The sequence below is a fragment of the Strix aluco genome, chromosome 3 (assembly GCF_031877795.1).
Source record: "Strix aluco isolate bStrAlu1 chromosome 3, bStrAlu1.hap1, whole genome shotgun sequence".
NCBI classification, from domain to species: domain Eukaryota; kingdom Metazoa; phylum Chordata; class Aves; order Strigiformes; family Strigidae; genus Strix; species Strix aluco.
Window position 1 is genome coordinate 76,011,764 of NC_133933.1, and position 243,793 is coordinate 76,255,556.

At 39.0% G+C, this 243,793-nt stretch overlaps 1 protein-coding gene across 1 annotated transcript; it reads left to right on the forward strand.

Moving 5' to 3' along the window:
- The first annotated feature begins 91,019 nt into the window (after positions 1 to 91,019).
- Positions 91,020 to 243,184, forward strand: MAN1A1 (mannosidase alpha class 1A member 1). Its single transcript, XM_074819238.1, has 12 exons — positions 91,020 to 91,857; positions 130,621 to 130,717; positions 141,048 to 141,163; positions 152,216 to 152,296; positions 177,524 to 177,618; positions 211,296 to 211,419; positions 213,769 to 213,862; positions 217,882 to 217,997; positions 231,385 to 231,604; positions 232,407 to 232,579; positions 238,087 to 238,202; positions 239,568 to 243,184. Exons 1-12 carry the CDS (start codon positions 91,258 to 91,260, stop codon positions 239,692 to 239,694), a joined length of 1,959 nt encoding a protein of 652 aa, XP_074675339.1. The 5' UTR covers positions 91,020 to 91,257; the 3' UTR covers positions 239,695 to 243,184.
- Positions 243,185 to 243,793: the final 609 nt, after the last annotated feature.

Here is a 243,793-nt window from a genome sequence, read left to right on the forward strand (position 1 = left end):
GAAGAACAGGAAATTTCATTACATAACATGACAAATGTGATCAGCCAAAATTTTGCTCCCATTGCTTGCATACATCATAGTATTAACTGTGTTCTTGAAAGCTATGCTCATCAAATCAAATGACTAAAATCCTATATACTGGACCATATATGTAAGTACACAAATATATGAGCACAGATGACTCACATTATCAATCTTTTCTTCCTAATGTTTGTTTTCCTTGTAAGCAATTTTTATAACTATTACAAAAAAAACCTATGTTAATCCAAAGAGAGGGGCACGAGGTACATGACTGAGAAGAGAAGGACATGTAGTCCAAGAGCCAGTTTCCTTACTAAAATATAATTACTACTACAAAGAGGTTCAAAAGCTCTTTCAGTATCAGAAATCTTTTGGAGGACTGAGACTCAGGATGAGTCTCACCACTAGCAACCTACCAGCCACCATGAACATTTGTCGTGCTCACATTCCCACTGAGCTGGTCATGCCCTGGCACTGGAGGGACATGTCCCCAGGGGCTCAGGGCACCTCTGCCCAGGGCCAGCCTTCTGCTCTGAGCTGTGTCTACCTCACTGTGTGAGTGATCACTACCTCACTCTTCACTGCCTTGGAAGGAGAAAAAAGAGTAATGGCAGTAAGGAGGCAGTGCTGTGCATATGTGTATGTCATATCCCAGGTCAGCCCATGCACTAGTCACTGATAAAGTGTGAAGCAACAGTGGGAGCAGGATCTACACATACTCCTCTCACCTCCACCAGCTGATACATGCTCCCTGTGCTTGGTCTGCCTTGCATCATGGATCTTGCAAACATGGCTGCATAAATCCCAACACAAATGCCAGCCATGTTGGGCTTCATTTTGCACTTAAACAGAAAAGATAGAAACCAGTAAGAGCAACACGACTTTGGGGGAACTCTCCCATGGCCACCCCACCCCCACTGCTCATGGCACCCCCACTGCTCATGGAACACTGCCTGGCTGAGAAAGAAATTGACCCACATCTCCCACTTCCAGGGATAAAAGGTTTTATGTAGAAGAGCACCACTACTCTTTCTTCTCAGCTGCTACATTTTCAAATGAAATATCCACAGCTCCTCTACTTCATCCTGCACTCAGTCCATGGGCACCCAGGTGACCTAAGAACAATTTTAGAGCAACCTTGCCAAGTCCATCTGAACAGTACAGACCACACATTCACTGTGCTCATGAACCCTGAAATGCTTACACATGAGATTGTTATGGCAGTGGTAGTTTTAAACCCGTGCTTGTCCTTCACCACTCTCCAATTTCTAGCTGACACTCACTCTCCTTCTATCACTGATTAGTATATCTGTATAGAGGATAGATCGTGCAAGACAAAAACATGAGAAAGTATGAGTTACTACATAAAAATTGACTGAATGTTTCAGACTTTGTTTTTCTTTAAGTAATTGCTGAAGTAGCTTAGTTGTTTTACTCTATTTCATTTGAAAGTGCACAGACATGGGTTTTGTCTTTGGCATTAGCTAAGGACATCATGATTATTAAGTTTTTTAAGACTAATATTTATAAACCTTAATCAGGGACATCATCATCATCTTCTGTCACTGAGGCTGTGCCTGACTAAAGCTTTGTTTTGCACAGCTAAGCTTTAAACAAAAGCCAAACCACTGACACAACACTGTGATCATCTTCCTCAAAGAACAAAAACAAAAGACTTTTTAAAGGAGATCAGAGACACTCCCTTTTTAAGACCTGACACTGACACTATAATATAGCTCAGCTGCAGCTAAGCAAGTTTGAAGTCAAAGAGAGGCATCTTCCTGCTGCATTTGTTACAGTAGGCAGCTATTATCAGTACAGATAAGAATGTAATAACTGCTGAATTGTAAACATTAGCTAACCCCCTCCCCAAAATTAAAACTGGGAAAAATAGCCATAATTACCAGTAAAGTTTCTTTGCCTGTTTCCTGCCCAGTTGCTTAACTTTTATTATGGCATAAAAGAGAAATTACTTGATTTCACCATTGCATTACACATGCTTTACTGGAGCTCCATTCTGCCTCAGGCATGGCACAAGTTTAGCTGAATTATTCTCAGGAAAGCTATGAAAAAGATTATCCATATGATGAAAAAAAGAGGCGTGGGGAGAAGCAGCCAACAAGTGTGCCTAACCTTGTATTATCCATCTGCAGAGTCACCCAGTTGCCTGCCATGAACTGCATCCTTAGAGCAAACTTTCAGTGCTGCTGTTAGTAATGCTGCTCTCATTCACTCAGCACTGATGGGCACTGCAATCATTACAAAAAGATTGTTCTATCTTCTTTATTTTAAGCATCAGTCTTCCAGCCTTTTCACATTTCCATGGAGGAGCCTTTCCAATTTGAGGTGAGATGAGATGCTGCTGCTAAGACAATCTGACAGAAGCACTCAAAGGATACTAAATATCTGAGTTACACCTGGGGGACATATTAAAATATGCCAACTACCAAAATGGACTATACTTGCTGGCCCACCACACTTCAGAAAAAAATTAATTTGATATTGTGTTTTTGATAAAAACTTGTTAGCTTAGAATGAGCAAAGACAACAAAGACCAAGATCTTTAAAAGTTTGTATTACAAATGCTTATTTTCAGTTCTCTTACACACAACCATTCAATGAGCAGCATCAAAACCTTTCAGGAAGAAGAGATTAATTGCTCAGTGAAATGACAGAAGCTAAGCATAAAAAATAAAGACCCATGATGCATACAAAAGAATTGGGAGGCTTGGTTTTGAAATGGCTTATATTACTCATGAGTGCCAAAACCTCAAGAGAATTTTACAGGTCACTCTAGGTGTCAATTAGACTGCCATGCCCCCAGACACCAATACCTTTTGCATCTTTCCACCTGTATTGCTGCACTTCCTTAGTGCCACAGGTCTAAAAAAGGCTCAGAAGAAAATTAAATTGTAACTCCTAAAATAGAACCTAACTCAAGCCAAGCACCATTCGGTTCTGGAAGTAACTCCTGCTGGGAATTTCACCCACTTAATGATCTTCTGGCCCAGAAAAGTTTGGAGAAATAGGCAAAAGTGGGTTTATACCACTCTTAAAATTGCTCCTTCCTGTGACAAGTGTTACCGTCTATTTTAAGCTGTTCTCTTGCAGTTCGGTTCATTATTGAGATTCAGGACTGTGAGCTCATGACCAAACATCCCAACCACAGCATTGTTAATGGTCTTGTCTTACCACAGGTGCTGGAAGCTGCTCAGGGAGTGTGTCAATAAATCTGGCAGGGAAGCATTTATGGACAGAGAGGCACAAGTCAAATGCAGAATGAGAATTAAGACTAAGCACATAAATACCTGTCGTGGTTTGAGATCAGAGAGCAACTGAGTACAACGCAGCCCCTCACTCCTTTCTTCCCCCCCAGCACCAAGAAGGAGAAAATAAAGCAAAAGGCTAGGTGGTTTGAGCTCAGAGGGCAATTGAACACCATGCAGTCACTTATGCCCCCCTTCCCCCCCTCCAGCGCTGAGAAAGAGAAAGTAAAACAAAAGGTTCAGGAGTCGAGATAAGGACAGAGAGGGATGAGTCATCCATTACAGTCATGGGGAAAAGACAGACTTATTAGGGGAAGAAAAAAAAAGAACATAAATTTTAATACAAACACTAACAACAACACGTAACAGACAGAGTAGGACCGTGAGAAGCATTACCACATCTTGAAAACATCTTCCCCCACCCCTCCCTTCTTCCCAGGCTCAGCTTTGTTCCCAATTTCTCTACCACCTCCCACCTAGCAGTGCAGGGGGCAGGGAGGGGGGAGTGCAGTCAGTCCTGCCGTCTCTTCCACCTCGGGGTGGGGGAACTTCTGGAATTTCTCCCCTGTCCCAGTGTGGTCCCCCTCTCACAGGAGACAGCCCTCCACAAACCAACTCAGACATGAGTCCCTCCCATGGGTGTGTGGGTCACCCCCACGTGTTGCAATCCTCCCAGTGCCAAACTACAACAGCGGGGCCTTCTTCCCACAGGATCCCCGCCTTCCTTGGGCACAGCCACCTGGGTTGGCATGGGATCCTCCACAGGCCACAAATCAGCATCTGCTCCACCAGTGACCCCCATGGGTGGCAGGGGAGACAGCCCTGCAATCTCACCACAGGGTACAGGGGAGTCTATGCTCTGGTGCACCTCCCGCTCTTCTCCTCCTTTCTTCCACTGATCTCAGTGATCACACAGATGTTCTCCTCACAACTTCTCACAACTCCAACTCCTCCTTCCAGGTTCCACTTCTTAAATACATTACCGCAGAGATGCAGCTAATTGGCTCAGCCTTGGTGCAAAGGCGGGTCTGACTTGGAGCCAGGGGACCTTTGAGAAGCTTCTTACAAGGGGCCACAGCTGTAGCCCCCTCCACTGCTATCAAAAACCCATGCCACTCACTCAAACCCAGAACAATATCACTATCCCATTCATATATTATACATACAACTGAATGCCACTGAGACAGTAAGATCATCTCCTCAGACCATTCACTGTCTACAACTCAGGTACTCCAAGAAGGAACTGTAATCAACAATGAATGCAAGAACAAAAATTAGGATACTCCAGACAGAAAAAGAACAACCTGTGGCCATGTCTGGAACAGACTTGTGCAGAAAAGACAATCAGAGAAAGCCAGAAACCTTTTCCAAGAGCTATAAGCTTCCTCCTCCGACAGACAGCTAGGGATTACCAAGTATCTTCCTAGAAGAAAGCATACGAGTTCATGAGTTAGTCTAACAGGAAGCAACCCTGACCTGCACAGTGGCCAAACATGAGAAAAATCATCCTCTACTGACTCTCATACAAACTTTACATGGGTTGATGTTTCATCACGTGGTCTCATTGCTGTGCTCTTTGCAAATATACAACCTATGTCCCTTACATATATGTTTATGTTAAAAAAAATCCTACCTCCCAGTCATAATTCTCACATGTGCCTAATCAGTGTAGTTAGGCAGGAAGTTATTGAGAACTTTCTTACAGAAAACATTTTACTAAATTCAGACACTTCATTTCATAAGGTAAATAACTTGGACAGATAGAGAACTGTATTACAAAGCACAACATTTTTATGTGGATATACTACTTACTGAATTATCTTTATATTAAACGGGTTATATTTCATAATACAGAACATTTAAAGGCAATAACTTTGATATTATTTTTTACTCATGCAGTGGAAATAATGCTAAAGGACTATCATTGACCTGAAGTTTGATCATTCCTACACACAAAAACACAAATTAAAAGAAATTTAATGTACTGCTCATAGTCTCTATTTCATCTTGCCACTTTCCAAGAGTTTTATGACCACAGTTTTCAATCAATTTTTTTTCTCTTTCACTGATCACTGTGGAAGAAGACAAGTGGGGAAACTGATTAAGGCTCTGTCTGGCCCTGTCACATTTAATAACAGTGGGTTCAAGCATCACCTTCTAAATCAAACAGAACCCAGCAGTTTGAGCCCTAGACTTCCTATCCTGCAAGTAGATCTTTATACAGAGAAACCCCTAGGGCTGCAGGGAGTTCAGTAGAGATATAGGATATAGCTGACCGTGATACCAGGCATGACACAGGCAATAGAAATATGGACTAAAGAACAAAACAGAAGGAGGGCATGCCGGAAGAATCCGTCTCTCATCACTTCTCTGTAGCACTCAAATATTATATGTAACATCAAGAAGCATAAAATAATGTAGACAGAAGAAAAATATTTAGGTTGGTGGTCACTCTCTATCATCACTGTCAAAAGAGGTACTTGTACTTAATAGAAAGTCATTTTTCAAATGGATGTTACTACACAGGGTGTAAAAGCAAGATGTCCAAGTTAGATTTTGAGATGAAATAGTAGGATCTGTATCTGTTTATGTTGTCTGTGGTTCCCATACTTTTCCACTGAGGATAGGTTATACCTTAAGAGAACAATTTTAACTGTATTGACTTTCCTTTTAGGCAATCCAAAACCCTGGTTTAAAATTGCAGTCTTGAAGTAGTGTTAACCCTAAGGTAAATAAGTTCTAGTCAGTATGCCTACTGAGTGCTTTAGGAAGTACATAGACTCTGTGTGTGAGATTCCTCTCATCACGCTTCTGTAATCTAAAACATAGGCATACAGTTGACACTAACGGTCCCTTTATAATTTAGAAAGGGCAAAGCAGGTTTGTTCCCAAGGGTGATTCATCTAATCAGAAAATAAGTGGGATAAGCACCCCTCTGGAAGTGCCCAGTCTTCCTCCACTGCCTACAAAAAAAACCCCACCTCAAGACAACCTCTGCACAGTTAATGTTAAAAAAGAAACATTCATCTCCAAACATTTAAATGGCTAATGGCAGATGAGAAAAAACTTACCTGCATTGTCTGTGGGGTCCACAGAGCTACAAGTACAACTTTAATTCTGAAATATGATGCTTTGTGATTAAAAGATTTCCCAGTAGCCAAAATTTCCAACACTTCTCTTATTTTGACAAGTCTGTACGTAAACTAGAACTAAGAGGTGAATGCAGGCCAAACAGTTATAGCAGTATGACACTTTATAGGCAGTTTTTCAGAAATAAAGCCAACTGATTTTATTCACAACTTACGCAACTTGGAAAGGGGTTTAAATGAAATCGAAAAAGAAGACACTCTTATGGAAAAGCATGGGCATCCACACAAGGAATCGAAAGATATTGGTATAACTCTTTGGAAAAAATAGGTCTGAAGAAAAGATGGGAGGAATTATAGAGCAACTCAAAGGAGATGTATGACAGTTTATCACATTTGCACTCATTTTCTAAGATAACTTTAAGCTCTCAAAACCTAAAACTCCTAGTAGATGCCTCAAGAGACTTCTTCATTTTGGGTAATCTATACCCTCAAGGGATGCAGTTTTATGCAGTCTTATACAGCACTTTGACTAAAGAATATGGATGGTGTCCCCAAAATGTATTGCTGGGTGAGAAAACAGACCTGCACATCTTCATTTTCCCAGTTTTGAGTGGAATGTGAATTAATTTTTCACACTTTCATAGTTTAAAAATGCAAAAGCAGTCTGGTGTCCCATTTAACACAGGCTGCAGTACTCCACTCAGGAATATCTTCAGTACCTGCGTATTCCTTCCTTGCCACAGAAGGCAATGGCAATGAGACAATGAAAAACTTTTACTCTCTACAGTTAAAGCTGAATTAGAACATGATTCAGTGTTATCTTTTCCAGTCACTTACTATACAGTCTTTGGATTTTGGTAGAGAATGCCTGCTTTTATTTTTCTCCTATTTTCATCTAAAAAGAACATAAATCCATAGAACTATTTATTAGAAAAGCTATTTCAAAAACAATATTTGTAAATCCATAGCTTTCTGATATACACGTAGTGAAGAATTGTACAAGAGGACACATAAACAGTCTTCGTGCAACATCATCTTGATGAAAATTTGCCCCTTTAAATAGAGTTCATGTAAAAAATGCATAAAAGCATCAGAATAAATCAGTAGTTTAAATAGACTATTGTTTCCAGTATTGGCCATTACTGAGTGTTTCGGGGGAAAAAAACTACACAAAGTGGGACCAATTATGATTCAATGTGTCACTGAATGGTATTTTTTCCCCCCAACTGATTAGTCTATGCCCTGAAGCACAACAAAGATAATCCCCATGATTTTTTCTAACATGAGCTTAGTTATTTTAGTTGTTTACTCACAGAAGCAATTAATCTTCTTGGATTGCAATAACTATTTCAATATTCAATATTTAGTGACAATTAGATGCTCAGATTGGGCTACATCTAGGGTGTAAAATGTATTTCCTTTCTGAAAAGCTGCCAGGGAAGTGGACTGTCACTCAGCATGCAAGAATCCATAATTCTGGTCATAAAGCATCCCTTATGAACAAAAGCAAGATAAAAAACATTCTGTAGAACTATTCTTAAAAAATATTTTGTTGAATAAGAACTCTCTTACATGGTCAAGGACTCTAGTCAAGAATGAGACTAAAACATCTTGAAACGTAAGTGACAGAATAAACGTTCTCACACACTTAACATACACACAGTCATTTTATTTATAGGATAAAGGTGAAAAAAACCAAAGGGGAGAAATAATATGCTACAGAGAAACAAAGTATATTTATATCTATGGAAGCAGCACCAATACCACTAGCACCATATGTAAATGACACCACAAGAGAACAGGATTTCTTTTCCCCAGCATGTCTCTGAAAAATGTCACTTCCACATATTTGATTAGATAAATTGCCTGCAATTGTACACTTTTGGATGATCTTTTACATCTAATTGTAATCTTAACGGGTCTATGTCACCATAGCCTTTGCTGCTATAAATCTTACTAATGACAACATCTCTATAGCTTTTTTGTTTCATACCCCAAGCACAGCAAAATTGTCAGATCGGTTCATGAAGAAGTGACAGGCTATTGTTCTTTGCATTCATGAGCACCTCATTAACACAAATTTAATGCCCATAACATTTTAGTGACTTCAATTAGGTACAGAAATCTTAACTGAAATCACAGAAACTGAAATTACAGAAATCTTTTGTCCCTTACACTGTGTAAGGGACAAAAGTGTACCATCATTTCACAGACCATAAGTGAATGTTCACAAAAATACAATTTATTTATTTTTTAAATGGAAACTAGAAGAAAAACTACCAGCTTCATTAAAAGCTTTCCAGTCCATCTTTAGGGATAAATATTTTTGTTTTGAAGCAGAGTAAGTAAATTATTTATATCAGTCAAAACAGAGTGGTACATTAATCTAGGTTCTGTAGCTTCTGCCCAGATTCAACTGACTGTAGGCTATAAAAATACTCAAGGGAAGTTAGTTTCATTTGGATTAGCACACACATTTAGTGTATAATAACTCACAATACGGAAGGATCTCACACTGGGACTGAAAGAATGCCTTTTAATAAAAGAGATCTGCATTGCAATGAAGCCATGAGAATTTCTAGTCAATGGTGTATGAAATACAATTTAAAAGTTGGTTATTCCATAACCTATGTTTCAATATCAGTTTAGGAAAAAAATAGACTTCACTTTCTCGCAGTGCATGTCAGCTGTGAGAAGTGAAAAAAGGGCTACTGGAGCAACAGGCTGCTCCATAGGGCCAGAAGCAGGGAAACACTCAGTGCACTCCTAGTTTAAAGCATGTTAAAACTGTGGGGGTTAAACAGAAGTTTACAGTTAAGTTTTTGGTAAAGTGTTTCCTCAGGTCCCTGGTCAGTCAGTAGCACTAATATTTTTTCAGTAATCACTTAAAGGCCCACTGCTTTATCTCATTCAGAAAAATACTAAGAGGGAGGTACCATGACCACAGTTCTTGGTGTGAAGCTATTTCAGAGATTATAGGACTGCTAAATTCTACAGCAAGTGACAGGATTATAGTGTTGCTACTGGCCCAGAAAAATGAATGAATTAAAAAAAAAAAAAAAAAAAAAAAAGTGAGAGGACAGGAAAGAAGGATTTTCCTGATAAAGGACTTTGAGAGTTGGTATTGGAATTTATTCCTGCCTTCCAACTTAATCATCCTTAACCTCCGCCTGTTGACTCCATCTCCTTCCCCTCCTGCCCTCTGACCACACAATCAATTTAGATAGTGCAGTTTTCAAAACAGGGATATCACTCCAGTGCTTTAAGTGAATTACAGATTAATAAATATATAGGAATTCAGTATGATCAGCTTGTAGCACACCAACCACCTATGCCTGCAACATGCTGCACTTGTTACATGTTTCAGTTTATAAAACATGTGACTTTTTCTCACAAACCTCTCAAGCTGAGAAGGCATTCATCGCCATTCTGCAGATAGCCTCTGTGACTGTAAGGTTGAACATATTTTTAGGTCCTGGAATGCTGCTCCAATACATGTAGGTAGTACTCCATGCCCACACAGATTTCCTGTGCCTTCAACAGGGCTCTTACAAGTGGCTGTAGGAATATGTCTTCACTCGGTGAAACACCAAGGCAGACATAGTATTTCCTTGCAAATCAAATCCAAGAGGAGAGCCTGCAGGATTTCCAAGGCACAACTGAAACCTCCTCTTTAAGAGGCTCTGGAGGAGACAGCATTTACAGCATCTTGTTTGCATGAATAATGTAAACCATGAGGGTGATGTTTGTGCACAGTGAAAAGTAACTGCATCATGCTACTATGTATTCAAAGTGTCCAGACGGCTTTCAGATAAGAACTTTTTCAGTTTACAAGCACAAAATTATTTTTTTCCTAGCTGCTGGCTCTGAAAACTTCAACTGAATGTTGATCTGAAAGTCAGGCAAGGCTCCCATTTATTGCACATTGCAAAGATTTTGTGAGCCAAACTGCACTCTAAATTACAGGTATGAAACTGCATTTGTCCTCAAGGTCTTCATTTCTGCCTTGGAAATTTGTCCTTGTAACTGAAGCTCTGTTAACAATTGTTGATAATGTATGAGCCAGATGGAATCCATTTTGCCTTCCTATAACTACAGGTTCTGTGATTTGAGCAGAAGTAAAGCTGTAATAAAACCCTTTTTTCCATGAGAGTGATAATCATCATTGCTGAGTCAGAAGATGTTGTTTCTATTCTTATTTCTCAGATACAGTTGCAACTCCAGGAATTACCATGAATTAATTACATAATAAAGGTGGCCTTCCCAAACAATTTCAAATAAACTTTTGAAAATACAGTGAAATGGTCACACTAGAAAAATACTGCCTTTCACATGTGGCCTCTGATACTAATTTCACACTAAAAATAATCAGGAAAACCCTGGTGTTAACTTCAGCATGATCATTTGGGGGGACACCCCACACCTGGCAGCTGTGAGATAACACACATTTCAGGAAGGCAGAGATGCATAGGGGAACTGCCCCGAGTTCACAACAAAACTGCAGCTGTGCTAGCCCATTTGAAGTCACTGCTAAGGGGACTGAAGTGCTTCTTATAGCATGTTCCTGGAGGCTGCTGTAAATCTATATGCCTCATGAAAATCTGTTGTTACTTTGGGTAAATCCCTAGCACTCTTTAGCCTAAGTGACCTTTCTAATACAGAGACATGTAAAGTGATAGCCAGATTATTTCGATTTCTCCTCCATCAGTGACTACAATATTCCTTTGGAGTTACGCTCTATTAGGCAACACAAGCAGAGATCAATACTCGGATCTTTATCTGTTTCAACTTTATTTGCTTATTCCCCACTGTGCATTCTGTGGGGGAATGATATCTAGTACTTTCTGGTTTACGGGATTTTGAACAGCACCAAGATAATATAGTTCAAGAGAACTGTTCGCCTGAATACTAAACTCATGCGTGTAGGGCTGAAATTAAGATAAAACTTTGTTTTATTGGTAGAGAAAGAAAGAGAATTCTGAGTCTTTTCCTCAGCTTTAATCTTACTGCACCATTTTTTTGCTTGGTTTATGCGAGGTAAGAAATCTCAGACCTTGCTTAAAGCCTTCATTAGAGCCTCTGTGGTAGCGCTTTACAGCAGCCTTTGAGCTTGCAGGCAATGGATGAGGGAGGTGGGAAGCAGCCTGCAGACCACTCCGGATAGACAGTCCCTTCCCAGATTGCTGTGTGGACTGTCGGTATGGCCCCTCACCCTGCCCTTCCCTCTTCCTCAGCCTCTGGGCTACCATCTCTCCAATGGAGGTTATTGTCCCTAACGTTTTCCAGCAGAAGGGATGGCACAGTAGCTTCAGGCAAAGTCAGTAAGTTATCTTAAACAGCTGTGGATAGTGTCTCGCCCTGTCTGTGAGCAGCCTTATGAAAGCAGGGCCCCTCCTGGACTGGATTCTGATGAGAAACAACACGCAACAGCATCTCTCATCAGCTCCATTCCTTACTAACCGAGCACAGATGGGAGAGGGTTAGATGTAGGCATTTAGGTATTTCTTTAGACTTTCAGGCATCCACAGACAGGTGAGGAGAGCCCTGAGCTCTGCTACCTATGGCCAAAACCAGGAGTCCCTGCTAGTAGAATCACAGAATAGTTTAGAATAGTTCGGAAAAGACCTTTAAGATCATCAAGTCCAACTGTTAACCTAACACTGCCAAGTCCACCACTAAACCATGTCCCTAAGCACCACGTCTACATGTCTTTTCAATACCTCCAGGGATGGTCACTCCACCACTTCCCTGGGCAGCCCATTCCACTGCTTGATAACCCTTTCGGTCAAGAAATTTTTCCCAATACCCATTCTAAAACTCACCTGGCACAACTTGAAGCCATTTCCTCTTGTCCTATCCCTCGTTACTTGGGAGAAGAGACTGACACTCACCTCGTTACAAACTCCTTTCAGGTAGTTGTAGAGAGTGACAAGGTCTCCCCTGAGATTCCTTTCCTCCAGACTAAACAATCACAGTTCCCTCAGCTGTTCCGCATAAGACTTGTGCTCTAGACCCTTCACCAGCTTTGTTGCTCTTCTTTGGATGCTCTCCAGCACCTCAATGTCTTTCTTGTAGTGAGGGGCTCAAAACTGAACACAATATTCAAGGTGCAGCCTCACCAGTGCCAAGTACAGGGGGACAATCACTTCCCTAGTCCTGCTGACCACACTGTTTCTGATACAAGACAGGATGCTATTGGCCTTCTTGGCCACCTGGGCACTCTGCTGGCTCATATGCACCTGCCTAGTGACCAACACCTCCAGGTCCTTTTCTGCCAGGCAGCTTTCCAGCCACTCCTCCCCAAGCCTGTAGCATTGCATGGGGTTGTTGTGACTCAAGTGCAGGATCTGGCATTCAGCTTTGTTGAATCTCATACAGCTGGCGTCAGTCCATCGATCCAGCCTGTCCATATCCCTCTGTAGAGCCTTGCTACCTTCAAGCAGATCAACACTTCCACCCAACTTGGTGTCATAGTACATGCCTGAGCTCATGGACATATGAGCCCAGGCACAATGTTGAGCTAATGCAACTCTGAGCATAGCTACGTTTGCACACCTATGTGTAATTTCAACCCAAACACTTTCAAATTGTATTTTGAGTTTTTACAAGAACGGAAATTTGTATTTGTGGCAAAGGTACCAGAACGAAAATAGCTCAGTGTTCATATTCCCTGCACTTCCATGCCTCCTGTGTGTGCTGAGACTTTACAATAGGGCTCCTTGCCTTGTTCTTCAGTCTTCCCATGAGCAAGAAGTGCTCTATCCTCCTCCGGGTTGTTACAAGCCTTAGTTTATTCAAAGGGCAAATATTCAGAGAATCTCCATTGGAGGACCTACACTAGGATTCATTCTTCCAACATGCCCACCACATCATGTGAGACTTAGTAATGCACCCACAAATTTAGGAGGGGTGTTCATGCTTTAGAAACAACCATGGATTCAAAAGGTTTGCTGGATCGGGATCAGAGTACTCACCACCAGATGGCACCCACAGGTGGCCAGCTTTTATTCTCTTTATTACATACTTTTATGATTTTTCTTGTGTAGTAGTGATTGGACACGAGAGTATTAGGCACTATCCTGACAGCTGCGATTGTTTCTCTTTTGTCAGTTTAAGGCAATCTAACATTTTAAAACCAAATTATTTATCATTTTTATCTGAATAGTGATGTGAAAGCAGGCACATCGGCAGCACTGCATACAAGTCAAACATATGCTCCAACACCACATTCCCTCTTTGTTCAGACTCACTAGCCTACTGCATGTTCTTGTGCTTAAAGATCCTCCACAGCACTGCAGATTTCATTCATCCTCATGCACTCCCAAATCACAGGACTGTGGACTGAGATGGAAAGACCACATGGCATCACAGGTGCCAAGATGCTATGCTGTAACTACTTACCATGTATCACGTCAATGAGAAACACAGGTTAACAAGTAGGTCTGAGCACAATATCTGCCGCATCTCCTTCTGAGAACTGACCAACAAATCATGTCAGTCTGTACAGTGTCAAGCATTACAGTAATGCAAACTCCATTTTATTGTGCACATTTCCAAGGCCAGATGCCACTCTGCTATGATCAGAGGCATTCTCAGACACAGTTTTTAACATCTTAATGTTTATAGGAGCTATTGCCTAACAAAGTAGGAGGTCACTAATTCCCCAGGTGTGCATGCTTCTGGAGAGTTTGTTTGGTTTAACTAGCAGAGCCTGAAAACGTGCCTCAATGCATTCAAGTATGCTAGTCACAGAACGTCAACACCTCATGGCAATACCCCTCATCTACAGGCAACGAGCCACCCTCACATCTACATTCAGTCACAGCATGAAGCAGTGTGGACAGCTTTTAATAAGCAAAAAAAAAATCCACAACACAAAAACAGTGTTATGTTTTCTTCTGTTAAGGTAGAAGGCATCCAGATCTCCAGAAAACTGCATGGTCATATACTCCGTACTCCTATGGCAAGTCCATATTCCTAGCATTACAACTCTCCTATAATGGCTCTTGTACCGATATTCTTTTCCACAGTTTCTCCCACCTTAATTGCTCATGGATGACACTATTATTATTATGCAACTCAGAACAATTAATCTAAGTACTCTCCAGTTTTCAGGTCTCTTTATTCAATGTGATATTAAACAGGTTCCACCAAGAAAGATAGATTCTGATATGGAAAGGCACACACAAATACAGCGATAATAGTTAACAGCTGTTCATGTTGTTTTAATACAACTTCTAGGAAACACTGACAGTGAAATTCAATACAGACAAATGTAGAAGGATGCAAATAGGGAAAAACAATCTGTTTTATGTCTGCAGGAGAGGGCTCAGATCTGACTACCAACCAGATTGAGATCTTCGGTTTATAATAAATCAATTAAAGAAAACATCAGCGTGATACTGATCAGAAGCCAAATAACCAAATCAAACATTCACATTTATGAGAAAAGTAATAGAGAACTGTACTGGTTTTGGCTGGGGCAGTTAGTTAATTTTCTTCATAGTAGCTGGTATCATGTTTTGTTTAGGATTTTGGATCACTGATGAAAACAATGTTGATAACACAGAGATCTTTTAGCTATTGTTGAGCAGCGCTTACACAGAGTCAAGGCCTTTCCGTTTCTCACGCTGCCCCACCAGCAAGTAGGCTGGGGGTGCACAAGAAGCTGTGAGGGGATACAGCTGGGACAGCAGATCCCAACTGACCAAAGGGATATTCCATACCATATGGCATCATGCTCAGCATGTAAAGCTGGGGGAAGAAGGAGGAAGAAGGGGACATTCAGAGTTGTGGTGTCTGCCTTCCCAAGTAATGATTACATGTGATGGAGCCCTGTGTTGCTGGAGATGGCTGAACACCTGCCTGCTAATGGGAAATGGTGAATTAATTCCTTGTTTTGTTTTGCTTCTATGCACAGCTTTTACTTTACCTATTAAACTGTCTTCACCTCAACCCATGAGTTTTCTCGCTTTCACCCTTCTGATTCTCTTCTCCATCCCAATTGGGGAAAGTGAGCGAGTGGTTTTGTGGGGCTGAGCTGCCTACCAGGGTTAGCCCTGGTACATTACCACATATATCTCTTCATGAATACTGTGTGCTGTTCTTGTCCCCCTCCCCATATCAAAAAGGACATGAGAAAAGATAGCAGAGAAGCAAAACAATGAAGCCAATTACAGAAGCTGCCTGAAGCCAGTTTCAGAGTGGTTCCCATTACGAGGAACCACTGAAATTACTAGTCTTATATTCAGAGTCCAGCTGAGGGTGTATTGCAACAGAGATCTATGAAAACGTAAAGAAGTGAACAAGGTACAAATGCTCAGAGTTCACCCACTCAAACTGGTGAACTGGTGGCAGATTAAAAGTAAGCATGGCAGAAACACTCCCTGTGAAAGTGGAAAGATGGGGAATTCCTTGCAGCAGAATGAACAAAGCTAGTAAGTTCACATGACCCTAGAGAGAGATTGGACAAAGAAGAAAATGCCAAAGACATGATGTGATTCAGGAAGACCAGGATCTGGAATATGTTAAAGCATAATCTAGGGAACTATCACATTGTGCTTGCACTTCTCTTACACACTTCCCTGAACCTTGCTGCTCAAACTAAGGCAGTTCTTGCATCCATTTCCATGTTTAAGGGATTACAGAAAGCAGTTTCTTGGTTTGCCACTTGTGTAGTAATGTCAGAGTGGTTTGCAATGGAAATATTCATTTTCAGGATGCTCAAAAATCCATATATAACAAGCTTTTACGTAATGCAAAAACCTCAAGAAACCAAATGGATTAATCAGGTTGCTACTGTTTATGGGGAAGCATTGGTGAGCACAGTACTTTTCGGACAGGTTAATTCCTCAACCTGTAGATCTTCAAAACAGAATGCAGACAAGGAAAACAGTCCACATGAAGCAGAATATCCTAGTGCTTCGCAATGCCTTGTGACTTTCCAAGACATCTTTGTTGTATATTCCAAACTGCAGAAATAAATGGAGTGAACTCCCATGGAGAAAAGGGTAACCAAAATGGGGAGACTGTTAAAAGGTTAAGCAAAAAGGATATCCAAGGCAACCCAAGAAAGTTTACAAAGAGCTCCAGGTGAAAATCAGAAGGAGGAATTGTTATCAACAGGGCTAGGTCAAGGAAACATAATTGTTAATGAAAACACAGTTTTCATTTGGGGAGATGAGAGAAAACTAAAAGGGAACATTTAGCTCCTGGTTCTTTCAAAAATACCTGAAAAAAAACCCACAGCTAAAGAGGTGCAAATAAAACGTGTGCCTGGAGGCCTTTCAGTTCAATAGCTCTCAAGAAACTGAACTGGCCTATCTAATTTATTAGGCTATTAACCCCAAGAAACTAGGTTTTATGGAGCCCTAGCAACCAGCAAGCACTAAGAGAGAGGTTTTGCTTACATACTGCTTTTATGCCCAGGGCCTCCCAGATTCTTAAGGCAGGTTTACGTCAGACACACTAAGAACAATAAACTGCCTTCCTCTCACCAAACCCCAGCTACAAAAAGTACAGAGAAGAGCCCTCCATGCAACAGAGAGGCTCTTACCCGGAAGGAAGAGACTCCTGGAGACAGCTAAGAGAAGCAAACTGTGACTGCTGCTTGATAAACAGACATCACCCTAAGCCACATTAATTAGTTTAATTTAGAGTCTACACAGTGGCAGGAATGAAGCATTGCAGTGCACAGTAAGTGGGAAATTGCAGCTAGTTGCTAGTGGACATTTTTTCATTCCTGTTCATCATAGACCTGAGTGGATGAAAAGTGTTGGTAGTTCCCTGACTATAACTGAGTTCCAAGGGTAACAGCTAAAAAAAACAAAAGAAGGAGTCATGGCACAGGAAGGAGCATGAATGGAGAAAACGTATAATAGGAATGAGGAAAATGCTCAGTTGGCTTAAAGCAAGAGGATTCTGTGATTCTGTGATTCTGTGACTTAGACCCTGTAGCCCACAACAAGCCTGGAGACTGACCACAAGTTAGTATAAAACAAAGATTCAGATGAGTTTGCAAGTTTGGAGATTTATATATTTATACACTGTTTTTATATTGATTCAAACTGTACTTCATATGGAGCCTTCTAAATCCATAAGAACAATATAAACACCTGAACAGTGGATTTTCTTTGTCCCATCTTTCATCTGATTAAGCAGGAAGACTGTCAGGGCTGGAAGTTAAGAGTGAAATAAGTTTGGGTTTGAATTATAGGCACAACAGCTTCTCTAGGCTATTTCTGGGCTTTTCCTACACGGAGAGTGCTGGGGGAGTGACAGTTTAGACTGCTCTAAAACCACACAAATGAGCTCTCAGTGTGGGATGAAGCATCCCTTTGGAGAGCTAATTGAAAGAAGCAGTTCCACAATAGCTGTTCAAGGCCAGATCTCTATTGGAGACAGTTTGGCCGAAACAACTGTTGACAAAGCAGCCAATATCCCAATCAGCTGCTTGAGCCAGCCTCTGGCACACCCCGCTCTCTGCCTTGATCGGGCACAGATAGAAAAGTCCCAGGTCCCTGTGTGGTGCAGTGGCTCCCTGCGCATGCTGCATCCCTGCACTCCAGGCAGGCAAATCAGCCAGTTCTGGAAATGTAGCACGCTGGGGTTGTTTTCAGTGTTTTGGAAAGTCCTAGAGTGAATCTCAAACCCATAATTCTTATATATAGGTTGACATTGAAATGATTTGAGAGATAGTACCTATCGTTAGATCAAGCTGCATAGATGGAAATTGTTTAAAAGGAGGCGTAAATCTACCCGTGTTTAGAGATTTAGTTGCTCAGCTGGATGCTTGCAAAGTCTGCAAATTGGGTGCTGTTTGTACTGATTTAAACTTCTTTTATCACATTAGAACTAGCTCTCTGTGGGAGAATGAGTGTCCTCTTCCTTTCAATGCAGCCAGCACAGTTAGCTAAGTCAAAGCAAAATGATCAGGACATTTTGTCTGCAAAATTCCTTGTTAAAGAATGTTGATGGATAAGCAAAAAATAATATGATGGGTAAAGGAAGAATATTACTCCACATATGAATTATTTTTTTCCAGGCTCAGCATTCAGGTCCTTCAGTTTACAGTGATGTGTAATGTCATGTTCCTCTGGAAATAAATAATATAAACCTACATCAGATTAAGAGCTCTTTAAATTTTCTGTGTAGATTGGATCAGATTTGATCTGGAACTCACTGACACAAACAGTGAACCTAAAACACTCTTTTCATCCAAACATTGTCCAGGGAAGAACTGCACTCAAATTATTTTCACTGTTTGGGCCAACATAAATGTCAAAAGAAGGAAGATGCAAAAGAGCTCATGAGGTCATATAATTTTTTTCATTCTGATAATTTAAGATACTAATGATATAGGTAACAGCAATTTTAAGACTGGAATATACATATTTACATCTATGCCTTTCTAAAACTACTTTTTTTACTGCACCCGACAGTCTTTGCAGTGTTCTCCACAAACGATAAACGTAATTAATTGGTTGTGGCCTGTATTAAACTACTCCAGCAGGGGACATCACATGTGCAGCTGTCAGCTGCAAAACTCAGTTCTGTCCCTCAGAGCTTTGTCTTCCACATTTACATTATGCTGCACCTGGAAGACATTTTTCACCATTACTAGACACATATAAACAGTAGCTTGAAAGCATAAATAAACATACAGAGGGGCTACTCATTAAGACTCAAGCATCGATTACAGGCAGTCCTCAGCACCAGACAGCACTAGACATACAGCAAAGGATGACTTTCTCTTCCATTTTACTAATTCTGTGAAAGTTTGCAAGTCTCTCGCCTAAAATCAGTTAAGTCCCAAATTTTTGCTTCTATAACTTATTCAATTACAACCAAATGTTACCTACTTGATGACTGGTCCTATTCCTCATGAGAGAGTGGTGATCATTTAATATATCACGCACACATACATTGCTCTGCATTCTACCCAGTAGACTACACGGACACCATCTGCATATGTAAGTTAGCACTGCAGAATGTCAAAGTTTTCTGATTTGTTCAGCAGCTGAAAACGTATGGCAGTAACTCAGTCAGATTCTGCCTGCTGTCAGAAACAGATGACAATGAATGAATGGGTGACAATGGAAGACATTATTTTCCTTTTCTTGCATACTGATTACCATCAAGCATAAAATCACGAGTTTTAGTTAATCTAGGACTTCTAAAAGTCTGCTGAAACCTGCTTTAAATGAGTGCTGGAGAAACAATGAGTAACCAATTGCTTGTGTACCCAATTGCTAAATAACAGGGGACCAAAGCTGGGGACTAATAAGCAAGAAAAAATGTTTTAAACAAATAATCATTTTTAAAAATCTAAGAAAATAGTAGAATGCTGGGTTAGAACTTTATTTTACCCCTTTTAGTTAATGCATTTTGGCACTGATTTATAGCCCTGTCTCCTCAGTCAGCACTAATATTTAAACTAATATAATTCATTAAACTACAGGTAAAAGTTGAAACCAGAAGACTGGTTCAAATATTTTTCATACAGAGATTGTTTTGTCCCCTGACATAACCTGTCTTGAATCTGAAAATATTTTTTTCATCAGTTTTGTTCTAAATTTCCGTGCCTTCCTCTCTTTATGTTATCATTGTAGTTATGCTTATTCTGGAACTGTGTTATTTGTTAAAAAAACCACTAACTCTATTTTGCCTTTAAACTAATCTTGATTTTAAAGATATTCTCTAAAAGTGGTTGTATTTCAAGGTTTCGTATCTTATAGGTATTGAAACATGGTCAGAGGGTGCAGTGCCATAACTGGTTAAGCCAAAGTAAATTCATACTACACATGAATGAAGGACTCCTTCATTACTTTTTTCACTCCAGGTTGCATATTCCTGGGCTCAGAAGGTCACAGAGGGGAAGAATCGCTAACACATCTGGCTGAAAACTAGCCAAGAAAAAAACTGACAGTAAACAAAAATTGAGACAGGAAATATTATTTTAGTATATATTATTGCTTTACACAATGAAATCTCTGAGATATAGATTCCCCAAGGGCTGACAGCATACAAACTAGATCCCATGATACACACCTCATGCACACTGCTGCTGCGCCTGAGCTTGTATATCAGCTGTGCTATGCAAACATTACCACAGCATAAATGTTTAATAATGGAGTGAGACAATGTGATTGATATAACTAGAAAGCAAATCCAGTCGTGTATTGACTGCACTATTCCACTTCCCCTGCAGCCTAACTCTGGGACTTAATGAAACAAAAGGAGTACATTAAATTCATGCTGACAACAAAAAAACAAAGCAGGGATCTTTTAGCTATTTGACGAACCATCTGTAAAGGTTAGTTGACTTAGAGCAGTAGTAAGCCAAAACCTTTATGGGGAAAATATGTGATGATGTAATGTGGTCATCCCAAATGCATGGTTATAAAAACTTTATAGCACATCACACTTTGCAAGGCACTATAAAGATTTTATGGCCATGCATTTGAGATGAGTGCTTTGCTCATGAGTGATGGAGCCACCAGTGAGTTATGCAAGTCTTTGCCAGAGGAGTGACATAGAACATAAACATTTTTACAGCACTCCACACCATCTCATGTAGTAATTTGGGGATGGACCCTTTCAGTTTTCCTTTTGCTTTTTTTGTTGTTGTTCCTTTTGGAAGAACAGTGATAAGAAAAAATGTTATATCATGTATGGCAGAACTCCTTTCCATCACCAATGTCTTTCAGAAGCCATTTATATAATGAAGTTCTGTCAATTCAGTTTGTACAGTTGAAATGTGATTTACAGATCCCTGTGCTATTGCCATCACCACAGATGTGATGGGCATGTGCTTGGGAGGAGTAAAGAAGACAACAGTGGCCAATGTCCTGGCAGATTTAACATCCCTCTTCTCTCATAGCCCCTGCACCTCTGTGAACCCATTGCAGAATGAAGCCTAAACCATTCCTCTGCATTCCTTTTGACAAGCTCCATGCTTTGTGGGGTTTCTGTGTATCAAGTTATTCAGCTAATATACAGCACATTTCCTATGATAAAATTGCCCCTGTACAAATTTGGGCCCCATAGCTACACAATGACCTTAATAGAAGGCAATTAATTTCTGTCCCCTTCCCCACCTTACACTGGGCGGTGTTATCCAACAGCCACTTTCTCAGAGACCTACTTGAAAGGAAATGCTACTAAATATACCCAGGAATTGATCTCATGTTAAAAGGGAGACTGGACCCACCTTCAAAGAAGTGCTTGGGAAGTTAGTCAGTCCGGAGGCCACCATGCAGGGTCTGCAGCTGATTATTTGAAACACACAAAGCTAAACCTCTAGAATTCAAAGCAAGCATGATTTTCTGAAATTACTTAATTTATTCTTTCATGCTTGTATGTTGTATTTGTCTTTCTTGTATGCAATAGTGGTGGCCTTCTCTGGGGGCCAGAATTCAGGATGCATTTTGCTATTTCTTCCACACATCCTTAGGTACAGGCAATTTAGCAAAGTACATATTAGTCTAGCTGGCCATCCTGAATGGGGAAAGTCAGCAGACAGACAAGGTCTACTGAATCTTTTTTTTTAAAAGGGGGTTTACCTGATTTTTAAAGAGTTTTAAATTCTTTATTCTCCACAATCTGGTCAAACTATCTACCAGTAAAGACTATTTTGAATTACATGCACTTCCTGTCATATCTCTCTCTCTGACTGCTGAAGTACTTACTACTGCTGGGATTTGCTACCAGTTTTACAATTTCTGAATACTGGAGATTTGGTTTGTGAAAACAACTATTGGAAAAAGATGTTGCAGTATGCACACTTTCATTACATCTATAATACATGCACTGTTGTATGTATATATGTATAAAACATATTTTAGTACTTCAAGTAAAGAAATAAAGTGCAGAACAGTTTTGAACAGCAAATGTTCTTCAACCTACAGAGAGAGGGGAGGATGTATTCATCATATGCGGTGTATATTCTGTGACAAGATTAGGGGGGACTACAAAAGAGTCCAAAAGAACAATAGGAAAAACAGGACCGAGTAGTTCATACTGAGCAAAAACAGCATGTAAAATATGAAAAAAAGCAAAGCAAATTACTTAAGACTGTGTCATATGTGACGTATTCTTCTTCTGTAGAGTACAATTTTGCTCTGAAAAATACTACACAAAAAATTAGGACATTTTCCCCCACAGACTTGCACCCTGTGCATTCTGCTTTAGAGAGGAAAAAAAAAATTCTGGTTCCCACCTCTGTTCACACACCAAAAGCAGCAAAGACACAGGGAAATGATTTGTATTTCCTGTTGTCCTGCATCAACAGAGCTGTTTAATAGGTTCCAATCACCTGAGCAAAACTGCAGAAAACAGAGGGCTTTACAGGTGGCAGTGAGGTCCAGTTCAAAGACAGTAGACTTGCTGTGGTATAACTGAAGGCTTAATTTGGCCTGTCGAGCACTCCATTACTGGCAATTACATGGGAGAAGAAAAGAATCAATGTGAACTTGAAGTCCAGGTTATGTTCACAGGGGCTGACAGGCAGGAACAAAATTAAGTGTCTTTTTCATTGCTCACAGAAGACATTTGATATGGAAATAATTTAGAGATGATAGGCACAGAACCCTGCAGTGCCATTTTTAGAATCATTTTTCAGTGTAAAGCTGCACTTTAAACTACTGCCAGATAATCAAAGGATTTGGGAGCATCAGATGATACCACTACTACCTGATGCTATTACCTTTCTGCTGGAGACCATCAATTTATGTCACTGAAGAGGAGTAAAAGCAAACAAACAAAAGAAGACAGATGAAAAGATGAACCAATTGCTCTCTCTTTTCACCCAGTGTCATGATCTAAGGGACACTCTCAGCATGTGACTTTGCAAAATAAGGTTAGTGGAGTCCAGAGCCACCCACACTGACGTCGTATGGCTCATCAAATGTTTTGGGAGGTGTTCCTGAAAACTGTATGTGTGTCTTGTGCAACACTGAAACCAGGGCTTCATGCCTCATGTTGGACACTTTCCTGAATGTCTGACCTCCCTCCGTAACAACCTGAAAGCTTCAGCAGTGGGAGACAACTCAATCAGAGATGAAAAAATAATGTTGGGGGAAGATGTCCATTAATCACTAGCCATATGGCTTTCAGAGCTGCATATGGGCTGTGCATGGGTCTTATTTAGCAGAGCCTAGTATAAAAAGGGGGAGCCTCTTTCATACAGTTCATTATGGCCCTGGCAGCACCAAAGCCAATTCAACAAGGGGGCCCAGCACATGGGTAAATTGAGCAAGACAATATTTAGAAACATAGTTGGAGGGCAAAGGACGGAAGGACACAGAGTCTTTCAAAGAGGCCCGGGAGAGTCAGTCAGGCTCCCTCACCCATACAGACACCCCTTTCTCAGTGGCTGGCAGCCTGTTCTGCTCTACCGCTCTGAGAGAAGCTTATCTAGCTTTGCTCGCAATGAAGCGTGAGATTAGATTAGACAAAATATTCACATGGCTCTTTCAAAAATCTTTCTCTATTGCTTTTCTCTATTGCTAAATTAAAATGGCTCTGTATGAAGAGGGATGCTGGTCAAACATCACAGTGTTTTAGAAGTGAGGAGTTGCAGATGCCTGAAACCTAGTTGGAAATACAGAATGTGAGGAACTCACTGAGGTACAGAAGTAACCTTACATGTTTGTTCTGGAGATGAAAGAAAAGGGGCTGGTTTGGGTTGGATTTTTACCTTAGCATAACTTGAGTGCAAGTTTAAAAAAAAAACCAAACACATTTTCAGCTGTGCAGACAAGCCTACAGAAAGGCAAAAGGGATACAACACTGAAATCACAAACATGTCTAAGATCTCCTTCCACAGCGATGAACATGGTAATAAATCAATCATCTCTAGGTGCCCAAGCATACAATGACAGTAGGTGAAAGCATCATGTATGCCAACGTCCAGAGACTTGGTGCCCACTGACACCTTTTTTTAAAATCAGCATTTAACATTTAATATAAGACTGCTTTTCAAGACCTGTTGGGTATATAAAACCCCCCAGATACCCACAGCTCATTACCATGCTTTTATCAATACAGAGCTCAACATGGATCGCCGCTGGCTTGCCACTGGGAGTCTGCAAACACTGTAAAATAGACTGAGCAAATTAAGCACAACACTTAAAGAGATTGACTATTTCTCAAAAAAGAAATGTTAAGTGCTTTGATTGCTCAAGCACCATCTTCTGTCATCAGACCACTGGTGAAAACTAAAGCTCTGAGCTCTGCAATGGGATTGGCAGTGCTCAGTACAAGGCTTCCTTGATGTTCAAGGTGCACGACTTGCTAACCCGCAGTGCAGACCTCTGCCTTTCCATTATCCTTGCATGTTACTTTAAGCTGATCATTTCTCTGATAACATCCTGCTTACCTTGCCAGCTGAGGAGAGGTTTGTCTATTATTATCTTGCCAATCAGAAATATGCACTTAAAAGGAGAAAGAAGACTGTCAGAACAAAAGGGAAAATGTGTGGAATCCAAGTTTGAAAACTTCTGTAAATATTCCCATTAATTTCATGATTTAAACCAATGTGTTTTCTTCCCCTATAAACAAAGTCAAATTAAAATACCACTAAACTTGCTTGAGCAGGTCTAACATCCTGTTTTCTATCTTCTCATTGTACATTATAAGGACCTAAAAAAGATTAGGAAGATGAGAAAGAGTTAACTACATGTTGCCAAGATGAGTGATGACACAGTTAGGACACAATTGCATCCCAGCACTTCAAACTAACCTGTGAAATCCAGATCTTGTACTGAGTCCAGGTTTGAAATGTAGCTGTTTTGGGATCCATTGTCTCCTTTTTGGAGGGCATGGTGCAGAAAGAGTTATGGAGGATAACACAAGGGCGGATAAGAAAATCAAGTTAAATTTTTTAAAAGATCCAACGGAAGTTACTTTTAACAGTGGAAAGTCCGCCAAAGGGAAGGGGTAGAAGCCCTTTTATTTGAGCCACTTAATCTGCTCAGGACTGATGTTCAAGAGCTATAATCTTGCATTGACAGAGCAATCAGCTACATGACTCAAAGCTTTTCTGTTTGTAATGGGCCAGGTTTTTCCCTGCACTCACTAGTATAAATGTCTTGAAATTTCAGATTAGCACTATTGTAACTAAGGAGAAGGGGGCCCTGTAATCTGATAAACTGAGATTCTCCTAGACATGCGTCGTACCTTGAGCTCACATCAGCTTGCCACAGCTCTCCCTCCACTGTGGAATGAACTAGACGAAAGTGTCATGCCCCTGGCCTGTCCCTCATCAGCTTCCAGCAACACGGACAAACCCCTCCAGTGCCTCCAGGCAGATGGTCCTGAGCTCCCCCCAGGTTGCTGGGATTGACATGGCTCTCCAAATATCCATATGATATTACATAAAACAACCTGAATTTGCAGTGGAATACTGAAGATGAATTTCAATTTGCCTGCCCCACTTCATCACCATAAATAGTAAAACTTTCTGCCTGGCCCTGTGATTCCTCAGAGGTACAGATACAGATATCTCTTCCAGTGTTTCAACAGTATCTCTTTATGAGAGAGAAACTATCTTCATCTCTTGCTTAACGTCAGTGGGTATTGGACATAAAGAACAGATCTTTCATGAGAACATTCAGAAAAATAGTTATATTCATTTTGGAATTAAGTATTCTATGAAAACAACGAACAGTGGGCACAGAATTGAACAAAAAAGAATCAAACAGAATTTTTCATTGGCCTGTCATCCTTCCAGTATGGCAAATCACCCTGAAATGTAGAGAACCAAACAGTAACAGCACTATGATTAAAGAAAATTAGTTCACATTTCAAGTAATACCAACAGAGAAAGAAAACATAACCTGGGACATGTGGGCTCTTCCTGGTTTTCTGTTAAAAAGTATCATGAGATCTTTAGCTTCTACCCAGTTGCAAGCCATAAACAATCAGATAAAGTGATTTATCTTGCTGTCTTATCTGAAGGAAAACATTTCCTAACAAATCACAGAGCCAAAGATGAAAACCCTCAGGCTATATCTATATCTATACTAGAAAAGGAAACATGCCAGGGCCTGTTTCTGGCTCTGAGATCAACTGGCACAATGTGGCCATGTCTCTTTACTAAGTTGTCTTAGCCTCCAAAACAGGGTCATCCAAACTGCCATAGCAAGTACAGTCCCTGGCGGGTGCTAAGCCCCATGCTGTGCCTGGAAACTGAGAATATGCTAGTTATTCTGGTGAAAAGAGTGCCAGGGACTATTCCTGCAAGTGCGTGGGAATGTTGTGACGTTGTTTAATTCAGCAGCATAGGTGCAGCCTAAGTCTCAATTATCAGAGCTAGATTTAAATCTGTAGAAGTAACAGCAAGGCAGGGAGTTAGATCTGGGACTTTTATATATGGGAGTATCTTTAAATTGAGTGTCTGACTCATTATGAAAAGGAGGCTCACTGTGAAACTCACAGTAGGTTTAAACATCCTGACATTTGAGAGATGTTCAGATCTAGGTTATCTGGGTCTGAGATTATGGTTAAAGTACATCTCTAACTGAAACACTCTGCTGACATCAGTCTTGAGTAATGAGTATAAGGTACTTTCCCCCTGTAACCACAACTGTAAATATTAATGCTGAGACTATTTTTACAGTGTTGCTTCGGTACAATGAATCCATAGAGAATTTATTGTACCTGGAGAAATGCCTCTGAAAATCTTAAAAGAAGCGTGAAACTGACCTTAAATAGCTTCTTGTTTATGAATGATAATACCACCAACTCCTTGTATCCTGGTCTGCAAGATTACAGAGGCAGACTGAAGCACATAGCACCAGCACAGAGTTATTGCAAACTGCCTCTGATTAGGTAGTCCAGTCTACATCCAAACATTTAATCAAATGCTGAGCAAAAGATCAAAGGGAATTAGAGATGTATAGCTCTGAAAGGAAGACCGGATTTCTTTCCTCTTTGCCTCCTGTGATCCTCAATTCCTTTTAAACCAGTAGGAATTACAGGAGACTCTTGCCAGCAACAAGAGCTGGTTCTGTCTGTGCTCCTGAGCTTCAAAAAGAAGACGCTCTCAAAGTTCAAAATCTACACAGTCTTCAGAAATCTGTATATTCACTATGTTCTTAAAGTTAAACCTATTCAATGGGCAAAGCACTTTACACGGCTACTCAAGAGAAAGGCAACTCACATGGGGTAAGTAAGCAGGAGCAAAGTGAAAGGTGGCGCATGGCAGCTGCTAAATGTAGTCCCAGTCAGAGTGCCCGATTATTTTTGTCTCTCCCAAGCTCTGTGGCTCCCTTTAATTCCAGGGACACAGCTGCAGCTCATATTGCTCCCACAGCTGTTGCAGTCATGGGCATCATCCCTGCAACTCCTTCTACTTCTGCAAAAGGTTATGCATAAGCAAAGGCTGCAAGGCCATCTGTTTCTCCCTTGGGAAGAATGCAGCCTCACTTCTCCTTAATGTAATAGCATTAGCACAAACTTTTAGAGAGGGCTATCAATAAGGATAGGAGCAAGGACCCTGCCCAAGCCAGTTCTATGCAAGGTAAAACTATTGTCCAAGTGATAAAAAGCCCAAAAGAAGGATGCTGGCTGAAGGTCAGACCAATGTCTCAAGAGCACAGCAGTTGGAAAGCTGAGAAGTCTCTTAGAAGAACTCATTCACTGGGGTATCTGAATTAGGGACACATTGCCTGGCTTGTTTTTCCTCTCTGCCTATTTGCACTATAAATCCAAGGTCTGAAATTTAAATGGCTACTTGACATGTCTGTTTTAAGCAATTTCACCTCAATGGACTTCCTTCAGCTTTGGTTGTGTACCAGAGGTCTGACCCTTGAACTTTATTTCCTTACTAATCTTATCTTTTACAGAACTCTAGGAGGCTGACATATGGAACAGTGTCACCAGAGTGACTGAACAAGGTAAACTTAATAATCCAGCCTGTGTTTTTACATATATACATAGAGGGGTGAAGCAAATGCAGGAGACTAATCTATGTTTGATCTTAAAGGACAGGAGAACATGCTGTCCTGACTTTGCTGGATGGAGTCCTTCTACTTTCTCTGTCACCTTATTGCAAAATCCTAGAACTGATATAATAAACATTATTAGAAAGATAAATTAATAGTTCATTCCAAGGCAATAGCTGTATCCTGGGCTAAATATAAACTTGGTAACAAAAAGCTGAGAAGTTATTTACTCAAAAGTTTAAGTATCTTTAAGTTTCTTTTTCTTTATTCTGAAATATTTCTGCCTCTGAATATGCCTCCTCTGCTTCTGCTTCACAACCATTGAAATAATCATGTTTCTGCTCTTGATCACAGCTGATATAAGCAGCAGAAAGAGAGAAAATGTTAGGACTGGTAGTACAGAGGAATAAGGCAACATTATGCCTCCTTCCTGTCCCTGTTCCTATAGACCTAGCTTCTGTTCTCTTCCCATTTACTGAAGGTCAAAATGAGAAAAGTCAACACCCACCACCAAAAATAGTGTCAGAAAACAGTGGAAGTTCTCTCTATATTTGTAAGAAATTCAGATTAAAAAGTCAAGGTGGGAGGGCAAGGAGGTACTTTCCTGCAAGGCAAAGCTTAAATGTCAGTATAGATTATCAGTTAAAGCTGTGTTATTTTGTGCTCATTCCTATGCCAAAAAAATCCAAACACAAGCTTAATTATAGTAACAAAAACATGGATACAGGATAGGTTGCCAGTGTTATTGTCTTCAGGGAATTGGTACAAGCAGTATAAGCAATCTCCCTTTGCTGATAAATCTGCACCTACATTAGAACATTGTGTAAGTATTGTTATAACAGCAAACCTTTCCCAGTGTTGGGTAAGACCTAGTTTGGAAATCGGAGGACAGAGAAATCCTTATTTATTTGCCAAAGACAGGGCAGAAAAAATATTTAGATTGATCCCCGTTTTTAAGAAATGTTCAGCTCTTACGCCATGTACATGAGTTATATTTGCAATCATTATTTACATAGGTTAACACACAGCCACAGCCTCCGCCTTTTTTCCTGTAGCCATATTCTCTAAATTCAAAGATAGTCCTGTAATCAGGCAGACACCAAGGCCCAGGTTGCACAGCTCGGAGTTTTACATGCTATGCTATAAGCTTATACTGGAGAAGAACCTGGTAATTTTATAGGTGTCCCTAATTTGCAATAGACAAAAGCAAGGCTAAAACTTATTAACTGGTCAGGCAATGCCAAGGCAACTGAGCTGGCCATGTTGCTGTCCATCTGCTTTGGGCATGATGCTGTAGGTATGAGGGGCTGCTGTGAAACTCTGTCTATGTCACAAAATTACAGACAGGAATGTCCTTGTGCTTCATGTTCACCAAGTTCTCTAATGACTGGCATTTCCTGAACCAGGCAGCATGGAGGGACTTGACATTATGTCTATATCACAACTGGGCACTTATTTTTCTAAATGATGCCATTCCCTATACTCTCATTGAGAAGTATTGTCAAAACAGAAATAAAGAACTTGTGTAATCACCACCCAGTTATTTCCAAATAAGCATATGATTGTGCAAATCATTACCATACACTGTTTTTTATCGTTTCTTTCATAGAGAATTTCTCCATATCCACTAATATCTCTTTCTAATTGCTACCAGAAACACTGCTTCCACTGTCTATCTCCAATTCGTCTCCATTTTTCTCACCATGTGAGAAAATGTCTCCCAGCCACAAAACCTATAAACTACTTCCCTGTAAATCTTCCCTAATTTCATAATAAGAGCAATACAATGTGACAGCATAGGAAAGGAGCTTAGAAAGTGAGAGCATTCAAAATGCCAAGCTTAAGTCTTCATCCAAAACTAAAAAAGACCTTTGGGTTTGGGTTCTATTTTTCAAAAAGCTCCCACCTTCAGCTTTTAATTTCCATTTGATTTCCAGTATTTTCTGCTGTTGGAAAAATACACAAGATCAGAGCCAAAATAAAGAAAGAGCTGGTCCTAATGGTATGCTCAGCACTTTTGGAAACAGAAAGTCCCAAGAATTTGGGTTTGCAGTCAGCTTAAGTGGTTGGAAAACATATTCATCTTCTTTAGGTGTTTTTCCAAACTGAACTTTCAATGCTTGTGACATGTAAGCTTTACCAAGATAGTCACCTTCATGTTTAACTGGAACCCTAATCAACTCATATGCAGCTTTTTTCATCTTTACACAGCATTGTGGTATTCACAACACTTTTGCCTTTAGAGACACACGGTCCTCCTACACTTTCATAACAGATTTCTGTAAGTGTAAAATTAAATGCCCAGTTTTACCAATTTAACACACATCCCATACAATAAAGTGTTAAGCTTTAATCCCATAAACTTTTACACACCTAAGAAAACCAGTTTTCTTGAATTATATGGAAGAAATGAGGTACTTAAAAGCTTCCCCCTGCATGTTTTGAGAACCAGGTTGTTAGCCACACACTAACATGTGCTCTTTATTGCTTTTATAGGCAAAGAGATGGCCATTTATCACTGAATTTTGCAGTGACAGGATGTCACTCATGGTCTTTCATTGGCAGTAATACCTCCTTAACTATCTACTCTCCTTGGGGAGGCTTGTTTTGAATCTCTCATTAGTTTTAAACTAAAGCTCATGTGTTTTAAACAAAATAACATCTTCCACTGCATTTCCTGCCCCTTCCCAGTACATCCCTGCCCACAGTGGGGCATGAAGGAGCCCAACACTGCAAAGGACCCCAACACCTTCCCTCCTGGCTGCAGCTCAGCCAGTGTAAACTTGTCCTTCCTGGGATGTGAACTGCGACGGCCAGCTGCCATCACATATCCATCCCAGTGCTTGGCCACTGCTGAGAGCAGGACATGGGGACAGCCAGACCTCTAGTCAGACACAAAGTGACTGCTTTTATCTACAGGCGGTGCTCCCATGCCTCAGACAGACGAGGAACAGCTCACAGAGGAGTGGAGGGGCGACAGTGATGTCTTAAACCACTGCAATTAGGCTTGCCCTAGCCAATCTGTCACGGCACTGAGCTCCCTGAGTACTACTGTTCTAGAGAGTAAAATAAAAGAAAGCCATGCCAACCAGGCAATTAGAGCTAAAGTTTTCAAATCTACATGAATCTCAAAGCAACATCTATCAAGGATTATTACCACTGTGAAGAATTAAAAACCTTACTGCTAGGATTTCTCAGTTGCTGCTGTCCTGCTTCCTTCTATTCATTAACCTCTGCTAATATTTTCAGTTTTGTAATTATAAAGCCTTGCCTTAGCCACATCTCACCTATCACATCATTTTACCTTCCTAGTACAGTATTTCATCATCCTAATTCTATTGTCCTGTGTTATATTGCTTACCATCTTTTATCAGATTTGATGGGTTTTATTCTAGTTCCCTGCCTTTCATTTCTATTACCTCACAATGTTTATGCCCTACACATGTATATGCATTGCCCTCTGTAGACTACCTTGCATACACAGAATATTTAAATAAGAAAAAAATTCAAGGACAAGTGGAGTTTACACAAAGTTACTCTACTGATTCAGTAATTTTTGCTGAGTTAACTGAACAGTTGTTAATAGTTTACAACATCAACACAATCCCCATACAAACCAAAAATGAAACAATGTAATTATGATATACTAAGGATATATTATAATGACACATAGTTAAAAAATTACACTTAAATCAGATGGTTTCTTAGGAGCCTCTTACCCAGTTGTGCCACTTGTATTTCATTATTCAGTTTTTCTTTTGTAATTTTTTTTAATGATTAACAAGAGAATGATTCTTTCTGGAAATATGAACAATGGTTTCATACCACAGTGAAATTTCCTGGTTTTAAATTATTATCTAAACTGAGTTATTGAAGTTGTGGTACAGACCACCTGATCATAAAGGCTTCTGGAAGAAGTCTCACATTCACAGGCCCTTGTCCTCATGGGGGACTTGAACTACCCCAACATCTGCTGGAGCAACAGTACAGCAGGAAACAAACAATCCAGGAGGTTTCTGGAGTGCATCAGTGATAACTTCCTGACACAGAAGAGGGGCTTTGCTGGACTCTGTGCACCAATACATGCTGGGGACCAATTGGCTGGAAAGCAGCTTTACAGAAAAGGACCCTGGGGTCCTGGTGAACAAGCTGAACATGAGAAATAGCAGAGCCCTTAGAGCAGAGAAGGCCAAAGTCCTCCCAGGCTGCATGAGGAAGAACATCACCAGTTGACTGAGGGATGTGATCCTTCCCTTCTACTCAGCACAAGTGAGACACATCTGGAGTGCTGGGTCTCATTCTGGGCTCCCCAGTACAAGTCCAGTGAAGGGCAACAAGGGTAACTAAATGACTGGAGCATCTGTCATACAATGAGAGGCTGAGAGAGCTGGGACTTTTCAGTCTGGAGAAGAGAAGGCTCAGGGAGATCTTATGAATGAGGTGTATAATTATCTGATGAGGAGGAGTAAAGACAATAGAGCCAGACTCTTTTCTGTGGTGCCCAGTAAAAGGACATGAGTCAATAGACACACACTCAAATACAAGAAAGCCTATTTAAAAATAAGAAAAAACTTCTTAATTATGAGTGATTGAACACTGGAAGAGATTACCCAGAGAGGCTGTAGAGTCATCATCCTTGGAGATGGTCAAAACCCGACTGGACACAGCCCTGACCTGCTCTAGGTGACCCTGCCCTGAACTGCAATTTTGGACTAAGCAATCTCCAGAGTGCCTTCCAAACTCAGCCTTTCTCTGTTTCTGTGAACTATCTATTCGAACACTCAATGTGTAGACTCCAATCACCCAACCTTAGGCACCCAGTTTACATTCCTTCAGTGCTCTAGATGTAAAGGTCAAAGTTCCTTCTCTAATCAATAGAAAGAGGCTAATATCTCCAGTGGAAAATTTTATCTGCCTAAGCATGAGGGGCACCTAAGTTAAAGCACAAGGTTGTTAGCTGAATTACCTAGGCTGGAATTCATCCATTGATTTTTCTGCTGGCCGAAGGCTAGAACTCCAAATAACCTACTGAACAAGGGAATTTGACCACAGTTCAAGTGTTGCATTTATCAGAGAGTTATTTTTCAAATAACTGGAAGTAGTACAAAGGTCTCATCCATGGCTGAGTTTATCATACCTTACTGTCATTCAGCTGATGCACTGTGATCTTACCCTTAAGTAAATCGTGCATGTACCTGTGTCGGTTCTGAATTTGGGGTTATGTGACGCAGATGAGCCCGTTTAATATTTGCTGCAATCAGAAAGGAAGTCCAAGTCCCCATGCAAAAACACATTACTGCCTATATCATCTTTCCTGCCCCCATCATGTTACCTCTAGAGTGCATATGAACAAGCAGTAACCAACTCACTAACACAGAAGAAAAAAATGGTTTTTTTCACTAGATTGATTTTCTACTAGTTGAGCATGTTTGCACTGGCTTGGAGCAAGATCAGAAGTAGCACAGAGGTCAGGATTGCAAGGCGAAGAACTGTAGGCAAAGGGAGGAAAATGGGACAGAGAGTGAGGGGGTCAAACTGCCCTGGAGGCATCACTGAACCTGCAGACTGGCTCAAGCCCCGCCATACAGCTGTACACTTAGCAACCAGCAATCGTAATTCATAATGCCCCCAGGCATAAACCGGTGACAAAAATGAGATTTTCAGTCACGGACAAAGGATAATATGTCATTGAAAGAATGAAACCACAATGTGAGTTTTCTTCTTTAAGCACATGGACAGTGCAGCACAATGTACCCAGGTATTTACATCCAAGGGGACACAGGAGAGCAGATGATCAAGGCTAGTAGCACTAACAGAACAAGGCAGGGTCCCATGACACATTGACAGGAGGAAAAGGCTGAGCAGGACCAAACAGAAGAGAACTTTTTTGATCTACACAAATGGGTTGGCTTGATATACTACAAGAGAAAGAGCCAAAGCAGGGGAAAACATGAAGCTGGTGCTTCATTTCAGGCTTGCACTCATTTCCACCAATATTGTTAAACCTTAGATGAAGTCCCACACAATCAAAACAACTGTTGAGAACAGAATGCTGCATCAGACAATGTGTAGCTCTGGTCTATATCTCCCAGGCCCTCCTGCAACAAAAAATTTGTCCTTCTCAGTGGTATCATGGCAAAAACATAAATTTTTTCAAGCTAAAAATATGAAATGCTAAATAAATTTTAAAAATTTTAAAATCCAGAAATATACCATGTCTGTTCATTTAATTCTACACATACACATTTTTCATCCCAAATCTGAGAGCTGAATCACTCAGGTTAAAGAGATAGAAATGTAAAGTCTAATACGTCATTTTTGTTTCACTGCCCTGCATAAACAGAACAGCATATTTTTTAGTGTTTTGCCTATTCTCATTTAAAACACAGACTTGGAAGAAGCTGACAGCTCTCTCCATTTTTCTCTTGATATTCAGCTGTTGTTCTAAACATAAATTGTTCTTTGAACACTTATTAGTCCACTGTGATGAAATACACAGTTGTTACTGTGAATTTTATTTAAAAAATAGCAACTTGTCATTACATTTTTCACTCTTCTAGGTAAATCATTGTCTTCTAATTATGTGTTAGGTAAAACTTTTGGAAAACTGAAGCTTTAAAAGTTATTTAAAATTAAGTTTTCATTTCTAACAATGAAAGCAGCTTTCCCATTCAGCAAGGATGTCGCTGAATAACTAACAGCATCTTGATGAGGTACATTTTCTTGGATTTGTATATGCAAAAAAGCAGTGAGTATAGAAGTAGTTTCCTAGCCCATATGTCTGTTTTGTTTAACTGTTTGAGTGACCCTGGCATGGCTTTGTCTCATGCCAGTCAGCACTCTCTCAGGTAATATACAGGCATGATTTGAAGGATGGTACATACTTGGGACTAGTCCACATAGATACTTTGACCACAACAAACTCATCTTGGGCCAGAAGTGAGGTTAGGTATGATGAGAAGAACTTCATGTGAGGGACAGAAAATAGTCCTTGGCCTGTTTCATTAAATACATTAGAAGTGGCCATGGTGTTCCTGGAAAGTATTTTGAAAAAATACCAGCCTGCTCAGTGATAGTTGTTTGAAACCTACATCAGACAAATAATTTCACTGCAGTGGCCCTTGCAAATCAGTCCATGCCTGTGCCCTGTGGCAGGTAGTGCAGACATATAACATAAACACAGTCTCCAGCTAAAAACAATGGGGTTTTTGGTCTTGATCTTCCTGTCATTATAATTTATTTGTTTAAAGCATTTAATCTAGCATTTGTTGGGGAGAGGGGGTTCCAGCTAAAGTTCACTTTCCTGAGTTTATAATTAGCAAACAAGAAAACAATCAAGGCAAAGGCAGATAAGACAACGGCAAGTAAGAAAACACCAGATAGCTATAATTATATTTGTTTGCTTGATTAGATTGCAAATAGGTGTTTTTCTCTCACCCAGTAATTCTGTGAAGTGAGTGAATCAATAAAAATAAATAAATGATGGTACGGTAGAAAGGCATTATCTGCAGCATGAGCATGGGAAGGGTGAAATGAACTTATTTAGATAGATGACATCAAACAAGTGCTAACAAAACTTTTAATACCTCTTCTGTCTCTTTAACTATTAGTAATTATGTGCTGCTAGACAGCAGAATCTCAGGGTTTTAAAAACATGTTCATGACTTTCAGGATCCTTTGGCAATCTATGTCTTAGTTTTCTATATTTGTAAATCTAGGTACTTTCATTACAGCCTCAGAGAGCCACTGAGATCCATGAGTTCGATACAGTTGTCACCAGGGTAGCAGGTTTCTGAGAGCCTTGGTCACGTCATTTCATGGAAATCTCACATTACATTAGGAAAAAGGCTCTAGGATTCCCATTTCTGAAGAGCATAGAAACACTGTGTCATACTCCTTTCCAGATATGAACAAGTACTTCATAAAGTAATCAGGGGAAGGGCTTATGATTTAAGGAATAGGTTTATTCATAACGAAGCTACAAGGAATGAGTTTTGATGTTCATAGAGTAATACAAGAAATGTAGTGAATGATCAGGAGAAGGAAGTCTTAAAATTACTACACTTTGATTTAATTGCTCCAAAAGACCTAGTGAACTAGTTGACTAGAACATAAGCATGGACAAGTGATTGAGAGTAGCCCTGCAGAGAAGGACTTGGGGGTACTGGTGGATGAAAAGCTGGACATGAGCCGACAATGAGCGCTTTCAGCCTAGAAAGCCAGTCGTATCCTGGGCTGCATCAAAAGAAGTGTGGCCAACATGTTGAGGGAGGTGATTCTCAGGAGAGAGAAGTCCACAGAGACCTGGAGTCCTGTGTCCAGCTCTGAAGTCCTCAGCACAGGAAAGACATGGATCTGCTCGAGTGGGTCCAGAGGTGGGCCACAGAAGTGATCAGAGGGCTGGAACACCCCTCTTATGAGGACCGGCTGAGAGAGTTGGGGTTGTTCAGCTTGGAGAAGACTCCAGAGACACCTTATTGCATCCTTTCAGTACTTAAAGGGAGTTTATAAGAAAGATGGGGAGGGACTTTTAATAGGGTCTGTAGCGACAAAGGGTAATGGTTTTAAACTAAAAGAAGGTAGATTCAGACTAGATATAAGGAAGACATTTTTTATGGTGAGGGTGGTGAAACATTGAAACAGGTTGCCCGGAGAGGTTGTAGATGCCCCATCCCTGGAAATGTTCAAGGTCAGGCTGGTCGGGGCTCTGAGCAACCTGATCTAGTTGAAGATGTCCCTGTTCATTCCAGGAGGGTTGGACTAGATGACCTTTAAAGATCCCTTCCAACCCAAACCATGCTATGATTCTAATTACAACTTCTACAGAAGAAGTGCACAGGGAAAAAGAGCAGTAGATACTACCTTGTGTTTAAAATGCAAGTTGGGTGACAGCATATACAAAATAGTAGATAAGTAGAACTGTCCAGATAATTAAGGGCAACAGACCTGAAAAGGGCACATTTTGAGAAATTCTGAGAACTGATATCTAAGATCCAATAAATCTTAAGTTCCTTAAAGAAAAGGAAAATATCTCAGTGCAGAAAACAGAATAAACTGAACAAGGGTAGGTGGGTAAATGATCAGTCCTTCAGTGATCTTAAAATCAAATCACAGAGAAATTGTAAATTAGGCAGAGCTGATACAGAGTTCGAAAGAGCATACGCAGACAAAAGGAAAAAAGTGCAAAGACCAAGGTCCAAAATCAGATATCACAAACAAGAGAAAACAAGCATACTGAAATTGGTAACCCCAGGAAAATTTCCCTGCTCTGTGGTAAGTAGACACTTATGTTCCAATGTTGCCAAGAAAGAAAAAAATGCTGCTCCCATGTCAGGCAGATAGTATAACTAGCACCAGTGAGAAAGGACTAAGAACTAGATGCATCAGGGGAAGAACAGACTAGAAAATACTTTGATAAATTAGCTGTTTTCACATCAGTTGGGCCTAATGAATTTCACTCTCATGTGTGAAAAAGAACTATCTGAACAACCTCAGAAGCATTAGCTGTTGTCACTGAGAGTTCATGGAGGACAGAGAGATATTCCAGGAAATAAGGCAAATGCAGTGCTGACATTCTTCTTTCTTAGAAAAAAACTGAAGGAAATAATCAGTGTGTAAGCCCCTAGAAAATAACAATGAGATAAATAGCAGACAAGAACAAATCAAGTCAAGATAATCTCCTCTCTTCCTGTGACAGAGTAATGGTTCTCATAGACAGGGGAGAAGCACTACCTTTGAAATACTCTGATTTCAGTACAGCTTTTAACAGTACTTCGCATGACTTTCACAAGCAAGTGTAGATTAGAAGGTGTGCTACCACACTGAAGAGGTGCATCTAATGAATTCCCTAGGGGTCTGCCCTGGGTCTTATGCTCGCACAACTTAATGCTTGCACCGATGGTTTGGATGAAGGATACATACTAGGTGTGCTGCAGGAAGGGTCGCAAACAGCAGAGGACAGGATTAGAATTCTAATCTAAAGCCTCGTACCAAATACGGAAAACGGTCAGGAAGAAAAAAGATGCACTGCAGTCAGGACAAATAAATAAAGGTCTGTGCTTAAGTAGAAATAATCCATTACATAAATACAGTGTGTACAATAACCACTTCAGCAGTCACCATGGAGAAAATGATTTGGCATTATGAATTACCATCTGAACTTGTCACGAAGTTACAAAAAAAGGCAAATAGCATGTATAAACTAAAGGCAAATAAGATCTATAAGCATGCATATCGGCTATCAGCATACATGAATGTTTCTGTTAAGCCATGGTAGTATAGTAAAGCATAAGTATAGCATAGGGGAGGACCTTATCATATCTTCCCATTGGAGGCTTTAAGCATAAGTCAGACAAGCAGTTGTTGAGAATTGTGCAGCTATGGCTGATCCTGCCTTTGGGCAGGCGATTGGAATCCATGGCCTATCCAGGTCCTCTCAGCCTTACCACTTATGAGTTCTGTCATCAGTGAAACTCTCCAGAACAGCTTAAAATTGCAGTGGCAGCGCTGCCTTCACCAATACTTTCCTGGCTTTAGGAGGGCAGTGGTGAGAACCAAGTGTTGTCCTCTAAACAGCACACACAGTAAAATGATCCTTCTCCTCTCTCTGTGAGTTCTGGTTTTAGAAGGGAACTCCACTCAAACACTGAACCCATGATGTAGTGCTTTGACACTTTGAAACTGAGAGACAGGAATATATTTCCTGATTTCCTTAAAAAAAACCACTTTCCTTGTATTTTGTCTAAGAATTTGGGAGGGAGGATGGAGCAAAGCACAGCAGCTTGGCATCCGTTCAAAGACACCAGGGAAATACCTGCACAAATGAGGCAGTGAAAGCAAGCAGACTAAAATCAGGACTTGTAGGCTATGTGGACAAATTTGACTCCCATCTTCCAAAGAAAATGACAACAAATTCAAAATTCAGTTCAACAGTAGTGGCAGAATGAGTTGGGTGGATAAGAGATTTTAGAGACTCTGGACAAAAGAGGTCATAAGAGTTGTGGGAAGTCCCAGGAGGCTCCAGGTGAAGTCTTTTCTCTTTCTATCTCTGACTCCCCACTTCCCACCCTACCCCAGCAGACCCCCCCTCTTCCTTCCCCAGGAGGGACTGAATCCCAACATCACCTACATTTCACGCACCCTTCAAAATCTAGTCATGCCCAAATGACTCTTTGTTTGCCCTCTCCCAGGAGCTTCCCTCCCACTCTCACTATGCAGACCTTCTACCTCCACCCCCAGCTTTTTGTATGGGTCCTCCTTGCCCCTCTCCAGTGAGGACTGGGCAGGGGCTGGCATGGTCCCTGTGGGAAACAGGAGGCCGGGAAGGGAGAGGGGCACCAGGACAATCTGTGCTGCCCACAGGGACCTCTCCCTCACAGCATCCCAGCAGCACCAGCAGCAGCAACGACAATAGCAGAGGTCTTTTCAGGTGAGGAAAGAAATGAGGAAAGAAGCTGCTTCTTTCAGCATTCTGCTCCTGCAGGAAGCTGCCTACATTGAATTTATAGAAAGACCATCCTGGCTTGTCTGTGGGGGTGACATACAGCAGTGCCTGCTGCCTAAATAAACTGTGTTGTAACAGCTTTACACCCTTCCCCTTGCTTGCAGGGAGCCACTCATCCCTTTCATCCCCAAACCTCTTGGTTTGAGTTTGTTCGGTTTTTTACCATAAAAGAGTTTCAGTCTGTAGCAAAGCCTGTATAATGGACCTCCTGATGCTGTAGACACCTTCATCATACAAAACAAAACAAACAGAAACAATTTGAACAACACCATCAAGAGGAATAGGATGCTTCTTTGAAATTATTGCTGAAGAAAATCCCAAGGAAAATAAAACTTCCCAAAGTCCTATTTAATGAAATTACATAAATAGTACCTGAAGCAACAGGTACTGTAACAGAGCTGTTACAGCTAAAATAAACAGCTTACATGTATTTTATATAGAGAAATTAGAATTCTTTCCATCGTTGCATTCTTGAGTCTTACACTCTAATTTAGCTACAATGCAGCAGAGCTCGCGCTGCAGTAATAGAATATTGATTGTACAATGTTCAGAGACAAAGAACTCATGTTGTTGAACTTTATACACATGCATGTTGTTGCAGCAAGAAATCCGCATCAATATTCCTTGCCAAATATATCCAACCACCACTGTGCCTGATGGTGATTTAATTACAAAATACAGAATTTTTGGTGGGACACAGTCAATTTCACATTAAACTAAAACATCAGTAATGGAAATAACCTTGACAAAATTAAAAGATAAAATGTTCAAACCCAGGAAAGTGTGGTGTTCATTCAGTTCTGCTTCTTTGTTAGTCTATTAATATATAGGAATATACTTCAGAGTTGCCAGGAACTTCTGTAAAGATGGGTAATGTGCCTGTAGTGCAGATTTTACATAATAATTCAAAATAGCTTGCATTTTTGTAGGTCTTCATTGTTTTGAACTCCACTGTTAAATGAGGGATAATGAACCAGTGGTCACTATGCATGCATTACTCCTCAGAACAGCTTCCTGATACACTTCTTTAAAACATATCCACCATAATACAGGAGTAATTTGAGAGTAATGCAGCCTGCTTGCCACACGCTCCTTGCTTCTACCTCTCCTACAGGCCACACATCCCACCCCACAGCTGGGTGGCAGCTCAGCATCCACCACTGCTCAGTTCCTTGCCTCTGTTTCACCGCTGAATCTAAACATCCTCCAAAAGATCCTCTCTTAACTCCTCTGTGGGATTTCCTGACAGTGCCATGAATATTATGACAATATTACATGTATTTTAAGGTAATTTCTATGTAACAATAGTTATACAAAAGATATGCATAGTCAAGTTTTTCTCTGAGGTTTCGTTTCATTGTTGGTGGTAGAGAAAGGATTAGGCATTTAATCAGCTAGCATTGACAACTCCTAGACAAAATACTGGACTGATGGTCTGATCCCCTAAGGCAATTTCCATATTTCTGTTTTCTCATTTGGAAGAGAATAACATTATTTTATTTTGTTCACTGAGCAATATCCTACCAATAATGTATTATGAACATACATATCCATTGAGCATACTCTGGGATTGTAAGTTCCTTTAAAAAGTCTTTACACTGTTAAAATCACTGGAAATTATTTCAGGATACTCAGAATACTTGCAGTAAATTTTAACTGTGCAACACACAGAACTCTATAAGTAAACAACTTGCACATTCCCACATTTTTGGCTCCAGATGTATTTCAGTACCTCATGGAATAGTGTCTACTAGTAAAATAATAGTGTAGACATAGAGTGAGATCCTGCCCCTATCCATTTGATTCTGCTCTCCCACTATGCTTTTAATGCCCTTTCATCCTGCAGATACAAATGTTGACTTCTAGGTCATGTGTACTGCTCCCCACCAATTACCATTTCCCACTACAATATACAGCAGGGGGGCAAAAAATATTATAACCTATGTATTTGTAGTCTCCTTTGTGTTTCCATTAACTGTTAACTACAAAATTTGACTTACAATTAATTTTAATCCTTTAGAGGAGGAGAGTTCAGTACCATTAGCTGTTCAACTTCAACCTTTCACCAATAAAAAATATTTCTTTAAAACACTTGCAGTTATTTAGAACCTAAACATGTCTTAATCTTACCTAAGAGGAAAAACATAGTATCTGTCTTTTTGATTGGTATTCATTATGGTCTACTATGTAATTACCTTAAAAATGTTTACAGAAGATACTGCTTGCAACCAGCTTTGCATCCCTTTGTATTGTCCCTTCAAGGCATTAGTTTCATATACTATAAAGCACAAGAAAGATGCATTCATTAGAATGTGCTAAACAGTGCCAAATGAAGAAGCATTTTTTCATAAGACAATTATTTTTATTACCTAGTGCAATTTACATTTTGCTGAATAGAAAAAAAACAAAGTAATCTTTTAAAATTAAGCTTTTGTGAAAAATAAGTTTGATTCTAAACCATAGTGCAGAAAAAGCCTGGAGGCTCTTTAAATTTGCTACTCTGTATTTGAAATACATTAGTCTGCACCAGGACCAGCTTAACTGATCTTGACCATTTTTGCAAGAAATGTTCACCCACCTTATCTACCATCTAAGACACCTGCATACAAAAATAAAAGGACTTCTGCCAGAGGACCTGATTTCCAAAAAATAATCTTCCTGCAACTGGAAATATTAGTGGAAATAATAGTGGATGGACAGAGGACACTAATAGAGTTTTCATTTTGCATCCCACATTTTAATAGCTGTCAGGATTCAAAAGACAAATGGATGAACTCCCTCCTAAATTTTTCTTGACCTACTTCTGAGGGAGGAAAAAGGGCCTATCTGGAGTAGTCCCCTTAGGATTTTGACTAGCGGAAGAGGAAGTCCTTCTGCAACACAGAGAGCTAAGGAGGCTTCACACAGGATAGTGTTCTTAAACCCACTGAGCCAGATTCCTTACCACTTGGCTAAGTGAGGGGATACCTCCTTTCTCCAGTCCGAACCCTTGTATCTGAGGAAAATTACTTCCGGTAAATAGTAGACTATCTCTTTTTGTACTTCCCTTGGGGGAGTACAGAAGAAAGAAGTTGTAGGACAAGAGATTTAGTCCAAATTACCCAACACGGCCAGCCTTTTGAGCCATTTCTCCCACATGCACACAGTCTGCTGAGCCCAGTATTTGTTGCCAAGCATCTTCTCCAGCACAGAGAAGAAGTCTGTCTGAAAGACTCTGTGTTTGCACAAGCAGTGTTCAGGGTTGAGAGATGAGAATCATAAGACTTCAGTAAATGGAACAGAGCAAAGTCACTACCCTTGTATATTGCATGTAAAATCAATAAACTTTGTCCCAGTAAGAATGACAAAAGCTGGAGAAGGCTCTGGGGAGGCTCTGAGTCAAGGAGTTCTGCAAAAATATAAAATAAATTATGAAAGTGGCTTTCTGTGTCTCAGAAACAATGACTGCAGTACAGGTGCTGAAAGAATCAGACAGATCAAATTTCAGAATTCTTCAGGCTCAGTGAACAACAGCAATTCACAAATAAAAATAGCACGTACACAAGGAGCTGAGATGCTGTGATATGATTCTTCTTGAGGACTTCCAAAGCAGAGACGTGTTATTCACATAACAATCAGATGCTTTTAACTACTTTTCAAACAAAATAACATTATGAATCTGCAGTGTTAAACATCAACAGTCAGCTGTGATGGCACCATCAGAACTGAAAGTCCAGTGAACTGTAGCACTGACTTCAACATATGCTTAGTTGTAAGGGTCTTTTGTGGAAAGTCTGAGATCAAAACCAAGGGGGCATGGAAATCATGCTCAGAGAGTGCTGGCTCATCCCTACAGATGCTCTTCCTGCACTAAGGTATCTGAGAAGTTGCTTACATTTTCCAGTGTGGTTTCACCCAGAGCCACATTGATCCTTTGTGTATTGGATGGACATTTGTATTATCTCCAGAAGGTCGGAGAAAAGAGAAACTCTGACATTGGAGGAGACCGCAATTTATGTGAGGGAAGGCAGAAGAAGACGACTGAAGAAACATGTATTAAGAGCTGCCTGTGTCTGCTGAGTTATTACTCGCTTTTCAGTGACAAAGCCTTCTGCAGTTAGTTCATGAATAGAACAAAGAAAGTAATTGAGGCAAACCTAAGGGAAGAGCAGGCTGGATTTAGACCCAAAAGATGATGTGTCAATCACATTTTTGCTCTAAAAATACAGGAGAGAATGTCCAATAGCAAAACCACATGACACATATTTAAAAAATATTTGGCAGCCTGTGCTGCAATTGACTCCGGACCATCTTAAAAGTCAAATAGTGTGCCAATAGAAACAATACCACATCAGGGTTTTAGGTTAAAGTGCAGTTTGTGTAGTTAAAGAAAATGCAGACTTGATCATTTTTTAAAATGGTGTCAAACAAGGGTGCATTTCCATTCAGCACTGACACTAGCTGCTCTGTTAGAACAAGCACGTACACAAGGTAGGCAGATGCAACACTTGCACTGTCTATCTTGACTGCGCATCAGAAGAATTAGATTTTAAATAAAGACATTGCTCTTCCCAGTAACAGAGGAGCTAATTTGCAAGCTGTGGCCAAAAAGATACAGTTAAAGCTATGACAAAATTTAATTTAAAAGCTCCACAAGGATTCACGAGAACACATTTTCTCCTCTCCTCTTTCCCTGAGCAGCCTTTTCGTAGGCCCCTAACAGTTTAACCCAAATCAGCTTCCTCGCTCCTCACTGCCCAGAAAAGGGCAACTCCCTTGCTCTCTGAAGTCCCCTCACATGGAAGAGAGGGCCTAGTCCTTGCCCAGCTCCACCGCTCTGACATCCTCTCCCAAGATAAAGTGCTCCATTAAGACAAACCCATATAACAGAAGAAATCAGATTACATACTTTGAAAGCAACAGGATTTTTTTCCCCAGAAGGGAAAAACGTTACTAATTGGTAAGGCCAAACTACGGACCCTCAATCCTACTTCCAATTTAACATACCAATGTGAAAGCCTGGAAATCTACCCATGCACAAGAAGGCATCAAAATGCCTTCAGAAACACATAAATCAGGAAAATACCAGACAAGTAGGAAACTAATTTTTAATGAATGTTATAGCTGGCCACAGAGTTCAACAGCACTCTATTTCCAAAGCTATCTAGAAGGAAAACACCAGAGACATGTTAAAAATTAATGCAGAGTCTGTCAATATCAGTGTATCATTGGGCAGATAAAGGGACATTGAGGAGGTTGATGGACAGTCATCTGTTAAACAGCGTGTTGAGAGGAAACACAACTGTTTTAAAAACAGATAACAGCAAAAGGATGCAAAAGAGTGAACCAGCCTAGACAACTCAGGCAGAGCTCTGCCCATGCTTAAAACAATGTCTGGCCATGCAGCAAAGATTCAGAGCTGCCTATTGGCATTTAGGATAAATGAAGATTTAATTCATCACATTGCAGTAATTGATGCAATACACTGACTTGTAGTCAATTCTAGGAAGCTTCTGGGTGCAGTTTGTAATGAAACCACTGAAAAATGGAATTTAGGAGTAGTCAAAGGGAGAATACTTGAGTAGACAATCTACTCTTCTGTCGGAGAAGATTGGAGCAGACAAATTCCAGCCTCATGAGATGTAATAGAAATTACATTAATTTCGAAAGCATCTAATTGTCTTATAGTTGCAAACAGGTCCCTTAGGGACAGAAACAGAAATAGGACTCTGAACAAACAACTTGAGATCATTTTTCCTTTTTTTTTTATTTTAATCACCAACTCCTTTAGTCATGCAAAAATACATCATTCCAAAATAATCAAGATTCATTTCTGAAGCAAATCTCTGCATACTATTTGATATGTGTTAACGTTAAATTCATGATATTGCAAGTCCTAATTATTTGGAACAATTTTAGAAAGACATGTTTTCTGGGTGATGCTATACTTCCCACTTTTGTGTGTGTTTTGCTGTAGGTCTGAATAAACAAGGACTGTAAAAAGGACACTGAAGTAACATCTTTACAGAACAATTATTTTCATGTGTACTTGTGAATGTTGTAGATATATATTTTTCTTATGGATTTCAGTAGGTTTTAATCGCTTTTTATTAGCAACTTTTCAGAATGGCACATTCTTAAAAAAATCTTTTTTTTTCTGGTTTTGCAGACTGTGTAAATTTAAAGATAATGTATTCTGTACCAGCTCCCCAATAAGATAAAACATATAATGACATTATACAGTAATTTGGGTATTTTACTGACTTTATATTCTGTCAGTATGTTTCATGCCTCATTTGGTAGAAAACTCATTAGACTGGTGCAAACCATGTTTTAATGCAATAGGTTGAGACTTCTTTCCCAACTAACTTGAGCCCCTGCCTATTTTCTGTACTTTCATGCTTGAGTTAATAAATTGCAAACTTTGAACTCTTCGGTTTGCTCTGGTCTCCTTTACATACCATTTATTGGTAGCTCTATATTTTGAGAGAGAAAGAGATGAAAAGGAAATTATCCCCTTGGGCTCATGGAATAAATTTTCCCTTCATATAATCTGTATTCTTATGGGGCATTATATTTTATTGAGCTCACAATTTGTGACAAGAGCATTCACTGAAACACAGAAATATCAATAGGGAAGAGCACTGAAGAGCAAACAAATGAGAAGTTTCTAACTCAAAGAGAGTTTTAGCCATGATTCCGGATTTGATAGCTGAAATCGACTTGAAGATCTGCTGCTAGGATCTAGTATATTCTAACATCAGACGTAAGTAGATTGCTAAAGTGTTTATAAAGTGTAAAATAAAATTACCACTGATTAATTATGTGGTGCATATGCATGCCTATAGGTATGCATGTGCAGAAATATGTGTCCTGCACTAGGATTCTTGGTTAATCCAAGTGACTATCCAACTAGTGGGAACTCAGGAGTGGGTCTTTCAGCAACGTTGTGTTGCAAGCTCCAAGACACCTAAGATAAGAGTGTGCCATGGCCCTGGCTCCAACATTCAGAGAAATTACTGAGTCTAAACCTGAAAGAACATACAGTAACTGGCAGAACAATACTGAAATCTTATTTAGGTCATCCAACAAGAGTGCAGTCAGCAACATATTACTTGTCATTACAAAGCAAGAACTCACAGGACTGTGGTTGCATCATACACATAAGAGGTAGAAAATGCCAATTCTAGTCGTGCAATGTATGGGAACATGGGAACAAATTTTCAAATTTTTGGAAGAGGATAAATTTACAGTCTCAAGGACCTGGCTATGTTAGAGGATCTAGAACACACAGAATAAAAGTCTCACTAATATTACATTTTTTCCTAAAATTACATCCTTAGATAAGATCAGAGAATCACAGAACAGTTGAGATTGGAAGGGACTTCTGGAGGTCATCTTCTCCAACCCCCTGCTAAAGCAGGTTTACCTAGAACAGGCTATCCAGATCCATGTCAACGGCTTTTGAATATCTCCAAGGATGGAGGCTCCACAATCTCTCTGGGCAACCTGTACCAGTTCTCAGTCAATTATCATGGGGTAACTCAGGCTAGAGGAAGGGGTTGCCCTACTGGCCCAATGGGGAAAAGCTTTTTCCTCATATCCCATCTGAACATCTCTCGCTTGTTTCAGCCAATGCCTCTTGTTTGTCTAGCTCCCTCTTCTCAACCACCTCCCCATAGGCACTATGGGGCTGTTGTTAGTCCCCCCAGAGCTGTCTGTTCCTAGGGCGAAGCCAGGCCTGGTCCCTCAGCCTCTCCTTGCAGGGCAACCCATTTCCAGGGGTTATTGTCTATGTATTTGTCCCCACTGAATTTCATAAAGGTCCTGTTGGCCTGTTCCTCCAGCCTGTCTTGGTCACTGGGAGTGGCAGCCCTGCCCTCGAGCTCATCAACTGATCCCCCCACCTGCAGACTTGATGAGAGTGCAGTTCATCACTGGTAAAGATATTACATGGGACAGGTCCCAGAACAGACCCCTACAGTTCCCCGTTTGTTACCAGCCTCCAGGCAAAGTACAATCCATTAACCACTATCCTCCAGTTGTGTAAATTGTCCTACCACATCTCAGCTATTCCAACAACACTGTAGGTTTGTGACAGCACATGGTGCTCAAGATCCTCCTGCTTGTTTCGCTGACTACGTGCATTTGTGTGAATACAGTTAAGCAGCTGTCCCCCTATATAAATTCTGGAGCAGCCACTGGACTTGCACAGCCATTGGCATCTTTCTTATTGCAACTCTTTGGCAAGGGTTGCATAGCTCAGTCCATCCCAGAGAAGTATTGAGAAAGCTTTATGAGGAAAAGTATATGTAATTATCTCTATTGATTTTACCAGAATTTGATATGTCATCACTTCTGATGCAATTCATACTTTTGCCTCAGGTTCACATGTACCCAGTACACATCACTGTCAGCTATTAGCGAGATTATTGTAACCAACAGTACAACTAGAAAAACAAAATTATAGGAGTCATTTACAGGTCAATATCACAGTTGAAGGAAAAGGAAAATGAGTTTGTAGTTACTCAGGATTGTCTACAAAACTTAGAATTCAGACAACAATGTCAGTATGCATAGAAGTGATAGCCAGGAGATAATTTCACTTTGTGCCTGTGATACCACCTGCACTCTTTTTGCTAATCATTTCAGAACAAAAGCTCCAAGTATGTTAAACATCTGCATTAAAAAAAAAAAAAAAAAAAAAAAAAAGAAAAAGATATGACAATGACAATGAAATACTTCCTTCTTCTTCCTCAAAGAATACATGTCTCCCAGGACAGAATCATTCAGTTCTGGAACAGTTATAAATTTCTGAGATATGCAGATATCTAATGATCCCAAAATCTAGTGGTTTTGCTAGGCATCACCTTTCCACCTCACTCCCAGTGCATTCTTCTGGCTCCTTTGGCTTTGAATTCCAGTATTCTGGTTCTTGCACATCATGGCATATAGTTTCTTTGGATCTACATCATTGCTTATGTGGATGTAAAAATAATTTCAGGTTGCTTCCAGAGATAAACCTTATCAACCTCTATGTACAAGCAGAAACAGAAAGTCCCAATGATTAATATAAACAATTTTTGTGTATCACATAACAAAAGACAGTCTCTGCATAAGGTTTGTTTGGTACTAGTTAGGATGACAGACATAATTTAGCTCTGGCTTTTGCTTCTCTTGAGTAATGCAGGCATCTCATACTCATTTTGATAAATTCTTTACAATACACCACCATGTCTTCCCTTTACACAATGCATCATGTATGGTTTGGGGTTTTTTGTCATGTGTTTTATACACAGTCCCATGCACTTCTGTTTTCCCGAGGGAGAGAGAAAATATGAGAAGAGAAAAGAGAAAGTGTTGGCACAGCACGGCACTTACTTATGCAGGTACGCAGAGCACATGTTCTCTTTAACTTCAGTTGTGCAACAGTTGAATAATTCTGGCCCAGCACATCTGGTTTAAAATACTGGAACTATGTAAAAACTTATACATAAATCAGGAGAGGAAGAAATCAAAACAATATTTATGGCCTTCAAACACTGCGTGGTTTTTTTAAGAAATACATATTCTTGTATTCTCCTTAACTTACTTATTCAAACTCAAAATTTACAGGTGAAGATCATATCTGTAACATACTATCAGGATTTTTGAGTGAAAAGTCGTTAAAGAGAAATTGTCTCCCCAAAACACAACAATAAGAAGAACAAAGTTTATTTGTTTTTCTAAGTGTCCCTCCTGCATACTTGCTTTACTTCCCCTGTCATGAATAATGTTTTTCAGGAGCCTTTAAGGTACTGTGACCAAACTGCAGTATTCTGAAACTAATTAATCTGTGGCACATTTGTAAGAAACAACTGCATCTCGTTATAGATATATACTGCTGTAGTGAAAGAGCAGCTTAATCTTTCTAATATCTAGTCTTACAGGGTTTATTACACAGCTTCTGACATGCTAATTTTTCACTTTTTTGACTATTTCTCTAATGATTGATAAACATCCTTACAAAGGTGCTCACGTAAGCTCATTACTGAGTTTTAAGCTATTTAAATTGTGATTATTAATGCCTCTGAAGTGTAACTGAGTCTACTGTGCAGGTGTGAGGTCCGGGTCAGAATCAGAGGATGTGGCACTACCTGGTGTCCTGCCACAGTGCTCAACAGCTTACTGGGTGCTTTCCAGCTATGTTGAAACATCGCAGGTAAGCACACCAAAATAATAATAAAGAGGAGATAGGACTCGTAATAAACATTATGTGACTATGATAAATATTAAAACAGTATCACAAATTACTCTGATTTAAGGTAAGACAACCAGCCATTTGTGACTTTTGCACAGATCAGGTATTAAAATCTGGGGTTACAGAACAATAAAACAGTACTGAGTTGTACTCCATTAATCTTACTGAAGATAAATTCTTCTCCTTCCCGTATCCTCTCTTCCATGCGCTAGTATTTTTCTAGTGGTACATATTAGTAGCTACAGAATAGAGTTCTTTGCAGATGAAGTGGAAATCTTAATTTTAAAAAATGGGAGTCTACAGTTCGGTTCTGAAATCTCATTTTTTTAAATATTGACCTTCCAATATTGATGTGAAGACCCAAAATTATAATTCTTCAATGTGAGCACCACCTGGATAACACAGATTTTATATTTATGTTCATCTCTTCATATTTTAAATAGTTATTATAAGTGACTCCTGCTATCTATGGTACCATTTTCACAAAAATTGGTCCTGAAAATAACTCTCAGTAGACCTGAATGTTTAAAAAGTGGCTGCTTTACACACAGATACCTACAGCTGTCTGCACACATGACTATCAGTGTGTGACTAATATTTGGTTTACACTTCTTATAATCTTGTTGTTTGGGTTTTGTTGGGTTTTTATCCCTCTACTTGCTTTGTTTCTGTTACCCCATTAAGGGCCTGATCCAATACGATATGATAGAAATTTTTGCACATCGTAAATATTTATTGTGAGAAATTGCAAGCAACTATTGTACCTAACAACTATTAAACCAATTTGGCAACTAATTATAACTAACAAATACTTTCACAGAAATTAATGCACAAATCATACACAGAACAGACAACCAGTTTTAGTCATAACATATTTGCAACGAGTACAATACACAGCTCCAATCCTTACACAAGTATTTTCCCCAAATATAGTTCCCCCAAGATAGTTCTTTTTTTTCTTAAGTTATTTTTGTTTTGTTATCAGCAATAACAATATTCACAGTGCATAGCAGAAAATAGCTAATTTAGGAGAATGAATCACCAAGCCGTTTCACAGCCTGTCAATATAATATCAATACTTATAATTGCTATTGTTTATGTCATTAACAACCCATTCAGATAAAGCTGTTTAAGGAAGACATGTTACCAGGTGTGGTATGTTGCCATGACACATTCATTCTGGATTCCAGGAGAGATGCAGACTTCAGAGGGAAATCTCTCCTTACTTATCAAGCAGAGCTGTTGAAACCTTGACACTTCCAATTTGCAGAGATCTACGCAAACCTTTCCCCTGGCACAGATTCAAGCCTCCTGAATTTCACTGTGAGCTTTAGGTTTGAATTAATCCAAACCCTAGAGTAACACTCAGCCAAAATTGTTAATTTCTGCCAAATTCACAGAGCTTTGAATGGTTTCCATTTCTTGTTAAATCAGTGTTATATAGCCGGCTTAAAAATTGGTTCAGGTTTGGCAGTAAACACGCAAATTAAATCTGACTCAGTTCTGTACCCGTGCTAAATCATGTCTAGTAAGTGCAAACCCACACGGGGTGTGGGGAGCAGAGCCCCCACTGAGGAGCAGCCCAGGGGCAGGTATGAAGCGCATGCACCCCCTTGGGCTGCAGCAAGCATCCCCTTCCAGCCTGTTCTGTACTGAAATGACTTGCTGGATGTTATTAAGAGGCACTCGTCAGGGCAAGCATACACTGCTTTCTGTCATGGAGATTCCTCCTCCCCAGGCACTGTCACATTTTCATTTCTTATATTTCATGTAGCTGTTCTGTCCTCATTATGATAGCAATCAATATATCCCTATCATCTAGCAGTGACTAAATTTCAAGGACAAAAACCTCCAGATACTATTTTTCAGCTGTATTAGAACTGCCTGAGGCAGATCCATAGCTGTGCCAACTACCTGGGATTTGGGGCTCTGATCAGCAAATGAGGACTGTCTACCTTGGGACAGCAATTGTGGTTCCCACTTCCAGCTCTCTGCTCCCCCTCTCTTCACTATACAAGTAACAGAGACACTCACGTGAAGGCGATGTACCATGTACCAAGGTAAGCTGGTATTCGTCTCACATTCCCTCAATACAACAAGCTGTGGGAACCGAGCAAACAGCTGAGCCATCCAACAGGAGGGGTGAGAAGCTCTGAAAAATAGTGGGTTGAGCCAGGAATGACTGTGGCTTCCCCCTATTGTAAATCTGCATAATTTCTGAAGGCAGCAAGTGTCAGGAATGTTATATCACCTCTGCTAGATCTGGGGATTTTTCCACAAAATTTAAGATGGGATTTGCTAAAACTCAGACACAATTTTGAAAAATGAAGATTTTTTTCAATTTTCCAGTAATATTCTCTAATACAAAACAAACTACAGCCAACTAACAAATTTAGTTTTTTAATCCCAAATAAAGCCTTTGTCTTGCTCTCAATGGGCTGTAATTGATATATATATAAGTTTTACCACCATGAAGAATAAAAATGTATTCAAACCTTTTCTTGTCAAGGTAAGAGTGAAGTCCTAAAACCATTTCAAAAGCATCCTAGCTATAATTTCCATTTACATTATATTACAAAGAGAATATTGCAATAAATACATCTCCTATTCTACCCAAACTCATTTATAATATATTCCCTTGTTTGGCAACATTCACAACGTCTAAAAAAAAGCATATTTAGTTGTATCATAAAGTTGGCTCTTTCAGAAAATTCCAACCAACGCTTAGATTAAATCTAGTGTCAGTGGCAACTAACTTGAATGCAGTACACACCCAAATTTAAGCTGCAAAATCATTTGATTTAAAACAGCAGCAAAGTAATACAAAAGAAAAATAAATGGTAAAAAACATTTAGTCTTTGAGTTTCCTTTATGGGATTGCCTGGGCAAAGCACACAGCCCTTGTTTCCAGATGTGGTTACAGTAAGCAGTGCACCTGCTCTTTGTTTCAGAGCAGTGCAATGCAGATGAACATCAGCAACTGGTCTGAAAACAGAGGGTCTTCATTTATTTTTTATCACTTTTAATAAAAAGAAAACTCAAATCATTTCCTCACAATGGATGTCTTTGTCAGCAAGCTCCATAGGCAAACCAGTGAGCAAACAGCCCTGGAAGGAGACCTGTCCCCACCCCAGGAGGGGTGCGCTTTGCCTTGCAGAGCCGATGCCCAGAGCAGGGCTGGTGGGGGCACCTGCAGGACCAGCCTCATGTGGCCTCCCCATGGCAGTAGTTTCTGAGTCTTCTGGTCAAGCACCCATGTGACTCACACTGTAATGCTGCAAAAGGAGAGTTGAGTTAGCTTGGCAAAAAAATAAGATACCTGGTGTTTTCAACTCCTCATACCACATTAGTCATCTTTCTTCTTTCCTCACCCTCTTCTCATCGTTGTCCTCTACTCCTCCTCCTCAGCTGCCTTTCTGCCTCAGGTAGATGTCAGAGGACGACTTTTACCACAGGAGACCTTAACCTGTGTATGGCTGCTAAGTGTCCCCTTAGTCGAAAGAGATATTGCTGATAATGCTAATAGTGATGAGGAGAATGATAGATTTTATAAGTGAAAAAGTAGACTACATTTAGGAAATGGGCGGGGAGGGAAGAAAAGCCATGTAGCAGGGAGCTGATGGAAGATGAGGGATCGCTTCATAGAGGGGACCATCCCCATCCCTTTGACAGGAAAATGGAGACTAGTGAAGACCCTCTATTCCCATCCTCCTTTGCTTTAGCTTATTCTACTCCCCCCATTTCCCATTTCTATCTTACCAGTCCTCTCCCCTTCCTTCCTCTCACACTCTGCCCTGATATTTCATACTTCATCCTCACTCTCCTATCTTCTTGGTTCCCTTTTTCCTTCCTGATTTCCACATCTTAGAAACCTAATGTTTCTCACAGTGGAAAAGCCTGTCTTCCTCTCCAAGCTGAGGATGGATACAGTTTCCTTACCTGAGCTGCCCTGTTGCTCCCCCAAACCTGTCTGCACAGCTGCTGAGGGACTGACTCCCAGCACAGGAGCATCCTGCTCTGGCAGAAGGGCTTCCCAGAGCCTCCCCCACAGGTACTGGCAACAGATACCTGGCTTGTTGGGGTGCAATGAGCTGCCTGGGGTCTGTGCTTGCAGTCAGTCGTGGAAAGGTAGTCAGCAGCCCCCAAGGAGCCCCAGCTTCTCAGATTTGCAGATATTAGAGCAAAACACTGATTTGTGTCCCTGAGATGAAAGCTGATGGAGATGCAGTGATGGGCCCTGAAACCGGTGCACATCCCCAGTTACTAGAGATAGGTGTGCTCCTTTGCAGTGTCTCCATGTACATCCTCTCACAGATGTTACCAAAGGAGAGAGCCCAGCAGGGCAGCATGGGAACAAGCACTGAGGAGGAAAAGAGTGATGGTTTCTAAGTGGACACTGTGCCTCAGTCTGCCTGCCTTTTGCTACTTACAAGAAAATACTCCTTAATCAAATGCTTGTACTGAACAGATCCAAATCATCCTAATGGAAAAGTAGTGTTTTTGATATGTTCTTGGTATGCTAGGATTAATCCTTCACATAGTGTTACAACTTCAGCCAACAGTCATTCATTGTATTAACACATCCTGGATTTTCTAGTCATAACTTTATCTCCTACTCTTTAACACACCACCAAGCATTTTCCAGTTCTGCCCTAGGATCTATTTCCTGCTTCACACTAAACTTAAACCCTTTACACATTCATTTTATAAATTCTTATTTCTTTTATAGAATTATTATGCTAATTCCAAGTCAATTTATGATCATTTAAGGATGCAGTTTTGATAGTATAACAAAATGTTATTGTTTTCACTGAGTTGTAGCATTTACAATACAGCTATTTTTATGAGAGATTAAACACCTCCAAATTTATGAAGGCTATTATGTTTTTAACGACAAAATTAAATGATAGTGAGAAGAGATAGAAATCAATATATTTAGACCAGGAGTAGAAAAAATCTGAAATAACTGGGATGATCCTTTTGACAGAGAGAAACAGGGAACTCATTTTCTACAGTGTTGTAAAGCTTTACATCAGGATAAGTAACACACGTCATCTAACAGAAACATTTCTGGGTTTTCCTGTCATTCAACTGGAGACAAATTGATAAGAATCCAGCCCAAGAATTTTCTTCAAGATTTGAGGACGTAGCGTGTAGCTTTGGAAAAAGGACAATTATTCTGTAATACTCTCTGGGAGGCTGTTCACTCAGGAAGTTATTCCAGAATAGCCTGGTTTACTATAAACTCATGTTGGTCAGTTTGGACATGTTGACAGTCCTTTATGAACAGGAAAAAAAAATAAATGGGTAGAGAGAAAGGGGAAGAGAGCACAAGGGGAAGAGAGACATGGATCTGTGAAACTGGAAGGTTTTGAAACAAGGAGATTAAATCTGATATTAAAAATGGTGAGCAAAATCATCTGATCACACAGGAGAGACTATGACCATCTGTGTGTATGTGCAAACGGATGTACCATTCCATGTGTGCTGCAATATGGAATATCATGGAAAAGGGGAGACTGTAATGTCTTCTAGCAACTTGTAGAATAAATGAACTAGTGTGTTGCTCTTTGCACAGTCACTAATACCAGTATGCTCCCAGCAGGAAAGAGGAAAGGTACCAGTTGAACAAGAGCTGGGTTACAGGTAAAAATGGAAAACCCTAACTCAAAAACTCAACAGAAGCAACAACACCCTGTCACTCACATGGGTGATGCTTTGCTTCAAGGAGGGGCGAGGGGGCAACCCCTGAGCTCTAAGTATGGCTGAGGCTAGGGACCCTGCACATGCAGAGGTCAGGCCAGGCAACAGGATCTCCCTGGGCTTTCTGCCACAAGGCCCGAGGCTTCATCCCTCAAAGAGAGATGAGCACAGAAGATATACTACCCTCAGAGAGCTCCTGGAGGCAGGTGAAGTGAAATTTCCTTTCTTCCAAACAGGGAAGTGAGGCCATCCTACAGAAACCAAAAGATTTATTGATTTTTCATACTTCAGCAAGAGATAGTGTGTTTTGCTTTCCCTCCAGCCTTAGGTGTATGAGCTATCCCAACAGAAATGTCCTTGCATCTCTTCCCTTTTTTTCCTGCTGTTCCTCTTACTCTGGTCACACAAAGGTAAATTAGTATGCAGGGTGGAAGGTAGAGGGAAATGAGGCAGTCATAGCAGATTTATATGAGGAGACTTTGGCATCTGGAATAACGTGATGCAAACAAGAATTCTGGAGCACAGAAGGAAACTAGGGACGTACCCTGCCCAAGAAGAACACAAAGATAACAAGTCAAAGGGGAAAATTGTTTTCCTCAACACTAACCAAAGGCAGGGACATGGACAAAAAGACCTTTTACATCTTCTTACATACGGTACTATGAGTGCACAGTTGAGAATCATCAGCATTAAACCATAAGATATGAAGGTCACTTATCTAAACTTCCATCCAGCCCTAAGCAATGTAGATGTTAATATACACTCATTACTTTGAAAGCTCAGATGACTCATAAAATGGGAGCTACAATCTTCCATTTCCCAGCATTATTGTAGCATTTTATTAGTTAAGACTATAATATGAAGCAAATTCTCCCCATCATCAACATAACTTTTTTTTCATGCTATTTAAGAAACAAGGAGTTAGCAACAAAAGCTCCATTTCATTATTGTTAATTTTTTTTATTAGCTGCCATGTTTTTAAGCTGCCCCATCATCTTCCCTCTTAATTTCCATCAGTTTTTTAACAAAGAGCCATGCAACTACAGCTGCTTTCTAAAATATCACTGCTGTTACTTGGAACTTCTTAGTAACACCGAGTATCAAGCTTTGATTGCTTTGTCTCAGAACTGAAGGGGCAGGACTAACCTGATCTTCTATGAAAGGTGACCCACTTAGTAGATGAGGGAAAGGCTGTGGATGTTGTCTACATGGACTTTAGTAAAGCCTTTGACACTGTTTCTCACAGCATTCTCTTGGAGTAACTGGCTGCTCATGGCTTGGACAGATGTATTCTTTGCTGGGTAAAAAACTGGCTGGATGGCCAACCCCAAAGAGTTGTGGTGAATGGAGTTAAATCCAGTTGGTGGCCGGTCACAAGTGGTGTTCCTCAGGACTCAGTACTGGGGCCAGTTCTGTTTTATATTTTTATCAATTATGTGGACGAGGGGATTGAATGCACCCTCAGTAAGTTTGCAAACAACACCAAGTTGAGTGGGAGTGTTGGTCTGCTTGAAGGTAGCAAGGCTCTACAGAGGGATATGGACAGGCTGGATCGATGGACTGACGCCAGCTGTATGAGATTCAACAAAGCTGAATGCCAGATCCTGCACTTGAGTCACAACAACCCCATGCAATGCTACAGGCTTGGGGAGGAGTGGCTGGAAAGCTGCCTGGCAGAAAAGGACCTGGAGGTGTTGGTCACTAGGCAGGTGCATATGAGCCAGCAGAGTGCCCAGGTGGCCAAGAAGGCCAATAGCATCCTGTCTTGTATCAGAAACAGTGTGGTCAGCAGGACTAGGGAAGTGATTGTCCCCCTGTACTTGGCACTGGTGAGGCTGCACCTTGAATATTGTGTTCAGTTTTGAGCCCCTCACTACAAGAAAGACATTGAGGTGCTGGAGAGCATCCAAAGAAGAGCAACAAAGCTGGTGAAGGGTCTAGAGCACAAGTCTTATGCGGAACAGCTGAGGGAACTGTGATTGTTTAGTCTGGAGGAAAGGAATCTCAGGGGAGACCTTGTCACTCTCTACAACTACCTGAAAGGAGTTTGTAACGAGGTGGCTGTCAGTCTCTCCTCCCAAGTAACAAGGGATAGATAGGACAAGAGGAAATGGCTTCAAGTTGTGCCAGGTGAGTTTTAGAATGGGTATTGGGAAAAATTTCTTGACTGAAAGGGTTATAAAGCAGTGGAATGGGCTGCCCAGGGAAGTGGTGGAGTGACCATCCCTGGAGGTATTGAAAAGACATGTAGACGTGGTGCTTAGGGACATGGTTTAGTGGTGGACTTGGCAGTGTTAGGTTAACAGTTGGACTTGATGATCTTAAAGGTCTTTTCCAACCTAAATAATTCTATGATTCTATGATTCTATGACTTGTCTCCAGACTAAGACACCTAAATGTAGGTATTTTATCCACCAAGTTCACATGTTGACATCTGCAGTTATGTATCTCACTCTGGAGATGAATCCCGCTCTAAATCCTCAGTAGTGGGATTACATGGGACTCTGTTAGTATTTCAACAGTATGCATGGCAATTCCAGCAACTCCTATTTTGTTCTAGGAAAAGGCAATTGTACACAAGTGCGTATGATGGTCCACATGCTGGTTGTGCACAAGTACATATGCACCCTAGAGGGTAGCAGTTCTTTTCCTGTAATGATAAAACTAATTGAGTATGTACAAATGTTTTTCTTATTTTCACCCATAAGAGCAAATGATAGTAGTAGATAACCTTTGTTATGGTATTGCAGCTTTTTCTCTTCAGTTGTCACATTCTGTCTGTGCTGTTTCACCCTCATCGTGGATGTCTGTTGCCATCTCTCTTGCATAAAGCCACTGGCACCACTAGAAACAAGGTTGTAACAGGTTGATTTATCACTGTCAGATATATTTTATTTCATTCCATCTAAAATGACTGTTATTATTAAAGCACTTTTCTGATTACAAACTATTTACATGTTCACTATTTGATACTAAGGAAATCATTTGTGGTTTTGCAAGAGAAAATTACCAGGGTCAGGTAACTTTTGCACATCTTATTTTGTATTGTTAGGTGGAAACACAGCACTCTCTTTCTCCATACAGAGTAATTGCTGCCTGTAAAAAAGAACATTTGCTGCTCCCACTGCAACGGCCATTTCTGTGGGCCAGTTACCTCAATGATTAGTAACTCCTGTGATTCTTTTAATGTGACCCAACAAAGCAGATAACCAACCTTCCCACTCAAGGTGCGCCTTGACTGAAAATCCATCAGTGCACCTCCATCTCCTGACACTGAACACTTGGTCCTCACACAGGAGATGTCTGTCAAATCACTCTGGATTGTACTGACATCTTACTCTCAAATTTTTATAATCTCAAGGGATTCCTACTCTTCCATCTCGCTATATAGTGAAAGGGCTCAAACCAATTAATTTCTGATTAAGACTAAACTGTGATGCATGAAAGTTTTGCTTGTGTTTGTTTCCCAAGGACTTCTCAACTGTTTTCCCTAGGCCTCTTTGTCTGTCTAGACAAAAGTAAAACTCACTGATAGCAGACTCAAAGCCCTCAATGGGCACTTGGGCAAACTAAGATAAGGGGAACTCGAACAAAAGGACACAGAGATACAATCTAGGGAGGATGATCTTGCCGATTTAGGAAGAAGACACCTGGACTTTAGTTCACAGGCATGCTCTGGAAAGAAGGTCAACTAGCAAACACCGTGAAGAAGACCACTTACATCCTCCCTCCACCACCGATGACCCTCACTCTATTTTTACTGTTCGGACTGTGTAAATGAGTTCATTATCATAAGACACCCCTTTCCAGGAAATCTAATGAATATCTATGATTTGTGTGTATGTAAACCGATGTCCCTTGCTAGTTCTGGGGAGCCCTTATGGTGGAGAATCCCCAGGGCGAGCCCAGTGCTGCTCTACTGGGTCTGGCTGAGCTAGAATTGGTTTTACCCTATAGCAGCCCTCATGGTGCTGTGTTTTGTGTTGGGAGCTGGCAGGGTGTTGATAGCACACTGGTGTTGTGGCTACTGCTGAGTAGTGCTTACACAGCACCAAGGCTCTTTCCGACACTTTCCCCCCTCAGTGGGACGGGGTGGGCAAGTTCTTGGGAGGGAACACAACAGGACAGCTGACCCGAACTGACCAAAGGGATATTCCATACCACATGACGTCTGCTCGAGTATAAATCTGGGAAAAAGGAGGAAGGGGGTGGGATCACCCTTGGTCCTCCAAGGCAACCACTACGCATATCGGAGCCCTGTTTCCTGAGAAGGCCAGACATCGCCTGTTAATGGGAAGTAGAGAATAAATCTGTTTTCTTTTTTGCTTCTGTGCGTGGACCTTTGCTTTCCTTACATTAAAACTGTTTTTGTTTTACCCACAAGTGTTGGGTTTTTTTTCCTATCTTATTTTCTATCCCCCTTTTTGCCCTGTTGAGAAAAAAAAGGGGAAGGGGGGGAAGTGATAGAGCGACTTGGTGGGTACCTGGCATTTAGCCAAGGTCAAACCACCACACCTGCTTAACAGTTATATTGGATTCTGACTGTTGAGTGAATTTCTCTGTTTCAATAGAAAAAACCTTACCTGCACACAGACCTTCGTGGAACTCCCTTAATGTCTCACTTCATCATCAAATATATGAAGTAGGGATATATGAAGTATACCAGAGTCCTCCACAGAGATTGGTTTAAACACAAACCAAATGAAATAGTTCAGCGACAGAGTGAGATCACAGCTTATGTGATCATCCAATGCAATTAATGACCAAATTATGTTTGTCTGGCTTTGAATGCAAAGTCCTTTGAATGGAGAGGGTCTTTGTGAGCAAGTTACACTATGCCTTGGCAACAAAGGGAGAAAGAAATTTCTTCTGGACTACCAAGATTACAACTGCATAAACCAAATGCCCAGACCTCTTGTTGAGCAAACCAACAGACCTTATTCCCCAGGGGTTTCCACCAAACTGACTTGCTCTTGATGTGCTAGGGGAAAGGTTCCCTCAACCTTCTCCTTTCCTAGACACCCCGGGCAAGTCATGGGAGCACCAACACAATCACAGCAAACACTGAGGTAGTCAAAGCTCCCAGCCCTCTCCTACCTCCCTCCATGCTCAGGTAGAGAACTGCCAGGGTCCATAAATTTAAGTCTGGTCCTGACAGTTTTATTGGGTCAGGACCACAGTGTTTTGTACTGCACTGGATTCAGCTGCAAGCCTGGCTGATCTTTCTGGCTTGGCTCTCACCTTGAGCAAGGACGCCTCCGGGAAGTTTCAGCTCCAGTTCACACTCATGCCAAGGAAATGGGCTGAACATCCAAGCTGAACTATTTTGCCTCTAACAATCACCTTCTGACTACAATGCTGCTTTGGTGATGTTCTGCTTTTTTCTGATTTGACCCTCCCCCTCAAAAGCAGTCTTCTGCCAGTATATAACCTTGTGCTTGCTGACAACACAAAAACAATTAAAGCTGTCTCAGTACTGTCATTAAACTGTCATCTAGTTTAGCCAAATTTGAGGATACAGTCTTTGCATCTACAATACACTGGCTTATCTGTACCAACCAGGGGGTCTTCATAACACTTTATTCTTCATGTCATGCCTCAGGTAGTAATCCCCCTGCTCCCTCTTTCCAACCTGGGTACTTCACTGAAAACACACCCTTAACAGCTTGTGTCAGAACAGGCGTTCTGAACTTCCTGTTAATTTTTTTGTTGTTGTTAAACAAAGCCTACACAGGCCTATCACAAGTAATTCTCAATTTAAGAATGTATAAGCAACATAAGAACTCTGATGGACTAGACCTGCAATTCAAAGTATTTCTTTGAGCCATATCTGTCTACACTGGCAGGTGATAGGAATGTTGCACTTGGCACACATAAGAACAGTGACTGAATCAGTCTCTCAGTGCAGAGGTGGTCTCTCTGTGGAGCAGTATTTACACCAGAAAAACTAAAAAGCATTAAGGTTATGAGTAATGGCAAAAAAACTAAAAGGAAAACATTGTGCTCTCCATTTCCCAGTGTCTTCTGGAAGTTATGCATTAATCAAAGATCTGAGCCTGGCTAAAGAACTGGAAGAAACTCACACCTTGACTTTCCTAAGAGGTGAAACTAAATGACCTACTGGTCTACCTTTGGCCTTAAAATCTAAGATTACCTGTCCATCTAAAGCCTTGTACAACATCAGATTCATACTGAGGGCTCTTTTTTTATGTCAAGATGAAAAAAAAAAAAAAAAAAGCAAACTCCTTAACCTGCGCTTGTGCTCTGAAAGAGCAGCAGAGCCCAGTTTGATGCCTCCCAGTAGCTGGTTGGCTCAGTCTGCAAGCAAAAGTGAAAGCACAGAGCAGACAGGTTTTCTGCCTGCCAGCCCAGCACAATTTTGTCCCTTCCATCACACACAGCAATAGCAATGCAAAGGTTAGCAGGCCAAAGTGTGCATATGCAGGAGAAAACAGGATATGGTCCTTTTGCCAGGTGTCCTATCACAGCAGGGGGAACAGATGGGAAAATCAGCAAAATTTGGATGCACAAAAAAGCTGCTCCATCGGACAGCATGCTACCTATTTGAAAATATGACCTTCCAGAAGAGAGCTTCCCACTAAAATCACTAGCTTAACATTGTTTTACATCAAAAGTAAATGTCAATAAAAGAATTTGAAGTAAGCAACAAGTCTGATATACTTCTGGCTTTGTTCTTGAAAAGGCAAATTTACAACTAAATCAGTCATTAGAAAGTCAATTTTCAGCTGTGACAAACAAGGGAAGAGCTATTCAAGTCACGGTACCATCAATAGTATTAATGATCTTGGTAATGAAAAGCTGATGACTTTTAACAAGTGTTATCTGACACACAAGATAAATACTATTAAATATGAAAAGTCTCTCTAATTACATACGGAGTTTAGAGGTTTGTAAAAACCGAGAAAATTGGTATGCCGCTCTCTCCTTTACCTGTCACTGGTCAAAATAATGTCATGGTTTGATTACTGCCAGTGCCACAGATGGCTGAGCCCTGACTTCCAACATGTGGAGGCATGGGCTTCTGTTCTGGATCTTTCCATCAGGAAACTGTAGGTTCAAGGCTATTGCAAAACCCGTGCTGAGTAGTTCTGTACAACTGGGTAGTGGAGGCACTGCAGGTTCCCAGCTAACAAAAATGTTATCACATTTAAACCGTTTTACCTGTGTATTTGTTTTTCTTGTGCAAGAACCTTACAGAGCTGCCTATGTCATGTTTTTCTCTGAGACACTGATAGTCACAAAGGCTTATTATATCTCTTGAAGGAGAGTTAAAAAGGCACAGTCTGACAGTCAATTCCTGACCAGGTTTGTAATTTAGAATTCAGCAGGCTTTTTTTCAGTGCCCATGATAAACACACTGCTTAAATGCATTTAAATGCCTGTCCTGCTTTTCACTAAGATGGCAAATGTCTGCTTAAGAAAAAAATATCCTTCCCAATCTTAACACTTCTTTACATATCTATTTTTATACCAAAATTTAAAACAGCAAATAAAAGATGATTCTTTTTCATTTTAATAGGTAATGTGCTTTCTTAATTTTTCTGGCAATTCTATTAAGTTCTTTTGGTTAGTGAAGTTTAACCTAGCTTTGTGAATACCAGAGCTACTTCCTGCTACTTCTACTTTATGGCATAAGCAAAGGAGGGAAATATAATTTTTTAAAATTGCACCTCCAGCTACATATTCTACATGCTCCCATCAACAGACCCATGTAAAGAGTCTCATCTTTGACCTAAAAATCTAAGTCATGTTCACACTAATTTGGAAGGTAAGCCTGGGGTGCAAGGCTTCTCTCACAAGGAATGGGAAGAACCGCTCAGCCACAGAAGGATTAAAATCTCAGATGAATGATTTTCTGTACAGTATTTTCTTAAATAAATCAAATTTCAGTCTTGATTAAATTGGACCCTTTGTCCATTTATGTCTGAAAGACATGTATAACAATGTGATTTGTCAAAAATATGACATATATAAAATAAATTTCAATAATATATACAAAATTATCATTGACACATTAAAAATTGCACAGTTTCATTTAACAGAGAACTAAAGTAAAAATACTCCTAAGGCAAGGTGCTCTGAACACCTGCTATCCAACCTCCTTTTTCTGTTTTCTAAGGAAGAAGAAATGAGCTCCTAGAAGGTATGTATATAAGATGCATATAAAGATACTTGGGGTGAGTTTGTATGTATGTCCTCCCAAACTTCCTGAATCCACTCAAATAGGAAATAATATTTACTATTTGATTTTTAATTTTTTTTTTTTATTAAAACATGAGTTCATACTTGATTGAAAACAAATTCTAGCTATGGCTAGAAGAAGGAGGAAGAGAAGGGAGGGAATGGGGTAGAGAACCAATTCATGAAGTATCTTCACTTCACTTACCAGTTGTTTGAAAACAGAAGTAAAACCCACTTCTCCCTGGCTTCCTGAATGGCACTTTAACTGTATTTCCTAGGTTTCGTCTGGGATAGAGTTAACTCTATCCTGGTTGAAACCAGGACACATATCCTGCTCATTTTCATTTCTCTGCCACCAGCAGCTAAATGCAGCATTTTTCCTTTGAGATGTTCCTCTCTGTTGCTGCTGGGAGCTGAGGACCCTCAGTCTTTGCAGGAGTTGCTTAGGATCCAGTCTGTTTGAGCCTGTTACCATTCCCTGTGTATTAATTATCATCACCATAGAAACAGACATAAAGTGCATTTGACTTAAAGAGGAAGCACAATTAATGGTTTGTAGTTCCAATTTAAAATGTTATTAACCTTTCATAATCAGAACCAGATACTCTCAAATTTTGAAATGATACAGTATTTTATTAAATTTTGAAGCTGCCTCCATTAAGATCACTGGATGTGTTAAAGACACGCCTTTGACTTTTAATGGGAATGAGGTAAACTCCTAAGTACCTGAGCTAACCGCAGGAATTTTCTATGAATTATTTGGTATCATGCCCCCATGAGAACATGGAAAGAGTTTCATATCTTTACAATACTAAAGAGCCTTGCTGTATTTATTACTCACTTTCTCCTGTCCTAAGCATTTGAGAGGCCAAAAGGGGATGCTGAAACATGGTGGGTGAGCAAAAAACGTAGTATGAAAAGGGTGTGAGTATTGTCATATTATCAAAAGGAGACCAAAAGTTTAACATATTTAATTATGGAAGTTTTATGGAATTTGTAATCCAAACCATTGGCCACCTTTATTTTGCCAAGCAGAACCAAAGGCTGTAATTCATGATACCTCTGGGACCAATCACACTGCAGCAATTTGTTTAAAACATAGCACATAACTCTGTCCAAACTGGCCAATGGTCAAACCTGTCTGCCGATACGCATCTGGGTCTATCAGAGGAAGCAATTCATTGCATTACCAGAACTGCCCATGCACAATGCTCCTGAGTGGGAACACGGATTAAACTTTTTTCATGAATACGTAGCTCTTGGGCAGCTCAGAAGCACTGTGGGAAGGAGACAAGACACCAAACTGCATGAAGAGTAGCTACAGCTCATTCTGAGCTCACCGTCTTCCTTGCGGAAAATCACAGCATAAAGGCAATATGCTCTGTAGTATGTTACTGTGCACCAGATCTTTGGGTACCTTCAGCTGCCTGCCAGCTTAAATCACCAACATGAGCATACATGCACAGATGGGATACACAACATGTGAGTTGACCCAAGACCTCCGCAGCAGCTCAGCTGACATCCTTGATGCAGCAAGTAAAGCCAGGGAAAACATGATAATAGCCTGGCACCTCAGTTCCCTTCACCTGTTGTAAAGTTACACCCCATGAGTTTAGGAGGCTCTTGCTTTGCCCAGACAGCACAGTCGGATGACCAGTGGAGCACAGTCTGCACTTACTGCCACCTCAACCCCTACGTTGCTTCAAAGGCAAAACTCCTGCTGAGTCCAATGGTGCAGTATCAGAGGGAAGGTGCTCCTCAATACCATCTGGGGATCTGGCCATCCTCATCAGATGTAATACCAAAAATGATTCACAGACTCCTGAAACAAAAACATTTTCTATCTCAGGAAATGGAACTGTAAGAACAAAGTATTAATGAATGGTTCATCTGATAAAAGCTTCACAATGTGCTTGATCACAAAGCAGTTAGAAACTGTCTTAACTTACTCCCTGTTTTTAGTGCAAAGTACCACACAAAGCCTCCAAATGTGAGAAAAACCCATGAACAGAGAAATACCTCATACATAGATGCATTATAATTCACACAGACTTTGTTATGGTTTACTTTTCATACAACACTGTTTCAAAAATCACACCTTAAAGTCGCATCTAGATTTGTAACTATGAGCAAATTATATGAATATCTGTAAGCCTCACTACAAACACAGTGAGAAAATCAAAACTTAATACCTAGTGCTATAAACTGCAGGAATATTAAGACCTTATGTGTTAACAGCTTCATAGAATGCCACCCAGGAAATAAACACAAATGATTGTGAGTGTTTATGTTTCCCAGTGTAAAATAAACCATTGCTTTTTTTTTTTTTTTTTTTTTTTTGTGAAAAAAACAACTGCTGGAACAACTCTGCAAGGAACTATCAAAAGTTTATCATACACACAAACACATATGTCAATCAGTCAATCAATAAATCTATCTCTATCTACCTATGTATGACATACAATGTAGTTTTACTATCTTTACTCCACTGTAGAATGCAAAGTCACAAAAAGCAATAAATACATGCTTATTTAAAATGGAATTAAATTCAGCCCAGAACCTGTTGGCATACTTACTTAATTTGAGTAATTTAGCATTCTTCCATCTATTTACATGTTTACATGTTTACAATGCAGCTATTACAATCATTGTAAAGCACCCCAGGGAAACTGAGGATGTCTTACCCCTGTTTTATAGGCAGTTGGGCAACAGAGACAGGAATGTATCAAGCAACAGTCCATAGGCATAGGATGAACCAGTATCAGAGACAGAAATCAAATTCAGAGACCTGACTGGGGAAAGAATAAAGCATTAAATCTTTATTAATAAAAACTGCATAACTGTTGTAGAAACATGTTGGGAAAGATCTCTCAGTGTCTTCCATGGGGCAGGGGTAGTTAGGTTTTTGTTGTCAGATTCAGAGACAGAAGAGATCTCTGCTCCAGAACGACCGAAAGTACCCATATCAGATACGGGTAGGAAAGGGTCTTGTCCCTGGCTAAAGTAGATTATCAGGGTTTTCAGTATCCCATGTGGATGTCCTGCATACTCAGCTACTACTCACTGCTAGTGCCTTCACTCCAAATACATAAATAAACAAAATGAACACAAAAAGCTCTCATTTTCCTCTCAGTGAAAACCAGGAAAAAAGAAGAAATCACAAAAATTTTCATGGGAGGTAAAATATCTGGGGAGCTATATCTGGGAAGTGTGAACTCCCAGACAGATATTTTTTTCTTCAAACCAAACTACTTCTGTATGCTATTACTTCTATATCTTTCTATCAGAGAAACATGGAAGCAGTAGGGCTGGAGATGCAGCCAAGCGCAGCCACCTGCAGATACTATGAAAGCCACAAAATATTTCCTGGAGTAGCAGATGCCAATGTTTAGCTTGCTACAGAGATTGAGGAGAAACAGGGGACGGAAGGCTCAAGTAGGAGAAAAACATGAGGAAAGCTTCTGTGCTGGAGGATGGAGAGATTAAATAAAAAGATGGCTAAATAAAAATGTAAATCTGGGTTCATATGTCTTTTCTGGGAGGTATAAAATGTGCGCAATAAGCAGGAACGTATAAATTGTTGTTTTCCCTCGATTCAGGTCCACATTAATACTTCTGGTCCCAGAAATCTTCTCTCTCATTGAAAATGAGGTGCTCCTGACAGAAGGAGTTTTGCATGTTTGAAATGTTTAGCCTAAGGGTTTGAGCTGAAGTGAATATGAGTCAATAATGTGAAGTGAAACAAAGTAAATAATGAAATCGATGGAAAAACTCCCACCGAGTCTAGCTCCCGGTGGACTACAGATCAGGCCATGAGGCAGTAGGAATACATCCAGTGGAACAGAAATCCTGAGAGGAGAATGTATTTAGGAAAAAATGTTTCTACATTTCTGTTTTCCTGATTAGGGATATCAATTAAACTTAGACACCAGAGTGAAAAGAGAAGGCGTATTTTACTAGAAATAACTAAATAATATAACAGAATAATACAGAAAACATACAGTAAGAAAAGACAGAATAGTGCACTTAAACAAACAGGAAAATACAGGGTAATGCATCAGATCATTACTACCTGAGAGAGAGAATAGTGATTAAGAAAGATACATCACCACTTGCATACTTTACCATCATCCAGATCCGCAGTCGCTGGGGAGCCCCGGTTACGAGGATTTGGAGAGCCTGTCCCGGCAAGTGGGAAATCCTACGCGGTGCGTCCACCCGTAGGTGAGGCATCCAAAGTCGCTGCAAGCGAGTCCAGCCTTATATACCCCAAAATCAGCAAGCCAGAATAGCTGGCACCTTTGTTTTAAGCGGAAATATCTGGTTTAAATTCCAGGGCTCAAGGAAGAAACTAAAGGAATTTCTCTGCTTATCTGGTCGGATTATGCGCAAGGTCTCACATCAGGCCTCGAAGACAGGCACCCGTCTCCATGACTCTGATTTTCTATTCACATACAAAGGAAGGGAAAGATACATTCAAGATAGCTACATCCTCCATGCATATTTCATTAGGGATTACATACTGAGTTAACAGTTTCGGTTGAGGGCCTGTTGCTCAGGCTTCAACACTTCCACCTTTTACATGAGACTAGGTGGTTTGCTATAACTTAGTATAATACCTATTAGCACAATGGTTATCAGTTATAAAATATACAGGATTCATCTATAGGTCAACTCTGGCTTGGGCCTGTTGTCCAAGCCTTAGCACTTCAGTTTCTTAATGTGATTAAGAGCTATGGAAGGAAATCAACAATTCAGCACTACAATGCCCCTCATGATGATGTAATGACCTACCTCAGCAAGGGTCCAGGCACTGCCAAGGCCAGTAGCAGTGTGCAACATTTGTGCAAGAGAGCAAATTGTTACTGGGAAAAGAAGTTATATTCCTTGGTTGTTGTGCATATTGTCAATAAACCCACATTTTCTGTCAATGAAGACTTTTAAATTTCATTTTCAAGGTAAAAGAAAAAGAAAACACATTCAGCATGAGAAATACACTAGGAGGAATGAACAGATAGTACTGTAAATAGGAAAAGGTCAGACCTTTTCTTCTACCTGCTGATTTCTTCTCAAAGTTTTCATTAGAACAATGCCTAAAAATGCAGAATAATTTGTAAAGGCTGATTAAAAAGCAATATGGAGTCATCTGAGAAAAGTGGGGTTATATGTGACCACAAAAAAGGAAATGAAATGTACTAGGAGTGTAAAAATATTTCTGTCTGTCATTTAAGGAAATACATCTAATTACCTCCTTTTTCATCATTTGCCTTTTCCTGTTTTCCAGTTTAGTAGAATTAAAGGAGCTTAGCTGGTCCCTTACACTCCACCATTTTCTGTTTGGTAACAGCTTTTAGAGGATCCAAAATTGCCACGTATTTTTCTGGACAAGAGCTACAAGCTGGATGCTGCGCACCATCCAGGTTTCTTAGACAAATAGGTAAAGCACAGACTGATTAAGCGACTTGCACAAGACTATATGGGAAATCTGGAGCAGAACTCAAAATAAAACCCGTGCCTCCTCAGGCAGAATTCAGCACCATAACACCTAGACCACACTTTTGTCACTACTTCAGTGTTATCACAAAAACAGAACAGGAATTAAATTCTGACAAATAATCAATTATGTAATCAAGGCAATCTGTCCTGGGGAAGGTATGTTTTACTCACCAATTTCTCACAGTCTTCAGCCAAAGGTCTGATGGCTATGGTATTGCAATTCAAGAGCTCAGATCTGGCAGAATAATGCACAAAAAGATACAAGTTCTTTAGTGTTATGACTTACCTGCACCTCATTGAGGGTAAAAAAAATACAATAATTGTCCTCTGCATAACTGAAACACTAAGGTTCATTGGAAATTCAGGGGATAATTTCTGATTTCTAACTGCTTGCTGCTTCCCAGTTCCTGATATTCTGTTAAGGACAGGAGATATACACTGCTGGCTGGTCACTCTTTTGAAATGATAATGAAAAAGTTAATTCTCTTGGAACTAATCAGATGCTACACACCATTCTACAATTATTCTATCAAACAAAGATCCATCTAAAGCAAAAGTAGTCTAACACCACTAAACGATGCAGTCACATGTAGTTTCAGCTGTCACAAATCAGAGATCTAGTCACCCTCTTAGCATCGATTTTTTCTGTAGGGTTTTGTGGAAATACTCGCTTTCAAAACTCATAAGATCTCTGTGTTCATCTAATTTCACTTGTTCTGAAGAAAGATATTAATACTTTGGCAAAGATATGGACCTTATTGTTTGTAATATGGACTGCCCAATAGCTGGATGACTTCAAAGGATCCCTACTTTTTTTTAATTTAAGACTGAATAGCATTATATCTTCTTTTGAATAATGGGCTATAAAACCATCTGCCCATACCGTTGTTCTAGGTTTCTCATTATTTTAGACTGCATACTATGTGTTTGTTATTTTAAATTACAGTGCTGTAATTCACATCCACTGGCATAAGAGATGGAAACTGAAAAATCTTAATGCCTACTAAAGGCTGATGTGCTCAAGGGAGAGCAAGAAGCATAAACAAGTTGGCATGAATGCCCTTGTCAGTGATTTTTTTACAGCAGGTGGGTTGAAACTTGTGCTTGCTGATGATAGATGTATTAAATCATCATGTCTGGAAGCCTTGACTCAGCACCTGCCAGTTGTAAGGCTCTGCTGGCCCATCTTGTGGCTCTAACAGGGTGTGCAGAGTACTTGCGTTGTTCTGCAATGCACTCGAAGATGAAGGAGCTGTTAGCAGGCACTCTCCTGTTGATGGACATCACCATGGGTGCTTTGTGAATTCTCCAGACTGACCAGAATAATGCAACAACTGATACATATACAAAAAAAGCTGTCATCCTGTGATGTTCTTGTTAATATCTCCTTAAGAAAGTCCCACCACATTCATGAACTAGTATGAAATGGCCTAGGAAGGAAAGGAAACACATATTAAAAGACAAATCAACCCCTTGCTGGAAATCCCAGAGGTCCAGACCTGGTATAGTGATTTCCTCTGAGATTTCCAGCACAAGTGAAGGGCTACTGCCTTTTTCTTTCTCACCTGCATCCTACCAAGACCCACGAAAACATCTGTCTACAACCTGGCCACATGCTGCTAAGAATTTTCCATAAATCTAGTGAATTAAGATATCCTGCAGCAGAAATCTAATGGCCTGCTCCAACTTCCTGTTGTCCCTTCCTACAAGAAGTGTTGAATGTCCACACAGGACATCTAGATAAAAATGTAATAGCTATTACATTTTTAAAGGTGCAACCTAAATTGTTCTATATGTATTTCTCTGTCTAATTCAATAATTGTCTCCCTAAGTAACTTAAAAATTACATTTCTGACAAGTGGTTAATAAGCCACTAGAGTTAGCATAAATTTCTTCCTTACAAGAATAAACTAAGAGTGACAGAGATGGGAACTGGTTTAATTAAATCCTAGAATACCAGCTTTATTTAAACAAAGTTAATACTGTCTGTTAAAAGGTTTCAGTGTTTACTAGCTGGAAAGGTTGGTGAGGGGTTCAGTAAACTACTTGTTGCTTCTGTTAACTAGACTCTCAAAGGAGAAATCTGGAAAAAAAAAAACCACCACATCTATGCAACACACCACTACACTCAATCAACAGTATACTCTGCTTTAAAAATGGTATGGAAGAACTCAGCTGGAAATTGAGTGTCGGTGTTCTCTCGCATTGACCACAACAACATATTTGTCTCAGTTCTCTGACAGTCTAACAAGCAGACATGCATGAATGATGCTTAGGGATGGCACTTGTGTATGTAATGCTTCTCAAAACCTGTTCAAGGACACATCATCCTTGGAACACGCAATTCCTAATTCTGTCAAGTTTGGTGCCTCCATGGGTTATCTGACAAGTAATTGTCAGTTCTTTAACCTAAAAGTGTCTGGGAAAAACTTCAGAGATCAATGGGAACATAGAGATATTTCAGTTTTTCTCCTCTCTGCACACTCACCTCCCTTAAGCAGCAGGCTTTCCCCACATCACACCCTGCTTTCATACATCTATGTCCTCATCAAATGGTGATCCAGCTGTATGTGTAACTCAGGGCAGACCTGAGCTGACTTACACTGAGCACTGCACAGCCAAGGTGACCATGGTGCAAGGCCTGTTACAAGCAAACGCTTGCGAGCACTCCCAGCCCTCGCCCCAGTCTCCTCTGCACTCCTGCCTCCGTGTCATCACACTTCCACTATTGCTCGCACCTCTGGATCAAAATAATCTGCCTGCACACATCCCTGCTCAGCCTCCTCTATCCCAGTTTGCCTGGAGGGTTCCTGGCTTCACCCCTACATTGTGCTCAATGTTGCGCCACATCTCCCAGCAGCCTGTCCTGTGGCCACCTTGCCCAGGGCTCAGACTCAGTTCTCGCTACAGCTTTGGGAAGAGGTATGCAAAAAACACTGATTACATCCTCGGAGTGCAGCAGCACACCTCAATAACTGGTGCCTGATCACAGGACCAGAGAGACCAGAAAACACCAAGCATGCACATTGAGGGCATGGGAAGTCAACAGCAAAAAAAAACAGCAAAAAGGGGGGACCCAAAGCTGCTCTGACATCTGTAAACTGACCCAGTCTCTGAGCAACGCCCCAGGCACGCATGCACAAGCTTATCTGCAGGGTCAGAAGCTCACATGCAGACCCCAGGGGTGAGCAGACATGCTCTATCCCCTTTTTGTCCCAGAAGGGGACACCACTTATCTCAGAAGGACCTGTAGCTCTGAATCACCACCTCTTTTCCTTGGACTGACTGTCTCAGAATACAGCAGGGTGAAGGTGATCTGCATGGGGGAACAAAGAGAGAGCTAAGCCTATCAGCAGGGCAAGATTTGAGTGAGGTTTTACCCTCTAATTTCAGCTGTGACTTCCCAAGTGCTCAGATAGTAAGTACATCGTCAGCTCACCTCTAGTTGTCTGCTTCCCTCACCTCACCCCTGCTTTGAAATTGCAGATGAACAGAGGTAAAAATGTCATGCCACAACTGTAGTTTTACAGTGTTCAAACAGAATGTTGTTTTTCTTATGGTAGAGAAGAAAAAATAAAAAGTTTTATGCTTATTGTAAAAAACAATATGCCATAAAAAGTTATTAAATGCACCTCCACCCAAATACCATTTTGTCTAAGACTCCCTTTCCCAAAAGGAAACTGAGATTAGTTTGATCCATTACTGAAAAGTGATAAAATAGCATGTGTTTTGCTCGGTAAAAATTATAGGTGATCTCTGCAATTTCTTAAGACTAGTCTCCCTGTACTATCCTTGTAATTTGTCATTTTTACCCTGTCACTAACCCAGCTATCTGATAAAGGTGCAGAAAAATTCCCTTCACACAGATAGAAAAGAGCTTCTCTTCACAGCCCTGGTCCTGCTTCACTGTCGGGGTGAGTGAAGGAGAATACCATCCTGGCAATGGAAATCAGGTCTGTAGCCACCTCTGCAGCAGCCTTTCGCGGAGGAGGTGGCTGCAGGAGCAAAAGACATACGGCTTTGCTTGCCTCTGGTCACTTGGGCAAAGGGGAGCTGCTCCTGTTGCACCTTCCCGTTTCCTCCTGCAGCCTGCAAGCACACAGACTAACCCACAGCACTACCTGAAGGCACTGAGATGGCACAGGGCAATACATGGGATGTTGTATCCTGTCTATCCTGCAACCAGATACATGATGAGGTGGGGATAGAGAGAGGAAGCAGCCTACCAACACATAGTTCACTGACAAATGCATTCACTAACATGCTGTTGCTGACCTGTGGGCAGATAGGAATTAAGATGTGGCCTTGTTCCTTATTTTCTGATTTGTAGCTATAAGAAAAAAAAAATATTCTAACAGTTTAGGAAAGGGAATTCTGTTCCTCCTCCTGGTGATGCTGAAAATAAAGCATTTATTGGAAAGTAGAGTTATGTCATATAGCTAAAAACTTACGGATTTTTTACAGCAAAAAGACATAGTGACCCTTCAACCTGCAAAAATAAAATGTAATTGCTTTGTAGTCTCAATTATTAAGACCTTCTTATATCAAAACCTTGAGACTCAGGAGTAAGGAACATGACTATCTGCTATATGGAACGTGCCCATACTGGATATGGGTGTAGCATCTACAAGGCCCTCCAGATGGTGTCCCTTCATGCACTGGAGTCAACCTAACATGAAGGCAAGCTGCTCTGAATGAAAGTCTTCTCTTAAACTGCTTCGAACTCTGGGTTAAAATGTAGATCAAAAATCCAGAGGGCATTATATAATCTCACTCGAGTTTGTTAATAAATGCTATATATTCCAATTTCTGCCTCCTTCCAAAAAAAATAGTCATTCTGCCATCTCCCATTGTTCTCTAGGACTTTTACGTTATATTTATGGCAGATTGGAAAGGCCGAAAAATTAATCTGGCAACAGGTTTTACTTTCATAAAAATAAAAAATGCATTCAAAACAAGTTAGGAAAATAGGAAATATGGGGTTTTTTAAATAACTCATTATTTTCTGACTTGAGGGGATTTGTGCTACTATTGGGGGGTTTTGTACAGTGGTCAGACAAAACAAAACAAAACCCATGAAATATAAGTGATAAAATCTGTAGCTGGGACTGGAATTGTGGTCTCAGATAAAAGGTGTTGACTAATAAAAAGATGAACTCTCATGAGACATTCAGAGAATCACTTTTGTTTATTCCTTTTCTAGAAATATATCAATGCAGATCTCTATTTCAGCTGTGTAAAAGGCAGAAAACAATTCCACTCTACTGCTTCTAGATCAGCAAGTGCCTTCTCATTTCACTTCTGGTGCCATCTTGTTTCCCTTGTGTTCTACTTCTTTGAAGTATCTCTTTTTTAGCCATCTGGCCAAACATCTTTTTTCTGGATAAGAAACCCATGTGGGGAAAAAAAAAAAAAAAAAAAGAATGCCCACCGATTTTAAACTGTGCAAATGAGGCATCCATCACTTTATTTTCTGTCTATTCTATATACGCTGACACAAAGTCAGCTCTTGTAGAATATAAGTTATTCATGAAGACAGTCTCATTTGCCCTAAACAATGCTCTGCTTTTAATTACATTGTCACAGAACAGCTGAACAACTCTCAGGAGTCCACTCCAAAATTCTGGAAAAAAAAAAGGCTTGGCTCAGACAGGACTTCTGTTTGTTGTATTGAAACTATCTATCTCTATATACAGATCTATATGTAGTTAAATATACAGATAATGGCTCAGGTAGTGGTGCCACTTCTTGGCTGGTGTTGCATGAAAGATGTAACTGCCTCTATGTACTCCTTCCTGGAAAACAGAAACACAAAAATACAATACAGTTGAACAAAAAATCTCCCACACTTAGACCGTGCTCCTTCTCATGCACTTCAACCTCAAACCCCATTCACTTGAGACTTAATAAGCCCCACTGCTATAAAAGGTGCCCAAATCTTCTGCTTCTGCTTGTGTCGGTTTATTTTCTCCCAGCTCTTTATTTGAATATGTAAATGATGTACCTTAATGATACAATGATCCACCCTGGATCTACCTGTATAGCATGGCAGAGGTCTTTGCTCTGTGCTCCATAGTCCTGTTTCCCTAATAATGCAGATATGTTAGAGCTGTGATTTCCTTGGAAACTAAACCACAGAAAAGAGGGGTGAAGCTTGTGCATGAGTATCGTGTCCTGCAGCTCACATCCGAATCAGTGAGCTGGGAAGAGCTCCCGGTTGGTATGTGGGCTTGCTCTTTCCACAAGTTTCACAATTATTTAGGATAGCAAGGAAAAACAAACAATAATTTCTTAGGTAAAGCTTTTTTTAACCCCTGTGAGACTGTGATACTGTTCAGGCTACATTAAGCTTGACAGTGAAAAATTGTTTCCTTGTAATTGAAGATATGTAAACTATAAAAGATCTAACTTAAATGGCTTTCCTTTGCTGAAAGCTGTGACCTACGTCTTACTAGAATACTTTGATAACAAGAAGCTTCCTTATAACTCATTCAGAATGGTAATGTAATGAATGGTAAATTAAAACAAATGGAAGACCAAGCTGTTGGAATCTTAAAGTAAAACACCAATCAAAAGCTTTTCTAAAAAAGTATATTTTCTTCCCATAAATAAAAAGTCTATTTTCTTCCCATAAACCTATAATGCAAGACAAAAAACAGATTGACCCATTAGTTACAAGTTTAATAACCAACACCGAAATTGCCCTTAGGTTTTGTTCCTGGTGCATCACCTCAGCTGTAGAATCAGCTCTGCAAAGCTGTTTTCTGGTTAGAACCTGACAGGATGAAATTAAGTTAGTTTTCATTAATATGGTGCCTAGAAACTTCACACAAGGCCTGACATTTATTCCTAAAGAATTTCTGAGGTTTAAAAGTCTTATTTTTAAGTCATATTTTTAAACACATTGCTTCACAAACATTACATGCATTATAATATTTTAAAAAAAATTACACTATAAAATAAAGATTTTGTTAGAGTGTAGTTGTGCTGAACTTTGTCAATTAAATGTTTACATGAGATTACAATTCAGTCCTCAGAGATTTAGCTGTCCAGTTCTTTCAGTCACTGTTGATATACAGAAAAAGAAATTGCATAATTCTAGTAATCTACTTTTAACCTCCAAATAGTATTTTCTAATTACTTAGGCCACTGACACTCAGATGCCTGAGATTACTTATTATACTATAGGTGGGGTTATTTACTTTTAAATCAAATTTTCAGCCCAAACCTCTTTAATTGTTCACTGGTTTCCAATGAAACAGTCTCAGATATTCTCACAACTAGCAGTTTCCTGCAGTTTGAGTATCTCATGTGCTAGAAAAATAATTTCTTTAACTGAAAATTACACTTTGTGTTTCATATAAAGCTGTTACAATTACAAATAAGCAAAGATATGTTTTACTAATATCTATTCTACCTTTTCACATCCAATGCAAAACAGGATATAGCACTTGCCCAAGGGAAAACTTGGGAGGCATAGCTTAGCCTGATAAATTCTTGCCTCAGCACAGCCTTTAGGAACATACTTAACTTTAAAAAGAAGAACGTGACTGAAGGTTTGCAGGAATCAGAGGCAAGAAGACTAGTGCTTATCATGGCAAAGTGATGAATAAGCATACTAAATTTACTCTGCAATAAATGGTAGCTTTCAAATCACAAAAGACATGTGAAAATCACCTTTGTGAAATGAAAGAAGAAAATATCTAAGTCCAGGTACTAAATAATAAATGCATCAGGGATTCAAATGACTCCGTTAATTAGTAACAGAGTCTGAAATTTTAATCTCTAGGTCACCCATTCAAATCCAGCTAAATTCAGTAATAAATGGTTATTGCTATTTAATGACAGCTTCCTGAACGAGCAAAAAGAGTATGTTTAAAGGTAGCCTTAAAGGTAGCCCAAGGACAGAGGGAGTCCTTCAATTGTGAATCCATTACTTTGAAAGAAAAGACACCTGTGTTAATGCCAACTGCAACACATGACTATTTTTCCCCACAATAATGGGAAAACCAATTCCGGCTCAGCCAGACCCAGTACAAAACTACAACAATATTATATTTGAGTAAGCTGGGAAGGTTTTTTCTTTGATTGCGTTAAATTATCTCAGTTCTTCACAGTGATCCATAAGGGAGGAGCTTTCCCATGAACAATGCTTCTGTTTGCCTGCATCACTGCACAGAAGAGGCTTTACATGGTTTTTATAAGAAAGAAATTATTTTGTGAGGGTAATATAACAAGCAGTGGCTCAAGGGGAAAGGAAGACATCCAAGGCATCGGGGGGCTGACTCTGTTCTTTCTTACATCAGTTTTAAAGAAGCTTAACCGCACAGGCTTTCAGTACCTAGCGTGAACATTTCAAAGCTCATGGACACTTCGAGACCAGACTATGGATACTCTATTACCTCCTCACAGGGTAAAAAATCCTTGCAAAGGTGAAAGGCAAAGGATGGTCAGGACTATAGGATTCATCCCCAATAAGGGATAGATGCATATATCCTTGCAGGAAGAAATCACCTATCAGCGCTACAGTCAAGAGCATTGATAATGAACTGCATCTCAGTGCACCTCACCACACTTTTGAAACAGCTCTGTGGTGGGAACCTGTCAGAGTGCAATTCAGTTATTTTTCATTAATGCAGTGACTGGAAATTGCATACAAGTCCTAATGTTTTACTCAGTGCTTGTGAGAGGATTGTAAGAGAGAAAAGCCTGTTTTCACTAATAGTTCATGCTCTATGAACAAGAATACAGAGCTACTAGCACATACTGCTGTCAGGCAAGAGTGATCTTTCTCTTGATATTATATATGAGCTCATTCACTTCTCTGCTTCCACATCTGATTCAAAAACCAAAATCTCCAGGCTTTCCTACACCTCTGGAAGAAACCACTGGTGCTTGTCTGCCACTCCTGGACGATTATCACAGGCATTACTCTATAAGCTCCAGGAGTTTTCTCTGTCGCTGACGGAGAGAGATCATTTCTTCCAGAAGAGATTCAGAACAAAAGCCGAAAGCAGCTGTACTTTATCAAATCTGAAAGGGCTTATCTTTCTCCACTGACTACAGAGGAGTCCATGGAAATGGTCCTTACTACGCTAAGGGTAGCCTTCCTCCAGAGTGTATCCTTTCCCATTACTTTAATTGTCTTTGTTTACAAGCAGCCAGAAAATGAAAGAGAAATCTTGACTACCTACAATTTGTCTTGCTTTGTAGGCTTTATTGGTAATGTTTATTAGTAACAAATTATGTAGACAAAATATGTTTAACATATATTTACTGGACTCTTTAGTGTCTTGACCTCTTAAATTATAGGCAAAAAGAACAACAAACAACAGAAGAAAAGAAGCATCAATTGATTTTAATGTTCATATTAAAAACTAGTAATATCCCCTTAGGAGACAGATTTTTCTAAGGCACCAAGATTCAGACCATTTCCGGAATCAAGGGGTCTATACCAATAGTTTATATTTCATCTACAAATAGCTAGAAGCTATTTCAGATCATGGAGCACTGTAGAATACTTTCTGATTTGACTGCATCTCACATTGACCAAAGTTTCACAGTAGCCCTTTAGTGTGTCTTAGTCTAACAAGGAAAACAATTAGGGTGAGGTAAAAGAAAGAGGGGAGCAGTGTTCTTGACTACCCATAGCTGGGCAGAAGGAAGAAGCTGGAGATTTAGTGGGATCGCAGATCAGGACTTGGTTAAGAACCACTCAAAAAGGGTCAAGCATAAATTTTTCTATTCTTGGTGTGTTTCTTCACTTATCGACATTATTTATTTCAGTCCTGTATTGCACTACATCCTGAAAATTCATCTTCATCAAGGCCCAAACAGAGCCAGACCCCTCTGACTCAGTACTGGAGATTGAGTGAAACCGAGACACATTTTATCAGTCTACAGAGCACTACAGCCTGACCTCAAAATCTCTTGATGACTACAACCAACCTGAGTATAATTGATTGCAGAATTAGAGTTATGGGTGTAAACATCTGAGTTCTGCACTTAAAAAAAAAAAAAAAATGCAAGCATATTTCTTTGTTTATTCATTGCAGTTTTATGCCTTTGAATAATGTCCATGGCAGAGTTTTTAGTGATAAATTATAATTATTAGATTTCTGCATGGTATAAGGTAACTTACTTAAAATCCTTTATTCATTTTTCAAACAAAACCAAATGAAAATCAATTTTTGCAGTTTATTGCTTTATTGTTGGATATGTGGAAGGAGAAAGGGTGAGTAAAAAGGACACCTTACAAGGGGCCAGAACCCTGCTTGGAGACAAGGCAATCTGGTGTACTTTACTTACAGTTATGTAAGGCTTGCTTATTTAATCCTATAAAGGTGTTTTAAGAAAAAACCTAAACTGAACTAAAACTCATTCAAGTCTCTTTAGTGATACCTTGCTGAGCAAATAGTTCAGTCAGGGAACTATGTTCTTTCCTACTACTTTTGTTTTGTTCCTGCGAGAAAAGTTTAGGCAGGACATGCTGTCTCTGTCAGGTTTGTATGGATAGTATGAGAGAGAAATTTTAGTACTGGCCAGTTGCCACCTCACGGATCTTTCACTAGTATCAATCTAACCTACAGTAAGGGAAAAAACACTGGCAATGGAGTGGTAAACACTGGAATTATGACTGGGTTAGTAATAGCCCTTCAAGTTAAATTTATCTTTGTAATTGTTTAAAGATTATTCATATATTATTTTATTACTATTATAAAAAGAGCTGGTTGGTATTTTTTAATTTTAAAGTTGGTTACTTCCCATATTCCCAAATGCTTAGACTCTTTGGTATCCCATCTAGTTCTCCATCTCAATGATGGGCAGCTCAGATTAAATCTCCACAGCTGAAAATTGAAGGAAAGCAAAGGATAAGGAGCACAAGACAGGCCTGACACAGGATGCAACTCAGCAACTTCTATTTATGGATCCACTTTCCATATCCACCCATCCTGTTTTGGGAAGAACAGTAGAGTAACTCATTTTAGGTTAATGCATTAACCTAAAGCAACCCATTCACATTTCCTAGTTCTTAATATTATGTCTGCTTTACTTAAATATTTAGGCATTCATCTTATATTTAGTTCACTGCATTAACCATTCATGAGCCACTTCATAGATGAGCATGGCAGCAACCCTGCTGCCCTGAGGGCTTAACCTCCAAGTCACGTTTATAAACAGATCCAGCTGCAGGGAACAGCACTGCTCCTATGCAGAATTTGTTGATCAAGGCTTCAGAGCTTCATGGCTGACACTCCACTACACAGATTATTTCCACGTCACAGTAAGTAATCCGATTGACTAAAATGGGATGAAATTAGGCAGTATCTAACAGCAGTAATGGTAAAAAAAAATGGCTCTAAGAAAGACCTCACTCATCATTTTGAAAGGCTCATACCATGTCTGTATTTTCCCTGGTCACTGTGCACCATCCTGGTCAACAATTATATGATTGCACGTCAGTAAGGCTAAGAAATGCTGGTATGTAGAGGAGGTGAGGGATAGTTGCTTCCGGCCAGTGCAAGAGACATCTATAAAGATACCTTTGTTTATTGTCCTGGACAATAACTATGGGTTGTGACTCTAACTGGCAATAAATAATGTCTTGTGACAATGTCTGGTTTCCTGACACAGTGTCTCAGGGACAGACTTTTGTTCCCAGATGTCTGCTTTCTATTCACTACTTTTCCTTCCACACATATATGGCCCTAAGAATTGCTTTCTACCTTCGGCCTTCAAGCAGTTCGTGTGCCATATGGTCCATATTCCACAGACAAATCATCCATATTTGTGTTGCCAGTCTTGAATTATTCTGGGTCAGGCCTCTGGTTTCCCCTCATGGAAGAGAACTACTGGACAATGAGCCTTGCAGGATATGCCAACAGGGACAGTTCCAGGCAGGGGAGAATGTCTTCTTCTCTACAGGCTACAAAATGATGGGAGGGTACCAGCTGACTGGTCCTTCAGGACAACTGGATACAGGGGCACACTGCAGGCAAGTCTGTAGCCTGAAAGTCTGGCACCAGCCCATGTTCCTAATCTCCCACTTCTGCTATGATGTGCTGATGGACAACAGCTTAAATGAAGTTACTGCTTTTCTGTAAGACCATGGGATGGCTACATGCGGCACAAACATGTAAGCGATGGAGTGGATAGCCAGAAGTGCAAAAAGACCTTGGTGGCAAAGGTGTGGTCCGTGAGATGCCTTGTGGAGGCCTCTCTACAGCCCCAGTAGGACTGTTAATAGGACAGGACTGATGAGAGGACCAGTCAGAATGAACCTTCCCCAGTGCAACAACTCTTTTGAAAGGCAGAACAAAGCAGCACAGCATTGGCCAGAAAGTAATTTCTTAACTTTCTTTCCACTATATTCAGAGTTCTTTGCAATTTTTTCAAACATTCTGATACAACTTTGGCAAATGGGGTGTTACCTTTTAATAGTGTTGTATAAACGGCTTTCTACTAACAGTCCACAAACATTTGACTACTAATTTTTCCAGCCACCTGAGTTCTGCATTATTAAATTGTTACTATGAACTGAAACAGAAGAGTAAACATGAGGCAACACAAGACAGAAAATCTTTCCTGGAAGGGAGATGGTGAGGTTGTAGTAAAAGACAGCATGACACCAACCTACTTCTGATAAAGATCTTTAAAGAAAACCCCATCTGTTTTTTCAAAAGCAGTACATTCCAGCTCTTGCAGAAGGCACGGTATAGGTCATGCCAGCCCAAACCGTTAGAGGAACCTAACTTTTCCCTGCCTGCTAGGTAGGATGGATTTATTCTTTCTTCCACTCCAACTGGAGAGAAGAGTAAGTTACTTGCAGCTGCTTAAATGCTACGTAGTGAACTTTGTTGTCTATCAGGAAACGCTCCTTACTGAAAAAGAAAAAAAAAATCCTAATTTTAAAGATCTGTTCCAGAGCTATTTGCAATTCAATGTTTTCCTAATATAGATCAAACAATACACTGTACGCCCATGAAAAAGAAACTCTTCTACGCTAACCTTTGGGGGGAAAAGTTGGAAGAACAAGGTAAAGCCTATACTTAATGGGTGATTCCAGGAGCATGACGACCTTACCCAGATGCCTCATTCTGCTCTGTTTGGAATTTGTCCTCTGTGTTCATGTACATATGTTAACAATTAACTTATTTTGCCGTCTCTCATCTGTTGATTCAAATACATAAGGGGAGAGACATGCCAAATTGTTTTCATTTGAGCAAAATAGCTCATGCCAATGATGAGCCAAAAATAAGGAACAGACCATGAATATTTTTCAAATGTAGCCAGTTACTGGTTAACTTGAGAAAATACTAGGTATTACTTCTTACAGTAGATATATTATCTAAATATATTGATGTTCAACCACTGTTACAAACCCCAACTATTCACTTTCCACACCTGCAATTACTCTGTAGGTTTATTCAAGGCAAAGGTAGGTTCCCACCCTGCTGGCAGGGACATTAAAGGAACAGACTGTATAAAAGAGAACTAGAGAATCATACAAAGAGGCATGAAACCATGAAAAGCTTAGAGAACTTTCTCCCACTTGTTCCTCAATTTGAAGATTTGGTTTACATATAAAAATTTACCCTTTTCTCCAGACAATACTTTACACGCATGAAGACCTTCATGCCACAGATACCAGTCCAAAGGGGACCGGTCCTCAGCATCTTCTTTGAGTCAGGAAGGTTTCCCTAGGAAACATTTGTTTCTTAAGAAACATTTGCTTCTAACTCAATAATTTTCCCTTCTCAGCCTTGGATATTTTCCTGAGTCTCATCCTAAACGGATATCTGCCTGCAGCTTCTTGCTGCTAATTCACTCATCATTCTTGAGTCTGGGATCCCATACTGCCTGGAGCTTCTGGGGGACATAAAGCACTCAGAGATGCCTTGAATTCAGGAAACCACTACACACTGCAAGCTCAGAGTTACAGAAATGGATCAGAGCATCAGGCAACACTGAAGCAATACAGCTGTCAATAAAGCAGAAGGCTCAGGGACAATTGGACATATGTGGAGGAGAAAGGAGACCTGTGTTTCAGGAAGACAGCCAAAAAAATGAAATGAACCAGAACTGGTCTAGAATAGATTGTCAGTGGTATACTACAAGTCCTTGGATTAGTAACTGAGCATTGAAAACTAGGAAGAATTTAATTTCTAAGGAAAACGGAGCAAAACTTCGCACCCTAAAACAATACTAAATCTAAGGATACCAAAGCAAACTCTATTCATTAGGTGTCACTGTGAAATAGGTTCGCTCTTATTTTACAGCTGAGGAAACTAAGGCTCACCATTATACAGACAAAAAATGGAAAAGCCATTTTTCTTATTTAGGCTTTCAGTAAGATCCTGGTTTAGCCAAACAGCAAGAGCAAAGGTCACGTTAGCTCCGATTTTTTCTTCATCATGTAGCCCAAGCAGTAAATCACACCAGGGAGTTTCAGAAGGATAAAGGATCAGATTTGAACTGAAGCTGAAACTCCTGGATTTCATTTAGAGAAGACAAATAATTCACAACTGTGTAAGATCTGAGGAGACACGTGTGCGCCACGCATACACACACCAGCTGGCATTATGCAGCTGAGAGCCACTATTCTGGGAGTGATTTTACTGAAAAAAATTCACACAGCCCGTCAGGTAGTAGCTGGACACATCTGACTCATTATCACTACGTGTCAAGGTGAATCAGAACACACATGGCAGAAAGGAAAATTAAAACGATTAACTCTCCATCACCAAAAGGCTTCCGTGGCTTGGGGTAAGAGAATCTGTCAAGGACTGATGGAACTGGCCACAACAATTTTGAACAAAAGTTTGTGAAGAGGAAACATGTAGTGGTCCTAATTAGAACCATTGGAAAAAAGGTGCACCACTTTTTTCCACATGACAGTGGAATATTTTCAATAGAAAATTGAAAATAATCGAAAATTTCAGTGGAAAATTCCTGTGACAAAGAAACATGTAGTGGTCCTAATTAGAACCACTGGAAGAAGGTGCACCACTTTTTTCGGGATGACAGAGTCAGTAAAGAGTGGAATATTTTCAATAGAAAAGATTAACTAAGAAAATAACTAAATATATAACCTCTGCTGCTTATAACCCCAAAGCCTTGTAAGAAAGGGAAAGCAGCTTTAAAATAGACTTGAAAATAAAGTTGGAGTAATGCCTCAGTCAATCAGGGTACAGTCAGTAAGCCACACCTGTATTTGTTCTATTAAAACATGCTGTTGAGCAGAATTAACTCATCTAGTTAGGGAAACAGCCATTGGGAAGAGAGACGCACGAGGACACCACTTCACCTGTTACATGAGGGCAGTTTACACAATCCACGTGGCATCACACGTCGTTGGGGTGATAAAAGGTCCAGAAAATTTTTTATAGCCAAGGAGCCATTAAATATGGAATTAAAATCTTGTACAAATCAAGCACTACTAATATAAAGAAACAAATTAATAATTCAGTGTCCTTTGTTTTTAAGATCACTTGATGCTTTCACTCATCTACTATAATATTCTTTTCTTCCTTAGTAGGGTTATCAGGTTAGTAATTTCCACTATAACCACTTTTCTTTGGGGCTATATACTAAAAGAGCCAGCTCTGGTTTGCAACCAAGATGTCCAGTTATTCCCATCATCTGGCTGCCAAATACAGCTGTTAAATGACTACAAAACCCAATGTCAATGGCCCTTTCTTGTTTTCTGCCAACACTTCTCCCCTTTGGTTTAGAAAAATGATGCCACCTTGGAAAGGATCCTCTCACAAAATTTTGCCTCCTTGTCTTGATTTAATCTTGTCAGAATAAACTCTAAATTCATACCTGTAAATGCGGTATACAAACTTGATGACAGCCAGGTAACTGCTGCTGGGAGAAAGCAGTTTCTACAGTCATAATGTCAGCACAAGATCTTTTAGTGCTATTGGAGATAATCAAGACTAAAGGAAAGAACAGTAGTAAATTGTTTTCAGCCACTCACAATCCACTGAGCTTCTACCCTTAAATATATGCTATATCTGATGGCCACCTACCCTTGTTGGGGATTATGAGTACAGAAATGGGAGACTGGAAGTAAAAGAACATACCATCCTCTGTGTAACAGCTGTCTTTTCAATTCTGAGGGACAAGGGAAGAGAATACAGGTACCTGTCATGACTTTTGATAATCTCTTAAAGATTGGAGGTTCAAATGGAATTTCATGGTATCTCTCAAAACAACTTCAACCTTAATTGCTATGAGAATTATATGAGATGCCTATCTGAATCTTAAATGGTGAAATACCATAAATGCTAACTTCCATTTCTTAACTCAGTAGCTAAAATTCTCTTCAAGGATGTGAGCATTAATAAACTGTTCTGGAAAGAACAACAAAAGCTTGTAGCTCTTTCTCTTTCCTTTATTTTCCTGCCTCTCCCTTGCACACATATCACCATGGCCTTGTTTGCTTGCTCTGAGGGACTGCAGAGTCTATACAGAAGCAATTAAAAAAAAAAAAAGATGAAAAGGAAGGAGTAACTTAAGTGAGATATTCTCAAAGATGCCATCTGGGGTTGAGTACAATAGCTTCATGTTAGTACTGAACACAATCCTGCAAGTGATCAGAGTTCAAATTCTAGACTCAGGCTTCTTGCAATGTTTAATAAAATACTTGTAATCTTTCATGTTTTTATAGAATGAGAGTCAAATATTTTCTTGCAGTTCATCTTCTGCACCTTCCGAAATCTTGGGGAAGAGAGAAAAGGCATAGCTTTTCTGCCCTTTGCTGGATGCTTAGCTGGACACTTCCAGCAAAACCTCCCAATAAGCACTAAAGCTGCATGCACTACAGAGCCTCCATTTTGAGAAATGAATAATCCCCTCCCTCAGGTGGGGATGGAAGGAATTACGAAGGATAATTCCAAAGATACTGGTAGAAAAGAGACCTTTCATAGCATTGATGGACCATGCCAGAAGAGTTGAAGGAGTGGAGTAAGAAGGTCTGTGAGCTTCCACCTTCATATTCCTGGTACATTTCTACAGCATTTATAAAGTTTAGATATTACCCACATTCATCTCATGTGTTTAACTAGAGGAAATGTTTGAGAAAGGCTGTCATTGAATTTAATTTTCTTTCTTCTGTTTTTCGTCCTCACATAGGAGACCAACCTTCAACACACGTCTCATTGGGAAGGGAATAAACTGGTGTCTCCCATCTCTCAGATGAGTGCCCTAACTCTTAGGCTGTAGGCTTCTCGGGGAGCAGAGTGTTTTCACATCAGGGCTGTTGAGCAACACTCCTTACAGAAAACTTCTCTTTTTCTCCTCTTTGCCCTCAGAGTCCTGCACTCCTCTGAGTCATAGCACTACTTCAAAAGGAAAGGTGGTGGGGAATGTACAGGTTCTCCAGGATATTACTGCAAGGCAAAAGAGGATCATTTGAATCCCCTGAACCACCAAAACGTGTTGAACACAGATCTCCAACTTCCTGAGCAACTGCTCTAACCACAGGGCTCCTAAATAAGTGGTCAACACTTCTCTCTTCTGAGCTCTTAAAGAAAAGCATGAGGCAGTCCCTTATTCTCAAAGCACTGAAGATCAAGCAAAGTTTTTGCAGCTGTGAATCACCCTTTCCTCACATACTGAACTCAGAACTGCAGCCAAGCACCAAAACCAGAGAGACAGAGAGCATTTCATACACATCTGGTCCTCAAATGGCTGAAGCCTCCTTCCAAACAGCATGCTGGGTGTTATGAATCTAGCTTGTGAGCCCTAGAAATCCCAGGTCTATGTCACACCACTTACTTATTCTATGAAGAGCTGGATATCTAACTTGGGTTTGTGAATCACATTCCCAAATGCAAGCCCGTTAAAAGTATCTCTGAAGAGCTGGGCAAAAGTATTGCATTTCAAAAGGAAGTTGTCAAGTAATTTTTTACCGTAGTCTTAACCAGAACATAACACTGAGAATCCCTTGAAAGGGAGTGGTGCTGTTACAAACTCACTATCCAAAAAGATGAGTATCAGTCAGTATCTCTGCTTCATCTGAATGTGCCTAAAAATGGGCCAACTTTTAATACCCTCCTTACCTGTTACATGTATCTTTTAGACCATGCAGGCTAATTCCCTACCACTAGTCAAGACCTAAGACTAGAACCATGACAAATTAGGTATAGCTCATTAAAAAAAAAAAAAAAAAAAAAAGAAACTAATTTTTTCCATGCCTTTCAGTCAATAGGCAGCAAATTTCCCCATCAGAACATTTATTATAGAAAAGAGCCTTGTCTCTTGATTATGCAAATCTCCCTCTCACCACCCCTCATGTAGCAGTTTTACCTTTTTATAAATGCCTGACCTGTGCATGATTGCTGGAAAACGATTCCTGATCCTGCAGCTGAACCTACAGAAGAAGCATTTCCCTCCATGAGAGAGGAGCAGTCCAGTGTTTTGTTGGTATAACCAAACTGGATAGGACCCAGCCTTACCCAGCATAGCAAAACAACTGTCTGAAGACTTTGGTTTTTTCCCCTTTAGCTGATGTCATGCAGGAAGTAATGTAGCTCAATCAGAAAAAAACAAACAAACAAACAAAAAAAACCAACCCAAAGTGTCAGCTCAATGTTTCCACAAAGTAGATATACTGACAAAGCTGTATCAAAAGAGGCTCCTCTAGTACAAGCCCTGCTGCAGGCAGGTGGGCTTTTCCACTGCTGTCACTAGATTATTGCAAACATCAGGCTTCATTTGTTCATGCTTTATTTGGATTTTTTGACACGATTTAACACCTATTAACATGGTTTAACTTTACAGCTGCACTGCCTGTTGGACACAGCCAGTCGAGACTGAGCATGTACAATACATACCACTTGTATTTGAAGTACTTTTTTCCTGAGATAATCCCTGTATTTTCATGTTCTTCGGAATATCTTGTAAAGTTCTGTATTGTGCCTAAAGTAAATTATTGACAAAAAAACAAGGGACGTGTATAGTAATGTTGGGTTGAGGCGGGCTTTTTTTCTTTCAGTCTCCATTGCCCTCATCTTGTGAACAGCTATGTACAACAGTAACTTTACATGCATCGATAGTCCCACTGAATAGTTCCCACATGACTTTGCTGGTAACTGTAACATTAGATGCTAACAACAGGAATGGTCTGCATACAAAATTTAGGGTCCTGTTCAGAGGAGGAGTCCCATCTTGGAGCCTAGATTATTGTCCTTGGAATGATCATCTCATCACAGAAGCTAGAGAATTAACAATTTCTGCCTTTGCAGAGAAAATACTGGTTGTTTCTTCCCTCATGCTGAGGAAATGAGTAGGATGTCCCAAAGATAGTGACGAGGGTAGCAGTGAAACCCCTGGCGTGGATTCACATGTAACCCCTAGCACTTAGGATGGACACCAAAAGAAGATGAGAGGCTGGTAAGTTTAGAGGGCTTCAGTTTAGGAGACATGGCAGCAGAACCCCATGCGATGGTATTTTCAACTCTTGCATCCGTTCATGACGTGCTATAGAATATATACGACAACCTAAGGAATTATTTCAGAATACTGAAGGAAGGCACTTCTTCCAGCAATAAATTCTGTCCCCAAATATTATCACATAAGTAGTGATGAGTTTTGAGGGCAATCTGTGAAAAATATTATACACCCACATACACAGTGATTGAAGCAGAATATGCTCGCTGAAGCAGAGAGTGGTATTTCACTCTTTAGGAAGCTTTTTCATTAGTCAACTGTCTTTCAATAGCTAACCTCCATATTTGCTACCTTAAATGTTGCTTTAAAAGAAAAAAAAAAAATCAGTATAGATTCTTATCTCCTTTTCCAAGCAGGCTGAATTCTTCAATCCTAAACAGTTTTATCTTGGCACAGCCATCAGGCTACATTACACATTTCTGGGAAATGCATGTCAGAATCAGAGTCCTTATTGTCTAGTTCAAGGAATAGTTTCACATCTAAATGTGTGGAAATGCAACTCAGGAAAAACAGGATTTAAAAGAAAAACCGAGTAAACTGAAGGAAATTACTGATTTTGCTGGATGCAAAATCGGGCCCCTGATCCTTCCATTTCACGTATAATCTTGAAATGCTACAAAGCATTTGCTTGCATACTTATGGGAGTTTTGCAGGACTCAGTCCAACTTTTCTATGTAACTGTCTTCTCTAAACTTGTTTTTAATTAATCTATTACATATTCTAACTTCTAAAGAATGGGATTTAGAAAAGCACTGGGCAGCAGCCTTACTTTATTCCTATTAAGTCAATGGTAAAACTCCCCTTAATTCCACTGGGAGCAGAATTAGGCCCATGCCAAGCTCATTTTCAAAATCACGTCTTTACAGCTTACGCAATGCCTTCTCCCTGCCCTTGTTTAAAGCACAGACTTCCCTCTACCGTTGTTTTTTTTTTTTTTTTCCCTTGCAAAACCAAGTCATGCAAATACACAAACAAACCCAGCTCAGCATTGTAACTTCTGGGAACAACATATCTCACTGTTTTCTTTCTGACTCTGCGGTTCGCATTTGGGAGGAAACTTATAAGTTTACGGTGCTGAACCACTGTGGAAGCCTAGGTAGGCTTCAAGTATTTTCCAAAAAAGTTGGAGATAAACCTCTGGGTGTTGGCTGGATTCCATTTTCCAGTTAAAGTGACCCAGCATTTTATTGAGTTTCCCTGCTTCTCACGTCCCCGCTGTTCCTTGCGTTGCTCTGTACCACGAGCAAAATAGTAAATCGGTGTCTTACTTTTTTCTGAAACTTTTCCTCTCTCGGAAGGCTTGGGGAGCTCGATGCAGCAATTTGATCAGCTGTCAAATACATTTCTCTGTGCCGACATGTGTTGTTTTTTCATTTGCACTAGTGCAGAGGAAAAGTCGAATTTTCACCCTCACACAGATACATTCCCCCTATCTCCTTGCGAGAGATGTACCTTTTACCTGCAGAAAAATCAAATCAAATCAAACCAGAGCCCTGTTTTTCCCGCAAGGACCGCACAGCTCTCGCAGCAGCGGCCGGGGGGTTGTGCCCGGCCGCGCTCCGCCGTCCGCCGCGTTGCTGCCGCCCTTCGGGGTGCCCCCACCTGCGCGCACGTGCGCGGGTGGGCGCACGCGTGTCCCGGTGCGCGCGTGTGCCCGTGAGCGTGCCAGCACCCGCGCGCACCGCCGCGGGGGCACACGCGTGTCCGCGCGCCTGCCGCTGGGCGTGCACGCGCGGATCGGGGCCATGGCGGCGGGGCGGGGGGCACGCGCGTGGGTGGGTGCGCACGAGTGCGCACGTGGGTGCGCGTGCCGGCCTGCCCCGACACGTGCCGGGGCTGCGCGCCGACCGCCGGCCCGCGGGGGCGAAGCGGCCGCACCCGCTGCCCCGGCCGGGCGGGGCGGGACCGCCGCGGACACCACTTTCCCCCCCCTCCCTTCCCCCGGGTCTGGCCCCCGGCACCCGCGGGGTCCCGCAGCGCGGAAGGGCGGCGGAGCGGCGACTCCCCGCGCCCCGCCCCCGCCCCGCCCCCCCCGCCATTGGGCCGGCGGCGTCCCCGGCCCGCCCCGCCCCGCCCCCGGCTGCCCGGCAGTTCCGCGCGGGCGGAGCGGGGAGCGGCACCCGCGGCGGCGGCGGCCCGGCGGCATGGGCTGGAGCTGACAGCGCCCGCCCCGCACACGCCGAGCGCTGCCGGCGGCGAAGGGAAAAGTTGCCGCGTCCGCCCGGGGAAACTTTCTGCCGCCGTAGGCGGGGAGGAGGCGGCGGCGGCGCCGGCGCCGAGCCGAGCCGTCCGGTGCGGTCCCTGCGCGGCGGCGGCGGGGCGCGCCGCGCTGCGCTGAGGCGGCGCGGGGGCCATGCCCGCCGCCAGCCTGCTGCCGCTCTTCGGTAGCGCGGCGGGGCCGGGGGCGCTGGGCGGCCCCGCGGGCGGCGGCGCGGGCGGCGGGGGCAGGAAGGCGGCGGGCCCCGGCGCGTTCCGGCTGACGGAGAAGTTCGTGCTGCTGCTGGTGTTCAGCGCCTTCATCACCCTCTGCTTCGGGGCCATCTTCTTCCTGCCCGACTCCTCCAAGCTCCTCAGCGGCGTTTTCTTCCACTCGGCCGCCCTGCAGCCGCCGCCGCCGCCACCCGGCGGGCAGCCCCGCGCCCCGCCGCAGCCCGGAGGCGGCCCGGCGGCGGGGGCGGCGGCGGCGGCCGCGGGCGGGGCGGGCAGCCTGGAGCGGATCCGCGCGGACCACGAGCGGGCTCTGCGGGAGGCCAAGGAGACGCTGCAGAAGCTGCCCGAGGAGATCCGCAGGGACATCCGCCAGGACAAGGAGAAACTTCTGCAGGACGCCCGCGGCAGGAAGGAGGCGGGCGCCCCGGGGCTGCCCCAGCGCCTCTTCCACCAGCCCGTCGGCGCCGTGGGGCAGGAGCCCGCCGACCCCGCCGTCCGGCAGCGGAGGGCCAAAATCAAAGAGGTGGGTGGCGGCGGCCGGTCCCGCTCCCGCTCCCGGGAACGCGCCTCGGCACCCCCGCGCAGGGCAACAGGTCGCTGGCGGCGCGGGGGGGGGAAGCCCTGAGCCCTCCTGCCGCCTCCTGCCCGCGGGAGGGTTGGGCTGGGGGCGCTTTCTGGCCGGCCCTCGCTCGGCAGCCGCCGCGCAGGTCGGCGTCGTCGCTCGCGGTCGCACCCTCGCAGCCCGCCCCTGTGCGGCCGCGGAGCCAGCGCTGCCCGCGGACCCGGCACTGGCGGCGTGAGGCGCGCTCCGTGCCGGCTGCGCACCCCCTCACCGCACCTCACCTCACCCTCACCTCGACGTTACCGGCCTCCCCCGGCTGTTGCACCGGGAGGAAGCGAAACACGGCGAGCGCCGGCGGGCCGCGGGGAGCCTCGGGGGGGGCCAGGCGAGTACCGGGGGCAGCGGCGCCGGCGAGGAAAAGCGACGACATGCGGGAGCCCCATCGCGACACGCGGGTCCGCCCGCGGGGCACCCTGGTCTCGGCCGGCGGGCGAGCGTCCCCCGGGGCTGGGGACCGGCGGGGGACGCGCCCTTGCCGCGCCGCGCGGGTGGCAGAGGCGGCGTTGCCCCGGGCCGCCCGGCGGTGGCCCCGCGGGGCCGTGCCCGAGCCCAGGTGCGGCGGGTGTGGGGCCGCGCTTCGGAGATGTCGCGATCGGTCTCGGAGTCGTGCGGTTCGCTGTCCCGTGACGCCGGCGCTCTGAGGAGCGGAGGGTGTTCGGCAAGATACAGTCAGTTTGGGTTATAGCGCCGAAGCATCTGCGCTGTGTTTTGGCAAATTCCCTGAACTGTCTTGTTCGTTCGTGCTGCTTGGTTGGCTCAGGTACCGTTTTTTAAGTCCTTCCTTACAGAAAATCGCCAAACTGTGTGTAGGTAAGACTGTCGTGAGCAGAGCGTGACAGGGTCTTCTTACAGAAGAAGAATTTCCTTGATAACACAGTTAAACTTCCCGTCATTACTGGCCGGTTTATTTATCGAACGGACAATTTCAGTTGCCTGCGGAGATAAGGGTTTATGAATTAATTAGTAGTACATGTTTCCTGTTCCGCGGGATGGAAGCGAGATAGGAGTGAGGCTATAACTGCTGAGTATTTCTGTGTTTGTGAAACATCGTTAGCCTTATTGGGACTGATTTATTTTTATTGTGTGTTTGTACAGAGCGGTCTGAAAAGTGAGCCCTGGCATCACACGAAGCACCAGATAATAAGCTCTCACAAATCTCAAGTTGTGTGCTGTACTCCGGAGTCCTTGCATCAGTTTAACTATTTTAGCAAATTGTGCAGTGGTCGTAAGCAGTAAATACCAATGCAAAAGTATTTTAAAGGGAGAAGCTCTCAGTGCACGGTATAGACGTATCCTGAAGTGTGCAGAGACAATGCTGTCTTCCGTTTTAGTCACACAGCCTCCCCGAGGCATGCGGAACAATTAGAAATACCAGCAAACTCTCTTTCCGGTTGTCTTGAATTGCCATGTAAAAGTACTTAGAAGTAATGAGGCTCCAGACCTGATATACACAATTCTGTGGTATAGAAGACTGCAACAAGTACATAAGCAGGAGGAAGAAGATAAAACTTAAATATACTTCTGCTTATTCTGGTCCCGCTCTGTGCCAACTAGTTCAAGTTATCTTTTATTATATATGGATACACATGTGTATGTGTGCATATATTTGTGTGTATATATGTGCGTACATACGTACATACACCAGTATGTCCTCAGTATTTCTTCCTCCTTTTCCATTCCATCACTCTTCTTTCTCCCCCACTTCTACACAGGAGCCACCAACAACACAGTAACCCTCCAATCCAGATTTTTGGCTGTGTTAGCACAGGAGATGACAGAGGCACTGTGCTTAGTTTCCAGATCTTTATTTTTCCTTCGTAAATCAGTGTAACTCCTCAATACTATGTGTTGTTTCTGGGAGTTTCCTTTTCTCCTGATTCAGTATGTGACCTTAACATGTTTACTTAACTGCTCTTTCATTTTTACAGTACCTTCTCGACTGGTTCGATTTTTCTTTTTTAAAGAGTATTTTTTTTTTCCATTGACTGTAAAACAGTGTTTCCTATTCTGTGTTAACTTGCGTTACATTGTTTCACGTCTTAGCCTTTGTGTTGCTTTTCTCTCTGTTTTTGCAAGCCCTTATCTACTTTATGTTGATACTTTACTGTCAAGCTGGAATTCCAATCTGCAGTCTTTTTAGAAATAGTTTTAAATTGTAACTTTTTCAAGTATGAACTTTTGTACTACACTGTACACGCACTGAAACTGGAATTATCCCTTAAACCTCCTCTTCTTGTGCCTGTTGGTCGCATGCTGGAGGTGCAAACGTACAGAATCTTTCTGCTTTCATAGTCTTTTGAGCCTGTAATTTGTGTCTGCATTGTATGATGTATGTCGTATACCTAAACTCAAAATTTGAAACTACTTCTATGGATATTTTTGACAGAAGGAAGCAGGTTACTTTAAAGGAAAAGAATGCCAAAAATTAAGGTGGTTCTTCCCTGCATTTCTGTCCTGAAAGAGGTCTGTCTCCTCAACACACTGACATAAAGCTGAGAGGGAAGAGAGCTTAAAGATGTTTTGTTCATTTAGTGTTTTAAATCTTGTTGAAATATGTGTTTAGAAGTCTAGCCAGTACAATATGGTTTGCAATCACAAACCAGTAAAATGCCATCACTTTATAGCATTTCTTAACAAAGTTTTGTTAGAGAAATTTCAACCATTTTTTCTATGGCGTACTCTTTTGTATTTAAAAAAAAAAAAAAAGGTGAAACTTAAAAAAGGTGGGAATGTAAAGATTCTTGAACCTTTTTAGTATTGATACTAGCATAATATGACAACTAGAAAACTAAGTTGCCAGAAGCAAGTAGAAGACTTGTGGAAACATGGAGAAGTTGCTGTCGCTGTCTTCCACTCCATCAGAACAATACTGTTGCTCTCAAGGTCTGTGTGTGGTAACCGTCCCTCGGTGTTACACCCACAGGGCCTGCCTGTGCACGGGTGTGCCCGTACAGATAAGGGATGTGGGCCAAAGACCAGAGATACTAATGGGTGCTGCAATATTCCTTTGTTCCTCTTCTGATGATGAGTTACAGGCAAACTTAAAAGAAAGAGGGTTGCAGTACTGCCAGCAGGGGGGTTTGCCCAGTACTTCCTGTTGTAAAACCGCTGTCAGTTGCTTGTGACTGCTGAATTTTTTACTGGCTGACCTAATGTTGCTTGCTCTGAGCATCTTCCTCGTGCTGGATGCTTCAGGAAAGCTTGAGCACAAAGGCACAGCTGCTTTTGAGCATACCAGCACACTTGTATTTTGTTAGAACTTGAGTTCCTCGGGAAGTTCCACTGATGCTCTGGTGTTTCCAGGACTTGGGGCGAGGTCTGGATACTTGGTGCATCTCATGGTGGTCTCTGTTTCAGTGTCCTGATAGGAGCCCCAGACTGTGAAGAGGAGGTTATGATTTGTATTCCTGCTCTTCCACTCATTGATGTGAGAAGTGGCCCCTGTTTTGAGCAAGTACCTCCTGTGATATCTGTTCCACATCTGTAAAAAGGGGGGGAGTGAAAGGCAATGATGACTCTATTCCACTCAGATGAGCTGAATGTCTTCCAGTCTTTGCTCTTGTCACTGTTTCATTATTTCATCATTACTTCTGATGTCCAGCAAGACTTGCATAGGCAGTTTGGAAAAGGTAGCAGCTTGAGATGAACAAAAGAAGTGATTAGAAGAGGATGATAATAGTGGGGACAGGCTACAGAGGCTGGAGGTGCACTGTTTCAATTAGGAAAATCTGACTTTGAATCTTTTCCAAGTTTCATTCCTCTCTCTTAAAAAAAAAAAAAATAAAATTAGGTGTTAAGAAAATAGCAAAAACTGAATTTCTATTTCAGCAGAAAGGAATAGAAAACGATGAATGAGCTAGCTCTGGTACTAGAAGCAATATAATCACATTAGTGCAGTGTTCTGCCCAGTCTAATTAATCCTGCTGAACAGCAAGCTATTGGTGTTGGTGGAGCACCATACTAATGCAGCTGTGCTGTTCTTGTACAAGGTGGCTAGCTTGGAAACTGTATACATTATTGTTTGGAGCTGTTTGGACATGTTTTCAAGATAAAAGCCTCTTTGGTAAACTGGAATTGATGACCGAAGAGTGTAATCACGCAGTGCTCCAAATACTTGCACAGCTCTCAACTGTTGCAGTCATCTAGAAGTCCTGGAGCAGAGAATTATAGTCACCGATTCTACAGTCATTACTGAGCACTAGTCCTTTGAGCGCAACAGGGCAATGGTTGCAAGTCAGCAAAACAGACTCTGCAGCTGAAGATTACTTTATGCTCTCTTTCTTATGAAGAACGGAGTTGGCAGTGTGAATTCTGGAGCTTCCAGAATTCATTTTGTTGGTTTAACTGTTTCCTATGGTGGCTTTTATACAGTTTAGTTGGAAGACATTAGGTTCACTGAGAAGACTCAGTAATGTTGCATGGAAGTTCAGAAGTATCTGGAGGAAAGAAAGCTTGTGAGTGTGGAAATAAAACACTAATCAGAGGTCTAATATGCACTTGACATAGCAGTACTTGGGTGTAATCAGAACTGTTAACAAGGAGGAGTGATGGTAAAATTATAGGAGGTGGCTTGCGGCTGAAGAAGGGTGGTCAGCCCTTTGTGCCTTCCTGCATTGCTTTTCTACTGCCTGGTATCCTGGTGCTGTTGTTCAGGGGAGGTCCAGTGCCAGATTGGGGGGAGACTTATTTCCTTTCGGTGATTTTGATGAGACAAGGTGAGCTCACTAATACTTCTTGCTGTCAAAAGAGGACGGGAAATCTCTTCCTATCACTTTTGACTGCCTTCTCCCACTGTCTATTTTGCATTAATTCCACTGTAGCCCTCCGTAAGCTGCTTCAGCTCAATAAGGCAGCAGAAAGCTGCCAGAGTAAAAAAGTTGGTTAGTTTTCTGCCAAGTTGGTGAGTTGAAGGCCTTAATGTAAGGGTCGACTTAGTGGTAGTTTTGGCTGTGGTGAGGGAACAGTACTGTGTGGATGAAAGAGGAACAAAACCGATTTCACTAGCCTTGTTTTAGGAGCTGGTGTCTGATCTTCTGGCCTAGCTTCTCCATTAAAATTGAATCTCTGCAATGTGACATTTGCAGAGCAAAGGTTCAATCTACTGTAATAACCTTCTGTAGCAGGCTGAAGTGCTGCGCTTCAGGAGACTGTTACCTCCCAACCCATTTTCTCAGAACAGAAAAGGGGAAAGAAACAGTGCAGGAATTACTGAAGGCCCAGCTCCCGCAGACTGAAATTCAGAGTGCTTTTACTGGGAGGAAGGTTGGGGGGGCCTTCATAGGATGGGGAGGGAAGGAGTTAAAATGCAGCTGTGGAAGTATTGAGTGGTTTGGATTTCAAGCTGGTACTTTCTTTAAGAACAAGATACAGAGAAAGGAAAGGAGTTGACATGTAAGGAGTAACCAATGCAGTGATTCCTGGCAACATGCTGATGAGCAATGCATTTCAAAAGAAATTCTCTTAAAGTACTTGCTGACCTTAATGCTGACATCCTGTAGCTGTCATTCAGTTTGTGGAAGGAGTTTAAAATGAATCTTGGCTTCTTCCTCCCCCCAGGCTTTATTTACCTACCTGTAAGCTTCAGTATTTTTGTATTTACTAGTCCTTTTTGAGTTTTTTGCAGTGCCTTCCTTCCTGATAAATATTTTTTTATTGTAGTTGTTTTCTTTTTTTTTTTTTTTTTTTTTTATAAAAGGCTTTATAAAAGACACTAAGGAGGTGAATTCAGTGCCTAAATACAGGGAATCAAATATGGCGGGTAGGTAGGTACCTTATACCCCTAAGTTAAGGGCATCCTCATGGGGCTAATAGACACTTTCCCTGGTTTTGTTGGGAGATTTGTGCTCTTGTGAAGTGGCAGCTGGAGGTGACAGGGGTTATCTTACAGCATCTAGAACATCATGAAACAGCAAGTTAAATTGCTTCCTTAGGGATAATAGCACTACAAGATGCAGAGAATCCTCATCCGAGTCAGTAAGAGTATGATTCAGTGACTCTATTAAGCAACCTCTTGGTTCTGTCACTTGACAGACCCTGTGCAGAGCCAGTTCAACCCACCAACCAGACGGAAAGCTACCACTGATTCTGTTGGGTTTGTGGCCTCGTGGGTGGTAGGGAGCCAAAATGGCTTAGTGGAGGTTTGAGCACAGTGGAAGCAGTGGACCCCCACTAAGCCAATGCATTTGAAAGGAGTGCAAAGTAGAGGAGAATGGGACTGAGGCATCTTTTTGTCCACAAAACATGAAATAAGGTATGCCTTTGCCAAATCCATGTTCTTTCTGCTGGGAGCCCTTAAGGTCTTTTTAGGGGAAGACATTGTTTCACATGAGTTGCTTTAGCTGACTTGTTTTTTTGAGAACCTGGCAGCCTATTCTCAGTCAAATGACTTGAAGTTTCTGTCATGCAGACGAGTGCCTGTCTAATTTGAACGCTGATCATGAGATAGAGGGATGTCTCAATGTGTAGCTGTGCACATATTTGACCAGAATAAGGTGTGTTCCCATTGCTAGTTCATGTTTTTTCAGCCTTACACCTGTGTTCTGTGAGCTAAGACGAATATTTAATTTTTTTGTGTTCAGACTTGGTCTGTGTTCTCAACAGGTAAATTTACCAAAACTAACTGAATGTTCTATGTAACTGGATCCTCAGAATTGTGGGGAAAATGAAAAATGTTCCGTGGAAAACATCTGGCTTTCACAAAGAAACCAAGCACATGATTAATTTTTTAACTGAAAACCCACGTGCACATTTTATGTAAAGGCAAAACGTAAATTCCAGACACACAGGACTCTTTTCATGAAAGCTAAATAAGGTGATGTAAAGATGTGAGGTAAAGCTTAAAATAGAATGTCTCCTGCGTTTTGGCAAAAGTCATATTCTCGTGATGATTTTGTATTTAATGTTAGTATAGCAACCCATGGCAGACATTTAATATAAAGAGAGTAAATCATAATGGTGGTGAGTACAGTTGCTTAAGGCAGTAGTGCTCTGCTGTGGGCAAACTGAAGCAGAAAAATTCCACCTGTTTATTAAAATCTGCCGTTAAGGCCGAAAAAATGTCTTATCTCATTCAGGGGGAAAATAAGAGTGGTAGACAGCCAGGCTTTGATAGCTTCTTTGAATGTTAATGAAAGCACAGGACAATGAAAAGGAAATCATGGACAGACAGGAGACAGCACTTCTTGTGGAAGGTAATTAAGGTCGTTACAGAAGCACTTGTATGACTGTTGGATGGACAGCCCTTTTCTTAAAGCTGTCTGGAACATACTGCTGTAAGAATTGTTGAGTGTGTTAACTTCCTGTTTGGCTTTTAGGTGTAAATTTCTGCGCTTTTCACCTTAAATAGAAATAACAAGTAGTTACTTTATTTACAAATAATAAATTTGTCTTCGTAACATTTGGCAGAATAAGAGTAAATACTGCAGGAAAGTGGCTTTGATTCAGTGTTTGCTGCTGTCTAACAGTGCAGCATTTCTCTAGCACTAAACTGACACCTGAGATGGCACAGAGAAGATGAAACACTGGTTGTGTGCTTTTTTTGGTAACAAACTCAAGTATTCAGATGTGTCTCTGTAAAGTATGTTTTAGACATGCAGTTTTGAAGGATTTTGTAGTCTATTTCTAGAACTGTCACTTTACAAATGAAGAAAATAATTGTGGGTCTATTAATCAAAGAATATGGGCAATGTAACAGATACTCAATATACTTGTTCCCTCTTTTGGGTGAAAATCTCCTTTATCCACAAAATTTGCCTAGGGTTTGTTTTGGTTTTTTTGGTTTTGGGTTTTTTTTAAGCATGTGATATAAAGAATGCATTCACACTTCTAAGAAGCATCTCTATCTTTGTTTTCCATGACTTTTTTATAATCGGGTCTGCAAGTCTGTCATGAAAGCATAATTGGTGGGTAATAAAGCGCATGCTTGCCCAAACCGGATTAAATGAAACCTTTTACAGAATTGTGGTTAAGCCACTGTTGTATCACAGTGCTCAGCAGCCTTGCCTGCAGAGTCCAGAAGACTTTACCATTGCGAGAAAGCAGATTGGTTTTCCAGGGGTGAGAGGAGTCTAGTGACTTGCGTAAGATTGCACAGTGACAGGTTTAAGAGCAGAGCTTGATTACCTGGATACCTGATTACCTGGTTGTTCCTCACTAAACCAGGGGCTGTGAGTGAAGGCTGTGTTTGCTGCTACCCACACTGCAGGTCTCTAGCCTGGGCATATCAGCTCACTAGTGTTCTGGAGTCTGGTTCATAGCTGCACATGGGCACCTGTGGTTTGCCACCAAACTGCTGCTAATCACACTGTTTAGTAGAGGGGGAGGCTAAACCTGAGACTCCCTGGTTCTATGTTTAGGTCACTAGCTGTGAGCTTTTTAGCAATACTTGAAATCAAAAGCTCTGGTCCAGTTTTGAGGGAAGGCAAGTAGGGAAGTAAAACTCCCAGTTTGCCTTTCTTGCATCTTGAAATCTTCAGTTTGAATTATGTTGTAACCAAGAATCATAGAATGGTTTGGGTTGGAAGGGACCTTAAAGATCATCAAGTTCCAACGCCCCTGCCATGGGCAGGGACACCTTCCACTAGACCAGGCTGCTCAAAGCCCCGTCCAACCTGGCCTTGAACACTGCCAGGGAGAGGGCAGCCACAACTTCTCTGGGCAACCTGTTCCAGTGTCTCACCACCCTCACAGGAAAGACTTTCTTCTTAACATCTAATCTAAATCTACCCTCGTTCAATTTAAAGCCATTACTGCTTGTCCTATCACTACATGCCCTTATAAGAAGTCCCTCCCCATCTTTCCTGTGGGCCCCCTTTAGGTACTGGAAGGCTGCTCTAAGGTCTCCCTGGAGCCTTCTCTTCTCCAGGCTGAACAACCCCAACTGTCTCAGCCTGTCCTCATAAGGGAGGTGCTCCAGCCCTCTGATCATTTTTGTGGCCCTCTGGACCTGCTCGAGCAGGTTGATGCCCTTCTTATGTTGGGGGCCCCAGGGTTGAAGAAATGCTTGCATGAAATAATATGACAACTTGCTGTAACTCTGTGCAGTAAGCTGATTGGATTTTATAGCTGGTGTTTATGAAGATACAGGTATTGCTCATTCTGATGCCTCTAATTTTAAAAGCTTTTCAAACAGATTGGATGAGCCCATAACCTGCTGTTACATTCTTATAACTGTTAAAGTTAAACATTCACAGCCCTTGTGGGAACACTGAGATATGTAGTCTCTTATGCAAAGGTAACTACAAGTGTAAAATCTACTTTCATTTGTCCTCCCACTCCCTCTTGGAAACTATATGTACCTTGGCTTTTAAATTGTCTTAGGAATAAAGCAATTGAATGGAAGTCTGGCTTCTAAGAAACTTAGGCCCTTTTTTTTTTTTATGTAAATCTCTGAGGTAAGAAAATACATGAAGATCAGAAGAGATGGTAGGGAATATTGAGCAAAGGACCAAAATGATTCTGTGTAATGAATGAGCTGATGACTATGGAATACCTGGCTGTTACAAGACTTCCTGTGCTTATCTCAAAAATTGTTTCAGAAGAATCAACTTTTTTCTCTGATGTTGGGCAGAAACAAAAGTTGCAATTTTAATGTAAAGCATGCAGCTTTGCACTTATCATGTGAAGATATATACTGCTGGCATTTAGGTTAGAGGCAGTACTATGTATTGTTTATATGAATAAAATAGAAAGGAAAGAATGATACTTTTTTGTAAAATTTTACATCATCTGATTTGTGTAGGGGTGATCTTATTGCTTGGCAACATAAACCCACATTTTCAATTATTTATTCAAAGTCAGTATGTGCTTTTAAAACATTGCAATAAAATTGTGTTAGATCAGTGTGGCTTGCTTCTTTAATTAGTATTCAGACCACTGTGAGGCTATTTTTTTTAAAGTATCTGCATATTTTTCTTTTGCTTAGTCCACTGCATAATAAATTTCTTTTGTTCAGGGACTGCTTTCTTCTAAGGAAATAGGAAGTAGCTTATGTAAAAGAATGAAAGCAAAATGGTTTTTAACTTGGTAAAGTGTAGTGTTTAAGGAGATAGTAATTTTACTATTCACTGATACACACACACACAGATGCAGATCGAGTCTTTAACTCCACTGTCAGTTTTCTCACTGCCTTTGAGCACTGACATCTGTTGGTGCACTAAATGGTGATACTAATGATAAAGCTTTGCCCATACTACCTCTGTAGGGAAATCTGCTGCTTGTTACTGTGGTTATAGTTCTCCACCCATCTGTGATTTTGAGAATTGCACTTCAAATTTTGTGTTGTACCTATATAGTGATACTAGATTCTTTAAAGTTTAAAGAGGAGAAATAGATGTTAATCATTTGCAGTGATGGATTTCTACCACCCCACCCCATCATGCAACAGAAAACCTAATTACCATTTAGAGAGTAGAAATTATACACATTACATATTTAAAAAGTCATAATACTTCAAAGCTGCATGCTGCTTTCTTTGTTCTGGTAAGATCATCTGAAGAATCACCACGGGAAAAACTATGCTATGTAAAGACAAACTGCAAGTTGGCTGATATTTTTATGTCTTATTCTGTAAAGCTCTAGAGTAAGCATGGCACTGAACCTGAACTGACTCTTCAAAGAAACGTGTGTGGTCTTGTCAAGGGCTGAAGTGACATCACAGATCAAGAAGGGCATTTAAAGAAATGACCTTTCTGAAGAAAAGCCCGTAAGTCTCTTCATGCAGTTTCTTTAAAAAAAACACTATATTTATATGTTGAGACAGACATGTATTCATATCTCTCCATATATGTTTTACATAAGAGACAAATATATTGTACAGTTGGTAAATGATAAATTTTTTGTTTGGGTTTTTGTTTTTTATTTTTACAAATAGTCATCTAAACTGAAAAGATAATTATACATATGCTGCAAGCAAAATCCAGGACATTAGGATGGAGCAAAGAAATCCTTGTATTTCAATAATAAGATGTGCAGACCTTGCAGAAAGTAGATGCTCAGTGAGAAGGTTTTCAGGCTTCACAGAAGCAGTTTTCATATGCGGCCTGATCATCTGAAAGCATTATGGAGACATGGTTGGTCTGCATTTATGCACACTATAATCCTGTTTGTTCTTCCTCCCAACCTTCTGCTTACCATAGGATTTTGTTGTTGAGGAGAGAAATTCAGACTCACCACTGGACCTCTGGAGGTCTGATCTCTTGCTTAGAGCAGGACTGATTTCAAAATTAAATCAGGATGCTCAGAGTCTTGTGCATTCAGGTTTGGAAAATCTCTGTGGAGGGAGATTCTGCAGCCCCTGTGGACAAACATATTCCAGTGTGAAAACCCTTATAGTAGGGGTTTTTAATTATTACTGTATCTAGTTAGAATTTCTCTTGCTGCAACTGGTGACCACTGGCTTTTCTCCTTTCGTTGTGCACCACTGAGAAGAGCTTGTCTACCTTTTCTCTGTGGGCACCCACTAAGTGATTAGGAAGCCTTCTCTACTCTGAACAAACCCAGCTCTATCTCTCTCTTCTCGCATGTCATGTGTTGTGGGTTTTTTGGTTTTGTTTTTGGTTTTGTTTTTGTTTTTTTAATATCTCTAGTTGGTACAAGGGAGCTGAAAACCAAGAGCAGGGCTCCCATTTGAGGCATCAGGAATGTCGCATGGAAAGTGTTAATTGCTTCCCATCACTAGCAAGCACTCTTGCTAACAAAGCCCACTATACAGTTAGCCTTCACTGCAAGGATGCCTTGCCCCAGGATAGGCTTTGTTGTGAAGCTGTTTTCTAGCCTGTAAATTCTCATCATGTACTGTGGCATGGGATTATTCCATGTTAGGTATAAGATTTTAGCATTTGCTTTTATTGGGCTTCACGAAGCTTGTCAGCTCACTCTACCACTCCTTCAGGTGGAAGCTGTACTCTCCAGCTTGATTGCTGGAGTTTGGTGTTACCTATGAAGTCGGTGAAGCTGTGTTCTGCTCTGTTGTTTAGATTAATCCTGGAGAAACGTCACTTGTAGCTAGTCACTAGTTAGATTTTGACCTGTTTACTGCTGTCTTGAGCTTGTCAGTCCAGCCACTTTTTTCATCAACCTTGTTGACCAGCCATCTAGCCCATGCCTTTTTGGCTGCTGTAGTGCTAAGGGGGACTGCATCAAAAAGCATACTAAGGTCAAGGTGTCTGCTGCTTTGTCCTAATCCACAGAGCCAGTGGCTTCATCATAATAAGTAACTGGGTTGGTTGAGCACATTTTGCCTTGGGGAAATTATGCTTGCAGTTTGCAAAGGTGTTTCTGTCCTTCATGTTGCTGGAAATAATTCAAGGAGGATTTGCTCCATTTTCTTCCCAGGGTTTGGAGTAAGAATGAATGGCCTGTAGTTCTGTGGATCTTCCTTCATGCTTTTCTCAGTTACCAGGGACCTCCTTTGATTAATATGGCCTTTCAAAGGTGATCTAGAGAGGCCTTTATATCAGCCAACTCCCTCAGCACCATCAGAAGCATCTCATCTGGTCCTATGGACTTGTGTGTGTCCATTTTGCTTAAGTGCTCTGTTCCTAGCTTGGTCTTCATTTACTTGACACCTTTCCCCAGGCTTTTGCCACCTAAGCCCTGTGAGTATGCATGCCTTGGTGGTAAAGACCAAAGCAAAAAAGACATGGGGTGCTTGAGCCTTTTCCTGTCCTCTTCCCTAGTTTTCTGAATCTGTTCAGCAGCAGGTCCCTGTTCTGTTTGCTTCTTCTTTTGTTGCTGATGTACCTGTAGAGGCCCCTCCTATCCCATGGCAGCTTCCAGCTGAGCTTTGGCCTTCTCTTTGCTGGCCTGGGCAGTGGTTCTGTCCCATCATGGGGCAGCCCCTGCCAGACCGTCCCCCTCCATGTGGGGCTTGGGCTCAGTCAGGCACTCCTCATGCAGCCACCCTGCTCTCCTGGCATGGGACACTGGAGATCAGGAAGGTCTCTTGGGCACCTTAGCTCTACAGGGAACTCTCCCAATGAATCCTGTGGATCAGGTCCCTGAACAAACTGAACTTGTTCCCCTGAAGTCCAGGGCCTTTATTACTTGTCTTCCTCAGTTCCTTCAGGATCTTAAACTCTCCTGTCTAGCATTTAAATAGGCTTGGAGTTTAGACATTTCTCATTCATGCATTAAGTGTTTTGAAGTGAGCTTTTATTATGGGAGGTGGGGTGGTAGATGAAAATGGCCTGTAGCCTTTCCTGGCTAATTTGCTTCTGTGCTACCTCTCAGTTTCATTAAGGAAGTCCAGCAGGCAACTGCATGTTAGCTCAGCAGGTATTTTGAAATTTTTAAAAATGAGGAAGTGTTTACTGGACAAACAGATATGGTTAATATAGGGAATTGACATTTGAATTTTTGAAATACAAGCTGTTGATGGAAAACAAAACTCTCAGGTGCAGCTCTTGCCACTTCGGTGGATGTAAATGGGTTACTAGCATACTGACATGGGCTGGAAGATATACCATCAAAGAATCAGTACATTGCAAATATGAAACTAAAGACATGAAAGCTAATATAGTGTTAGTTCAAAGTTGGTAAATTCAGAGTTTGTATTGTAACTAAAATGGATACCACTGAATTAGATTTAAAGCACAGTTCTATTTGATTCCTTTCTTAAGGGTCTAATCACTAGCTTACAAACTTGTGGTTTTTGATTAAATTTCCATCTGTTTGGTGTGACATTATGTGGTTTACGGCAGGGACAGTAAATATTTTTACAGTAGGGTTGTAGTATTGCACTATGCTACCAATTCATGAGAGTCCACCTCTTCAGCATTTGATTTTCTGTCACTTTTGACATCACAAAGAGATCTGGCTTTACAGAAGCTTGGTTTTGAAAATGAAGTCTTTCTTTACACAGCCTCATGCTCAGTGTCCAAACTCGCTAGTGACTTCTAAAAGGATAGGTTTCCAGCATTATAGAAATACATGAACATCCCTTCAATTTGACATGCCTATTCTGATTTTGTGATGTGAGAAGCAAAGCTCTTTCTAGCTTATAGCAGGGACTATATAACCTTCCTTTTGCCCCAGCTTTATGTTTCTTTGTTATGGGAACAGTGATCACCCATAGTTTTTATTTGGCCCTTAAAGCAAAAGTGTAAAAAGGTAGCTGTAAAACCTACATGAGTACTTTTGGTGGGCACTGAGTCAGTTTGAGAAAAGGGCCTCCAGGTTTTGGAAAGGAATTAAGCTTGTTTTAACTTTCATTATATGTTTTAAAAAAAAAAATTCTACTGTGTCTGTGTATGGAGGTTTCATTTCATCAAGAAAGTAAGTTATTTTGAATATTGTTTAGCAATCCAAAATGTGACCAGTGGCTGTGCCTCCACTGTTACATTTTTATCTGTGACTTGAAGTAAAAATTCAGCATTTCATTTTTCGATGTAAAGCAGACCCTGTAGTGTAAGCTATTGAAGTTATACCACTTGATCTATTGTATGTGAAAAGAAACTTTAGATGAACGGTCTTCTGATTTGTATGTGCTGGGCATTGAAAAAACATTCTTTTGTCAGCTGTAGTCTTGATTGTAAGGACCTAGAAGGACACAACTATTACAAAGTTATTTTAAACACATAATGGTGCACTGCAAGGTGTTACAAGTGTTCATTTCAGAGTGGCTTTATAATAGCTTCCTGGTGTGCTAATTACCCATTACTGTGTTCTGTGATGGGAGGGATTTAGTGGAGTTTTTTCTTGCCTTTTGTTTGAAGGTAGTATTTGTGTGATGCCTATTTTATTCTTTATTTGACATGAAGAGTCTTTTCCACTTCAGATTCATGCCACTGTTTGAAAATTGTGTATGTTTTATTTTCTGGGGAAGGAACAAGACCAGTGGCTTATGCCAAAGACAAGACTCAAAACTAGCTTTAGAAGTCCTCTGTGTTCATGTGAACACTGCAGTGCAAATAAATGGGGACATGATCTACTACCTCAATGTCAAACACACCTAGTGTCTGTTTTACCAGCCCTACCTTATGTCCACATGGAGAAACATTTCCCTAAGAACTCTGTGGCTGGTCTTACTGCAGCTTCTCCAATAAGGATTCTCATGTACTTGGTAACTTCATGTTGCTGTTAGTCCTGTGTTATGTGGGGAACTTCAGCAGGCTGTAAAACAAGCTGTGAACGTGCTATAATCAGAAGAAAATAAGTTATTCATCATTTCTCTTGGATATTCTTGCTGTGCTTTAATATCCAGTTTCAAGTATGCTGTTTATAGGAAGCATCCTGGGTGGCATTGTAGGTGTAATCAAAACAACTGGGAATTTGTTACATGTTAGATTTTCTACCACCACCATGCCCCCCTACCAAAAGAACCCACTCAAATGTCAACTTCTGTCTTTTCCTTAAAATAGTTAAGGACTTGACTAAATTCTCCGAAGATGTTATATAGGAGTAGAGAAACTCTGTGGGTTTTCTGACGGGATAAGGAACAATGGAAGTATGGAAAGGAAAACTTGCTTGTCTTTCACTTGAAAACTAATAACTGGGAACATCACAAATGTGCCACATTTTACCAAAGAAACCAGCATATAAAAGAGTGTTTGGAGTGAAGTGAAGGAGGCTTTGTGTGTGTGTATATATATATAACTATGTATGTGTGTTAATGAAAAAAGATTAAAGAAAAAGCTCATACCTGTAATATGTGAAATTATTGCCAAAGTAAAGCCAAACTATAATTTTTACCATCTTTTCAAACTCGATAAAGATAGGGTTGTAGCACACTTTTCTATCTGTATTTGCTCTTACTGTAATTAGCATGAATGTTTCACAGCCATTCCAGCTTGTATATGAGACTGAAACCTGGGAAAGTTTTTCACCATTTTGGCTGGTGAGTAGGGAGGAAGTGTTTGGCAGCTCAGATCATGAAAGGTAAATCTTGAAACTTACTGTATTGCTGCATATGAAGGTGTACTAATGACTGTTGTATGAGGTCTGATTAAATGTTTTATTACCCATATATTTTACCTTTTGCCCTTTGGACTGCCGGGGATAAATAACGTTTTTGATCTTCAGAAGTGCTAATACTATTTAAATATAGACCTCTTTGGATAAGAACAGTATTTGCTTGCAAGTCACAACATGTTTAAAAATAAATTTTATTCTCTATTTTATAGCTTACTGAAAATCCTAATCAGCAGTTCTTGATCAGTTTTTTATATAAGGAATTTGATAACAATTAATTTGTACAGTTAATCTCTGTAGTTAATCCCTCTCACTTTGGGACATCCCTCAGTTTCATTCATGCTCTCCAGCTTTTATGATATGGTTAGTGTTACTGAAGTAGCTATAACCCCAGAAATACCTCCAGGTGAATTTAGAAATATTTTTTTTCTAGTGGAATTTGTATTTCTTTTAACATCTCTCCTTAAACCTGCTTGATTCTGTTTCTACAGACAAATGCTGAAAAGATGTATTGTGAGGAAAAACAAATAATTTTTATGTCTTCATAACCTTTTAAGATCTATACAGTCAATCACTTGCCCCAAATCAGCACAGACCCATGTTCCTTTCATTCTCCCTTGGGCTTTGGCAGTACACTTGAAAATCTAACCATCCATGGCTTTGCCAGGTCAGAGCTGGAGGCAAATTCACAAAAAAAATAGTGGGTTTTTTGGCACACACCTTGCCACTGAAAAATCCTCTTCCCTGAAGGCAGAGTGCATGTGCTGGTGTTGATCATAGAAGAGATGTACATGCACTTGGTGCCAAGCCTTTTAGATTGCAGGGGCCAAATGTTTCTGGAAATGAATGTGGATTGTGGAATATTTGTAGTTTTTCTCGAAGCTTTGGTCATATGATGAACACATATTCCTTTATTTGCTTTATAATGTGGGCAAAAGCCAAGCTAACTAAAACTGTGGTTCACTTTGATCTGTAAAAACCATACCTTGCATGAACAAATTGATTGCAGTAGTTTGCTCCCAAGAAGAATAATGGTGTGCACATATGGGATCACCAGCAGATCCCTCCAGCTGGAGCGAGGGATTAAACTCTCCCACTGTCTACCTTTTAAGGATAGCCATGACATGATGGCATGAAATTGGCTTTTCCCAATGCTTTCTTAAAGCATTCCAGTATTCCTTCTTCAGTATCAAGAACGGCAACAGATAAGAATTGCAGCATTGCAGTGGATGAGTGCTTCCTTTCTTTATGGCTGTATCTGTCAGTTTCAAACAAGGTAAATGCTATTCCACAGGGACTGCTGCTCTCGAGAAAGAAAGCAGTAAGCAATTTCTCTTAAAATCAATGAAAAAAAAACCCAGACTGCAAATATTAAACAAGTTTTTCAGGGCATGTGTTTTGGAGGACTGTAATTTTTGAATTTGAGTTCATTTTAATACTGTCAGAAAGCTTCAAATGCAGAGCTATTTCTGATGTGTTGCCTCTCTTGCAGACCCTTCTTTTTCCATTCTGCTTGCTACCCCCTTGGGTTTAGTTTGCAGTCTGATTACAGCACTAGCTTGCACCAGCAGGCATTATTGACTTCTAGAAGCAGGTATGTACATTTGATGCTGACTTTAAAATTTCCTCAAAAAATGTAAAATACTTGCTCAGTATTTAAACTTTACTTGCTGTGGCATCTGGTTATTACTGCAAGTAGCAGTAGCATCATATATAAGGTAGGCATGGAGACACCTAGAAAAATTGAAAGTCTGAGCTGCTGCATATTTTAATTACACCGATGCGTTTGTGGGACCAACAACAGGCCTAGCCTCTGGCTTTCAGTTGTTAGCCAGAGGCCCTGATACGAGACCAGCTCCAGTAGCGCCACGCACCAGAGCAAAGCCTTCTCTCTCCTGTGGTGCACAGCCCAAAGGCTTTCCTGCCATGTCTCGCTGCTCTTGGGTGGGACATATAAAGCTCCAGGCTTCAGCACTTCAGCTGTGGGCTCTGACTGGTGTGACACTTTTGGAGAGGTCTGCTTTGATTTACCTGGAGCAATGGTTAGTGACCTATTTCAGAGTCAGCAGCAGATGAACACACTGCCTAGTAGTTTTCGTCAAAGCTACTATGCTAATACATGTAAAAGGGCTAGTCTGAAAGCTGATTTCTCCTCAAACAAATGTCAGCCTTAAAAGAATATAGGCTATTAATGGGTACAAGTAGAATACAAGGAAATGAGTCTCTTCTGTTCAGCAGGGTAGGGCAGTGATAGAGTTGGCTTGTTGTTTTTATGACTGACAGATGGGACAATAAGATTTCCCCTTCAATATCCACATCAGGACTTCACTGCCTTCCTTATCTAGTGCAGATAAATTTTCAACTCTCAGTTAACCATGGCAGCCAAAAGTTTGTAAATAGGCTTAACCTGGTGTGGTGGGTTGACCCTGCCTGGATGCCAGGTGCCCACCAAAGCTGCTCTATCACTTCCCTCCTCAGCTGGACAGGGGAGAGAAAATATAACAAAAGTCTCATGGGTCGAGATAAGGACAGGGAACTCAATCATCAGTTACCGTCACGGGCAAAACCAGACTCAACTTGGGGAAATTAGTTGAATTTATTACCAGCCAAATCAGAGTAGGATAATGAGAAATAAAACCAAATCTTAAAAACACCTTCCCCCCACCCCTCCCTTCTTCCTGGGCTTAACTTTACCCCTGATTTCTCTACCTAGTCTCTCCAAGCAGCTCAAGGGGATGGCGAATGGGGGTTGCGGTGAGTTCATCACACCTTGTCTCTGCTGCTCCTTCCTCCTCAGGGGGAGAACTCCTCACACTCTTCCCCTGCTCCACTGTGGGGTCCCTCCCACAGGAGACAGTCTTCCACGAATTTCTCCGACATGAGTCCTTCCCACAGGCTGCAGTTCTTCACGAACTGCTCCAGCGTGGGTCCCTCCCATGGGGTGCAGTCCTTCAGGAACAGACTGCTCCAATGTGGGTCCCCCACGGGGTCACAAGTCCTGCCAGCAAACCTGCTCCAGTGTGGGCTCCTCTCTCCATGGGTCCACAGGTCTTGCTAGGAGCCTGCTCCAGCGTGGGCTTCCCACGGGGTCACAGCCTCCTTCAGGCACATCCACCTGCTCCAGCGTGGGGCCTTCCATGGGCTGCAGGTGGAGATCTGCTCCACCACTAACCTCCATGGGCTGCAGGGGCACAGCCTGCCTCACCATGGTCTGCAACATGGGCTGCAGGGGAACCTCTGCTTTGGCTCCTAGAGCACCTTCTCCCCCTCCTTCTTCACTGACCTTGGTGTCTGCAGAGCTGTTTCTCTCACATACTCTCACTCCTCTCTCTGGCTGCAGTTGCACAGTTTTCTTTTTTCCCCTCTTAAATATGTTATCCCAAAGGCGCTACCACCATCGCTGATGGGCTCAGCCTTGGCCAGCAGCAGGTCCGTCTTGGAGCCAGCTGGCACTGGCTTCATCAGACATAGGAGAAGCTTCTAGCAGCTTCTCACAGAAGCCACTCATCTAGCCATGCCACTACCAAAACCTTGCCACGCAAACCCAAGACTCCTGGCTTAGTTGTAACTACATGTAAATCTTTTGGGGGACTAGGCATTACTGTTAAGAGCTGTTACTACAGCAGTAAAATCAGGGATAGCACACTAGCATGGGGCACAGTGTTGAGTTTCCAGGTACAGAGTTCTGTTGTAGATACAAAGCGCATCTTCCCATCCTTAGGTATGTTGCTCGCTCAAAACTTAATGAAAAGTTTCCACCTTTAGTGATAGGCTTAACTTTTACTTAATAGATCTCACAGAACTGATTTTTTTTTTTGAATGATTCTTTAGACCAGCAGTTTTTTATTTAAGTGACAAGCTAATTCTGTCAACTCTGAATCTCCTGGCCATCCAACATCCTGTGTTTTGACTGCTATTTTAGAAGGTAATTTACTTGTTAGAACAAGTTCCACTTCCCTGTTAGAGAGTAGCACCTTAATTGTATAGAGGAGTCAAATTTTGATTTTGACACACGTTTCTTTGGACTAGCTCTCAGCTCGTATTTCAAATACACATAGGTTTGCTATTTCATGAAACACTTATCAGATAAGTGTATGAAAAAGGTAGAAGTTAAAGTCAGTGGACTCTTGAATTAAGTCTCCTACTATCTGTCCATAGTGGACTGTAGGTTGCTCAGGTTCTAAATTAATACCATACCTTTTAAAGAAAAACACTTCCTTCTACTTCTCCAAAATGGTGTATATATCGATATGTCCCCACAATACTGCATTGCTAAAAATTAATGGTATTCTGAAATAGGTCCTAACAACATGCTCCTGATGAAGAAGGAATTGTTAAAATTAACTTGGATTTGCCAGAACAGAGGTCTCCAGGTTGCCTTTGTAAGCCTTAACAGTCAAACAAGTCCTGAAGTATTCCATGTGCTTGGCAGACCAAGGTCACTGGATGCAGAGGGTGATGGGGCTTGCTTTTTGTGATTAACAGGAAATGACTAGAATACTTTGTGTACTACTGTAAAGAAGTGATGCCAGGACCTTCCAAAGTGTCCTGGTTTTAAAACAAAGAAACAAACAAAAACATTACTATTATGGATCCAAGTCATGATGTGCAGATGAGCTCTGTGTGGTCAATCATCTCCTGTGCATGTGGAAAATACAATTCAGCATTTTGTGAAAGTGGGCAGACAAGACAGATTTGTGGATGTGTCAGGAGGTTTTTTTGTGATGGTTTTCTTTTCAAGTGGTCATTACAGGATGGAAGCCTTGGAATGAGAAACCAATGCAGCTTTTCTGTGTTAGTCTCAAGCACAGCAGCAGGGGAGCATCTGAAAGAAATGAAATGTCTCCCTCAAATTCTTTGATGTCAGAGTGAAACATTTCATATTTTTGTGAAAATGTAGTATTAGAATAATAACTATTTCTTCCCCTTTCATTTTTGAAGAGAGATGTTATGAATGAATAAGTTCTAGGAATGAAACATACTGCAGTTTTGAGAAGACTGTAAAAAGCTGTGTAAATAGCTTGTATGTTCGACTTCTGTGCTCAGAAAGGGAGCTTTGTATGTTTCCAGAGAACTGTAATATCCTTAGAAGAACTGAAACCTCTGTTGTCCTAAACTCGTCTCTAAGGTGTGTTAGTTTAACATGGTAAATGTTATATTTGAATCCTTAAAAGTTAAAAGCTATGGATTTCTGTAATTTGACTCTAAAATCAGTAAGTATATGGAGACAGTGAGATCGTAGGCAGGTAACCTGCACACCAGTTTGAGTAGAAGGGTGCTGCTCATGAACATGGTGTAGAAACTGGATGCTATAATAACACATGGCTATTTTATGTAAGATTTTTACAGATGGATCTTTGAAGCATTTCAGAGAATATTGGAACTGCTTCCCCTTTTTAGAATGCACGAACGAAGGCAGGTTTAAAGTACTTTTGCTCCTTCTAATACACAAATAGTGTAGATTAAATAATTAGAAGGAAGCTGAATTACACGTCTCTGACAGTCAGTCTGTTCTCCACTACAACAATCTTTACCAAAATACATAATAAATGCATACTTTGTTTCAAAATTTTAAGATTAAGCAGATTCTGTGTTTTCCAGGAAACTAATGTCATTGGGAGAAAGAGGTAATAATATGACATCATTTTTTATAGTGTATTTAGTGGTGTTATTTAAGCCTATTCTGAGAAATATTCCTGCTTGTCAAATATAGGGCACATCAAATGAAACTACTAGGTGACAAAATCATAACAAACCTGTTCTTTGCACATTATGTTGTAGAGCTGTAGAGCCCTTTCTGCAGGATGTTGTGAATATCAAAAATTTACACAAGTTCAGAAAACAGTTGAGTAATTTCATGAAGGAAAACTCTAATAGGGATTATTAATCATACAGGCATCGCATCTGGCTCTGAAAGTCCATGACTCTCAAGCTCTGAATACTCCTATTACTCATAGGAAGTATTTCTGTTTGCTTGTACTGTGCCTAAACCTTTGTTAGGGATAGGAAGCTGTAGTAGATAAGCCTTTTAGACTCTCATCTAGGAGTTGGTTTTTGTGTTGGGGATCTTCTGAGAACTGGAATTGTTGTTTCCTGGCTTGTACTGAGAGAAACCTATTTTTGAGAGAGTAACAACAACCAAAAAAAGGTCCTAAAGATAGATGCTGGAATTATTTCAGAACAGCACAAGCAGAATTCCTACCTGTTTTAAATAGAATTACCTTAGTATTACCCAAATACTCAGCTATAAACATGGGGAAAGGTCTGTTCCATCCTGTACGTTTTTAGGATGTCAGGAGGTCACCTCCAGCTGTTCCCTTACCAGCAGGAGGGAGAGTACCCAGGTTCCTCCTCACTGTGTAAGTTGGATGCGGATATGACCGGAGCATTGACAGATTTATTGTCCTGTTCCAAGATGTGTTGATACTGTGCCCTCAAACACCTCATTTGTTTCACCTTGTATTCCCTTCTCCCATTTTTCCCTTTCCAACTTCTTTCCATTTACCATCCTCATCGCTTCCCAATTAAACATCTCAGCCTGGTTTTCCTTTCCCCTCTGGCCTCAATTCTGTTGACTGGTAAATTCTGTTAAGCTAGCACCCCCCTTTTGTTATCTGTAGTGCCTGCCTGCTCTTTCTCCTGTTGCTGTCTTGTTAGTGGTGCCACAGGACAGGGTGAGCCATCTGCATATACATTACTCCTCCTCTGTTACCTGTAGCATCTCTTACCAGGTGGTGGTGTCATCTTAGAGTCACTGCAAGCCTGGGCATGCCATTCGCATGCTACCCTGACGTATAGAAAGTCTTGTAATCTATAATTCTTTGTGTCTGTGCCCCAGAAGAGATTGCAGAATAATATAATTTATATATACCTCAATCTTTATATACCTGTAGCTGTCTCTGGGGATTTCCTTAAGTCTTTATATCAGGATAACCACAGTTGTTTGCATTGGAAATTAGGGGATTTGGTAGCCGGAAAAGGGTAGACTTGGAAAAGGGATCAAGCCCAGAGCTGGATAGGGAACACTTCTTGTGGAAAAAATTGAGATTTAGGGAAGAAATGTGAGACAAAAAGAACAATTTATTTATTTTCCAAAAATGTTTCACCCAAAAATATAATCTTGCGAATTTAAAAAATTTGCTCATGGGCAGCCAGTAAACCAGAAAGGAAAATTGACAGGACCTGCCAAGCAGTCTGCTGGGGAAGCTTAGTCCCTGCCTGCTCTGCTCCTCACCCATCAGCCTGCCTGGAAGGGACTTGTCAAATTCGGCTTTCTATCCACAGCAAGTGAAGTTGATCTGGTTTTGGTTTTTTGTTTGGTTTTGGTGGGGCAAGGGGGAGCTGTTTTTTAAACATGGACAGCTGGATTTTTAACAGGTAACTCCTCCACCAGCTTTACCAGATACTTTGTAGCTCAGTGACTTGACAAAGGTATTATTTTCTGGAAATTATTATGATGATTTGGATGTTTTGTTTTCACTTTTGCCACATAATTGGGCTTATCTTTGAAGTGTTTCTTAGAAACAGCTGCAGCAAACTCACTAGATTATTTTGGATAGTTTAGGCTGAACAATCCAAAACACTTTTGAGGGAGAGCAAAGATTCTCTTCTGTATTGTAGTTTTAACTACAATAAATACTTTGATTGCTCTCCTTTGGGGAACTTGAAATAAAGTGTAGAATCAACAGAGCTGATTTGGGAAACTTGTGTGGTTTTAAATACCTGCCTGAAAAAAAAGAAGATAGTTAACGGAAAGGAATAGTGTGTGCTGCAAAATAAGTCCCATCCACGGTCTTTCCTTTCTCCAGGCTTACAGGTCTGTTAACTCTACAGCTGGCTTCCCCTTTCCTGCTTAGGAAGGGGCAGAAATTTCAGATAGTTGTTTGACTGCATTGCATTATGGAGGAGCAGTCCATCTTCTTTGGTTTTTTGTGATACCTTATGTATTTATGTAAGGCACATGTGAGATGCTGAGAAACTGATATGTTTAGATGGCAGTGCAAAGCTGGGGTGAATAAGTCTCTACTGGGTGGCTGGGGTGGAAGGTGTCTCCTCCTAATAACACTACGCTGCATGAAAGTCACTGTGCCATTAGCTGTGTCACAGATAGCATAAACTGGAATTATGCTCCATTTGTGCTGTGAAAGCTATAAGGCATTTGAAGTACTTTTTGTTAGCAGCTTGGGAAGTGCAGTATGAAATTTGGGCCACTATGACCATCTGCTCTCTCAAATCCTTCAGTATCCCATTAAGTTGTCACTGTCTGTATCTTCTGGCAATGATTCCTGAGTGTTTGCCTTTTCAGTGACATACCTAATGTTTGTGTGTTTCATTTTCTCCTTTTTTCTTTTACAAAGATGTCCAGGAGTAGCCTTTACTTCCTGTATGCCTTTACTTTTATCATGTTCTCTTTTTGTCTGTTTACAAATAAGTAGAGCTAATTTTTCATCCTTTCCATTGAGGAAAATATCTCTGTGTCTCTCAATTGAATTCTTGCTGTTTCTTCTGTGTCCTCCACAGCCAGGAGGTGATTGGAACAGACCACTAGTATTCATCTTGGCTGTTTTAATTGCATATCAGTTTTATGGTTTTCCATTAATTTCCTTGTACAACTGAGTATCTGATTTCTTCTGCCTGTCATGAAAGCGTGAGCACAGACATTCTCCATAAGCCCGTGACAGCTCTTCTCAAATCCATGTAGAGCTGATGAATTATTAACAGTGCTATAATTTGTTATCTCATTTATAAAGGCTTCTTGCTAGGAACATTTGGATATAAAAGAAAAATATTGTGCAAAACATTAATATGCTATGTATAGCACTGGAAGAGATGCTACCTAGGGTTAAATTACTTCCAGTACATAAAAGCAGATTTGTAAAGATTTTTAAAGTTGTTTTTAAATTGTATCTTTCCACAAAAGGATTCACTGCATATACATATACACTTTTCAGTATAAAGGTGTCATTTCTAAGCTGTCATCCTTAACTCCAGCTTGTATGAAGGAAATTATAGATACCAATAGGTACATTTCATCTGCTGGGCATGAGGGCAAGAGTCTTACTACTTTTTTGCAGATGGGTTTATGTGAACTGGAAAGCTAACTTACAGATCTGGTCACTGTTCTCTAACGTGTATATACTATGGTAGTGGAATTAAGCAAAAGGCGTAAGGTCTGTGTGTCACGTATTTTGGGAACTTCATCAGCACTGGTTGTGTCAGGATCCACAGGCCAGGTAATCACATAAATGTTTCAAGAGGAAAACAAATGCCACACAAAGAATGGTAATGTTTAGGTTTACAATATCAATTTTGAATACTGTGATAAAACTGCTAGAGGAAAGTAACTGATATGTGGTTTCTGTTTTGGTGGTTCTTTCACTGTTTGTACAGAGAGATGTGACTAATTTACAATAACAAATTTTCACCTTGGAAAATGTGCTACAATACAGTCCGTGTTTCCTGGAGATAATTTGAGGGCTGCAGAAATAAACCTTTCTTAATTCAAATGTGGCCCTGGGTAAGCTTTTTGATCAGTCCTGACCGAGATAAGTAGATGTAAATGTGAAATGGGCAGAAATCATGAATTTGTACATGACACTGGATCTTCATCATGCTTTGCCAGGGTCTGATTATCTTAATTGTTCTTCTTGAATCTTTCTGTACTAAGGCAGTATGTAGATAGCTCTTAACTTCCTGTCAGAAATGAGCTGGCAGTGTTTTGCATAGCTGAAGTAGTTTATTCAATATGGAAAATACCTTAAAATATTTCTGAAGGCTGGGAAAAACCTTTAACAACTCATAATTCTCATCTGGAATATTTTATACAGCCACAATCTTGGGCTGGAATTTGAGCTGTGTCCTTGTTGTTAATGGAAAGAAGCAGGTCAATTTACTTGCTTTGTAAAATTAGGTAAATATGTGCAATACATACTGAATTTAATGGGAATTGCAGGATAATTTAGGAGGTCTGAGGAGGACCCAGGCCCAGCCCTGCCACAGCAGGCTCAGCACCGAGGTCACAGAGGGGGCTGCTCAGGGCTGTGTCACCTCGGGGCTGGATACCCCCCAAGCCTCCCTGGGCAGCCTGTGCCTCTGCCCCGCCCTGGCCCCAGGGGAAAGAAAGCCTTTTCCTCATAGCCTGTGCCTCTGCCCCCCCCCGGCCCCAGGGGAAAGAAAGCCTTTTCCTCACGTCCCACGTGAACCTCTCTCGCTTGCTTGGTCCAGCCAATGCCCCTTGTCTCTCTGGCTCCCTCTTCTCCACCACCTCCCCGCAGGTACGGGGGGCTGCTGTCAGCCCACCCCGCAGCCATCTGCCCCTAGGCTGAGCCAGCCCCATCCCTCAGCCTCTCCTTGCAGGGCAACTGCTCCAGACATGACCAGCTTGACCCCCCCCCCCGGACTTACACCAGTTTATTGATACCTTTCCAGTACTGGGAGGCCCAGAACTGGATGCAGTATCTAGATGTGGCCTTCTGAGTGCTGAGAACAGGGGCATAATCTCATCCCTCGAAGGATGGGCTGTGATCCTGTTCCCCAGACACTGCTGGCATGGGCACAGCTCCCTGTGCACCAGAGTCCCCGCACCTTCCTTGCAGAGCTGTTCCCCAGCGCACCCATCCCCAGCCTGTACCATCATCAGGGGTTATGGACTTTGCATTTGTCTCTGCTGAATTTTGTTAAGTTGCCATTGGCTTGTTCCTCCAGCCTGTCTTGGCCTCTGTGAATGGCAGCCCTGGCTCCCAGATGGGATTTCCCTTCCCCACCCCAACTTGGTGTCACCTGCAAACTTGATAAGGGTGCACTGCGTCACATCCCCCAGGTCACTGATAAAGATGTTCAAAGGGGAAAAAAAAAAAAGTCATAAATTAGTATAATCTGCTGTTGACCTCTGTGTAACTGGTTTTCAGCTGTTGGGAAGCCGTCCAATCCTTTTGCTCTAATTTTGGGCCATTAGGCTGAAGATACTTCTCTGAGGGTAGTGGTAATGATGCAGATTTAGCTCTTGATCCATGCAGCAACTGCATATCAGATTAATCTATGTAAATACTTTTCAGTGAACAGGCTCTTTGAGTTCTGAAAGTGCAGTTTCACCGTGGCCTCAATAATGAGCTTTAGCAGTGGAGTACTTCAGCTTCTTTAACTGGATGCTGAAGGAAAGAGAGGGGAGTGAAAAGGAAGAACTCATTTGGGGCAGGGGAAGAGGAGAAAAATACAGCTGACAGTGGCACATGCATAAGAATTTGTTCTGGTCTGGTCTGGCCTCTTGTCAAAAGCTGATGGCCTGAGGTGGGAAAAGTATTTATTGCCAGTACCCAGTATTTTGGAAAGCTCAAAGTGCCCTGTGCTTTGTGAATTCAGTGACAACACCAAGCTTAGTAAGTTTCTCATTAACTGATATCTAACAGTTTTTATAACTGCTTTGTGTTTTTTACTTACTGTTATTAGCTCCTTGATTAGGTTGGTGATAGTCCCAAACCTACTAATAATGCATGGCTTACTGTTTAATTTTTTTCTTTAAGCAAAAAGCTACGAAAAAATGTTTACAAATACTTGCTTCAAAAGAATGTAATTAAATAAAAGAAAATACAATAAAAGAAAAATTGCACTTAGAAAATACATCTGAAATTTTGCCTTTCAGTGCCAGTTGGGCATTCTTATCACAACTAAAACTTCTTACTAGTAAGGATACTCTCTCATCCCTCCCAATTTCTGACACGTGCCCTGGCAGGGAAGCAGGATTGTGAGATGAATGTAGACTCATTCTGCAAGGGGGAGAAACTTCTGGTGGGTTGTTGTTGGTTTTTTGGTGGTTGTTCCTGTTTGGTTTTTGTTTTGAAAGACATACTGGATAGGCTTGAATACACTGACATTTTCCATATAATGGGGTGGCCAAAAGATTGTTACTTACTGTCTTCAGCAGCAGAGTAAAACTTATAAGTATGTGAGGGGAGATTGCGAGTTCAAAATGTGGCAGAGAAAAATAAACAGGTTCTTTAAATCCACCTTACTTCCTTTTTGTGGATTTTAATCGTGCTCTGAAACAGCAACTTGAATCACCTTGATGTTAATCGCTTCATCTGGATGTGTTGCACTGCATAGCACTGTGCTTATTTTTTATTTGCATTACCCCTGCTGAGATTGGGAACTTCAGTAGCAGCACAGCTATGTGCCAGGTACCTAACGAACAAGTAGGAGATACAGTCTGTGCCATGAATAATTTATAATCTAATTAGAAGCAAACCTTATCAAGTAACTTTTTAAAGAATGTTAGGAAAAAATAGAGAACAAAAGTATGATTGTATCATGCAGTTGCCGCAGCCTAGCTGTTCACACCGTTCAGCTTGGGAGTTCTTGGAAACTGTAGCAAGACATAAGTAGACCGGAAAAAAAAAACCTACACTGAGTGGGATGAAAATGTATACCACTATTCTTCACAGGAGTAGTATTTCCACAGATTGCTTTCTTTTTTCTTTCCCTTTTATGACATTAGTCAAATTATGCATAAACTTCAGAGGCTGCTACTAATTCTGCATAAGATCAAAGAAATACATTAGTTTTTTGTACAATTCTGCAATGCTATTCTGTTTTAAGAAAAAATACTTCGTCTTTCTGGTTATTGTCAGTAATGAACAATGACTTGAGTTCTTGCACATTACCTTATGATGTTATGTTTCTCTTTTAATGGATGGTACACTATCACAAAACATCTGTGTGATTTGGTTCTTTAAAAATTAGCCATCAGTAACTCTCCTTAGAAAAGTAACATTGGAGCATCACTGTTCTGTCCATCACAGAGGTTAAACAAAAAAAATGATCCAAACTGTTGAAATAATAACTTGTCTGAAGAAACATCATCTACCTCTTATGCTAGTAATAAGGAAACAGTTTTTCAGTCTATCTGTTAAAGAGTCCATCTGACTTTTGTTAAGTGCTTGAAGAGGACTTAGCTTTGGAGAAATACAGTGGTCTTGAGTGACAAGCTATAGGCTTCAGTTTTTTTCTGAAATGCAGATCTTGGTAACAGTTGCTAAACTGTAGGATAGAGGCTGTATGGCTTATTCCTTAGACTGCTCTTTTGTTTGTGACTGGATGACCTGGACAGTTCATTTAAGATTTCCATCTTGTGTATGTATACAGATGTAAATGGCAACGGAAACAAGGTAAAAATAACCTTCAACTTTAATGTCATCTATGCTCAATTTCATAATGCTACACTTCAATACTGTATTTTAATTTCTTTTTCCACTGGTGTAGTTACTGAGAACGTGTCGTTGGTTCCCCCACTAGTAACTGAGAGCTGGAGGCCAAAGCAGTTTGACAGCATCTTAATTGATGCTTCCAAGGTAGATGTTTTCAGGAAAATCTCTTAAAATGCCTACAGAACATACTCAAATCCTGGCTTACCTGGCAGGAGAAACAAACAAATATATCATCCAAACCCCTCAATTTTAAAAAGAAATAGTGATTTCTTGCATATCTGTTCTGCTTTCTATATGTTGGGTGAAAGACAGCTGAAGTTGAGCAAATGAGTTAAAAGTGACCTATTTTGTCTTGTTCAGTGTAGGATGAATGCTGTTATATTAGGTTTGGGTAACAATATGATCAAGATTTTTGAACCACACTTTTTTGTCTTTCCCTGAAATTGATAATTTTATTTGTTTGAAATTAGCCAGACCTTTGGCTTCAGGAAGTGCAAAGACAAGGCTCTTTGTGGGAAGAGTTGTATGTTGTTCTTGCCTTACTAGTTTTTGTTTAGTCAAGGAAAAACTAGGATCAGCTAGGATGCTTCTGTGCTGCACCAAATTGGTTGTCTTATATCTGTTGTGTTGGGATGGGCAGGTAAGAAGGAGGCTGTAGATAGCAGCTTGTACTGAATGATATTAGTATTTGGAGTGTGGAGGTGAACTCTGGTCTCTTCAGGTTTCTCTGTCTAATCACCCTGTGACTTCTTCTAAAAAATGAACTGTGCAATAGTTAAAGCACTATGGTCCCAGCTCTCAGAAATTCACTGTAAAACATCCTGGTATCTCCAGTTTTTCAGTAAATTCATAATTTTAGAAGTACTTTACTGTTCAGCGAAGAGAGGTATGCCTGACAAATGAGTACAGTGTAGCTTGTTATCATTGAGTAGTTTGGTATGTGTTACAGTCATTTTCAAATGAACTCTTTTTTTTGGTGCAGTCATATCAAAGCATCAGGGTTGCTGTTCTTACTAATTATTTCTTATACAAAATAGTCTCATTTTTCCTGTGTGCTTGTGCATTAAATAAAATATGCAGTAATAGAATAAGTGTAGAAAATATCTTACCTGCAAATTTCCTGTTCTCTTTAGTTACCTTTTAATTAGAATTCTTGTTACAGAATTAATAGGATAATTTATTCCTTTTAAAATGTGTAACAGAATGAAGCACCATGCAACGTCTGTCCCCGGTTAACAAATGATGCCCAGAACAGCTTATGATGAATATTAGTTGGATAGTTTAATACACTACTAAAGAGGCTTACAAGCTACTGTGAGGAGTAGAAAATATAAGAATAGAAGCTTATCTGTAACTTAACATAACCCATGTGGGAATAATACTTAGCATTTCTGTCAGGCTTTCCGTTTGAGGATTTTGAATTGCTTTGCAATACAAATGATGAATTAATCCTCAGAATAGTCCTTAATGTTTTTATTTCCCTCTTAGTTCCTTTTTTATATGCAGATATTAGATTTTTTATTTTAATTTGTTTTGCAGGCAAGAAATGAATTATTTGTAGGATCCTGAAATGCTGAGGAGTAGCGGGAGTTTGCTCACATATCCCTTTAATACAGAGCATTAAATACAGAATCATGTAAAATATTTCATGATATGATGTGCATGTTTAATATTAATGGAGAATCCTGTAGATGTTTGGCTACCTTAGCTCTGTTGTCATTTTAAGAGTTGTAGGTATTTCCCCGACTCGCTGTGCAGCAATGCCCTGCCCTGCGGGAATCCTTGCTACTGGCCCATTAACTAATACAGAAGTCTCCTTTGGGGGTTTACTTGGCTAAGTGGAAGTCCTGCCAGGAAGCACTCACAGGAACTCCTCCAGCCTGCACGGGCTTCGGAGCATGGTTGTCATCCACCTGCTAAATTAGAAATGGTGACATTTTGGCAGTGACTGTTAAACAAGCATTGACAGTGTGTAGCTTGCTTTTAACTCGGGATGATGCCATTAGGAAATGAGGTTATAAACACCAGAAGTCTGTCAAGCTCCTGATTTGCAATAATCTTCCTGCTGACAGATAAGAAGTGGTTATATATATATATATGAAGGTTCATAGTGACAAGATTTATTTTACGTGTCCTGAAGGAGAAAAACAAATTTCTGTTGCCAGTAGAGAAAAGGAGTATGTTGTCGTTTGTATCTTCTTCTGTCAGATTCAAGGAAAAAAAGTAGAGTATTCAATGTGATGAACCTTCTTTGGATATTTGAGAATTTTTTTATTCAGCTTTGTTTCTGGAATAAGAAATAGTAACTGAAAATGAAGAGCTTAGATTAAAATTCTGTTGACTATAATTGCTAATGTTTAATTTGAAATCAAACTCTAGACACAATTATATCTACCAAAAACCTGATCTGAATATAAACCAGTTTTATCTAGTTTTCTAGTGAATCTTGGTCTTCAGTCAAGAAGTTAACTTTGAGTTTTTGTTTTATGAAAAGTCACTTAAAACTGATGTTATCAACAGTCTAGCGTAACAGTAGACAGTGTGTAACTGAAAAAAAACCCCAAAAGTAGACATATATCACTGAGTCAAACTGTGTGTCTGTATAGATAAGGTTATGAACTAATTCATGAAGAAGTAACTGCAGTAGAACACCCTACATCTTTACCTAGAATTTCCACTATAGAGCAAGTCTGAATAGGGTAAAAAGCTGCAAATACCGATAAAAATTACTTTAAAAATCCAATTTAATTTTTTAAGGCAATTCAAGGCAGTTATTAGTGATCAAAACACTTCCAGATGGAAAAGACATTGGCATGCGTTACAACTACATGCAGAACTGCAAGAAAGGATTGAAATAAAGGGTTGAAGTACAACCAAAGCAATAATAGTAAATAATGACAAAAGTAGCAAAGATCATGATCTGAAACAAGGGAAATTGTCAAATGATTTCACAGCGTAGTTGTATTTCCTAATCCTAGGAAAGGAGTGTTATGTATTGAGATCTAGAGAAAAATTCATCTATTACTTCATATTTCCAAGATGCAAATTATTCAAGACAAGATCAATAAACTCAGTTAATAACTTATATTTCTTTAGAAGTACAATATTACACTAAATAGCATTATGAAGATGATGAAACACAAAGGTAATGCTTTTGATAACTAAAATAAAAAAGTCTGTGTATTGCCGAAAATGACTCACTGTGATAATCAGTAGATTCTGTAAGAGCATATTAAACAGATCTCTTATATAGGCAGCATGATTTTGTGAAAACTGATAGCGAATCAGCTGAAAGAGATCATACAGTTTTTCTACAGAGAAATCCTGATTGGTGACAGAACCTTCAAAGGTATTGTTACATTTACTAATAACAGATTTCTGAAATTATTGTGAAGTTTTTCAGCTGTACTGCAGTTTGGCTGGTACTTGGGGACTGTGAAAACAGTTGAGAATAGGTCTTTCAGTGGGGGTTGGGCAAGATGACCTCCAGAGTTCCTTCCAACCTCAACCCTTCTGTGATTTTGATTCACCAAGTCTCATGTAGGTTCAGTTGTTGGTTAACAGTGATGGGAATGGAAAGTAAGAAAGTAAAGCTTTCTAAAGGTTGAGTTTTTGCTAATGGTTAATGTAATATTGTCATCAGAGTTCATAAACCAGCTGGGGGTTGTGTTGTGGTTACAAACTTCCCGCACTGGTGATACTATGAGACATTGTAGTGGGTTCACCTGGGCCAGCAGCCAAGCACCCACACAGATGTTGGCCCACCAGGTGGGCTGCAGGAGAGAACAGGAAGAACAAAAGCGAGAAACCTGGTGGGTCAAGATAAAGACCGTTTATTAGGTGAGGGAAGGAGGGTGCAGGTACAGGTGATGCAAAGGCAATCACTCACCACCTCCCACAAGGAGACTGATGCCCAGTCTCTGAGCAACAGCCACCTTGGAAAACCCCTCCTTCTTCCTTTATCCCAGTTTTTATTTCTGAACATGATGTTACATGGTAGGGACTATCCCTTTGGCCAGCTGTCCCAGCCATGTCCCATCTGAACCTCTTGGCCACCCCCCATTCTACTTGCAGGGGAGGAGTGGGAAAGGGGCAGGAGTTGGTAAAAGAGAAAGCCTTGATGTTGTACAAGTACTGTTTTGCAATAGCCAAAGCACTGCTGTTTTATCAACATTATTTCAGCCACAAATTCAAAACACCGTATGGGTTGCTGTGAAGGATGCTAACTCTATCCTGGCCAGACTCAGTACAGACATCAACCACGCAAGTTGATTTGTACAGGAGGAGAGTTTAAGTGGAACGTGTATAGAGGTTTGTTACTAATTCTAGGGACTTCCTTCGCTTCCCTTGCTGATACTGTGAATGAAGTTTTAGTTACAGCAACAGGAAGGAGAGAAGATTCAGGGAGACTAGACTGAGTGAACGTGTAGTTCTGATACGGAGAAGTTTTAAAGGTAAGAATAACTTAAATGTGTAAAAAGTTCAGTGTGAGCTGAGCAAGAGAAGATTATTTAATCTAGCAATGAGAGTTTTGTAGAGATTAGACAAGCAAACTTATGTTTTCTTCAGAGTTTTGTTGTGATTGGGGTTTTTCTGGTGGTTTTTTTTAACTTGTCTCTTCATTTCTTGGGCATTCAGTATGTTAGTCCTCTGCCTTCCTCCCTTGTCTTAGCATAGTTTAAATGACTCTGTTGAAGGTCAGGATGGTACTATTTCATGCAATGAATTTTTTTTTCCTTTAATATCGCAGTCCAAAAAAGTGCATGAATTCTTTTCCTGATGTCCTTTTTGACATCTCCCCAGCTTATATGTAACTGCTAAAAATAAGGTTTATTAAGTTTTTATTATTTTCACTCCACCTAGTACTGCAGTAGTTCGCATCTAAATACCTCTATTACTGTGCTGATTCAGCATTGCTCTTGTTTTCTGGCAACCTTTAGTGCCTGAACTCTTGGGTACTCCTCTTTGAGTAGAACTGTATTTTGCACACTTGAAGTGGCTTATGTGTCCTCTGTAGACATTGTGTTAGAGTGCTTTGGAAGATGGCAGTAACTAAAATAGCAACAAATGGGAGGGCATTATCATAATCTTTTGGTTGACCAGCATTATAGCTGTAGAAAAGGTCTTTGTTTCTGAAGAGCAAACCCGTTTGGTTGTTTTTTTAATGTTCAATGGGTTGAGAAAGATTTTAAAATTGTATTTCAAAATGCTTCCTTTAGAGTTAAAGAAACACACAGGTCCTTTTTTGCACAATGTCAGACCTTCACCTTTTTCTTCTAAGTGACTTTGCTGAAATCAATTACAATAGCACACTGTGTTATTCTTTGACAGAGGTGGAGTTGTATTTTGGTATTTTCTGACTTCATAAGTAAAAATTAGTGCTCCATTTTTTCCAAAGATGTAAACGCAGACAGCTTACTAGTGAAACAGTGCTAGCTAGTGGAGCCTTCAGCTGCCACTTCTGATTGTGAGTGACCTGATTGTAGAGCTCCATCGGAAACGAACTTTGCTAATGTAGACATGGGACTTCCCAGTGAGCTCTCAGGCTCTTCAGAGTTTGAGGTTCAATGAACATATCTTAGTAGAACTAGAAGGACTGAGGAATGCTTCTATGCAAATGTAACTCTGCCTATTGACATCCTGGAGGACTAATAAGCACTCGGGTGAAATAATTTTATTAGTTGCACTGTCTGAGAGTATCTGGAATCATCTGGTCAAAAGCTGTTAGACTCTTCATCATTAGGAATTTCTCTTTTTAACGGGATCCATAATACTGTGTTGAAATACAGGTGTTCTCAGTAACTGTGATATTTATTTAGACATTTCAAGTGATCAACAGTACTTGTACAAGTAGTCAGAGACATGATTAAAAGGGCCTTTGTGAATTAAAAAGTCTGGAGATACTGATTTGAGGATGTCTCATGCAAACAGAAAGGTGAAGACTGCAAAGACAGATGGATATCTCCAAAAAACTGTTAAAACTCATTCTTGAACTGCCAGTGCTAGGAGTTTTGCCTAAGCAAAGAATAATTATCAGTGGGCTGGGTCTATTCAAATTGTTACTCAGTATTTTAGAAGTTTTTCATTTTTACATAGAAAACAAAGCGATTAAAAATTAGTAAATTCCTTTAGTGGAAAACTTACTACAGTTTTGTAATTTCCACAGGGGGAAAAACATGTAGAGTATTTCTGATGTATTCTAGAAATTCAGACTTCTTACTAGCTTAGAAGCCCAAACTCACTTGTCCAGGAAGCAGTGTTGATTAAGGTAGTGTTTTTAGACTACTATATCTGTGGGTTATTTGTCCAGTAAGTACAGTAACACTGAGTCCTAGTAACTTTTTGCTAAATAGTCATTCACGTTTGTGTCTAGTTGGAATAATGTCCTTTTGAAACACTAGAGGGCTCACTGAGTGCTTCTGGAGTTGCATTTTGCTTTCATGCTTTCAATGTTATGTCCATAAACCTCCAAATGTCTAAAGCTAATGTGTTCTAAAGGTGCATTTTCTTAGGAGGAAACATACTTACTAAGCTTGGTGTTTTTATCAAAATCTAGACTTTCTGGAAGAGTTCTAAATTAACGCTTTGATTAGCCAAAAAAGATTAGTTAGTTCTCTTGCTCCATAGAGTCTGGTGTGGTTTTTTTCCCATGGAAATATTTCTTAAAGTTTGGGGGTTTTTCAAATTACTGGTTTTGTCTGTCTGCTTGCTTTTTGGATTCATGTCTTATAATTTCCTAAGAATCAATTAGACAAATGTGCCTGAGTAGTTAGACTCAGCAAATTGGGAGGACATTTTGGGAAAACAAAACAAGACAAAAACAATTGTTCATTAACATGCAATAATAAATATTAGAAGGTAGTGTCTACTGTGTGGGCTAGCTTCCTGTCATACTATCTAGGGGTTGGCTAACAATAGAGTAATCAGAGTGGTTTCTGTTAAGAACTCATACATGTATTTACAATGCAATATGATCAAAATATCAATCAGTTGGAAAAACTAAAGGCAACTGAGTACATACGGGTCATGCACTTTATGACTGTTTTGCTTGAACTGAACTGGGTCTGGAGCTGTTCCTGTCTTTCCTGCTTGGTAACTGATAGTCATGGCAATCTGACTTGGGGAATGAAACAGGACAATAAAGATCCTCAAAAAAAAAAAAAATTTCACTTGAAAAAATTTCTGTTTCCTGAACTGACTTAGTGTGGGGGCTAGATGAGTGCTGCATCTCTTATGCAAGAGAAAGAGCAGGGATCTGCTAGGAGAAAAAGGAGGGGAAAAGGGAAGGACCACGGCAGTACTGGGTTGAGCAATTTTGATTTTGTTATAACACTGCACCTTTAGGCAATTTGATTCAGACCACTTAATTACAAGTTTACTTTACAAAAAAAAATTAAAAAGCCCATCTGTGTGGTGTTGTTCCTAGGTTAAGATTAAACAAATGAAAAGATTCTGATGTGATTTTTATGAGAAAAAAAGCGTTGACAAAGCTTAGAAAATATCAGGTTCAGTGCAGGGCAGGATTTAGCGTGATAAAATCTTTGAGAATTTGTACATTGATAACTAAAGCTGAGCTTGCAGGTCTGGCACATGATGGCAAGACAGAAAAAAATCTTTCTTATATAATAATGCAAAACTACCAGAAAGCTTCAACTGGTAAATTTGGAAACATGCTGTGGCCAAATGATCAGTTTCATATGGTCTTTATCCCCATAGACAGGGGTTGGGAATGCCCCATAGACATAAAGTCTACCACTTGGCTGCCTATTACCAGTTCTGCACTGGGACACAATGCCCCATCCTTGGAGAACTCCTAAGCCATTTTGCAGTGAAGTCAAGGAAGGGACATCACTCCTGCCATCCGGCATCAGTGCCATCCATGGCCTGAGACCATTTCCACAGAGCCTCACACTCACTGCCTTTCAGCTGAGATCTGACACCAGGCTGAGATCTGACAACCTTCTGGTTGAAAATGCTCACGTATTAAATGCAGATGCCAGTTTTTGCATTTGCAAAGCCAGGCCTATAAGGGCTCTAGAGTAAATTAACATCCCTGAATTTTCCTGAAGAATAGATGTGCATTTATGTTTCCATAAATGGCAAAGAAATGTTTATTCTCACAAGTGTAGCAGCACTCTAGAAAATCTGTTGTAATTTGTTATAGTCTGGCTTAATAAAGATTTTTAATTGACATAATTTCTCTATGTGATTTGAGCAAAGGAAAGAGCAAGGAAGAAAGTGCAGGATTACTGTTATCAGCATGACCCAAGGCTGTTGCTTTTAAATTTAGGATTATAACTGTTATTTTCAGAATTATCCTTGACACACATGGCCTCAAGAAGAGGTCTGAAAGCAAGGGCAGATCAGTGTTGTCAACTGACAGCCTGAAGCAATATCTTTGAAAAGGTCTGAAACTGTCACTTTTTGTCTAGAAGATGACCTCTGACATTCCCAGCTCTGCTCTGCCTTGTGGAAGAGGGGAGGAGGGACAACCCGGAGGCAAAATCTTTTCTTCTGTTAAGTAAAGTCGGGCTGCTTGTGGTGGCCCTTAAAGAAGACTCTTCCTGAGCAGATGTTAAAGGTGGTAGTTGGTAGAGGGAGGTGTTGGACCTGCTGGAGTGGCAGTGGTTCTTCTCCAGGCCTGCAGAGCTGTATGCATTGTCCTCGCTGCTTGTTTGAGGAGGGACAGATGGGCTCCTGGCTACGCACCTGGACCACCCCCAAAAAGGACAGTTTGGGCTAGGTCTGGCTGATCGTGGTGATAGAGAGTGTCAGGTGTCCTTGAGTCAATCTGCTGCGCCGGTTTCTGACGTGGACGTCCTTTCCTCTTACCACAGAGCTGCTGTGCTGGGTTCCCCGAGCCAGTTTCCCAAAGCAGTATTTATTTGTGTTGCAACTCATTATACAAAACACATTTTTGTAGTGATGTTTAGTTGTAAAAGTTTTCGGCTATTTGTGCAAAATGACATGTGAAGGTAGCTACAGAAGCATGCAGTAGCGTTTATAATCATAGAATAAGCCTTTGCTAGTTGTTCTGCCTGCCTACTTTAGCTTCTTTCTTCTGTTATGAGCTGTACTGAGTTTGAACCAGCTAGTTTTATGCAAGAAAGTCTCTGCCAGAATCTGAAAACTACTGTGAGGTTAACTTTGACCTTAATTCCTGCTCTAGGAGAAAAATTTTCTTTAAAAATGTTACTTCCCTCAGTTTGAGGTGTATGCTTAAGGGAAATAGTATCTTGTTTGAATTGATACATAACACAATTAATTCCCTTCCTAAAAAATAATTATTTTTGAGTGTGTCTTGACCATAAGCATGCAGATAATGGTAGAGGTGGATGGGACAAACATGGAATTCTTACAGTAACCATCCCACTGCCACCCAGAAAACAGTGCCACTGTTATTCTGTATTGAGAATTTCATAGTTCTAATGCATACAACATGAATTTAATTAAGCATTGAATTAAATGTGTTTAATACTGAGAATATTCTCAAGTCAGTATTTGCTGTGGCTTCTTGCTAAATCAACATTATAATCCTGCTTTCCTTTCCCTACAGATGATGAAACATGCCTGGGATAATTATAAGCGTTACGCATGGGGATTAAATGAACTGAAACCCATATCTAAGCAAGGACATTCAAGCAATTTATTTGGTGAGTAGAGTGTATTTTTGTGCTTAGTGACGTTAGCATAAAACAGTAAATCAGCTGAAAAGCTTATAGGTGATAAACATGTGTTCTTTCTACCCTCTGTCATGCAGTGTGGTGTTTCTTGCTTATGTTATGTATAAAAAGTAACAGTAAACGAAGGTGATGCTTTCTATGACTTATAGATTCCCTTTTGAATGAGAATAAATGAAGCGTGTCATTGCTGCATGCAAAGTTGTAGTTTTAAATACTGCCTTGCCTTAAACTTTTCCTATGAAGTGGAACTCATTGTCATCACATTCAATAAGCAGGAAACAACAACTCTAAGGGAGAAAAATATAAATCCTGTACAAGGAACAAAAGATACTCTCTACAGTCATGAAGGTACCTGAAGCTGTCTACAGTTCTCAGAAATTTATTTCCATTCCTTAAAACAACTTGTTCATCTATATCAGTCAGGCTCCCTTATCAGGCTTTCCCTTTCATAAATATACCCATTATTTGCACCTCTAAATGTTGCACAGGATATGCATAAATAATGCCCAAGTTGTTATCAGTATAGAACAAATATAGGGCTGAAAAGTTCTAAGGAACTGAAAAGGAGAGGCACACTGCAGAAGTGCAGTGTAATGAGGCAAGACTTTTTCAATGTCCAAGTGGGACATAAGGCTGGATAAATAGCTGCTGAAGAGCAACGGCATTCTGAGCAAGTGTGAGGAAAGCAACCCTATGAAATGTCATCATTCAGTTTTTCAGAAAAATGAAGAATTAAACTGTTTGACAGCAATCTTTGTATTCAAATTGCTTCTGTTTTCTAAACAGAAAGCTGAAAAATGAACTAATTTCTGTAGCTGAGACAAAATCAATACATTATTTTGATTTTAACAGGAACTTATTTTGTTGAATGTTTGGAAAAGATAGTTTGAAGTGGAAACATTTCCTAAAACAGCCTAAATAGAGCACTTATCAAATCCTCAACTATATTTGGAAGTTGCTAAGAGACAGCAGTTTTGATTACAAAAATAATTTTGAAAATACAACATCTACATTGGTCTTGCTGCACTGCTTGTCTACCCAAGGTAACATCAAAAACGTTACTTGGTAATTATTATATAGTTAGTTATTGGACTTTGAACATGAAGTGGGTGCTGGAAACCAAAGTAATTTGAGTAAACCTCAGGGTTAAGTTGGGCTTCTGTTTTCTTGAAAACTAAAATTTATTATCTTCATTCAGATGACTGATAGTTGTGCAATTTAATATCATGTTTGAAGAGCTATTTAATGCAATCCTTTTTCTTTGTTTTCTTGGAGGACAACAAAATGTCACATGATGTCTTGAAAATTAAAATGCTTAATGTAGTTTCATTTGGAATCAGAAGTGGTATAAAAATATACGAAGTTTGCGTTCTTAAAGATATTGAAAGGATTCGCAGAAAAAGCTGTATCGACTTGTAAAATTCTTAAGCAGGAGTTCTGTGGATGTTGCATAAGAATAAGTCACTGCAAGCACTATACAGTGTGAAACAGGATAAGTGTTGAATTTGAAAATAAAACTGCGTTTAAAGGAGCAAGAGCCAGAGTCAGTCTAAATGCAGATCACTTTCTCATCATGGTTGTGTAGTATAAGATCTTATTGCTGAGGAGATTTCCTTAGAAACATCTTCACTCTTACTGATCTTGGTGGCAAATCAAAATAAGCATTAGGTCTCTTTCTGGTGAATTGCTTTACAGAATACTAAAGAGCAGCATATCTCCAAGCAGTTCTATCTCATAAGCTACCCTTTCCTGAATCCATAATCTCCTTTTGTTTTTCAGAAACAAAGCCTTGTTTCTGTAATAGTGTTCTCAGATCATTAGATCTAATAGGTACCTTCGTGTTTGAATTCAACAGATGCCTTCTTTTTCATAAAGCAATAAAAGGATGATCTCTGGTTTTTCTTTTTTTCTTTTTTATTTGGTCAAATAGTTGAAACTTCTTCCTCCTGAAAGGACAAACGAGTTTCCTTATCTTTGTTTCTGGTGTTTATTTTCTTTAAAAAAATGGATTGCAAATGGTCGACTACTTTTAAGGTAATTCTGAAATGAATTAGTTACCTCCAGCTCTGTGTCCTGCGAATCTCCTCACAGTGACCTTCAGAAATCAAGTAAGACCTTCAGTTCACTGTCATCCATCGTAACTATCTCCAATTTGCTATGATCATATTTTCTTCTTGCTTCCAGGTCTCAATTTTTAAAAAATACAAGTTTCTCATTGTCTTAATAGAATAAGATATAGCATATTTCATTAGCCAGCTGTTTCATTCTGAACACTTCCCCTCCTGTGAATTAATTGGTGCAGTTATGGTACCTTGCATATATTGGGGCTGTGTCTGTTATGGGATGGAGACTTTAAGTACCTCACTGTGGGGAACAGCAGGTTCCAGTGCTGTAGCTCACTGGTGCTTAATGTTGTATAGGTTACAGACAGTATAGCTCTCCTGACACAGGGGAAGGCTGTTTTCAAATGATACTGCTTCTAAGCTTAATTTTGAAAGTATAAACACATGTGTCCTTGCTAGCATGATAAGGCATTTTGTAGATAGATTATAATGACTGTTCCATCTTGAAGGCAAGACATAACTGTCATGATGTGTTTCTCTGAAACACAAAAATAAGATGGGCTTTTAAGAAGTGTAATTTAGATGTGACTGTTAGGCAATATCATCATGAATTTGGCAACTATACTGACACTGTTGTTAGGCTAGGGGAAGAGGAATATGATTGGTGGGATGATGATGGGAGAAAGGATAGTGACAACTGGTGGTTCTGACCTCGGGGGAAGGAAAAGCATCCTGCTTTAGCACGTCATACAAATTAAGAGTAGTAGAACTCTTCTGTAGCTGAGGACTTCTTGCCAGAATTTGAAATGACATTTTATTTGTGCTAAACCCAGGCCATGAAACCAACTTTTGAAGACAAGAACCTGCCTTGATCTTGTTGGTATTCTGTGATCAGTGTGTGGAGGGTATATTTAATAAGTTGAGGGAGTCTTTGAACTGGTAGACTGTAGACATATTTGTGTTATGAGCAGAAGTTGCTTCCTCTCACATGTGCACACTAAAAATAATTAACTTTTAGAAATATTTCTGTTTCAAGCCAAAGCCACATACTTGCCTCTGACCATTGTAAAGTCTTTTCAACACATCCGTGTAATGTTTTGATTTCCTTTTTATTTGCCACTTTAGCTTTTACCATGTTGTCTTGGCAAGTAACTAACATTTTTGAGGGTTTTTTGTAGTTTACTCCAACTACAAAAAAATTCAGTTACAATAACAACTATTTGAAAAGGCAGAAGTGAAAAGTCATCAGTTGTTGTCTCTGTAGCATTCCTATTAGTTTAATTCCGTGAAGTCTACCACTATTTCTAGACTAATCAAGTAAATTGGAATAGCTGAACATCTGTTTGCACCATATCTGTGCATCAGCAAAACAAGGCATGTCTCCTCTGCTGGTATGACTTCTGCTGTGAGTACTAATTGTTCTCTACCCATACTTGGTAGAAGGTAGGCCCTGAGTAAGTGCTGTTAATTTTTAATATTTTAAACTTTCAGATTACTGTTTACAATGTTTGTTAAAATAGAGCTTTATCCATCTACCGTCCTAGTGTGGAAGCAGCAAAATCACAATTTTGCCAATTTTTTTCACAGCACCTCACCACCAGCCCCGCAACCCAGGAGCTATTCCTCTCCAAGCTTTCTGTACTGATTTTAAAATTAATGAGCATTGCTGCACTTGCGGAGAGCTCTTTCTAGAAGTGTTTTCTGCACTTAAGTGAGTGTTACTAAAGGGCTTTTTAAATTATCTGTAACTGTATTTCATGTGCAGTATTGCCAGTTTAATAATATTGTAACTTGTGGGCATAGTATAAATAGTCTCTGCAAGTGAAAAAGGACCTTTTCTGGAGAGGGAAAGGGACACATTTAATAAATATAATCTGCAAAGGTAAAGTACTATAATTTAGCAAGATCCTGTTCCTCCCACTTTGAACTGATTTTTGTAGTTTCTTGTATGGAGTATTGAAGTGTATGAAAATTTTTAAAGTCAGCCAAAAATCATATTTAAAACTGTCTTGCAGTGTACATCATTGTGTATCTTTAAACTATAAGTTTATTAATATAGCCCTAGAAAATTAATTGTACACGTATTTAAACAATACGTTAATTTAAATTGAAAAACTTGAACATCTTTCCCCCCCCACCCCCGCCTACCCCCCCATCTTGTTTCTCTTCAATGTTGCTGCTGGATCCCTTGGAATTTTGGATTTCAGTATGTGGTCTTGATTTTGGAAGTAAGCCTGACATCTTTCCCAACTAAATTAATAGAAACTCGTCTAAATACAATAGCACGTATGTGAATGAATGACTCAACACGGCATTTGTGAGAGGAGGTCACGCTGCACAACTGCTGTTCTTTCAAAGAAGTTGGCTGGTATGAAGACAAGTTTGTGTTTTTAGATTTCCAAAAAGCAGCTATTTCTGGCATCTTGCAGGCATCCCTTGCTGCTGAGGCCATGCTCCCAAATTACTTATCACAGCACTGGAAAATCAAGTGACCAGTTTGGAAGCGCTCACAAGTTACTTTAGATAGCTATGACAAAGGCAAACTGCAAATAGTTCCATGAACCCAGGAGGATTCCCTGACAGATGATAATATATGGAGGCCCATAAAAAGTGGCACAGATAGGATGAACAAGGATTTATTGTTCCTTGTGGGGAACAATACCCTTTGTAAGAGGTGGAAATATCAAATCAGTAGACGGCATGTTCAAACAACCAAAAGAAGGTGGTTCATAAAAAACATGTAGCTGAGCTGCATGGATGCTAGAGGAGTGGTGGATGACGAAGGCTTCCATGGAAAGGAAAGAGACGAGCGGTGGAGGAAAAGCTCATTGAGCTCTGTTAAAAAGACACCAGAGCTGGCTCTAAAATGCACAGACATACAAAATGATAGATATTGGAAGAGTGTTCTAGAAATATCACAGCATTGTTTCATGTCACACATATGAAAAGCTAGATAATGTAATAATTGAAAGTATTGTTACATTTCCCACTCCTACCAGCTGGTAATAGTGACTGAAATTTAAAATGTTAGCATTGCTGGGGGTTTGCCAGTACTTGAGTAAGAGTTTCATGTTTTGGCATAGCACACTTTAATAATTAATCACTCTTGACACTTTAAATTGCTAATGATATTGGGTAGGAACCTTTTCAGTGAACTTTAAATAAAGGAAAACACTGTTTTAAAATCTGAGTCAGCTTTGAAACAATGCTCTAAGAAACTACAGCTCTAATAAAACCATTAATTTTGTCAAACCTATATGTATTCTTGAATATGTTGAGAATAGCATATTGTTAATGTACAATGTATATGCATACAGAGCTGAAAAAAAATGGATGCCTGATTGATTTTTTTTTTTTAAATTTGCATGTTTAATGTTACAAAGTATCTGGTCTTACTCCCCATGTTATGAATATCTGAACTGTTCTTAATGGCCAGATTAAGAAAAAATCGGGACAGTTTGTATTTATATATTCTTGGCTGGAATTCTGAGTCTGAAATGACAAATTGGAGGAGCTTCTTCGACTTACAATGGAAGGTGACAAAACAAGTTTGTCTCACTGGCTGAAAACAATTAAGAGTCTAAGAAGATCAGGGTGAGGTTGAGTGCAATTCAAATACAGCTATGTATGAAATTTTCTTTTTCTTTTCCACAGTAGTACAAAGTAGCCCTAAAGAGCAGTTCTTCTGACAATACTAGAGGAAACTTTTCAAACATTTTAATTTTATTTGAAGGGATATCCATTATTATTTGTATGTGCTGAATTTCCATCACATTAAAAAAGTTACAGATATAAATATCCTGTATTAATTTTCATACCTCATATCAGAAACACAAAATGTAACAGTGTTTCTGGAAGAAAAAACAACATTCTACTCATCTTCTACAGCCATGAATCATAAACAAGTATTTCTTATTCTTGCTTGTTGAATGGTGAACTATTATAGGTGAGGGGGCTGATGTATAGCATGACCTGAGGCCACTTCATATTTCCTTATCTTCCATTTTTGTCATATGCTTTGCCACAGTTTCCTTCAATTCAGAATATGACACAGTCAGAAAAAGAAAAGCAGTTGAATTTGAGAAGAGTAAGAGGCCTGGCTTCCATCCTGTTATAGACAGTGCATTAGGACACATGTCTGAAACTTTTCTCTATGTAATGTTCTCTATAATATGCTTGCAGATCACAAATCTTCATCTGTTTCACATATATGTGTGTGTGTATATATGTATATATACACATATATATGTATATATACATATATATCTCTACAAATATATTTGATGGTGAGGAATGTGAATGTTCTGGAGAACCAAACCCCAAACTTGGTATACAAGGTATGGGAGGAAACCTGTAAACAAACTATTAAGTGTGCCAACATGCATTGATTCTGGCATCCTGGCTGTATTCTATTTCAGACTCATTTGGCCAAAATATAAGCCATGTCTAAAAGCCCAGGCTAGACAAATAAAAGCTTCTTTGGCCCACCTTCTAGTTTGGCCATAAGCCAGTTGTGGTTCTTAAACCATATGGCTGCATAAACTCAGTCACTGAGCTGTGCTAATAAGCTTGTCATCCATAGCAGTTCTCCCTGCAGTGACACCCTGGAAACTCATATGAAGTTATTCATCCTCTGATCACTTTTTTATTCTGCTCTTTCTGCCCGCCCCTGAGGCGCTACACCATTCTCTAATGCAATCTCCTTTTCTTATTTGTGATATTAAAAAGCATGCTGTTTAAATGGAACCACTGTGCATTACCCAGAGGTGATCTAGACTGCTGTGTGCTTTATATCACACTATTCTGAAATGCTGCATAATCAGTCATCTTATTTAATCATCCACAAATCTTGTTTGCAGTAGGTTCTTTTTATTTTCTTCCAGATCATTCCTAAAGATTTCAAGTGTTAAACTGGAAATGATGCTCTGCAGATGCTGCTAGGTAGTCCACTTGAAGTTTCATGTTGACTGTTTTCTCTTGCTTTCTCTTCAGTTAACTAGCTTGTAGGCTATTTTATGTGTTCTCTGTTAATCACTTACATGGAGTAAATGATGATGTTAGTGAAGAGAGAGAAAAACAGAAGCAGGTCTAACAAAGGAAGTAAAATGGAGCATATCTGAGTACTTAGTCTGGAGGTTTTGGTAGAGACTAATGAAGTTTCACTTTGGTAGGCTTGTACATTGGTTATCTCTTTTATCATCAAAATTACTCACTTCAAGCTTATGTTTTATGAAATTCAATTCCATTTTCTCTACCTTGAGTATACTATTATTTTGTATTATCTGCAAAATGTATCTGTAATTACTTGAAGTGTATGAATTTGCTCCATGTATCACTTGTGATATCTTCATTCTGCCTAGAGCAACTGTGAAACTCTACCATGTGACTGCAACTTTGCTGGCACTTTTTGTAACCCAATGCTCACTGTTAATCAAATTTATAGCAGTAGCTTAGGTGTATAACAAAACAGTCATCCTGTCCAAATGTTCTGTATCAGAGTGTGTATTGTAATTGCCTAGCAATAATCTTTGCCTCTTGTAGACCATGACTGCTGTGTAATTCCTTGGGAACATTGTGTAGGAACTAACAGGAACGATAACTGTATTTATTAATTCATGTGGTGTGCTTTGAGAAGCATAGCATGTATAGGCTTGTGAAATATTTAGTCTTATTCTGTAATAAGAAATATTCATTTAACTTCTTTGCATTCCTTTTTCTTCTTTTTTTTCACCCTCCTCTTGTTTGTCTGACTGGTTATAAATGAGCTGTTCAGCTACACAATTTCCTTAACACTCTTAAATTTGGATTATCTTGTTGGCTAACAGCATAAACTGCAATTGTTCACAAGTCATAATTCTGGCCTCTAAACTGGCACTTGAGAAATGCATTGTGTTCTCTTATCTTTTCTCAAGAATTCTGAAGTATAACTGTTCAAGACAAACTTGACTATTTAATTATCACATTACTTGCTTTATTCTGTTTTCTGGAGCGTTCAGAATACTAGCAAAAGTTGTTTCAAATAAAGTAAGATCTACTTGAGATTCTCCCATTTTCTTCTATCTGCCTTCAGGGAGAGGTCTATGCTCTAAGCAGTCCATATAGGCCAGATTCAGAGGAAAAAAAAAAAAAAAAATCATAGAAAATGGGTGACTCCAAGGGTGATTTCTCAGTAAGGTTGAATTCTCCTCTTTTTCTTCTGACTCAGTAGTGAGTTGCAGCTCAAGTACTAATCCTTAAAATTGAAAGCTCAACTGTTTAGAGGTGATGTTAGCTGTATTACAAGAGGATTATCACAAAGAATGGCATTGCATGGTGAGCCTATCACAATCCACTCGAGCAAATCAGGTTATAGATGATTTTTCCGTAAGTAGTGCTCAGTTGTAAAAGTTCACCAGGAACTGCTTTTGTTGTATGGAGTTACTAAGCATCTTCAGAGCCTTTGCAGTAGTGTTCTTGAGCACGTGTCCTCCAGCGGTTTTTCACAATAGCTGTTACCTTCTTATGAGCTCAGGAAAAATACAAGTTACCTAGGCAAGTTTAAGGGTATGCTTTTCCTTTAATATGAGAGAAGGGTAGCCAAGCTCCAAATAAGCTCTGGGAAGATATGATGTCCTCCCTCTTACCAAAGTATGCTGCAGTTTTCTTAGTGGAATATCTGGGGGAAAACATATACCTTTCTTCAGAGTAGGAAAGAGACATTCCAAAAACGATGGTATAAGCAATTAGCAGCTTCTAAAACAGAGAGAGCATCTGGTTCTGTTAAATGTACCGAGTAACTGTTATAATAATCTCAAGTATTATTTTGTTTAAGATGATACGAATGGAAAAATATTTTCTACCTGGAAGCTTAAATTAAGAAAGTGAAGTCAATTCCTGCTATATGGAGGTCTTCAATCCTTCTCCATTTCACGAGGAAGCAGAAAACCTTGATGGTAGTAAACACAACAGTTGACTGAAAATAGTGGATTTCTTACTTAAAAATGAATAATTAAATTCTGATACTTGATAAGCCTACAAAACTAAGTTTACTTTTTCATCAGGTATTTTAGAGGCAAGGTGATAATCTTGTCAAGTTAGTGATAATCAAGTTAGTTATAGCTACTGTCTTTTTATTCACCCAGTGCAATCAATTCCTGAATAAGTAGTCAGCTATCCACCTGAGTCATTAGCCCTGCTGGGGGAGAGAGGCATTGGACCTAATGACTTCCTCTGTTCCTTGCAACCTAAATTATTTTGCAATTTTAAACGTTTACTTCCGTATCTAGGGTCTTCTCTAAAGTATATCTCAACAGTAGTTTCCATTCATAATCAAGGTTGCTGGAGCCAAGTTCATAAATATAAAATTGAGTAAAGTGACCAAAATGGAATTTTTGACACTATTCAGTAAATAGAAACTGAAACTCCTCCTAGACAAAAATGGTCATTGTAAATTTGAAGGAAGCATGGGAACATCATTTGAGTGGCTTTATTTTTTCCCCCACCCTCCACGTTAGCTTTTCACTACAGTATCATATACACTTAATTCATGCCAAAGTGAACATACTGATAACATTTCATCTTGCAATGTTAGGTGAAAGCTAACTTTTATCCATCTCCATAACAGAGGTAGAAGGATGGCACTTTTGCAGACAACCAGAACTTACTTTGAAGATGGGTCTCCTGAGCTGAGAAATTCACATGTGTGCAAGTTTGTCTCTGCTCCCCCAATGCTATCTTGTGCAGGTTACATGGTGATGCACAGTATCAGAAAAATTGTTTTTCAGAGAGGGTACATCTTAAAGGGCTTTCTTAACTGAAATGTGATCAGTACTTATAAGCGTCTTAAAGCTTTATGTAAATTATTGAGTATAAAAGCAAAAAAGCAACTGAACTTTTTCACTCCGAACTGGGAGAAACAGTAAATTGTCAATCTATTGAGATATGCATTAAATTTTACAGTGAAGTGGTCCATCAGTATTTAAAAATGCAAAATCATGGCTGAAAATGCAGTACATCAGAACTGCTCTTCAAAACCTCATTAGTGAAAGAAATACTTAAATATTGCAATGTTGTGTGGTGGCATGGAAATCAAAGGTAAGGCTGTGAATTATTAGTTGCCCACTTGAATGCTTATAAGCCCAATTTTTAATTGGATTAATTGAAATTGGATTTTAAAATTAGAATTAATTTAAATTAATTAGATCTACTTGAAAAGCCTTCTGTTGGAAAGTAAATCACTGGCTCTTCATGTATTTCAGGTAACATTCAAGGAGCAACAATAGTGGATGCCCTTGATACACTATACATCATGGAAATGAAAGAGGAATTCAAGGAAGCCAAGGAGTGGGTTGAAAAAAACTTAGATTTCAATGTGGTAAGTAGTGTTGCTGATTAACATTTAATGCTCTAGGGGCCAACTGAGGACTGGGTTCTGATACTGCAAGCATGATACAAGGCTACAGAAGTTAGATCACCGATGAATAAAATAAGTCAGGAAGCAGAAACATAATAAATTTACCATTCTGCTTACATGCAGTTTTGCAGTCTGAGACATTTAAGTAGATAGGAGGCAACAAGCTGGACTGAAGAAAGGAAAAAGGGGTAGAGTATTTACCATTGTAAAGTAAACAACAAACTTTTCAGCTCTTTTGGACAGAAGAATCAGGACACTTCAAGCATTAATGTATCTTTACATTTTTGCTTTGTGAATTCTTCTAGAAATTAGACTTGCGTTTAGAGAAAGCTACATGCCATACATACCATTTAAGTTCCTTTGTGTGTTCTAGTAAAGTTGAATAGCATGAGTTAAGCTGAACTGTTGGCACAAACTGAGCTGCTTTAGACTTACGAGGCACAAGGTCATCACAACTGCATGTACAAATCATCCTGTTAACTGGTAAATATGCAGCTGAGATCAAAGTTCATTATTAAATTTTTTTTCTAGAAGGCCCTGAACAGGCAGGAGCCTCTGTAAAACTTCAATTAAATTGAGAAGCCCTGGTTTTGGTTGGTTTTTGGGGTTTTTTTCTCCTTTTGTGGGCCAGAGTTTTTGTTGTAATTGCTGGGTACAGAGAGCTAATGGAGTACCTCTGCTGATCGGTGTAGTAAAGTGGGAAAGCATTGTAGGCACGGTACACTGAACACTTAAAAGCTCTTGTAGTTGACGTGCGTAATGTTAGAAACACTTTCTGAAAACAAAGTACTCTTTCTAATATGTTATGCAAAAGTCAGGATTAATTAGCTTCTCTTACATGCTTGAGAATTAATTATCATTTTAAGAAGGAGTTAATAAGAGTAGATATTATATAGTTTATATAAGCAGCAATTTAGTGTGCATTTATGTTTACATTAGTAATGTAAATACAGGATATTAAACTGTGCTTCCGAGTAGTGTGAAATGTCTGAATGACATGCTAACTTTTATCTTGTGCATAAGATATTTTTTTCTAAAGGAACTTTTGTAATATTAAATTCCTGTCTTATTAGCTTGACACTATTAAGATGTTTAAAATTGTAAGAACAAAACATCATAGAAAATAGCAAACTCCATTTTAAAGGAAGAGCTGATCTTCACTTGGAGGAAAATCATAAAGTGCTGTAGAGGGATTTACATTAATAACACTAAAATCTTTAGTTTTACATCAATCTTGCTATACTTTATACTGGAAACCTCTAAATGGTATTGCCTACAGTTTCAGCTCCTCTTGTTAATTTATATACTTTAAAAAATTATGTAGCACTTATTTTTTCTCAGTAATGCTTAAAAGCTATGAAGTCTTTCAAAATGTCTGAAATTTTCTATTGCATGAGTCAGTCAATGCAGCAATCCAGCAGATTTCCTGATACTACTTTACAGATAATACTGATAGGCATCAGGAACAATATCCTGATATTCCTGCAAATAGCTGCCTCGAGTTCAACACCTCACAAAATTATTTTCATAATCATATAGAGTTGAATTTTACATTGGCATTAGCAATGAGGAGATTAATTTTCCCAAAGTGGAATGAGGAGATGAAAATAAATAACCGCAACACCAACTTCAATAATTGATGTCAGTTTGTTTAATGGCTAAATTGTTTGAAGCTAGTCAACTTGTATTCTTGTTTAGTTTTCTACTTTAAATATAAGTTCCAGTTTCACATGCTGTTTTGTATTTGTATCTTACAGTTTAAAATCGGAAATTATTTAACACAAAGAACAGCAGGGCCCTCTCTTTCGTTTTTAAGCATTTGTCATGTATTAGGCATTACTTGACATTTTCTGCATTAATATTTTGTACACTCTTACTTGCTTCTGTTTTAGAAAACTTTCTCCCATGAAAGTGACTTAGTTTTTAATAACTGACAAGCAGACATACCCTTAAATGTTATTTATTGTGAGTAGTATAAAGCATGTTTCTGTTTGATGTTTCTGGTCATTTCCTGGGCAGTAATTGCTTGATCAGCTTTTGGGGAAGCGTGTTTGGTCTTTATTTGTATAAATAGGATTAGTTTTTCTCTCCATTTAATCTTAGAACTATGCTTTGAAATCTTAAATTTTCTTTAAGACATTCTTTACAAAAATAGCTATGACTCTATTCCGTAGCAGAATTTTTTCTCTTTATATTCTACATCAGTGCAGCTAGATAAAGTAAGTTTTCCTCTCTAGAAGTTTGTAATACGTCCAATACTCATTGTACATGTTGGTCTATTTGGCTAGTACTCGATTATTCTCATCACCTGTTCGTAAAAGTTTCCAACTATCACTTTGTAAAGTAGGCACTACTTTATCCACATAAAAGGATTTATGGAATAAAGATGATGTAATGGGAAACAGCATCATCTCTTCACATGTTAGATTTCGGTCCCTCAGTTCAATGAATTAGTTGTTAGAGTTACTCTTGTTTACCTTTCTGAAGAAAGCAAAACTGGTTTGATTTCAAAGGAAAATTCTAGATAAGTAGATGCCACCTTTCTTGGCAAACTTGTGAATTTTGGTAAGCTTGTGAGTGGATGTGTTTGAAAACTTTCCCATTTGGAGTATAACATGCTTAGGCTGTTTTTATTAAAGCTGGAGCTGGTAGCCCTGTGATTTCATAACTGAGATATCCACATTGCAGTGCTTGGAGGTTTTTTTCTCTCATAATTGCTGAAATTCCTTGTATTTGATACCTTGCTGAAGTTTCAGCCAAACTGACTAATCCTTCAGGAATTAAGTTGCATTTTCTGATTCTGTCAATATTTTAAGAGATTTAGACATAATCATACCTTTGGAAAGAGTTGACATTTACAGTGGCTAAATCCATGGTCTTTGCATCATGGATGTGTGCTCTGTTTACTATTAAATCACTTCATCTCTCTGGGGGTGAATCTACTCTTCAGTTGATATAGCTGAGGATTTTGTCTGACCTCTGCACACATGCTGTTTCCCACACTCCCTTTTCACAGTGCTTGTGCATGGCCCTGCCCAAGGTTGCAATGAAGGAAGAAGGAGCCAGTCTTTCACAGGATCACTAGGGAGCTTGGCTGTTTCCTAGCTACAGCTACACACTGCTGTGTGCTTCACTGTTTTTATTTTTTTATTATTTGCTTTAGAACCTGCACACACACAGAACATTCATAGCTTTCTGAAAGAGTTTCTGTACCACCACCCAACCTCTGCTTCACACTGGGGAGGAAAAAGCTATCGGTCTTTGCAGCGCAAGGGATGAACCATGATGAAACCATACTTGGGAAGACAGATTGGAAGAGGGATCTTAATGAGATGGATGAAGGGGTCAGGAGTCGGGGAGTACTAGTGCAAGAGCTGAGCCACGTAGCACAGCAGTGAAGGGTTGGGAGTTCTTAAGTATTAGAATTGATGGTGCTTTGCTTCTACACCCAGGCACACCCCAACTTCCTTAGGATGAGAGACTAACTGATCCATCCCCCTCCTCTTCAGCCCCACTAAACTCCTTCCCTGCAAAAGAACAGTCTTGCCCATGCTGCATACTGGGAAGAGTCACAGAATCATCTAGGTTGGAAGGGACCTTGAAGATCATCTAGTCTAACCGTCCTTGGCCTACATGGTGTCCTAAAGCATGCCTGGACAGGGGCCCAAACCAAACCAGAAGATGCTAATAATTAAATGGTATGTGGGACAGTGCCTGAATTCATGCTCTGACCCACTGATCAGCCGTCTGATGTGGGTGTAGTCAGGCAGAACCAGAATGGGAACAAGGTACGGAGCAGGAAGCCATGTGCTTGTTGGGAAAAGAGGGAACTGGTGTCTTCTGCTAGAAGACATCTTGAAGGTGAATTTGAATTCAAAGTAAAATAATCTTCCTGTTGGTTATTAGTGGATTTTGCTTTGTTTGCCTCATGCCTTTCTATTTTTGGTCAAAATGAAGGATGACAGGAAGTTACGACTGCTCAGTCAGATGGAAGCACCAGCAGTCTGTGCAATAGCTCTGTCTATGTGGATATAATTAAGTTGACTTAAGTTGACATTTTGTGTGAGCACTGACTCATCGTTCATTATCTGTCTCATCACAGATACCTCTTCCCTTATTAACGGCACAGGATGGATCAACATAGGAAGGAGTTGATGTTGTGCTGTGGGGAAAGTATGAAGAGAGTTTCATTATTTGCTCTCAAGGATAGGTCCTAAATGAGTTGAGGAACCGCATAAAGAGAAGGCAATGAGTAAGATGGCAAGGATATATGTTCAGTCTTGTGTCCTGCCAGCACTCTTAAGCAAAGCTGTTTACAGAGGTCAGTCAGTCACTGTGATTTTATAAGCCACCCTGAAGCTTGAAGGCTTACTTACCAATTCTGGTTTTCATCTTTGTACTTAGCTTTGCGAATTTGAATGTCTTTTAAAGAAGCTTTGTGTGCCGCTTCATGCAACGTAGAAGTTTTGCGTGTAATATGTCTGCTATTTTGGGAACTAGAAAAGAGTGGAAAAGGTATAGAACTTGAAATTATCTCTACCGCCATGTATAGATTAACATACCCGTTTTCCAAGATCCCAGAATAGCAAATATTATTTGGATCTAATTATTAATGCTTCCAGCATTTATCTTTAGCTCATATTTATCTGTGGTGTGGCAGTCAGTAACAGGACAGACTTTTAGAATCCAGATTGGTTTTTTCAAACTTCAGCATTTACAAATTAAAACCTACTACTCTCAAACTGTAGGTATTATGACTGACTTGTAATTATACTTAACAGTTCATAACCTAATGTTCTGGCTTGGAGGCAGATGGTTTTTTGGTGGTTTATTCTTGGTGTTTTTTTCTCTTTAAGTGAGAAAATCAGAAAGTTTCCTAATATAACAATTTGCAACAGAATAGCTTTCCTACTTAAAAAAAAAAAAAAAAAAAGGCATGTGGGAGGTGTGAGTAAATGGACTCCAAGTAAATGTATAATACTCTGTGAGGAAGCTTAAGAAAGCCAGCAGTTAAAAAAATGATTCTTTAGTTTATGGGACTATTTGTTTACTAGTTCGCTACATAACTTGTTAGTATACTCTAAATGCCAGACTTCAAAGTGACTTGATTTTGTTTTGATTATGAATAAGAAATTATTTTGATGGGCTAAAAGGAGATTCTGCAAATTTATCATTAAATGCAGTTATTTTGCTGCTAGAGTTCATTAATGCCTTCAGTAACATTTTATTTTTGTGCCTTTTTAAGATCTTACAGTTTGCCATGTGGAGACTTCAGCAAGGTTAAATAGCATGTTATGCAATAACCAGGCTTTGACACTTGCAATAAAAAGGTTGCTAAAATTGTTTCCCTTGTCTATGGGAACTGAATATTTTAGCAAGCTGCCACTAAATCTCATTTGTGGGATATGAATGAAACTTTTTTCCCCACAATTGCAAGTAATTAAAATGTTGTTTACTTAAAGTAGCTTAAAGTGAGCTATTGTAGTACTGTTCATGTCTCTATCATACTTCCTGGACTGCTTGAAAATAGTGAGATTTGTTGTTGTTCCCCACCTTTGTGCTTCAACAGAGGGATATTATTATTTAATAGTAATAATAATGACAAGTCCCTCTCATTTCACTTGAAGTATTGTCCCTTTGTGTCCATTTTTTAGTCTAGAATTATATACATTATTCAGCATTGTTCAGTGTAGGGACCCTGGCGTTCTCTTGCACAGCTTGTTACCTGAAGGATATGGCCTGTTTGCAATGGTGGGGTATGGTATGTGGGTGTGGGGGGAATCACTATATTCCTTGTACATAGGAGGAATGGATGGAAATGCATATGAGGTGAAAGAAGTTTTATTGCACTTTTAATGAAACAAGAACAGGAGAACTGAAGGAAAGAAAGTTTTGGAAAGAATCTGTGCAATAAAGAAGACTAAAATTATTTGGTAGGATTTGTGGTCTTATTTGGATCTTTATAAAAACTAAGAGAGTAAGCTCTTTATCAAATATAAATTAAGGTGACTTGATTATTATGAATACATTCATCCGCATAAAGAGCACACAGTATTTTCTTCAATTGAATTATAAATGGCAGAGCAAGTACTAGCACTGATGAGTGCCACATGGAAGCTGATATATATAAATAAAATTGGGTTGTATTTTAAATGTTGTGTTTATCAGTGAGGGTGACTTCCCATGAGAAAACATAGACTGAAATTGTTTTGGCCTTGGTCTACAGATTCGTGGCAAGGAAGGCTTTCAACAGGGGAATGCATTAAGGAAATGATCCAGAAGGATGTGAATACTGATTTTTGGGAATCTGGAGGAGTCCAATAGGAGAAGGGCTTCAGGAGAGCCCAGCTGACAGTAGTTGTGTTGTCTGAACAGTGCTTTCAACATTAAATTAAACCAGTAGTTTACCAGTTGTAGACTTAATCCTCTGGTTTACAGAAGGGTGAGGAAAGTGAGTGGTGAGGTGCAGCTGAGATCAGATTGGCCCTGTCATAGGCTTGCAAATAAAACATAAATAAATGCAGAGTAACACAAACTAGCTAATGTAACTCTTGGCACTTCATTTTTTTTTTTCCCCTGTTTGGTAGTATTTGTTGCTTTTTGAAGATGGGGCTTCCTAAGGTATAGTCAACTTCCCTTTCTTTAAAATGAGTTAGTTTAAGAGGTTTACTAGTTAAACCTGTCACATTCTGCATCTTCTTGAGTGTTTCTGAGCTATGATTATTCTCTTGCTTAAAAAAACCCCTTATTTTAGCATCTCTTCTTGTCAAGACAAAATGTGGTAACACTTAACTCTTTGATTGTAGAGACTTGCTTATTTGCATAGCCTGAGTTTGAGAAAGAGCAGTCTCCACCATATGTAAATAGGTTCACTTTGGTGTATGTGTCTAGCTAGCAATGTAAAGGATGTTACATCTCTCTGTCAAAACAATTTTGTCTTTAGAAGCTGATCAAGGAAACTAGATGAAATTCCATAAAGTTGTCAGTTTTGCTCTTGCACCATGTAATAGATACATATATTGCTTTTGGTTTTCTATTTCTCTAAGTACAGCGAGCAGCAGTCACAATTTCTCTGGATTTCCTATAGTACTTGAACTATCCCATTTATGATTCACTTATCAGAAAAGCAAATAGTGAATAATAAATTATTGATCAAATGTAAGATGAAAGACCAAATTACTCACATACTTCAATCAACATAAAAGCCCTGGAAGTAAAACAAAAATACGTTATTCCCAATATACATATCACTTTCCCAAGCATCTACATGCTTTCAGAATCCATTATAAAAGGGAGGCCTCCAAAATTAGCAGCCAGATCAAGATGATATTGCATAGGAACAGTAAGAGCTTAGCACAGACGCATACTACTAAAGGTGTTTCAGATATTGTCATACACAGCATGTGGCTACACAGTCTAATTGGAGTACTAATGAAAAGACTGTAAAATTAGAAATATATATCTATCTAGTTGGTCAGAGCAATCTTATATACTTGCAATCTTACAAAAGGAACATCATAGTAACTTTAAAATAAGCACATCCAGTCACATTTCCTTGCAGAAGTTCCATTAGATGTAATGGAATTAATTCAGCCCCTTCTCAGACCTGCTATGTAATGATACAATGATGGTTTGAAAGAGAAGGCTAAACTTGAAATAAAAAATAAAATAATTCTGGCTCTTCAGCTGGTGAAAGCAGAAACTTTGGGAAGTGCAGATGAAGGTTTTTCCTATGTATTTTGGCACTGTTAAATGGATCATAATATATTTGTGTACAGCTGGATCTGAGAGCAAAATAAAAAATAATATTGCTTACTTAGGATTTGACTGCTAAGTAGAAAAACACAGACTTCTTTGTGCAAACTGTATGTGGATGATGATTAAAAATACAAAAAGATGGTAATGATCAGGGTGTGGCATCTTAAATGTGAAATACCAAAAATTTTAAAAATCAAACCAGAAAGAAGGGTAAAAGTTGGTGTAGCAGAAATCTGCTACTTTAAGGACAAGTTCACTTTTCTTAACAGCCTACTTCTTCACACGAACTTTCCACATAGACATAAATGTTTCTTTGATATGAAATTATAAAACTTCTTTAACTGTTTTGCAAATTGCTGTAATTCCTGTGCTTTCTGAGAATACTACTAGCCTGGTGTAAGGAGTTTAAGAATAACTATGTATTAAGCATACAGCTTTCAAATCTACCATTAATGAAATGTCTGGCCATTTCATTAATTGTGTCTGCTCCAGTGACTTGTATAAAGATTTTAGTAATAGACGAAGTTTTCTATCAAAGGTTCAGAGATGTGTGCAAGTGAAGTATTAGAAGTCTGATTACATTAAAACAAAGGTTAGCTTCAAGTATTGTCCTGAAAGATCACCACTTCAGCAAACATTCAGGGTTACAGTGCAATTAATCTTTGTGGTTTGACAGTAAAATCTTTATTCACATTCCTTCAAAGTCTGCTTTTTGTTCATAACTCATTTCCAGAAGCTGATGTCAGTGCATATGTACTGAGCTTTTCTTAAAGGGCCTTTGCATTCCTTGAAAGATAGCAATGGTTTGTGAGTTAAGTGGCCATATTAAATCTAGAAAAGCAAAATGTAAAGTTCTGGAGACAAGATATTCAGTTCATATATTACTCACTTTGCTTCAGGCAATTCAAAATCAAAAAGTTCAGTCCTTACAGGAAACACAAATGTCTGGGATATCTGATTAACTCATTTCCCTGTCTCATACCTACCTCTTTACAGCTTCAACTTTCCCACATGAAAGAAAAGTTCTTGGTGTGTGCTGAGGCTCAGGATTGAAATTGAAAGAACCTGAACTTCTGAAGAAAGTTCTCAAGTAAAATACTATTTATAGGAGTTTCAGCTAGCTCAAGCTCCAGGGAAGAGAAGCTGCCCCTATCACACCTTTAATCATCCTTTCTTCAGTCATATCAGATTAGACTTTCTTAAGTCAGATCAGTTCTCTACAAGCTGTTTCGTGCATTGGATTTAGTTAAGGTAGACTTCTTAATATAGAGTTCTTACATAGGTAGCCTGCTTAGCAGGTGAACAGTTGTATTGTCTAGTTAGTTCAGATTTCCAGGGGATTTAAATGTTTTTATATCCATCTCCCCAGGTTTACCATATATCACGGTATAATAAAAAGAAATGCACAAAAATGGCAGTGGTCAAAGCTGAAGTGAATACCTGTTTCCAGTTACTTCATTCTCCTTGCTGGATTCAGTGAGACAATGACTGAACACTTGAAAACAGAAATATCAGAATAATTTTGGAAATAGAAACTAAGCCTCTTTTTTTTTTTTTTTTTTTTTCCCTTTGTAGTTTCTTTTAGAAAGAATAAGAGTGGACCAGTATTGGGAGAGCAGTGAGTGAGGAGAAATTGCAGAGTTTTAGTACACTTAATATTTTTCCAAATTTATTTTATGTTCTGAACAGTGCAAGACAGGCAAGATAGCTTTTTCAGTTTGCAGTCTTAACATGTGATGCCAGGTCTGAGTTTTCAATAGGCAGATGTGTGTGATGGCTTTACTTTTATCTGCCCCTTTGAATTATGCTTGTGTGTATAAAAAAACTACACAGGCACACACATATATACTATATGAATTATATATTAATCAGAGCAATTCTGTGAATGAAATTATATCCTCAATTTTTATAGGGGGAGGTGCAGAATAGATTTTAGAGGAGAAAAATTAAATGCCTGAGGGTAAGTGAACAAGCATTGTAGCAAGTCTGTGAGTGTATTTTGAAGTCTGTACCTTTACAACTGATGAAACACTGAACAAATCTCTGCAATAGCATGAAGTAATATCTCTAAGTAACCTAGTGCTGTTTTCTTCTGCAAAGGCTATTTACTGAAATTTAAAGTCCATAGAAAACAGGGAGCCATTTCTTCCCTCCTACATAAACACCTGAATGTTTAAACTGGAAAAGTACAAAAACTAGCTGAATGAGAAAAGCCTGCAAGCCCTTGGAAGAAAATCCCTCAGCTCCACCATGCATTGATTTATATTAAATATAGCTATAGTGTATGTCAGCAAATAGAAGATGGAAAAACAACTCAGAACACATGAAAGTCAAACACCTTATTTACATGCCCAAAAGTTTTAGAAGATTGACTGCTGGGTACCACTTTTCTACAGAAATACAAAAATATAAAAAGGCAAAATTAAGAAACTTTAGTAGATCAGCTTTTCAACTGAATGCCTCTTGAGTGGATTGAATGTTGTGTGTTGGGGTAGAACTGGAATTGACTTGGTAAAGAACAAGAGAATTTAGTGATCATGCAACTCAGATTCTTCATGTAGGCTTGAATTTAAAAAGGCAGAGAAGAATGTGTTTTGTAATGTGCTTTGAGTTTTGAGATACGTCATGGCTGGATCTATACTGCTCAGTACAACAAACCTAGTCCCTCACTGGTAAAGACCAGGCCAGCTTAGGAAAGGTGCAGTCACTGTAATAGTGAAAGATCATCTGCTTCCTAGTTGAATACATGTCATGATTACAATTTTATCATGAACATGTGATTGACCCTAATATTAGTTCCCATTTTGCAATAACCTGCATTTAGACTGAAGTAGGAAAACTGTTGATAGAACATTCAGATCAAGAACTTCTCATATGGTGTCTGAGAAGGTGTGAAGTGAGGTAGTGTGGGGCATGTGATCTGAGAGCACTTTTTGTGTGTGAGTGCTGAATCATCTGCAAGGAAGTACTTAGATATGTGGATTTAGAGGATACCTTATGTCCAAGTGGAAGAGAGAAAAAGTTAAACAGGATGAGGATAATGGAGAGGATATTTTGTTGAAGTGAGGAAGAGAAGGAAATACTTTTAAAATGCTCTTAAGTTCACTTCTGTTGGCTTTCCGTAGATCTTCTGTGTTTTGCCATTTACAGCTGTTGCAGCTTAATACCTGCATATATATAAAAAAAGACAAAAGCAAACAAACAACTGTACAGAAAAGTATCAGGGAGTAAAACTATGTTTGTTTCTTTCAACAGAATGCTGAAATTTCAGTATTTGAAGTGAACATTCGTTTTGTTGGTGGACTACTTTCAGCTTACTATCTTTCAGGAGAAGAGGTAAGACATTGCCACATGGTTTATCTGAAATATCATCATCTAGATAAGTAGTTAACTTTTAGTTTAATAATTTTATTTATCCAAATTAAACTTCTTTAGAACTTTGAAAATGGCTTGTACAGCAGAGACCTGTCCAATGGGTTTTCTTGCTTCTATTACTGTTGCTTTGTATAAGTCTTAAAGCTATTCCTTTGTGTGTTAAATGATTTTTATTTTTTTTTTTTTTCCTGAATTGAAACCATACCAGTACATTCTTACCAGGCTTCGTGCTGGAGTGTGTTATTATGGAGTTCCTATGCCATCGTAGTGGTAGATTTGGTGCATCAGATTCCTGCTTCACAAATTGGTTTTGAGCATATCCTTTAATTCCTATAAACTATACTTCTGTTTGCCTTCCTGAAGCTGAAGCTTCAACTCACATGGAAAAGACATGTTAAGAATGCAAAGATAACTGGTAAACCTATACATGTGAATGTCTTTAAAGCATTAATGTTCCATTAATTTCTATTGCCTGTCATGGTTTCTGGAGAGGATGGAGAAGCAATTTCATCTAAGAGCTTTGACTAATGCAATTATTTCTGTAACATATTTGGAGAAGGCTATTCTAGTCACAGGTACTGTGGTATTTTAAATTTTTAGCTTGGCACTTGAAAAGTCTTTATTCTTACAAGTTTAAATTCTTGTTCCTGTCTCTGGATTATAGTGGTATTTTATTGTAGGATTAACACATGTTAATACTGTTTAACTGTAAGTTGAATTTATCATTGGGATTCTTTAAATCCAAAGCAATTACTGGTAGAAACTCCACAAAACCATAAAGATGTATCATTTTCTTCCATATGTAAATTTCCCAAATACTGGGTAAAGCTCTGTTTTGAACCTGTCACTTTAAATTGACTTAAATTCTATGGTGTGCATGTTGGTTTTTGTTAAAATGTTAAAGCTGTACTATTAGCATGTACTGTTGGGTCATGTACCTGACAAAGCAGTTACAGGGAGACAATGTTCCTCTGACATATTTACGTCTTAAGTAGACTTACCTGTTTATTTCCCATGGTCCTGTCCTGACTGTAGGTGGTATTGAAAAGACATTAATGCTTTAAAATATACATTTTTTTGTATTTTAACTGTCTCATAATTTTCTGGAAAAAAAAATGCACTTAGACCCATTTCAAGTTCACACTTAACAGTAATGAAAAAACTTGAGAGGTGCTTGTCTGGCTTCTTGATCTTCTAAATATTGTTTTACCTAATGTTTCATCTCTGACTTTTGAAGAAAATCACTTGTCCTCCTACCATAACTAGCAACCAGAAATAAGCATATCTAAGGGTGTCTAGAATTGAAAGCTCTTCCTTCTGCTATTAAACACTTGTATCTTTGACTGCATATCTACTTCTTGCAAACAGGAGGGAACTTTTCCAGTGTAACCTGTTGCTACATTTTAATTAACCAGTTCTGACAGAAGCAGAGGACTCTTCTTGGCAGACGATGAGCTGGTAGAGGACTGCACGTGAGCCTTTACATCAAGTGGCAGTTGTCTGCCAAGAAACGTCTGAACCATTTGTCATTGGTGCTGTTGATTTCATATATATGTTGATGATTTATATCATGTCTGTTAATACGCAGTCTCACTTTCAATCAGTGCATATAGTTTCTCCTAAATAACACCTAGTCATTGCTTCTCAACCATTCCTTCATCTTTAGAGAGGCAGTTTTATCACCACCTCTTGGACTAGATTGATAGCAACACTGGTGTTCAAAAACTCTTGTACAAATGAAATGAGGAAACATTTAAAACAAAAGAAGGTGTTTCACACAATGGATAATTAAGTGGAGCTCTTTGCAGTGGAATATTGGTGATACTGGATGCTAATGTCCATTCTAAAAATGGACAGACTAATTAATGAAAGTAAAATGGGTTTCTAAACACAAAGATGATACGTACGATTAAGGAGGATCCTGAGCTCTCGCAGGCTGGGAAAGACACTGTCCATGCTTGCCTCTGGTTTTCATACTCTTTGGTAGACATCTGCTGTCTGAGACAGAACAATGTTCTTAAACTAACAGTTGTCCTAGTGGCTTAGAGTGCAACTCAGCACACTCTGCCTTTATCAGATTTGGGGAAACTTCCCCATTTGTCTCCTAAATCCAAGATGCTGAAGCAATAGCCAGCTGAAGCAATAGCCAGCTGCTGCCTGTGGGAAGAGTGGGACGCAGCCCTTCTGAGAACAGAGCTGTGTTGCATGGGTCTGTCCTTCACTGGTGCTGCTGACAGGTGTGGAGAGGACTGAGGGCCCCAGAGGCTGGCTGCCACCATAGAAAATACATCTTTAATCATCCATTAGTCCATTATATTAGTGGGCGTTCCTAGGGAGGTGGAACAACCTGTATGCAGGCTGTTTGAAAGATTAAGCTTTATTAGTTAAAAGCTCATTTAATTCTTTATCAGATTAACTATTTAAAAATCATAACTTTGCTGTGCTCACTTAGCAGTAACCTAATTAAAGAAAGCTACGTTTCAGTAAAAGGAGTGATGGAAATAATTATTGTTTGTACTTGTGAATTACATTTCCATGGGTAATGATCCAAAGCTGCAACACATTGTATGTTCCATAATGATTTGTAAGTCTAACTAATCATGATTAAAGAATATCCTATCATACTGAGTAGTTCCTAAAACATCCTGCTCACATAATAGTTCATTTAGATAAAGGCACCAGTGTGAATAATTCTAAAAATGAACAAATTGAATACTTTGCCTCTTGATAACTGCGTGTGGTGCTCACTTGTTAATAGAGCTATGAGATGCATTCTTCTAAACTTCCTACAATTTCTGCCTTGCTAGAATTAATATGAAATACCTAAAAGTGCTAGAAGAGTGTCATACACTGTAAGTCACTTTGTTTTTTGTATTTTATGATTACTATTTAAACCCAAGCTAGAAAGAATTACAGTCAAATGTCAAACTTCACTTGTAGAACAGCTACAAATACCAGAAAAATTGATTTCAGGATGAGTAACTTTTTAAGGACTACTCTTTTTTTTTTTTTTAAGTACCTTGTAATAATATTGTATATGAATTCTTCCCTGGTATTTTTCCATGAGTCAGTGGCTGTAAGAGATTATTAAAAATGAACCTGGCTCCTTTAAAGCACTGCTAGTATTGGTTTTTGTTTGTTTGTATAAAAGCATCTGGGAGAGCCTGTAATATAGTAAGCTTAACCTATAGGAACAGGACAGATTTTTTTAGCAAAGTTTCTTGATATTTTTGTTTAAATTAAATCTGAATTCATTAGTAGACATGTGATTCCTCTTCTAAGCAACTTGGTATGCAACCCTTTTTGGTTTTGTACTTGAAAATAAAACGTCTAGTAAGAGAGAGATTTGTTTTACAAGTGCTTTGCTGTACTTACTAGTCTGATGTAAAATTCTTGGTCAGGAGTATTGCATGCAACGAGATCCCCTGTGTTGCAGACCCAGATAATTTTTTTTCTCTTGTGTAAAGCACACTTCCAAATGTAATCATATAAGGAGATAATTTGTTAACTTTTGGAAGAGGACAACACTGTATCTTCTAACAGCAGCTAAGACCTTTCTTGTAATTCATGGAGATGACAAACATTATTTCTGAGCACTGTAATCTTCATGTTGGGAATAACTGAGACTGGTGCTGAAAGTCGTGGTACTGCTATGGCACTGCTTGTAGAGATTATACAAGCCTAAATATTGATCTGACTAGCTCTTCTGGTTTACTGATATCTGGTTCTTATAGGTGTCCTGGTTTAGCCAGGATAGGGTTAAGTTTCCCCAGCAGTGAGGGGGAAGCTCTAGCCGGGTTATTCATATATCATGCTGAGGTCACATCCTGGTGCCAGCACGGGAAGAATCGGTGATCACGTGGGTTGGTGCAGCCGGTTCTCTCTTTGCTGTATCGGTATATACTTTGTTCTGTTCATTGTTATCACTGTTATTGTTATTGTTTGTTGTGTTGCTGTTGCTCTGTTGTATTAAACCTTTCTTTATCTCAGTCTCAGGGCTTTGTATTTCACTCCCTTTGTGGGGGAGAGGCAGCGGCCGCGTGGTCTCAGACCCCGGCAGGGGCTAAACCACTACAATAGGTACTGCTAAAGTTGTGTAATAACCAGACACTTTTACCTGAAGTTTTGTTCCTCAGTCAGGGAATGCATTGCATAGGCAGAAATAGAAGAAGCTTTTAATAATCGCTGTTTGTATGAGTAGCAAAAAAGTAAATCCAAAATGCTTGAAGTGAATAAGGAGCATGTGAGTTTCAGATCCAGATGGTAAGTTCCCAGATTCCTTTGAAGCTTTTCCTTTTTTTGAATGGGATGAGTAAGGTTTTTTTTTTTCCCCCAGAGTTAAAATATTTTAGATTCAGCAGCTGTTCTTCCTGCATAATATAACCTTCTCTTTTCTAGGACTAAAGATAATCGTCTTCACTGGAGGAAGACAAAATAAAGTTGATAATGATGTTCATATTGCCATTTCTCTCCATGGCATGAAGCAGAAATGTGACAGATTTTAATTTTTTTATTCTGGCAGTATATCCTGTTTGAAGGAACACAAATTTATCCTGATCAGGATGAAGGAATAAAGAAAACACAACAAACTGTTCTTCATGGTGATAAATGTTGGACTTTTAGTTTCATCTGTTACTCTCTACCAACTGTTAATTAGAAGTAAAAAAGAAAAAAAAGAAGGAAAAAAAGAAAAGTGATGACATATCACCTAATTAGTTTATATCTGCATTTAGAATAGGAGTTACAGTGCCACTATTCAACTTCACTTGATGATCTTGGCCTCCTGTCTGACTTCAGACCTAATCATTGCCCACTTAAAACAACCATCCATCAGTGATGGTAGTGCTGTCTTATTAATGAGGAGCAGACATGAAATAATGATGCTGATGCTATTGATCTAGAGCTGCCTTTGCCAGGCTGACCACAAAACATTCTGACTTCATATCTTGCTAAGACATTCTCCAGAATTTAGCTGTAGCTATTTTTATCTGGCTCTCCCTCTCTTGTAGAGGTCTCCCTCCATAGAGAATATTTGAATTCCATAAATACAAAAAAAATACTCATCATTTAGCAATCTTGAATAGTAGGAGGGTGAAGTTTGTCACCTACACAAAGGTATTGGCCTATTTCTGCAAATCAGGAATGTTCCAGTATAGATGCCTTGGGGATCTTATCTCACCAGTGTGAGAATTGACCCCATGTTTTATCTCCTGCTTCCTTTCACTTAACTTGACATTAATTAACAAGAGGACTTTTCCTTTTATGACTTGAAGCTTGATTTCTAATGCTGTTTGAAACTCCAGGCATACTGTATCAGCTTGATCACTTCTGTGTGAATGCCACTTAACTCCTCCTTAATCATCTTCACAGACTAGCAGTAGAATTCCCAGTTTGGTAGAAACTGGAAGACTGCAATTGCCTGTAGTTTTCTGCAGCCCTGTTTTCAGATTTGGGTCCTGTTTGCCACCTACCATCCATCTGCTGCTACTTTAAGTGATACATCAGTACTTCAGTGGTGTCATGTTTTAGTTCCTTTAGAGCTCTGAAATGATCTTGATGATTTGTCTAATGTTTATCAATTGATGATTTTTTTTAACTTCAGTATTTCATAGAGTCCTGGAGTCATTCAGCTTGGAAGGGACATCAAGAGGTCATCTAGTCCAGCCTCCATACGGGGACAGTGCATTAGGCTTGTCCTTTTAAGAATCTCCTTGCATAGGAACCTGCCTAGACTCTTCAAGACTGAACACTGGGGCAGATTTAGCTTTTCTGCAACGGCTTAGTTTCATACACTGTGCTCTTTTACATACACATCTCTTAATTGTTCCTCCTACCTCTCTTAACAGGCCTCATGTTTGTCTTTTTTTGGTGTTTTTTGGTTTTTTTTAACTTTAAAAACTTGTTCTTCAAAAATTACTTTTAGCCTGAATTAATAATTTTTCATTTAACTTGTCAGACATTATCAGTTTCTGTATTCCTTAATTTGACTTAATATATTTTTGTTTTTAATTACCTTCTTTACAATCACACCAACAGAAGATGGAAGTCATCTGAGCCTTTTGATTTGAGAATCTTGTGACTTTGAACCTCATAGTTTATCCTCCGAGTCATCTCCAAGCATTTTACCCATTTGGCTGTTCCTTTCTGTGTTCATTTCAGCTGGTCTTCTTGATAATCTTTCCACACTTAAACATTACCAAAGTACCAAAGAACCTTTTTGTTTATAACAGCATGTTGAATTGAAGCATGTGGCCCCTGTTAGACAGTAATATGTCAAACTAAGTCAGGAGCTACATTTTATCTTACAGACTCTGAGTTTGTGCAAGAAGCTGTCATTACAGTGTATAAAAGCATGGTTTATATCCTCTCTGAGGTAGCACTTAACAGCCTACTCAGGGACAGAGAAGGATTTAAAATCTCCTCTGTTTCCCACAATCACAATCTGTAATCTCCATTAGTATTTCAGTCTCTTCACCAACTTTAATAGATCTAACACTGTTCTCTTTCTGTGCAAGCTGCATCAAAATGTACTACAGAATCCCCTTGGATTCACATTCTGGAGATAACCTTGACTCCTAAGATTTTCTTTGATGTAGACTGTTCTTCTGCTGTTGCAAGCAGGCTACCCTTCAGTCTTCTATTTCTGTCTCTTAAGTTCCTGCAGTGCAGTTATACTGTCTCTGTTGATGAAACCCATCTCTGTTAAATAGGTTCCAAAAGCTTCCTTGTTCCTAATATACTTCTGTCCCCTTTCTCCCAGTGCTACTTGCTTAGCTGCTTTGTGCAACTCTGCCTTTCAAGCTGGCCCCACACATAATTTTGAGGAAACTTCAAAGAATGGTAGCAGAGATGGTGATTTCCAGTCTTGTACTTAATTCATATTTTGCTTCTCGGTTTTCCTTCTCTTCCCTCTCTGCTTTGAAGTTACTGGTACCACAGCTGGGAACTCTTACTGAGCTCTAAGTACCTGAAGCCTTGTGAAGCCTCTGCCACCTGTACACCAGGCCCGCAATCAACTGCTATCACCAACAGTTTTTGTGCCTCATAATAAAGACGTTCAGGCTACCCTAGTAATGTAAAGTGAAAATAGTGGCAATTTACATTAATTCAGTGAATTGCTGTCTGCTGGAGTTCAGCAGCGGGTATGTTCCTCTTTCAGATGTCTGTCATCAGCATGAATATCCCACAGCAGGGGTACAGAGGAGCTGCAGTGATAGCCTGCTGCAGCTGCCATAACTAAGCCTACTATGAAACCAGGAGCCAGAGTCCTGATTTTTGTCTGAGAAGCATGAGTTTAGAACTCTGAACTGTACATAACCACATTCTTCGCTTTTAGTGGTTTCCCTTTTGCACAACTGAAAGGAGTTTGGGGAGTTTTTTTAAAACAAGAAGAAGTTTGGTTTGTCCCATGGCAAACTTATTTGACATGTTTTTGCATTCAGGTGTTGACTTTAGAAATAATTAAACCAAAGAGCTTTATTGGTAATTACATTAATTTAAAAAAAATCCCTGCTCACCTCCGGACTACGATAGTCTGATGCTAAAGCTGGTAAACTGTTCGGAGAATGGATGATAATGAGAGCTAAGTAATATCTGATTGTGATTGTAACAGCTTTGACATGAGCTCACGAGCTATATTATTAAGTAGAATTCAAGCAGCTGAGAGAGAGCTGGTTTGTTTGTTCTGAGGATTTGGCTCTCAACCAGCTCCTGCAGTTTCACTTGATTGTGGTTCTACAGAACAGTTGGAGAGGGCATGTCTACCAGAAATACTAGTGTGGGTGCTTTCCTTTTGAGCAGCAGCTCTAGATAGACCCAAAAGAAGAATTCTTTGCATATGGGTTAATATACTATACAGAAGAAATGATATGCTATTAACAGTCTGTCCAGAGTCACCATGCTTCTGCAAAGAAGTTCAGTTTCCAAGACATTTCTCTCTTTCATTTATCTCAGTATTCAGTTCTGTCATTTTGCAGCACCAAATGCAAGTGCAATAATAAAGAAGAGTAAAAGGAGAGAAGAAACATATTGCCTGAAGGGTTGGGTGGGATTGTCCTGTTCTGCAAGTTTAATAGTAAATGTACAACATATGGTTAAATACAGGGTTCTGTGGAGCTATTTGCAAGCAGTGTTGGGATTGTTGCAAATACACTATCCATATCTAAAGAATAATCCTTATGTATAATCTTACAGCTGACAATTTGACTTATTTCTGCAAATGAAAACAACATAAAAATATCTCAGTTGGTGCTGACAGTGGGAATAGGTCAGCATTAATTTACCCTCCTTTAATTCTAGGCTATATAAAATATTCTCTCTGTGGATGTATTATAGAAGTTCAATTAGGTAATAAGTAATAAATGTTATTGAATCATTGTACTGATTTTTTTTTTAAGTATAAATGAAAATAGTTTATACCTGCATTTTACTCTGGGCATGGAGTAACTCTTCATTTCTTCATCTAAATCTCTCACAGTGTGTAGCTGGTTTAAATAAGACTCCATTTTGTGCTTTGTCTCTATAGACTGAGTCTGATCCAGAGGATATTTTTCATTAAGTTGAGAGTTAAGTAGATGATAGCGTCCTCTCCTTATTGGTTTAGAGAAGATAAATGCATAAACCATCCAGCAGAATATTCCCGTGTTTTCCATTCTATTGGCAACTACTAAGGCATTCTGTCAGATTCCCAAATCCGACATTAGCAAAGAATCCTTCTACTTTTGTATCTTTTTGAAAAAATTTAAATTACTTCTATTAAAGAATATGTACACATTAATTAATTCTAAGTATTTTAAATACTTAAATCAAGTGAATAGAAATTTATTATGAAATTGGGAAAGTTCCTCATCCAATTTGCTGTTTGAAAGATCAGATTAGAGATTCATTACAAAACACCACTTTGTGCCACATACAAGTCCTGCTGCTTCAAGCTAACTGAAAATCGTTGAGAAAATTGAATGCCTGAAATCAGAAGCAGACATCATTGCTGTTCTTACATGCCTTTCATGCCTCCAGCAATAGGTACAGATAATGGCATCTTTGCTTCAGAAAAAAACAGATATTGTTTTAGTCTTCTTTGGACCTTGTTCAGCAGATCAAACCTGAAACAGATACAAACAAGGTTCACTGGCTTTGAGTTAGCATGAACTCTTGGGATCAGTTTATGGAGAGTGTTAACTGGCCTGTGTATTTTTTGGGACAGGATCTATTGTTTATGATTTTTAAACAACAGAGATCTGAAAGATTTGAAAGGAAAGATAAGGAGGGAGCTGTTTCCCAGGTCTTTTGGAAACTGCAGGAATCCACATGCTATTTGTTTGCCATTTGTTTGTAAAAATGCAACAGTTGAATAACGTTGATAAATGTTGTAGTGCAGTTCCTGTCTCTCCAGTGCCAAAAGCTTGCCTCTGCCATACGCAGACTGTATTTGCACCCTATGTGCAAATGATTGAGAAGGAATTTGGAAAAGATGTTCACATGAAAAATCCTGTGCCACTTCCAGCACAACAGATGCCAAGGGGAATTTGGGTTTCTGGCAGGTGATTGCCCCTAAACAGAGCTGTCATGAAACATTTGAAAGACAAATCTTTGTTTTCCTCAAATGAATGAATATAAGAGCTCATTTTGCATAGGGCTAAGTGCACAGAAACAGGCAAACTGCAAACTTTTCTTAAGCCAAAGACTGAGAAGAGGATGAACAAAATCACTTACATGAAGATTTGAAAGGTGAAAAAGAGGAGTAGTATCTAGAGCCTTGTTTTTCTCAGGGAAAAATAGTTTAGGATGTATTTAAACAGCAGATTCAGTTTCTTAGCTCACTGTTTACATTGCAAGTCTTTTGTCAACAAGTATTATACTTTCCTATTCCCACAGGTCAGCTGGTCAGCTATCTTACTGTTTAATTTTCTAGTAAAGCATAAGATATAAGAGAGGTCAGGAGGTAGTAAAATATTCTGAAGAACTTGAATTTTGTTTGATGTGTTCAGCTCTGATATTCTTCACTCAACACCTTTGATTGTTTACATTAACCCACCTGACCTTGGTAACTCCTTCAAATAGTAGCTAATTAAGACAGTACAGTATGAGGAGTCTCTCATCATTCAGCTACATGAAGGCTCAAAAGCTTATTTTAACAGCCAGAAAAACCAGCCTTATGTAAACTGACAAAACTCTAAAGCAAACAAGGAAGATCACTGCAGCAACAGTGTTAGTGGAGTAGAGTCAACCTTTAATTAACAGAAAGTGATTTTCCTTCTTGCGTCAAGGGCCAGTTCAGTTGTTTCTTATGATTCAGATGCATTGAACCACCAAAAAGGCTCTGTAGCTAGTTAATCTGAAGAACTAGATGTGTCTGGTTGGTTTCTTTTCTTCAGCCTTTAGGCAGTCATCTGCTTTTGCAGGCTAGGCAAAATAACCACACTAGTTGTTTTGGGAAGCTGGTTCAGTCCAGTTAGTGCTTTAAAGTCATGTTGTCCCTTGGGGGGCAAGTTGTCCTTGATTTTTGCAAGCATGACTAGATAATTTCACAGTCCAGTAGATCCTCAGGTTCATTATGTGAAAAGGATATGCTGTGAACTTCATTCTCTTCCATTTTTCTTTGAAAACTCCTTTTTGTTTTCTTCAAACCAACAGCTGCAGAACAAAGTCAGCAGCTCACAATGCTGTTTCTTAAAGGATGCTATTTTCCCCAACTTGTTCTTAAAAACACTATTCATAGTATACAGACAATTTCAATCTTTTTCCTTTTATCATGCAAAACCAGTGAATAACTCAAACCTTCTCATCAGCATTTGCTGCTTGTAGGGTGTCTCTTACAAATATCGTTCAGTCTGTGCTCAGTCTTTTCTCTCCAGAGTTGCTTTTATTGCCATTTATATTCTAGAAGGGAAGAACAAATAATCTTCCTGATTCTAGGCAAGATCGATAACTGCTGAGATGCTCTGGGCAAACATTGCCACTCTGCTGCAGGAGACTATGGGGATGGTACTCAGAACATCTGGGCAGACTTACTCCAATGTTAAATACCATCAGCCTTTCGGATTTGCTTGAAGGTTGTGTGTTAAGTTAATATGGTTATTAACTGACCCAAGGCCAAAAGTAAAGACTTACTGAGGTAGTGGGAACTTGCTCAACCAATTTTTTCTTGATGGACTATGACAGTTGGTGATAGAAGTAATGAGTGTAGCTGGTGCTAAGATGCCCCTTTTCTAAATCATACTTTTAAGACTTCTTTTATATCTAGTTCCAACTTGAAATTACAGTTAAGGTACTGTAATGTTTTAATTTACATACCATCAAATATAAAAATAATTTAGTGAAATGTGCAAAGTATTCTCTCTAGGAATGGCTATGTGAAGTGTTCAGTCAAAGAGTAAAATAAAACACTAAAGCCATGTCATGAGTTTTGGTAAAAACAGCGGGACTTTACACGACTGTCATGTCTTTTTTTTTTCTTTCCTCTTGCTTCATGTGGGGGTATAGAAAGCAGTGTAATGATACCTATATGTGCTAATATGCATACTTGAAATCTTTATGAATACTTCAAACTGTTATTTCCTCCAAATATACAATGCATTCAAAAATAATGTTAATCTTTGGAGAGAACGTCTTATGGCTGTTTAATTATAGGAATGATTTTGAGGTTTAACTGTAAAAAGTTTTAGCTGCAGGGAATAGAGAAGCAGCTGAATTGCTCATAAATTTATGACTTGCTGGCAGCACTGCTCTTCAGTCAGAGCACTTGTTTCTGACTCAAGAGTTGGAAATGTCTGCTTGCCTCCTTATATTTTATGGCTTGTCCAGTAAGAGAAATAGTCTTACAGTAAACAGAAAGGAATTGAATTAGTCTGCCTGATGATTTAACTTACAACATAAGAGCAGCTTCTTAAATCATAGTTCTTCTCTCTTGAAGACTCCTGTTTGGCTTACATAAAAGGAACTACAAGAGAGTTCACATTTCTTATATTTAATTTAAGGAAAATACACAAGCACTTTATTTAGGCTTGTTTTGGATGTGCCCATTATTCATCAGACAATTCAGTCACTATTGTCTTTCAGAGAAATCTGAACAATAAGAAAGCAAGCACTGAGTTAAGAAACCATCATCTTTTCCTGCTATACAAAAGAAGTTCTTTCTTGTTACATTATTTTCATAAAAAGCCAGCTAGATGGTGTGTCAGAGGTATTGTGGAGGAAGGAATCTGCAGAGTATGCGAATTTTAACATATTCCTCTCCCCTGAAAAATAACAATTTAAGAATGCATCATCAATGCAACTGCTAGTGTTACAAAACTTACCTGTCATGGAGTCAAGCTAAGCTGTTTGCACAGGTGCAAATCCAAGCTGAATTTACCCAAATGGCACCTTTTTGATACCATTGTTTTTAATGGAATTTACCAAAACAAATGAAGGAAGTAGTTTCTATGATGTTAGCGGTTGTGACAGTTACCAACATTTACTTGTAATCTGAGAAACCACTGAAACGTTAGGGCTGGAACAGGTAAAACTCTTGGTTACTTTTCTGTATATGTAACAGTGAAACAGAAGTAGTTTGTAGCTGTTGGTGGCAGAGAAAGATCAACGAGAGAGTTTTACGATCAAATGGCTTGTTCCTAAGTGATCCATGCTGTAAATCTTACAGAGTGACAGTTGGCACTGTCTTTGTACTTGTGATCATTCTGCTTTTTAAGATATTTATGATGTTTCCAGTGTCTGAGATCACAAAATCTGGAAATTCCTGTGTCAGCTTCAATCCTAGTATAAAGGTTAAAAGAGTGCTTTACTCTTTAAACATGGGACAGCCTTAATATACAACATTAATTTTCAGCAAATACTCATTATATCTGATATATGCTTAAAGAGTAGAAGAAACACTCTAAAAGAGTAGTTTTTAATTTATTCTTTTTGTATCCGTGAACACATCAAATTAAGGGCCAGTGGAGTTGCCCATGCATGAAGAGGAACAGCGGATCTCTGGTAAAGGAGTAAACTTTAATGCAAATGAGACTCCTTAAGCTTTTTGTGCTTAATGAAGACTGTGTAGAGCCTGGAACTCTGTAATTCTGTGCTCAACATCATGACTTGTTTTTAAAACTTCGGTATTCAAACTTGTCAGTTTGTGTTCTCATCCCGTTTTGTTCCTGTTGTGGTTTAACCCCAGCTAGCAATTAAGCACCACACAGCAGCTTGCTCACTACCCCGCCACCCCTGCCCTGCAGTGGGATGGGGGATAGAATTGGGGGGAAAAAAAAAAGCCCAAAACCTCGTGGGTTGAGATAAAAACAGTTTAATAAGACAGGAAAGGAAGGGATAATAATAGAATATACAAAACAAGTGATGCACAATACAACTGCTCACCACCTGCTGGCCAATGCCCAGCCAGTCCCTGAGCCGCAGTGTCCCCCAGCCAGCTCCCCCCCAGTTTATATGCTGGGCATGATGTCATATGGTATGGAATATTGCTTTGGTTTCATTTGGGTCAGCTGTCCTTGCTGTGTCTCCCCCCAGCTTCTTGTGCACTCCCAGCCTCCGCTGGCAGGGGCAGTATGAGAAGCTGAAAAGTCCTTGACTTAGTATAAACACTGCTTAGCAACAACTAAAACATCAGTGTGTTATCAACATTATTCTCATCCTAAATCCAAAACATAGCACTATACCAGCTACTAAGAAGAAAATTAACTTTATTCTAGCCAAAACTAGGACAGTTCCTCACCATAATCCTTTTGTCACCTGCATTGCATGTAGTTTGCTGGTTATTAGTCGTTCTTACTAGTTTATTATTTACTTCTTTCTAAAGCAAGCCACTACTACCTTACAAGAGGAGACTTGTTGATAAATAGTTTGTTCCAGTGTCTACTAAGTTATAGCTCGGACAAAAGTCACTTAGGACTATACTGTGACACTGCCCTGTACATGCCCTAATGCTGTGTCACAATATATGTATAGCATGTATATATAATTTCAGCAGAAACTGAAACATGGGCAGTTCTCTCTGAACATCAGGAAACACGATTTTACTGTGAGAGTGACTGAGCACTGGCACAGGTTGAAATTGTGGAGTCTCCACCCATGGAGATGGAGACAGCTTCAAAAGCTGTCTGAACATGGTCCTGGGCAACTGGCTTTAGGTGGCCCTGCTTGAGCAGGGGTGTTGGACCAGATAGCCTCCAGAGGTTCCTCCTAACTTCAACCATTCTGTGATTCTGTGAACTTTTACTCACAGCTTCATGAAAACATAGCCCCTTGGCTATCTGGAGCACTTTACTTGAAAGCCACAGGGAAAAGGTAAACTTTCCTTTCTTAGGGCCATGGTACTACCACTGCAGACCCACAACAATTGCTCTACAGCAACAGGAGTAACTCTTTCCAGAAGGAACAAACCCTGAGCTGGCTGAAGAAGAGCTATGCTGTGCTACCTGGTCTGAGGACATTCAGTATAAATTTTAACCATTTGAGGACTGGCCTCTGAGTGATATAAATACGTGACTTAAAATACCTGTGATGGTGTCAGATTGAGACTGTGTGGTGATTCAGGAAGACTGCCCTTTAGAGGGGGCCCTGAGCAAAAAAACAGAGTAGTCTGGAGAGCTGACCAGGTTTGCTCTGCAGGTATCCATTTGCTAATGGTCGGTTCAAGAAAGATGGCAGAATATGGGAGATCCTGTGCCTTGGACCCTTTTGTCCTAGGACCCTTTTGATTCCAAGTCTTGGGAGTTGTTTCATTAAGCAATTATTCTGATGTTGGAGTAAAATATTAAAGTGAGTAAATGAAGTTAGAAAAGAAAAAAAGAGCAGAACTATTAAAGTAGGTATACTTGGTATCCTGTTCACGTTGTTATACTTGTATATTTGATAAGCATCATTTAAAACTCTTTCCATTAACAGCTGGAACAAACTTACAAATATCATGTAGCACTGGCTGAAACAAACAACTCTCCATTTGCCGTTAACATTAAAAAGCACACAGAATATCCTTTAGATACACAGAGTGATTTTAGCCTTTTCTGTACCTGCCACTGTGATCTAGGAGCGTACTTTAGAGTGAAGGCATCACTCTAATCACTTAATGGTATTAGAATTAAAAGATACAGTCGAATTTACAAGGCCAGGAATGAATCTTCTGTTAGCACTTTATGCTACATTAAGGATGTAATTATTGATTCACCATGCAAAGTTTATTAGACTCCTCCACCCCACCCCCTACTTTCACACAGATGGTGTTGCAAATCACCTCTCAACAGTCACCTGCTTGAAAGGAGAGTTTCATATGCAAAGTGCTATTCTTTGTTTAGATATGATAGCTTGCAAGATGTAGAATGAAGCCACTATTTAAATTTGTTGTTACAGCACTTGGGCTGGGTACACAAGTCTAAATAAAAAGAAAATTAGGAAGCAGATGCTTGTGGCTTAACAGAGGAATTGTGCTAAAAGATACTCTTCATTACTGGTGGATATGAGTAATTTTACTAAGGCAGCTGTTTCCTTAATCAGGAAAACCACAAACCTCTAAGATGACATCCAGATGTTTTCTGTATCTCTTCACAATATAATGAATTTCCATTGTATATGCCATATTTTAAATTCCATTCATGTTTACTCACATCCAATATATTTTCAAATACACGTATCATCTTCCTTAACTGCAGAAGACCTGAGTGCTAAATATGTGACGTATTTTGTGTTTTTGACATCTATGCCTGTTGTTAGTCTGCAAGTTGCTTCTAGGGCTGACAGTATCTCTCCACATCATCCAAGCATTTGAATGTTGGACTTCCCCAAGTTTGAGGGGGGTTTGTTTGTTGGGGATGGAGGGATCTTGGGAAGGAGTTTTTTTAGTCACAGTGTCTGTTCATCTTTCAGTTTTGCAGTTGTATGGTGCCTCTTACAGTTCTGCATGTTGTTCAGAGCAGAACATACCATAGTGTTAATACATATCCAGTGGGTTAATATCCTCTTCTAGAATTCTCAAAGGCTTTTATAGCTAACAAATTCCTTTTACTACAGGCAATCATTAAAGTTTGTTTACTACATTAATCACCACTTTTTCTTGAATTATTACAACAGAGATATTATTAAATGGTCAGTTCATGAGCTTTCCAGGTACTAATGGGTTGTAGCTAAGCTTTTAATTGCACAAGTATACATAAGCTTTAAAAAAATTAATGCTTTCTTGACATTAGTAGATATATTAGCAGTTACTTTTTCTCTTGTGGTCTCAAAGTTCTTCCTGTTAAATAGTTCTTGGAGTTTATGTCTGTGTGAGCAATCTTAAATACACATGAATAGCACAAAAGGAAATAACTAAATATAACTGGAACAAACTCTTCCTTTATGATTTTTTAATTCTGCAGTTATTTAGCAATTCCTTCGAATTTTAAAGTGCAAATCAGATGTGTATAAGTTACTGTACATTACTATTTCTTTGTTTTATGCCTTGCCTTCTTTATGTTAGTTTGTATCATTTATTACTGGCCTTCCCAAAATAAGGTTTTTGAACACAATATATCTACTTAGAAATTCTTTAGTTAAAAAACAACTGAAGTAATTATGTGTTAGCTACTGCTGATAACTTGAGGGGTTTTGTGCTTGTTGCTATGTACATTTGGATTAAATCTGGAAATCTCTCACTAATCCAGTTACTTCCATTTGATTAAGTTCTCTACAGTCTTTTCTATGGGGGGAACTCTTCATGGTACTGTGTGTCTTCTTTGGTACAATAATCATCTAGAAAAGAAAATTAATTTTCTTGCCATCTGTGAAACCATAACAAAAAAGGCTAATTGAATAGAAGAAGGGATTTTTTTCTTTTCCCAAAAATGTAATCTAATTTTTGCAATAAACATCTTTTTAAAGTGGATTTGCTTCTACAAGCTGGTGACCAGCATACTGGAGTATTCTGGAAAGGGCGGTACAAATTTAAAAGCTTACCCACGTTTGTTATTTCCTCAAGTTGTGAAAAAGACATGTACTGCTCCAGCAGTTTGCAGGTTTAGAGTTGTTGCAAGCTGTCTCCAGTAAGATTTGCATACTTCCACAATCACAGTTTTCAGAAGCTGGGAACTTATGTGCACCTTCCTGAATTGCCACGTCATCTTGGGTGCCTAGAGTTTTTGCAAGGTTTGAGCACTCTGATGCCTGCTGCTCTCACAGATGTGTTAAATACAAGCTTTGGATCCCTGTACTGAAGATCTCATTATAAATACTACCCTGTGGCTGTTTCAGCCTTAGACTGGGATAAAAGGTCCCCTTTTACTACAGGATCTGTATTTTCACTGTACTTTCACTGAAAGCCTTTTAACACGTTCCAGCCCAGCACTGTGTGACGGTAGCTGCTGAGCAGGACTGTGGGAATGGCTGCAGACTGGCATATTTTTAAATTAAACATTCCTCCTGCTGTATACAGCTGTGATATTGTTTATATATGTGGGGGAGAGATTTGTATGAAAACTAGTGCTGCTTTGAGAATTTTAATGAGAGGGGAGCATCTGAGATTATTTACCAAACTAAGTTGTTTTAAATTTAGCCCTTTCCCTGGGATTTCTGACATCTAACCCCAAGATGCCCCTGCGCTCTGCTGAGTAACAGCTTCACTTGTGCTCCCTCTGCTGGCATCCCGATGGGATAGAAACCTGACCAGTTGCATTTGCTGATCTCCAGGGAGGGAGTGACTTAAATTCTCAATAAAATTAAATGGTGCTCTGTCTGGTCAATATTCTCATGTGAAGGTGTGACAAGCCATGCTTTGTAAAGGAGCTAAAGCACACTTTGTTTCCTTCATGGTGCTTTTACAGACTTGGTGCCAATGTAGATTTCCAGCTCATAGTCAGCTCTTCTCTGTCTGGGTCTGGCTGTGCCTGGGATGGCCCCATTGCTGGGTTTGGCTCGGGCAGCACAGGCAGTGTGGGATGCTTTGGGGTGTCTAGTGCAGAAGCACCCCCTTGCCTCTGTAGGGAAACTTCTTGCATCCAGCCAAGCCTCTGAGCTCCAGGTTAGTGCAACCCCAGGAGAGCCATGCCTGCTCTGCTCGGCCATCAGTGACCCTCTGGCCTTGGGGACTGAGGGGAGGCTTATTAGCTCTGAGCAAAGTGGTACAGATGGGCAAAGGTGCTTTGGGTCTGACGCTATGCTTTCAAACTGGAAAGCCTTCCCAAAACTCGAGAGCATGATGCTGACTCTGGTGTCAGCATGTGCAGTCCTGCTGATCAGCTCTGGCTTGTCTTTGACCACTGTAGGTGCAGCCTCAAGTGGAGCCACTCGTTTTTAGTGCACTGTCCTCTTCTGTAGCCTGGTAGGAAAACATGAGGTTGGGCGCAGCCCTGGGCTGGAGGTGGGCTCGTGCATTGGTGTGGCATTTCATGTGTGCTCCGCTCAGGTCCAGCAGGACCAGGGCTGGCCCAGAGCTAGCAAGTTGGTCTTGAACCCAGACTGTTTCCTGGGGGAAATGCTCAAAATATGCTCTTGGCACTTCTGGATCTGGGTTTACAATAAATACAACTACAGTTGTGAAGGTCCTAAATGAAGTCTACTGGGCTCCTTCTGTTGGTACTGGCTACCATGCTGATGTGACTCTTTACAGTGCTTGTTTCCAGGAATGTTATTAACTGTCTCCTCACCTTGTAGAACAGATAATTCATAACTGACTTGGCTCAGCCACCAGTCAGGACTGAATGAAATTAAACTCAAAACCACCTGCTAGTGTCAAGGTGACAGTAACTGTAAAAGCAGTAATTGCTGCTGAATTAATGCCAGCAGCTGTGTAACTTATCCAGGTGTCATAAACACTGAAAATATGTTACAGAAAAGGGTTTCAAATAATATGACACTGAAGTGTTGTGTCACTCAGTATTAGAGATAGTAGAAGAATTCAGCTTACACTGTATTTCAACTATTCTGATATTTCACGTGGAGCACCACAATTTTTGTAGCATTTCTAATTTTTCATTGTAAAAATAAAACAAATGCAAGCATAGCAAAAATCCTGGATTGTCTTTCAGGGAAGAAGGTATTGGAACAAGTTCTTCTAAGAGAGTTCTCTTTTGTTAGGAGATTGCTTTAAACCTAAACCAACATTTGTTACGCTGAAAGTATTTCTATTCAGTGTTCGGAAGAGCAGCAAAGCGGCCTGTCCCTGTTCATTTTTCTGCTCTCATTTCCTGATTTTGCACTGAAATATTCATTCCTTACCCTACTGGGAAAGGCAGTCAGGTACAGGAAAGAAAACAATGAATCTTACTTGGCTTGTCAGTTTCTATCTGTAAATACCAAACAAAAATGAAAAATACTTAATTTGACAGAGTTAGAAATGTGGAGAAAATGTCTTTGTCAGTTGAGAAAAAAAACAAAAAGGATTGTTTCCTCTGGTGTTCAAATTTAACTTCTGGTGTCCCTTGTATGGAGGACCTTTTAAGGCAGAATTCTGTCCTTTAATTTATGATATTGTACCATGTTACGCTCTTTTGTAATTAGACATGTCTCATAATCAATTCTAAGATATTTTTTTGTTTTCTTCCCGATTAGCAACATCAATTAAATCTATGGTGAGGTAATGTAACATTTTCAAAAGGGTGTCATTCCAGCCAGAGGAAACATTTTTGTTTATCCAGAGGAGATAACATTCTTGCACTATAATGAAAGCCAGTGCTCACCAGATGACAGCTCTGGTCTTCGCCCTGCAGTTACGTCTTTGCAGGCAGATCCTTATTTCTTCTTGGGAACACTGTTTTCCCTAATAAGATTTGATAACGGACACAAGAGTCTGTAAAATCTGATTGATTGTGGGATTGGGTCTTCTAAATGAGCAACGCAGTTCTGGATGTATGACCTCTTTTAACAATCTCTTAAAAGGAAAAGGCTTCTTCTCTAAAGCCATTAAAAAGAAAAAAATCACAAAGCACACTTGATATTTGCATGCCACAAGGTTGTGCAGAGAATGCAAGTAACTGCTTTAAATTAAGTGGGTATTTGGAAAACTTGGTTCATTAAACTCACAACTTCTTTTTCATCCGAAGTTTGTCTCTGTGTCCTAATTCACATACAAAACCTCTATATTTGCATCAGTGGCACAAAGTAAGCAGAACCAAAACAATCCCATACCCAAACTGCTTTTCTAAGCAGGAGTGCCTCACTGAATTAAGATCACATTTGAGAGAAATAAGGAAATTTTTATTAGAAAAACAATTAGTGTAGGAAAATGGCTGCTGGAAGTACTGTATATGTAAATGTCCTACTAGAATGAAAGATGCAGATTATAGTTCCTGAGGAAGTGGATGACTTTTGACATTGGGAATCACGATGTGCATAGGTACAGTGTTGTGTAAAAGCATACCTCCTAGCAGCTTGTGCAGGGGTTGTGTGGTTGGGGAAGTTCCCAGATCAGTTTTTTGTCTCTTATGAAGACCAAAAGTATTTATATGTATTTAAAAAATAATTAAGAATATCTAATGGAGTGAGAAAGTAATGTTTTGTTCCCTGCCTTGGTATGTGTGTTGCCTGTGGAAAGAACAGACAGTAACAGGACAGCTGACTGTGTGCAGCAGTGAGGTGGATTTCTTGTTTGCGTATTAATGCTTACTCAAATGTTGTTTAAAGAATTGCTGCCTTGAAGTAATGGTGATGATTTGGAGTGACTTTTGTGTTTGTAAGGCACTTGAGATTGGTAACTCAAAGGACAATGAAGATGCTGGTTTACTGAGCACTGAGTTTATTTTAACTAACAATTTGCAGCCTACTAATATAAACAGATCTCAGTAGAAAATGCAGTAACTCTATTTTCTGTATAAGCTATTATATGACTATAGTAAGTATCCAATTTGCTTTAGTGATAATTTTAATTATGAGTAGGACTGCAGAGTGTGAAGAAGTCTGTGTACTTATTCCACAGAGCAGTCCTTCTTACACAGGACCTTCACACAGTGAGAATCAATATCAAACAAGTTTGTTAGAGATCTTACATAAACTTTTTTAAAAATGTTAATAATACGTTGAATTTAAAAAGGATTATCTCACATCTAAAATTTGTCTTCTGGCAAAAATCAGGTTAGAGAGAAATGCTTGAGGAAGCATTTAGTACCCTACCTAACTTTATAGTGTTACACACTGATCATATATTTCTGACTGAATCACAGTGCTTCACTTAGAATAATTTTCTTTTTTGTAGTATAGTATCTAGCTGAGTTAAATGTCAGTGCAATTTTTAGTGTTTTAGTTGCTTTTTAAAGGTAACCATAATACTTTCCTCTGAATCCTCAATTTACAAGAAGGGATTGATGGCAGTGTGGCTTATTCATTGCATCACCTGATGACAGGACAGCTGACATGTCAGGTAAATAATTCCACAGTCCCTCTTCCATAAAAAGCATGCAGTCTAGATATGATAGAGCAGTGGAGCAAGTCATGGAGGTCCTGGGAGTGGCCTGTAGACTTTTAAACTTGTAGGTAAATATTTAAACCATGGGAACAAAGTGTGGAGTGAAGGGTGGGTGCAGGCGTGGGACTGTGACAGCTTCTGCCAGGTCTAATCCAGTTGGAGTACTTTGTGTAAGTAAGCCTTCCTCACTGCTGACTGAGCAGCCATGAGGAGAGGCCAGGAAAAATCCTCACACCTCTCAAGATAACCATTGGGATGGGAAATTTTGCTGTAGATCTTTTCCTTTATTACAAATAATGGCTCTAGGTTTTGTGTTCTGTCATTTCTCCCTTTACTCTGTGCATCTCAGTAAAGGTTGTCATAATTTTTGCTTACCAAAAAATTACTTTACTTGAGAGATAGTGGGGAGAGATTAGGGCTTCGCAAAAAGTTGAAATTCATGTCAGTAGTAGAGATATTAAGGAGAAGTCTCTATTGTTTATTTACTTTTATTATCTGAAAAAATATCTTACCCTGTACAATATTTATTTGTTGTCTAATATTAGAAGTTTCTGCAGAAGAAAAATACAATGAATGTTGTGGAAGGTGTGCAATAATTAAAACACCCACTTTTCATATTATTGTTTTTTAACTGCTAAAGCTGCAAATTGAAAAATAAAGTGGTTCCTTTATTAATCTTCACCTTTTTACCCTTGCTGAAAGAGCACAGTTTTGCTGCGTGAAGTTGCTATTTATTGTGTTCAGTCATGCAGAGTGTTGTATTCTTGTCATTCTTGCCTATACTGTTCTACTTAATAGATAGTGATTTAGCAGTCAGTTGTTCAGCTTGTTAAATTAGCCCTAGATATAAAATTGGATAATGTCCATAGTTGAAATTTTTTTTAACTTTGGAAGGGGAAGGAAAATCACTAACATGCATTGGTTATTACTAATTACCTGTTGAAATACTGTTGTAAACAAGAAGTACATCTTCACCTCGACTTGATCCAAACTTGTGTGATGGTTTAAAAATCATTTTTTAGTTCTCTTTTCCTAGTTGGCTACTAGGAAAATTGTTTACTACATTGGAGAAGGTGCATTTTGGACAAGAAAGATGTTAGAATGCCCGGCTTCACTGTCTGTTCTAATGTTGGTGGTCAGAGCACTGTCCTTATCAGAAGTGAATGACTTCTTCCTTGCATATCCATATGTCGAACAGTATTTCCTTACTGCTTCATATCGGATGTGTTTATTTTTTGGCATGTCCACAAAGTAGACAATTTTATTTTGAAAGAAATGGGTTGTTAATTTATAAAAGAAATACAATAGAATTGAAAAACTATGTGAGAATTTGTAGAAATATTTGAAAGTAAAGCATTATTGCTCTATATCAAATGTTTAATTAAGATACTAAAATGTTACATTTTTGTCCAGAAGCAGTTATGGTAACAGACCCCTTTCTGAGCTTGCATGTAATCTCTTTAATGACAAAGGATTAATACAGCCTGTAAGGTACAGCAGTTACTGAGCCTTCCTCCACTGCTACGGGTAAATATCTATATGCTTTTTGAAAGGGAGATCTCCTCTTGTCCTTAAATACAGGTTTTAAAAGTACATATGGCACCTTTAACCACATTCCATAAAATAAAATATCTACCCCCTTTACATACGGCTGAAGATAGGGTTTTACGCTGTGCAGCAGATGCTTCTACAGAAATTTGAGGTCCTTGTGTGCCCATTGCTTGGGAGGGTCATGGAAATTGCTCTCCTGATAATACTTCAGTGTTTTTGGGCAGAGGTGCTAAGGTAAACTGATGAGTTGATCACACCATATGCTGTGAAAGGCTGAGGAGGCCTCTCTTGTGCTGAAAGAGCAAAGCATAGGTTTGGGTTCAACAGACCAAAGTGAAAAAATGTGGCTGCGTAGTGTAACAAGGGGAAAGCTTGTGTGCTGCTGGTGGGGTTAACTGTCCCTTGCTCCTCTCAAGGAAATCTACAAGATAATTCTGCACCAACTGTTTCTGAGTGTCCCTCGAGGTTTTAACCCTTGGGGAGACTGAATAATATGCTGGATGAAGATCACAAGTCCATAACTAATTCTAAGCAGAATGCATGCGATTGGTAAACTGGGAAGTCAGAAACAATGTGGATTATGAAGGGATTTCCAAGCAAATTGTTTTCCCTGCTGCCTTGCTCAAAGTTTCTTCCAGCACTCACATGCAATCCACTTGAAAAAGTTTTCAGACTCCAGCCATAATTTGGCTTCAAATTACTTAACCTCCTTCAAAATATCTTGTACTGTAATTCTAGATCTTGGACTGTTGTCACAGAAATCTTGAGATCTGTGTCATATGAAGAGACTGTGGGGTAGTCTGGAGCTTCTTTATGGTAATGTGTTATCCCAGAGTTTTATACTCTCTCCTGATCATGTATTTTTCAATAATAAATACCTTTCCTCAAAGTGGCCATTAGAAAGTGGCATTTTATAAATTGTATTTTATTTGTGTGGAAAGAAATTTCTTCATTACCTTGTTTTGACCAGCAACTGTCTTTATTTATGTATTCACATAAGCACACATGCATTTTGTTTCTTCTCCGAAAATTTGCTATACTGTACTAGGCTACAGCACGAGATGCATCAGATGTGTAAGTTGATTTCCAATACATAAATAAGTAAAAATTCATCATAAATATGTCTGAGAAGAAAAAAATGAATTGAAGGGAGCAATTATTAGAAAGAGAGAACGATGAAGGTGACTTTGCTATTTTGGCTACTACACTTGGGATAATCCCTTTCAGTGTTGTGCAGGATCCCAGTGTAATTCCAAGCAAATAGTCCTTGAACATCCACATACTGAAATCACTAAATAGGTTTCTATATTTAAGTTGGAACAATATTGCTTCTAATTAAAAACTGTCTTACTAGAGCACTCAGTGCTCAGAAAGTCAGGTTAATGTAACCTGAGCTGGGCTGGCAGTTGAAGGAGAGCAAAATCCTCTTTGTTCTAGCTTTGTAACTGTAACGCTGGTCATAAAAGTTCCTGATGTTAAATTGTTTGTCCTTCTTGTGGGCATATGTTAAGCATTTAGGGTCTTTCTTCTTCATGTTTTTAAGATGAAAGCTGAAACCCCTTTAGGTGCTAAAGTCTCACATACCTGTGGGATTATATTCCAATTTTTGGATTAATCGTGGCATTGATACCATCTGGGTATGAGTCCATAAAGACTGTGATGCTGCAAAAACATACTTTTTCTTTTGAGAGGTGGGAGCGGTGCTTTTGCCATAGACTGCCTGTACAGCACATTTGCAGTATGGCAGATTCACAGCCTGGGTTCCCACAGCATGCTGAGCCACCATTCATCTGTCTGACAAAGAGGAGAGGCGGCATTTCTGCGGCTGCATCCCACTGCTCTGGGAGGAGGTGTTGCTTGGGACAGGGAGCTAGCTGCCTGCGAGCGGGTCTGGATCCAGCAGTGTGCCCAGCCAGCAGCCCTCTCCCTGACCCCAGAGTTCCTGGCAGGCATGGTGGGGAGCACGCAAGCAGCTCTATGCAAACCGGAGCAGATCTGGCCACGCTGATGTCTCTAGTGTGATGCTGGTCATGCCAGACGCAGGTCACCTGGGGATTGCCACTGTCTGATCCTGCTGTACAAGTTCTTCTGTTACTGTGTGTAATGGAAAACAGGTTGTGCTGCTTCATTCCTTTGACGTCAGTCTAAAAAAGCAGGGATGCTTCATTGTGCTGAGATGACTTGTACCATACGCTCAATAATGGTATTATCTAAATTAATTTAGTGGGAGCAAGAATGCATTTTCCAACACTTTGTTTCTTCTTAATTTCCAGGTTTTCCGAAAGAAGGCAGTAGAGCTTGGAGAGAAATTGCTACCTGCTTTCAACACTCCCACTGGGATACCTTGGGCGTTACTTAATATTAAGAGGTAAACCAACTGCTTTTTTGGTGACTGGAGCATATAAAAAAGTTATGTTGAAACTGTCTTCACCACAGAACTGCTACAATTGCTGCACAGTTTTTGTCTTTCCAGCTAGGTAAAAGTTGACATAAGATCCTTGGTTCTACAGTTTACATTAGGAAATTTAAGTAGATATACATTGCACATACAAGAATGCATATAGAAATACATTTATTCACCTCAGAATAAGGAGAATAAGGAGCTTTTTTGTCACTTAGTATGTTGCTCACCACTTTTCCTAAAGTCCTCTATTGCTTTTAGTGTTGTTATAAGTAGGGTAAGAGCAAAAGGACATATGCTACTCTGAACAGGTAAGGTTTCCAGCCACTTTGTACTATTATTTTCACCTGTTCTCAAATGTAGTATCAGCATGTCCTTCAGTAGCATATCAAAAAATGAGAGTAATATCTGCTACAAGTGACTTGTTTTGCATCCTCTCCCAAAACACAGCATGTTTTCTGTAGGAGATGCATGCTCTCGTGAAGTCACTCTGGCCTCTAGTATCTGACTTCAGACAGATGTCAGCAATTCCTTGGTCTGCCCCCCAGGCCTGCTAGCAGTGATACTGTGCTGGTAAAGAAAATGTGTTCTTTGCACTGCCTGGAGAAGAATATTGAGAGTTATACCTGTGGGTTATATTTGTGTATTTGTAAGGACACATCAGCTTTCTTCATATTGTGGGTAAACCCCCACACCACCTGTCACAAGGAAGCAAATCAAGGAGCATTTCACATGTGCACGTGTTGGTGTTGTGTTGTAGGTTTTTTGCGTGATTACCTCCTTGACAGTCAGCATGTTCCACTGTTCTCTGCTTGATCTGTATTTATGGGTGCACCCTTTCCCCAGAGTGGGACATACACTGCTGTGCTTGCTTGGTTGGCTGTGTTTGCTTCGGGCTTCCCAGTAAACCACTGAGACCCAGTCCTACAGAAACCCCCAGCTGTGTCAGTTGAGACAGGCTTACCTTCCACCTTCCTTTCAAACAGGGGCGGGAGGCAAAAAGCATGTCTGTGTGCAGGAGCGGGAGGCAGCTAACGCCTCCCGAACTTTCTCATCATTGAAGGGGCTGATTAACTGCTGCCTGATGATGATCCTTGGACTTTGACTGGTTACTTATATGCATGCTAATGATTTCTTCTCAACAGATTTTAATGAGTTCTGCACAAGTTCAGTAGCACAACAGCTTGAGGTTTGTTGGTTTTTTGTTTTTAAGCTCTTACAAAAACTTCTGAGTATGAAACCTTCGCGTACATTTGTAATTGCAACACAACAGCACCTTATTCTACACAGTGTATGTAAACGTATTTAAGGTATTTAGGCTAAAAATTTGTTTTATATGTAGCCCTTATCTAAATCTGTGCTTATCTACTAAATATATCAGTGGTTTTTGCAAATAGTTCAAATCCTGTGGTGAGTCTTTATGGTTTTGTTCCTAGCTTCTCAAAACAACTGTTGTCATGCACTACAAATGCCAGCCACAGACACTACAAGGTGGTAAAAGGGATTTATTTTGTATCTGGCACCCAAGTGGAAATGGATCTCTGCCCAGATAACTTCCTTTACTATGGCAGAAAAAGTTACTTTAAATGCTAGGTTCTTGGTTATTCATTCTGAATCCTTGCACATCTGTCTAGATTTGACCTTCAATAGATAACTCTTCCATAATACTGTGCATAAACAAATACACTGTCATCCAGGCTTAGGAAATGCTAAGCCACCGAAGCCGTCATATTACAGTTCTAATACGCCTCATTTCTGATTAGTATTTTATTTGATTTTATTTTGATTTATGCTTCAAATTGGAGAACACTCACAATAGATTGTGGGTGTCAGTGGTTATTTTTAAATGACTGTTTTTGGATTAACAGATGAACTGGATATTTGTTTCACCATGCAAATGTTCTTCACAAAATAGTTTGTTTTCTCTGCTTGTCCTGTATCATCATAGCCAGACTTGCTCTCTGCTTGCGTGCCTGTGTATAAAGATATATATGTGCTTTTGTCTGAGTGGGTCCTTACATACCAAAGGCATCCATCCACCTAAAGTCTTGTACTCTTTCTCTTCTCCATTTTTTTTCTTCGTCTGCTTCTTTCCTCATGACTTAATGACCATGGGACACATACTGTCTTACTTGTGGAACCCTAATTATCAAATATATTAAAAAGTTCACTGTACCATTCCTCAGCTAAAATTATTAACCAATTCTCAAGTGTGTTTGTAAAATTTCCTTTTGTCTCTGAAGTACATTTTAAGTAATTAGATTGGTAGCTTGTTTCAGTTGCGTTTCCATATTTCTGATGTTCTTGATATTGCTCTGTATCTTCAGTTCATCTTCAGCATCTGTTTTTCACCTCTGCTCACACTGACAAATTTGAAGTTCCTTTTACGTCTCACTTGCTTATTTGAGTAATCAGTGTTGTATAACGCTCGTTGACTATTCTGGCCGAAAACACTGGTACAAAGAGAGGCTGCAAAGGGAGAATGTGTATAAAGCAGTTGTGGCTTGACAGATACCTTTGATTCTTCTTTTGGTGATAAGGAGCACAAGCTGGCAAAGCCACTTTTATTTACTTACTGACTTATTTTCCTCCCTCACCCAAATCCTTTGTTTAGATATTACATCTTCAGTACTTCTAAAACACCAACTATAACAGCTTCTTAAAATACCACTGGTTCATGATCATTTGTTTTTCTTCTCAGTGAGCTGTGACAATCTGGCTTATTCATGCTAAAATTTTCATTTCCCTTTCTCTCTAAAACCATCAAGTAATTTATGACTGAGCAATTGGATTGCTTGTGTATTTCTGTAATATGTCTCTCAGATTTATACACATAAAAAATATGAAATTATAACTCTCTTAGTGAGCTAAGTAATCTTAACAAATACCCAGCTTGTATCATGTTTGCAGGATCAAGTAACCTTTTAAATGTATCTATTTATTTTTACCCCTGTAACTACTAAAAAGGAAGCTGTATGGGGCTTGTGCTTATGGGGTGACGGCCAGCTGTGAAGTACAGAGCACCCAGATTGTTGTTAGTCTGTTGGATCAGTCAGGAATAAACTTCTGAGTATAAGACCCTGTACAATATTTTTTCTCTTTTGGATGGAAATTGTCTCTTTATGTCACTTTTTCCCCCTTTGAAAGCAGACCTGTATCTTTTTGTAGTCACTATTAGCTCCAATAAGACTTCATTACTACTTTCTAATAAGCAACCCAGGAGGATTCTTATATGAAAGAATATATTTTCCATAAAATCTTTCCTTTCTATATGTTGACCAGTTGGATTTTTTTTAAGGTTATTTATTATCCCTTGTGTGCTATGATGTGGCAATACTGTTAGGCATTAAGGTGCCTGGCTTTTTATGGAGAATCAATGTATCATATAACCTTTAAGTGCATATGGAACTTTGAAAAACAGTTATGCCTTACCTTAATGAAAAAGTTTTTGACTGAAGTAAATAATATTTTTATTTCTGGAAATAGAACAAACTGGAAATGAGTTTTTTGGATGTCCAGCCTGTTTGCAAGTATTGTTGTGGCTAAGGGGGATACTGTGATTGTTCCACTGGCTCAGTGACAAATGTAAATTATGTAAGCATTTATGGATATAGGGACCATGGGAAGTTCTGTATAGAAAGAAAAGCTGTGAGGTATGGGTGGAGTGGGTCAGAGCAGGGAAGCTTAATAGAAGTCAAAAAGGAGGAGTTTGAAATGAATTTGATTAATTTGTATTAAAATCAAACCACAGGGAGTGGTAAGATTTACTTGACATAAATGTCGAATATTTATTGTGCCTGATGTCAACTCAGGATTCTTTGCCTCTTACAGTTTAACATTGATCATACATTAACAGTGGACCTCAGTTGAATTCAATATTACATATTTTGTGAGGTGAGATAGCAGAGGCCCTGCTAAATTGTTTGAACAAAATAGTTACTCATTTGTAGATCACTAAGGATGGAAGTGAAAAAACTGCAATATTTATGCTATTGGCGTGTTGTCAGCATGATTTTAAAGGAAGGTCCTCTTTTGACTTTTAAAAAAATTTATTATTATTTTTTAAATCACTACAATTTGTACAGAACATTGAAGTTATGCCAAAGGCCTTTCCAGGCCTCAAAGTGTTCAATGTGTGAACAAAGTTTCTTGGAGCTGCTGAGCCGTCAGAGCCACTGCGTGGGTTCAGAACAAGAACCCACAGCACAGCTTCAAAAACAACCTTTTTTCTCTCATATTACTTGAGAAAAAGAAAATAACAAGGAAAAATATATCCATCATTTTTTATTTTGAATGCTTTAAGTTTTACCACCAGCTAAGATTCCTGTTCCATGACAGTAGTGCCAAGCAGGGTGGCTCTCCTCCACCAGTCTGGCTTGCCCAACCAGAGCCTGGCTGCTTTGGAGAGGGATTTTACGCTAAAATGCCAGTGTCTGCCAGGGTGACACAGGCACAGGTGGTGTTCTCTTCTGGGGCACACGCTCTGGTATTTCAGAGTACTGGCAGTATTTTAGGTTGTGGGCATTTAAAGGAGCTTATCTCTCAGCACCTTCTGCCTGGGAGGAAATGTGGCTCATAAACCAACCACTGAGGTATGAAATGTTGGTCTTTAGGCAACAGAACTTGCTTGAAAATATTTTAAAGTTTCAAAGTGATTCCCAAATTCAAAACAGGTTTAAGGTCTCATGTGCCTAAATCATTTGAGGAATAGTTGGCCTTCAAAATGTCTTTAGTGTGCTACCTCATTAGAAAAACTCTAGTATTCCCAAGAAAATATTTTAGCATATAACAGAACGGTTCTCTGAGTTCTGGGACTTCTTCCAAAACATCATAATCAATGCACTTAAGAGTATATACCTTTATAGTTTGTAAAGGAATCTTAATGCATTGAGAAAGTTTGAAAATATAAAGAAGAAAAGATCCAAACACGTAAATTCAGTAAACCTTTTTGGACAGCTTAATTCCCCCACTTACACTGTCAGAAATGCCTGAAATGTGATTGTTGTGTTATTTTGCAAAATTTTCCTAAGCATCAAGTAGTTTGTATGATATTAAATTCTTTAACAGAATTAGTGGTTCGTGCTTTTACTTGCCCTAGTGACTCAACAAACACTTTCTTGCAGAGATTCAATCGGGATGGCTAATTTAATTTTTTTGGTTTGCACTATTAACTCTAATGTCTAAATTAAATTTAAAAAAAAACAAAAACAAAAACAAAACCCAAAAACTACAGAGTTAAATAAAGCTTATTCTTCAAATTTTACTATCTTTGGGGAAAAAAAAAATCTGTTTTATAAAGGGTTTTAGAGAGGAAAAACTTGCGTTGTCTGCACAGTTTTGTCATTGTAGGACCGTGCAGAAGTTGTGTGTTTAGATGAAAACTTTAATTTTATCCCTTCCATCTAACTTAGGCATAATTTTAGAGGAAGAAATCAAAACTTCCTAAGGAAAAAAAAGGCTAAAAGTAGTCTAGTTTGCATGCTTAATAAAGGCTTTGTGTGTGTGGTTTTGGCAAATGCTTCACTGATGTAATAAATTAAAGTGGTAACAGTAACAAAAAGGATTTGGATATTGAGTTAAACACTGAGATTTCCCCTGTAGCAAAACAGATCAATTGAAACCAGACATTTTTCTTTCAGGCATTTGGATCACGGTGTGGATTTGTATTAGCACTGGATGCAAAGAGATAAATCCTAGCTGAACTTTATCTATCTAAAAGTTATTTGTCTGGTGTTAAAACATATGTTTTGGCATAGAATGATTTGCCTTCTAGAGATACTGATCTCTTTCCATTGACTAAAGAAGACCTTAGGCAGATAATTGAAAGAACTAACTTTCCAAGTTGAGGAAATGAATTCCATTCTAACTTATAAGTAGCTAGTGACAAGGATGATTTCAACAAAGGGTACGGTTTTTTAGCACTGCCATTTCAGGTGCTGGTTCCTTGCATGATTCATATACAAGTTTACATTTCTTCAGTCATTACTGGATGCAAAATAAACTTGAAAAATAGTTTTGTGTTTGGGGCATTTTTATATCACCGTGTTATATGTTGTCTGATTAGCAATTACATTGCTTTAGAATGGGTTAGAACACCACAGTAAGCAAATTGCTTGCTGTGTCTTTGCCTCATCTGAAATGAGTAGCCAGTTCTGCATTGAATGACTAGTGCTTTATATTCAATAAGAATCAAATGAACTATTATAAAATCATATTTCATTAAAAAAAACAAACAGCTTTCTTTTTTCCTCTTGAGTTTCCATATAAATAATTCTTTCATGGTCACATATAAAATTAAAAAAATTGGTCAGAGAGTGTTATTAAAATTTAGATTTTCCGTTTGTAGGTATCAGTACACGTCACCACGTTTTTTGACCTGTGGTTGTGTCTGATTTGCTGTTGAGCAATGCAAAAAATCTCATTGTAAAAATATCAGAAAAATTCCATGAGATAGGTCAAGAAATGTAACTGTTTAGCAGGGGAAAAAAAAGAACCAAGAAAAATATTATTTTGGTGATAGCCTATAATGTTAAGCTGTATTATTCAAACAGCAGCTTCAATTCAATATTGTAACACTGAATTTGTGTGGGAGACTGCCCCCTGGCAATAACACAGGAAGGATTTGGGACCTAGTATTACTACTGCAAAATATCTTTCTCAGTTCAAGTGCTTTCATTCTAGCCAAAGGAAGAGATCGTAGTCCCAAATTCTAAGTTTAAACACTAACTCTTTCCCCACAGTTTATTAGTGCACTGTAAAATGAGTGTACTTACAAGTTCATAATTATCATACTACGGATCTGTGTAAAACCCTATGTGAGTATTAGTAATGTGATTCCTCAGCATGATATGTATGATTACAAACACTTTATAGATCCCTGTGGTGCTAACAATAGGTAGTGTTTGTTCTTTTATAAAACAAAACAAACCTTGTACCAGACAGTCCCACAGAAGCCCGCTGTTTATAGGAGGGTCTTGGTCTTCACTTAATGAGTTTTGCCCCCCTCAACAGCAGACACTCTTCAGGGTATCAAAACCTTCCCCAGCTATCATAAATTTTTGTCTTGATGGCTTAATAAAAAAGGGAAATGGCTTTTGTGTGTATTTATAAAGAAGATATGAAAGTTTTCTGCACTGGAAAGGAGGAGGGATTTGAGTCAGGATAAGGACGTTGCACTAGTTTGTGTTTTGCCCTAGAAGAAATCAGGAGTAGGAAGTTCACCCTGGTAACCTATGGCATGTACCAACAGGTGGCGCGTACCAGCCAGGTACTTCAAATTTTCTACTAGTCTGGTTGTAAATTAACCAGTCCCTCGTTGAAACACAGTGACATAGGGTGGATAGCAATAAGCATGGGAAAGTTGCATCAGATCCTTTGTTTAAAACTTTTTGTTTAAAACTTTTTAGTTAAAACTTCTCTTGCTCCCCAAAGAAATCTGCCTGCAAGATTTTGAAATTGCATTTATTGAAAATAGGATTTTATAAATTAGTACATAGATGATGGTGTTGCTTGTGCTCTTGCTTTAGCTGGATAACTGCTACTATCACCCTGATAATTAGGAGTTATTTGTATGATGTACTTTCCCACTGCCTAGGAGGTGCAAGGAAACCCTTCGTTTTCTTTTGGAGTTGCCAAATGTATTTGAGAGTTGGAGTTGTACAGGATGAGGCTCAGTTCAAGATGAGACACGTTTGTATGTTTTACCAGCGCAGCAGGAATGAGCTCCCATTACAGTCATTAGGGAGCCAGGCACTACAACCTAGCTCGAGGAGCAGTTATCCTGCCCTGAAATAAATGTGCAGTGCCTGGCCTGCTGAGCTGCCCTGCCTTGGTCGTATTGACTGTGCTAGGAACTCCCAACACCTGAGTGCAGGCACATTAATCTTTGCACTGGTTAAAGATCATTTCCCTTTCAATTGCTTGTATCGTGTATGTCCTAATTTAAACGTGTCCAGTAAGTGGTAATCTTATAATAGACAAAAAGTGACTGTTGGAAGAGGCTTCCTTCACAGGGAAGGAAATCAATTCATACAGACTTCAGGTTTCATTAAATACATGAGCACAAGCACTTCTCAGTCACTTCCACCACAATTCAAGTCACCTCAGGGAGACACGTCATCTACAAATGATAGTTGTGTTAGGATTGTTTCACCTAAGAATTTTCTAACTGACAAATTGTAAAGACACTTATGAATTATTCACTTTGCATACTTTATACAATGTATGTACATTTATGGGATTTTGCCTGCAAAATCCAGCACTCCTTTCTTGTTAGGGAACTCTTTAAATGGTGGTGAGAATGGGACAAGAGGCATTTTCAAAGTGTTTTGCTTGTGTATTGCCGCTGGAATTACTTTAATACTTCCACCTGGCTAAATTCTCAGATTGAGCAGGTCATTCTTAAAAGTAATAATTTCAAAATAGAAGAGTATGTGGGTTGTTTTTTTTTTTTCCTACTCTAGTTTAAGTACCTTTATGATATGGTGGATAATAAGGATTGAGATCTACCAAGCACTATGCTCTGACTGTCTGACTAAATTGTTGGCATAGGGTATAATACCTGTTCAGCATTACAAAACTGGAGGAACATGGTTTTTCCTTAACATCAGAAATAAGGAGTATTTTAGGTTCTAAAATAATCACTAGTTTAAATAGTTGACTAATGTTTGTAGGTACTCTGTATTCTTATTGTCCTAAAATAATGAGTGTGAAGAAGAGTTGCTAACTACATTTTTTCAGAATTCATTACAGGGAACAGGTTCTGATGTCATCTTTACAGAAGACAACATTTTTTTTCTTGCTACAAAAGCATAATTCCTTCAATACTTCTCAAAGTACATCTTTCATTACAGATATGCATATAGATATATGTGTGTATATATATTGGTAAATCTTTATTCATCATTATGTGGTTTCTCCTTACTGCTGATAAAAGAGGATCTCTCCTCAACCTCCTCCAAACTATGACCTCCCAGCTGGACAGCTGAAACCCTACCTGTAACTGATGCAGTTGAAATGATCATGTATGTCACAAATAACTATTTCACTTATCTGAACTTTAAACTTCTCTTTATAGTACTTCATAATCCTATTAATACTGTGAAACTTGAATTTTGTGTTTTTCAGTTTCATTATACCAATGCTGACGGGGGTTTTTTATGCCATTTTTATAAGCATGTTTAATTTTTAAACTGACTAGTCATAACTGCCTATGACATCTTTTGTTCTTCTGAAATTCATGGCATATCCATTTTCATGAATACATCAAATGTATTTCAGGGCAATTTTCCATTTAATCTTTTAGAGTGACCTTAACAAATCAGCATAAAAATAGGTTATCTTTTTCTCTAGAAATCAGTCTGCTACATCAGAATAGTAAGAACATTCACGCAGATTGATTTTTGGCTTTAGATTTTAACAGAAACTGAAGTTTCTTTTTTGTTAATTGTTCAGTTACGTTTAGCATTTGGTGAGACTTGTGGAGTTTTCTTTCCTTTCAGGAATCTTAACATGATGGAAGGATTATTGTCTTCCTTGCTTGCATAATTGCTGATCACTAGTTGGATTTTCTCAGGTTTATGACGAGCTTCATACACCCAGCTGAATACAGGATTCATCCTTGTTTTTAAACAATGATCTCAGAATTAAATACAGATACCTGTAGTGCTGTACATGTTACTTTGTTATCTCAGTGTTAGTCACTGTAATGGTGCTGGCTTGGGTTGGAAAACAACTACGTTGTTTCTAATAGTGTCTCTTCAGCATCCAGACCTTATCTGAATCCTTAATCTAAGTTGCAAGTTTTTGTTACAAGGTTCTGAGATCATCCGGTGCCTTTTAGTTGTATGTTTTCTGTAAATCAAGAACTATTGCAATCCATCTTTGATCCTGATCTAACTTACGTATTTTAGAACACGGCTACTCCTCTTCCATGCTTGCTGCCCTCTTCTAATCCATTTTTATTTTGGTGGAGAAGCACATCAGTGATGATTTTCAGCTCCGATGGAAGTTTTTCCTACTGAACTGTGATTCTGCCCTTGCCCCCCACATCTTCCATAAGAGGAATCTGAATTGTGGATGTATCCTGTTTTCCAAATCTATGGGTTGCTTGTCTGAGTCTTTTTTTCTGATGTTTCAGCTTCATAGCTTGGGAAAATTAATGTTTGGGAACTGTACTGGGTGTTGTCCCACATACATCTTCTAAGACTTCTGGGCTGATTTTCAGTTCCTTCCTTCCTTCCTTCCTTCCTTCCTTCCTTCCTTCCTTCCTTCCTTCCTTCCTTCCTTCCTTCCTTCCTTCCTTCCTTCCTTCCTTCCTTCCTTCCTTCCTTCCTTCCTTCCTTCCTTCCTTCCTTCCTTCCTTCCTTCCTCCCTCCCTCCCTCCCTCCCTCCCTCCCTCCCTCCCTCCCTCCCTCCCTCCCTCCCTTCCTCCCTTCCTCCCTCCCTCCCTCCCTCTCTCTCTCCCTCTCTCCCTCTCTCCCTCTCTCCCTCCCTCCCTCTAGTATATGCTCATGTAATACACTGATCCTTAAGGTCTTGAATATATTTAAGTACTTGAATAATCTGGAAGGTGTGATACTCAAGCTATTCTTAGGCCTATTTTGGTATACACTGAGGTTTGTGTGTGTATATATCTATACACACATGTAGATGTTTTATATATATGTAGAGATACATGTATAACGTATTTATAACATTTAGCTGTGTAAGGCAAATTGGGCTGCTTTAGGAAATTTTGGGAGAAAGGATAAATAAAAAACATAAGGGTGTGCTTGACTTTGCTACTGAAGGCTATATATTCTTTAAAAATCCCTTTTCTTATCTCCAGTTTCTCTCAAATACAGAATTACTTGTTTTTACCATCCCCTGGAAGACTTTAGAAACGTTAAAAAAAAACCAAACCCAAATTCAAAACAGTTTCAGCCTTCATTTGCTATTGAGTGTTCAGTCTTGCCTTTCTGACACCTAAGCTGACCACGTGAAGACTTCTATTCGATCAGGATAAAATAGGTTACCACTCTTTGGAAGCCATGGTGTCATAATTCTCATATTTCTACACTTGTTCTTACATTTTAGAAAGGAGGGGAAGCAAGGAGAGAAGAGAAATCATTTTTAAGCAGCAATGAGGCTGGAGAAATAAAACATCTTTCAGGCATAAATGGAAAATGAAAAAAGGCTCATTGATTTTACTCAGTTTGCCTTTCCCCGCACGAGAACCCTTGACTAATCCTTTCTCTCTTATAAAAATGCCTTTTGATACTAATACAGATATGGACACAGGAAAATGTATGCTGCTTGAATACTGCATTAATTATCTTTGCAGTATTTATAACTGAACACTCTTGATCAGAACTCTGATGAACTTTAGTCTGTATGTCTACAGTTTGCCTTTACTAGTTCTTAAAATTTCTTGCAATTTGTGCTCTGCAAAGGCCAGACAGGTATGGAGCACTTTTAATGGTTTCTAATGATAAAGCCAGCTGATGAAGAAATTTTAAAAGTCTCAGCAGTGAAGTCTTTCAACAATGCAAGTAAAACCTCTTTTCTAGTTGAAAATATGTTGAAATACTATCCATTTCTGAATTTTGTCATTAGGAAGATTCTTTAAAAATTCATTTTTAAGCTTATGTAGTTTTTCTACTAACTATATTAAGTCAAATTATAATTTATAATTTATTTGCCTTATTACAACGGTTCATTAAAATGTCAGAAGATACAGATTCTAGGCAGGGTATTACACCAAGAACTATGCATGCGGTGCTTTTCACATATGGAAATAGCTACAGCAGTTCTGTTCTGCAGCATGAATTAACAAAGATTGATTGCAATCTGTTTTTATTAACTCAAGGAAGAAAAGCAGTGTAGTGATATTAAGAAAATTAATTATAACTTTCTAATCTGGTAATTAATGTGCAGCTGGGCATAAGTGCAGTTAGTGCAATTCAGTAATTTGGCAGTCCTGACAAATTATCATCATCTGTTTTAAGGTAGACAACTGTTCTTTAATCTTTGCTCAGATTTTTATAATCTTTTGCATTTCAGAGTGGTTTTAACAATTTAGATGTTAGATATGGCCTTTTACTCTAATAATGTGAGCTGAAGTTCCGTTGTATCTTTCAGGACTGAAGTTCAGTTGTATTTTTTAGAACCTCTGTTACTCTTTTCCAGTATTATACTAAAGTTTCTTATGAAATAATTGTATGAAACAGTGATTACTGATAATTGACCTGCATATGTTGAATAATCTTAAAATGCTACTGAGAATTTAATGTACCCTGTAAATTGAGATGCTTCCAATTAAATAGAGTTCTTAGGATAATCACTTTCAAAACTAATCAACTGATATAATGGTGTTACTAAAACTCTTATTGGCTTAATTGTGACAAATTAATAAACCTAACCAATGCAATTACTGTAATGGTCATATTAGCTTGCATTTTTCATAACCTATCTATAAATGTTTTTCAGAAACACAAAGGGAAAATAGAAATTACCTAGGTGTATTGAATTAGCATGACAAGGTGACTTGAGTGGGGGAATGTTTGTGCCCTTCTTGCCTTCTTTATGAGGTGTGAAGGTTATTGTGGATCACCCCATGCTCAGTGCCTCTGGACTATTAGGAAATCAAATGCTACTGAACAAAAATTAGAACTAGGATCCTAGCAGTGGAGTTGATAAGAGAAATGCTCTTAAGCAGTCTGATTTTGCTACTATTAAGTTTGATCTCCTAAAATACACTGGTGAACAAAGTATTGTAATCTTGTCAATAAGTTTTATCTTCAGTATTTTTAACAATTGGAGGGGAAAAAGCACAAAGCATCTATGTAGGTCAGACTCTGAAAACTGTCCAAAACTATTCAGTATCCTCACACTGTCAGTGAACAGATAGTTAAAAAAACCCCGCTTTATTTACATAAGACTTTTGGGGGGGTTGTTAGTCTTGTTTTAGGGCTTTTGTTGTTATTTAAGTGTGCATTAGAGAAGGTGTTCTGGGAGACCAAAAGCCAATTTTCAGCCCAGTGAATCTGTCCTTTTGGTTGTTCTATGACACAATTTCAACAGCAGAAAAGGTGGGCAGCCTTTGCCAGAACAGCTTCTTCCCCAGTACTTAAGACGTTCTCCAGGAATTTAGGAGGCATGGGTTTGAACTGCCTCAGCTGAAAGACAATTAAACCGAGGTCTTTCACTTCTTGGACATGTGCTTTAGCTCATCAGGTTATTACTTCATTTAAAATAAAGTGTTAGCTGTAGAGTTTAAATCAGTCTGATCTTACTGATAGGTGGATGGTGGGTATGTTATGGCTTAAGGGCTTGTAAATAATTAAGAACAAGGAATCAATGTGGATGTCTTCATTAGCAGGTCAGTTCAGCTCAGAAGTGAGCTTCTGAAGTGTTTATCTCAGTCTTCCCCTCTTGCTGTGCTGTAGTTTATGGTTAAACACGAAAGGGCCTAGAAGTGTGTATTTGCTTTGACCTACTTGTTCTCAGGACACGTGGGGATCACAAACCTGGTCTTAGATACCTAAAGTAAAGCTAAGCTTTCTGTGTCTTGTTTGATCCAGCTCAAGCTGAGCAGACCGCCAGCCAAATCAAAGATTTTAAGCAGAAATTAAAAGGTTTGTTTATACCATAATGACAGTAAACTATAGAAGGGATGGGGGGGGGGGGGGGGGGGGGAGGAGTTACTGAGGCTCTAATCAAATAAAAACCTTGGAATTTTATAAAGGACCTACTAGAAAATTCTGTCGGTTTAGTGGTAGCAAGTAAGATGCAGGCAGATCTCATATTGGGTTTGCTCTATGCATAATTACTAGAGATACACACAAAAAAACCCAACCCAAAAAACCCCAAAACAACCCACACCCAAAAAAACTCAAACACAAAGAATGTAACTTGAGAATTGTCTGAGGTTTGTTGGTTGACATTAATGACTCTGAATACTGCATGTTGTGTTCACCATCTTATGCCTTCTTCTAATTTATGTTTCACAGCCAGTGTCATATCAATGGTTGTAGGATCCTGAAATATTCCATATTGTTCTTCATATTAAAAAAAAAAATTGAATAAATTAGCTTGCATTTCAAAATAAAAAATGGACAGCATTGTAGTTTATTGCATTAATCATACTGAACAATTCATTTTGGAACAAATGAAATGAATAAAGAATATAGCAAATTTGGCTTTTTTTTCTTTCTGTTTAGACACATGGTTGTGAACAGTTAGTATTTTCATTATTTTTGTCTGCTACAAACCATTTTGTCAGTATCTTAAGTTTTTGAATTGTTTTATTTTCAAATTTGCTAAGTGTTTTCCATGCACTCACCAATGTAACACAATTTTCATGAGCATTCACAGTAGTGAAGCTCATGCACATGGCAAAATAAGAATAGTTACATGAAAGGCAGCTGTTCAGAGAGATATTTTGCAGTGTCTTATGTATTCTTTGAAGTCATTCTGTGGTGGAATAGGCACTCCAGTACCATAAATCAGTTTGATCATGCTGTAACTTTCAGATAGATCAGCTATATTTTCGTTGTGTGCTTTCATGTACTACCAGTTATTACAACTGACAAAGTGTACACATTACAGAATTAGTTTGTAGATATGTAGGATAAAATATAACCCCAAGTGATATCCAGTGCTGTAATTCATTCAGCTGTGCTGACAAAATGGATGGTTGCAGAACTGCGGTGGGTAGTGAATTCTAAGAGATTCTCCAAAAGCAAATTCAGTCATATGTATGAATGCCTCAAGGCTTTTTGTAGCTACCTGTGGTTTTTCCTCATAGTATTAAAAGGTATGAAACATTAACTGCAAAACTTAATCTTTCTGTCCAGTTTTGATAAATAGTTTGGCTTTAAGTGTCTTTTTTTTTTCTTCTGTTCTTTTTAAAGAAAAACTTTTAACTTTTTTCTTTTTAATCTCCTGATTGCTGATGAGTTGCATGTACATATAACTGATCCTCCTCATGTTTCTGCTATGATGCCCAGCATAATGTTCATATTGAGAAAGAAACGGTAAGTGAAGATGCTGAATTCTTCTGTCAGGAGAAATAAGGACTATCAAAGAATCTGTATCTGCTGAGATTGTTCTGGATTTTCTCTATGCTGTTTTGCAATGAGTTGTTGCTAAAAATGCTGTACACGTTTGAAACTAACTGTATGGCATTATCATATCAATGTTACGGCTGGGTGGGCGTTTCAACTGAGTATGCCTCTTGCTACTGGAGCCTGCCGGTGTTTGGGTGATTGCTGGATGCTCTGTAGGCTGACTCTTGCTATTTTTTTTTCCTAATATTGCCATATAATTTGGAATTACTGCAGTAGAGAGCTAATGCCTGGCTAGTCAACCTTAAGAAGGAATGATCCAACGAGCAATACTTCCATGACCATGTTCTGCTCTGACTGACTTCTACCTCATTACAGGCTGACTTGTGTAAGGGCAGAGAAGAGTAGGAGCTCACAAGCATGTCTTCGTGTTGCGGAAAACACGCAACCTGAATTCTTAGTACAGTGGGCTGGTGTAAACCCTCTTCTAAGTGTTGAGTTAGGTGGATGCACCTAGCCAACATCCAAAATAATGGGGTGTTCTTGCACCAATCTCACATTAAAAAAATGAGTGACCTTGTGTTTACTGCTTTTTGATGAGCAGACCTTGCTCACTGAGTAGACCTGGCTTAGAGGATATGGTATAACTGTAATTTTTTAAGATTTATCAGAATGTCAGTTTGCTCTATAGTGAGCAATCCACTGCTCACCAACAAGTAGTAATAAAACCCCAGCAGTAAATACCATAGATACATGGATGTCACTGTAGGAATCCAGATAGCAGAGGGTAAAGACAAAATAAGACTTGTACAATGGTGGGATAGTTTGAGAGCTATTGAGAAGGGAATAGAAAGAGGCTAGTGAACCAGCTAGGCAGTTTGTTCCAGAAATTTGCCTTCATTGGTTTAAACTTCATGTTAAAATTACGTTTTTATTGTTACAACACTGACACATCTTTACGAGGAAGTTAATAGGAGGGAACAATCTTTCAGCAAATTAAATGAAAGGCTACTATTTCCAGCTGACATCTGTGAAACTGCTGCTACATTCCTTGCAGTAGTACTTAGAGAAATAAATGAGCAAGTATTCATTATAATCGAGCTTTAATGGTATCCATATGCTATATATCATGTAATGGTGCTCATGTTGTGTGGTTTCTGTTTAGTATAAAAAAATTGCGTATTAGTCTGTCAAAGGCCCATTAATGTAAATGTCTTGATTCAATACTTAGCCTTGGTGAGGCTCGTGTGTTTTAAATATATCCCAGCAAATCGTGGTTGGTGCAGCAAATCTGACAGTCTTTCTGGTTGACCTTTCAGGTTGTCCATTTCATGTCTTACAGCATACTTTCTAGGTAATGAAATCTGTTGGAGCAAAGAAGATTTTAAAAATGTATCAATTTGACTTTTATTCTTTTCAAATTAATATTTTCTAATGGACATTAGAATGTACAGTCTTTCAGCAATGTTTTTTCACATAATGTCATGATATTCTACTGACACCATAAATAAACTATGTTCTCTATCTTCTCACCGGAATTCATTTTGTAAATTAATTGTGTTTTGCTTAACTATGTTTTAGTCAGCATTGTTTTAACAGCCAATAGCTTTTGGACCTGTCTTTGAAGGCTTAAATCTGTCATTTTAGTATTCAGTCTGTTGTATGGTTAAGGTTTACTAGGATCCAAGGTTTTCATGAACAATACAAGTTGTTGTTACAAAGCCTGCTTTTGAGTAAACTTGAAGTCTAAACTGTCCAATTTTTGCATTGTATACTGGTCCTTCTGAATGATGTACCACAGATGTTTTGATAAGGCATACCTTAAAAATTAGAAAAGGACTCTCTATGGGCTTTATTTACTTCCCTCTTCCTCCTATAATGCACAAAGATAGGATGCTGTAAAATTTTTATTACTATTTTTAAACAATCTTAATTCATCAAGAATCTATGATTTAGCTTTGTATTGCTTTATCATATGCTTTTTGGGAGAAATTAAATAATCACAGATAATAAGGCAGAAGTCACGTCATCAATCCATATGTTCCAATACTGAACACCTAAGCTGCGCCTAAGTTGTCGCAGACTGTTGTCTAGCCATTTCTTCAAGCCCTGCAACATGGCGATTCCATGCTTTTCCAAGGAAGCTGATTCCCATGCTTCTGTGTCTTCACTATTGGGAGTTTTTTTGGGGTGGGTGTTATTTTCTCTGATGTCTATCCTGCAACTTAAATACTTCACTATTTCAGTGGAAGATTTATCCCCTTTTGGAATAAGACTATTGCCATGTCTAATCTATTATCCACTAAGAAGATGACTCTATCTCCCCTCAGCCCTGGGGCAATGCTTTCTGTGTTCCTGATAATTCTTGTTACTCTTCTCTAAGCTTTCTAAAATTTGTCCTTGGCTTTTTTGAAATGTAGTTGGTGGCCAGTATTGGATGCAGGTCAAGGAAGGCCTTTCAATATGCCCCTCAGCACTCTCATTCCTCAGTTCAAATTTAAGCCACATCACACACCCCGTGGCATGCCTCCTTTGCATTTCCACTTAACAGTCTGCTCATTTCTAAAACCTCCTTCCCCACATCTGCTTCTCGAAGCTTTTTGGGATGGTTCTGTAGCAAATTCTAATCCTAGGTAGCAGTTTCATGAATTCTCCAGACCTTTTTTCCATACACACTTTCTGAGTCAGCAAAATACTTGTCAGAGCAGCTCTGGTATACATTCAGCATCACTTATGTTTATTTCCCCTCACTGAAGCACAACAGAAAGAGAAAACAAACATTGGACAAAACCATGGCATCACCATCACTTTTTGTATTTTTTGTGCTATTCTATACCATATCAGTACTTGATCCTCTGATATGGGAGACATTATGTCTCAGTATCTCTTGAGCCTCTTTGAAGTAAACAACCAGTTTATTTTTTCCTCTTTTCTTTTTATGATCCTTTGTAGTTGTACTGCTTTTTGTGTGTGAGACAGATTGGTTTGTCATTAATCAGTTATGTATTGACTAAACAAGATTTAGGTACTTCAGAGGATTAGAAAAAGACCTGTTGCTGTCCACAGAGATAGCAGCTGTAGCAGAGGTTGTTCTTGGTGCTCACCTGTTAGGAAGGAGAAGGGAGCCTGGCCTTTTATATTCCATTCCTGCATTCACCCTCATATCAAAGATAATTCAAACTCTGATTGCTGGTCCTTGAAGATACCCTTTGGAAATCTGCTTACTTGAAAGAGATGGGATTGAGAAAGGGAAGCCATCTCCACTTCTGTGTTTACTCTGATAATTTTGGCTTGGGCCTATGTATATTGCTCTCATACTCCCAAATTTGTAATATGAGAGTCAAGAAATAAATCATTTTGATAGAGTAGACAGACTCTATTTTAAGTTACTCGTAAGAGACCTAAAAATAGTTTATTTTGATGGCTTTTGAATTCAAAGTCTCCTGGTACCCAAAAGACAAGTGTGCACCTTACCAAAAATACTTATTTTGACCAACATTATCTTTCAGAAGTGTCAAAAAGACTAACCAATATGCCATATATATCCAGAATATACTTCATTCCTGACAAGGTCTTCATTTTCTTCTTACATGATGATCCTTGCAAGATACTCCATGATATACTATTCCAGTCTATAGCTGGAAATACAGAAAAGGGGGGGAAAAAAGGACAAGTAAAAAAACAAAGTTAAGGTACAGATTCTTGCACTAAAGCCATTAAAACCAGTGAGAGATTACAAACAACATTTAATGTTCGCAGTGTTTTGCTGGAATTGAGACAGAAACATGATTTTCTTAAATGCTTTATAAAACTATAGCATCGTTGTTTTCATTGATAACTTCAAAAAGAAAAATAGTACTGTACGCTGTTTAATATGCAGAAGCTTTTTAAACATGGGTAATGAAACTGTATGCTGGTGCAGGAACAAAAGGTACACATACTGTTTCCAGCAAGATTCCAGAAGTGTGGGGTTTTTCTGAGCTTTTGTTCTATCATTTTAAATAGTAATCCTTTCATGCTGATTTCACTTCATCCTTTATTATTTTCGTTGTATTGATTAAAATCCCATTACTGTTAAGAAAATCTTATTTGCCTACTTGATGCCAGCCCCTTTATTATCTGATAATCTGGTTTACAAACTCCTTCAAGGAATATCTTAAGTGTTGTCATGAGTATTAGTGCATGAATTGTGATTATTTTTTTAACAAGTACTTTTAGAAGAAATGTTTGATACTTCACATTTTTCTGCTCTGCCAAGGTAGTGTAGGTCTTTCAGCATTTTTCAGCTCTATTGAATTATTTGGTAATTGAATGGAAAACTCCGTTCCTTCAGGATATTCACTACTTTAAAGTATCATTGCATCATAATATAAAACATGGATTACTGCAAAAAGATTATGGAACAAAATTACTTTTTCTTTAAGAATACAAGTCTTGCCTAATCTGACTTTACTGAGTTTTAAAGGTAATGTTTGTGCTTTTTTTTTTTTTATTTCTTCTTCTCTTTATGGTATAATCAGATCGTCCTGGATCATAATTTCTAGTGCATATCTGAAAATTAAGCTGTATTGGGCTGTGCCTTGATATCTGAGATAGTCAGCATCATTGGTTTCTTGTAAATAGCTCATCTATAAGATGAGCAGCAGCTGTGTAAAACTATTTGTTGCTTAAAGTAATTATAAGTAGATTAAAGGTGAGGTTCTGGATTTGGTGGAATGCAGTTGAGTAACTGATGATAGAGACTCTACCACAGGAAAAGTGTAATGGGGATATCTTCCTCAGGTGAAAATCAGCTGCATATTAGATTATGTAGGGGTTTTTTTTTCCATCTGCCTGCTAGAGAGTAGGAAATACTCCTATTTATTCATACCTTAGTGATCATATTTTAGCCATTGGTTGATTTTCCTTGATCACACAAACAATGAGGGACTGGATTAATTTATAAATACGTGATCCAATGAAATCACATTTAATGTTTATTAAACCATATTGCATTATGTTTGGAGCACAAGTATAACATTCAGAATCAGAAACTGATAAAATAATATGGATATCTTGCACACACCTAGTGATATACCTGAAATGAATGTAATTTGAGAAAAACAGTAGCTCTTTATCATTAAATTGACTGGATTATACTGAATATCTTCTATAAGTATATAAAGCAAGGAAAAAGGAGTCTGTAAATTACATGTGAGCACTTCTTTTCATTAAAGTAATTGACTTTAATCTTGATTTTGAAATAGTTATGGGCACCGAAGGATAAAGCTGTGCATAAGCAAATGTGTCATGTGCTGGGAAGAGAAACCAGAACAGTCTGGTTTTACATTATATTACTGATTTCCAGAAAGAGAAACAGTTCCCAAATCCAAATGGTGTTAATGAAAGTGTTTATACACAAAGTGTTGATAATGGTGTTTCAGTCAGGCTTCACAGATTCCCTGTATTCGTATTACCTATTGTGTCTTTAATAATTTTATTGACAGTTACAGGATTTTTACGCTTGAAGCCACAGGAGTTTTTCTGATGGCTGTGAGTAAGGATCAAGCCCTTAGTGACTGGCATTGAGAAAAACAAATGTTTATCTGATCCCAGAATCAGTGGATTTATATGACACAGCAACATGTGGGTAAAGAAGAATGAGAAGACTAAAGCAGACTGGAAAAAAGGGACATTTACACTTTTCTTAAAGCATTTGTCAAAACAGATTATGTCTTTAGCAACACTAGTCTGAAAAAGGCTACTTCAGGGTTTTTTATCTGGAAAAGCTGTCCCTTTCAGTGAACCAGAATGCCATTTCTGTAGTGTTTCGTACAGCTGTCACAGCATCTGTGAAAGCAGATACTGAACAGAAAGGTTTCCCTCGACAACAGTGGTGTCTCTGTATTGTACATGTTTAGACTGATACACATATCTGTAAATGAATATGCAAGTGTAATTTATGGCATTTGTAAATTAATGTTATATCAGACAAGTATCACAGCTGCAAGTCTTGTGACAAGCTGTCCAGTATCTGAAACCACTGTTGATCCAACAGCTGTATTAAAAGGAGAAATAATTGACTGTCAGTCAGAAAGCCTTTGACGTAGGCTCCTTGCAATGAATGGTAGCTACAAAACTGTTTAAAACAGACCTCTGCAACTTGTCAGCCAATTATTTTTAATAACGGAGCTGTGCAGTTAGTGTAATGATTTTGATTCTCACTTCAGGCACTTAATGGCACCACATACAATATCAAGCACAATAAATGTGACTAAATGCTTTGAAAGACTTTTTAACTTAAATGGCTGTGAATCCACTTAAAATATTTTCTTGACATGAGAAGCTAATAAAAGCTAATTGAGTTCAGAAAAATAAAAGATTAAAAAGACTTTTTAAAGTTACCATCTGGTGGTAAAGGATGAATATCATCTGGATAAACAAGAGTGATACAGATATTTAAAATGAGCAAAACTGAGAGTAGGACATTCTAGAGTATTATAAAATTAGTGTTGCAAACTGGGAATTAGTGGGAAGTTTCATATAGCCTGTCACTTGCCATCCATTGCTTTGATGCTTCAAGTCTTTACCTTCTCTGAAAAGACCAAATACTGGGATTTTGTCCTGTCCAGAAGATCAGTAGTGGCTTTCCTTGAAAAAGTGACTCCTGCTCATCTGATAGAGAAGCCACTGTTTTCACAATATTTCAGTACACTAATATTCTTGATTGGGTTGTGAGTGTCCTTGACCTGAATTGAGGTGACCACTATTGCAGGATCTGCATCACAGAAACGCACCTTGCTGCCTTCCACTTGAAGTTGATTGGGAGAGCAAGGGGAGAGTTGTGAAGGCAGAAAGAAAGAGCAGCAGCAAAAAACCCCAACACATCAGGAAGAAAAAAGAAATCGGGAAGTTCTGGGTTCTAGCACCAATTCTTCACACTGTTTCTATGTTACCTAATCACCTTGAAATGCAAATTGCTCAACACTCATCCTCATAATAAATTATTTTACAGACAAAGGAAATTAATAACATTTATTTGCATTTAGACAATGTAGTTGATATGACACAGAATAATTTAACAAAGCTCCAATGTCAGTTATTAATAAAGGAATTCTGATGTGGGATAGAAACTCACTGAAGTCAGAAGTTAATGAACTAATCAGGGTGGAGGGGGAATTTGTAGAAAATCCTCAGCAGAAAAAAAAAGATAACCTAAAAGTTGAATGTTGGAAAAGTGATATAAAACTGAGAGCAGAGTCTTCAGAGAGATGTGCTGAGCAAAGTAGATTAGGAGTGCTGATTACCATGGCTATGGTGGTTTACGGCAGCAAGCACTCTAATGTGAAATGTAAAGTTCTGAAATAAGCTTTAGACTTAAAGTTAGTTCATCTTCTAGTATTAAAAGGCATGGCAGAGAGGAAGAGAACATATATAAATGGTGTTTCTCATGGACTCTTCCAAACTTCTTCATTATTTTTCTTTCCAGTGAATCCAGTGTTAAGAAAGTGTTTTCCATTGGCTTCTCAGAACCAGGAATTTTTGGAGTTTTTTTGTGCTTTGGGTTTTTTTTTTTTGTGGTGGAGGGGCTTGTTGTTTGGTTGGGTTTGGTTTTGGAAGTTATTTTAGACTGTCACTAACACTCAATTATACCAGTTGCTACAGTAGGGAATTTTATTCTAATACTTTCTTTTATACTGTGTAACTTCTTATTGCATGGATGGCAGAACTGTAGACTTCCATTCATGAGTTTTCATTTCCTGTTATTTTCACTTTCCTTCGGGGACCTGATTAAAAGTAGTCTATGCTGGTACTTATTATCTCTACCCTTGCTCTGTTGTGTTGTATTCCCTCTTGCTTTTTTAGCCCTTGGAATTTATTAATTAAACCTTTAGTGCATAAAGTAATAGGAGACATGAATTGTTTAGTTTATTCATTAGTGTGTTGTGGGAGACATGTAGGTCTGTGCTGTGCTCAGATAACTTTTACCAGAAATGATTATGGTAACAAGAACAGTTTTGGTATAGTTTTAGATGGTGACACTGAAAATTACCTTTAAACACTTGACATGTCTCATAGTGACATTTCAAAACATGTACTGCTAGGCTGCTAATTGTCTCTCCCTGTCTCACACTCCTCCATGTGGGTGCATACGTGTGAGCTTACTGCTCTGTTGGTTTGCCGCAGGGTGCCAGTTCCACAAGCTTTGATGCCCCTGTAGAGCACCAGTAACGTGAGAAGTGTGTCACAGGGCAGACAGCCATAAGGAAAGGATTGTATGAACCCTGACAGTAAAATCCTAAAGAAATTCAGTCTTTTTCCAAAGAGAAATGCTACAGGGATTTGACATAAACAAAGCAGCCCAACAGTCCAAATGGACTGGTAAGAATAAGATATTCTGATTATTTTAAGCATCAATAGACACAGTATCACTAGATCCAGATGTTCAGAAACTGTGTATCAGATCACAAAAGAAGAATCCAATGGTGTCTGTTGGTTTTCAGAGCCCAGGGAGGAGGTATTTTATTTTTATTCTCAGCAGCTGTCAGACTTCAGTGCATACAGTGAAGCATCTTCCCATGGGCAATTTCACTGGCCTTTTGCTTATTCTCTGCTGCTCTCAAGAGGCAGATGAGATTGTCCTATTCATCTTGGTTCTCTCTGGCATTTTGGTCTCCACCTGCATCTTGGCTCCTTCTGCTCTGTCTGCCACTGTTCATTTCAGTGTCCACTCACTTCAGTTATTTCCCCAGGAGCCATCATTACTCTGACCTAATCATGAGCAAGTACATTGCACCACAGAGGGGCTGGTCCTGTTGCCATGACAGTGAGTTTGATGGTGGTATTGAATGGTGTCTTTTTTTACTGAGCGACAAGTACTTAGTGGAGTTTCATGGCCTATGACTTGAATGTAGAGCAGACATAACTCTCTAGCCTCCCCCGTGTGTTTATATGTATACTTCCCCAACACATCCTCCACTACTGACATGATCCTTCTGGGAGGTGGGGACCTGTCCTGGCAGAGGCCACAGTGCAGGTTGATACTGGAAATTTCATACTTCATGCAGCTTCTGCTTGCTTCCTGCTTTTACATTAACAGTGCTTTTCAGTCTGTGTTGCTGTTCTGTCCAGTTTCAAGAGAAATTGTCTGTTGGACGGTCACCTTGAGGAAGATCAGCCCACTTGATAGCATTCCATGATTCTTGAGCATTTCAGCTTTTTGCCTGTAAGGACAGTAAGGAAATAGCGACCATTCTAGGACAGCTTTAAAGGTTACTGGGTACATTTCCTTACAAAGGTGAAAGGCAAAAACGCTGGGAGGAGGATAACTTTTGTTCTTGAAAAAGTTAACCACAGACAGTGTAACTGATGTGCCCAGGTACTGCAGGGTCTCTAAAACAACTGTTAATCTTCAAGAACCACAAAACTATTCTGACTGGTCCCATCTTGCTAAAATGAACAAGGGGAGTAAGGAGACTGTTTCCTCTTCTCTTGCCCTTTTACAGATGGACATCCTTGTAATGTTTGGATTGGAAAGTGTGCCGCATACCTTGCCTTTGAAGAACCTGATGAACCTCACAGAGAAAAGCAGGGATATTGTGTTATGATCTGTTTCATATTAACATCTTTTTGGAGCTGGCTGGCAGCTTCTTACACGGTGAACAGTCAGCCACAGTAATCTGACTATTCATGCTCTCCTTTCCAGCCAGATGATGATGTGCATGTGCCTCCAATACAAATGAATACATCCTCTGTACTGGCAGAACTGAAGTGGCCAAGAGAGCAGAATATATTAATGCTGACACTGCATATGACTAGGCAAATAGACAAAATTAATGTTCTCAAACTAATAGCACTTGAGGCTCTACCTCTTCATTATCTCACTTGTAACAGTAAAAAAAAAAAAGTGTTTTGACATTACAGCATAGAAATTTTTTTATTCCCCATAGTACTGTAAAATTGAGTAACCACTTTTGTTGTTTGTCTTTATACTGCAGTTGCTGATGGTACTAATTCACCGTCTGCCTCCTCCCGCTAAGTCAGCATCCCTAGAAATCACCTCACCAGGCAGTATCTGGTATCAGTCAGTCTTAAGAGAGGGCAGGTCAGCTGAGCAGGAAGCTGCCAGCTGGGCAATGATTAGGCAAGGGCAGTAGTTACATATTCACTGTCACAGCTGAAAAACTAACCGGCTGTTAGCATTTGCCTAAACGATTCTCCTAACAAAGAGGAATAAAACAGACATTAAAAACTACTGCATAGGCTAGCTAGCTGATTTAAGTTTCTTTTTCTGCCTTCTCCAGCTGTCAAGACATTGTGTGAGAGCTGCTTAACCAGATTATAATCATTTTCCTTTCTCGGAAAAAGGATACTGTGGAAAGTCAGAGCTCCAGCAGGAGTCTGTCTGTCTTGGTTGATGCTGTCTGCTGGGAGATACGGGCCATATAGGCCTGCAAAAAGTTAATTGCCATTTATTAGAAGTTGGACAGGAAGGTTTTTCATTCTTTCTACTGGGGCTAGAAATACACAGCTGCTGTGCTAGCCCTGTCACAGGTTCCCCCATTTGACTTGGCGCACAACGTGCTGTTCTGGCAGCTCCCGCCCCTAGACTTAAGTGGAAGAGTTGAGTACCAGTGGTGTACGCAAACATGGGATTTCTGTGTTCCTATCTTCCTTCTGTCAAATAGGGGTACAGATAATTTGCCAGGCATGGGGAAAACAAAAATACATTAAATACCTTTGAAGTGTTAACAAATAAATGATCGATTTCAGTGCTTGTGAAGACAGGCCCTTACATGAAGATCCCACATGTTGTACTCTTAGGGGTGGGGGGTGAAGGAAATTAAAAAAAAAAAAAAAAAAAAGAAACGTTTGAGCATGTAATTTATCAAATACAGTAGTTGAAACTTTAGCAAGCATTTCCTGTGTGCTTCATGGTTGGGTTTTTTTGTTTGTTTTAAAAATATGAACCTCTAATAAAATTATTTCATTCTTCATCACAGCTTCTTTATAAATTAAATCATAAACCATAGTTGCTTAGCATTATTAGTAAGCTGCAGTACTAAAAGGAGAAAGATGCAGCACAGGATTTTGACGGGAACCTCTTCTGAAAATTATCAACACCAGATCACCCTTTAACTTCCCTGCTTTGGTCTATGGTATTGGATTTAACTTATCTCTTAGCAAGGGATGTGGGTCTAATGATTAGCATTGGTTTCTGGGAAGAGAAGAAGCCTCTCTTTGTTTATTTTTGAGACACATTGACAAATGGTTCCATTCCGGGCAAAATACAAAATCATTCTTATGAAAGCATTTTCAGATGCGGCAATCCTAAATAATGCATGAAACATTAGATATTCTATGAAAATGACCTCCGAGTATCATCCTTTTGGCTGCCATAGTGACTCCCTTAGCTAGGGGATCACAGTATGCAACTATAGTATCCATGAAATATTTTTTCCCATTATTTGTTTATTTTTATGTTGGGGTGTGTGTCACAAAGTATATCTAGAACATATTAATTGTTTGGTTTTGAGTTCATTCATTTGCCTAGGAAATGTTGAAAGCAATTAAGTTTTATTCAGCATTTTGACATATTTTGTGCCATCTATGGCTCTATAGCAACTTAATCTTTTAATATATTTTGTTTAAAATGAGAAATGGATACTGAGTATGTAAATGAAAACCTGACCCTTTACTGACCTCTTCATTTGTTCTAAGGAGACTTAGTTGACATAATTAAATTAAAATAATATTATGAAAGGCTTGTAGTGGCAGAAAAAAAATAGACTGAAGGCTTTTACAATTTATAAACACTTTATTAGAAATGCAGTGACTGGTCATTATGTAGCTTTACTGACTTTTTATAAAAGGAAGACATTTGTTTAAAAAAAAAAATCATCCGTAGTAATAATGGCCAATTCTGCCAAAATGGAATGTGTTCTTGGAGATTTTTCTCACTGGGTTGAAATATGGCAGAGAAAATAATAATAAATTGACATGTGTTACATCTATGAGGGAAATTTTGGACATAATGCATTAACTTGTTTATTTTACTAATTCATGATATGTGGCACCATCTGTATGGCTTTGCCTGGCTAGGTATAGAAGATTCATGGATTTTGAGGTAGCCTTTTCATACAACACTACTGCAGAAAGGTTTTATGTATTTATTTTTGTAGTTTAATCTGCCAAAAGTTATCTTGCAATATTTTATAAAATTGTCATGCAAATGTGGCTGCTACAAAAAAGGACCATTAAAAATAAATTGTGAGCTAGAAAAATCTTACTTTATAATTAAAGAATTAAAAATATACCATTACAAAGTGTTTTATCTCCAGTCCTACTTTTTGTTACATGTATTAGCCTGTAGAAACCTAAAAAATTCATCTGATACCTGTGAAGCTAATTGAAGTCCTGAGGAAATTTGGGCACCTGGAAAGGGGTAACTGTAGGTGAGACTCGTCTCCCTGGGTTTACTCTGTAAAGGGAGAGACTCCATCTTTAGCTTAATCTCTTCTGTGAAGTGATGTAATTCTGTTATCTGCCTGTACTGATTATCAGGGAAGCCCCAAAGAAATTTATTTCTGTGAATACCCTTGCTGGAGTTGTACTGCTCTCGCATTTTCCCATCTTCACTCACGGTCAAACCTGTAGTTGGTACATAGCGTCCGTGTGCTGAATTACACAGTCTGGGGGTATGAGCCATGCAGCTGAATCGCATGTGGTCATAATCTTAAGGCTAAAATGTGGAAAAGCGATCATATTATGCTTTTAAAATTGTGTGCGGAACACAGGCTTCCTTTGGGGGGCAAAGCAGGGGATGATGTTTTCTTTCACAGCTAATAATTTTGCTTTATTTCTATTTATAAGACATGTACACTTGGGACTTCAGACTCAAGAAGAAGGCATGAAGTGTGTCCTGGGGAACTGGGAGGGAAAAGAAAGAGAAAAAAGCTGCAGGAAAGTTTGTGTGGCCTTTGCATCACCCTCCCCCTTTATCTTGATCTCTATTTGGGAAGGTCCCTCTCCCTTGTAGATGTCAGAGGGGTGGCTGGTGGTGTGGAGTGAGGGGAGTGAGTCAGGGGCTGAGGGTCAGGCTGGGCAACACTCTGCTCAAGGGGATTCCTGTTAAAACAGGATTAAGGACGACCAATTCCAGTCACAAGTTGTATTCTCCAGGCAGATCCCCTTGTCCCCTGAGCACTCCTGGAAGTACCAGGCACAACCTGTATGCACCAACTGAAGTCTCATAGCACAGGTGAATTTAAATGGACCCTTCAAAGTGCCATGGTCTCATTTCTCTGCAATGGCACTTTACATTTTCACCTATTATCATAGTTGCAGTAGCTTTTTTGCAAAAAATATCTGCATTAGTAAAGCCCAAAGCGGCTACAGGGAGTTGTTTTCATATTTAATCCTAAGACCTTTCACAACAGCAGCTCTTGGACTCTTCACATTGTTGCTGCTGGATCGCTTTTACTCTGGCCTTTCACCTTTCTACTGGCAAAGTCTGCAGGAGGATACTGACTATTAGGTTATGCTTTTGCATTTTTCATTAAATATTGAAATTCTGAAGTGTTGCTCTGCCTCCAGCTTGTGGAGTTGTCCTGGCACCCTCCAGGAAAGGTTGGGGGATAATAAAACTGTCTGCAGAGACTAAAACAGTTCTGCTCACTGATGGCAAGAATTTTGGTTTGATAATCGTTTTGACCCTTCAAAGTATTTGTGCAGCTTCCCTGAGAATTTTCTGTTCCTTTCAGTTGAAAATTAGCTGCTGCTTTATATATATTGGGAACATAACGTAATTTTTAAAAATCTTGTAAATATTGTTGTGCCTCTGAATTTCAGTAGTCTAAAAAAATAACACCTTTATTTATATTTTCTCTGTGGTTCCCTCTCCTGGTATGTTCTGTACATTTTAGAAGAGATATTGATCTCATACTTTCTGTTCCTATGTACAGAAGGACCAACAATGGTCTACTGGAAAAATACTAGAGTTGAGTTACCAGCAGCCCAGGTCAATCAGGCTCATATTTCCTGAGAATGAATGACAGTAGAATTACAAACATGTATTTTAGATCCTGTGGCACTCAGTGTTCAGTAACAAAGTTTATAAAATAAATGGGAAATACCATAAAACGATGGTCTTGCTTTAATATACTTTTCTGATCCAGATCCTTACTTCAAATTTCACTTAATTACATAATACTAGTTATAACACTAGTTATAATAATATAGAAATAAATTCTAAAGTTCCATTAATATTTTACAGAAATTTTTAATGGGTTTTAAGTAGTATAAACAATATTATTTTAGACATAATGAATTGAGATACAGTAAAATAGTGCCCTGTAAACTGAAATTATTTTAGTACTGGTCTGGAACTTCAAAAAAGTTTAAGGAACGTGGCTTCTCCTTCCTTCCTGAAGTGTACAGAAGGAGTTTTGTTTCTGACTCTGATGTCAGTACATGACTGACACTTATTATGGGCTGTAGTGAGTATCAACATAGGAAAATTGAAAAATATAGTGGCAAAGTAAATTACAAAAAGAAAGCAAGATAAAGGAATGCAGCTAATAGAAAGGGTGAGTGTCATACCTGGGCCCCCTTTGATGTCCCCTACCAGTGATGGTATGTATCTATCTCTTTCTGAAGAGTGCATTTGTCAGTTTGCAAGGCATTTGGGACATTAAACCATTTTGGATGAGTAACTGAATGAAAATAAGCTTCAAAAGGTTTTCAGTGCTTTACAGATTTTGCTTTGGTTGAGACAAGTAATCTGCACATAAGTTTGTACAGCTCACAGAGCTGTAAACTGCCTTTGAAAATCCCCCAAATGCCCTGATCATTCTTTGGGTTCACATTGCTGCTGTAGTTTCTTGACCTGAGAAATGGGTGCCCTTGGAAGAAAAACTGTAGGAACTTGCAATGTTATACATAGTTTTGTTAAAACTTGTAGTAGACATAAAGCCTTTCACCAGAGCCCCAGGTCTGCATCTCCAGACTTCAGGAAGACAGCCCATAACTTTATAACTGAAGAGTAAATAGATACCCAGCATTAACTTTATAGCTGAAGAGTAAATAGGTACCTAGCATTGACTTTTTTAACTTTGGAGAATTTTTTGGTCACCCTGATAATAATATTGGTGAAGAGCTTGAAAAATGTCTGAGTTGGGAGCACTGGATGTCTTGTCTCATTCATGGGCAGAAATCAGTATTTTACCATGCCTGGTTATTAAGATTTACTGAGCTATTACACTTACTTATTGCATGTTATTTTCTAGGGTACCTCATGTCATTTATAAATGTACTCATTGTTTATAATCCTTGACAGAGAAGTCTTTTTCCATTTCATCATATCCCTTCATCTGTTCAGGTTCTCTCTTGCTTAAGGTCTGTTCTGTTTAAAAGTATACAATATTTAGGAAATTTATTTTGGGGGTGGGGTGGAAGAAAAGCACCCTCTTCAGTTTCCATTTTTTAAGCCAGGAAACAAAAGCCAAAGTCTACGTTCCCTGGTCAAAAAGGATCAGAGAGTATGAAATATCTCTCATTTTGTATGCTGAGAGCTTTGTGGAATATCTCCTGGGCTCTAGTAATGTCTCTTTAAGACCTGACTGCAGAGCCGTGCGTGCTGGACTATCGCCTTAAAACACAGATAGAGTTAAATGAAATCAGAAGCAATACTGTGGCTGCTCCAGTTAGTATGAGGGAATATGGAAAACTTACCTGTTTCATTGCTCCCAAAGATGATATATATGAGACAATATCAGACATCCACAGCTGAAGGTTGCAAGAAAAACAGTGAAGGCACTGAATTGCAGTTCTTGGGTTCTACCACTTGTTGAAACAAGTTTGTCAGTTTTGACTTAGAGCACCCATCTGAGACTAAACCAACAGATATCCTCATTATTTTACAGATTTGACAGAAATATGTTGATGCATTTTTTTTTTCTAACCAGCTGTCCCAACTGAAAACAATAAATTACCTTAAATACATTAAATAGTACATAGATGCAACAGAGATGTTTCTTTCTACTTTTCTTGCATTAAGAGTAAAGAATGCAAGTTTATAGTTTTCAAACTGTCTTAAGCAAGAAGAATCTTCCACTCATGGTAAAACATCAACCTCGCAACAGCCATGCTTGAAAGTTTTTCTGGTTAACAAAATGCAGCACATCAGTACAAAAACCAGTTCTGACAGGCTATGTTGATATCAGCAGACGTTGTGGTGGAGTGCAAGTAGGAACTTCATTACATTTTCTGCCAAGTTTGGTTGATGCCTTGCTGCAGGAACAGCTCAGTGTTTCCACTTTGAGATTTACTGAGAAACTTAATAGGAAAAGAAGTGGGATTTTGCCAGAACCTTGAAATATTTCACTTCTTTTTTTCTGGTGAGTTTTATTTACCAGTAGTGTCTTATGCCATCCCTTTTAATCTGGGTGATTTGGAAACAAGTTAAAATATTTTCATCTACAAGTCAGCAGTTAAGCAGGACTTGGGCCAGTGTGTTCCAGCGATGGTGCCTGTTCTTGGGTGAATAACCAGTCTGTAGGTGGAAGCTCTTCAGTCTGTAGATAAGAGGTTTCCAGACATGTCTGCAGTACTCACCTTGATCTTATTTTCTGTAATATCTGACACTTTTATGTCACTATTTGGAAAAATTCTGACCCATGGTAGATTGAAGTGCAGACAGCTTGTAAACCAGGTGGGTTTTTCTCTTCACTTTTGTTTCCATCAAATGTAAAAAACACTCTAATCTTTGTAAGATTGCCCTTAATATAAGATATTCAGATCCCATAAAACTTGTGTTCTGTTTCTGTCGTACACATATCATATCAAAGTTGGACTGTGTGCATCTTTGCAGTATGCTGATCTCGTTATGTTGTTGATTTTTTCTGCAACTATGAAGATTAGAAACATTTTTCTCTTTTGAAGTTTTGGGTAATCATTTGCATCAGAGGACTTCCATGTGTCCCAGCCTCTTGCACCTTTATGATCAGCCAGGAGACCCTCATCTGATCTCTTTCCTTTTGCTCCACCAAGTTCTCCCTCCACTCAGCACTCAGATAAGCTTAGTCACTTCAATGCTTTATGGTCTGGGAAAAAGAAAATCTATAGCATACCTATGGGAAGTATTTGACAGATGCTATGGTACTTTAGAAATGGGACAATATAAGCCCGCCTACCAATAGGTAATATTCTGGGTTTATTTTTGGTGGCACTTGAGTGAGTTCCAGTGGTACCTTCAGCTCAAGGCGAGGCAGCCAAAGGTGTTGCACAGTTTAAAGCCGTGACATTTAAGTAGAACACAAATGTGCTCTTTTTTTGTTGCCTGTACTCCGCTTTTAAAGTTTAATGGCATGTTTTTATTTTGTGTGTGTGGCAGAAATCTCAAAATAATGTGTTAATATAGCTAGTGGGCAAATTAATTTCAATATATTGGTTAAACTTCAGTTATAGATACTTGACCTTTTGAAGAAGAAATTTGAGTACAACTGAGGACTTCCATCATGATGAACCAAAGATGGGGTTTCTTGGGGTTTTTGCTTTGTTTTGTTTTTTCATAATATGAGTCACATTTTAACTCAGGAGGAATATCCTATTTTCATGATTGTGCAAGTGCTAACTGATGGCTGTAGTGGCTGCTTAAGTGTAAAAGTAAAATTACATTTTTATTTATATATACATATCTGTGTGCATGTTTAGTTCTGTTTACAACTTGAAAATAAGGAAGACATTCCAGTACCTAATAAGTGTATTTATATCTAACATTCATGCTAATAATATGCTGGTCTAATATGTCACTATTCACCTAGATGCTCTGCAAAGTTGGCTAGCTTTTCTTTCATTTCAGAGGGTTTTCTAAATATTGCTGCTGGAAATTTCAAGGGTAATTTTGTAATGTAACTTTAGCAGACTTTTCATCTGAATCTCAACCAGCATTAGTTTCTAGTGGGGATTTAGCAATAAATGTGCTTTTCTCTACTCTCAGCACAAAACCTGAGGTTAATTTTGCTGTGAAGTATCTTTAGGTCTTAATTAAAACTGAAGTTACTCATCCTGGTAAGAGTGCCCAGACAGACAATGCCTACATGTCCTACTCTATTAAATTCTCAGGTATTAAGAAGGATATACTGCATGTAGTATTTTTAACTTAAAGCCTATGCTGTATATATGCAGTATTTTAAGTTAATAAACAATTGCACTGCAGAAGGAAAAGTTAGAATTGGAGAGTGTTGTGTTAAATACAGGGAAAACAGGTGAAGTATGAGAATGTTTTCTCATGCTCAGTGTTTTTTGTAATGTCTTTAAATGTGTTATCATACACTGGTACAGTGATCTGTGTAATGGAGCTATTCATGAGCTAAAAGACTGGCTTGTTGCAAGAAGCAATTTTACAAGCCTAAGCTGAACTGGACTGAAGTAATTCAAGGTCCTGTGGTGAAATCATGGAATGCTGTCGAAGCATGGTTTCTTACACAGATATTAAGTACATTTTAAATTAATTATCTTCTCTTGATAACAGAGTATCTACTACATGTTATATTTTATTAGCATTGCCTTATAGATGCTCATGGTTATTTTCTGTATTTCTCTTCCCCCCCATCTTAGTGGAATCGGTCGAAATTGGCCATGGGCCTCTGGCGGCAGCAGCATTTTGGCAGAATTTGGGACTTTGCATCTGGAGTTCGTACACTTGAGCCATCTGTCTGGAAACCCTGTCTTCGCTGAAAAGGTTAGACTATTCAGTCAAGATCATGTTGTAAAAGATAAATCACGTGTTAGTAGACTAATACCTCTGGGGAGAGATTTGGATTTTCCTCAGTTGTATTTTCTAGATGTTTTCCTAAGCACCTTGACATGGTTTTGTATTATAAAGTCAAAAATCTCTTCCAAAATCATTGTGATGCATCTTCTTGTATATAGCACTTACCCAGCCCCATAAAACATATAATGTCTGTTTATGTTCTAAATTAGTATCACGTTAAACAATCAGACCATAGAGCTTTCTTCAGTATTTCACCTGAATGTTGTGAAAACAAAAATTGACATTATATTGGGGATCATATGTGATGCCCATAGAAAGCAAAGCACTGTGGCCGCCTTGTGTGATTTCAGCAAGTTTAGTCTTCAAAGTGCTGTGTAATATAACTGCTGTCAGTTTGCAGTCCATTGCACTGACCTTTGGGAAACGTGCTTTGAACTTTCTTTGGGGGAGGGAAAAAAAACAAAACCAAAAGACCACCCTTTGACAAAACAGTTGTTGTGCTTTCTAATTCTTCCAAAATTTGATAACATTGTCTTCTGGATACTTATTATTTACATGACCCATGGAAAGCAAATCCTCTTCTCCGTGCCTCAATTCCCACCTAAGCAATTTTACTTTGATATTATTTGGTGGGTAAATAGTCAGCAAGTCCTATTCTTTATAACACACAGTACCATTTATCTTCTTTTTTTTTCCTAATTAAGACTTCCACTTGTTTTGGTTTTGTATACTTATTGCAACTGCCCCATGTTAGCTAAAACTGATATTATCTATCTAATCTAATTAATAATGAGACTCCAAGTGTTTAGCAGTAGGTTTAAAATCAATGGTCAAATGTAAAATGAATACTAGTTGTACCAGACTTAAAGGACTGAATGACTTCACTGCAATACCATTGTCAGCACTGGAATAAATTTTGTGAAACAAACTCCTAGCAATTTTAATGTATTTAGGGGTGAATTTAAACACAGAGTTTCTCTTAAACAAATCGGGGCGGGGGGGGGCGGGGATTGGGAAGTGGCAGCACCCAGGAACAGCCAGAAACAAACTTACTAGATAACTTAATTATCTCTTGACATTTATGGTAATTTAATGTATAACATCTGTTCTACTAAGAGACAATTAAAGTGTGATGAAAGTGTGTATGTTAAAAATCCTAGCCTGTGGTTTTTTTCAAAGTAGCATCGAGCGATAGCTGCAAGATGCTGGAAATCTGTTTATGTAAGCTGCTCTGAAAACCCTTTAGAGATTGTGATTCCACAGTGCTTCGAGGCAAGCCATGCCAGGGCTGGTATGCTTGATAAAGAAGAAGAAACACTGGAATGAGCTTTGCCTGGAAGTATTCATAGAAGAATTCATTAAATGACGTCTAGGACTCATTGCAGTCTGCATTTGGGCAATGACTGTTAGCAATGTAGTGTCAAGATGCAGAAGGCAGTTTGTGTAGCGCAACAGAAATCCTTCTGCGGCTTGGTGTAAGGTAATTTATCTTCTTTCTCAGCAGCTAGTTCACTTGCTCTCTAGGCATTCAGGGTGTTATAATGAAGCTGTCAGTACCTTTTTGTTACAATTTCTGGTCTGTGGTGCTCAGGGTCTTCATTCTCCCAAGTTGCTACATTTGCTTTTTCTGTGAATGTTAAAATTCAGTATAAATTATTTCACGTGCTCTGCAATGGATTGTGCTGCTGGATGTCTCCAGCTGCAGAGCATCTGGATTGTAATTGTTTCCCCAGGCCTCTCATTTGTAGCGAGCTCCTTAACAGTGCCAGCAGAGCGCTCAGGGCTGCGTGGGTTCCTGCTGGGCAAGCTGGCTGTATGAAGCTCCATTCCAGCAGTGCTCTCCTTCCCAGGCAAAACTGCTTTACAATTCACTTCTGCATCTGAACTAGGTGACAGGCTTAATATCTAATACCATTTCTGATTTGGGTTTATGAGGAATATAATGCTGAAGTAGCTGAGCTTAATTAAGGCAACTAGCCTCCGTGAATTTCAGTACCTCGTGGAGGGGCGAGATACTCTGTATGGAAAGTTGTGAAATTCGGAGTCTGCTTCTGTTGTGTTGTTTCATTACCGACACTTGGCACAGAAATTCCACAGTTTTGAGGAGCTCATTTACCTCATTTACCTGATGATATGAGCTTAGAGGATCTTTTTTAATAGTAATATGATTGCACAGAGGTATTCTGGTATATGTGTTGGGTAAGACTATTGTTTTTATTTTTAGGGGTATTTGTACTTTAAGACTTTTGTACTGACACTGTTTTATTTTGGTGGGAAAAATGGATCTGTGCTCAGTGTTTTGTACCCTTCCAATAGGTGATGAATATTCGAAAAGTTCTAAATCGACTGGATAAGCCAGAGGGCCTTTACCCCAACTACCTGAATCCCAGCAGTGGTCAATGGGGCCAGCGTAAGTAGATCACTTCTTTGGTACTCTGACCTGTATATCAGTGTGCTGTTTGCAGTCATTAATGCCTTTCAGTCACTGTTACGTGTTTTTTGTATATATATATATATATATAAAAAAAAAAATAAAGAACTTTTATAAAGTATAAAAACTCACATTATATCTGAGGTTCTATACAGTGTAAAAGATACTACAAATATAAAGATAATAATCCTACTTGCTGTATTTTAATATACTTGTCTTTGATCTTTCAGTATAGCTTGTGCAAGCAGGGTAATGTTTTGAGTATGTATCATTTTGGAAGGAATTTGTAAACTACAAAAGTCTTTTATTCAGAAATCTAAAGTGCTCTCTAAAGTAGCTGTTTAAGGAAACATTATCAGCTCATCTGAATCAAATTCCATATTTTTAGAGTGGTGGCTCCACTGAAGATTAAAAAAAAAAAAATAAACCAAGCCTTTCCAGTTAATACCAGCTGTGATTTCTGTTGAAGTTTTATGCCAACAACTGAGGAAGCAAACTAAACAGAACTGTGTCATGGCATTAATCCCCTTGGAGCCATTACTGGAGACACCAAAATTAGAAGGGAAAGAGTATAATTAAATGCTTGAAGTATTTGAGCTTCTTAGCCCCTTCCCGATGACTGAGCCTTTTCTTGTTGTACATTGCCTTTTCTAATGTTCATAACATGTTCAAAGCTTACGTATTGTGAGGGGTCATGATTTTAGAGACCCTGCTTCTATTTCCACTTTTCCTAGTTGGGTTCAGTCTACCACCATCCCATTCATGTGGCTAATGTTTTCATATTTTTTCTCCTCTACATTACTGAAAGAAAACAAGCAAGATATGCTGTCTTGATCTGAAAGTACATGGGCAGATAAGATGATCCTGTAGATTATCAGTGTTGGAGCTGGTTAGACAATACAAGAGAGGGAAAGGTCTGGAGATGGTTTTGGATATAATAGCTTGTTTTGGATGCAGCTAAGGTGGAAGTGAGGTTCTGGAGTCCTTATGGGACTGGCCACAGTATGGAAAGATAAGATAATTTTCACAAAGGCAAAGAACAAATGTTTTATTGAATAAAATATATTTTTGAATGCCTTGTATCACACTTTGAATTAAAATGATGTCCAAAAAGTTTGTGCTGCTCAGTTGTATTGTCCCATTAAGGCAAAGGCTGTTTCCCTTTATGAATTAGAAGTATGCCCGTCAATTTAGAAAGCCTTGTAGTCTGCTATGCTCTGAGGCTTCCTTCAGGTCACCGTGCCACAAGGCCTGTGGCAGCTCAGCGTGCATAACCATCAACTCCAGTTGGCATGTTGGTATAAACCCTGACATCCATTTACAGATCTGAGAGATGTATGCCCACTTGTTACCCATGGTGGTTTAGCACAGCTTTGTAAAATATTAAAACCTCCCCCTGGAAGTGTTGCTCCTACAGGAATAGGCACTGGGTTTGGTTAGAAGGCCACCTCAGCATCTGTGAGCCAGGTCCAGTTACCTCCTTCCTCGGTTTCAGTCACAGAAACTCGGCTTTTTGGTGAGTTGCAGGAGAGCAGATCTTTCTAGTGGCTGACACCATCATTGTCTCTGCCTTATATATTTTAAAGCAGTCAAATACTTATTCTGCCTTATGGCCTTTGCCATTTCCGTATTTTTAATATTATTGTGTTTTATGTACTCCTCGTTCTCACTAAATGCCAGTTTTTATTGGTGTGCACAGGAAAACTTACAGTTTTTACCAGCTTTGCTTTCCAATAGCATGTATGTAGTATTGACAAAGAAATAGCTTCCTGCACATGCAAATGATGGACACGGATGTTGACGCAGGCCAGCCCCTTGCATGCTGAAGCAGCAAAAGCAAATTCAGTTTTGTTGCATCTCTTCCAAATCAGTTGCCTCTGTTCGCAGACACTGATTTATTAATTTTTTTCCCATAGTAGATTTGAGATTGCTTTTCTACGCTGTTTTCAGTTGATTACAACAGGAAACAAAAACAAACCTAGAGTCTTAATTTGTACAAGACAGAAGTATTATCTCTCAAACATCAAGTGGGGACAGAGGAATAGTTTCTGAACAGTTCTCTAGCAATGCTGTAACTGTGAAGGACACTGCTGGATCACTGCCATTGTTCCTGTAAATTCATTTAGCCCTTGTTATTTTGACAGTAAACTGACAGTGATTTGCTGCAGCGTGCGTCAATTGGATTTGTCTACTGCAATAATGTATATAATAACAGGGCTTATTATTGATGAAACTGTGCTTGTGCTATTTAGCTTGCAAATGTCAGAGGTTTCTATGGTAATTTATTTAGGAAACCGTAAAGGTCATTTAAATGCTGCTGTTCAAAGATCAGCCTTTGATCATAGAAAATGTTCTCATTTTTTTCAAGAAGCCTCTTTTCCTTTTAGATCATGAACATTTAATTAAATAAATGGTGTATTCTTTCCAGAAATGTGATATATCTCATTCAAAAGATGGGGATGGGGGGAAGACGTTTATAACTCAGGTCTGATGGTACAATGTATTTGTTAGGCAATGGGACAGGATACATTTGGAAAACTAAATTATGTCACAGGCTAGTGGAGGAAAAAAGACACTGTTAATAAAGTTTGAATAGAAAAAAAGTTTATCTTCCAGATTTGCATGGCTTTGCAACCTATTCAGAAGGTGAAAGGAGGCATTTCGTGAAGAGAAGATACTAAGGAGTTTAAAAATAAATTATCTGTTCTTTTGAATTCCACCAGCAGAGGGATAACTTTGAAGCTAAGATCAGAATTAGACATTGGGAAGTGTGAGCTCTATACCACTAAACCTTCTGCATCTCACTTTACAAGCCTGGATTACCCCATGCATGTTTTGCTTTTCTCATGGCCAGAATTTTGTGGTATGACTTACAGACTTCCTGCATGATGTATGTAACCACATCTGCATCCTGGATGTCTTGGGTGGAATTAGTAGACCCCTTCCTCTCTGTGAAATTAATGGTTATATATGAGTAGTCCTGGTAAAGCACTCTGAAATCCTTTCACTGAAGACTCAATAAATGCCAAATCCTTTAATGTTACCAGGCAGCACCAACTTAGACAAGAAAACCTCTAGCTAGTGTTCTTAATTTAATGGAGTTTAGAGAAACAATTTACACATACATATATATATAGAGAGAGGTGTAGTATTTCATGTGTCTAGGGGATCTATGCTGAAATTGTGATAGCCCATTACAATTTTGCCAAGAATCTTTTAGGTTTCTAGGCAGCAAGTGAGTGCAACCTTGTGTGAGCAGCTGAGACCATTGCTAACTTTCACATCACTGGTGCAACTGACATTGAACGGTCTGATCTGTGTGGTGTTAGTGCTTGCAGGGTTATGTCCTAAACGTGTGCAATTGAATAATCACAGCATTCGTAGTACCAGATCATTTCACATAGTAAGCATAGGGCAGAATAAAGCAGTGTGATAGCAATAATCCTCTGTAGATGTGGCAAAGTCTTTTTTTTTTCCTTCCAGAACTACTGCTGAGTTCTGAGAGCAGCCAGATGTTCAAAAATGTAGTATTATTTTTAAACATATGGATTGGCATTTTGAAATGCCATTAAATAACCTGAAATTCAACTCTGCAGTAAGGAGCTAAAACATTCTGGCCTTTTTTATGAAGTGACTTAAATAACGCATTTTCTACTTTTTTTCCTGGTTTTAGAATAAAAAAGAACTTAGATTAACACATTTTGTATGGGTTAGACTACATGACTTAGATGTTAAAAATACAAATTCTTGTTTCTTTGCCATGAACTCCTGTGGCACGACATTAAATAACTGTGGTGCTTTAGCTTTATGAAAAACTTAGCAATTAAAGAAGTAAGTCTCTGTCTATACCAGTTAGGTTCATCCTAAGGTTCAAAGCTTACATTTATTAAAGATTGTTGTAGAAAGAGATCATTAAATGCACTGTTTCAAACTGAATTGTATTTTATTGCCCAGGCTGAAGATGAAATTACTGTTCAATCTCTTTCTTCCCTTTTAAGATCACGTCTCCATTGGAGGGCTTGGGGATAGTTTTTATGAATATTTGCTTAAGGCATGGCTGATGTCGGACAAGACAGATGAAGAAGGCAAGAAAATGTATTATGATGCTGTTCAGGTAAATAAGATATTTAAATCTTCCTTTCCATAATAATCTAATCTATAATAAACCTAAAGACACAGGCTCTGGGGACAATGTGAGAGATTTATGTCTTTGCCACCACACTGTGGGTTTTTTAAAGAATTAGTTTCTCTTTTAAAAAGACTTCATCAAATATAAATGCTAGAGGAACACAGATACTGTGGGAAAGGGGAGAGTCTTGAAGTACAGCCATTTTTTTTCCAACTGCAATACAGTCACTTCTCTCTGACACTGGAGAAGAAAAGTATAAAATATGCAACAAAAAATGCATCTACAAGTATCTCCCAGATAGAAGCTCAATTCTTTTTTCCTCAGTCTTCCCCAAATATATTCTTTTTGTCCTTTTTCCTTATATCCAGGAGGGGTTCCTCTCTTGTGTTTCAACCTCATATTTCAGCCATTAGAGTGTTTTGCTTGTGGTCAACACAGGGATCAATATATTATGGTAGATAATTATAAATGAAAATAGAAGTTTTTGTTGCACAATGACTTTTTGTTACAAGAGGCATATGTTTGCCAGCTTCTGTGAAATAGCCAATTATTCAAATTGGACACAAGAGAAAGTTTTCAAAAATCAGAATTGTTCATACTTACATTTCTATGTGGTATTTTATTTATGATCCTTCTGGTCTGCAGTTTGCTTTGTTATTGATGGTATTTCTTTAATATGATGTTTTGGGAGAAATAATGGTTTTGTGAAACCAGATTGAGACTTGAGAAGTATTAAGTTTAAATTCATATTTACAGGCTTTCCTTCTGGTCTTGGGCAAATGACCTATTTTCTCAGTTCTTTGCTTTCACATATATACATATTAAAAAAGGAGGATAATATTACTTCTTTTTTCCCCATCCTTTCATCTGTTTTCATCTGTTTTCATCTGAAGCTCTCTAGGGTTAGGACTTCTATCTCTTATTAACTGTATGTATGTACAGTGCCTCTGTAGACAAGACTTCGAGATGCTAAGAAATATCTTCTTATTCTTTCATACATCTTGAAATGCGCTGTCCCTGGGGAAGAGACATAAGTCTCCCTTTACTTCCCATACCACAAAATGTGGTGACATTAAAAAAATACAACCCTGGCTCATTGCAACTATCTTTTTTTTTATTAGAGAGAAAAGTGATATGTGATGATTTGAGGGAGGGTGTGATCTCTGGTGGTAGTAAATTTGACGAACAAGTATCCTCTGCTAAGAAAATCCTGCCTTTAATTTCGTAAGTGCAGATTTGGATGCAGTCGGCCTCATTTTCACCACTAACGTGGTTTCAGCTTCAGAGCAAAAGGTGGATTTTAAATTAGGTTTGAGTGCATTTGAGGCTATAACATAAGAACAGTGATACTGTAATAGCTCAGCCATTAGGTTGGCAGCCAAAAAGAGAGAACAAAGTGTATGATAATACGATATCAATTCATCTTACCATGGAAGGCATTTTGAAGCACCTCAAAGCTGCTTCTAGTCTTCTACTTCCACTAGTTTAATAACGTCAGGTTTTTCTTTTAAATACATTCTTACACAAGGTAAGCACCAGTGCATAGGCACATGCAGTAAAAAAAGGTGCTTTTTTCTAGTACAGCTATTCTGGAAAACACTGCAGGTAGAATATCCCAAATATGGTGTGACCATCACCCTTGTTGACAGGACCGTGAGCGCATTGCCTCCCATCCTGCCAGGGAGCAGCAGGGGCGCGTTGGTCCCAGCTGATAACAGAGAGTCCAAGAGACCCAGTGCTTTGATGATGGCCAGCACTGGGCTGCTCCTACTAAGGCTGAAGGTTCATCTTCCACTGACTTGAGCACAGCTGGAGTGAGGTACATCAGGAAGTCTCGCTCACCTTACGCCACACAAGCGGGTGTGCTGTCCCATGTCACCTGCACAGTGGCAGTGTGCCTGTGTCCCTCCTGAGCCAGCCCAAACTGCCCAGCACGTGGGGAGCTACCTGCTGTTGGCTGGTCATGGGGAAGAGGGCCAGGAGCACTCCAAGGGGGATTGCAGCAAGAAGCATGGCTTCTTGCTTTTTTTAAACTCACACTTTAGCTACACTGGGATAACGACCTCCTCAGGTACGAAAGTTGTCACAAACATCCTGAGGGCCCCACAGGAAGCAGAAGTGGTGATGGCCACCACACTGCGCAGCCAGTTCTCCCTGCTCAGGGTTGAGTTGGGGAAGCAGAGTTGCCTCGTCAGCAGCATCACCAAATGTGGCAATATTAATGAGAGAGTCTGTTTGAGAGGACGAAATGATCACTAAATATGTGCTAGATTTCACCATGCCGCTGGTTGAATGCTATTTCCAGTATTTTCTGAGCGATGACATTCATGCTCTCTGTGTTCTATACTGAGGTACATCTGTACCAAGGCTGAAATTGTACATGCAGCATGTTGAGGTATAGCTTGATGTTGTAGTGTAGCTTGTTCAGAAAACAGCAGGGAAGTTGTGGTCTCACAGAAACAGCAAACTGTTTGGGCCCCATTGAGATGCCAGGTTCTTCACCGGAGTAACTAGCTTGTTTTGAAATCCATCCTGCTACTGACTTTATTGCTATCGATCCCTTACTTATCTAAATTAAAGCTAATTTAAGTGTCTGCACAAGCTGCAGTCTTTCTTTATGACTAAGTCTACACGGTTTGGGCATTCTGAGTCTGCTTCGTATTTTCTTAGATAAATTTCCCCTGATGGTTTCAGAATCTTTTTAAGACTATGCCAAAGGGAACGGCATGATTATTCCTGACCATTCAGTCCAGCACATACCCACCAAATTCTGAAAGAGCAATGTGAAAGTTTGATGTCTAATTCAATATCTTCCACTATCCAGAAACCACAAATGAAAATATATGGTGAGTTATAGTTCACTGTGAAAAGCTGAAATTTATTTAGATAAAGCTTTGGGGTTATTTCTTACGTTGTTCTGTAACTTATATTAAAAACAAAGCATTCTTTCTATTGGAATTTTTGTAGCATCTATAGGTTGATTTATGGCTTAAGTTAAAAGCAATAACTAAGCTGTCAAACTAGATTTAAAAACTTTTTCTGTTTGCCATGAATAAGATGCGTAGTTGACTGCTGCCATTTAAAGAAGAGTTTATTTCTAATGGGAAAAGGGACAGAGTCTTGATTTGAATGCCAGAGCATAATATGAATGTATTCATAAGGCCATCAGAGGGATTCATAAACTCTAGAATTAGTACAAAAAGACAAGTGAATGTATTTTTAACATAAGTTATTTTTCTCTTTTGAAAAGCAATGCATATAATGTCCCGTTTCACATAATACAGGAAGTAAGAGATCTTCTTAAACTGGTTTGAAGACTGTAAGAGGAATGAAGGACCTCCCTTATGAGGACAGGCTGAGAGAGTTGGGGTTGTTCAGCCTGGAGAAGAGAAGGATCCAGGGAGACCTTATAGTGGCCTTACAGTACTTAAAGGGGGCCCACAGGAAAGATGGGGAGGGACTCTTTACCAGGGACTGCAGTGGTAGGACAAGGGGTAACGGTTTTAAACTGACAGAGGGTAGGTTTAGATTAGATGTTAGGAAGACATTCTCTGCTGTGAGGGTGGTGAGACACTGGAACAGGTTGCCCAGAGAAGCTGTGGCTGCCCCCTCCCTGGAAGTGTTCAAGGCCAGGTTGGACGGGGCTTTGAGCAACCAGATCTAGTGGAAGGTGTCCCTGCCCATGGCAGGGGGGTTGGAACTAGATGATCTTAAGGTCCTTTCCAACCCAAACCATTCTATGATTCTATGGTTTCAATGGATAGCATGCAGCATTTAGTTACAAAACACACGTGTGTTCAGATTTTAGTCATATTTTGAGGATGTAACTGCCCACGGAATAATCTATCAGCCTTTGCAAGTATCCAGGACAGGAACCATCCCACTCTTTTCAGTTAACACAGTTGATCTCTGAGACACAACTGAGTAGGTTTAGTAAGAGGACATTATAATTTAGAGCAAAAACGGACCTTGTGGGTTCACTTACATCTAGTCTAACAACAGCAGTATCACAAGCAACTGCATCAAATTCTCCCCTCTTGAATGTGTCAGCCCTTGTTTTCTAAGCTGAAGGGCAATTGTCCCACTACTCCTGTTTATAGGTTGTCTCACACTTGATGTCTGATGGTCAGGTATCTTTTCCAAATTTTCCCATTATATTTATTTATGGCCATTGCTGCAAACTTTGCATCTTAAATATTTCTTCTCTCTCTCTGACACTGCCTTCATCCCCTCCTCAGTGTATTTCTAGAGAAGTGGCATATCTAAAGGCTGTAAAGAGAGTAGTAACTTGGCCCAGAAGAACTTCACAGGAAGAGGGAGAATCCCTTGCCAGCACTTGCCAAGCAGCTCGGTTCAGTGCAGCCCACGGTGGCCCCATGCTATCAGAGAGGTAAAGCCACTGCGATCTGCAGTTTTACCTTTTGAGAGGGTAGCTTACTTTTAGACATGTAGATTGTTTAATTTTTCTTACTGGGTTACAACTGCTCAGAAATTTGTGACAAGAAAACTAGTGATATCCGGAGAACCTTGCACGTGGAAGTAGAAACAATGGAAATAGCAAAAAGAAGAATAGGTGTTGTGAAGCAGTGCCACAGCCGTTCTCTGCCAGATTTCAACAGCGCTCCTGAAAGTCAGCCTGCTGCTAGGCTGGGCTGCGTGATTAAGGAATGCAGTAACCTTTTGTGGGTATCCAAAGGCAAAAAAGTAATTTTTGGCCTCAGGATTTTGAGTATTGGACAGAAAATATATAAGATCACTTTTTAATTTTTTATATTTTTTTGGCACATTGCTAACTTCTGAGACTAGCTTTGATATACTCAATTTGTACTCTGCCAGAGGAAGCTATATGGTTTTGATTTTGGTTTGGGTTTGGGGTTTTTTTGTGTATTTAATTGTCAGCATTAAATAGCAAATATTTTTCAGAGCTGTTGAGATTTCAGCCTTTCAGATAAACAAAACAAATCCATATAGACTCCTTTCTCATTGAAATGAGGGAGAGAACAAAGTGTTGTTAGCAAACTGAAAACATGATACTGGCAGATCAGCCCTTTCCAGCTCCAGAGTTTCATGAGGGTCTATTTAACTGTGGTGACAGTCTGGTGGCTGGTCTGTGCTGATTGCAGTTTCCATTTAGTTGCTTGAAGTGGTTTGCTTTGTGGCTGTAGTGATCTTAAAAACTGCATAACTGATGGAGACAATGACAGAACTGCAACGACTTAATTAGAATAGTTTGTCATACTGGGTAAAGCCAAAAGTATATTAATGAATCGAACATTCAATACTTGAGCACTTCTTGGCATTGAAGGAAATATGTAAATAGGGCAGGCAGAGTGGTGCAATAGGAGCCCATCTTCAGCACGCAACAGTCAGTGCAGGGGACCCAGCATTCCCTCTGCATACATTTTTTGGGAGAGGGGAGGTATTGTCTATAACTTAAATGTGTAAAAATGAACAAATAGGCAGTTTATTTACATATTTTGTCAGCTGTCATGTTTAAAATATTTATCACCCAGCTGCACTGGTGTTCTGCACGTAGCGATAGTATAGCTGTATTATGTAGGAACACAAGATTCATTACGCTTAACAGACAAGAACGTCCAGAGGGCTCACTGCTCCTTTTTATTCTCTTCTCTATATTTCCCCTCTTGACAGTTTTGAGGCTTTCTACAACTGCTTACAGAAAGCATCAAGACTAAAGACAGGCTTCTGCAGATTTTTAAATTGTTAATAATTTACTTATAACTGCACCATGTCTATGTTTTGGTCTATAAAAAGTACTTAAATTTTTGTTTGTTTATGGACTGTCAGGAGAAGCAGCAAGCTAAAATGTTGTTAGAACTCTAATGAGGGTTTTAACTAGAAAAGTCCTGTGAGAGAAGTTGTCCCCTTTTTGTTCGTGGCTTTGCTCTTGTTGTCAGAGCAGCCGTGTCCTTACTACTTCTGCTATATTCCCTTCCTTTTTTGACAGCAAAAAAGCTTGTCAGGAGTGATAGATATTTTTTCTAGAATATTCAGAAAATACATAATGTAACATTTTGAGAGTGACTTGCTTTGATTCATGCCATTCCATTAATACTGTTTTACAAATATGAATAAATCTAGCCTTCTGGTAGCAGACAGCATTAAATACGTCTAGTGCAAGAGCACTGGTGCTCTTAGAGACACTAATAGATCTATAAGGGGAAAAAAACATAATTAGATTTTTAGACAAAAGTAAATTATCAGTTTTCCCCTAGAACTTAATAATCTTTTTAGTGATTAGATGGATAGGTATCATAGTAGTTAAATGTTTGCCCATGTTTCCATTTTAAAAACTTAGGCATCTCCATTATAAGCATTCATATTTCATTTCACATGTAAGCTTGTCTGTATAACGCATCTTAAATCCAAAAGCAGTAAGTGCCTTATTGCTTTCAAAATATTTCTTATATATTGTGTTTAAACAAATGAAAGTTCTGTGTTCAGATTTCAGTTTTGATTTTTCAAGTGCAGTTTAGTAAGCAGTGAGGATAAGAAGATACCACTTTTCTTTGGCAGAAGTATTTAAATAAATTGTAACAAGGGCTTGAACTTCCTATTCCATTCTAGTTTTTCTGACTGTATGCTTTCACGTGATTCATGAATCTTGTAATACATATTTAAAACCTGTTTGAATAATATTTAAGAAAACAGAATCAAGTAATAAATATAAATTTTTTTTAAAAAGTGCAATGTTTTTCTTCCATCTCCAAAACAGCTGTAATAATGGAACAATGCAAATCTTAAACTTTTCATACTAAAACTCCCTGGAATTTTGGATAAAGGATAAATTTGATGAATTATGAAGATTGCTGAAGAAAAGTATCTATTGCCTTAGATCAACTCAACAGAGAAAACATGAGGGAAGTAACTTAAAGTCAAGAAAAAAGGCAATTGACTTATAAACTCACAGCATGCAAACCCACAGTAATACTGACCTGCCTGCTGTGTGCTGTTTCAAAGCAACAAAATGTATTGGTGCAAGGCATAAATATTAAAATAAATAAGTAAGCATTTGACATTATACATATTTGAATTACTGGAAACATCACGTGGTAGAATTCTCTTTCATACTCACTGTTGCTTCAAACTGTCAAAATAGTGTTTATGAAGAAGATTCCTAGGGGAAGAAAAATATATTAAAAGTTTGGGCTGAAATAATTTATAGTACTTTGTTGTAGAACCCTGCAGAGTTGTAATTATCCCCAAAACAAACATTATAAACCCTGGAAATTTAGAACTAGGATCATCTTTTTGAAGTTTTGAATTTATTAAGAGATGGAAATATGTAACTATGACTTGCAAGACAGTTTTATCTCCAGCTACAGTGACATCTTGAGGTGGGAAATGAAACACCTGTTTTTTGTTGTTAAAACAGCAGTAGTCATTGAAATTCATTAATCATAATTAAAGTGTTATTGTAAAAGGAGAGGTAAAATGCCCAAGTGCTAGAGGAAGTAGAACTGCAGTTTGACATTGCATTTTGAGGTTTGTAATTTGTTATCCCTGCTCCTTTATCAGAGTTAACTTTTTTTTGTGGCACACGTTTATTTCAAATTGAGCAACTTTGAGGTACAGAACATTTTTCCTGAGAAGTCTCCATCTGTGCTCTGTAGGCATCTCAATGTTTTTATTACCTGTCAGCATAATCCACCAAGAGGATACTCTCTATTAAAAATAAGCTTGTTGATTGGGTTTTTTACTCAAGTTCTGTATCCTCTATGTTTCTCTATAAGCACTCCAGCTCAACATCCTAAAGAACTCAAAGGGTGAATGAAGACCTTCCCAATCACAAAATCGAGTCAGAGATTGAGGAAGGAGAGTAGTGAAGGCAGCATTTAAGCTGTGTGAAAAGCTTAAAGGAGTGAAGAACTGAATGAAGGAAAATGAGTATTTATTATGAGGGTCCAGTTCTGTTCAATTTTGCAATTGTAAGGACTGGCAGTATAATGTAAAGGTAAGGAACTGGGTGATAAGCAGAGAATGCAAAACATATCACCTTAAGAAAGGAAATGGGGAGCAAATCAGGTTGGGAAAAATTGAAGAGTTTCTCTGTACTGTCAATAACAGAGATTACACACAGGTGCAATGTGCAATCCTCTAACCTAAACAATTCATAATGTCTCATTCACTGCAGTCCTTCCAGTGTGACAGATAGGCAAGGGCATAATTTTAACGTGAGCTCATGAGAAAGATGCCAGGAGTAATACAACGTGCACTTGAGTCACAATTCAAACTGTAAAAGGGACTCTTAGTGTTTCTAATTGAGTGCTCAAGCATTTTTATAGTTGTTGTATAGAAGGAATAATTTCCCACAAGATGGAAAAAAAAGTAATTTAGCTAAAGGCTTTATTGCAGTGAGGACTGTGAGCAGAGCCTTACATAAAAGCACAAAAAAAAAATAATTGTCAGGAACTGTATCAGCCATAAAAGTTAGTCTGGCTGTAAGAAAGAGCTTGTAGATACACGACAAACCATATGCCGTATCAGCTTTAAATGTAGCAAATTTATTTCTTTAAATGTCTGTCAAATGTTTATTTTCCTTTAGTTTCTCTTCCTTCCTGTCCTTTTCTGTCCGGGATGGTCTAAAGTTAGGTTGTCTCCATTTTCTTTTTTTTAAATTTTTTATAAAATTAAAGGGAGCTATTGCTCCCTTTGGGAACGTACATTTGCAGCCACTTTTTCTTTGCAACCTTTTATGTTGCACAGTCTCTCTGCTTTACCTTGATGGAAGGAAAGAAATTACTATTTGAATTGCACAAATACAGTCTGGAAAACAGTAAAATGAGATTTCCATTTACTTAAAAGAAAAACTGTACCAGCTCCAAACAATTATCCATCAATAATGTATTTTCAGCTAATCAAAGACCACATTCTTCTAGCTTTCTTCATTATTTGCAGATACTGTATATTGGTTTATACTGAGAACATTCATTACAGTAAAATGAAATAATAATCTCTATAGTGATAAATATGATACCACCTGATCTGCAAGCAGTACAGGAAGGAATTATTCGTAGGTGGGGACCAAGTTATAATAGAGCTGCAATTCAAATAAGCATATTCTTTTTTTAAGTGTGTAGATAATTCTATCAAAATAAAAGTAAATTGATTCTAAGTATGAAATTCAGAATTAATTCTACCAAATGGAGCTTTTCACTTGGGCAGATCTTTGTCACCTGTTCTCCTTTTACAATAACTTGTTTTGGTAACTTGATTTTCCTGCCAGAACTGTGCCCACGGCACTGCAGATAGCAAGTAGCATTTCCCTATGGGTTGCTAACCCTGCCTTTCCATCCTGCTGCTCAAGTTCAGGCACCCTTACTATATCTTTGTTTAAACCGATAGTATTTCTTCTCGTCCTAGTACTTTCTCAACTTTGCGTTCCAAGTTTTTTTATACTTAAAACAATTGCCCATGTATTCCTGCTAGTGATTTAGTCCTGCTCTGGGCCTCAAGCTTATTTAAAAAACGAATGTCTTTCAGCAAGTTCAGTCCAGCCTGATGGCACTTACAACCTTTGTGAAACTCACTGAAAAATATTTCGATGTTCTGCTCACAGAATTACATATTGCAACCACAAAAAAATATCCAAAAATGTGAATAGCAGTTTTGTGAATTTCCAATGGATGGATGATAGATGGGACTTTGGCAGTTTGGGTATAGATTCAGAATTGATAATTGAAAGAGTATTGATTTTTGTTTATTGTTTACTTTGAAAATATTTTATTATACTAATGCATTATCCAAATGCATTATACAAACATTATACATTCCAGGCATAGTGTTTTAACAATATTTGGAAGTAAATTCTGAAATTAAACTATAGGTAGATTGGACTTGTGGGAAAAAAGAAGGTTTTACCACATCTTAATGCTGCAAATACTGTTACTGATACAGGAGTTCAAAATTTCAATGAATACATTCATCGATAATTAATGTTGGGGAGTTTCTTTGTATAAATGCAGGTTATACATTTTTTTAAGATCAAAAGCATTTACATTTTTGAGGCTTTCTAAATATGCTGATTTTTTATAATAACTTTTTTTTTTTATGTTGAGCTCCTCAAACAACTGGAACACACCTAACAAATTCATTATAATCTGACACTTCAGTGCCATGCTGGAATTATTCCAAACTTCATGTGGCTTTGATACTGCAAATTAGCAAGCCATTGGAGAATGTTGTTTCAGGGCAAGCAGCTAGTCTCTGTATTCTCAGTCGGAGGGTAGATGAATAATGATGAGAGAAGGGAAACCTATTTCTGACAAAAATATTTTCTCTAGCTCAGACCGAAAATGGTCCATGAAGAAACTTCTCAGATTTAGCTGAAACTTTCGAAAGCCTGCTGTAAGATCCCTGGCAGTGGTTTTGTGAACTCTGCTGGTGCACCACCCAGTACCCCAAAAAGAGCTACCAGCCTTCTGGGAAGAGACGCTCCTCTGCCTTTCACACTTTATGAAAGCTGTTCGGTGGAGGTCAGGTTACTTAAATCATGTAACTTCTAGAAACTATTACTTCTTAAGCATATAACTTCAAATGAAGTTTAGGCTTTACCAAGTTACAGTATTTGTTTTCCTGTCTTCCAGAGTAAGAGATTGTTGAGTGCTGAGGAAATTGCAAGTTTGGCACACTTGAGCTTATGGCTTCTGAAGGTTATTTGTACATATCAAAGGTTATTTGGATTTCATGTCTAGGTAGAAATGATTAGTTACCTAGCATGCCATTCATAAAGGTATATACATCAGTATAGGTATTATCTAGCACTCAGGGACCCATGATTTTACAAAGTATGACAAGGCAATTTGAGAATCTGTAATATATCAAATAATTACCTAATAAAAATAGCTTTAAATAAGACACCTAATAAAAATAACTTTTAATAGGCATACATAATAAAAATAACTTTTAATAGGCATATGTACTAGTTCTTAATAGGACCCATATATAAAACCAAGATGATTTGCTTTACTAAACATGGATAATTAATTTGGAAATATATTTTTATTTTGTGACATTTTTAGTATCAATTAACATCAATTTGTTAGTTTCTTAACACCAGTTTGTTAGAATAATTTTAAAATTTCCCAAGTGGAAGTCATCTTTTTTCAGCCTGAACTTTAATCTTGTGCCAAAAGAGGGGAAAAATCTCTGAAAGACTAATTGGTATCGCAAAATCCATTTTCATACTACAAGAACCAACTTTGGACTAGTTACTCTAGTTCTGAAGGTGCATGATTACTGTTATTTCTCTCAGGTACAGTAATAGTTCATTCTGTCATTAATTCTTTACTAAAAAATTTGCAATATAGGTAAATTTAGTCATCAATCTATTTTTATATTTGTTTACTTTTAAAATGAATTCTGACTCAACAGCTAAGTGACCAGTAGAGTTAGCAGCTACTTCCAGAATTGTTGATTTGGTGAGATGGGGATACTATGCTGAAAGGTTTAATGAAATGTAAGGTTTTTAATTTCTGAACTTGGTTTTAGGTAGCTTATTTTTTAGAATGCCTAAGTAGCCTGAAAGCTATTTCCCACAAAACTGTTGTGCATCCTATTACAAAATATAAACTGTTTAATAAAAATGTGAACAGCACTCTGAAAGATTCTGGAAGTTTTCCAATTATTTCTGTCTTCTCACAAATTTTGCCTGTTTATGCATTAATACATTTTGTAGCAAGTTTCTTCAACTCCATTCTGTCAATCTTCAATTATAAATCCAAATATTTTATACCCAAGTGAGCACAAGAGACATGTTTTAAAGAACTTTTTTTTTTTAAAGTACCTAGGTATTCCACTACTAGTTTCCTAACCTGACAGAAAAGCTTTTTTTATATGCACTTGGAATACATGACCTCCAAATAGCTCGACACCTATTCCGCCTCTGTAACTCTTTCATCTTCCACAGCGGGGTCTGTGGTTTGGATGCTTAAAGAAACTGTTTTCCCACCTTTGCCCTTTCATATTTAATTCCTCTTTTTATAGGTTAAATTATGTAGGATTTGTTTAAAGCATAGGAATCTTTATTATTTACTGCTGCTTTAAAATGTATGTATGCTTTTCAGTAAGTAGCTAGTGCTAAAAACATACAATCAAGGAGGAAACAAAGGGATGGAGGAGTTTTCTGAGCAAATAGTGGATCTGGAGCTGGGCAGAAAACATCGTTACTAAGTGCTTTGCACTAATATTAGTGGAAAACAAAGTGTAGTTTTCAATGTGACATTCTTGGCACAAAAGAACTACTTAGTAAGTAAAACTTGAACAGTTTTTCTGCTGATGCTTCTAGTTTAGAGAAGATTTTTGATTCCTATAAAAACAAGCTCTACAGATGTTTAAATGGGAAGAAACAACTACAGTCAATACCTTCTCTTTATAATACTTTTTTAAAAATCCTAGATTTTTTGTTAATAGTTCTCCATACTGATATTTTATTCCAAGTTTTTTCTCTTGTACAATGCCTGTTGAGTACTGTTTCTGGATCTTACGATTTGAATAGAATAGACCAGAGCACTGCTAGATAACTGAATGTATGATAGCGTCGTTTGTCTCCTTTCCATTACCCTTTACAGAGTAATAGCTTATTTTCTGTGTGGGCTTCTAATTAATGTGCTCTTCTGCATCTCCTCTACTGTTTTAATTCTGTTCCTCCCACAAGGGAAGGTTGTTTTCCTGGATTTTGTAATCAGTGACCATACACTGCTAACAGCACCAACTTCTAATTCTCTCTAGGAGATTTGTATATTTTTATTCTGGTTAGGTTGTTTTTCCAAAATCTCAGTGGAACCCTACTCTTGACTGATCACTACAGAGGAATTCAGTCTGGGAGGGGAAACTCATTGTACTTTGGGAATGCCATACAGACTCAGAGGCCTAACATTATTCAGTGCACTCACTGAGCCAGACATCTTGAATATGAGTTATGTCTGCATGTAATTGACATGAAACTATATCAATAAACCACATCAAGTCAGAATTAAATGGGAAGTATGAAAGATGAAGTGATGGCTAATCACCATTAAAAGTGAAATTACCTGAAATTGCTCAAAGTAGAAAGGGAAAGAAATAAAATAATTTTAAAATGGAATTGTATTTTTTAGGTCTTTCCAATATTTTTATAAAATGTACTGAGTAAATTTCTCAAAGATGTAGCAAAATTAATCATTGTTACTGATGTATGATAATCTGTGCTGGTTTGGCTGCACTTTGAGGTTATGCTGGCTCATATTATCCATTTTACTTTATAAGCAAAGGCAATACAGAGAAAAACAAACCAACATACAAGACAATTTTGTCTTCGTCCTTCATACATTACCAAATGGTATCTTTGGTTTGAAGTCATGTACTTTTGCAGGCCATAGAGACCCACCTCATTCGAAAATCAAGCGGGGGGCTGACATACATCGCTGAGTGGAAGGGTGGACTGCTTGAACACAAGATGGGACATCTCACTTGTTTTGCTGGAGGCATGTTTGCTCTAGGAGCAGACGGAGCACCTAATGACAAGACGGGCCACCACATCGAGCTTGGTGCTGAAATTGCTAGGACTTGCCATGAATCCTATGATCGTACAAGTAAGTACTGTATTGCAGAGTTTAGTTTCACAGTTTGACTTTGTGAAGGCAGCTATCAGTATTTTTGTGTAGTGCTGAATGAAAGTTGTATGATGGTGAGAACTCTTCATCCTTTCAGAGCAAATGCTACAAGTCCTTTGAGAGTGACTTCAAGAATGGCTGCTCTGTTTTATAAATAATGTCTGTGCACCTGAATCATATCTACTCACTCTAGTAATTAACATGACAGCCTTTTTTTCCACATTGCCAATTTCTGTATAGCTGAATACAAATAAGAGAAGGACCCTGTTCATTTGTGCATCAATATAGCTATTAATCATGTTTTATGCACAAAAAATTATTTTATTCTCAATGTTGGTACAATGCTGCAAAGAATAGAATTGCATAAAGAAAGTGGATTTCTGTGCAGGAAATTTCTTTGGATTCTTTCATCTTCTTATGGAAATAACCCTGGCAGCATTTCAAGTCACAGAGTGTATTTTCCAGTTTGATACAGAAAAGTAAATATCCTTATCTTTTAAGCAAAATTTCACATGTTGCTAGTTAATATGAAGTCTTCCAGAATGCAAATGTTAGCATCACTGTTCAGACTGGAACTGCTGTTTAAAGCATTGATGAACAGCTCTCTCCTCCTCTGAATTATTCACAAAATTAAAAACGGGAGGTGCTGCACTATTGCTCAGCAATTATATACCTTTTGGGTAACCTGGCTTTGTGCCACATGAAAGGATAGTTGATTTGGTAGGTTACATAATTTGAAACCTTTTTTAATGCCCTTAGCATGTGTTTTTATATTGGCTAGGCATGAAACTAGGACCAGAAGCCTTCAGATTTGATGGTGGTGTTGAGGCCATTGCTACAAGACAAAATGAAAAATACTACATCCTACGACCAGAAGTCATAGAGACCTACATGTACATGTGGCGGCTGACTCATGATCCAAAGTACAGGCAGTGGGGATGGGAAGCCGTCGAGGTAATGTTCTCTTGGACCTTTTTCTTATTAAATCCCAATATCTTAAGTGAATTATTGAATGATATCTGGATATTGTTTAGCAGTTGGAGAGTAAATATTTATTTTAAATCAGTAATATCAACACAAATGTCCAGAGATTCATTTACTAAATAGATGAACTAGGATCATTTTGACAAAACCAAATACTGCTGGTATTGTATATTAGAAAAATACCTTGTGATTTCTCCTTCTTAAATAATTCTCAGATCAGGGTCATATTTGGGTATACTGCTCCTCAAGATGTTGAGTATTGCTGCATGTGAATGGAAAGTGCAAATGTGTGTCAAACTTGAGCCTTGGACATGGAAATAAGTTTTATGAGGTGTATTTTCAACAGTAATTGTACAAAGGTGATTTTAATTAAAGCAGTGAAGGCCAAGATGAAGTACTAGAGAGTACCAAATATTTAAAAAAGGGGGGGGTCCCTTTCAAAAAGCATAGGTCATCTGTACTGAACTCCATTAATGATAACAATCTCTTCTAGATTTAAATTTCTGTGTCCCACTAGTGTTTGAGCTTCAACCAGGCATGCTGAACCTAGCTATTTGTGTTTGTCTAGCACAAGCCTTCCAAGTGGGCAGCCAGTCTATACTGCAAAAATAGGCTTGCCAAATGCATTGTTTCCCTTATTTCAGTGGTTAATCACTCCTACTGTTAGAGATGAGAGCCTTTGGATTTACCATGTTTCATCCTCCAGGTATGGGTCCTTATTATACTTCTAGAGTTCACTTATTTTCTCCTCTCATTGATGTTGCCCTTGATAAATTATCTGCCTTTCACTCTTACTCTGGAATTTCTAAGCAGGCTGAGATCTTATAGGAGATACAGAAAGCTGAAGAACTTTATTCTTGCGGCTCTGTATTCTTAAGAAAAATAAAATAAAAAAAACCCCAACACTCCGTACAGTATTTTGTTCACAGGGACCAATCCTTTGCAGAGTTACTGCTTTCCATCATTTCAAAAACATCCCACTGTCAGTTTGCCCAACACCTCTTGTTTCTAGGAGTGTATGATCATAACTTTCTCGGATGGGCCTACACTACTAGTTGTAGAAGGTTGCTCTGTACTAAGGGAAGAACATGTAGACTTGTGTCATGCAGTTTCTCATCCCCGAGGACCCTACTAGAGAGCTGTTACTGGATTATGACTCCATATACCTGGCTGCGACAGGACAACCACGTGGCTCCCTCAAGAGCAACCAAGATCTGTAATTGTATTCAGTATTCACTGTGTGAGATACTGAACGTATATCAAATGTGCAAATGTTGTTGAGTGTTGTGAAGAAAAGAGCGTTTCAAGTTTGGTAATTAGGTATTCTTGAAGAATGAAATTTATGGTAAAATCTGCTTTCCATGAAAGAATAGCTGCTAGCATTAACTATACTTCTACTCTCTAACTTCTCCTTGTTTGACTAGTCACAGCAATTCCATATCTGCAGTCAACACTGTATTCAGCTAGGTAGACTGTATTTATTTAGGACATTTTATTTGCCTCCCTCAGGTTGGTTCTATTGGTCCTGAAACATTATGCTTCTGAGTTAATGATTCCAAAGCAATTTTTTTTAAAAAAAGCCTCTAATTTAGAGTCCTGTTCCCTTGCTTTCTTTTTTGCTAACACCACCCATAGGCACACATTTCACTAGTGGAATCTTCCCAGGCAGGTTATAATTGGAAAATATACAATGGCTGTTTGTGGAAGTCATCCCACCAGGCTACAGCAATGCCAAGTGTTCCTTCTCCAGGAGATGTTTTTCCTGACTCGTTGCTGCTGCCCACACTGATAACATTGTTATAAACAATTGGAATGTTTTCCTTATTGTTATTCTTTACCCTCTTGGTTCAGTTTGTTTGGGTTTATTTCAAGTTTGTACACTTGTTTACCTTCTTAATGCTCCCCATGCGTTCCCTGTTAAACACTCCTGTGGTTTACTCTCATCTGGTGCTAACATAGTGGATTATAGCCCATGTGTGGGAGATGCAGTTGGTCCCATTCTGTACAGGCCCAGCTTCCACTGTCCTAATGTGCAGTTGCATGTTTCACAAAAACAAATCTTACAGCTTCACAGAAGTTACACAGTTGTAGGTTTCAAATCTTCTTTTTCTTTTTTTTCTCTTCTTCCTTGATTTTTATAGCCTGTACAGCTCCACCTGAAACTGTATTTTTTTTGTTCCAGCATGTGTCATGATAGCTCACCACAACTATTTAATAAATTCTGCTGCATCTTGCTCCTTATTCTTGCACCAGAGAGCACAGCACTCCACCCCTTTGTTCTTGGGGAAGTCCCTGACCACTGAATATGCTTTGTTACCAACACCTGTTGCACAAAGAGGAAGCTGAGATTGAAACAATAAAAAAGGGAGAACAGTCAGACCATTTGTTGTTGCCCAAAAAAGTTGTTCTTCAAGTGTTTCATGCCCATTTTCAACTCATGACACTGGCAGTAAGAACTCATTTCCCAGGGCCCTTGTAGTAGAAGAGGAGGCTGCTCTGTCAGTCATGACTTCTGAACTCTTCAAGAAGTCTATTAATTCTTTCTCTAACTTTTATAGACTAAACACATGCTCTGGCCTCACCATTTTTTCTTTGGAAACTTGGTTTGCTGCTTTAATTTGAGGGCAAGATCATTCTGTATGTACTTCAGCAGTTGGAGAAAATGCAGTTATAACCAACAGCAATATCCACTGTTACTGAGTCAGAAAGGTTTTATCAGTTTAGCTCATGAAAGTCTCCCTTTCTGCATTATAAATGTGGCACATATTTTGAATTCATAGCACTTCCTTTGTTTTTTCCCTTTATGATACTTTTAGACTGTCAGCCAGTTTTCACTTCGCTTGATGTTTTCCATTACTCTAGCATAACTGATCTTAGCCACCCTCATTTTCTGAGAACTACTAATTTAAAATGTGTTTGATTGTTTCTTCCCACCCACCACTACCCCACTGTCAGTGTGAACATCACCGTACTCTGAAACTGCAGGTATGTGCACAAAAGGACATTACTGCCAGTTAAAGGAGGCTGACAACCAAGAGCCTTTTTATCATACTAATGCTGCACATGAATTTCCTGTTCCTTTAGTGAAGTGGAAAGTAGCTTTGAGGAGGTAAGATGCTTCATGTTTGCATCAAGTAGATACCACCAGATGGCTAACATGGTGCAAGTCAGCCTCTTAGTTTACATCACAGGAGTGTGTTCAGGTACCTATATGGTATCTCCCTACAGTGAACTCATAAAGAAGGCTCTAACTACATGTTGGAGCACATAAACTGCAAATGCAATTTGCTTTTATTTTACCTCACCCTGTTTAGAATGCAGATGTTTCCTTGAATAATAGCCTTATCCTTCAAGTTCAAGTTCTCCTTCTGCTGGAAAACATAATCTTGTGTTTGACATTGAAAATCCAGACACAGATTCAGCATTTTGAATTCATTGCAGGTTGAAGTAGACAAGAGGGAAGAAGTACCAGCCAGGGGAAATTACTTGTTTAAACTTAAGTATATTTGTCACTTAGTAAAAGGGTCCAGGAAAATTAAAAAACCTAAAGAAACATAAGAAAAGACAAATAGGCCTGTTATATTTTAAAAGATCTCTCATGGAAAAAAATCCCTTTTAAATATACAATAGGCAGCTTAGTCTCCAGTGAAAACTATGGAGAGCCTGACATGCAAGCTAAATATATGCAGATAGCTACAGGGACTCCAGCAAAAACAAGGACATTTAGGATATCTACCCACAGCAAAACACAGATCTTCAACAGCCTTTAGAGTAGGTGGAGGTGATAGATACCTCAGTAATTATTAGTGACTTTAATCTCATCTCTCATCAGAAAATGCTTATTCTGCCTTTGCTTGTTTAGACATATCTTCTACCTTTTCATAGGTTTTTGCCATATGTGGTTTGAAATGCAGCATCTTTCCCTAAATAAAATCTACACATCCTGTAATCACATCAGTGATTTTTGTAATAACTCCAGAAATGGAGGAACTAGTTGTCTTTCATCCCTCTGTCAGGGGCTTGATAAAGCTGCAGGTATTTCTGCCTAAAAGTTGTTGTTCCAAAATCTGTCTCCACAGCAAACACGTTTCAGAGTAGTGTGGCTCTGAGTGAATGTAGTAATCCACCATGCTTACTGTCATTTTCATTGTGAGAAGTTATTTAGGGCTAAAGAGCATTTTCTGGATTAATTTTTTAATAATAAGTTGTTTTAAATATAATCATCTTAGATCCTCTTCACTCCTTTATCATACTGCATGATACTAGAGAGTTATTATAAAACAGAATGAAGAAAAATGAAGAGACTAAGAATACTTTCAACCTTGTTAAATAGGTCAATTATAAAGAAAAAAGGTGAATGAATATTTTTAAACAAAGCAGTGATAAGAGAACTAATATTCAAATAAGGTATTGGATAGCAGTATATTTAAAGAAGTTATGGCTCATATATAGGCATATAGGTACCTGTATAATGTAAACCACCTGTCTAAAATAAAGCAGCAAAGTTTATTAAATAGTGTAACTGTATATACCTTCTACACTTCCAACACCAGGTACATCGTTTTTTGCCCTTCTGTATACACCCTTCATCTTATCTTTTTTCTCCTTGATAATTAGCTGATCATATAGATCATTACTGTTGGCAGAAAAGAAATTATATTTTTAGGTGGTCCATGTGCTCCTTTTTATTGGAAAATAGGAATCAATCATCTGTTTTATACCTTTTACCTGCATACACAGTTTGGAAACTAGTTAGAGAAAAACACATTCTTATACTTAAATCTCAAACATGTTGCCTTAAGTCCAGCCACATACTAGCTTTCTGTCTACTCCTGTGTAACAGACAAAGCTTTTTCAGAAAGGTGTCAAAGAAAAATAGTACCTACTGCAGAAAAGAAATTCAGTCACAGCCCAGTATCAGAGGTTTCCCATTGAAAAATGAAATAATTGCAAAAAGAAACCAAACAACTTACATAAAAAATGGAGCATTGCCTTTCCTTTTTTGAAGTGACCTGCAGGAGGTAAGAAAAAGACTGGTCTTTATCATGGTATTCAATTCTATCACCATAATTTTTAAGCACTAAAATATGACCAAGAAATGTATATGTGACACAATCTCTGAAGGCTGATAGACAAGCCTGTGAGAAAAAGGATATTTTTATTCCTACTGAAAAGAGGAAAAAGAAAATAAGTGAAAATCCATATAGCTTTACATCTCTATATCTTTCCTTCTGAAAGCTGGTTTGTGTTCACTTCTTTTATTAATTCAGTATTTTGCTTCTCTTCCTAAACGTAAAATTAAACATGTGTGCCTATGTCTTTTTAAAAAGAGTTTTCTATTTAAGGCTTTATCTAGTTTTCATCTCTTTATCAAAAAATCAGTGACAAATTTTTTTGGCTAGTTTTATTGTCAAAGAAAAACTGACAGATGATTCATTTTGTTAATCCCACTGGGTATTTTTTTCCCTCCTCTTCAGGCACTGGAAAAACACTGCAGAGTAGATGGTGGCTATTCTGGCATTAGAGATGTTTATAACAATCATGAAAGCCATGATGATGTGCAGCAAAGTTTCTTCCTTTCAGAGACACTCAAGTAAGTTAAGAAAGTTGACTTTTATTAATATGAAGTAGTTCTATGTATCATCTTTACAGATAAGTATTTATCATTAGTACCCTTGACATTCACGTAACAAAATCTGACTGAAATAGTAGAGCTTTCCTTGGGTGACGGGAAGTCAGATTGCCTTTTTTTTCCCCTTCTCTATCAATAAACTAAATTCTGTGATTTCCGGAAATTATCTTTACTTCTGATAAAGTACTTGATAGTCTTTGTTGAGAAATTACATCTCCTAGATTTGATAGGATCTAATTACATATGCCAACACTAGTGAAACAGGTTAACTAGACAGAGGATTTATCAGGCTTGTATTGCATACTTTTCATTTTAAAACTACAGAAAAAGAAAAAATAAGTCAACTTGCATGGTAAGCTCACAGGGTCTGTTAAGATAGAAAAACAAAAGCTTTCATTATCTATCACCGTCTCCTAAGTTGTTAATGAAATAAAGGAAGTTTTGTCTTGATCTCTTCATTTTTTTTTTTTTTTTTTTTTTGCTGTGCAAGAAAAGTTGCAAGGCCCAGAAAGAAGCAATCATGACATTTCAACAGAAAGTGTAATACTCAAGTAAATGAAATATCATAAATATGTTTATAAACATATATGGTTTTTTGAGATAGTGTGCTCCCTCTACTATACCTTTTAAATTGGCCTATCAGAATTAGACCAAGAAAAGCCTTCAGGGGACAGTGATTGAGAAAAAAATAAAATTCCATTTGCTAAGCAGACTTTCATCTGTAAGCAGACTTCAGTAATCATGCTACAGTACCTACTACCTTGTATCGTGACAACAAATTTAAATGTTGGATTTGTTTCTTGGTTACTGCTGGATTTAATAGACCCTGTCCTAGTAAATGGGTGCCCAAGCTACTGGTCTAATGCTGGTTTTTTTCTTTAAAAATCCTAAGCCAGAGGTTGTTCTCAGCAGTAAGACAGGATTGGACTACAATATTTTCATTCCTACACCTTGATATATGTGGACAGTTAGGAGGAAAAAAATTATTATGGTTGTATATTATCAAAACAATATGTAATAAAATTACCAAGTATGAAATGGAAGCAAATAGAACCTTGATGGCCTAAACTTCTTTGTCCTCCATCAGGATAGAGGCATTCTTTTGTTGGTCTGCAGTTGCTATTGCCCTTGATTTCAATCTAAGTTGAGTAGCCCCAAAGTTCTGTGCTAATCACTGTGATGCTGGGACTTACTGGTGTTTTGGGTGTGGTCAGCTGTTTCCATTGATGCATTCATCTAGGGAAATCAGGTATTTATGTTTTCCTGAAAACTACTGTAGTTTGACTTCCCTGATGTGGTCACATTTCCTGCTTTTTTTCTTGCCAGGTACTTGTATTTGCTGTTTTCTGAAGATGATCTTCTTCCATTCGAACACTGGGTCTTCAACACAGAGGCTCATCCTCTCCCTGTTCTTCACAAAGACAATGGGAATAAAGAAGAAAATCAGAAATAGATGAAGATTAAGTTATACTTTGTTTCATTCCTTATGTTTCTTTCCAGGACTTGAACAGATGATTTGGTTTTAAATTCCTGAGTTAAATTTTTAAATCAAGTGTTTTGCAGTCTGTTTTCTTTACCAGTAAATATTTATGAATGGACCCAAACTAATTATGATAAAACCTCAGTCCTCTAATCCAGCTGAAATACTTCTTAGAAGAGAAATAGGACATCTCTCCAGATTTTGTTAGGCTGCAGTGTCATCTTGGCCAAAAAGAGCAGAGGGTCTGCATGTTACTTGTTTCCTGTTATGCTTTTAATTTGACTGCAAAATTCTTTTCTCCTCTGTGAGGAGATGTCTGCTTTAAGCTGTAATATTTTGCCATGTTGCAAAAAGCCATATTGAATTAAGTATAAAGAGCTTTTTTCTGGGTTTTTGTTCTATGTTAATTTGTTTTGTGTGTCATCCAAGACAAATCTTGTGACTGTGACAGCCTCTTCTTATGCGGGTCTATCATTACTTGGTAAAATATCTGATGTATTTCATTGTCAATGAAGTCTACATAGGAATATTTTCATCTCATGCAGACATGACTCTGAAGCTGCAGTATACGTTGAAGTCAGACTAAACTAGTTTCTATGAATTTAGCACATTAGTTAGCAGACCTCAGTTTTTCAGGTTTTGCTTAGAATATTGTAATAGAATAAATTGTTTCCTCCCTTTTCTAAGTGGTGTTATTCTCATGTCTTTAGTCAGGCTATTATGGAGTAAAATCAGATACTAATTTCTCATTAAGAAAGGGAGTCTTACCTTCTTTATGTATTTAGTCCAGTAGCTTTCATTTGGTTGGATAGTAAAAAGACAAAAAAATACTCAATGACATTTTTCTGGAAGCTGAAAATTATAACAGAGACAATTTTTTTTGTTTTCTGGGATTTTCTCAAACATTCACATAGGTTCAGACTTGACACCAGACTTGATAGTTTATTGTCACAAAGCAATTTAATGTATCTACATGAATAATGCTAGATGTTCAGATGCCTTGAAGAAAACTTGTCTCCTTAAAAGAAGATAAACATTCAGAGAGGAAACCATCCAGTGTAGAACTAAAACTTCTGAAAGCACCGAGTCTGTCTTCTCTGAGAGAAACACAGCATGCTTAAAAATATTCCCTAGATTAGAGGCCTGTCTTACTATGAAAGGTAACAGCTTTGCCAAAAATGTTTTACTTTGTGGCATCACCAAAGGGAAAAAAAGAGGCACGATTAATTCCTGTTTCTACTTAAGTGTAGTTTGGAGCGGTTTACATGATTAAGTCTACCTATGTTTTCATTTAGTGACAGGATGACTTTCATACATTTTGAGTAGGGTACACCACCTGGCTTCCCATTCTGAGAAAGCACATTATTCACTGATTGGACTACAACAAAACAAATATGGTTCTGAACAGTAATCATCTTTAAAGGTATTTAGTAAGTTAGCTCACATGTCCAGCATATTTAATCACAGCTGAGGAAGCACATTTGTTTAGGCATTACAGAGTACATTTTTTCTATACTGATAAAGGTCTGCAATGTAGGTTTTCTTAGGCAGAAGCCAAGAGCAAAGATAACTAATTACATTTTTATGTATAGCAGCTGGAGGCTGACCCATAAACTTTTTACCCTCTGGAGTCTATAAAGACAGCACTGCCTCTCTGCTTCCCCTGCAGACAGGGAAGATGGCATGTGCCACATGAGCTGCCAAAGACATTCATGTAGAGGGCAAGGCAAGAGGAGCTTCAGTGATGCTGATCCTTCCATCGCAGGCCTGGCAGAGCTCGGCATTCGTATGTGGAAGTTCATACGGGTACCCTGCTGAGCCTGGGCCACCCAGCACTGGGAGAATGGATGGATACATGTGTATGTGCATCTGCCTCAGGTAAATCCTGCTTACATGGAACTGGCACAAGTGGCTCAAGACATTTTGCTTTACTGCCTTTTTTTAACTATTAATTATTTTCAGTTTCTTTTTTAAAGTATGGATTCCCTCATGTCACACAGTAACAGTTTTCTGAAACTGAACAAGCAAGGATGAAGTCTTGGCTCTCCTCTGTTGAAAAGCAGAACACCTGCTGATTTTGATACTCCAGAACTTATATCATTGGAGGACTGTATTTCATTGTATTTCTTCAGAAACAGTATTTATAAGAGAGCTTTTTTTTTTTCCCCCAAGTACCACAGAGAAATTATAGCTGTGGAATAAAAACCAAAAATTCTCTTCCCTCTTTAACCAAAAAGTAATAATAATTACTTTTATCTTAGTTATCTTTATTGGGTCACCTGCTGCTGCCTACCCACATGGTTGTGCATGTGCTGCTATAGGCCTCATATCAGTTAAATAACTACAGTAGCTCAGACAAAAGTAGCCTTTGAGAAATGTTTTGTAAGCCTCTTTTTAAATGGTTTTCTTAACCACAGTGTGCTTCCCCCAGATGTGTCTAGTGATCCTGCCTTCACTTAACAAGCTGAAGAGAAACAGTGGAGAACCAAATAGCTCTTCTCCATGTTTCAAAAAGTAGGCTACAAACACACAACTCTTGTATGCATTGGGTCCTATGTACTTAAATATAAGCATCATGACTGTTTTCTTGTAATACAGACATTTAGTATGAATATTTTTTTTAGTTTGGGAGTTATGATGATTTGAAAGAGCACAAATTTGATGTGACTGATATTGGTATTCAGGTTGTATGTACAAACTGCACTATACTGTACTTTTTGTAAACTAATGTAAGTAGACAAGAAGATTGTACAACGTGTAGATCTGCCAATTGTAAGAAAAAAAAAAACACCTTTTCATAAACTGAGAATATATTGATTTTTCTTCCTTTTTTTTTTTAAATAACCCCCAAACACCAAAGTTAGAGCAATCATTTTGAAACAGTCAGTACTTACCACTGCTTGTTAGATTGCTGAGATAACCTCCATTTTATTTCCCGTTCACTTAACTAGCTGCATGGAAATGGCTAGTGATAGTCACTTTGTGTTCCCAGTCATTGATAAGAGCAAAAGAAATTGCTTTATTGTTGGGGGGGTGGGGGGGGGTGGAGGCATTATCTTTGCATAAACACACTGCCTATACTTCTTCCATTTCTTTGTAGCATAATAACACATTTAAATCTGCATAAGTTAAGTCATAAGAGGTAGATCACTTTAAATGGCACCCACATTGTTTCATGGGGAAAAAAAAAGTTGATTGTTTGTGAGATAAGTATTGCATATGTGTTGGTTGTACACAGATTTTTGCAATGCCCAATGGCTCACTGTTTCTATGGTGACTTCATCATACATATTATCCATTTCTATCGTGCATTTAAATTGGTTTTGATTTGTACATAGTCCATTTAGTCTTTTCATCTTTATATAAACTGAAATTATGGAATACGTAATAGATCAAGATGCTTAATTTTTAAGAACTTATATTTGTAAAAATTTCTCTATTGTGAATAAAGTCTTTTAATATATCTGTTCAACTTGTTATAATTTCTCCTAAATGTGTTGCAGAAGTAACTACAGGAATCTGCTGCATAGTCTGGTTTGGCTGCTATACTCATCAATTTTTGTCAGCAGATTGGTTTGATACAGATTAGTACTCTGTGTACTTGTTAAGATAACTATTGTTAATTAATGTTAGTCAGTGTATAGAATTGCTACTGCAGAAATAAATTTCTAAAAATTTTTGTTAATAAAATTCAGCATACCAAATGTATTTTGGTAGAAAGTGACCCTACTAATGAAAAGCAGGAAGCTGGGAAGTCAGAGGTGGCAGGCAGTAAGCACAGTGAAGGTCAGTCACTCCAATTCATGCTCTGCACAATACAAGCGGGCTTCAGCTAAATGCCATTTAGGAGCAAACACCAGAGCGGAGATGACAAGGCTGTCACGGTGCCCAGCTTACATGATCATGTAATGAAATGCTATCGTTAGTCCATGCTCCAGAGGAGAAAGGAACAGTTGTCATAGGAACTGTAACATTTTGTGTCAGAAGGACGTTAAGATCTCCAATCTAACTATTGAAATAACAGGTACACCTCATAGATAACCTTGTTTTCTCTGTTTAGTAGAAAGCCTCA

Excerpts from the sequence above, each read along its gene's own strand:
- MAN1A1 (XM_074819238.1), top strand. The coding sequence starts at position 91,258 with ATGCCCGCCGCCAGCCTGCTGCCGCTCTTCGGTAGCGCGGCGGGGCCG. Across the intron at positions 177,619-211,295 it reads GCGTTACTTAATATTAAGAG|TGGAATCGGTCGAAATTGGC; the intron begins GTAAACCAACTG and ends CCCCCATCTTAG. Across the intron at positions 238,203-239,567 it reads TTCCTTTCAGAGACACTCAA|GTACTTGTATTTGCTGTTTT; the intron begins GTAAGTTAAGAA and ends TTTTCTTGCCAG.